Source organism: Lissotriton vulgaris, chromosome 4_1 (genome assembly GCF_964263255.1).
Source record: "Lissotriton vulgaris chromosome 4_1, aLisVul1.2, whole genome shotgun sequence".
Lineage (NCBI taxonomy): Eukaryota > Metazoa > Chordata > Amphibia > Caudata > Salamandridae > Lissotriton > Lissotriton vulgaris.
Genome location: NC_141691.1, coordinates 1731684141 through 1731972498, shown reverse-complemented (window position 1 = coordinate 1731972498; position 288358 = coordinate 1731684141). Strand labels below are relative to the sequence as shown.

Here is a 288358-nt window from a genome sequence, read left to right as displayed (position 1 = left end):
AATTAAGCGATTTTCACGGAATCACAGGATTTTGAGCCATCACAGAGACTCGGACCCGATTGTAAAGTTCCAAAGTCGGAGGTTCATGCCTTGAACCACATTCTTTCACCAACTTCCCTCCCTTGGTACACCTATTAAAGATTATGGGCCTAATAATGATGCCAGACAGCAGTCGGAGGCTTTCTGTCCGACATCGTAGGTTTCAGTCCGACTGCCGTATTAGGATGACAGTGAACCAGTGAAGGTTTCGAATCCTACATCTACCCAGCCCGGTTCTCTACAACATGAAAAACAGAACAGGGTGGCTGGATAGGACAGTTTAACAAAGGAATTTTTCAGGCACGCAGTCTATATGTAGCACGTGACCACTGGATTTATATTCCAAAACACATTTATTTTTCTTTTTTCAGATTCTTAAAGTTTCAAAAAAAACGGGCACAAACAGAAAAACCATCAAGACAATAGGTTCATGTACATAGTATCTACAAAAATACAAATTTACAAATGTACACTATTTACAACAATCGAGTCAAATGAGACAAATAATAACACACCAAGACATTAGAACATAAAGTGATTCAATTCAATTGCAGATTAAACAATGCAATACTAATGCATAAAACAAGGAGGAAAACCAGTCCTTAGAACTATGAAACCAAGGGACAGGCGGGATAGAGATGGAAATGAGTGCCTGCCTGTCTACCAAAACCTTGTGGTCAGATATTTAGATGGGGTTGCACTGCTAGGGTCCAATACAGTGGAATTAGTTGTATCCTAGCGGCACCCTTTGAAGTTGCCACAGGGTGGGGTGTCGACGCGTTTCGAACCTGGATGTTATAGGTTCTCTTCAGGACATGGACTGGGGAAAAATAAATCTGTAAAGACATACAGGGTTGGTGTCAGGTTTGTATATCATAGTACCATGAAAGTATACTCTGGCTCCAAAGTAACAAGGGAAATAATTACCTGCACAAGGGCACAAGCGTTGCCGTAGTGTGGGCAATTCTCAGAAAGCAATTAGTTCTGAAAAAGCATATAAGGAAGACTCAGCACAACTAGTGACTCATTGTGTATGGCATAATAGAGCAGTCATAAATTACATGCGCCCTTCGGGGATGTGAGTCATACCTGTGATTCATACGTGGGAAAACTGAAAACGTGATGTCCGCCTCGCGGTACACACTCAAAGTACGATCTTCGGAGCTAATCCAGTCAAAGGGCACCGAAAATGTGGGACATGTTCCGTCTGCGACCTCACAATAGAAGGCTCACTGTTCACAGATGGCAACAAGTTTTGGCGTCACGATGAACACACGAACTGTAAGACCAAGTACACTGTGTATGCCATTCAATGTCCGTGCAAAAAGCTGTATATCGGAAAAACCACACAGGAGGTTCGCCAAAGAATTATCCAACATCGCTCAAGGATCAACAACAAAAATATGACAGTGCCTCTGGTTTCCCATTTCCTGCAACAAAAACATTCCAGTCATGATATAAGATGGACTGTTCTAGCTGTCATCAGAGGTGGCAGTGGGGACCCCGATCACCGCCTTTCTCAAAAAGAGGCGTACCTTATTCTGAAATTCGACACATCCAACTCCGGGTTGAACGAAATGTCCGAAACTGCCAGTTTGTGAATATCTCTCGACCGTGGCGGTTGAGCTTGGCTGTGCTGCATGTCTTTCCCCTTTCTGAATCCCCTAATTTCTAAACTTCTTTGTGGTTCGTTGTATGGCAATGGGATTGGTGAGCGGTCTTTGCAGCCCTTGAACTTGCAACAGTTGCACGCTAATAACTGGGTTGTGAATATGCGCATGACATGCTTTTGTGAATCACACAGTATAGTATTGTAAATGTTGAAAATGTGCAATCACACAATCAAACTGTATTTCCACACATGTGTTTTGTTGTGTTAATTATGAGTAACTTGAATCCTTATGAAGGATGCCAGAGGGTCCCAGTCGCCTAGTACTATGTGTTTGAATTTCGCTGGGAGCACGTTAGAGTTACACAAGAAAAATTTGCATGTCAAAAATTTGGGGTGGTACCACACGTGTGTTATGCCTCCGTGAATTACATCGTTTAATATTGCAAATATTGAAAATGTGTAACTACACAATCAAAACTGTATTCCCATTGTGTCAATTATGAGGAATTCCAATGTTTATGTTGGATGCGAGAAGGTGCCCGAGGGTTAGCACAGCTAGCACAGTGTTTCGTGTGTTATGCCTCTGTGAATCACATCGTTTAATATTGCAAATATTGAAAATGTGTAACTACATAATCAAAACTGTATTTTCATTGTGCCAATTATGAGGAATTCCAATGCTTATGTTGGATGCGAGAAGGTGCCCGAGGGTTAGCACAGTGTTTTTGAGTTTTCGTGTGAGCATCCCATAGTTAGACTACAATGTCCAGCATTCCATAGGGGCCTTTATGACACACCCACCAACCCCATGACCCGGCTGTTTAAAATATTCCTGTAAGGCGCCGCGTCTAACCCACGAATGGAACTTCGGTCGGAATTGAGGGATTGACTTCTTCAAAACGAGTAAGTTTCTCACGCAAACCTTCAGCGTGTTTTCGTGCAATTAGACTGCCGGTTTTAAACTATGAGACTAACACGCTACCATTCCTTATTACAGCGGGCTTCGGTGAAATTGACACCGCCTGCCGGCTCGAATTGGGTTCGTGTGTCTGTGCGCCTAAATTATTGATTCTCTGGCGTTCAGGTAGGAACGTTTTCCTTTGCTCCTTGCCTGTCATTAGGTGTTTTAACCACTTGGCTGCTAAGGTACAATTACTCTTGTGCTGTAATTTCCATTGAAATCAATGGAAAGTCCATGACGAGTTACCCTTGTCATTAGCGGCGAAGAGGTTAACTCGGTCTTCATAACTGGCACCCGTATTTACCTTGGGCATCTTTTTCATCTTTTTCATTACTCATATAGCCAACTACTCCGGCGCAGCAAAACATGTGAGCTGTTCACCCACTTTGAGTGTGTACCGCGAGGCGGACATCACGTTTTCAGTTTTCCCACGTATGAATCACAGGTATGACTCACATCCCCGAAGGGCGCATGTAATTTATGACTGCTCTATTATGCCATACACAATGAGTCACTAGTTGTGCTGAGTCTTCCTTATATGCTTTTTCAGAACTAATTGCTTTCTGAGAATTGCCCACACTACGGCAACGCTTGTGCCCTTGTGCAGGTAATTATTTCCCTTGTTACTTTGGAGCCAGAGTATACTTTCATGGTTCTATGAAATACAAACCTGACACCAACCCTGTATGTCTTTACAGATTTATTTTTCCCCAGTCCATGTCCTGAAGAGAACCTATAACATCCAGGTTCGAAACGCGTCGACACCCCACCCTGTGGCAACTTCAAAGGGTGCCGCTAGGATACAACTAATTCCACTGTATTGGACCCTAGCAGTGCAACCCCATCTAAATATCTGACCACAAGGTTTTGGTAGACAGGCAGGCACTCATTTCCATCTCTATCCCGCCTGTCCCTTGGTTTCATAGTTCTAAGGACTGGTTTTCCTCCTTGTTTTATGCATTAGTATTGCATTGTTTAATCTGCAATTGAATTGAATCACTTTATGTTCTAATGTCTTGGTGTGTTATTATTTGTCTCGTTTGACTCGATTGTTGTAAATAGTGTACATTTGTAAATTTGTATTTTTGTAGATACTATGTACATGAACCTATTGTCTTGATGGTTTTTCTGTTTGTGCCCGTTTTTTTTGAAACTTTAAGAATCTGAAAAAAGAAAAATAAATGTGTTTTGGAATATAAATCCAGTGGTCACGTGGTACATATAGACTGCGTGCCTGAAAAATTCCTTTGTTAAACTGTCCTGTCCAGCCACCCTGTTCTGTTTTTCATGTATTAGGATGACGGCAGTTAGAGTGAAACCTGCAGGGGCATTCCGATGTGCTTGCGACTGGCTGAAGGAACCTGTCGGTGCCTCCAATGGCACCATGATCCCCTAATGACGCCAGAGGCATGCTCGGCTCTGCAGTGGAGATTATGATGGCACTTTCTGCCTGTTCCTTTATTGACGGCCTGCCCACATAAAAAGGCAGGTGGAAAGTAACTTTCAGAGCCCCTAGCAGGGCCCCATTCTCCCCCTGGCCCTACACTATAGGGCCTGGGAGACTAACATCCTTGCACCGTGTGGCAGGCACCGTGAGGTGTCTACCACATGGTGCAGGGATGTTTCCAAACATCTATTTTGCCTTTTCTTCCCACCGCAAAAGCTGCCATGGAAAAATTGATGATTTTGACTGTCCTTTAGGCAGTCGCATCTGAATAGTGAGGTCGGAACTGCCAACCTATGGGCGGGCGATTCCAGACCGCTATGGTGTTGAGCAAGCATCGTAATTAGCCCCTATGTTCGGGATCCATGCCAGACCAGAGTCACTTAAAGCTGCCTTAAGTGGTCCACTAAAATGTATTTTGTTGTGTTTTATGCAAAGTAAAATGTGACAAGCCTTAGATGGTGTGTCACACGTCACATCTGCAGCCTTTAGTGCTTGGATAGCCCAGACTGGTATCTTTGGGTGTGAGTTATTTCTTCCAGTGCCCCAAATGCCACTACTGCTTCAAACTTTCTAGCTCTTGCCTTAGACCACATCATTTCACCATTTTCCCTCCCTTGGTACACCTACAAAAGATTATGGGCCTAATTACTATGTCAGACGGAAAGCCTCCGGCCAGCGGGCAGAGGCTTTCTGCCCGACATCATAGGTTTCAGTCCGACTGCCATATTAGGGTGACTGCGGTCAGAGTGAAACCTGCAGGGGCATTCTGATGTGCTTGCAAATGGCTCAAGGAGCCATAATCTCCTAATGACGGCGGAGCGATGCTCCGCTCTGCAGTCTAGATTATGATGGCACTTTCTGCCAGCTCCTTCATTGCCGGCCTGCCCGCCATAAAAAGGCAGGTGGAAAGTAACTTTCAGGGCCCCTAGCAGGGACCCCTTAGCCCCCTGACCCTAAGCTATAGGGCCTGGAGGACTAATGTCACTGCACCATGTGGCAGGCACTGTGAGGTGTCTACCACATACTGCAGGGATGTTTCCAAACATCCATTTTGCCTTTTCTGCCCACCACACTAGCTCCCATGGCAAAATGGATGATTCCGAATTGTGAGGTCGGAACCGCCTACCTAAGGGCGGGTGGTAGCAGCCCGTTATGGTGTTGGGATGGCATCATAGTAATCCCCTACATTTGAGATTTTATGCCAGACCGGAGTCACTTATAACTGCCTTAAGTGGTCCACTAAGATTTCTTTTGTTTTGTTTTATGCAAAGCAAAATGTGACACACCTTAAATGGAGTGCCACATGCCGCTATTGGCAGCCTTTAGTGCAGGGGTCTCCAAACCGGTCCTGGAGGGCCGGATCCATGCCAGATTTTTGGGATATCCCCATTGAGATACATGTAGTAATTTTAAAAATCTGGCATGGATCCGGCCCTCCAGGACCGGTTTGGAGACCCCTGCTTTAGTGCTTGGATAGCCCAAACTGGTATCTTTGGGTGTGAGTTATTTCCTCCAGTGCCCCAAATGCCATGACTGCTTCAAACTTTCTTGTGGAGGTAGCTGCTTTTGCCGCCTTCTAGCAGAGCTACCCACATTCGATGAAAGTCGGCCATATCTACGTGCCGCTTTCCTCACAACTCAACAACCTCATCACCGAAGTCTCTGAAGTTCCAACTTCCAGAGCAGTAGTCCCAATTCATTAGACCACAAGCAACCAATTTGAAAAATAAACCACACATCACCCCACTCCTGGTCCCCATCACCTCCACAGCCCCCATGTGCCCACCGGAGTCACCACTGAGTGCCCCATCACGCATCTTAGAGTGGGTGAGAAACAAGCTCTCTAACCTGTGCAGCTCCCAGGGACACCAAAGAAAATTGCCAGGGCTGTGGCTGCTGAGTCACGGCTACAGAGTGTGCTGTTCCCCAGAGAATTGTGGGTGGGGGTGTCACAAGGTCCTGTTGTGCCCAAGAAAGTGAGTGAAACGAGACCTGTCTACCGCCTTCTAGCATCCTTTAAAGGGCGGGCCAACCACATCGCTGGGACCGACTCCGGAATAATTCCAATGCTAATGGGTACCCCATTCAACCAATCCCGCACCTAACCCTGCCCCAAAGGTTTCTGTGACCTTCTCTGTGACCCTCGGTTCAGGGCGCTGCGTCACCGCCATAAACCCAGCTCCCCCTAGATCCTCTGCATTGTCACCTGTTTCAAGGCACTGCAATCGATGCAGAGTCTGAGCTCTCCGTTCTTCAAGGAACAAAACACAAAGGGGAGGAAACAGCAGATTGAAAATGGCTGATGTATTTATTGCCCAGATATTTGTCTAAGTATTCTTTTAGATGTAGATGTTCTACTTCAGTCAAAGCATAAATTCTACTACAGGGAATATGTTCTCCAGGCTCCAATTCTATCTTGCAATGATATGGTCTATTTGGCAGTAATCATTCAGCCTCAACTTCATTAAACACATCTGCAAAATCTTGATACTCTGCAGGAATTCCCTTGGTCTCTATGGAACAGATTATTCAAGATTCTTTGGTCAAAACTTTTTCTTGAGAACTTTTCTTTACTTCTGTCGCTGTTCACGACAGTATTCAGACTTCACTGGGAATGTTCGTCTCTCCCAATATGTGTGGATTATGCTCAGTAAACCAGGGTAAACCAAGAATTAACTGGAATTGTGGGTCATAAATTAAATTAAACGTAATCATATCTTCATGCCCTTGGAAGTTCACTAAACTAAGTGGATCTACATCAACAATTATTGGCCCTGCAGATAAATTAGTTCCATAGATACCTTGGACTGCCTCAAAAATCTCTTTTTTAACAAAGTGGATTCTGATTTACTTTAGCATATTGAATATCACAGAAGCTCCGGAATCAATCATTACTGTAACTTCCTGGAATTCTTTATTACCTAATCTTCCCTTTAGTGATATGGTAAGATGCGGGGAAGCCAATCGTAACATGTTGGATATTTGTTTGGAGTTGTCTTTCCCAAAGCACCCTTCAGAGTAACTTCAATTTCTGATGGTGCTTCTCTTTTCCCGACGTATTAATCTTTGATCTTTTTGGACATTCTTTGACAAAATGTTGTGCGCTGCCACAATACATGCAGAGATTTCCAGATCTTCTTTTCTCTTTTTCTTCATTAGTGAGTGGGCCTCTACTACTTCCAAACTGCTTAGGTTCTTCTACAGTATTTTGTTCTAGACTTTTATTAATCTCAGATTTAATTCTATCAAAACATGGCGGGATAGGATGGAAGTTCCTTTTCTTTTCTGTTTTGGGCTTCTTTAATCTCTGATCAATATTTCTGTGGGTCTATTAGGAATTTGGACTATGTCACCTTTTAACTCCTCATGAAGACTACAATAAAAAAAAGTCTGCTGTCTTGACTTCTGGCCATTTATTTTCTACAAGTTTATTAAATTGACCAAAAAGGACAGCGAGCTGACCCAGGGCGTTATAGACCCATATCCCTTTTAGATTCTGCAATTAAAATACTCGGCAGAGTCCTTCTGGTTAAGCTGAGGGACAGCATTGAGAGCTGTGGGGGTCTATAAACATCCAGTACGGGTTCAGAGAGAAGAGAGGCACTCTGGAACAGTGCTCCAATTTGCATCTGTTGATATCAAAGTATACGGTAGCCAAGGAGGGGCCGTAATTTCTGGCCTTCATGGACCTCTCCTCGGCTTTCGATCTGGTGAACAGGGCCAAATTGTGGGCAATCCTTCTGGAGCTCGGGATAGATGGGGCATTGGTTAAATTCATGGCGTCCCTTCTTCATTAGCTGTTTGCCAAAATTAGGGTCACTAACGAGGGAAGGTGTACTACCCGTTTTAAATCGATGCGAGAAGTGCGCTAGGGCTGTATCTTGGCCCCCCCTCCTTTTTACCATCTATATTAATGGCCTGGGTCGATTTCTGGAGGAGGTGGACGGGGACGACCCGCGTATAGGAGATGCAAAGATCCCTGCTCTCCTATACGTGGATGACGCTGTCCTCATAGCCCGCACTGGTAATGGTCTCCAGCGCTTACTGGACGCATTTGGGGCGTTTATGGATAGGCTGGAACTAAAAGTAAATGCTAATAAATCACACACTATGGTGGTCGGATTCCATAGTAATAGGGGTAAATCAAAAATCTTTAAATGCAAGGGTGAAGTGGTTTCTAGAGTGGCAGTGGTCCCATACTTGGGGGTGCTCTTCGATGAGAGGGGCTCGTGGGGCCCTCAGGTAAGGGTAAAGAGCCTATCTGTGGCTAGATCAACTGCGGCACTTATGGGGTTTACAAAAAGGTTGGGGGCTAGGCCGATGGAGGCCCTGTTAAAAGTCTACAATTGTAAATGTATTTCAATTGCGATGTATAGTTCAGCCTTATGGGGCTATGTACATCTCGAAACAATCCAGAGGGCAGAAAACAGGTTCTTGCGTTCCTTGCTGTCCGTTCCCCAGTCCACCTCGACTTTTTCGATCCATGCGGAGGTGGGCTTGGACTATGTCACCGATAGGCTTAATTTGGCACCGTTAATATTCTGGCTAAAGACTTGGCTTAACAAGGAACTAACCCTTAACCACGCGATTTTAACTGACGTCATGTCCTTAGATCACTCCAATAAAGTGCCCTGGCTGGCTTATTTGAGAAAGACTTTTGAACTTTACCTATCACCATATTATATTAGGAAGGAGGTCGTGGACCTGATTAAAAAGCAATTTAAGGAGGGGGCCAGACTAGTACGTGAGGAAAGAGAATTGCTTCAAAGTCAAAGTGAGCAAATCAGTGATTTCAGTAAAAACACCCCGCTATGCGCCGTAGTACAGCCGCAACTAGATCAATATGCCCGCTACTCGAGGACTGGTCAGCCTGATCTAGTTGCACTATGGCAAGTAGTGGGTATTTTTAATGAAAATCACAGATTTGCTCACTTTGGAGCAAGGATACTAGACTCACTCGCAGTCTAAAGCCTGTGGGATAGAATTATCACCACATGGAAAGTTGCTACCAATGACATTGAAGCCTTGAAAAAGTCGTAGGACGATTTTCCCAGTTTGTGCAATGAAACACGTGTTGGCTGATCAGAAAGAAAAGAATAAAAGAAAATGAATTTTGAAACAGTTTTCATAATTTGTATATACGTGCATTGGTATTTAATATTACTCTACAGACGTGTGCTGAGGATTTTGTGAATTCAGTCACTATAAAGTCAATGTGCTGCGGTTTAACTAAAGAAAACAATAATGTTCAAAGGAACTTTCTTTCACGCTGTTCTTTAGTATTTAAAACCTTCCAGATTTCTAGAAGTCAAGTCTTGCTGTGAGGACTTCAGAATTTCTTTCAAGGAGTAAGCGTCTTCATCAGAACTAATCACTTTGTTATTCAAAAACCTTGATGTGTAATTTGGGGAATTACCCCTGGTATGCAGACCAAACGTTTCTGAGGAGTCAAAACCCTTAAAAAAGGGACTAACCAGTAAACCTCTTCATTGAGCAGGAATGCTGAGGAGAAACTACTCGCAGCATGAAGAAGTCAGTTGAAGTGTGACTCTTAAATCCGAAGTTTGTCTAATTCAGTTCAGCACTTGTGCTAGAATCGGAAAAACTAGATTGCTGACCTTGCAATTGATCTTGGTGGCTGCTATCTTGGATTTTTATTTGTAGGAAGTTGCTGCAGAGCTTCAACCACAGCCTAAAGAGGTGGAACAAAATGATGTGTTTGGCATCTCCTGCAGGGGGGTAGAGTTTATATTGGTATTGATTTCCTTATTTCATTACAGTTTCTGTTTTTCATAATTGTGACTTTAACATTTCTTTTGAACTTTGCAGCAGTGTTCCTGACAGGGGTAAAGCTGCACAGAAGGCACTCAGACCCACCCACACCTGTCCCCAAGCACTCCCCAAACAGCGGTAACACCAGGCAGGCCCAGACATGTCCCTAGAGGAGAGAAAGGCTCCCAAGACTGCAGTGGGCCAGAGCACCAGCCACAGAGCCTGCCACAGTTTGCCCTCACCTCGCCCTCCCAATCAGGTTGTGTATGTGCAAGGACAGCTCAGGTTCCAGGCTCCACCAGAGGGCCTCAACGGCCGCACCCCCAGTCTGGCATCACTCCCCAGCCCTGCCACAGTTGTCCCAAGCGGAGCGGCCCCGGCTGCTAGTGTGCCAAGAATCACCTTTGCCGAGGTTGGAGATCCTGAGGTTGCCACTCACCACTCAGTGCCTCTCCAGGGTTGCAGAGAGCAGTACCAAGGTACAACAAAAAGCAATGGTCCCCCCTCAGAGAGGAGAGGCCAGCAGCTACTATGGCAGTGAAGTTGTGACTGGAGAGCTGGGATCTCGTGGAGGGACGGCCACCGTCTTGGCCGACCCAGCCCCTCTCCCCTATATTTTAATGTTTAAGTATGAATATATAGGTTTGTAGTTTTGTTAGTGTGTAGCACCTTGTATAAAATGTTTTAGAAAGCAGTGGAAATAATCAATTTTCCCCCTATAGTTACAAACCCCTTCTCCAAATGGGACACGATTGGAGTGGGAATAGTAAATATCACCCCTTTAGTATCCGAAACCTTTCCCAGATTGGTACAGATTGGTGTGGCAATAGTAAATGTCATCTCTCTAAATTGGTCGAGACTGGGGTGGGAATAGTAAATGTCACAATTTCAGTGTCCAACACCTTCACCAAATTGGTATGGATTGGAGTGCGAATAGTAAATGTCACTTTTTAGTGTCCAACACCTTCCCTAAATTGATATAGATTGGGTAGGAATAGTAAATATAACGCTTTTAGTGGTCAACCTCTTCCTCAGATTGGTATATATGGGAGTGGGAATAGTAAATGTCACAGTTTTAGTGTCCAACTTGTTCCCCGAATTGGTTTAGATACGAGTGGGAATAGCAAATGTAAACACTTGTGTGTCCAACACCTTCTCCAAATTGGTATATAATTGGGGTGAGAGTAGAAAATGTCACCCTTTTAATCTCCAACACATTTCCCAAATTGGTATACATTAGAGGAGGAATAGTAAATGTCACGATTTTAGTGTCCAACACCTTCCCTAAATTGGCATAGGTTGGAGAGGAAATAGTAAATGTCACCCTATCAGTGTCCAACACCTTTTCCAGATTGGTTAAGATTGGAGTGGAAATAATAAATGTCACCCCTTTAGTGTCCAACACTTTCTTCAAAATGGATTACTTTGGAGTGTGTATATTTAATGTAAGCATTTTAGTGTTCAATACATTCCAAAAATTGTTAAAGGCTTGAGTGGGAAAAGAAAATGTTACCCTTTTAGTGTCAAACACCTTCCCAAAATTGGGCTAGATCAGAGTGGCAATAGTAAATCTCACCACTTAAGTGTCCAACACCTTCCTTAAACTTCATTAGATTGGATTGGGAATAGTAAATATCATCCCTTTAGTGAATAACATTTTCTTAAAAATGGTTTATGTTGGAGTGTGATTATTTAATTTTATACATTTAGTTTGTGTTATTTAATTAGTTTTGTTGGTGTATAGAAATATAATAGAAAAATATTTGTATGTTTGTAATACATAATTTTGTTGATTACATATTTTTATAGAATAAAGATGTAACACTTTTTCAAATTTTATTTATGTTTTCTACATGTTTTAATGCATATTTTTACATTTCTAAATATATACATTTCAACTTAAAATAAAACATTCATACATTGATAAATAAATAGAACATTTTTAAATTAATTTTTGTTGAGTATAAAATGTAAATCATATTTAAATAGTGCTGTATATTGTGCATTTCACAATTTGTTCCATTGTATAACATTTATTTGCATTTCTTAAATTGTTCCATACATATATATATATATTTTCAACATCAGTCTATCATTTAGTATATGTTAAATCATTATATATATTTTAAATTAAAGATTTCATTTATACTTCACAATGTTTTTACAACATTTTTTACATGTTTTACATCTTTAATAAATGTAAAGCACAATGATCCAGCACCCTCCACAAAAAGTCAATGACAAACAAATATAATAGAATTTGAAATCCGTTCAGCAGGTCTTTAAAAGTTCTTTATTCTTATTCTTCAAACAAAATCGTAGCCACCGAGTTTCGTCCACGAGGACTTCTTCAGGGCTACAAACAAGTATACAAAAATACATATTATATACAATTCTATTTACACTTTTTTTTTAAAACACACACTGTTGTACAATACAAATTACAATTGGTATCCTCTATACACAGTTAAAGCTAGTTTCATCATTTTCTAACCATATATGTCACATATATGGCAACAGCCTAATTCACCTACTAACGGATACATTATTTTATTAAAATTTTAAAATAAAAAAAGGAAAAGATTTTTAATGAAAAATTAGGGTTATTTCTAAACAAACACTTTAGTATTCGGGGCAACTTTTCATTCATACTTTATTTCTAAAAGGAATGTTTTTCCATGGAAGGAGAACAGCTCATGTTGAGGTTTTGGAGAAAGAAAACCTATATAAGGGCACTTATTGTCTTAAAGTCATCAACAGATCGCTTACCAACAAAGTGGTGATTCAGAATATACTGGTTATTCCTCCAATTCTTTCTCACAACAACAGGATGTTCATTGGAGGCAGCACATTATGATTAATATAGGTAAACATGATCACACAATTAATTTATGATAATCTATACAGATTTAGTAATTCTGTAACCAATTATTCCTGCATACCTTAAAGGTCTTCATGTCCTTTATTAGTTGGTCAGTCTGTACTCAATAATTTTCAATTCCTAGAATATATTATTCATATGGCCGGGATACCCGTCACCCCCTCCCAACACAATCCCCAAGGATGGGAAGACGGACACAGTTCTTGACTTTTGGAAGGCGGGAGGGAGTTACCCTCCCGGCCGTATTTATTAAAATATGAAACAAAATTAAAACATTAAAATAACAGTTTCATATCATGTACAATTTCATTTTTACATTACGATGTTTATTGGCTAACCTTAACACGTCTCTAATACAAAGGTTCTCCTAGCCGATTCTAAACATCCTGCAAATGCATATACTCAAAACTAAATTGTACATTCTAACATTACGGGCCAACGGCAAGGTCGTAACCGGTGTCAGATCCCTAATACCAGAACTCCCCCCCTTACTTGTGAGGGGCGGGCGCACAGAGGACTGTACCTCTGTGCCAACTTCCAATTTCCCTTGTCTTAACGGGGGCCCCATATTTTCTCGACGCCATCTTAGTGGTCGTCCGAGGACTCGTGTGAGGTGTCTAGAAGGTAGCGTAGACCCCCCTCCCACCCCACACTGCTTACCACATCCGCCGTCGCGGATGTCCTGGCCCCGGGAAATTCCCAGGAGGGGCCCGTAGCCCCTCCTCCCCAGGGAGGGGCCTATGACCGCCTTCCCTTTCGGCGGCCCCATCCTTAGAGGGGTACCGCCTCCCCGTGTGAGGGGCCAATGGCCGCCTCCCCCCGGGCGCTCCCATCCATAATGGGTGGCGCCCCACCTCTAGGGATCTTCCAATTACTGCTCACCGATCATGACCTTACCGCCCGACCAAAATAAATACGACATTTTGAACCTAATGAGGACGGAATAAACGGTTTAGACTGGATATTAGACAATAACCTTTATTTCCACAAGTAACACATCTTTCAAATAGGCTGTGATACTTCGCCTAAGAACATGCTAAATAGCAACCATTTTATTATCCTCAAAAAAGACAATCCAGACTTTATTAAAACAACCTGAAAAAGAGATAATATCACCGTTAATCGACTTTATTGCAGTACTAATCGTTGCCATAAGGGGCTGGTGGGTGGGTCAAAATTGGCTCCTTGTTCCGTCTCGGGCTCACGTGCAACGAGGAGGTGCAGCTTCCAAGCACAGGAACAAGAGGATGCTTCCTTAGATTGTTGCTCTTTTATTCTTCCTCGGGAGGGCGTGTACCCTCCTCCGATCCGCCTATGAGGCGTGGCCAACGGTGTAGGTGTCTAGGACAACCCCTCTTGGGCGGGAAAAGGCGCGCCCCGGCTACGCCGCTTCGGGCATACCAGCCGGGACATGCATCCCGCCCAAAATGGTCTCCCGGGGGGGTCAGGGCACCCTACCATACGTTCGGGGGGACCGAGTGGTCGCCCCTTTCCATATGGCCGGGATACCCGTCACCCCCTCCCAACACAATCCCCAAGGATGGGAAGACGGACACAGTTCTTGACTTTTGGAAGGCGGGAGGGAGTTACCCTCCCGGCCGTATTTATTAAAATATGAAACAAAATTAAAACATTAAAATAACAGTTTCATATCATGTACAATTTCATTTTTACATTACGATGTTTATTGGCTAACCTTAACACGTCTCTAATACAAAGGTTCTCCTAGCCGATTCTAAACATCCTGCAAATGCATATACTCAAAACTAAATTGTACATCCTAACATTACGGGCCAACGGCAAGGTCGTAACCGGTGTCAGATCCCTAATACCAGAACTCCCCCCCTTACTTGTGAGGGGCGGGCGCACAGAGGACTGTACCTCTGTGCCAACTTCCAATTTCCCTTGTCTTAACGGGGGCCCCATATTTTCTCGACGCCATCTTAGTGGTCGTCCGAGGACTCGTGTGAGGTGTCTAGAAGGTAGCGTAGACCCCCCTCCCACCCCACACTGCTTACCACATCCGCCGTCGCGGATGTCCTGGCCCCGGGAAATTCCCAGGAGGGGCCCGTAGCCCCTCCTCCCCAGGGAGGGGCCTATGACCGCCTTCCCTTTCGGCGGCCCCATCCTTAGAGGGGTACCGCCTCCCCGTGTGAGGGGCCAATGGCCGCCTCCCCCCGGGCGCTCCCATCCATAATGGGTGGCGCCCCACCTCTAGGGATCTTCCAATTACTGCTCACCGATCATGACCTTACCGCCACAGGCCGGATAGTTGACCGGCTATCCGGACCACCCACAAACTCCTACTAAAGGTCATGGCTACACAAACTCTTTAACCAAGCTATGAAGTCTCCTATGAGTAAGACATTCCCCTCCCGGGACAAATGGACCCCATCTTCAAGATACATATGGTCCCCCCGGATACATCCATGTGGAATACAATGCAACTGGCCTGAATGAAACAACCTACTAAGTTTGTTATTAACTTTCTTTACCGACTGATTCAAAGCTGACACAGAGAGGGCCCCCCGCCACACCCTTCTAGGAATCATGTGTGACCATGCGATCGTGCACCCCGGAACCCTTCTTGCCAACCAACTCACTGTGGATAAAATTAACTCGAGAAGTACTCGTCGACCAATGGTTACCAAATCATTGCCCCCAAGATGTACTATGATTACAGACGGCGGTGACCTCGTCCGCCCTAGCAGTCCCTCCATAAAAGTTTGAAACTGGTCAATACAGAGTCCGCCCCTTCCGTGGAAGGTCACCCTGCACCCGTATTCCCCAGCCACGTGAATCATGTCACCTGCTTTGAATACGTCCGCGGCTCGCCTCACGTATGAGTGGCCAACGACCCACACCACTCTTCCCTCAGCCGGTGATCTTTGACCGCTGGTCCCCAGGTGTCGGGTCAACTGCACAGTCCGCCCCGCAAAGCCTGCTCGCGAAACTGTAAACCAAACAGAAAACAAGAAGCGTGAGTGCATGACATTAGCTTCACAACATGTGCAACCGCACATACCTTTTATAACAATTCGAGGACCAACGCCCCAACTGTTTCACCTTTTCAACACTCAGGCCCCTGGCTGTAGCCTCTGTAGCAGCCCCTATCCGGAAGGAATGGGTCCCAAAATCGCTCGGGTTCAAGCCCGCTGCCGCGATTGCCATTGTTAACACCCGCTGGAACTGAAACCTCGTCAGTGGGGTGGCGTCGGTATGCCTCAGCAAGCTTCCCCCCCCATGATGCCGCCCTCTGCGCTAAATACTCCTCCACGCATTTTACCGGGCACATGGGAGACCCTGGAATCCGCTGAACTACCACACAGTCCCCGATCGCTCCCTGATCGGTCTTGGACCTGGCTATTGAGACTACCATCGTCTCACCCATAATTTGAATGTGTTCTCGACACAGACCTCCCCCCGTATCCTGCTTATTCCTCGCTACCAGTTCGCTCACCCGCATAGCCCCATGGAATGCTAATGCAAAAGCGGCCCGGAACAGCACTGTCTCTGATTGAGATGAACATGTCGCAGGGAGTACGGACATTAACAGGGACAACCTTTCTAGACCTATCGGGTGCCTCTCATCCACTCTACGACCCTCAAGGCGTTGCCACCCACGCAGAGCCTTCCTTACGAGGAAGGACGATGTGGGGTCCTGGATGCCATGTGCCTGCGCCATGAAGGCAATGGCGGCCCTGTGCCTATTGGCTGTCGCCAGTGATCGGCCTGCCTGATGTAGTGATACCAGAAATTTCAGGACATACTCTTCCTGCCCCCAATGCTCCCCCCTAGCTGAACCCAAAAATTCCCAATAGGAACGGAACGCCCCTTCATATGCCTTCCTTGTCCTGGGTGCTAGACTCTCTCCCACGAGGTTTTGTAATCCGGGGCACCGAGAGACCAGAGAGCTTCGGGAAATGGTGCCGCCACCAAGTCCGCTGAGGGCAGAAAACCCCGGAAGGCCTGCATGTGGGAACGAGAGAGTGCATCAGCCGCCTGGTTCAGTACCCCAGGCACGTGTCTTGCCCTAAAGTGGACGTTTAGTCTCATACATAGCAGGACAATTTCTTTCAGCAATCTCAAAATCCATTTGCAGCGTGCTGCCTGATTATTGATACATTCAACAACGGTCATATTATCCGACCAGAACACCACAGTGCGATCACGAAACCCCTCTGGCCATGTTTTCAAGGCCACCAGAATGGGGAACAGCTCAAGAAACCCAATGTTACCTGTGAGCCCACTATCGTGCCACCACGCCGGCCATGTTCGTGCCGACCATTGATTACCAAAGATGGCGCCAAAGCCCACACTCCCTGCCGAGTCGGTCCACAACCCCAGCTCCTCGGAGGAAGCTGGCGGTTTGCTCCACACGACGCGACCGTTGAAATCCGCCAGAAATGCCAGCCATATGCACATATCCTGGCGAACCTCTGCTGACAGTCATGTGCGGTGGTGCCCTTCCTTGAGGCCAACCATGGCTTGTGCGATAGAGCGGGAAAAGGGGCGAGCCATCGGTATCACTCTAAGGGCAAAGTTAAGCTGACCCACAGCTTGCTGCAACTGATGGAGAGTTACTTTTTTCTCGCCGAGGCACATTTCAAGTGAGGCTATAAATTTCATTACCTTCTCCTTGGGCAAACGGAAGCACCCCTCTACAGAATCGAGCTCAATTCCCAGAAACTCGAGTGAAGTAGATGGCCCTACCGTTTTGCCTGGTGCGAGTGGCACGCCAAAACGTTTCATGAGATTACAGAATTCCCTCAAAGCCTGTGCACATTCTGTGTCCCCAGCTGCCCCCAGGAACAGAAAATCATCAAGGTAATGCATAACCTGCGTAAATCCCGTGGCTCTGGTGAACGCCCATTGCAAAAAAGTACTGAACTTCTCAAAATACGCACAAGAGATGGAGCAACCCATCGGCATACATTTATCCATGTAGTAGCGTCCTTGAAACACAAAACCTAAGAGACGCTGATCGTGTGGGTGTACCGGGAGCAACCGGAACGCTGACTCGATATCTGATTTAGCCATCAGCGCTCCGGGCCCCAGGCGATTCAACATGGCGACGGCCTCATCAAAGGATGCATACCGCACCGAACAAACTCCCGGGTCAATCGCATCGTTCACCGAAAGACCCCTAGGAGCGGACAAATTATGGATTAACCTGAACTCACCTGGGTCCTTCTTGGGGACTACTCCCAAAGGTGAACAAACAAAGTTAACAACCGGCGGGTTTCCATATGGACCCGTAACCCGACCTCGGGCCACCTCCTTTGCAATCTTTGCCTGTACCACCGCCGTATTTTGTTGAACCGATAGTTGGTTCTTACATTGTGCTTCCCCCCGAAAATCCCCCGCCGGGATGCGGAAACCATATGAGAAACCGTCTCGCAACACCCCGGCAGAGACATGATCAGGGTATTCGTTCAGCCAAGGGATCATTGCCATGATATCAACGGGAGTAGGTAACGGTGCCCCTCGGTCGACGTTAGACCTGTTTGGCCCCCCCTCTACCTCCTGTATCACCATTCTTGGCTCTGCACGAACTCTCGGGGTGTGAAGACTGTCCGCACCCTGCACACTCATGCCTGAACTTGCATGTCCCTTGTGGCCTAGTGCACTTGCCCCTGTTAAAGCTCCAACAGACCCCTTTTCTACCCGAGTTCCCGTTATTCTTTGTGTGCTGATCACTGTTGGCGCCCGCCCCATTCCCGCCGAAAGAAGACGACTTTGTCGTGTTCGGCATAACCTGCTTCTGCCAAGAAATGGAGTCGAAACAATCCCACGTCAGGGATGTATCGTGCTCCTTGGCCTTACGAAATTTGTTATCATAACCCATCCATTGATTGCCTTCATACGTTTCATAAATTTCCATTATACGTGTCTGGTAACAAGCTAATTCCGACAATACTTCAGGCCTACGTTCCCCCATGATTGCAGTGAACATTCCAAATGCTCTGGCCCAATTAGCGATAGTTTCATCTACCCTGAAACCCGCCATTTTGGCACGCCATACACTCGGATGCAACAACTCCTTCTGATTTTTAACGTGCTCTATCTCATAATGATCGGTCAACAGCGAAAACATGTTCACATATTTATCCGCCCAAATCCTTTCTTTCACATCCATCGGGATATGTTGGACCACCTTTTCCCTCCTTGAGGGTAACGATCCCTCCCCCGCCATTGGCAACGGCTGCTTACCCGAACCAGTAGCTGGATCTGTTGTTGCTGCTTTTCCAACGCTCGACGCCGGTCGCTCCGAGGGATTCTGCGGGGAAACAAGAGGACAAGGCGCCTTCGCAGCATCTCTCGATTGCCGCAACTGCTTCATTATTAACCTGGCCTCCTCGGCCGTGTCTCCCGGTGCCACAGCAACCTCGTTGCTCTTGCCTAACCACGCTGCCAACTGGGCGGCCAGCTCGGGAGGCATATCCCCCTCGTTAACGGGTGTAACTACCACCGGAATCGGCTGTCCCGCGTTCGGGCTCGGAACTGGGGCCTCCACTGGACTGACCGGGCTCGCCGGAGGTGACTCGGGAACCGGGGCCTCCCCCCCTGCCGCCCTATTCCTGGCCCTTTTACCTCTCCCGGCAGGGACTACTCCCGGCAATGCTGGCCCGATGACTTTCTTCGGTCTACCCGTACCATTCATTGCCGCCATCCGCTTCTTCATGTTCGCCATGTCTTTCACCAGCATGCGAAGCATTTGTTCGGTCCCAACCTTCTTTCCGACCTTCTTGCCAGGCATCGTTCACGGCTATTTGACTCGAGGTCCTGGATCCAAAGCTTCGGAATCACTGAAAGGAGAAACACAAAATTACAAATTCTCAAAATTGGCTCCTTGTTCCGTCTCGGGCTCACGTGCAACGAGGAGGTGCAGCTTCCAAGCATAGGGACAAGAGGATGCTTCCTTAGATTGTTGCTCTTTTATTCTTCCTCGGGAGGGCGTGTACCCTCCTCCGATCCGCCTACGAGGCGTGGCCAACGGTGTAGGTGTCTAGGACAACCCCTCTTGGGCGGGAAAAGGCGCGCCCCGGCTACGCCGCTTCGGGCATACCAGCCGGGACACGCCTCCCGCCCAAAATGGTCTCCCGGGGGGGTCAGGGCACCCTACCATACGTTCGGGGGGACCGAGTGGTCGCCCCTTTCCAATCTTAGAGTTTATGCGCGGGGATAGGCACCTAATACAAGATAAATGTTCCCCTATATTAAGTCATTTAGACATATATAATGGTGCCAATAAAATTAATATATAACACCAAAACATACCTCACTATATATTATTGATTCTTCTCCACATATTTCAAAAAGTCAGATTTGATCCATCTTCGCGTCCAATTATCTGTGGCATTTAAAGTCCCCCTTAGTCTAAGAGAAATGGGAAATAATAAGAGGAAAATCTAGATTATCCTAGGTAAGGTGCTCTTGTATTCTAGTTTTGAGGCTACTGCCTACATAGATTTTATTGCAGGCACATCCAATAATGTACACAGTGTAAGTTGTGTTGCAATTTATAAAGGAATTGAATGTGAACTCTCTTTCAATCAATCAGGAGTGTGTTAAAGCGCAACTACTCACCCGTAAGGGTCTCAAGATGCTAGGGGTGGGGGGTGGGGGGTGCAGGTTCCATTCCATCAAGGAGGGGGTCTGTCGAAGAGCCAGGTTTTGAGGTTTCTTGCGAAGATGGGGAGCGATGTTGTCTGTCTGAGGTGGAGCGGAAGGGCGTTCCATGCTTTGGCCGCGAGGAAGGAGAAGGAGCGGCCTCCCGATCTGGTCTTTCTGGTGTGGGGGACCTCGGCGTAGGAGAGCTGGGCTGATCGTAGGGTCCTTTGGGGTATGTAATATTTTTTGTGGGTGGGTTTTGATGTTTACTGTACAGGTTTTTGTCAACAAATCTGTCCGATGGCCATTGAGAGTCACTTGGTTTACAATAAACCAATATTTTTTACTATGATTTCCATTTTTTCAGGTTTCCAGGAGCGTTTCTTTTTTAGTACTTTTTGTTTTTTTTTAATGGTTTCTAGATACTTTGGATTGCTCAGAGGGATATGTATTTAATTTGTTTTATTTTTTTTTTTTTTTTACAATATTTGTTCTGCTTTTGGTGGATTATTATTTTTGAGTACATGGATAAATCAGAAAATCTGCAGAACAGTAAGTCTTTTTTATTTTGTTTCTTTTTGGGCGGGAAATATTATATTTTATTGTTTGTGCAAATATTATGTAATTGTTATTTGAAATTGTATGGTTTATGTGTTGTATTTATTTTGCGTGATGGATTGAGTTTGTTATTTGAGATTTTTGGTTGATGAGGTTTACATTTATATATCACTAATTGATATATTAATTATCTAAGTCTTATTTAACATTGGAGTTTTATTTAATTGTTAGACTGATGTAATAAAATATTATTTTTAATATTTATGTAAAAATGATTTGTGATGTTGGTTTTGATTTTGTGCCAGCTTTTTGGGACTTTTGTAGGTTGCTATTTATTTTATAGTATACTTTTGGCTATTATTTCTAAGTAATCTACTCCTTTGTTGCTTATAAAGGGATTGACTTTAAATTGTTACATGTTGTACATTCTTTTGGTTTGTTTACTGAGTTTAGGTGCAATTTGGATAAAGTATTGCTCCATTCGTAGTAGTTGGTAACTTTGCTCTTTTTGCAATGCCTCTATAAATGTATAAAGTGTAGGTTGGGTTCTACCTAGTGTGGATTGGAAGGCATTGTCGCATCTTCCACTGTGTTGTTTTGGCGACTTTCTGTGCCAAGGTACTGTCATAGACTTTCCACAATGTTATTTAGAATTTGGGTTGGCATCTGTGGGTGGAGCGATGCAGTCTGCCAACACAAGTATCTTAGAAGTAATCCATTAGGGGCTTAGTTTGTCCTCGTTCAGTTGGGAGAAAGGGTTTTCTATTAGTAAATTATATTAGTTAGCTACCTCTGTGGCAGGGACAAAGGCTGCTGGCATAATTTTTTTATTTCAAAGACAAATTCGCTGTTTGAAGAATATTCTATACTTAGTGCAGATTGTAAATGTGTCTCGAAAAGCTTTGCCTGAAATGAGAGAATTAACCTTGTATGGCTATGTGGGGTACATTTTCTGAATGGTTTAAATCATGGCTTGCTTAAATTCTATGAATATTTTGTGGGTAATAGCTGTTTTTTAGGTTTAATGTGCTGCATTACCTATTTGGTTTTAGGGCACATATAAAAAAAGATCTTTGTGTTTTGATATTCATTATGTATGGTGTTTATCTGAGTGAATGGTTTGGAACACATTTTGAAGATCCAATCCATCATCAAGGATTGACATTGACTTAGTTATAACTTATCTGCTGTAGAGTATATCAGGATTTGTTTATCATCTTACAGGTTGTCAAAGAAGAGGAAAGGTTTCTCATTATATGTCATTGTTACATATTCTTGTATTTCTATGTCTTAATATCTTCTAGCGCAGGAGTAATATCTCTTGTGGTTAGTTTTAGTTCATTCAATTAAACGTTTTAAAGTGGGTACAGGTTGTAGTTGGGCTGTGATGTGTTTGGGGACTTTAGGGACTATATCTTTTAGGATTAGGTTCAGCCCACCTTGGAGCTAGTGCCTGTCTCTCTTATGTCCTGCAATATCTCTTTAACTTTTTTCTGTCAAACTTGGGTGGTGGTTGTGTTTTTTTACATGAATTACAACATCATCTTTTGTAGTGGCCCTACCATTGCATGCATTAGAATAATATTTGGTATATTTCTAATTTACATTTTCTGTTGTTGCACTTTCTTGGTTGTAACTTGTAGGTGTAGCTCATTTGACTTAGTAGCTGCTTTCCTTTCAGGGATGGTATATATTTGGCTCTCTCTGTCATTTTATCTGAAAGTAGTATAATAGTATACATTTAATATGCAATATTTGAAAGTTTAAAAGTTTGCTATTTACATTTAAAATGATGTAACTGCTTCATATCATATCATAATCAGCTTTATTCGATTATCATAAAGCAACTATAAAAGCAGAAATATATAGATTAAAACACATTCTGTGATCATAAAACATCAAAAGTAAAATATTTGAACAAGTTAACATAATTACCATGAAGACATTTCCTTAATCATACTTCAGACCATAAAAAACTTATATTGCGGCAAATCAGTAAGGAGTTCAAACTGTCACAAAAACAATAGTGCTGGCCGATATTGTTTAAAGTTAAGGTCATGTACGATAAGAAAAATGAAACATTTGCGAGGTACAGCATAAAAAGGACAAAAAAACATAAAGTGCAAAGTGTATTGCCTTGAAGTACCATCACAAGGACAGTTGGTCAGAACCTCTGACATCATTTCTGACAGGAAAAGTGACTAAGTGATTAAAAATATCTAATTTAACACATGTTAAAAGGGGCATGGCCAAGATGGCGGCGAGGTAAGACGAGTTCTCTGGAGCTCCTTCTCGCCGCCCGCTGAAAATAGCTTCAAATAGCTCCTAAGTGAGTCGGGACAGCAGATTCCAGTCCCGGAAGACCCCCTCACGGCACCGGTGGCTCTAGTGCCGGTGGTGGGTACAGCGGTTGCCGGGCGCCGATGGCTGGGCTGGATCGGGAGGAAGACGGCTGGCCGCCGTGGTCCGCGCAGCGGTGGAGGCAATGAAGGAGGGTCGGCTCGCATAAGTAGCCGTCGAGGCCAGCATCCAAAGAACGGGCCTCTGCTGGGCCGACCTGGATGACACGCGGGTCGCCCCCAACGTCCCGGGTGTCCCACTCTGCTTCCCTTGAGACACTGAGGAGTGGAGGTTCCAGACAGCAGTGGATCCTGCCGGCAGCACCGAAACGGGACCCCGGCGAGTGGCCTGGGGCCGGGCACCAGTTCTACATGACTAGGGGTGATTGAGGTGAGGCCTTCGCTCTCCCGCACTGGCGGCAGCGGTCCTGCCCTAGCGGCGCCCTATCACTGCACGGCTGCCATACACCCCTACAGAGATAGCCACGACTGGTCCCCTGCTCAGGTTGGGGGTCTTGCGGCGGGGCGAGCCAGAGATCGGAGGGACGGGAGTTCCGGCGTGGCTATACCTGACCCCATTATGGACTGCAGCACTCATCGGGCCCGGGGGGGGCACACATCCTGTCTAGGCTGGAGAGGGAGGCGAGGGACCCAGCGTCCACAGGGAGAAGAGGCTGAAGGGGAGTACTGTGGCACCTACCTGCAGGAAAACCGCCATCTTTCTTCACAAAGCAAGGAGTAGCGAGAACCCCGCCCTCGATTTTCAAGCAGGCAGTCGGCCATGGGCAGAGGCGGGCCGAGCTATGGTGTTTGGGAGCCTACCGCTGGATGAGCATAGCTACATCAGGCCTGGGCCCTGAAAACACTCCTAAGCCCACGGCGCCTGAGAGAGACAGCGACAGAGTCGAGAGTCCACGCGGTGGGCACTTCTATCCCCAACGTATACAGAGACAAAATTGCCCATTAGCCAGCAGCACATTCTCTACACTTGTGAAGCAGAGACTTAGTCCTCCCACCTGAGGCACCGCAGCTCTCTCGACTGTGGCGACCCAGTGCAAGGCACTGCAGCCTCTCAATACGCATCATGAATCTTACGCAGTGTGGGCCCGGCGGTGCTTGCACTGAGGCAGTCCGCGACGGGAACGGGGAGACTCTGCAGACCTGTTGAACCGGGATTGGACTCGGTGTAGTGGCTGGAGGCCACTCTGGGAGCAGCGGAGACATGAGAGCAAGGGTTAGCACCCGGGTGAAGGCAGTGATAAAACCGGGACCCTGGAAACACACCGGCTCGGACTTGGGGCCTTCATCGCTGCTGTGTTGAGCTCAGGGCCTAGTTGGCCACGATAGGACTTCTCGATCAGTGGGGTCGCGCCTCACGTCACCCGGAGGCCTCCGAGGTTGGGGGACAGTTCTCTCCTGGGGTAGATGCCCCGACCTGGGGCTGGTCAATAGCACCTTATTCGAACTTGCCCTAGGCGGTGGGGGTGCTTTGAAGGCATAGAGCCGTGCGACATCCGTGAGGAGTGGCCTGACCGTCATTTGCAGACTGCTTTCAGACAGAGGGGTGAACGGCAGCGGTGCCCCTCTGTTGGCCTCACATTGGCAACCCCACGACTATGTCCTCGGCCAGTACGAGGAAACAGAAGTCCCTGAAAGACATTTTTGGAAGTGCGCAGTCCAACCCTGATTTGCCAACCACGTCTTCTCAGATGGCGACCCCCCCGGGCACAACCCGACACCGGAGGTGAACTCATCACTAAAGTGTTCTTGGAATCGCTTTTGTAATACCTCCCGGGCAGATATACAAACTGTAAAAACAGAACTTACTGCTGAAATGCGGGAAATCCGCAGAGATGTAGACAGTGTCGGCGAACGTGTTGCAACCCTGGAGGGCAAAAGCGACACCGTGACAACGGAAGTGGCCATGCTCCAACAAGAGGTCCTCGACTTGCAGGATCAGCACCTGTCCAAACACACCTGAAAGATTTGGAAAACAGGTCACGTCGCCATAACATCAGGATTCATGGGGTGAAGGTTTCGGACTACACTAAAGATTTATTTACTTTTACGGAGGGTCTCTTTCGCTACATCTTGGCTGCCCCCGCTGATGCTCCCATCGTCCTGGACAGGGCACACAGAGTTGGATCTCCTCGGGCGCCAAACGCCCCAGCTGCGGCTATCCTTGTCTGGTTGCAAGACTTTAAAACCAAAGAAGCAATCCTCTCCAAGGCACCGCCCCTTCATCCCATTTCCTACCAAAGGCACTTCCCATTGCTCTACCAGGACCTGGCTCTGATCACCTTACATCGCCGGCGACAGTTTCGTCCAGTTACGGAGCACCTCAGACAACAGAACATCACTTATTCTTGGGGACACCTGTTCCGCCTCATTTTCCGCTTTAATGGCAAACTTCATCAGATGCGCTCCCTCATCGACACATGCCAACTATTGGGCCTAGCGGTACCCAGTGGGGAGGATGACCAACAGACCATGGTGTCGGAGACGTCTCCCTCTGGGTGGCAGCGCCCTAAACGACGCAGGCGATTCCGAAAACCGGGCAAGCAGGAAACAGCGAGAAGCCAACAGGAAGCACTCGCCTCAGCTACTGATGCTCTGGCGGAACCAAGCCCTACTGCTGAATAAAGGCGTGACAGCAATTCGTCCCTAATGAAGACTCTATGTCAATGGGTGGGCGGCAGGGGGGACCCGGCTCTCCCCCCTTGGTCACTCTACGGGTCCCACTTTGACGACCCCCCGGCTATTCCGGGATGGCGGACACTCCTTCCTGAACTTGGTTATTTTACAAAGACTGGGTGTTTTGTCCCTTATTGAGATTTTTGGATCTGTCATCAGTTTTTGGGGGTGTTTCTACATCTTTGTTCTTTCTGTTTTTGCTTAGAACATTATTGCTGTTGGGATTTTTGATGGGATTTGTTTTCGATGGGTTTGGGTTTCCTCGTCCACCTCCCCAGGGTACCCCACACGCACTGTCGAAGTCTAAACCACTAGTCACCCCGCGCTTCTCTGTACATGTATGGGTATCTGCTGTTCGACACGGCCAGCGACGTGCACAGCGTTCTGTTTTGGTCCCAGGTTTCTAATGATGCACAATTCCCTTAAAATTCTTACCCTTAATGTGCGTGGCTTGAATAACCCGATCAAACGCAGGTCCATACTACATTACCTTGAACACTCTAAGGCCGACATATGCTCACTCCAAGAGACCCACCTCCGCTCCAAAGATCATTACAGAATAAGGGCTAGGGCATTCCCCATACAACTATTTTTCTCCAACACCACAAAGTCAGCAGGGGTAGCCATCCTGGTTTCCGGATCCTTTCCGGGAAGGGTCCTACAGAAGCAAGCGGAGATTAGGGGTCGCCTACTGACGTACCAGTTCTCGCTAGGTGAATTAACTTTTGTTGTAGGGTCCATATATGCTCCTAACGCAGGGCAGATGCCATTTCTGCTGCTTGGGGGGGCCTCAATGTTGTGTTTGACAACGAATTAGATCGCTCCTGCCAGAGGATGACACAGGCCGGGGTCCTCTTGCCTTCAGGGCAAGCGTTGCTCCAGGAGCTGGGGCTGTCCAACCTCTGGCGTCACTTTTACCCCTACTCTCGCAGCTACGCTTTTTACTCGGGCACACAAAACCTATGGGCGCCTGGATTATCTCCTCAGCTCCCCCTCTTTCCAAGCTCATGCAACCAGTATAGATATTCTGACTGCTTCTCTCTCAGATCACTCCCGAGTACTGGCCAGCTTTCATATCCCATGCTAACCATGACCTCTCAGACACTGGCGCCTGCGGGATACACTCCTACAGCTCCCACCAGTGATTGCTCAAATCCAGAAAGTCATTAGGGACTTTAATTCCCTCAACGCCATCCCTGATACTTCGATAGCTATGCAATGGGCAGCCTTAAAGGCAGTCCTCTGGGGGGGAATTCATAGCCATTTCTTCAGCCCACAATCGGGGCAGGGAATGCAAGAGAGCTACCTCATCCAGAGAGTCTCGGAACTTGAGCAGCTCCATCAGAGGACAGGGGCTTCTAGAGCCTGGCGCCAATTCTGCACAGAAAGGAAGCAACTTGCAGCCCTAGATCAGGATAAGGCAGAGTACGCAGCCCTCAAGCTGCGAGAATCTTATTACACGGGGGATAGGTGCGGCCGTCTTCTCGCCAATAAGCTCCGGGAGGCCAGACAGCAACAGGGGGTCCAGACCATGCATACCACGGAGGGCAAGCCGGTAAAAGATGATGCAACCATAGCTGAAGTCTTTCGAGACTTCTATGCCGACCTTTATGTCGGAGACTCTCTTGACCTCCAATGTAGAGCAGAGTACATAGACGCTGCAGGCATGCCTTCTCTCTCCCCAGCGCAGGCAGACTATCTCGATAAAGCCATACAAGTGAAGGAGGCCGACTTTTACAAGACACTGCCTGCCTGGCGGATGCGGAATTACGGATCGGTAATGGTAAGCCTGAGTTAATCATTTTTCCCATCGCACAGGGTAAAAGCCGGCCTGTAATTGTTGATGGAAAAACAGGAGGTGATATTAAAACACCACAGAGAAAAAAATATAAGCTACGCTGTGTAGTGCAAAATTAACACTTTCAGTTTCAGAGGTGACAGTATTACATACAAGCATCATTTCTAAAGTGCGTACTCTGAGTCTCCTTTTCAAGGATAGTAATTAGCACACAGCAGGCCAGGGCCATGCAGACCGCCAAGGCAGGCACCACTGAGTGAAGCAAACTGATGTAGCATACCTCTTTGACACAGACAGATAAAGCATATCAAATTGTATGCAGCAAGCCACATAGCCACAATTTTACATGAACTGCTGTCTGGACTCTGTCATAACAACACTACACTGGCTCGACCACTCCATACCACGACTAGACAGACATGTACTTCTGCTGTAGTAGTTGTTGTTGACTGGTTTACCTGTTTGCCACTCACGAAATGGCCTTAGTTCCTCCGTAAACCAACGATGATGATCCATCCATCCCAGTGAGTGACTGTAAATAAAAAATATATTATTTAACTTTGATCATCAACACTCATCATCATCATGGTATATTGGCAAACAGTGAGTCCAAGGACATTTTGCATATTGGAAAATGCAACGTAGTGGCCCCTGCAGTTGAAGTACAATTTGAATTAAACAACGTAAAAAAACAGAGTAGAATTGAATTACATTTAGTGTGTAAAAGATTAAATAATAACAGAAGACATATGATTAATTTCATGCACAACAAACAAACAGCAATTGCTTTAATCAGAGCCAGACAGCCATTGCTGTCCACTGCATGCCATCTTCTCATTATTCATTACCTGTTCTACTTTTTGTCCGCATCTTGTTCTTAAAGTGAAGGCCCACAGGGCAGCCTCTCCTGTCAATTTCAGAAGTAACTGTCAGCAATCAGCATGTAGTCAGTAATTCCAGTCGCACTTGAGGGGACTCCTCTACGAAGCAAAAGTTTCTTGATTCTGCATAATCCAGCCATCTGCCGTGAGGGAAATGGATAGGGGGAGTCTGGAGGAGCATGACTGAGTTGTGAACTTGTGAACCTCAGGAATGCAGACAGCGGCACCTTCAAATCAATAAGGAAATAAGATGAAGACAGTGATGCTGATGGATTTGTTGTTATTAGAGTTTTGTTCTGGTAAAAGTTGCAAAACAAAGAAAGACACACAGGAATAAAAGTGAATAAGGACGGAAAGAAAAGGAAGTAATTTTCAGGCCTCGGTGTCAGGGAAGTAGAGCTCGTCCTCAAACTCTGTGAATTGAGACGGGAGTAGGTCAGCTAACAGAGAAGAACTACCGTCACCTAAGTCGATGTCCTCTTCTTCCTGTATGGATTCCCGTATTTTTTAATCTGGTGATATGAAGTGCTGATTCTTCTTGATCATTGTTAACCTCTCCATATTTTTGGGCGAGAGGCGGGTCCTTTTTGAAGTTACAATGGCACCAGCAGCACTGAAAACACACGTTCAGAAGACAGGCTTGCGAGTGGGCAAGACAAAAAATTTAGAGCCAGCTTGGTGATCAGTGGCCATTGACCCATTTTCCCATACCAATACAGCAATGGGTTCTTATCAATGTAGACCTCTGTTGGGTCATCCAGATAGGCCTGCACCATCCGCTCAAGGTTATCCAGGGGTGCTGCTGAACTTTGCGTACCATCTGAGGTATTTGCATCAACACTGGAACGAGCAAACCCTTGATGATTTATCCAATCCGCTTCTGACAATATTATGGCTGGGCCTGTTGTAGGTGAGGATGATGATACGGTTGCTGGTGTCGGTAACGGCTATGAGGGAAAGTGACTGCCTTCGGCCACAGAAGTGGACCTTGACCCAGGATGGCCTGCTGATTCAGTAGTACTTCTGCCGGGTCCTTCAATTTCCTGCCACTCTTTTTCGAACCGAGTGGCTGACCGATCTTCTTCATTAAAAGGAATGAATGCATTGGTGGACACTGCCTTTTTGGACTGTGGATCCAGAATAGTGGCACAAATGTATGTTGTTCTGTATGTATTTTTTTAAGCCTTTCATTGTCAAGTAGGTGGTTTAATAAGCTCTCCGCCAACTGATATGAGTCTTGCTTGTCACTTTCATCTTTGAACGTTGAAGACACCGCCTTCAGGTGGTGCTCTAGCATGCGCAACAATGGAATAGCTTTGCCCAAAGTACAGTCCTCCCTGCTGACTTCACGCGTGAAAACCTCAAAAGGACGAAGCACGTCTGTCCGGCTTTTAACTAGGTTCCATTCCTCCAACTCTAGCCTCATGTCTTTCATAGAAGAACCATGTGCAAAGATATACTCATTGATTACCAAGCACTGCTCAAACAAACGCTCAAGCATGTAGAATGTTGAGGTCCAACGTGTTGCTACCTCCTGGATGAGTCCTTTGACTGGCACTCTACGGGCACGTTGCATGATCCTCAGCTGCTTCCGGGCCTTAAAAGAATAGCTGAAATGTGTGCAGATTCTTCGGCAGGTGGTCAGTAACTTGCTGACTTTGTTTTCTTTTTTCAAGAAATCTTGCACAACGATTTTAATACTGTGCGCGAAACACGGCACTCTGAAGTAGTCACCCTCATTCATGGTCTTAACTATATTACTGCCATTATCCTTGGAAAGATAACCAATCATGCGCTTTCTTGGATGCAGTCATTGAAAGACCTTACTGTTAAACTCCTCCAAAATGTTTACTACAGTATGAGATTTCACCATGGCAAACATGGCTACTGTTGCATATTTCCGACTAGCTTGAAAAATTGTGTCAGTGTCAACACCTGCATACATCTTGTCTCTAACCCCTGCAAAAGATACCCAGTGTGCAGTGATGCACATGTAATCAAGGGCTTGGCAACTGGTCCACATGTCTGTTGTCAGGTGGATAGTGTTAACAGCACTATTCTGCAAAGCTGCCCAATCACCTCCGGCACATTTTGATGTAGTGCTGGAACCGCAACTCTGGTAAAATAGAACCGGCTAGAAACCTTCCATTTAGGGCAGACTGTTGCCACAAATTCTCGAAAACCCACCCCTTCCACGAAAGAAAAAGGGAGAAGGTCCAGCGCTAACATTTTAGCCAGCATTGCATTATAAAGGTGTGCCGTTGGGTGGTTGCGTTCAAATGTCGCCTCCGACCAAAACATGCTTTTAATGGTGGTATGGACCGTTATACGTGATGATGATGATCCACACTTCTTCAACCCAGTTAGGCTCATTGATGTACTACTTTTTCGCATTGGTGTCTCTCCCAGACTCTTAGTGTGCCTCATAGATGTTGCTGGGGTAGAGGGTGTGGGCGCTACCACTGCAGTGATGCTGCCAGGGGTACCAGAAACAATGTTGCTCGCTTCTGATTCTTCAACTCCCCCCCTGCACGATCTGCTCATCGTCATCAGAAGATGCAATGTCAATGGATACATTTGGATATGTACTTTTGGCTTTCCTGATGTTACTTAGGTGCGCCTCCCACTGGATGATGTGTTTGTTTTGGAGATGACCTCTCTGGCCTCCGGTACCATAGTTGGTACCAAGCTTACCCCGACTAACTACTTGTTTACAAATCTAACAAATGACTAGGTTTTCCGCCCTTTTTGCTTATACTAAAGAAGTCCCAAACTGGGGACTGGAGATTTCTGGTGGTGGTGGTGGTGGTGCTACTTTCAATGCCAGATGAAGTGGAGGATGGGCGTGGCCGAATTTGACTCTGGTGTGCCCACTACTTGAGGTAATGGAGGTCGAGCTGGATGGAGGTCCCTGCCCTGCCGGCCCTTCTGAAAAGAAAATATGGCAGCTGTAGGAGGTCGTGTTCGTGTAGTAGTTACCTGTGTTGGTTGTGGTACCAGTGCCATGCCGCCCACATCCCGCTCAGCAGCAATTCGGGATAGGGTAAAAATGTCTGTCTGCTGCATGCCCGCTGGGGCTGGAGTGACGACTGTGATGACTGGGTCATCGTCAGACTGTTCATCAGCAGCAGAATACACCACTTCTTGTTCCTCGTCATCACCCATAAGTGAAAGCCTTGCGGGAACCTTCCTTTTAGGCTTAGCTACCTTTATCGGCTCATGGCGTGCCTCACTCTCAGACTGCATTGGTGGTGGGTTTCAATCAAGATCTAGATCATCAGAAGGAAGGGGGCTTGAAGAAGAACTTGTAGTAGCCCTCCTTGACCTTTTTCTTGCTGGGGATCTGGAAGACAATGGATCATCAGGAGAAGTGGCTTCCTCAATCAATCAATCAATCAATGGCATTTATAGAACACACTACTTACCCGTAGGGTCTCAAGGCGCTGGGGGGAGGGGGGTGCCGCTACTGCTCGAACAGCCAGGTCTTCAGCTTCTTCCTGAAGGAGAGGTGGTCTTGGGTCAGGCGCAGGTCGGTCGGGAGGGCGTTCCAGGTCTTGGCGGCCAGGCAGGAGAAGGATCTTCCTCCTGAAGTCGCTCTTCGGATGCGGGGGACGGCGGCGAGGGCGTGGTTGGCCGATCGGAGGTGGCGTTTGGGAGCGTAGAAGTTGATTCGGTTGTTGAGGTAGCTCGGTCCTTGGCCGTGTAGGGCTTTGTGTGCGTGGGTGAGGAGGCGGAAGGTGATTCTTTTGTTGACGGGGAGCCAGTGCAGGTCTCTCAGATGTCCGGAGATGTGGCTGGTTCGTGGGATGTCGAGGATGAGTCTGGCTGAGGCATTCTGGATCCGCTGGAGTCTCTTCTGAAGCTTGGCGGTGGTGCCGGCGTAGAGGGCGTTGCCGTAGTTCAGTCGACTAGTGACGAGGGCCTGGGTGACGGTCTTCCTGGTCTCGGTGGGGATCCACCGGAAGATCTTCCGTAGCATGCGTAGGATGTTGAAGCACGCCGCGGAGACGTTGTTGACTTGCCTGGTCATGGAGAGGGAGGAGTCCAGGATGAAGCCCAGGTTTCGCGCGTGGTCTGTCGGTTTGGGTGCGGGGCCCAGGGCGGGAGGCCACCAGGAGTCGTCCCAGGCGGAGGGTGAAGAGCCCAGGATGAGGACCTCCGTCTTGTCTGAGTTCAGTTTCAGGCGGCTGGTCGTCATCCACTCGGCTACCTCTTTCATCCCTTCGTGCAGGTTGGCTCTGGCGGCGGCGGGGTCGTTGGTCAGGGAGAGGATCAGCTGGGTGTCGTCGGCGTAGGAGATTATGCTGAGGTTGTGTTGGCGTGCGATGGCCGCGAGGGGGCTCATGTAGACGTTGAAGAGGGTGGGGCTCAGCGAGGATCCTTGAGGGACGCCGCAGATGACTTCGGTGGCCTCTGATTTGTACGGTGGTAGGCGGACTCTCTGTGTTCTTCCGTCGAGGAAGGAGATGATCCATTCCAGAGCCTTCTCCTGGATACCGACGTTGCTGAGGCGCTGTACTAGGGTGCGGTGGCAGACGGTGTCGAATGCTGCGGAGAGGTCTAGGAGGATGAGGGCCGCTGTTTCTCCGTTGTCCATCAGGGCTCGGATGTCATCGGTGGCGGCGATGAGGGCGGTCTCGGTGCTGTGGTTGGCACGGAAGCCAGACTGTGAGGGGTCGAGGGATCCATTCGTCTCCAGGAAGGCGGCCAGCTGCTTGTTGACGGTCTTCTCAATGACTTTGGCTGGGAACGGGAGGAGCGAGATGGGGCGGTAATTCTTGAGTTCGGTGGGGTCCGCTGTGGGTTTCTTGAGTAGAACGCTGAGTTCGGCGTGCTTCCAGCTCTCAGGGAAGGTGGCGGTGTCGAAGGATGTGTTGATGATGTCTCGCAGGTGGGGTGCGATGACAGCGTCGGCCTTGTTGAAGACGTGGTGAGGGCAGGGGTCGGTCGGAGATCCGGAGTGGATGGAGTTCATCGTGCGGATGGTGTCTTCGGTGCTGATCGGTGTCCAGGCGTGGAGGGTGGTGGTGGGGGGTGGTTGTTCGGTCGTGGTGTGCGTTGGTTGGTTGTTGAAGCTGTTGTGTATGTCCGCGATCTTGTTGTGGAAGTAAGAGGCGAGGGAGTTGCAGAGGTCTTGCGATGGGGTGATGTCGTTGTTACCAGCGCTGGGGTTGGATAGCTCTTTCACGATGTTGAAGAGTTCCTTGCAGTTGTGTGCGTTGTTGTCTAGCCGGTCCTTGAATGCAGTTTTCTTGGCAGCGCGGATCAGCTGGTGGTGCTTCCGGGTGGCAATCTTGAAGGTGGTCATGTTGTCTGGTGTTGGTTCCCTTCTCCAGACTTTCTCGAGGGCTCGGCAGTTCTTCTTGGAGCTCTTGAGTTCGTCGGTGAACCATGGGGCTTTCTTGCTGCCGGGTCTGCTGGGCGGGGTCCTCAGCGGGGCGAGCTCGTCCGCGCAGTTGCTGATCCACTTCGTGAGGTTTTCGGCGGCTTGGCTGGGGTTCGCTGAGCTGGCCGGAGGGTGCTGGCTCAGGGAGGTGGCGAGTTGGTCGGCTGTGATCTTGTTCCAGCTTCTGCGGGCGGTCTGTTGTTGGTGGTGGTGGGTCGTTGTTCTTTTGAAGGTGAAGTGGACGCAGCTGTGGTCCGTCCATTGAAGCTCTGTGGCGTGGCTGAAGGCGATGTCTGTGCTGGATGAGAAGACTGCGTCGAGTGTGTGTCCGGCGAGGTGGGTGGGGGTGGACACCAGCTGCTTGAGTCCAAGATTGGCGAGGTTGTCGAGCAGGGTGCTGGTGTTGCGGTCGTTGTTGTTCTCCAGGTGGAAGTTGAGGTCCCCCAGGAGGATGTAGTCGGCGGAGGGGAGGGCATGTGGGCTGACGAAGTCGGCGATGTCCTCGCTGAATTGGGTGCGTGGTCCCGGAGGTCGGTAGATCAGGGTGCCTCTGAGGGTGGTCTTCGGGTCGGTGTGGATCTGGAAATGCAGGTGTTCGGCGGTGGTCAGGGTGTTGTCGGTGCTGGTCGTGAGACGGATGGTGTTCCTGTGGATGATGGCGATGCCTCCTCCCATCTGGTTGGCGGTGCGATCCCTCCGGGTGATCTTGTAGCCCTCTGGGATGGCGATGGCGATGTCGGGAGCTGAAGAGGCGTTCATCCAGGTCTCCGTGAGGAAGGCAACGTCAGGAGCTGTGGTGTCGAGGAGGTTCCAGAGTTCGATGGCGTGTCTGTGGACGGAGCGGGTGTTGAGCAGGATGCACTTGAGGTGGGTGCTGCTGGTGTTCGTCTTGGTGGGTGCTGGTGCGAGGCAGGTCCGGATGCAGGTGAACTTGCAGGCGTGGCAGCTGAAGGGTCCGTGGGTGCGTCGTGGGGTGGCTCGGTAGCATCCAGGGATTCCGCCGGTGTTGAGTGCGATGAGGGTGGCGGCGGTGTACGTCAGGCGGGTCGGTCGGGGTCCTCGTGGGCCAGGGGTCCTGGCACTGGGCACGGTCCAGGCGCGGACGGGCGTAGACGGGCTTACCTTTGGTGCGCCTTCGGCGCACAATCGGCGCGCCCGCTGCGCGTGACCGCTGCGCGTTCGCACGGTCGCCATATATGGCGAAGTGCGCGGGGGGGCGGAGCAGCTGGGAGGCGGGAGCAGGGAGGGTACAGAAGAAAAAGGGGCGGGGTTATCGGCGGTGGCGGGAAGCGGGGAGGGAGGACGGGGGTCAGAACAAAAGGCTACACAGGAAGGAGATTACAAATTACAAAACGGACAGAGAATACAGGCCATACAGATGGGCAAAAATACAGCAATTACAAACAGGACGGCAAAAACAACAGGCAGGACGAGCGAGCACGGACCACGCCGCTCTGAGGCAGGGGGCATGGTCACAAGACGGCAGCGAGGCAGTGGGGCACACGGGCAGGGAGACGCACGCAGCAGCTGGTGGCCGTGCGGCGCGGGGGTGTCCTAGCAACTAGGTCACACTCACCTGCGTCGCACGGTCGCCATATATGGCCAAGTGCGCGGGGGGGCGGAGCAGCTGGGAGGCGGGAGCGGGGAGGGTACAGAAGAAAAAGGGGCGGGGTTATCGGCGGTGGCGGGAAGTGGGGAGGGAGGACGGGGGTCAGAACAAAAGGCTACACAGGAAGGAGATTACAAATTACAAAACGGACAGAGAATACAGGCAATACAGATGGGCAAAAATACAGCAATTACAAACAGGACGGCAAAAACAACAGGCAGGACGAGCGAGCACGGACCACGCCGCTCTGAGGCAGGGGGCGTGGTCACGAGACGGCAGCGAGGCAGTGGGGCACACGGGCAGGGAGACGCACGCAGCAGCTGGTGGCCGTGCGGCGCGGGGGTGTCCTAGCAACTAGGTCACACTCACCTGCGTCGCACGGTCGCCATATATGACCAAGTGCGCGGGGGGCGGAGCAGCTGGGAGGCGGGAGCGGGGAGGGTACAGAAGAAAAAGGGGCGGGGTTATCGTCGGTGGCGGGAAGCGGGGAGGGAGGACGGGGGTCAGAACAAAAGGCTACACAGGAAGGAGATTACAAAATACAAAACGGACAGAGAATACAGGCAATACAGATGGGCAAAAATACAGCAATTACAAACAGGACGGCAAAAACAACAGGCAGGACGAGCGAGCATGGATCACGCCGCTCTGAGGCAGGGGGCGTGGTCACGAGACAGCAGCGAGGCAGTGGGGCACACGGGCAGGGAGACGCACGCAGCAGCTGGTGGCCGTGCGGCGCGGGGGTGTCCTAGCAACTAGGTCACACTCACCTGCGTCGCACGGTCGCCATATATGGCCAAGTGCGCGGGGGGGCGGAGCAGCTGGGAGGCGGGAGCGGGGAGGGTACAGAAGAAAAAGGGGCGGGGTTATCGGCGGTGGCGGGAAGCGGGGAGGGAGGACGGGGGTCAGGACAAAAGGCTACACAGGAAGGAGATTACAAATTACAAAACGGACAGAGAATACAGGCAATACAGATGGGCAAAAATACAGCAATTACAAACAGGACGGCAAAAACAACAGGCAGGACGAGCGAGCACGGACCACGCCGCTCTGAGGCAGGGGGCGTGGTCACGAGACGGTTCCTCAGATGATACCTCCACTTGAATCTCGATTTCCTGATGTGCCCCTACTTCTGGAGGAACAAGCATTGTGGGCAGTTATGCCTCTCCATGCGCCTATACTTGTGCCTCTACTTGTGCCTCTACTTGCGCCTCTCCATGCGCCACTCCTTGCGCCTCTCCATGTGCCTCTACTTGCGCCTCTACTTGCGCCTCTACTTGCACCTCTACTTGCGCCTCTACTTGCGCATCTCCTTGCGCATGTACTTGCGCATGTACTTGTTGCACCTGTGGTTGCCGTTGCGGCTGTGGTTGCTGAACACTCGTCAGATGAGTTACACCCTGCGTTGATTGGATGCTACTTTCTTGCGATGAGTCAACGCCAACACCACTGGTAGATGGTGATTGAGGAATTAAAGTGGCTGCCTCTGCGGCACTGATGGCCTTGGGCCTAACTTGGCGTGGTGGCACTGAGCCCAATGAAGCGGAGGTGCTGCTCCCAGCTTGGTCCGAATCCCCGGCGGACCCCGCTGCTGCAGGCGTAGTTTTTTTCCCCAAAAAAAGTGTCTGTGGGCACACTAGTCTCCTTGGTAAGTGGCGCCACTTGCTTCTTCTGCTCCTTCTTAATGGCAGTGGCACTGGCAACTTTCTTGGTAGAGGAGCTACGGCCACCTTTCTTTGTGCCCATCTTCTTCAGATGTCAGACAGCAGGCCGCAGTTGCACGAGTTGCAGAGTTGTCTGTGACCACATTTGATGTTGTGTTGCACACACCGCAGCAGGACTTCTTCCTGGCACTGATGATGAACGATGAGGCTGATTTGTGGTTCTCTTTGTGCACCTAAAAGCAAAGGAAGCCAGAGGAACATCAGTTAAATAAAAATGTTGCATATGTCGTGCTTCAATTAATATTTGCAACTAGGCATTTATTATTATTACAACACACCCAAAAACGGAAAGACCAAAAATCACCCCAATCCAATGCCATCAATGCCCTAAATGATGTTTAAATTCTAGACACCCCACAGAAAGACTTGGTCCATGCACCACTGACTACCCCTGGGCCTACTGGGCTTTACACGCACCCCAAAATTAAAAATAAATTCCACATATAACAATGAGCTAATCAAATCCATGACATAAATGATATTTAAGTTCGACAAAACTCACAGAAACAATTGTATCATGCACCCATGAATAACCCTGGGCCTACTGGATACTGTGCCTACCCAGAATATATATTTTTTAAAGTTGTGACAAAGTTTACAAATTGTAGTTTCCGCAACTGCAATGACCCAAACAAACAACACCAACTTACTTGTAAAACCTCAAAAGTAATCCAAAAGTGATCCAAACAAAAAAGTCCTCAAATCCAAATATCCAGCAGCCACAAAAAGTAATCCTTCCAGCTGCAGATCCAATGAAAAGTGACCAGGACATGGACAAAGCACTGGGAGCAGCCTGCTGGTCAGGAACAGGAAGTTGGAGACTCTGGGGCACTTCCTTCCTCTCCCACCCCCCCAAAAATGGACTCCTTGCACAAAACAGTGCAGCCAAATGTCAATCTGAGGACTTATTCTGATCCAAATCATCATTTTCAGAAGGTTTATGCTGCCTGCTGTACATTTCTTGTGCAGAATTGCAATTTTTGCAAGTTCGGGAAAGCGAGCTGTTCAAATCTCCGCCGAATGTCTGCTGCGCGTCGCATGTTCGCAATTGTTTACTCCCGCGATGCGTGATCGCGGGCCTTTATGACGTAGTTGCATTCTTAAACTCCAGCACTGCAAGATGGCGGGTCCGCTATGACGTACTTGCGGTCGAAAAGTCTCGCGCGATCACGCAGCCAGATCCAAAATGGCGCAGCGCACGCAAACCAGGAGGAAAAACAACTCGGCAAACTCAGAATCACGGTAAGTCAACGCTGCACTTGCGGGAATGTATTTTTGAAGCGAGACCAAGCAAAAAAATCCGCTAGCTTGCAAACGTGGATTTTTTGACAATTTTGCACCATTCGCGGACCGTGAAATTGTCAAAAATTTGCAAATTCCACAAACGTAATGGATTTTCAGCCCATACTTACTACAAGAGGTTCCCTTTATTAATAAACGTCACCACCCAGCCAATATCTATGCATCACACATCAAGAGCACCATCTTAGGATCCTGGGATCGCACCAATACCCATGCACAACTGACCACATTCCCATCACCCCTCACGCCATTGTGGGACAATCCATAATTTCAGCCCGGTACAGAGGCCCAAGCTTTTCAAGCCTGGCGTTCTTCTCCCTGCAGGTCCCTGGGACACCTCTTTGATCTGGAGGGCATCATCCCATTTCCACAGACTAGGGAGCACTACGGCGTACCCAAAACAGAATGCCTCTCATACCTTGTGGAGAAGCGTGGCTCAGTGGTTAGAGGCGGCAGACCCAGAAGCTGAGATCGGCCGTGGACCAGGGTTCGATTCCCCGCCTCGGCGGGTCTCGGGCTCAAAAATTCCACGGAGTCGACAATTCTCGCTCTGGTGCCTACTCGACTCACGGGGTCACACTCTGCGACTCTGGGCAATAGCTTGCTTAATCTCCACTACGGTCCCTCGCGGCGGGAGGCCTGGCTTTCACCTTGTGGATACCCGGCCAGGGTATCTCACAGGGGAATACCAGGACGGGTTCCCTAAGCAAGCGCCTTGAGGCCCCTGGGTTAAAGTGCGCTATATAAATCGAAACACATTTACATTTACATTTACACCTTCAGGTTCAGCATTGGGCACTACATTGACACATTAAGCCGCAGGCACAACGGTTACTGTCTCGTTACTGTCTCCCTACGAAAAGTGTCTGATAACTTGCTCCTCTGACAAGAGAATTATCTCGGAACTGTATAAGATGCTCCTAGACCCCACTACACACACCTATAATGCAGGCGGCGCTAGATGGGAGAGAGATCTGGGGAGATCCCTAACCCACAAGGAATGGGAGGGCATCTACCACAGGGCATGGCACTCAGCGTATCATATGGGCCTCACGGAGACCTTGACCAAAATTCTTACTTATTGGTCCTACACGCCGGAGCGCATACACCGATTTGACTCACGGTGCAGTGACCTATGCAGTGACCTATGCTGGAGGGAGTGTGGGGAAAAGGGTACACTGGAACACGTCCTCTGGAGCTGCGCTTGCATACAGCCATATTGGTCACAGGTCCTTGACGAAATAGACCTACACTTAGAAAAGCAACTCCCTCGCTTCCCCTCATACATACTCTTGGGTCTACCTAACCCATTAACATATCCACTCAAATCCCGAAGGGGACGTTTGATAGCGATTGCCCTAGGAGCGATCTTTCAGAACATCCTGATCCAATGGCGCACCACCCCACTCCCCACACTCTCTGGCTGCTTCAACGGCTATGGATGGTATTGGGCATGTAGAAACTCACACTCACACTGGCCGGGAGGGGGTCGGAGTTCCCTGAGCTGTGGCGGTCCTTTCTGACTCTCCGGGTGTCCGAGTTTCGAGAGTTGACGTGCCCCAGATATCTATGACTACTCCGTTTTCCTGACACGCAGATTCCAAGTGATAGCTCTACAAAGATTTGTAAACGACGCTACTGATCAGTGTGTTGTCTTTCTCCACTTCCCTTCCCAATTTTTGTTTTTTCAGTGGACGTGGGAAGGGCGGGACTTTGGGGTTCAGGGTGGGGGGTTAGTTGGGGACACTCTTTCTATGTTTTTCTTTTGTTGATTCTGTCAACCCGCTCCATGCTTATTACCTGTGGTAATGTTAGCCATTGCACCCTATTTGTCTCCCTTGCATGCTGCCATGGGAGCTGAGGGTCTTGTTTTCTACTGTGTGTGAAAACTAATAAACAGATTTAAACCATAAAACATGTTAAAACAAATCAATGCTGAGGATTTTTTATAGCAGTTAGGTATGGCTGAATTCCATCTGTGACCAGTGTCAACTGATTAATGATGACATTGGATTTAGCCATCTCCCTAGGAAATCTTTGGTCTTCAAGAAAAGACAGGCATTGATGTTCCAGGTCTTTTCTACTGACGCTATGGAAAACATCAGTAGAGTCAAAATATTCGGCGTGACCCATCTTCACACAAAATGTTTAACAGATTTAAACCAGAAAAACACACCAGAGCTGGTCAGCTTTAGGCAGCCCTTAAGAAAACCAGTTTGAAATCGTAATTTCGCTGTTCTATATGTGTCAAAGTAAGATTGGAAGAGTAGTAATCAAATCAGATAAAACAGAAGTAGAATAACTGACTGGAATGGCAAAAGAATCCTAAAGAAAGCGTGCTCCAGTATCTGGAGATGGGTGATTCTACTTAAGCTCCAAATACCCATCCCATATTGGACCACAGGTACACATTTTGTATTATAAATAATTAACATTTCGCTAAGTGGTTTATTGCATAACTTGGTAGCAAAGTTAAGTAGTGCTGAAATGTATTTATCGTCAGAGAATTCCCCTGCCCATCAGCCACTAAGAACACAATCCCCCCATCCCAAGAACTCTGCAACACCCTTGCATCAACAGTAATTTTGAACTCCAACCCACCCACCTCTACAGCCTCCTCACGCCAGCTGATTCCACCCACAATCCTCTGCTCACCACTTGGCAACACTCACCACACAGAACACCACAGCCATCATGAGCTCCATCCACTCCGGAGTACCCACAGACCCCTAACCCCACCATTACTTCAACCATGGAAGCAAGGAAATCAGCATGGAACTCACCCTTATCATCAACGTATCCATCATGACTGCCACCTTCCCAAATAAATTGAAACATGCAGAGGTCAGACAACTCCTCAAGAAACCCTCCGCTGACCTTAGCGAACTCAAGAACTACCTCCCCATTGCTCTGCACTCTTTTCCCACCAAAGTCCTTGAAAAGGCCATCAACCAACAGCTCACTGAACACCTGGAAAACAACAACTTGCTGGATACCTCCTAGACCAGCTTTTGCACAAACACACCACCAAGACCTCCCTGATTGCTTTCACTGAAGACATCAGAAGCCTTCTCGAATGAGGAGACACCACTGAATTGATCCTCCTCAACGTCTCTGCAGCATTTGATACTGTGTCTTACCACACTCTCATCAAGAAACTTCTCCACATCGGGATGCAGGGATATGTCCTCAACTGGATCACATTCTTTCTCACAGGACGAACTTAGAGAATGTGCCTGCCTCTCCTCATGCCTGAACCCAAGATAATCGTCTGCAGCGTACCACAAAGTTCATCACTCAACCCCATCCTAGTCAACACTTACATGGCACCCCTAACCGAGATCATCAGAATCCATGGTCTCAACATCAATTCCTACAGCAGACGACACCCAGCTCAACCTCTCAGAAGACCCCGACATCACAAGGACCAACTTCCACAACTGCATGATGAACGTTGCCAACTGGATGAAGACCAACTGCCTGAAGCTTAACACAGACATGACTGAGGTGCTTATCTTTGGAAAGAATGCTCCCCATAGAGCAATACCTAGTGGCTGGTTGAACTCGGAACCACATGCACAACGACAGACCATGCCCGCAACCTCGCCATCATGCTTGACAGCAAACTCATGATGAAGCATCAGAATAACACAGTCTCCTGTGCCTGCTTCCATATCCTGTGCATGCTCTGAAAGACCTTTGGATCGCTCCCCGTCGACACCAGGAAAACGTTACCCAAGCCGTAGTCACCAGCCACCTCGACTACAGCAACACACTCTATGCAGGAATAACCACCCAGCTCCTTAAGAGACTCCAGATGATTCAGAACTCAGACTCATCTTCGAACTCCCCAAATACACCCGACCTAAGGAACCTCCACTGGCTCTACATCAAGAAAAGGTGGCAATTCAAGATGCTGGCACACGCCTACAAAGCCCGCCACGACCTATGACCAGCATACATCAACCACTGCCTGAACTACCACTAACCCTCCAGACCCCTACGCTCCCCCTCCTTTGCTCACACCCCGGCATCTGCAGAAGCTACAGCAGAGGACGCCCTTTCTCCTACCTCACTGCCAAGTCTTTGAATAGCCTTCCCCTCCACCTCCGAACAGCATCCTCCCTCCCAGACTTCAGAAACAGACTCAAGACCTGGCTCTTTGACTGATGCCAGTAGAATCATACACCTGGATACTCTCATTGGGTGACTATCCACGCTCCTGAGTGATTGATTTCTAGATTGCTTGATCAATTAAAGTGTTGCTTTCTAATATCAACAGCTGGGGTCCATGAGCAACGATCATCAAATAAAATGCCCAAATAACAAATAGTTGGGGCGAAACTTAGCCTAACATTATTTATCATGAAGTAATGACACTTCCGACTTTGCCGGCACACTTCATTACGAAGGTTTTACCTACACTGACAGTCAGTACAAGATATGACGTGAAGCCCATAAAACCTTTAAGTAGCTGCTGCAAGCCCAAAGGGGGGCAGGACATTAATATGGCTTTGTGGTGTAGAGCAGACAGGGTATAGGTCTATGACCAATATGGGGAGAATTGTTACAGGTACTGCTTAGTGCAGAGACTAACTTATTGATATACAAAGTAAATAAGAAGGGCGCAAGTACGCAGCCTTGTCTAACCCCTCTCTTGATGTTGAAAGTGCTAGTGCATTCAGCTCTGAGGTCAAAGCGTACTTTGGCCTTACCACCAGAGTATATATCTCTGAGAAGGGCAACGATCGCTGGGTCCACTCTCAGTTCTGTTAAAATAGCCCATCATTTACTGTGGGGAACACAATCAAAGGAGCTCGATAAGTCAACAAATGGTAATACCGAGTGGCCTTTCTTCATAACTGTATATTTGCAGATGAGTAGATTATGGTTTAACCCTTGCTTGATGGTTCCCAGACCTTTTCGGAAAACTAATTGAAGGTCTGAGGATATTGTTGGTCTCTACTCACTCTTTCAGATGATTCAACAAAATTGTCCCTGCCACTTTAACCAGAGAATCAAGGAGAGAGATAGGGCGGTAACAGGCAGGATCGGTATGGTCACCTTTCTTAAAAGTAGATACAATTGTGGCCTCCAACCAGGTTTTAAGGGTACTAGAAAGGCAACAAGCCTATAACACTTTACTGAAAATAGGCCCTCAAAAAGAACCATTGTCCTTAAACAAGTCGATGGGGATGCCGTCTGGATCAGCGACTTTACCACCCTTGCTTTCGGATGTGGCTGTGTTGATTTCATCCAGAGAAAAACACAAAGTACTAAAGTCAGAAGATGAAAGTTTGGTAAAAGAGTGATCATGCTCCTCAGACAACTGGTTGGGGTTAGAATAAATCTACATAAAATGGGAAACCCACTCAGACTCTTTGCACCGGTGCCTTGGATCGCTCCCAGAATGGTTTCCGTCGTGGTCACAGCGCCGACACCGTGCTCCTAGCGGTGAGTGAACATTTATGGACCATTCTGGATGAGGGACAAACTTCGGCCCTCATACTGCTCGATCTTAGCGCCGCGTTTGACACGGTCTCCCATCAGATCCTCCTGCGTCACCTAGAGGAGGCGGGGTGATAGGTCTTGCCCTGGAGTGGTTTCGATCTTTTCTGTCTGACAGAGCATTCCAGGTTTCTTCCCCCCTTCCTCTCACATGCCCATTCCATCAAGCAGGGGGTTCCCCAGGGCTCTGCATTAAGCCCTGTTCTGTTTAACCTTTACGTTCAACGCCTGGCGGCGGTGGTGGGGGACCATGGCTTAACCATGGTCTCGTATGCTGATGACAGGCAGCTAGTGATGGCCCTTTCTGACACCCATACTCGGGGCGCCAAGCAATTTCGGTGCTGCCTAGCGGCGGTCGCGCATTGGATGACCACCAACTGCCTTCAACTTAAAGCCAACAAGTCAAAAGTGCTGTTAGAGGGGAGAGGGGGCACTGGAGCACGCAATGGTGGCCGGCGTCTTTAGGCAACGCCCCCACCTGCAAGCCAGCAGTAAAAAATCTAGGGATCCGGTTTGACTCCACTCTTGGGTTCCAGGAGCTGACCAAGAAGAATGCTGCTACCTGCTTTGGACTTCTGTGGGGCCTGAGGCCCATGTTGGGTTTCTTTGACCCACCCACCCGCCAGTTGATAGTCTAGGCAACCATTTTGTCCAGATTAGACTATACAAACTCACTCATGTTAGGCGCCAACAAGGCGGAAGTGACTCACTTTCAGCTAGTCCAGAAAGCAGCCGCCCGAGTCCTGCTGAGGGTCTCCAGAACCTGCTCTGCGACAGGTGCATTGCGGCACCTACATTGGCTACCCATGGTTAAAAGGATCCAATTCAAAGCTTTATGCCTGACCTTCAAAATCCTAAAGCTCTCTTCTCCTGAGATTTTGTCCACTTTGTTGGTCCCCTATGTACCCACACGCCAGCTACGCTCTGCGGAGCTATTTCTGGCAACAGTCCCCTTTCGGTATCTTGCTGCCAAATTATGGAACTCTCTCCCTGACCATAATTTCCGACTAGATTGCCTGTTGCCCTTCCGTAAGGGCATCAAAACCTACGTATTCCCCACGGTCTAGCCCCTAGCTCCCTACTGACACTGCTGCAAGCGCTGGGATGCCTTTTCGCTGAGGCAGCTGCGCGCTATGCAGAATTACCTAACATAACATAACATAACATACCATAACATTGCAGCCTCTAATTTTTTGAGGCAAGGTCATGCTTTAATAAAGGGTTGTTGATAATGCACCAAAAGGCAAAAGTATCTTTGAATGCACTGGCTCCAATCAGTGATCCCTATGTCAAACGTTGTAATTCTTTTTTCCTGTTTTTTAATGCCAAATTATACTCCAATCTGCATCTTTCACTTCCAGAGGGCAGTGAGACTTTTTATGAAGAGCCACCAGTAAATGTTTATGGGTTTTGGAGCAGTTACCATTGAACCACCAAGGCTCTATAGGATTTGGCACAAAATGTGTTCTAGTTAGAGAGGCTTTAATGCCACTGCCACTGCAAATTGAAAGAAATGCAGTCTTAGTATCAGTGTCACTAGAAGACATATTCAGACAAGTATCAAAAGCTTCCTAGTTAGCAATTTGTCTCAGAGTTATCAAAGGACCAGAGTAAAGAAGTTCCTCTATGGGCAGATAATGCAGAATCATCGATGGTATGTTCAACATGGGCCTTTCTACCACTAGGTTCCAATCTGATATTAATGCTCTGAGGAACATGATCCCTCATGCAAACAGAGTGAGTCCTAAAACAATCAATGACATGCTGAAAATTTGCAGAACATACAAATATAGTCAATAACAGGATTATATCCACCACTGAAAAAAGTAGGGTTGCAAAGACACAGGGGAGGATACAATTCTTTAGAAAAACCAAGATTACATTTTGGCAATATATCATTCAGTCTTTTGATCCATAATTTGTATGCAAAAAATGAGACTGGTCATCATCATTTGAATCTACCATGCCACAGACCATTTTAGCTTGACACGGATATAAATGAATATTAAAATCACCACCCTACAAAATAGGGGATTCCTTCCCAGGGTAAGAACACATTTTAACCAATTCCTGCTTGAGTTGAAAAAGAACCAAATTGATACCAGAGTGCGAATCATCATCGTAAAAGTTAGCGATGATAAGATTAGTACTGGAAGAAAGAACACAAACAACAATCAAGTAATATGGTGAAGATACTCCAGCTCTGTAAACAATATAAGGCATCAAGATGGAAACATAGGTGGACAGTCCACCCTTGGGTCTGCCAGCATAGGATAGCACTGGAGGCTGATAACAGGACTTAAACCCATTAATATGTGTGGGATCCGGATCACTGACAGAATATCGAGGAGCAAAATATTGACTTGCCAAAATATCGAGGAAAAAAAATAGAATGCCAGAATATCTCATTCCTATCTACAAACAGGTAAGTACAAAAATATTGAAGCCAAAATATTGTTGTAAATAATATAGTTTGTCAAATTTTTAAATGTCTTAAAAGTAATATAACATTAATGAAATAATAAATATAATTAACTAAAACATAATTTAGAATACCTAATAACCTTAATATTATTAAATAATTAATGGTAGTAAAAAAATATGCATTTTTATTTTTTAACACACATATATATTAACCTAATATCAATAAAAAATACTCAATATTTTTAGCATAGGATAGCGGGAGGGTAAAATGTACTAATTCCACTCCAGTAAGTGCAACAGTAGGGAAAACGTTGGATAGCGAATGGGTAAAAACCTATTATTCCCACTCCAGTGAGTGCAACAGTAGAGAAAGCGTTGGATAGCAGGAGGGTAAAAATTACTATTCCCACTCCAGACAGTGCAACAGTAGGGAAAGTGTTGGATAGCGTAGGAGTAAAAATTACTATTCCCACTCCAGTGAGTGCAACAGTAGGGAAAGCGTTGGATAGCGAGAAGGTAAAGATTACTATTCCCACCCAGAGAGTGCAACAGTAGGGAAAGTGTTGGATAGCGTAGGGGCAAAAACTACTATTACCACTCCAGAGAGTGCAACAGTAGAGAAAGTGTTGGATAGCGTAGGGGTAAAAATTACTATTCCCACTCCAGTGAGTGCAACAGTAGAGAAAGTGTTGAATAGCGGGAGGGTAAAAATTACTATTCTCACTCCAGTGAGTGCAACAGTAGGGAAAGCGTTGGATAGCGGGAGGGTAAAAATTACTATTCCCACTCCATACAATGCAACAATAGGGAAAGTGTTGCATAGCGTAGGGGTAAACATTACTATTCCCACACCAGTGAGTGCAACAGTAGGGAAAGTGTTGGATAGTGGGAGGGTAAAAATTACTATTCCCACCCAGAGAGTGCAACAGTAGGGAAAGTCTTGGATAGCTTTGGGGCAAAAACTACTATTCCCACTCCAGAGAGTGCAACAGTAGAGAAAGTGTTGGATGGCGTAGGGGTAAAAATTACTATTCCCACTCCAGTGAGTGCAACAGTAGGGAAAGTGTTGAATAGTGGGAGGGTAAAAATTACTATTCTCACTCCAGTGAGTGCAACAGTAGGGAAAGCGTTGGATAGCGGGAGGGTAAAAATTACTATTCCCACTCCAGTGAGTGCAACAGTAGGTAAAGTGTTGGATGGCGTGGAGGTAAAAATTACTATTTCCACTCCAGTGAATGCAACAGTAGGGAAAGTGTTGGATAGCGTAAGGGTAAAAATTACTATTCCCACTCCAGAGACTGCAACAGTAGGGAAAGTGTTGGATAGCGTAGGGGTAAAAATTACTATTTCCACTCCAGTGAGTGCAACAATAGGGAAAGCGTTGGATAGCGGGAGGGTAAAAATTACTATTCCCACTCCAGAGAGTGGAACAGTAGGGAAAGTGTTGGATAGCATATGGGTAAAAATTACTATTCCCACTCCAGTGAGTAGGGAAAGTAATGATTTACTATACAAATAAAAATAATTTAATTATCAATACCAATAAAATAATAATTACAATTAATTACTAACTACAAAATAGTTAATACTTAATTACTTATAAATACAAATAAATAGTATTTATTAAAAATTAATTACCAATTAATAATGAATAAATAACAAATTACTTTTCAATACCAAAAATTAATGAGAAATAAAAAAACAATTATTAATTAATTAACAGTAAATTAATTATCAATACACAAAAATAATTTCAATAATTACTTAATTACAATTAAATTACTTTCCACCCTATTCCCCTATAAACCCACAACCTGCTCCGAATAATAAAGTAATACAATTAATATAATTATCAATTAATCAATGAATAAAATTAATTACCAATTAATAAAAATTAATTACCGATTAATAAATAATTAACAATAAATTAATTAGCAATGCCAATAAAAAGTATATATAATAACAATTAAATTACTTATTCCCCTATAAACCCACAACCCGCTACAGAACTAAAACGCAAAATAAATTAAAAATAATTAATAATTCCTAAAAATTAATATTTAATTTAATATAATTAAATGACTTCCCACCCTATTCCCCTATAAACCCACAACCCGCTACTTAATTAAATTACACAAAAATTAAATAACATAAAATGTGTTACTTAAAAAAAAATTCAAACATTCATTACAAAAATAATACATACTTTTAACACATATACTAACACTTAAAACACTATTAAAAAAGTCGATATTTTTAACAACTACATTATGACTGGCGAGATTACCAACTTCGATATTATGAAAATCAATATTTCTTACCTGAATTTCGATGTTCTGCACAACTATATTTTTGCAATTCGATATTTTGTACATTCTATATAACAAACTCGATATTCTGTCAATTTGATATTTTTTTTTCGATATTGGGACTGTTCACTGTGGGATCCAAGGTCCAAATCTCCTCAAAACAAAGAATCAAAAACTTCAGAATGAAGTCTTTGAAGCAGAAAGTTGTGTTTCAGAGTGAAGTCCTGCCAAATTCCAAAAAGGAAGTTGTAAGAGGATTGGTGACTAGAGGTGTATGAAGAACCACTGTTGTCAGTATTGCCACCACTAATGTTGTCGGGGACCTAAAGCACATAGATGGATGTGAGGCATATTGGAGTGTCTTTGCTGGAAGTCACTTGGTACCATCCAACTCCGACAACAAGGAAAGATGGTTCTGCATGACAACTGAAGAATGGGATGTGAAAGAAACAACGTGAGCTGACCCTCAAGGTTTGTAAGACTCTTCTGCCACATTCGAGGGGCGATAAAAATATCCAAGTCAAAGAGTAAGCACTTGCTGTGGAGAGGGTGAAGAATTAACTCTTGTTCTATTAAAAATAAGGGAAATCTAAAAGACATACCTATACAGTTACCAGGTAGAAATGTGTCTCCTCTGCTGATCCAACTGACCCTTCTGATCATTTTCAAATCTTCAAAGAGGGCATTAGTTATCCCCATCTTCTTACCCACCCAATGTAATGACTTGTTCCTCAGACTCTCCCAGGATTCGGTGACTGGGTTAGTACGTTCCAGAGAATTTCCATGAAAAGCAAATCTTCTGGTGATAGATCTAGAATATACAAAGGACTCTGAGACTTGTTGATTGTAGTGGCCTTCGGATTTACAAGTTGAGCAATGAGACTCGGAGTCAACTGAACATGATTACCAGGAGATTAAATACCAGTGCGCAGTCCTAAAAATTGCCGACCAGGAGGGTTATTAGTACAAGAGATTAGCCTAGGATGTAGAACGCCAGGAAGGGGCCTAGCAGGCATGTTTGTATTCAAAGAGGTATGCTTGGCATTTGCTTGCAACATTTCGAGACAAGTGGTGGTAGTTTCCTCAACCAGGTTTAACCTGGAAGGCAGTAAGTCGAGGGAGGATTTAGCCAAACTTTCTATTGCTTAGACGAGCGTGAACATTCTCTGCATTAGAAGCTGGAGTTCTGGTCGAATTGCCCTTTTTTAGCTGTGGGCCTGTGTGACTTAACAGCTACTTTAGCAGCCACATTATGCCCCTCCCCAGCTGAATATGTTGGTATGTCAGAAAATAGAATAAGGGATTTTCATTGTTCAAGTGGCAGGTCTGTGAAAGAACCAGAGGAGTAATGGAATTTACTGAATCAGGAGTGTGCTGGACGCACCCATTAACAGCATTAGCGATGCAGCCAGATGTGTACCCTGGGCCTGCTTCGGCAGTGTGAGAGGGACTTTAAAAACCTCCAGCAGTACTATCACAAGAGCGATATCTCTTTCGATGGAGTTAATTTCTTTAAAAAGGGTGCCCATTACATTAATTTGATAGTACAATATTGAATATTGAGAGATGAAGGGCCAAGAGGGGGGCCAAGCCCAGCCTTGCCAGGCACGGTACGGGCGAAGATGAGCACGCTCTTGGCCCAGTCTACATCCGGGCATGCGCCTGCGCATGCCCGCACCTGTGGAAGCCCAGCACACATCTCGCACCTTTGGGAGCACAGTGCGCTAATAAGCTAATGAGCACGGTCCTCAATGATGGATGTCTCCTCCAGGGCTTGTGCTCACTGCTCGGGGCTGGAGTACCTGGTGCGGGTTCCGTGGTGTTAAACAAACAAATGTGCATTTGTAATACTTAAATGTATGTTCTTTTTAGATGTTTCACACTGTTTTGCAATTTTTCCGTTGGGGTGTTCTAATGTGAAACCGGTGCTTTATTTTCTGTTGGAAGGTAAAAACAATAATGTCAGTTGAATTTTAAATGTTTACTTGTTGGTAGTTTTTAGAGGTGGAGGTTATTAGGTTTATTTTGACTCACTATTCGGTGAGTTTATATTTGTTCGTATTTTATGTATACTTACTTTGTCATGTCTTTTTTGCTGGTTTGTGATAGTTGTTTTTTCTGGCAGCTTACCACTTTTTAAAGTCGTAATATTATCTTTGAGGAAGTACATGTAAAGAAATAGAAGTTGGATAGTGTTTTGTTAATAATTTGCTATTTAACATTTTTAAGTTTATTTACATGTAACTCTTAACTACATGTTTTACCTACATGGTTAGGTAGTTGTCGAGATGTATACGTTTCTTCTTTAAGGATCTGGTCAGAGAAGCTGGTAGAGTTTCATTGTCTTGCGACATTTGTTATTTTTGAAGTAGTAGTTAGTAGTTAGTTGATAAAATTAGTGTGCCTTTTATATGTGATTTAATTGTTTGTCTGATTTTATTGGTTAACGTTATTTATGCTTTTTGATTATTGGTTAGTTTGGTTTTATTTTGAATTTTTTATCAGTTATATCCTTCTAAGGTAAGCAATCCTTTAAGTTTTATTTATAATGTATGATATATAGTTTGATTGTTTTTATATAGTATGTATTAATATTTAGGTTGTCTAAATGGTTGTAGTTAATGCAAATACTTTTTTGGGGTTATATTGTTATGTTATGTTATGTTATGTTATGTTATGTTATGTTATGTTATGATTATAGTGATATGTTTTATTGGCATGAATTATAAATATTTTGGTGATGTAACATTTATTTTTATTCTAAACATGTGTATAAAATATGTTATGGTTACTTTTAATAATTGTTTTATGTAAAAAGTGTTTTTTATATTTATTAACGATAATGTAATTATTATGGCAATGTTATTGAAGTTGATATTGTGTGAATAAATATTTTTGATATATTAAATGTTCATTTAAAGGAAACAATATTTTTTTTGATATTTGTGTTTTCATTATAAGCAAAAATCGATATTTTTAATAACAATATTTGTGTTCTCAATATTTGTGTATTTATTAGTAAAGTATAGGAAGTCAATATTTTTAATGATATATATTTTCCAATATGTTTGTTTTTTGAAATTGCATTAATATGTCACTAATCCATTTGCACTGCCACTGTAGTGGATGACACAATAGGGCAGGAGTCTAGTAGTTGCATTTAACTTCCAGGCCCTGAGTGCACTTTCTACACCATACACTAGGGAATAATACACAAAATAAAGGAGTCAATTAGGAATAAGCCAATTAAACCATGTTTAAAAGGGGGGCCACAGGTACTTTACCTCTGGTTAGTAGTCGTAAAGTGAAAAGAAATCTAAAGCTAGCACAAATATGATCCGGGCAAAAGGTGAAAAATCAGAGGTGACATGCAGGTAGATAGGCAGATTTCCGACAGAACGAAACTGGCTGCATGGCTTCTGTTGAGCGATCCCTTTCTGACAGTATGCCTTTAGAACAAAAGAAGATACATCTGTTTCCCACCGAATGGCAGACTGCAATTGGTATGGTTCAGAATGGATGTCTTTATGAATCGTGCCTCGAAATGTTCAAATGTTCTTTTCTATCCTGGCCCCATTAGAAAAAGAGTTCCCTTCTTGTTTAATTGAACTATGGTGTCACAACTGCTGAGAAAGACTCAATAAAGTGCTAATAAATATTATAGAAACTAAAATTCTCTGTATGCCTGTAAGCAATGGGTTGAATGCACTTGTTTAATTTAGCCACACTGAATGAGTTATCCAGCTAAAATTTCTCAAAAACGCTGTGTGTGGGTCTCCAAGTTGCTTGAGAATATTAGGATGACACCCTAATTAGGCAATTTGAGTCTTGTCAGGAAATTGAGCCTGTTATTTATCAAGGGACAGTGACAAAGGTCCTCGCATATGCGGACGATGTTGCTCTGGTCACCCCTAATCCTTTAACAGCAATAACGGCAGTTGAGGAGCTAGCCTTAGCCTTCGGTGTGATCTCTAGTTATGCCCTGAATAACCAGAAGACCCAGATTGTAGTTAATGATACGGTTTGCTGCACTGATACGCCAATGGTAGACTCAGCGGTATACCTCGGGATTACTATAACCCATGACTTGAATAGTTTAGTCAATGTAAATATTGACCCAGTGGTCCAGAAAGCTAAAAGCGATTTTGAGACATTTCATAACTTGCATTTATCATTGCAACGTGATTAAAATTGTATTTTTACCAAAGAAAATTGTATTTGTTCAGGGCAATACCTCTAGAATTTGGGAAGAAGTGGTTTACCGTGGTGGACAACATGGCTAACCGATTTATATGGGCGCATGGTAAAACAAGGCGGGCTCTACGATTTATGACTTTCCCTCTAGATTGGGGTGGTTCCAGATTTTAAATTTTATTATTGGGCAGCGGATCTACAATGTATGTGCAGGTTGTTGGGTGGCAGACTTGAGGACCCTGCTCTCAAAGCCAAGCCTCCTGATGTATATAGTTTATTGGTGGGGGAGGATGCAGTAAATTGTTTCTTGAAGTTTAGCGAGCCCAGCTATTACAAGAGACCTAAATTTAAGACCATGCAGGCAGCCTTTAAAATCTGGGCTGCCTTTAAGAAGAAGACAGGCCTTGGGAGGTTGAATTTCTATACTCAACTATATGGCAACTCTACAATGCCAGAAATTGTTTTGGATCACATCATGGCAGAGTGGGCAGAGCGGGGCTTTTTGAAAGTTAGGGATATATTGAGCTCAGATGACTTCTTCCAATTTAAGGACATTCAGGGTAAATTTTAGTATTGATACTAGGCATTTTTTTAATTATGTCCAAATTAGGAGTTTTCTGAGTAAAAAAGTGGGCGGAGTTCACGGATTCAACAAGGTGAAAGCTTTTGATGTAATAAGAAGCAGGGATGGTTCCTCTAGTAAAGGAATTTACGCTGAACTAATGGCTACTAAACCGGACGATTTAGAAAAGCATGGTAAAAAATAGGAAGATAGGTTGAGTATTGATTCAGATAATTTTACCCAGTCTCTAGAACTGGGACAAATAGTTTTATGCTCTGCTGGGCTTCAGGCCCAGCATTACAAAACTGCTGTTTTCCTATATTACACTCCGGCAAAAATTGTACAATGGGGAGGGCAGGAGGGCGCTAGGTCCCCACGTTGTAACTCTAATAATGCGGATCTTATCCATATGTTAATGCTTCTTGGGGTTGATAACAGTCAGGGGAAAATTGTGTACTACCGTTTTCTATGGCTATGGCAGTATTACGGATTTGTGTAGCTGCTGGATGGCTTGATCAAGCTGCTCCAACATTTCAGCTACGGCTTGCTCGGCTTCTCTCAGCATTTAATCTCGAGAGGGGAATATTTGAAAGGAAGGGCAAGAGAGCGAAATTACTCGGTAGACGAATATAGGCCCCTATTTTTACCTGGAAGGAAGCGCTGTTCCATACTAGCCCAAAGGTCTATGTATTAAAATGATAGATATTTCGTAGATGGGTAACAACTTCTTGGACAAATTTGTTTACTCAGATTGTCTTATCCATTGGCTATATGTTGGTAATTCTGCTTTTCTTTTTTTTGTTTCCAGCATTTGTTTCCTCAATCATACCAAAGAAACTTTTTTGGCTAAAGGTTTTTTTTTGCAAAAATTTCCTAAAATGCAATGATATTTCGCAAATTTGGTTAGATTATTGTTCATTTCTAACTGTAATTGACATATGTTGTGCTGTATACTGTAAAATCAATAAAAATATATTTTTTTTAAAAGAGAGAATATTAGGACATCTAGATAGATGATTATGATGATGATGATACCGAAAGTATCAAAAATATCTTGAAAAGTATAATTGACCAAATGTTGGAAAGACACTGGTGTATTATAAAGGTCAAGCACTGTGACTAAACACTTGAAATTCCCAAATCGGATTATAAAAGTATTTTTCCATTTGTCACTTGCTTTGATCCAGACTATGGGACTGATTTAGAGTTTGGCATACGGGTACTCCGCCACAAATGTAATGCATATCCCATTCACCGCATTAAGGGGCCCATTAGGATTACGGATAATCCGCATCCTCCGGGCCGGCGGAAGCCACCACCGGCCCGGAGGATGTGGATTATCCGCTGCGGACTGGAAAAAGACCCCCCCCGCCAGATTAGGATGGCTGGGGGATCTATTTTCCGTCCGCCACTTTTCCGCAGTGGTCGCCTTCCGACCGCAGCGGAAAAGATCTAACATGGCTGGCGGTGTCTACCAGACACCGCCAGCCATATTACGATAGCTGCAGTCATATGCCTTTCCACGGCAGGCATACGGTGTTGTCTACGGGGGCCTGTTGCGGGCCCCCAGGGGTGAAGGGGGGTTGAGGGCGCACATGGGGGGTACTTATGGTACACCCCTGCCTTTGCATGCACGAAGCGGCAGGCACCACGGGTACCTGCAGCTTTGTGCACGCAAAGGTAAACATGCTTTTTTTAACATTGCGGCGTGTGCTGCTTCAAGCAGCACCCGCCGCAATGTTAAAAATACAGGATGTGACCGCCAGGGTGGCGGTCACATCCTAATTAGCACGGAGGGACCACCACTGCCCCTGCGGACGGTCCCTCCTCCTCTGGGGTGGCGGACGGACGCAGGTCCGTCCGCCATCCTAATAGGCCCCTATGTGACATAGGATGTAATGCACTTGAAATAAGGCTGACGGGATATCCGTTATGTCTGTGACAGAGTAACCCGTCTGCCAAACTCTAAATTAGGTCCTAAATTGTATACACCTTGAGAGTCTACTTTGGTGAATATTCTTGCAGTGCAGACCTGATGATGTAATGAAGAAATTATATGTATAGGAAAATTACTCTTTTATCATTATCACTCACATTTTTTTGGACTGACGCTGTTCTTTTTTTGCTTTGTATATTGGGACTCTACTAACCAAGTGCATGTGCTCTACCTCCTAAAACATGCCAAATTGGCTATACTCCTCATTGACACATTTAATTTACCTATAGATTTCTAATATATGGTACAAAATGTCTCAGCGCCTGTACGTTAACTGTATCTAGTGGACTGCGTCACATATTGTGCTTCCACTAAATTGACAATGTAAAACATGACTGAAGGCCTGCACCCAGTAACTTTGCTGTGCCGGTTTAAACTGCAAATTCGACCTGTAAATATAACCCCTAGAGGCCTAACCTCTCATTTTAAATATTAATAATACCCACCAAAGTAGGCCTTAACAGCCTATAAGGCAGTGTGCATGATACTTAAAAGTAGGACAATTAAATATTTAGGGCCTAGTTACGATGCTGTTGGACCGCAATTGATAGCTTATCAGTTGCGGTCCGAACTGCATCTACTGCTGCGGTTCAACCGATGCATTACCATGCGTGCGGTCGGAGGCAGCAGTCGGAGGGACTGAACAAAGCTTTTCGACGGATTCATGGAGCCCATTGGTCGGACGGAAAACCACCATAATCCCTTTAGGGCGGCATTACGATGCTGGTTACCAAAAGCCTTTCCATGTCGGCCTTTCCGACATGGAAAGGCTGCAGGAAAGCAACATTGTGGGCCCCTAGCAGGGGCCCCCAGGCCCTCCGCTTCTGGGTTTGGGGAGCACATTCCTGCACTGTGTGGCAGGCACAGTGAAATGCCTGCCACACAGTGATAGGGATGTTCACAAACTCCCATTTCTCAATGGGAGCTTATGCTGCCGGCTGGTTCCGTCTGCCGCACAAGCTCCCATTGAGAAATGGGATCATTTGGTCGGATCGTAATTCAGTGTGTGGAACCGGTGACCTAGGGTCAGACTGTTCCTCCATCGAAACGGCGTCAGTCAGAGGCAACTCCGACTGACATCGTAATCAGGGCCTTAATGTTAAACATGTCTTTGCAGTGACAATGCCCTAAAATCTATTTTCAGTGTAGCAGGGTTAGCTTTCCAAAGGAAAGCACTGGGATACATTATTAGAAGTTAATAATGTAATATCCACCTAGGAACCAGATAAATAGTTAATTATTGAACTTTTAATAAATATTTATTAAAAATCCAATTAATTGGTAAAGTCAGATTTGCACTACATATTTGACGAAAAGTATTTTTCAAAAGTCACTTTAAACCTGTCTAAAGCCTCAATAAATTCATTTGTTTGAACTTCATCTGTCACCCAGGAGCTGAATTGATGAGGTATAAATAGGCTCTCAGAACTGAAACTAGGCCTGGGCGGAGCTCGCAGAGTTTCACTCTGCAGAATTCTGCCGAGTTACCAAAAACTCTGCCAAATTCCACTGAGTTCCATGAGTGGGTGGAGTATTGCTTGGCCACCCCTAATAAAGTCCCCTTGGCTGCTGAGGGTTGTTGGAGGTCAAGAACCCCTATTGTTGCGACAAGTGAGTCCCCCACAGCGGGATTGCTGGGATGTTGTTGGAGGCCCTGCCCCTTTTCTCCACCACTCTGCATAGGGTCCTCCTGGCACACTACTGGTTGGGGGATGAAGACCACTTGGCTTCTGAGGGTCATGGAGGCTAAGAACCCCAATTGTTGTGACAAGTAAGTCCCATACAACAGGATTGCTGGGACATTTTCAGAGGCCCCATCCCCTTTCTTAACTACTCTGAACAGGGGCCTCTTGGTGTACTACTGTATGAGGGATGAAGTCCCCTTGGCTGCTGAGTGTTGTTGGGGGCCAAGAACCCCTATTGTTGCTACAAGTAAGTGCCCCACAGCGGGATTGCTGAGATGTTGTTGGAGGCCATGCACCCTTTCTCAACCACTCTGCCCAGGGGCCTCCTGGTGCGCTACTGGTTGGTGGATGAAGTCCCTTTGGCTGCAGAGGGTCGTAGGGGGCCAAGAACTCCTATTGTTGTGACAAGTAAATCTCCAATAGCGAGATTGCTGAGACATTGTCAGAGACTCTGTCCCCTTTCTCAATCACTCTGCACAGGGGCCTCTTGGAGCACTAGTGGTTGGGGGATGATGTCCCCTTGGCTGATGAGTGTTGTTTGGGGCCAAGAACCCCTACTGTTGCAACAAGTATGTCCCCCACAGTGGATTTGCTGAGATCTCGTCGGAGGACCCACCCCCTTTCTCAATCACTCTGCACAGGGTCCTCCTGGCCCACTACTGGTTGGGGGACGAAGTCCCCTTGGCTGCACAGAGTCATTGGGGGCCAAGAATCCCTATTGTTCCCACAAATAAGTGCCCCCACAGCGGGATTGCTGAGACATCATTGGAGGCCCCGCCTCCTTAGTCAACCACTCTGCACAGGGGCCTCCTGGTGCACTGCTGGCTGTGGGTGAAGTTCCATTGGATGCTGAGGGTATTTGGGGTCCAAGAACCCCTATAATTGTGATAAGTAAATCCCCCAAAGCGGTATTGCTGAGATGCCATCGGAGGCCCTGCCCCCTTTCTCAACCACTCTGCACAGGGACCTCCTGGTGTACTATAGTTTGGAGAATGAAGTCCCCTTGGCTGCTGAGGGTTATTTGGGACCAAAACACCCTATTGCTGCATCAAGTAAGTCCCCCACAGCGGGATTGCTAAGATGTCAGAGGAGGACCTACCCCCTTTCTCAACCACTCTGCACAGGGGCCTCTTGGTGCACTACTGGCTGGGGGATTAAGTTCCCTTGGCTTCTCAGGGTGGTTGGGGGCTAAGAACCCCTATTGTTGCCACAAATAAGTCCCCCACAGCTGGGTGCTGAGATGTCATCAAAGGCCCCATCCCCTTTCTCAACCACTCTGCTCAGGGGCCTCCTGACACTCTACTGGTTGGAGAATGAAGTCCCCTTGGATGCTGAAGGTCGTTGGGGGCCAAGAACCTCTATTATTGCCAAACGTAAGTCTCCCACAGCTGGATTTCTGAGATGTCGTTTGAGGCTCCGTGCCCTTTTTCAACCACTCTGCAAAGGGCCCAGGCCTCCTGGCGCACTACAGGTTGCAGGCACTCGCACTCTCCTATGGCACAAAAAAATTCTGCTCTGTTGCAGAGTGCGTATTGTTAACTCTGTGTCCTCTTAAGAATGCAGAGTCACTGAATTCTGCAAACGCCACTAGTGGAAAGTAATTTTATGCCCAGGCCTAGCTTAGACAAAGAGTAGAAGTCTGAAGGTAAAAAGTTTCACTGGTCCGACACCGAGCAACTCTGATCAATGTTGACGAATTCCTATGCATGAACTCCTAACTTTTTGGGCTCTGAGCACTTTTCCCGCCTTTATCTACGGCTTCTCCAAGACCCTGTCATTTGTCAACCTTCCGTTGACGAACCTGCCCTCGGATTTAACCTGCATCATTGCCTCACTGAAAGCTCCACCTTCTTGAAAATGTTCTAAGTATAGGGGTACCTTTCCGACCGAGAATAACCTGGTCCTTGTAGCCGACCTACGCTCCATCACAGTCAGTCTCAAACCTAACCCTTATCCTGGTCTAGCATAACCTGTTGCCCGTGACAGGCATTTTTGGCATGGTTTTGGCACAGTTTTTATTTAAAGCTTTAAAATGCATATTTCTGGTACCCCATATTCCATTTTTTTTGTTTTGGTGTCCTTTTGTCCACTAAAATATTCTCTATTCCATGAGGCGTCCTATGAATTTTCTCAGGCAAACAGTCAAACATGGATTCAAAATGTGACTCCCACTCCTCCTCAGTTATATGAGAATTACCACACTCCAAAACTTTGAGCTGTTTCTAAGAGTGCTGGGCTCAAGCAACACCCTCCATGCTTCATCCTTTAATGCTCCCTTACGTGTGGCAAGGGTCATCTTATATTCTCTGCGACAGGTGGAAACATCGGCTTGTATTCTAGGTTTGATTGACAAAGCTACCCTCCGCCTCTTGGCTGCTTTAGAGCAATGTGAATCAAACTACCTAGGGCTGGCCAAAGCTTGACCTTTTGCTGGAGCAGATAGCAGCCCCGCCACCTTATCTGTGATAGACTTAAAGGCTCCTAAAATCGCTTTTGGTGAGGACCGTTCCATTGTGCAGAGAGATAATTCATCGACACATTCTGTTTTGATCTTATCAAAGAATATCTCTGGGGTTACTTGCAACCATTTTAGTCTGCACATTCCATCAGTTGGTTGCAGTAGACCCAGCTTTGGTGCAACCCCTATTTTATCTGCCAGTGGACCTGTCAGGTTAACCGTTAAGGTGTTGTAATTGCTAAATTCACTCTCTGTAATTTTAAAAGTGTTCACTAAAAGTTGTAAAGAAGATGAAATTAAAATAAAATCAATAAATGACCCATTCCCGTGTCCCTTAAACGTGGGCACAGGGAAATTGGTACACAGGTCCGTTATAACCACCATAGCCACCAAATCTAATTCATTAGTCAGAGCATTTAACAACTCCCCCTGAGCGGTATGTTCAAAATGGAAACCATGCATACGAGGACAGCCCATGTCAGAAATACTGGAAGTTAGCGGCTCACCACAGAGATGTATATTAAAATCACCGGCAACCCCAAGACTGTGTAAGCTTTGACTCAGAGATTGATTTATGGTTACACTCAGGGTGGTTAAATTACTGGGCTCAGTCGGGGAAGGAATAGAATTATAAAAATTAACAAGTCCCTAGCTGAAAACCCCCTTTCCTGCCGTTAAGGCAAGGGTGCCTGGGTGTGTAGTAGGCATTACATGCACTTTGCATGCAATAGCCACAGATATATAGGTAACCAGACCACCCTTTGGTCTCTCCCTCAAAGACGGTCTAGCTGGGACAAAACAAAGCCTTGTAGCCTTCCAGGAATAGGTCACATTCTACTGACCACGTTTCCTGTAAGTTAATTACCAAAAATTGCTTAACATAGGCTATCCATCTAGGATCCTGTAGCTTTGCAGCCAAACCCGCTATGTTCCAAGATAGAAAGTTATTAGAACTCAGCCTTGGAAGCCCTGCCACTATGGCCTTATTATCCTGGGATAGTGCGACCTGCCCCGACTCTGCAAGTACAGGGACCCGCAGTCAGTCGCATTCCTCCATACCAGTCAGAGTATCAAATCTGTTATTTAGAACCAAACTATGATCAATACCAAAATGCCTGTCCATAGTTGGCTGAGGTTGTGCCAGGGGAATGGAATGATTAATAGAGTATGGTCTTGTTAGAACAACCCCCAATGGGTATTCCTTATGGGCAACTGTTGTCGTGTCCCTGCTACTAAGTGGCCTATAAAAGAAGCCCAGGGGTAATATTTTAATACCAGAACCCACTAGAGGAGAGAGGCTATAGTCCTTGGAAAAAATATGGCCTGCGGTATGGGGGTTGTCAAAATTATTGATTATGCAGTCACCAATCCCTTGTTTGCGGGAGCTCCCAATCCAATTGACCCTAAGTGCCATGATTATGTTGTTGGATATATTGGCACCCACTGTTGTATTTTGTGTGAACCAATGGGTTATTTTATTTACTAGCTGCCCATAATTTTCACTCTTCCCTGGGGGGAGGGCAGGATCATACCGCAAGATTGCAACATAAGGGGTAGATTCAGGAGGGAGATCAATAGTAGAAAGACTTGTTGACTGAAGGGACCTAACCTCTGCACCTTTGTTCTTCTGCAGACTTGGCACCCTGTACTAATAGATGTGCACTGTCTAGGGGCAAAAGTATCTGTATTTGCGGGATTACGACTACTTGGACAGCTCTTGGCTAGTGTCCTACTATTAACCTTTCACTGGCGGCTCCCCCATCTCTGTCCCACCCCTCTCTTCCTCTTTCTATAGTAACTTGGGTGTTGGGTTTGTGTGAAGTAACTTTTGCACTATCACGGGGGGTATTCGCCACCATCCTTTCTAAGTTAGACATCCTGCCTTCAACCTTACTTATTTTTTGATGTATGGGGTCTATTAGGGTAGTCAGCATAGATTCTAATCTCCCCCAAAAGTCCCCCTCCAATAAGCTGAGAGATGGTGTCCCTTTCCTGTTCTGATTCAGGGTGGTTGGGTTTCCCTCACTGATAACACCCATTGTGGGTGCATTTACCTCGGTCCTCCCCGGGCTGCCCATTACGGGTATCTTTGGCTGCTCGATTTTTTCTAGTAGCGGCGGGGGGGGGGGGGTTATTAGGACGGGTGAATTTTTTTTTTTTACTTTTTGCACTTTTGGTCTCAATTTTGATTTAACTGGACTGAGTTCATGCTCCAAGATTATAGAGGAGACTGAGTCATTCGATTGTGTTGTGTCAATAATTAGTGATTGGTTCCACTGTTCTAACGGTTATCTCCTGATTAGGGGACGACAAAACATCAGGTAAAGCAGGGGTAAGAGAAAGCCTGCTGGGCTCCAGAGATAACCTCCACTCCGTTAGTATAATTTCATTATTGAGGACGGATTCAGCCCTCGTTAAAAAGGCGTCTAAAGTTCCAACCACGCCTTTCCCAGCAGTTAATTTCCGCGTACTCATTTTTGGGGTATTTGTAGGTGATTAGGAAGCAAGGAATCAGCTCCGTTGTACAGTACAAGTTAGTAATCAGCAATTAAAGTGACTAGTACAATGTTAAACTATATGCATAAAAAGAAAAGAAATTAAATGATATACTTCTATACACAATTATAAAAAGTTCCACAAGGCTATAATTAAAAAACTTATGCTGTAACTGGTTTGCTTCTCTACAGTGCATTTCATTCCATAAGAAGCTCTAGAATATACAAAGCAGTTATACGGTTCTATCACGATAAATGGGAGCGTCCCTGGTTATAAAGTCAAAAAGAATACTTCCGAGATCAGCAAGACCACAGTACTCGGGTTTACAGAAACTCACTCGCTCCTTGAACTTATAAATGACTCATTGCCAAGCAAAAAGCTCCCTGAGCTATCAGTACCTGCACAGGGGTCCATACAATCCAAATGAAAGGGGGGTGGCCCAGCCCAGCCTCCTCCGGTCGCTGATGGGTGCAGAACTTGGCCCGGACTTTCCCCGGGCAGCGCCCGGGCACGCCCGCGCGTGTCCCGAGCTGAGGGATGCTCACAGCGACTAAGAGGGCCTCCAGCGCCCTCTTGTGACGTCCTCACAATGCGCCCTGTGAAGCCTGCTGGACAATGTATGCTGCGACCACCTGGCTGTTCCCCTCACAGTGGTGCGGTGCGGCGAAGTGGCTGTCCCCAGGAAGAGCACGGAGAGCAAGTAAGGGCTGTGCAAAATGAGGAGGTTTCCCTCACGGCAAGGAATCCCGGTTTCTGCGCGTCCCACGCTGCGGGATGCCCGCGCTGACTAAGAGGGCCTCCGGCGCCCTCTGGTGACGTCCTCACACTGCGTCCTGTGAAGCCTGCTGGACGCTGTATGCCGCGACCGCCTGCCCGTTCCCCTCACAGCGGTGCGGTGCGGCGCGGCAAAGTGGCTGTCTCCAGGAAGAGCAGGGAGAGCAAGTAAGGGCTGTGCAAAATGAGGCTGTTCCCCTCACTGCGAAGAATCCAGGTTTCTGGTACTTCTAAATAGTTTCCACATTTTCTTAAGATAAGTCTGCCTGATCTGTTCCATACCTACCAGGGGTTGAGCTCATCTTTAAATTACTGAAAAATGTAATCAGCCTAAGAAGAATAGTGACATTATTACTTGAGGTGGAATACCATGTACCCCAACTAACAATCCACTTCCTCACAATTTATAATAGGAATTGATTATTTACAAGGATGGAGTTTCATTCTCCTCAATACTGTGAAATTCCTAGGGCAATTTCAAAACATATTTAAATAAACATGTTATAAAAATGTATTAAGGGGAGAAACAAGCTGACTCTATTAAAAAAATACAAAAATGTTTTTTATTTAATCTTTTCATTAAATATAGTTCAATATATACATTTCATAACAGAGAAGTGAGCACAATGAATCAGATACATACTGCATTCATCCCTCTATTCATACATACATCTCAGACATAGGTTTGTAAGGTTCACATTAATCACTTATTTGTGTATTTCTCATTCATAGTGATTTCAACTATGAGAGGACATTCCACATTATGGACAACTGATAGAATGTGTTAGTTGGTTTTAGAAAAAAAATGATAAAACAAACAGGCTGATAAATGTGGCAACTGTTCCATGGAATGATGTGATTGTCATTTCGTGTTATCATTTCTTCTATGCGCGTTTCAGCAGAACCTGCCTTCTTCAGGAAAACCACCTTGAATTCACTTCTCAATATATATGAATCACGGTAGTGTTCATAGAACAGGGATGATAAAATCGACTTGCCAAAATTCTTTCTTGTTTGGACTTACATGTCCATGTGGAAAAATAATGCTCCTTACTCAACGGGAGCTGATCAGCACCTGATTCCTACTCTCTTGCAGGAACTGTGGGAGGGGCTTCAGAAACGAGGACTCTGATTATAGATTCATCCATCTTCACAATCTTTCTACCTTGGGATTCATACAAATTTAAAAATCATCAGGAGGGACAACCCACACAGCACGGAGTATCAGACGTTTATGTGGATAATTCCCACCAAGAAAGATAACCTCTATAACCTGTTTTTGGAGGCATTTTCCTGTTGAGTAAGGAGCATCATTTTTCCACTTGGACATGTAAGTCCAAACAAGAAAGAATGTTGGCAAGTCCATTTTATCATCCCTGTTCTATGAACACTATTGTGGCTCATATATATCGAGAAGTGAATTCAAGGTGGTTTTCCTGAAGAAGGCAAGTTCTGCTGAAACGCTCGTAGAAGAAATTATAACAAAACCACATGGCAATCACATCATTCCATAGAACAGTTGCCATATTTTTCGGCCTGTTTGTTTTATCTATTTTTTCTAGAATCAACTAACATATTCTATCAGTTGTCCATAATGTGGAATGTCCTCTCATAGTTGAAATATCAGAAATACACAAATAAGTGATTAATGTGAACCATACTAACCTATGTCTGAGATGTATGTATGAATAGAGGGATTAATGCAGTATGTATGTGATTCATTGTGCTCACTTCTCTGTCATGAAATGTATATATTAAACTATATTTAATGAAAAGATTAAATTAAAAAAAAACATGTTTGTATTTTTCTAATCTAGACGGTCAGCTTGTTTCCCCCCTTAATAAATTTTTATAACATGCTTATTTATATATGTTTTGAAGTTGCCCTAGAAATTTCACAGTATGTATTTACCTGCCTGGGTGAACTTCTCATTAGTAGCAGGAGGCTCCTTATCTTTACAGTTCCATTCTCGTCAATCCATACACGGTCTCAGCTCACCATTGGCTACAAGGATGAAAAATATAAGTGCATCTTTTGGAGAGAAGCAATCTATACTAATATAATAAAGAGAGAGCCCAAACCTTTAAGGCGGGTAATCTCAGGAACCACAGCACCAATCACAACACCCAATACAGCGTTGGAAAGGGCAGTTGCAGCAGAAGGACATAGGCTATGCAGACGCCCACCATATACATTTAAAAGGTAAAAGAACTGTGCCAGCAAAGTAGTTCCTTGTGGGCGTGTCTGAGTTGTGCTGTGGGCGTGTGCTGGGGGCGTGACAAACGCTGGGGGCGTGTGGTACGTTCCGCCCTTCATGCCATGTCTCATATCGTGTGCTGTGGGCGTGTACTGGGGGCGTGGGCATGTGCGGGCGTGGGATTACGGAAAAAAAGCGAGCATTGTGCCCAATATTTCATTGTTTTTTTCCCAGGTTCTGTACATTCCAGCTCCGGGTGTGCTTGCCCCACGCTCCCAGTGACATGCACCTGCTTTACTGTATGGAGGTCAGGCATGGCGCTATTCTCAAGGGCCGGAAGGAGCGCAAACAGGGGCCATTGTGCAGGAAATGTAATCTCGCCTTAACTTCCGGTGACACCTGAAGCGCACACTGGAGATTTTCCACTTTTGTTGCGCACAGGCATCGCGCCACGCACATCCGGACACAAGGCCCGCCTCCAAGGAAATAGCAAGAAAGGGACTATCCCTCCGCCTGGGGATATGTGATGATATTCCGCAAACCAACATCCCGCATACCATCACCATTTTTATAACGCAGGACTATTACTCCGCAAAGACATCATTTCTAAAACTTTTACAACGGATATGACTTTATCACGCATGCCATTATTACGCAAAAGCATGTGGGATAAAGTTATATACCTTGTAAAAGTACATTATTAAAACATCAAATATATGTTTGTATATATGTGTATTTATATAAATATACTAGCAGCCGTCCCGACGTTGCCCGGGAGCAATTAGGCTTCAGGGCCCCCTCCCGCCCCGCTTTTGTAACCTGCAGACGTCACTTTTTCCTCCTGTAATTTACTTTGCTTCAGGGCCCCCGCCCCACTTTTGTAACCTGCACACGTCACTTTTTCCTCGTGCACACGTCACCCACCCCCTTCCCTCCACTCCACCCAAGGGACGCAGGTATTCGTGAAGGAAATATTCCTATATAAATATAATCTCCTTTAGTGAAGCAAACGCATCTAAACAATAACATATTCACCGCTGACAGATATGTGAGCAAACTCTCCCCTTTTTGACAGAAGGTGGCCTCGTTCGAGGGGGTACCGTTTTTCTCCTGACCGTGTGTAGGCCTTCGTTGCGCACTTTGTTAACGGCGGAGCACAGAGTCCCATTGAGAAGAGCATGGGATTATCCTACGGAAGCCGAGGTGGCTCAAACATTTACAGCATCTAAAACCCCTCTGGTTACACGTCACTTTTTCCTCCTTTTCCTCCTGTAATGCACCGTTTGTCTGACATTTGTAGTGCACTGTTTGCCTCCTCTTTATTGTCCTCAGGCTTCCCCGACTGCCGCCCGCCCGTCCTGTCCCCCGCCCGGCCTGTCCTGTCCCCCGCCTGCACCGACCCCCACCTGCCCCTACATGAGTGGCCTTACCTCCGCCGGCGCTGCTCCCGCCTGTCCGCTCGCACCACCGCTCCTCCCCTGCGCCATGTCCGCCGCTCCTCCTCCGACCCTGGTCCTCTGCTCCTGACATCACTGCTCCTCCCCCGCGCCATGTACGCCGCTCCTCGGACGCCGCTCCTCCCCGTGCTCCTAACGTGACCACGCACGTCGCGGCCGGCGCTACTTTTGAGGGACTACTTTTTTTTATCTAAAATTTTAAATACATTTATTTTTTTAATTTATGTAGCCTATAACCATCTACACACCCTGCCGATTTCAACGGTGTATCGGGTGTATAGATTGCCGCAGTGGTTCCCGAGTTTGCCCGCCTCAAAGCCTGAAAGTTTCTGCTTTATTATAGTAGTATAGATATAGATATATATATATATACTAGCAGCCCGTCCCGACCATGTCCGGGAGCATTCAGGCTTCCCCGACCCCCGCCCGCCCCGACATTGTCCAGAAGCCCGGGCCCCCGCCCGGCCCGTCCCTCGCCTGCCCCGACCCCCGCCTGCCCAGACATTGTCCGTGGGTCCCCTTACCTCAGCCGCCGCTCCTCCCCCGCGCTCCTCAGTTTATCGCTTCGCCGCTCCTCGCTCCTCACTGCCGCTGGTCACCGCTCCTCCCGCCTGTCCGCTGCTGGTCACCTCACCGCTCCCCCCGCCTTTCCGCTGCTTGTCACCTCACCGCCGCTGGTCACCGCTCCTCCGGCCTCTCCGCTGCTCCTCATGTCACCGCTCCTCCCCCGCGCCATGTCCACCGCTCCATGTCCACCGCTCCTCATCGCGCTACTGGACGCCGCTCCTCCCCGCGCTCCTGACGTGAGCACGCACGTCGCTGCCGGCGCTACTTCGGAGGGACTACTTTTTTTTTAATGTACATTTTTTTAAATAACTTTTTTTTTTTATTTATATAGCCTATAACCATCTGCACACCCTGACGATTACAATGGTGTATCGGGTGTGTGGATTGGCGCTGTGGTTCCCGAGTTTACCCGCCTCAAAGCCTCAAAGTTCTTCCTTTATTATAGTAGTATAGATATATTACTGCTCCCAGCTTGGTGTCGTCGTGCGAGGTGCACTCAAGGAGAGGTGAATCGATGAGCTTGAAATACCCACAGTAAAGAAAGATGCAACGAGAATGAAATGGATGCAAATAATAATCTTTTCCGACCACAACTCCCACAAAGCAGTGCACAGCCTCATCATGAGCAGCCCATCAGAGGGCGTGTTATCAAGCTACAAAAGGGACTGTGATTGGATACTGCACGTTGCTTTCCTTCACCATCAGCCTCTGAAGAAGAAAGTATTCGAAACGCGTAAGGCCACGATGGTAGCAGGACTGTGAAAAGGGAACAGCAGGCTGGTGCCTTTTTACCTGTTTATTGGAGCTGAAGCTTGGAGCTCTTCACCTCTCCTTGAGTGCACCTCGAGGGCACCTCGCACGACGACACCAAGCTGGGAGCAGTAATATATATATATATATATATACATACATACACATTTTTTTATTTAATTAAAACATTTATTCTTTTAAATTGCGTTATTTACATTATTTTTATTTATTATTTTATTTTATTACCCTTTAAACCCTAAAAACGAATCCCACCCTATTCCCTTTAAATACCCCTGCACCCCATAATCATAACCCACCCTTACTCCTTAAAATACCCAAACACCCTTAAACACTAACCCATCTTAACCCTATAAATATACCATGTACCCCAAACCCAAACCTATCCCTAAACCCTAAATAAACCCCTGTACCCCAAAACCCAAACCTAGCCCTGAACCCTATAAATACCCCTGTACGTCAAAACCCAAACCTACCCCTGAACCCAAAAAATACCCCTGTACCCCAAAGCCCAAACCTATCCCTGAACCCTAAAAATACCCCTGTACCCCAAAACCCAAACCTAGCCCTGAACCCTTAAAATACCCCTGTACCCCAAAACCCAAACCTACCCCTGACCCCTAAAAATACCCCTGTACCCCAAAACCCAAACCTAGCCCTGAACCCTAAAAATAACCCTGTACCCCAAAATCCAAACCTACCCCTGAACCCTAAAATACCCCTGTACCCCAAAACCCAAACCTAGCCCTGAACCCTAAAAATACCCCTGTACCCCAAAACCCAAAGCTAGCCCTGGACCCTTAAAATACCCCTGTACCCCAAAACCCAAACCTACCCCTGAACCCTAAAAATACCCCTATACCCCAAAACCCAAACCTAGCCCTGAACCCTAAAAATGCCCCTGTACCCCAAAACCCATATCTATCCCTAAACCCTAAAACTACCCCTGTACCCCATAACCCAAAACTATATATGAACCCTTAAAATACCCAAACACCCCAAAACATATACCTCAGTACCCCAAAACATATACCCCTATACCCATACTCCAAACATAAAAAAAACATGCTTTTACCATTCATGCATTTACAACGAATTTCGTTGTAAATGTATGCATGGTAAAAGCATATAAAATGTAATGCCATGCGTTATAATGGCATTGCGGAGTCATGGTACTTTGGTAATGAAAGTATGCGGAGGGATGGTATGCGGAAAGAAAGTTGCGTAATAATGGGTGTTTACACTCCCCCGGTAAGTACATTGGTGGCACGGAGGTCCACATCTCTAGCAACATACTCATATTTTTTCACCACCCATTTGTAAAATGCACAGGTCTCTCTCATTGATGGCCAGCACTGACATACTCTGTTAGACACACCTCCCTCCACAAGTTCTAGAATTGCGAACTTTAGAGCTGGGGAGCTACGTTCGAATCTCAGCATCAGCTCAACATCCTGTGATTCCAGGCAAATCGCTTTGTTTCCCCGTGCCTACCACAAATGAATGTGTTCTTCTGTAATGTAAATTGTGCTCATGCCATGTTGTCGAGTTTGCGCGATATAATATTGCAAGGAAAAATAAAGTAGGGAAACTCGAGTTCACACACTACTGAACGCACACCCTTAAGTGCATCAGCAGTGCACTGTGAATCGGAGCGTTTCACAGGCCTGTCACAGATAAGGAATGCTATCAAAACGAAATCCTACAAAACAATATACTACTGGCCGGCAGCAATTCATACCTGGACACCGTCGGGACAGGCTGCTAGTAGGTTATAAAACACTTGTCCACCAGGGGCGTAACAAAGGCCCCTGCAGCCCACGCGGTGCGGGGGGGGCCACTAGTTCCAAGGGGCCCCCTCGGCACTGCACTCTGGCCGGGGAGCTCCTGATTGAGCCCGGAGGGGGCAGCCCTAAGTACCGTGCGGGGAGGCCCCCTCACTTTTCGTTACGTCAGTGTTGTCCACATTATCTCATATTTCTTTAGAGGTTCATCCTCCTTTAGGTTAATGGATATATTCGACCATGGGTTACTTTGCAACTGGGACCTAGTCCATAGAGAAATTATACTCCTTGTGAGGAGGTAAGGATTCTGCACATCTTTATAAACACATCCTCCAAATGATCATAAGTGATTTTACTTTCATTTCTCTAAGATTCAATATAGAATATCCCATCACCTAACTACCCTCTAGTCTAGTAAAAAGGACCAAATTCAAACATCAATATCTGGGTAAAGCAACTTCGGACACACTGGAAGGAAGGGTCAGGGCCTAAATTCTTGAAAGTTGAGAGCCTTCCCTCGAGCCACAACCAGTATAGTATACAGTCTTCCTGCTCAGCTTTCCAATTCCATTAGCCAGGCTGTTGCTCTTCTTTTCTGAGTATAGTGCTCCCCTAAAGGGCCATATGCCAGCACCCTTCTTCTGGCAACATTCCTTGTCTTAAGGCAGTCCAGATGAATTTCTAGCCAGGATCTTGGGTTCAGTTCCCAACCTGAAAGGGATCTAACAGAGTTTTTTTTTTTTTTTTTTTTTTTGGTAGACCTTTATTGCACATTTGCACATTTACACAGCGGTGTGCCTACAACCCACTTATAGGGCCGGCCGCGAACAGAGCACCACATATTAGGCAGGGCAAGCAATACATCTTTCCAGTTCAGACCCATATGCAGTGTATGCTAAGCCCATGAAGGCACCACAAATGTTCCAGAAGCAATGTCCAAGGTACACTTTCAATTCCGGCCGTATGCCCTTATGTGATCTCGGTCTTTTTTCAATTTTTGCAAAACCAAAGTCAACCGTCAACTAATCCCAACACCCTCCCAACCCCCTCTATCCTGGTCCTAATGAAGACTTCAAATCTAGCAAGTGTATAAACCGTATGGCAGCCGGTTCAGTAGGGTACAGAAAGTATATGAACGTGTTGGGCATCACCCCTCAGTGTCTCTTACAGCACCCACAGTAGTACAGAGCAGCAAAGGGCAGTACAGTCTCATCTTCTACCAGAGCAAGTGCGAGGGTCCCAGAGAATACCAGTAGTCACACACCCCACTTAGCAAGGATGTCCCACACATATTGAGGCCGCATTCACGCAGACTCCTGGCCCCCCCCCGACAAATTTACTATCACACTCCTTTCGCTATCAGAATCGTCCAGAGACAGCACGTATAGTGTAAACGGCTCCCATACATCCCGCGGGCGAGATTTCTCTGGCAGCCCCTCATAATAGCATTGCAGTTGGTCTCTGCAGTAGGCCATGTCATTCAGCCACAACTGTACATTAGGTGCCCTCCTTCCCCCCCATCCAATAGCGACCCTCCTCTTAGCCAGCTGCAGAGCCAGGACCACAAGCCGCCTCGATTGAGCAGTTACCCCGGAGGCAATGCCCAAAAGGCAGAGACGTACGTCCAGTTTAACCTCGCTGGATATCATGTCAGTCAGTCTCTCAGTCACCTCCTTCCAAAAGTCATACACACGCGGACAACCCCAGGCCATGTGTATAAAATCGGCATCGTCAGCACCGCATCGGACACATTGGGCACTAGCCCGGAGCCCATATCTAACCAGCTGGACCGGCGTGTAATACCATTGGTGCAGAAATTTAAAGTGCAGGAGGCGAAAGTTGCCGTTGATCACACATCCCCCAGTCATGTTACAGCATTCCTCCCATTCGTCATCACTCAGAGGTTCTGGCAAGCTCTTATCCCAGCGCGCCCTGGCCAAGACCGCCCCCCCTCCTTCATCCTCCTGCGCAGCCTTATAAAGTCTAGAGAGCAGTTTAGTTCTGTCTTTGGCTGTGTAGAGCAGCTGTAATGCCCCAAGCGTTAATGGCTCCGCCGGATACGTTGGAAACAAATCTCGCACTGCTGCCCTCAAGCGTGCGTACACAAAGGTAGTCATAGCTTTATTAGTGGAGCTTGCCGTCATGTCCTGTAAAGAGAGAAAGGAGGTCCCCGGGAAAAGATCCCCCATGGTCTGAACTCCAGCCTCCCTCAAAACCTGCAATCCCCCGATCTCACTGGACACTGATATATCCGAGTGGTACAGTAGCGGCATAGCCGGAGCATATAACGGCAATCTGGCAGCCCGTCTACCAAGGTCCTCCCAAGCGGATGCCGTGCGCCGCACCGTATCGATCTCCCCCTTCTCGAATATTGAATGTTTGTTGGTTATCATCGCCCTTAGCGGAAACGGCAAGACTGCACTAGCCTCAAGTGCCACATGTGGGGTATATGGCGGAGCATCGATCCAGTAACTAGCAAATTGAGCTTGCGCGCATAGGTAATAAAGCTTCATGTCCGGTAGGGAGAGCCCGCCCAGTGCATGCGGCTTAATCATGACATCCCAAGTCACACGCGGTTTCTTGCCAGCCCAGGTGAGCGAGATCAAAAGGGACTTCAGCCGTGCGAAAAAGTGCGATTTCAACGAGACCGGGACATTCACAAAGAGATAAAGAAATTTCGGCAGCACTACCATTTTAATCAAAGAAGTACGATCAGCAAGCGTTAGAGGGAGCCGAGTCCATCTCGCCACCTGATCCTCCAGCTTAGAGATGGCTACTCCATAGTTAGCCCTTATAACTTCCTGGCAGTCCCTATGTACCCAGATGCCCAGATAGCGAACCGAGTCCGTCGCCCACTCCAGAGGGAACTCCAGCGGAACCCGGCTGGTCGCATCCGTGAGTGGGAGTATCACCGATTTGTCCCAGTTTATAGTCAACCCGGAGTGTCGACCAAACCTAATAAATTCGCGAAGTATATTTTCAAGATGAAGCGACGGATCTCTTACATACAGGACCATGTCGTCCGCATACATCGACACAGCCAGAGACCTGAGGGGGAATTTCAACGCTGCTTCCGCATACCTCTGCCGCAGAATACAGGCCAGAGGCTCCATCATGATGGCAAATAATAGCGGCGATAGTGGACACCCCTGCCTTGTTCCCCTCTGGATCGGGAATGACGAGGAGACATGCCCGTTGACCCTGACTCTTGCAGTCGGCGCGGTGTACAATAGAGCGATAAGTGAAGTGAAGAAAAAAGGCACCCCCATCCGGTGCAAGACAGTCAGCATATATTTCCATGCCACCGAATCAAAGGCCTTGGCCGCGTCAAGCATGGCTGCAGCCGCAGGGAGATCTGGCTTGAGTAGGTGCAATACAGCGAAAAGTGTCCGCAGATTATGCGTCGTGGACCTGAGAGGAATGAAACCTGATTGGTCCGGCAGGACCATGACTGGCAGGAGTAAACGTAGTCTTGTAGCTAACACTTTGGCAATAATTTTGACATCAGTATTCATAAGTGAGAGGGGGCGATATGAATCACATTTATTTGGCGGTTTCCCAGGTTTAGGCAGCGCCACCAAGAGTGCCTCTCTCATGGTCGCTGGAAGCCGTCCGCGCTCAAACGCCTCTTCCAAGACCTGCGCCAGCTGAGGAATCAGGATATCCGCATATTTTTTATAAAATTCGGAGGGCAGACCATCCGTGCCGGCCGCCTTCCCATTCGGAAGTGCCGCAATGGCGTCCCTGAATTCAGCTTCCGTAATATGGTGCATTAGGAATTCTTGCTGACCTTTGGAAAGCCATACCAAGGCAACGCCCTCCAGATAGCGGTCCACCTCCTCCTCGTCAGCCGTGTCCCTCCGCTCATAGAGTTGCGCATAATGCTTCGAGAAGCAGGCTAAGATACCCTCAGTGGTGGTCACCACTTCCCCCTGATCCTCAATCTCTTGCACCGTGCAGTGGCGTGCCCACGGCTCCCTGATGCGATCCGCCAGTCCCTTTCCTGGCCTCCCCCCTTCGCCATAGTATCTAGCAGTAGCATGCTTAGCCAAGAATTTCACCTCTTGCTCCGCCAACTCATTGTATTCAGTGACCTTCCCTCTGATGTCTGCAAGTGTCGTGCCCTGTGCGCCCCCTTCCAACCGTCTCTCGAGGGATAGTAACTCCCTTTCCAGCCTGGACATGGAGTCCCTGATAGACGTGAGCACCCCTGATTTCAAGCCTATACATGCACCTCTCACCGTCACCTTGAAGGCCTCCCACACCGTACTTATATCATCAACAGACCCCACATTATTAACAAAGAACTCCTCCACGATCTGTCCCAGGCGTTCAGAAAGCACTTGGTCGGTCAGTATCCCCGGAGAAAGTCTCCAGGTGAAAGGGGCCGGGGCATGTGTTGGAATCTGCAATACCAGTGTGGCAGGAGCGTGATCCGAAATAGTGCGAGGCAAGTGAGCAGCATCCACCACCCAACCACACACATCCCTAGTCGCCAGCCAGAAGTCTAGTCTCGACCATGTATCGTGTGCTGAAGTGTAGCAAGTACCCACTCGCACAGTTGGATTACGTAGTCTCCACACATCCAGCAGTCGCAGCCCAGTCATACCCTCACACACCGCTTCCTCCGCCCTCTTGCGCACAACAGGCCTGTCATGTTTCTTGTCCAGCACTAAATCGAGTGTGACATTCCAATCTCCCCCGCACAAGATAGCTGACGGTGCAAGCAAATAAAGTTTGTTCCAGAGCATTACATAGAAATCAGGATCGTCAATATTTGGACCATACACATTGAGTAAAGTAATCAGCGTACCACACAACTTGCCCTGCACAATAATAAACCTTCCTTCCTGGTCAATTTCCTCGTGCACCACTTCAAATGGTATATTTCTCTTGATCAAAATCATCACCCCCCGAGCATAGGAAGAGTACTTAGTGGCCAGTCGCACCCCCGCCCACTGTCTGCCCACCATTTCAGCCGCCCTGCCCTGAAGATGCGTTTCCTGAAGAAACACCACCTGAGCGCCATGTCGATTCAAAAAAGCAAGCATTTGTCTCGTCTTTTGTGGCCTATTAAGACCCCGCACATTCCACGTTATGCATGTGACCTTACCCCCCCTGTCCATAACTCTTATTCTGTAAGCCTCCCAAGCGCCAATAGAACCGCCACCCTGCCCATCCCAGAAAACTCACCCCTGCACCCCACAAACCATAAGCAACATGAGCATCTTCGTAGAAGAAACGGACCCTCAACCGGAGGAGTCGAACGTATGGTATCAGCAACACAGACCCCACATCCCAGACCAGGACAGTAAACAATCCCTTAACAGCCCTCAAACCCCCTTCCCCCATCCCACCACCCACTTCAGCGCACCAAATTAGCCGAAGCCATCCCGAAACCCAACTTTGCACAACCCTCAACATTTCAAACAACAGTGTGTGGGGATCTCCCTTATCGGGGGCGTAGCGGCACACTTCTCCCGCCAAGAGGCGACGGGAGCGTGGACCACGCTCAATCAGAACATCTCCAACCTTACAACCCTGATCCCGTGATCAAGCACCCAGTATTGTGCCAACAGTTTATAGTACATTACTAGGAGAGCCCCGGATGTGCCTACAACCAAGAGCGCCATAGATGCAGCCGAAAGCCCTGTCATCCATAGGGCAGTCCCAGTACGAGCCCCCCAGAGCCCACCACCTTTCAATCGTGTGTGCTGGGTATAGAGTCAGCCAAACGTAAGACGACAGCAGATATAGGGATGCCACCCTCCATCTCCCCCCCCCCTCCACAATATCCATGTTCTCGCTCTCAAGCAATACCGGCCCCAGTGGACTCCTCAGTTCGTTAAAGAGAAAGCGAATGAGAGGTCGTTGGGGAGTAGTCAGCAGGGTGCACCGCAGCAGCGCTCTCGTCGTAGGTAATCAGTCAGAACAGCTTACGCGGCCTCGTCCTGCCCCTCATTCTCTGCCACATTTCTCCCGTCCGGCTCTTTGGCGCGTTTTCTCAATTTTTTGGCGTAGTCCATTGCTGCCTTGGGGGAAGAAAAAATCTTGTTATCCGCCGGTGGCCCCATCCGTAGGCGCGCAGGATACAACATGGCGTACGCAACATCATTAGTCCGCAGCAGTTGTTTCACCGGGGCAAATTCTTTACGGGCTGTTTGCACCGCCATGGTGAAGTCTGGGTAGAACTCAAGCCTATTGCCTTGATATTCAATGGAGCCCTTCTCCCTTGCGAGTCGAAGAATTGTGTCCCTGTCCCTGTAGTTCAGAATTCTGGCTACTATCGGCCGCGGCGGCGCCCCAGGCGGTGGCTGCTTGGCCAGTGAGCGATGAGCGCGCTCAACTATGAAGACCTTAGAGAGTTGTTCCGTTCTAAATATGTCAATGAGCATCCTCTCCATATAGTCCTCCATGCGTCCTACGTTCGTGGATTCCGGCAGGCCCGTGACCCTTACGCTGTTCCTTCTGGACCTCCCTTCCAACTCCTCGTTCTTCGCCTGTATGACCGCCAGCACCCTTTCCATGCTGAATACTTTAGACGATACGGTGGCCAACCCGTCCTCCGTGGCAGACACCCTCTGCTCCACTTCCCCCATTCGCTCGTTTTGGCGGTCAAACTGCGTCGCCATTTGGTCGAGTCGGTGATTGACCGACTCCATGGTGCCCTCGATGGATTGTAGGGTCTTTTGCATAGCCATTAACGTGGATTCTAGATTCGGGGCGCCCCCCACAGCCCTCTCCCGGTCATTGTCAGCCGGAGACTGGGAGTTCATAAGTGCAGTCTTTTTTGCCTCAAAGGTGAGCTTCGGCTGGTTTCTCTCTGGTCGGCCCATGACGGCAGCTCACTCAGCACAGCCAAATACACAATTTAGCAGTTCTGACGCGACCGTCTAGGCCAGCCCAGTGGGTCTTCTGTAATAGCCGGGCGTCCTTCGCAGTCCCAGCGCTCTGCTGTGCACCTGTCTGCAGCGCCGCCAAGGTCTCCGCGCCGGATAAGAATCAGCACCCCCAATCAATCCTGGCCGGCCTCTACGCTCCCCCCCCCGATGCCGCGGGGATTGTCAGCCGGTAATACTGTGTTCGGTAAGGCCCCCTCAGCAAGCATACACCTCCAGCTCCGGGTCACAGCATTCAACTCGGGGTCCGACAGCCACAAATCCGCGGTGTGAATCAGCAATTTGGCGGGCTTCCGCAGACGTTTAGGCAACCAACATGGCCACCAGTGGTAGCAGTGCAACTGCGGGCAGATTAGCGCGCAGTCATCGACCAGGGCATAGGCGCTGCAATCAGTGTCACCGTCTCTCCGCCTTGTCTCCCCGCCGAGCCCCTCTCCCTGCCCCCACCAGAGTCAGCTCGCGCGGCGTGGCCTCTGCAGGCCCAGCGCCACCTCCGCAGCCCCGGGCTTGCGTAGCGCCCCGCCCCACTCACCAGCTCCGGCGGGGCCGGGTCCAGGCCGCTCTCAGCTCCGGCGTCTCACAGGGGATACTTCGCAGGGTGACTTCGTCTCCGCCCCGATTCCGCCGGACTCAGCCCTCTCCTTCGCAGGGTGGCAGCTACAGGATCTAGCGGGCGCCCAAGTTGGCCAGCAGCGGTAGTCCCGTTCCACGAGGCGCGGGCAGTGCAGTCGGCAAGCTCCCGTCTCGGAGCAATCCGTTCCCAAGTGCGCTCCGGACAGCCTCGGAATCCGGGCAAAAGCTATGCAGCAGGCCCCCGATGTCAGCGGGGCCCCCCCAGCCCGATTACAGGGTGCAGGTTGCAGAGAATATAGGATAAATGGACGAATTTTACGTGGTCCCGACAGAGCCTCACGCAAGTGCGGCCATCTTGTCCGGCGCCCTCTAGCGCCCCCCGGGATCTAACAGAGTTCATAACAATGGAGCACAGTAACATTATCTTCTCAATCACACTGGTTTGTGTTTTCTCTCTGGTTGAGAAATTATGTCACACTGATCAAGACAACTACCTACTGTTTATCCTCTGTGCAGACCAATCAGACCTGGTGCATCGTTCAAACTGTGAGTCCTCTAGTCAAATCCTGCATGTCCGTACATGATTGATGCAGGATCATGCAATAGAAACTCAACAGTCCTGTGATCAACATTTTAAACAAGATCTATCACACTCATGACACCAATTTCACAGTAGGTATGATAGTATATCAACGAATGAGACAGATGGGCCCAAAATATCTTGTCAGTGTGGTATATAATCTCATAGCATCATCATGATGAATTAGAACAGTCAATGTAGGTGGCACATGGTGTAGATGGGTACACTGTACAAAAAACAAAAAACTGTTTTACATATATACATATCCAAATAACATAAGGTATCCACATCGTTTAACAGTTCAATTCTGAATATATCCATATACAAAACAATGTCCATGGGATAATCCCATGATAATGATGACGTTTTTGACCCAAAAAAGAACCGATCCGCAGGTCTCTTCAGAACAGCACCATCCAACAAATTACCTTAATCTCAAAGATTGAAATCTAGCCTTGCAAGTGAACTCATGGAAACAATCCAACTGGACCACCCCGCGGTCCACAGGGGAGCTGACTGTGACTCCGAGAAAAGAGGCAGCACCCCAGCACGGGTGACTCTGTGTCGCTGCTGAATTCTTTGACACAAGATATTGTTTTGTTCACTCCTGTTGCCTAGGTAGTCACATCAGAGGGTGTGCTGGTAATCCTCGGTGCTTGCAAGGACCCAGTGGAGACTGCTGTTGAATGTAGTCAGGTTTTTGATGGGACAAAGTCTTCACTTAGCCCCATCAACAGAATGACGGTGAAGTTAAACGAGGGCTGCTGGTGAAGGAGGGTTCAGTGACACTCTGGTAATGCCCTTGATGCATAGAACACCTGCACTATACAGGTCATTTGGAGCATGGCTTCTTTTTTAGCTGTTGAATAGGGCATCCCAAACTGGATATGTGCCTCTGGAGGGAAGCCACCTGGGCTTTCAATGGTAACTATTTTTTACATTAACGGGTGCAAATTGGAGATCTTTGGGAAGCTGTGCTCAGGTTATAATGCAGCCAGAAAATGAAGTCCCTTCCTTGTAAAATCACCATTAGATCCGGAGATTCTCGCTGCCGGCAGCTAAACAGCTCTGCCACTTGTAAACCTCCTCCCACGCTAAAAAAAGACCTTCAGTTTGAATGTCAGTCAGTGTCTTGCAGGTGGTCGGGTGACGGTCTGTCTTGCTGGCAGTTCTTGAGCCCTCAGTTTTAATGGCAGTGGCGATCTAGGGAGCTGTCAGGGTGTGAAGTTGGAACTGGCTAGAGAGGGAGCGGTGTATCCCTCCCCAACAGAAAGCTGTTGAGTAGACTTTACGATAGGATGCCTACACCTGCTGGTTCTAATGTTTTCGTTTTCCCTTCCTGGTCTCCAGAGCCGTCCCTTGCACGCGCCGGTGATGCTCTGCCTGCCCCACGTCGTGCCGTACCTGCTGCACACCTGAGCCGCGGGTCAGTGCGATTGTTTCTTACCTAGTCCGCCCTCTCCTTTTGTGGCTACGGCTCGGGTCCCCGCGAGTGTGAGGCAGTGCCTGCTGCCGGCGCCGCTGCTGGCCTGTGGCTCGAGGTCCGCGGCTCGCTCTGTGCGGGGGTGCGGTGCAGGGCGTGCACGGGGGCGTGTCTGTGTGTGCAGCACCCGTGCTCCCAGCTCTCTCTCTCTCAGGCCGTCCAAGGAGCTCAAACCCCGTTTTAAATCCAGTGTCCAGCAGCCGCAGCACGGACGGCGCCCCAGCGCTCCCGCTCCCTCTGCCCGATCGGACTCCAGTGACCCCCCCTAGGAGGGCAGGACTGCCCCCGCTCAGCATGGACGCACACAGGAACCTCTGGTCGGCCCTTCTGCTCATCAGTGTCTGTCTCTGGGATTTTTTGCCGTGTTTTGAACAAGCTTCCATCCCTCTGTCCCACAGCAAGGACAGCAGGAGGACCCGCAAAGAGGGCAGCAAGCCGCCGCCGCCCAGGCCCGCCCCGGGGCCGCCCCGAGCGGGCAGGGAGAGCCGAGCCGTGGTACCCCACGAGTACATGCTGGCCATCTACAGGACATACTCCACCGCGGAGCGCCTCGGCATCAACGCCAGCTCTTTCCAGTCCTCCAGGTCCGCCAACACCATCACTAGCTTTGTAGACAGGGGAAGAGGTACGTCCGCGCGTGGGCACCGTGGGCCCTGCCAAGGTGTCCGCGAACCCCGAGGGCGAGGTTCGCGGACAGTGGTCCCTGGAGGTCTGTGGGCGGGATGTGTGTGTGTGTGTTGTGTGTGCTTAGCTATTGCAGGTCTGTGGGGCGAACAACCATTCTCTATACAATTCACCGCTCACATTTCCACAAAATATGGTGGGGGCATAGTAACTCGATGTCACTAAAAAAGTTGCTGGTGGGCAGGATACCTCGCGCTCTCTCAGAACCCACACTCGCAAACTTTACTCATTATGCTTACATCGGTTGTTGGGTAGGAGGGGATTGCACAACTTTATGGAACGCTGTGATGCAAAATATGAAAGTGTCATTTGCGGGTTTACATAGATCTGGCCAGAGGTCATAGAAAGTCCCAAGCTTCAAACACAAGTATTGAGTTTAGCCTACGCTGCGAACCCTTTCAGTTTTCCACGAGAGAACCGTGTGTTACTATCTCGCTTCAAGGGACGTGAACAGTTCACGCTGACTGCGAGCAAACATTTGCTCGGCGGGTCTATCTTATCAGCGCAGGGCCGCTTGTACCGGGATGACCCGGAGCAACAGCAGCTCCGGGAGGGAACCGGGCGTCTCCGGGAGCAGCCTGCCCAGCCGGGGCACCCCTCGCCCGCGAGACTCACTGCAGCCCGTCAGAGGTCCGTGAAGTCTGTTCGCGTGACCCCGGCAGTCTGTCAGTGACAACCCCATCCATCAGTGAGACTCTGTGCAGTCTGCCAGTGAAATCCCCTCCAGGCTGTCAGTGAGACCCCGCATCAATCACCGAGACCCCAGTAGCCTGCAAGGGAATTCCCCTGCAGTCTGTCAGTGAGAGACCCGGCAGTCTAGCAGGGAGACCCCAAACAGCGAGAGACCGTGCAGTCTATAAGTAAGAGCCCCCGCAGTCTGTCATTGAGACCCCAAGCAGTCTGTCTGTGAGACCCCAGGCAGTCTGTCATTGAGACCCCAGTCAATCTGACATTGAGACCCCAAGAAGTCTGTGAGTGAGACCCCAGCCAGTCTATCATTGAGACCCTAAGCAGTCTGTCAGTGAGACCCCAGTCAGTCTGTCATTGAGACCTCAAGCAGTCTGTCTGTGAGACCCCAGGCAGTCATGCAGTGAGAGCACCTACAGTCTATCAGTGAGACGCAAGCAGTCTGTTAGTGAGAGCACCGACAGTCTGCCAGTGAGACTCCCCAAGCAGCCTGTCAGTTAGAGCCCCGAATGTCAGTCCGTGAGACCCCCAAGTGGTCTTCCAATGAGAGCCCGGCAGTCTGTCTGTGAGACCCTGAGCGGTCTGGCATTGAGAGCACCGACAGTCTACCAGTGAACTCTGCAGTCTGGCAGTGCGAGCCCCGCAGTCTGGCGGTGAGCCATCTGAGGTCCGTCACTGAGACCCCCAGCAGTCTATCAGTGAGAATGCTTGCTATCTCTTATAGGTATGTTCAACTGCAGTTCTTTGAGGGTGCCCGGGGCTTTTGTGTGACCATCCTGCCTAGAAGGAGCTCCCGGACACGTCTCCCGAGGCACCTCGTGTAGTCTCTGCGAGAGACCCCTGTTGTCCCATGTTGCCATCACTGTGACGAGACTCCCCCGCGCAGTCTCTCCGTGATTTCCTCTGCAGTGTATTTGAGACCCCCTGCAGAATCTTGGCGAGATGCCCCATTTGGACCCCTCTGTGGAGACCCCGGGTGACTGCGTGTTCAACTTGCGCTGCTGCCCCTGCCGACACCTGTCGGCTAAGCCCCTCTCTCAGTGAGATGTCTCGGGGAAGGGACTGAGGCACCCTGGCTACCGCTCCGAAGTCAGAGGTGCCCACAAACCCCGCCCTCTATTCTGCCTACAAAACATGAACGACGTAAGTGTTCCCATGTGAATATATTGTAAAATTTGCTGGTGCCCAATTTTCACGAATACACATGAAGCACTCCAGTGATGTCACATTTCCGGCATGCTCGGCTTTATTCTGAAAAAAGAACATTCGAGCAAAATTATATCGACGTATCTGTCTTCGGTAACCAAATCTAGCGAAATAGACCTAGAGTCACCCGCTTCGGACCTTTGCTAAACATTCTAGAGGGGGGTAGCACACGGGCGTTTGAAGCCTATGCCTGCCCCGTTTCTTTAACGGAGGTTGTTAAAAAATGCCCCAGTGTGTTCTTATGCTCTAGAATCTAATCGAGTGTTCCAGTGACGGCATCCCACTGGAACGTTTAAAGCATCTACTTGAAGCGTCCCGCATTTGACACCTTGCGGCATTTATCCCCATGTTTCTTCATCGGATTATTTTCAAAATCTCTACACCAGAGTGGTCTGCACTGGAGTATACACTCTGTCTAAGAAAAGTGATATGCACTAGAGTGCAACATCTGTTTACGAGAGTGATCTGCACTGGAGTAACACTCTGTTTTAGACAAGTGATGCACTAGAGTGCAAAATCTGTTTATGAGATTGATCTGCACTGGAGTACAAACTCAGTTTAAGAGAAGTGACATGCACTAGAGTGAACAATCTATTTACGAGAGTGATCTGCACTGGAGTAACGCTCTGTTTAAGACAAGTGATGCACTAGACTGCAAAATCTGTTTACGAGAGTGGTCTGCACTGGGGTAACACTCTGTTTTAGACAAGTGATGCACTAGACTGCAAAATCTGTTTACGAGAGTGGTCTGCACTGGGGTAACACTCTGTTTTAGACAAGTGATGCACTAGAGTGCAAAATCTGTTTACGAGAGTGGTCTGCACTGGGGTAACACTCTGTTTTAGACAAGTGATGCACTAGAGTGCAAAATCCTTTTACGAGAGTGGTCTGCACTGGGGGTAACACTCTGTTTTAGACAAGTGATGCACTAGAGTGCAAAATCTGTTTAGGAGAGTGGTCTGCACTTGAGTACACATTCTGTCTAAGAGAAGTGACATGCCCTAGAGTGCAAAATCTGTTTACGAGAGTGATCTGCACTGGGGTAACACCCTGTTTAAGAGAAGTGATCTGCACTAGAGTGCAAAATCTGTTTAGGAGAGTGGTCTGCATTTGAGTACACACTCTGTCTAAGAGAAGTGACATGCACTAGAGTGCAAAATCGGTTTACGAGAGTGGCCTGCACTGGAGTAACACTCCGTTTAAGACAAGTGGTGCACTAGACTGCAAAATCTGTTTAGGAGAATGATCTGCACTGGAGTACACACTCTGTCTAAGAGAAGTGACATGCACTAGAGTGCAAATTCTGTTTCCGAGGGTGATCTGCACTGGGGTACACACTCTGTTTAAGAGAAGTGTTCTGCACTAGAGTGCAAAATCTGTTTACGAGAGGGCTCTGCACTGGAGTACAAACTCAGTTTAAGAGAAGTGATGCACGAGAGTGCAAACACTGTTTAAGACAGTGATCTGCACTAGATTACAAAAAAAAGTTTAAGAAAGTGATCTACACTAGGGTGCCAAAAACGTTTAGAAAGTGATCTGCACTAAAGTGCAAAACATTTTTAAGAGAATGATCTGCACTTCAGTGCAAACAATTATTTAGAGAGTGAACTGTACTAGAGATCTGTGTAAGAGAGTGATCTGCACTGGAGCAAAACGTCCGCTCACGAGAGGGGATCTGCATTCGAGTACTCCCAGCAGTGTATTTTTCATTGTAACATTTCAAACTGCACCAGAAACGGATTATGCATTGGACCATACACAGCCTATACCATGAGTGCAGTCTGCACTGCAAACGTCGCAGCACGTGCCGGCCGCGTTTCCTCACTGGAATCTGTAAAGTACGCTGGAGCTGGCCTGCAAGATCTTCTAGCGTGCTCGGCTGCACTGGCACGTGTGCGACGTAGGTTAAAATATAGTCTTTATAAAATGCTGTCGAAATATCCCAGATCTGCTAAGTAGTAATCCTTATCCTACACTAAATATCCCCGAAATGCCTTCTGCAGTGCAAAACTGCAAAGAAACTAGTGCGAATGTTACCTCACATGATTCTTCACAAACGTGCCGGTAATTAAGCCACTGTTGAGGTAGATGATTGGTAAAATGTACCAATGGCACCTGCTGCAGTATATGGAACCTTTGCGAATTATAAGAATTAAAAAAATGCGAGAAAGGAATATTTTAAAACATACACGAAATATTATATGCCCCATTTACATTTATTTATTGTAGCAGAGGAGATTTTTGTATTAGAATATTTCCCAATCATAGTAATACAATCTTCTCGCGAAATATGCGAGTGGGATGTTTTACACCACAATCCGTATGAGATATAGAAACAACGTGGCTGTAAAACGAGATACAAAAAAGGAAACCCCACAATATAACGTACCCCACTTTTCAAACACGGTTAAATATACAAATGTAATATCTGTTATTAGAAGTTTCCTAAAATGTGCCTTTGGTTATTCACTATGCGAGGCATTGAGGCCAGGGCCTTCTTATTATGTTATGAGCGCGGCACTAACGCATTCCGTTGTCGAAAATATACTAGTGGCATACATACCTCATATTCGTATCCTGTGGCATCTGCCACTACTGTCTTACACCCTGGCCTAGAACCTCCACGTGACGGTAGATTGTGTTGGTTTAGATCCTCTATCTACCAGTCCGATGCTTACGTATGGCGCGTGCTCTGCTTTAGAACCACGTGCATCAGGGCGCTTCTTTCATTCGAGCCTCTTCATACCAATGAGGTGTTCTGCGTTAGAACCACTGTCGCTCAGCGTGGTATTCTCCAGTTGAACCTCCGTGGTACCTTGCGTTAGAACGTCTGGGTACGTGGGGTGCTGCATTAGAACGTCTGCGTACGCGGGGCGCTGCGTTAGAACGTCTACGTACGTGGGGCGCTGAGTTAGAACGTCTGCGTGCGTGTGGTGCTGCGTTAGAACGTCTGCATACGTGCTGGCCTGCATTAGAACGCCCGCGTGCGTGCCCCACGCATTAGGACCTCCGCAACGTGTGCGCTTGTTCATTAGAACACCTTCAGCTAACGCAGTGGGCTATCATTAAATAACTTTCCTGCTGGTGTGGTGTTTTAATTAGAACATATATGTAGCTCTGTGGTGTCCTGCATTAGAACCTCTACTTAGCAGGGCACCATTTTGTTATACAACCTGTAGTAACTAATGCAGTGTCCTGTCATATAACCTCTTATATTTGTGCAGTGTTCTGCAGTGCATCGTTCTACATCAGAACCTCGGTGTACCCGTTCAAGAGTCTTGATAGAAACTTTATGTCCCAATGCAATCTTCTTCATTGGAACATCTGTTACTATCACAAACTCCTGCGTTAGGACCCATGTGTATAGTTCTTAGATTTCACACATTAGAACCTCTATGTACAGGAAGTAAGTGTTAGTCTCCATTACAATTTCTATGTCTAGAACCTCTAGCCCCCAGTCCAGTTTTCTTGATTGCACCTATGTGTACATATGCAGTGCACTACTGTAGGGCCTCTGTTTGACCGTGTGGTGTTCCGAGTTAGACGCACTGTGTAAAGGGAGTGGTGCTCTCCATTAGAACCTGTGTGTTGTAGTACCATCCCATAGAACCTCCATGCAAAAATGCAAAGCCCTGCTATAGCACCTTTATGTACCAGGGACTTCTGTGTTCCAGTGCGGTGTTCTCCCACAGAAGCAGCATGCATCAATGACGTTTTCTACTCTATACCTTTTGTGTTCCTGCGTGGAGTTCTTTTATAGAACCTCTTTGTATCTGTGGTGCCTTTCATTTTAACCTTATTGTACGAATGTGATGGTCTGCACTAGAACCATTATACAAAAGAGCAGTGCTCTGTATTTGACCCTTTACCTACCAATGCAGTACAACCTTTGTATCTCAGTGCAGTGCTCCTTTCAGAACCTCCCTATGCAAGGGCAGTATTCTGCATTTGAAACTTGATCTACCAGTGCCACTTTCTGCATTTTACCTTCTGTGTGCCTGTGTAGTGTTCTATTGTAAAACCTCTATTTGCCCCTAAAGTGTTCATCACAAAATTCTGTAAGTACTATGGCGTGTTCTTTAATAGACCCTGTGTACCTGTGGAGCGTTCTACCTAAAAGACTAAATGATCTAGTGGAGACATCTGCACGAGAACCTCTATCTACTAGTGTGGGGTTCTGCCTTAGAACCTCTATCTACTGGTGTGGGGTTCTGCCTTAGAACCTCTATCTACTAGTGTGGGATCTGCCTTAAAACCTCTATCTACTAGTGTGGGGTTCTGCCTTAGAACCTCTATCTACTGGTGTGGGGTCCTGCCTTAGAACATATATATACTGGTGTGGGGTTCTGCCTTAGAATCTCTATCTACTGGTGTGGGGTTCTGCTTTAGAACCTCTATCTACTGGTGTGGGGTTCTGCCTTAGAACCTCTATCTACTGGTGTGGGGTTCTGCCTTAGAATCTCTATCTACTGGTGTGGGGTTCTGCTTTAGAACCTCTATCTACTGGTGTGGGGTCCTGCCTTAGAACCTCTATCTACTGGTGTGGGGTTCTGCCTTAGAATCTCTATCTACTGGTGTGGGGTTCTGCCTTAGAACCTCTATCTACTAGTGTGGGGTTCTGCCTTAGAACATATATATACTGGTGTGGGGTTCTGCCTTAGAATCTCTATCTACTGGTGTGGGGTCCTGCCTTAGAACCTCTATCTACTGGTGTGGGGTCCTGCCTTAGAACCTCTATCTACTAGTGTGGGGTTCTGCCTTAGAACCTCTATCTACTGGTGGGGGGTTCTGCCTTAGAACCTCTATCTACTAGTGTGGGGTTCTGCCTTAGAACATATATATACTGGTGTGGGGTTCTGCCTTAGAATCTCTATCTACTGGTGTGGGGTTCTGCCTTAGAACCTCTATCTACTGGTGTGGGGTTCTGCCTTAGAATCTCTATCTACTGGTGTGGGGTCCTGCTTTAGAACCTCTATCTACTGGTGTGGGGTCCTGCCTTAGAACCTCTATCTACTGGTGTGGGGTTCTGCCTTAGAATCTCTATCTACTGGTGTGGGGTTCTGCCTTAGAACCTCTATCTACTAGTGTGGGGTTCTGCCTTAGAACATATATATACTGGTGTGGGGTTCTGCCTTAGAATCTCTATCTACTGGTGTGGGGTTCTGCCTTAGAACCTCTATCTACTGGTGTGGGGTTCTGCCTTAGAATCTCTATCTACTGGTGTGGGGTTCTGTCTTAGAATCTCTATCTACTGGTGTGGGGTCCTGCCTTAGAATCTCTATCTACTGGTGTGGGGTTCTGTCTTAGAATATCTATCTACTGGTGTGGGGTTCTGCATTAGAACCTCTATCTACTAGTGTGGGGTCTGCCTTAGAACCTCTATCTACTAGTGTGGGGTCTGCATAGAACCTCTATCTACTAGTGTGGAGTTCTGCCTTAGAACCGCTATGTGCTAATGCCATGTTCGTTGTTGGAAACTCGTAATACCAGTGTGAAACCTTAATGTGTACTAGTTCAGTTTTCGGGATCAGTATGCTCTGCATTAGAACTTCTATATGCGAGGAAGTGCTCTGCATTAGCGCTTCCATATACAGTGCAGTGCTCTGTAGTGGCATCTCTGTGTATCACTGTGGGTTTCTGCCGTAGAACCTCTATATACTAGTGTAGCGTTCTGCATTAGGACCTCTATGTACCAGTGAAGTATTCTGCCTTATAACTTCCATTTGGAGTGTGCCATTCTACAGAAACCCTGCCTGCCAGAAAACCTCTATGCACCATTGTGTTCTGCCACAGAACCTCCGTGTGCAATTGTGCTGCCTTGTCCTTGACCTCTGTGTATCAGTGTGGAACTTTGCTGTTAGACTCTTCTGTATGGGATGCAGGGGTCCGCATTAGAACCTGTAAGCACCAGGCTGTTGCTCTGCATTACAATCCTCAAATACCAGTGTGATGTTCTACTATAGAACTTATTTCTACCATTGTGGGGTTCTGTAATTGATCAGCTATGCACCAGTACTGTGTTCTATCTACCATTGTGGGGTTCTGTAATAGATCGTCTATGCACCAGTACTGGGTTCTAGCTACCATTGTGGGGTTCTGTAATAGATCGTCTATGCGTCAGTACTGGGTTCTATGTGCTATTGTGGGGTTCTGTATTGGATCGTCTATGAACCAGTACTGGGTTCTATCTACCATTGTGGGGTTCTGTAGTAGATCGTCTATGCGTCAGTACTGGGTTCTATGTGCTATTGTGGGGTTCTGTAGTGGATCGTCTATGAACCAGTACTGGGTTCCATCTACCATTGAGGGGTTCTGTAATAGATAGTCTATGCACCAGTACTGGGTTCTATCTACCATTGTGGGGTTCTGTAGTTGATCGTCTATGCACCAGTACTGGATTCTATCTGCCATTGTGGGGTTCTGTAGTGCATCAGCTATGCACCAGTACTGGGTTCTATCTACCACTGTGGGGGGTTGTAGTAGATCATCTAAACTGGGTTATATCTACCATTGTGGGGTTCTGTAGTAGATCGTCTATTAATCAGTACGGGGTTCTATCTACCATTGTGGGGTTCTGTAGTAGATCGTCTATTAATCAGTACGGGGTTCTAATTACCATTATAGGGCTCTGCAATAGATCTTCTGTGCACCAGTACTGGGTACTATATACAAAGCACTATGTACAAATGTAAAACCTCTGTGTGCCAATGATGTGTCATCCTTTGAGCCCCTATTTATCTATGCAGTGTTACCTTTCGGTCCCTTTATGCAGCAACGCAGTGTTTTGTATTAGAAACCTATGTGTACTACTGTTCTGTTCTTGATTAGAACCTCTATGTACCAGTGCGCTGTTCTACTATGGAACTCTAAGTACCAGTGCAGTGCTCTGTACTTAGAGATCCTATATATCAGTTCAGTTTCGTACTGTAGAACCTCTACGAGGCAGTGTGATGTTCTCCATTCTAATCACTATGAACCCATGCATTTTTCTTCTATGGAATCTCTAAGTACCAGTGCAGTGTTCTGTACGAAAGTTCTTATATACCAGTGCAGTTTCCTACTGTAGAACCTCTATGTGGCAGTGTGATGTTCTGCATTAGAATCAATATGTACCCTTATGTTGCTATATTAAAAAACCTCTATGCAACAGTGTGATGTCCTGCTTTCGTGCTTCTATGTATGACTGTGTTGTTCTCCTATCGAACATATGTGCATCTATACAGTGTGTTTCATTAGGATGTCTATGTGCTAGTGCGTTGTTTCGTCATAGAACCTGAATGCACCAATGGGATGTTCTGCATTACAGCCTCCATGTACCAGTGCATTGTTCTGATATAGAACCTCTATGCATCAGTGCACTGAGCTGCAATAGAACTTCTATTATACTAGTGAGTGATCTGTGTTACAACCTCCATGTGCATTATAAATTCTATGTACAGTGAGGTGGTCTACATTTGAACCTTTCTGTACCTCTGTAGTGTTCTGTCATAGAACATGTATGTATCAGTGTGGTGTTCTGCTGTAGAACATTCATTTACCAGTGCTGTGTTCTATCTTGGAACCTCGACGTTTCAATGTGGTATTCTGTTCTAGAACCTCTGTTGGCAGTGCAATGTTCTTCATTAGAACAGCAATGTATTAATTTGTTGTTCTGCTGTAAAATTGTCTTTGTATCTGTGTGGTGCTCTGCTATTTAACCACTGTGCACCTTGGTGGCGTTGTGCTGTAATGTTCCTATGTACTAGTAGAGTAGTAGCATTGTGCTGTTGTATTGCAGAACCCCTGTCTGCCAATGTGATGTTCTACCGTAAAACCTCTTTATGCCTGTGCTTTGTCATCCTTTACAACTTCTGTGCACCTCTGAAGTGCTCTTTCATGGAGCCTCTATTTACCAGTGTGGTGTTCTTAATTAGGTCTCTATGAAGTAATGTGGTGCTTGTACCAGAGATACGTTCTGTCCTGGTACCTCGTTATACAAGTGTCACGTCATGTCCTAGAGCATCTATGTACCAGTGGAGTGTTCTGCAATAGAACCTGCATGTGCCCCTGTGGTGTTCTGCATTATACCCTATGTACCTGTGCGGTGCTGTGTATTAGAACCTGCAAGTTCCTGCAAATTGCTTGTCTATTGACCTCTTTGTTACAGAGACTCATTCTGTTCTAGAACCTCTATGTACCAGTGGAGGGTTCTACTATAGAATCTAAATGTGCCACCTAGATGTCAGCATTATACCCTCTCTGTTCAGTGTGGGATTCTGCATTAGATCATTTAAGTACCTGTGCGTTGCTCTTCTGTAGAACCTATATGCACCAGTGCGATGTTCTGTCCTAGAACATCTTTGTAACAATGCACCTTTTGGTCTAAAAACCTCTATGTATCAGTGGAGTGTTCTACTATAGAACCTGTAGGTGCCCCTGCAGTGATCTACATTATACCCCCTGGGTTCCAGCGTGGTGCTCTTCATCAGAACCTCTGCAGGTCTGTGCATTGCTCGTCTGCGGAACCTATTTGTACCAGTGCCATGCACTGTTCTACAACCACTATGTACCAGTGGAGTGTTCTACTATAGAACCTGTACGTGCTCCAGCGGTGTTCTGCATTATAACTCATGTACCAGCACTGTGCATTAGAACCTCTACCCACCTGTGCATTGCTGTTTTGTAAAGCCTCTTTGTACCAGTGCCACATTCTGTTCTAGAACCTCTATGTACAAGTGGATTCTTCTCAAATGGAACCTGCATGTGCCCCTGCACTACTCTGCATTAAACCCTCTGTGTTCCAGAGTGGTGTTTTGCATTAGAACCTCTGAATGCTTGTGCATTTCTCTTCTGTAGAACCATGTTGTACTAGTGCACCATTCTGTTCCAGAACCTCTATGTACCAGTGGAGTGTTCTACTCTAGAACCTATATGCGCCCCTTCAGTGCTCAGCTTGCAACCCTCTGTGTTCCAGCATGGTGCTCTGCCTCCGATCCTCTGCATGCCTGTGTTTTGCTCTTCTGTAGAACATCGTTGTACCGGTGCCACATTTTGTTCTATAACCTCTATGTATCAGTGGATTGTTCTACTATAGAATGTGTATGTGCCCATGCCGTATTTTGCATTATATCCCCTATTTTCCAACGTGGTGTTCTTCATTAGAGCCTCTGTGTCCCCATGTGTTGCTCTGTTGTAGAACCTCTTTGACCCAGTGGCATGTTCTGTTCTAGAACTCTATGTATCCGTGGATTGTTCTACTATAGAATGTGTATGTGCCCATGCCGTATTTTGCATTATATCCCCTATTTTCCAACGTGGTGTTCTTCATTAGAGCCTCTGTGTCCCCATGTGTTGCTCTGTTGTAGAACCTCTTTGACCCAGTGGCATGTTCTGTTCTAGAACTCTATGTACCAGTGGAGTGTTCGACTATAGAACCTGCATGTGCTCCTTTCTGTGCTCCACACTATACCTTCTGTGTTCCAGCATAGTGTTCTGCATTAGACCCCCTGCTTTCCCGGGCATTGCTCTTCCGTAGACCCTCTTTGAACCTATGCCACATTCTGTTCTAGAACCTCTATGCACTAGTGGAGTGTTCTACTATAGAACCTGTATGTGTCTCTGTGGTGCTCAGCATTAGAGCATCTGTGTTCCAGCGTGGTGTTCTGCATTACATCCGCTGCTTGCCTGTGTGTTGCTCTTCTGTGGAACCTCTTTGTACTCGTGCCAGCTTCTGTTCCATAACCTCTATATAACAGTGGAGTGTTGTACTATAGAACCTGTATGTGCCCCTGTGGTGCTCAGCATCATAGCCTCGGACTTCCAGCTTGGAGCTCTGCATTAGATTCTGTGCATGACTGTTCATTGCTCTTCTGTGGCACGTCTTTGTACTAGTGCCATGTTCTGTTGTAAAACCTCTATGTATTTATTTGTAGATTTTATATAGCGCTAGTTAGACCCAGGTAGACGGTATCAGAGAGCTTTACGTATAGTGTGAGACCATTTGACTAACGTACATGCATATATACAGACAGAGAGAATCATTAGGCAGTTAAGGTAGTTACAATATGCGGAAATTAGAACAGCAAGAGTTAATGTAGTAAATGACATAGCAGATGGCTGAAACAATCAATCGACTGTCGCAAGGGGACTGGTCAGATTGGGTGTGAGCTTTAGGAACATAGCTCCATTTGCGTGTGAGTTAAAGTATTTGTTGAGCAGTAGGTATTTAAGGTCCCGTTTGAAGCAGTAAGAAAGGGAAGATTGCACCATAGATCTCTAGGGAGTGAATTCCATATCCTAGGCCCATTTCCAGAAAACGAGCATGTCTGGGAGGATTTCTTTTTCAGTTTGGGAGGTATGAAAAGAAGGGAGTTGGAGCTTCTCAGAGTTCTGGCTCTTCCTGCTTTTGAAAGTCTGTTATCTAGATAGCTGGGGTTATGTGTGTGAAGAGCTTTCTGGGTGATGCAAGCAGTCTTGTAGACACATATTCCTTCGATGGGAAGCCAATTGGGGATCTTGAGAGCAGGTGTGATGTGCACAAACTGTTTAAAACCTGTTAGGAGCAGGGCCGCTGTGTTGAGAACTATTGTTAGGGAGGGCAAGGTGAATTTTTGGGGTTCCTGTGAACATGGGGTTACCATAGTCCAGTTTTGAGAGGACTAGAGATTACACTATCATCCATTTTTTAATCATTCGGAGGAATGAATGGTTGGATTTTCTTGAAGTGTGTTAGTGTGTAAAGCGCACCTTTGGCCGAGTTGTTGATGCACCAGTGGAATCTTCTACTACAGAACTTTATGTGCCCCTGTGGTGCTCAGCATTATACCCCCTGAGTTCCAGCGTGATGTTCTGCATTAGATCCTGTGCATTGCTCTTCTGTAGAACCTCTTTGTACCATTGCCACGTTCTGTTCTAGAACTTCTATGTATCACTGGAGTGTTCTACTATAGAACCTGTAGTGCTCAGCGTTATACACTCTGTGTTCCAGCATGGTTTTCTGCATTAGAAACTCTGCATGACCGTGCATTGCTCTTCTACCAGTGCCACATTCTGGTCTAGAAACTCTATGGACTAGTGCAGTGTTCTACTATAGAAACTGTATGTGGCCCTGCTGTATTCTACATTATACATTTTATGTTCCAGCATGTTGTTTTGCATTAGAACCTCTGTGTGCCTGTGCTTTGCTATTCTGTGGAACCTATTGTACCAGTGCCACATTCTATTCTAGAACCTCTATGTACCAGTGGAGTGTTCTACTATAGAACCTGTATACGCCCCTGCGGAGCTCAGCATTATACCCTCTGTGTTTCAGCATGGTGTTCTGCATTTGAACGTCTGTATGTCAGTGCGTTGCTCTTCTGTAGAACCTCTTTATGCCAGCGCCACGCTCTGTTATAGAACCTCTATGTACCAGTGGACTGTTCTACTATAGAACCTGTATGTGTCCCTGCCGTGCTCAGCATTATACCCTCTATGTCCCAGTGTGGTGTTCTGCAGTAGAACATCTGCGTGTCTATCCATTGCCCTTCTGTAGAACCTCTTTGTACCACTGCCGCATTCTGGTCTAGAACGCCTATGTACCAGTGGAGTGTTCTAGTATAGAACCTGTATGTGCCCCTTTGGTGTCCATCATTATACCCTCTGTGTTTGAGCGTGGTGTTCTGCATTAGAACCTCTGTGTGCTGATGCATTGCTCTTCGGTGGAACCTCTTTTTACCAGTGCCAAGTTCTGTTCTAGAACCTCTATGTATTGTGGAGTGTTCTACTATAGAACCAGTATGTGCTCCTGCAGTGTTCCACATTAGAACCTCTTTGTTCCAGCGTGGTGTTCTGCGTTAGAACCTCTGTCTGTCTGTCCACTGCTCTTCTTTTAAACCTCTTTGTACCATTGCCATTCTAGACCCTCTATGTACTCGTGGAGTTTTCTACTATAGAACATGTATGTGCCCCTACGGTATTCTGCATTATACCTTCTGTGTTCCAGCGTGGTGCTCTGCATCAGAATCCCTGAGTGCCCGTGTGTTGCTCTTCCGTGGAACCTCTTTGTACCAGTGCCACATTTTGTTCTAGAACCTCTATGTACCAGTGGAGTGTTCTACCATAGAATCTATGCGGTGCTCAGCATTATATACATGTGTGTTCCAGCTTGGTGCTCGACATTAGATCCTATGCATGCCTGTGCAGTGCAATTGAGGAGGAACGTGGCATGGCTTCCGTAATAAACACACACATATCGAAGGGGCTGGTCGTGTCTGCCAATGGTGAGTAGGCCAACAAGTTTACCCCAGGTAAATAGTATAAATATGCCGTTGGTGTCTATATTAACAAGTCGTCCCCATGTTCACCTTCACGCCAATAGCATGTTTAACATGGGAGAAACGTGTTAACCTGCGAGATGTGCCCTCACTTCCGGCAGCCCCGAGACAGTGCCAGTCGATGAGGGATGGAGGGGTGCGTCCCACTCTCTCCTAGATGTACCCTCACTCACGGCAAGTCCGAGCAGACCACAGGTAGGGAGAGGCAGGCTCCTCCCCCTTACTTTTCAGGTGTGCCCTCACTCATGACAGTGCAGCCAGGGCGCTCTGCCCAGAGCGGGGCCACCATGTGACACCCACGAGCAGCTGCGTGGCCCGCTCATCGCTCTTAATGAGGCTGGTACCTCAAAATATCCCCGAAAAAGAACCAGCCCTCCAGGCGATATGGTAGCCCGCCCTCCACACATTCAATCCTATTTCTCGCCCCACCGTCCCCTACTTCCTCGGGTCAGGAGGGTTCGGTTCAGGTGAGACCCCTTCAAGGCCTCGACCTCTGGCGACGCGGTACCTGCAGTACGCTCTTCGGCATCGAGGCGTGACTGAGGTTTCATGGGCGTTTATTAACTCACCTGAGCATGAACTCCCCCAGCGAGAGCCGATCCGACCCGTGCCTCTTTAATCCACCCGGGCACTCCTTGTCTCTTTATCTCACGCTTTTAGTTGTTTGCCCTGTTTTCTGCCCTTGTAAGGTTTTTCTGTTTTTTTTCGTCCTCCTTTTCCACTCGCATGTTTCTCTCTTGTTCTGGATCAAAGACTGATGGGAACAATATGTGCCGGGCCCCAAAAATGAGCGCTGGTGGGCCCCACCGGCAAGCACCTCCTCAATTCAGGCAGTGGCGACGAACTTCGATGGAATCAGGCGAATATTCGTTTTCCCCATATTTTCGAATTCTTCAAAAAAGGCACATCGGTCAGACCCTAATGTCGAGACACCTAGAAACGAATGTCGGGCCCACGGATGCGAAATGTATGCTGGGGCAGTTAGTTTTAAGACCTGGGATACTTTGAAGTTCTGTGCGGCATAATTTTTCCACATGGCGATTTCCCTGTAGAATGTTCCGTGGGGTCCAGAAACACCTGCGTCACACGCACATCACAAGTTACAAGGTGACTGGGAACCCCCGGAGTGCCTCACCCCAGCACCCCAGAAGCCCATGGATCGCCATTACGCGTCTATCTTCACCTCGCACTCCAAGCGCAAGTTGCGCAGACCCAGCTTCACTTAGCTGGCTTTGCCTTAGAATGTGGCAGAACATATATTATTTACATTCGTGCACTCCGGCAATGATAGGCCGAAAGAACTCGATTACTTCTCTCCAAACATTTTAATGGATGGAAGACACCGAAACAAAGGCACGCAGGACAGTTCTCCACTTCACATGTTAAAAACGAATAAACATTAATTCGTTTCATTCGATGTTAATAGAGCGAAAAAATGGCGCAACGTCCGTTTCCTCAATTCTGATCGTCATATATTGTTTGGGTGAACATGGCGGAGGGGTGCGCATTTCATTTGCTGCACTTTTAGCACTAGACTACGGAGTGGAGAAAAGTGCAACGGCGCTGCTAATACTGAAGAGATCCCGCCAGCGTGCCTCAAATAGAATTTATTTCAACGAGGCAGAAGTTTCAAGACAGCACATTTTACAAATAAAGAAGAACACGACTTCAGTTTGTCAGTAGAGCAGCAAAAGAGAGCTCGTTTTACACGACGAACAGCAGAGTTACCTGAAGCAACACAATATACAAGTGAGTGACTTCACCTCTGCAGCGTTAACTGCTTACAAGAACCAAGGGCGTCAGCTTCATCAACACAGCAGCGGAAAGAGCCGATAACACCAAAATAGAAATACAATTAATTTCAAGAATCCTCCAATGAAAAGAAAGCTCGTTCGGCTAATGCACCAGTAGAGAATTGTCCCTCAAAGCAGCAGTAAAAACAAACAATTTTCGCAACCCAGCAAAAAGAAATTTACATTTTACCAACGCAACAGTAGAAACCGAATTTTATCGAATTAAATCGTATCACCCCTGCCAAAGTGAAAATATTCTCCCCATCAATGCTGCCGCACCAGAATAAATACGTTTCGCGAAAGCATGCGTAAAAGGAGCCCGACGCGAGAGTGCAACTGGTTTAATACCACCAGTGCAGCCGTTTATCGCGAGCACAGAGGCATGCATCGGTAGAAAGATGCTGCAGGCCCTGGAGCCTGGAGCCCCCGCCCCCGGCGCACTCGTGAGCTGCAGGGGCGCCCTCGCTCCCCGCCTGAGCCTGATGCGATGTGTCACCAGCCCTGACCCCGGGCCGGACCTAACGAGGGTTGCTTAGCATCCCGCGCCGCACCGGCCCGTTTGAACTCAGTGATCTAATTGAGTGTTCATGTCATAACATATCAGAGATTGTCTAGTCTCCCGTAACGAGGCGGCGCAGCCAATGGCGCGGCCGAGGGGACACACATCCCGAGCACTTCCTCCCTCTGAAGTGCCAGCTTTTCACTGCCCGTCGCCCTGCGGGACCGGCGGCGAGGTAATTGCGGGCCTGGCGTGGTGCTGCTCCTGGAGGGAGCTGTCAGTTCCTTCGCAGACAGTGCGGGCCCCGGCCCCTCCCCTGCCCGCCAAAAATGACCTAATTACACGGAGCCCTCTCTGGCGGCGAGTGGAGGGGAGGGCCTGGGAGGCGCATACCTTCTTCCCTGACACTGGGCATGTCTGCCGAGCCACCGCAGGCCTGCCTGCCTGCCCGGGGAGGGCGTGAGGCGTGGCCGCCGCACCACAACCCCTCTCCCTAACGACTCGAAAATGAGAGGAATTAACACGAAAACGTTCTTCGAGAGAAAAGTCCCAGAGAAGGTTCTGTCACAAATCTGAAGATGGCACGCGGAGGAACCGCTTAGGATCACTCACTCCATCGGCTCGCGCAAGGCCTCCCGAGTTCACTGCTGGAAAAACACTACAGGTGAACAGAAAGCCATCGATTGAAAAAACAACTATAGGGGAGTAGAAGGGCCCTGGTGGTTACTGCTACAAGAGCGCCATAGGTGCGCACTACGCCACATGAGCTGACCAATGAAAGAAGGTTATAGAAGCGCCTAAGGCCTCCTCTGGCCACTGCTGCAAGAGCGCCATAGGTGCGCACTACTACTACTCACACAACTGGAAGAGTGCCATAGAAGTGCACAAGGCCTCACAACGTCACCACTGCAAGAGGGCCATAGGTGCGAACAACGACTCATGAGCTGACCATTGGAAGAAGGTTATAGAGGCGCGCAAGGACTTCTGTGGTTACTGCTACAAGAGCGCCGTAGGTCCGCACTACGACTCTTGAGGTGACAACTGGCAGAATGCCATAGAGTCACGCAAGGCCTCACAACATCACAACTGCAAGAGGGCCATAGGTGCACAAAATGACTCTTGAGCTTGTCAGTGGAAGAATATTATAGAAGCACGCAAAGCTTCCTGTGGTCACTGCTGCGAGAGCGCCATAGGTGTGAACAGCGACTCATGAGCTGACCGTTGGAAGAATGTTATAGAAGCATCCAAGGCCTCCTGTGGCCACTGCTGCAAGAACACCATAGGTGCGCACTACTACTCACGAGGGGACAACTGGAAGAGTGCCATAGAGGTGCACAAGACCTCACGACGTCACCACTACAAGAGAGCCAAAGGTGCACAAAACGACTCATGAGCTTGCCAGTGGAAGAATATTATAGAAGCGCGCAGTGCCTCCTGTGGTCACTGCTGCAAGAGCGCCATAGGTAAGAACAATGACTCATGAGCTGACCATTGGAAGAATGTTATAGAGGCGCGCAAGGCCTCCTGTGGTCACTGCTGCAAGAGTTCCATAGTGGAGTGGTGTGGCTCACTGGTTAGAGGCGGCAGACCCGAGAGTAGAGGACGGCCCGGGACCAGGGTTCAATTCCCGACGGGGCAGGGTTGTGGACCAGGGTCAGTGGACTCGATAATTCTCGCCTCGGTGCCTACTCTAACCAGGGATCACACTCTGCAACTCTGGGCATTAGCTTGCCTCATCTCCACAACGGCCCCCCACATACGCCGGGGATGCCTGGTTTCACCTTGGAGATACCCAGTAGGGACCATCTCACAGGGAAAGCCAGGACGGGTTCCCCAGCGGTCTACTGCGCAGAGATACTCCTTCGGGATGCGATTCTAGCGCATTACAAACCCACAAATAAATAGGTGCGGATTACAACTCAGGGTGTGAGAACTGGAAGAGTGCTATAGAGACATGCAAGGTCTCTTGACATCACTGCTGGAAGAACTCTGTAGTTCCAGAGAAGGCCTCTTGGTTTCATTTCTGGAAGACCACTGCAGGGCCATAACATTCTCATGATTTAATTGCAATAACAGCACAATGGCAGCATAGAACACCTCCCAAGGCCTGGGCTGGAACAGCACAATAGGCGTCCACAATTTCTCCTGAGGTCACTGCTTGAAGAGCATGATAGCTGCACTCAAGTTCACATAACGTTACTGCTGGAAGAGCATTATAGGTGACCACAAGTTCACATATAGTCACTGCTGGAGGAATGCTATAGGTGCCCACAAGTTCACACAAGGTTACTACTGGAAGAGCATTATAGGTGACCACAAGTTCACTCATGGTTACTGCTGGCAGAGCAGTACAGAATGCTAGAAATCTGGGAGTCATTTTCGACATGGAATCATCTTTCTTGGAGCAAAAAAATTCTATTACCCCATCCGGCTTTTTTATGTTGAAGATTCAGATTTCTTTTCTCTTTTATTTCCTTTGACCTCCAAAAAACAGTTTTTTTTTTTTTTTTTTTTTAGTTTGAAAAGCTTTATTGAGTTGAAGAAAACAATGTAAAACATCAGTACAATAGCACAAATAAAGAGCAGTAGGAATTAAAATAATTGTGGAGAATAATGTGCCAATAAACAAGAAAGGCCCCAAAAGGGGAAAACGCTATACAAAGAAAAAATGCTTTTATAACTTTTCATTTTGTGGGGAAGGAAGAGAGAAAGAAAGAGGGAAGAAAGGGAAAAAAAAGGGGGGATGGAAGGGGAACAGCAATAGAAAAATATATGGTAAGAGAAATAAAGAGGTATGAAATACAGAGAAGTTCACAGTAATAATAATAACAGTAATACTAAATATAACAATAACATGTGATCAAGAGGCACTTTTAGATAAAAAGTCCGTTAAAGGGGACCAAAGTAAATCACGTTTTATCAACAATGGAATAGAAGAAGCACATGCACGATCTAGTCTATGATGATGGCAGAGCAAATTCCACCAAGCATTATAAACCACGTTTGTAGTGTCTTTCCAATTAGTTGTTATAATTTGAAAAGCGATAGCTATGCAAAGATCAATAAATTTACGAGTATGGAGTGGGACATCCCAAACTGGGGCCAAACCACCCAGGAATACTGAAGAAATAACAAAGGGAACATTAGTAGATAAAATCTTATTAAGTGTAGACCAAATGTGGGACCACATAAGTTGGACCTTAGGACAAAGAAAAAACATGTGAACAAAGTCACCAGGAGTGCATGAACAGGACCAACACTTCTTAGTGTCTAACAATTTAAATTTAAACAAGTCACAGGGAGTATAAAATAATCTATTATAAAAAAAAATAAAGGGTTTGTGTGGTACTAGCGGAACGAGAGGTGGAATGAAGTTTGGACCAAATAGAGTCCCAGGTAAGTGAGGGGAAAGTTTGATTGAGGTCCGATTCCCAGATAAGTTCGAGATTAGTTTTAGGCCTGTCAATAAGTGAGGGAGAAAGTAATTTATAAATAGCAGAGGCCTTAAGGGGAACCTGAAAGTTAGGTGGGGAGGCAAGGAGGGGAGGTGAAGAGGATGAAGGAGTGTTGTGTAGGATAACAGTGGATAGTTTGGGTAGAAGTTCATGAAAGTGTATGTAGTATTTGTTAGAGATACCGAAGGAGTCACGAAGTGTTGGAAAGGTTAATAAGGAATTGTCAGAAATAAGATGGCGGTAAGTGAGAATTCCTTTGTCAATCCATTCCTTCCAAAAGAGCGCACGATTGCGTAATTTAAGAGATTTATTATACCAAAGTGGGGTATTCATATGAAGAGTAGATGGTACAGAGAATGAACGAAAAAGGGCGAGTGTTAAAGGTTTGGAGTGTTTGAAAATAGGAGAAAGTAGTTTAGGAGGTGGTTGAGTGAGATTGGAGGCAGTAAGGAAGGAGAAGGGGTGAAGTTGAGCCAATTCCAGAGAGCTCCAAGCCGTAGTAGGAGGAGACGAGGTATCAAGAAAAGGCCAAATTTGCTTGAGAGTAAAAGCAGAATGAAAGCGTGAGATATTGGGGAAGTTGACACCACCAAGATGTTTAGGTTGTTGAAGACGGAGGAGAGAGACTCTAACCTTACGCTTATTCCATAGGAATTTGGAAAAAAGACTATTGATAGACTTAAAAAAGAAATGGGGGAGAGAGATAGGAAGCATGGAGAGACAGAAGTTCACAATAGGAAGGAGCATCATTTTAATAGTGGAGAGACGACCCCACCAGGAAAGAAAAAGAGGGGACCAACGTTCTATTAGAGAAGAGAGCTTTTTAAGGATATCGGAGTGATTAATTTTGATAGTTTCTCTAATAGTGTTAGCATATAAAACGCCAAGACATTTGATAGAGCCAGAGTTCCATTGGAAACCAGAACCCTGAAACATGTGAGGAAGACAGAATTTATTGAGGGGAAGGACTTCAGTTTTATCAATATTTAATTTATATCCAGAAACAGAGGAATAATCATGTAATAAAGAAAAGAAAGCGGGAAGGGCAACAACAGGGTTAGAAATGTAAAGCAAAATATCGTCTGCATAAGCAGTAAACTTAATCTCAACATAATAATAATAATAATAATACTGAGTTTTATAGAGCGCATCAGCTACCTCCGTAGGAAGTGTCCCGGCGCTGGCATGAGCAGTGAGAGTCATAGTGCAAGAGAGAAGAGATTTATTGCGTGAAAAGCCATGTTTTCAATAGGCTTCTGAAACAAGGTTCAGAGGGTGCTTGTTGGATTTCCTGTGGCAAGGTGTTCCAAAGCAATGCCGTACTTACGGAAAAAGTTCTACCACCTAAGCGCGCCCTTTTCATTAGAGGAACATGGAGATGGACCTTATAGCTAGACCTTAGGAGTCTGACCTGAGAGTATCTAGGCAGTCGTTTTTTTAAGTAATTTGGGCAGGTCCCATGAAGGGCTCTGTAGGCCAAGGTGAGCGCCTTGAAATTTATGCGACTTGCCACAGGCAACCAGTGTAGCATGCGCAAGTGGGGAGAAATGTGATGTCTAAAAGGGACCTGCCTGAGTAATCTAGCCGCTGAATTCTGAACGATTTGCATCTTTTGAAACAAAACTTCGGAAGGCCTAAATAGAGGCCATTGGCATAGTCTAGCCTTGAAGTGATTGTGGCGTGGATAATCGTTTTGCGGCAGCTCACTGGGAGCAGTCGGAGAAATCTGCGTAGGCTCCTCAGTTTACCTATGCATCCTCCAACCACCTTCTGTATCTGGGGAGCAAAGGATAGGCCATTATCCCATGTAACCCCCAAATTCTTTGCCTTTATGCTCGGAGATGGTGCGGGACCCATCTCTTCCGGCCACCAAAACTCAGCGGGGGGGTGGTCGCTTGTGCCAAAGAAGATCACCTCCGTTTTGCCTGCGTTTAATTTCAGCTTGTTGGTATTCTTCCAACAGGCCACGTCGCGGAGGCAGCCCTTACAGTTAAAAAATGCTGCCTCAGAAACCTCAGAGAATGGGAAGACCAGCTGGGTGTCATCAGCGTAGGAAATTGCAGTGACTCCCCAATTGGCAATCAACGTGAACAGCGGGGCCAAGTAAATATTAAAAAGCAGCGGGCTCAGGGCAGAGCCCTGTGGGACCCCGCAGTTCAAACTCCTGGAATCTGAGGAGAAGGTACCAAGAGCCACCTTCTGCGATCTGTTGGACAGATAGGAGTGGAGCCAGCCTAATGCCTGGGCTTGGAGGCCGATCTCAGCCAGGCGTTGTAATAGCTTTATAAAGAAAGCCAGAATAGGAAGGGGATTGTCGAATTTTCTCAAGGAAGGGTTCGAGTGCCAGAATAAAGAGAAGGGGGGAAAGTGGACAGCCTTGTCTGGTTCCTCTATGAAGGGGAAAATAATCAGATTGCATACCATTAATCCATATAGAAGTGGAAGGAGCAGAATAAAGCAACCGAACAAATTTAAGAAAAGTGGGACTGAAACCGTGCCAGCGAAGGGGGCCAAACATAAAATCCCAGTTGACACGGTCAAATGCCTTCTCGGCGTCTAGAGTAATGGCAGCCAAGGGACTGTCCATTTTAGCAGAAAGATGAATGATATTAAGAAGGGTTCTAGAATTGTCTGTAATGGATCTTCCCTTAACAAAGCCGGATTGATGAACGTTGACCAAATCAGGGACAATGGAATTAATCCGTAATGCCAGAATTTTCGCATACAATTTACAATCAGTATTAATGAGGGAGATGGCTCGGTAATTTTTACATAGGGAAGGGTCCTTATCTTTCTTGGGGAGAAGAACAAGCATAGCCTGCGAAAAAGAACCTTTAGATTCACCAGAGGAGAGAAAATGGTTAATTAACTGAAGAAAATGAGGAATCAAGATAGATTTAAATTGGAGAAAGAAACGAACAGTAAAGCCATCAGGGCCAGGTGTCTTATCTTTGGGGAGAAGAGAGAGAGCAGCAAGAATTTCCTTTTCTGAAAGCGGGGCATCAAGAGAAGAGAAATCCAACGAAGGATTAGAAGATTTAGGGACAGAGTTAAAGAAAGAGTCTAATTGCTCTGCAGAGGGGGAAGACTCAGGAGTATAAAGAGAAGAATAAAATTGAACAAAGCAATCCAAAATTTTGGCATCAGAAGACTGGAGCGAGCCTTGTGAATCTTTAATCGAGACTATTTTCGATTTCTGTTTTTTAATTTTGAGATAATTTGCCAGAGCCCTACCAGCTTTATTGCGACCACCATATATCTTCGCATTAAATTGAAGAAGCTGATTGGAGGCCGATTCCCAGGAATGTTTATTAAATTGCAGTTTAGCGGAAATGAGAGAGGACAGAGAATCAGGAGAGTTATAAGTGTAATAAAGATGCTCTAGTTCGTTAATGCGTTTTAGATAGGAGGAAGCCTGGGATAGTGCTTTCTTTTTTTTACGTGAGACAAAGTCAATAATACAACCCCGAGCAGTGGCCTTGAAAGCATCCCAAAGAAAGTGAAAGTCATAGGTGGAGTGTAAGTTGGTAGTGAAAAAGTCATCCATGAAATGAGTGAAGTGTTCAATGAAAGTGGGATCAAGTAAAAGGGAGTTGTTAAAGCGCCATCTGTGGGCCTGAGGCGTGGGAGAGGGGTAATCCATATCTAAAATAACTGGGGCATGATCTGAGATGAGGATAGAGCCTATTTCTGAGTTGGTCATAAATTGGAAAGCATGGTGGGAGAGAAAAATATAATCAATACGGGAGAGGGAATTATGCACAGGAGAAAAAAAGGAAAAGTCCAGAGAGTCAGGGTGGGACAACCTCCATGAATCTATAAGGCCTCTGGAGGAGATGGCTTTGTGGAAGGACTTTTGCATTTTGTTGGGAATGTAGCGAGCTTGTGATTTGCGGTCCAAAAAAGGGTCCATCAATTGATTACAATCTCCCCCAACAATCAAATCTTCATTAGCATTAGAAGAGAGAAGGGAGGAGAAATCATTCCAAAAGGAAGAATCAATGCCATTCGGCCCATAGACATTACAGAGAGAGAGATGAACATCATTAACAATGCAATCAAGGAGCAGCCACCTGCCATTAGTGTCAATAGTTTCATTTAGAATTTGAACAGACAACGCTTTATGAAATAAAATAACAACACCATTTTTGCGATTAATAGCAGGAGAGCAAAAAACATCCCCAACCCATTGTCTACGTAACATCGATAACTCTTGAGTAGAAAGATGTGTTTCTTGCAAAAAGGCAATTTGACATTTTAAACGAGCAAGATGAGATAAAATACGTTGTTTTTTGATAGGGTTACGAAGACCCTTAACATTCCAGGAAATGAGTCGGAAACTTTTCATAAGAGGAGATTAAAGGAAAGTAAAAAGAGAGAGTAATACAGGTAAAAAGAGAGAATGTATGGAGAAAATGTCAAGGAGAGATGGAAACTAGCTAGATGAAGTAAAAAGAAGAACGACGGAAGTAATAGAGGAGCCCAAGTAGAGAGAATAAAAGGAAAAAGGAGCAAGGCCATCATAGGAAGGTGAGATGAGAAGAAGAGAAGAGATAAAAATGGAGGAGAAAGGGAAGGAATGACTAACATCACAGTGCCAAAAGAAAGGATGAGAGGAGCAAAGTAGGGTGAATAAAGTTGAAAAAGCCGAATAGGGTAAGAAAGGAAAGTGAAGCAAGAAGGAGGAGAGAGGGAGCCAAAAGCAACCCAAAAGAAGACAGCAAAAAGAAGGACGGCAAAAAGAACCAAGGTGGTTCTAGCCATACAGAACATGTAACAGAGAAAAACAATGAGGTGAGAGCGGGAGCAGCAATAAAAGACGACCAAAAAGAAGGGAATAAGTCGAAAACACAGTCCAAGGAACGAAAGAGAAAGAACCGAAGGAGAGAGGAAAAAATGCACGGAGAACCTGGGACTGAGTACGACATAAGAACAAGTGAAGGAGACTTACCAAACAGATATGCAGGAAAAAACAGCATACTGGGATGACGGAGACGTACGATAAAACAAAACAATTCAGAGGAGGACTTTCGAAACATCAGGAAACGCACCTAAGAAATAAAAAAATAAAAAAAAGGTGAGGTGATGTGAGGAGAAACAACAAGCCATAACAGACAATAGAAGAAACACAGAAAGGAAACAATAAAAGAAAAAAAAAAAAGTTAGGAGCTGCTTTGTTCCATGGAGTCCTCTCTGTGGGAGTGGATGAATCTGCGGAGGTCAGCCGGGTCTTCGAAACTGTAGGACCGTTCCTTGTATGTAACCTTGAAAAAACAGGGATGAATCAAGCCGTATCTGGCGTTCATGGTTCGAAGTGTAGGCCGCAGATCCAGGAATTCCTTACGACGCGCCGCTGTCTGTTTGGAGACATCCTGAGAGAAAAAAAGTTTATGGCCGGACCATATCAGCTGCTTGTGTTGTTTAGCTGAGTGAAGGATAGTCATAAGGTCAGAGTAGAGGAGAAAATAGGCGATGATACCACGAGGTTTCGATGAAGTGGAAGATGTTTTGGGACCCAGACGGTGCGCTCGTTGAATATTGGCATCCACATGTTTCGGCAGGCCAAGAATCGGTAAAACTTGTGTCTTCAGGAATAGAATGATGTCCGACCCTTCAGAATTTTCCGGAACACCATAAATACGAAGGTTGTTGCGTCTATTTCGATTTTCCAAATCCTCAGACGTCTTCTTGAGGACTTGAATCTCTTTGGTGAGGGTATCCACCTTGGCAACAACATCTTGTGCGTCACTGATTTTCTGTTCAACTTCGGTGACACGTTTATCAAGGTTGGACCACTTATCGTCCAGCCTTTGCAATGTAGCAGTGGTGTCCGCTATAAAAGGGCGGATTAATTTGAGTTCCTCCATTAAATCCTCAAGGGTAACGGGAAGAGGAGATTTGGAGGGAGATGGTGGGTCCTTCTTGAGGCGTTTGCCCGCAGGAACAACGTCTTTGCGTGTAGCGGTAGCCACATTAGAGGTCTTAGAGGCGTATCCGTGCTCCATGATGTAAAATCCTGAGAGAGGAACAGCTTGAGGTAAAGAAGGAGCGACGGAATATGGTGAAAGGCTGCAAAATCCTCTGAAGAAAAACACAGAAACTGTGAAAAATGGAGACCACCGTCAAGCAGAGTCAAGCTGGATATCAACAGAGCGCAAAAATGAAGAAATTATGAGTGCGGAGGAAGCAGAAAAGCAGCTGCGCACCGACAAGTCAAAAGTTGAGGAAAGAAAAAAACTGCAGCAGAGGTTCAGCAAGTTGAGGAGAAGTAAAAAGGATTCAGAACGACATATTAGATGTCAAATAATCGTGGAAGCACTGCAAAATTGAAGGAGCACAGCCAGGAGACAAGAAGCATCAGCAGGCAGAAAAATAGAATCATTGGAGAGAAGAAAAAAAAAAAATTTCACCAAAAAACGATGATGAAAAAAAAACAAAATGGCGGCCGTTTCCGAGGAAAAAACATTTGTGCAAATTATAGCCTCAAAAAAATGAAGGCAGCGTACAGAAACATACCCAGTTGTGGGGGGGCAGTTCCGACGCACAAATCAGCCATTTTCGGCAAGAAATGCAGGCCAGAAGCGGTCCCTTCGTCTGAAAAGCGCCGCCGAAATCGCGGAGCTCAAGGGGGAGCGGCCATCTTGTTTGCCGCGTCGCGCGCCCTCCCAAAAAAAAAAAAAAAAAAACTGTTTTAATAGCTCTTGTTTTCTCTAAGTTGGACTACTTCAATGCTCTGTATTGAGGTGCCCAGAAATGTGTGGTAAAGAAGTTGCAGCTTTTGCAAAACGCAGTAGTGAGACTGCTGCTTAAGATCCCTAAGTTTATTTCCGTATGGCAATCATTGAAGAGTCTTCACTGGTTCCCAGTGAGAAAAAGGTTTGTTTTTAAGGCGATGTGTATGGTTCACAAGTCCCTTCATCGGACTGGCCCAAACTACTTACACAATCGTTTCGCCTGGTACAAGCTAAGCAGGAAATCCCTGTACCCTGGACATTGGTTAGTATTCATCTAATAGGCATGAAAACATAATCTGTTGGAAGAAATACTGTTTAAGTCCAACATCACCCCCTCTACATTTATGGTTAGGTGTATGTTCTCTAATGCCTGACTGTCCACAACAAAACACTGTTTGTAACTGCAAGCGGGAGATTCCGGGCAGAGTTCAACTCGACACATCCAATGAAGTCTGCCCAACTGAGACAGTACATCCGCCCACACTTAAATGATAAACAAACAAAAAATGTGTGGTGAAAACGAAGGCACCTCACGGGCGAACAACCCTCGGGGAGCTTGGCAGATGTTACCAAGCTCCCCGAGGGTTGTTGGCCTGTGAGGTGCCTTCCTTTTCACCACACATTTTTTGTTTGTTAATCATTTAAGTGTGGGTGGATGTACTGTCTCAGTGGGGCAGACATCATTGGATGTGTTGAGTTGAACTCTGCCCGGAATCTCCCGCTTGCAGTTACAAACAGTGTTTTGTTGTGGACGGTCAGGCATTAGAGAACATACACCTAACCATAAATGTAGAGGGGGTGATGTTGGACTTAAACAGTATTTCTTCCAACAGATTATGTTTTCATGCCTATTAGATGAATACTAACCAATGTCCAGGGTACAGGGATTTTTTGGTAGTTAATTCAGTTGAGTGGAGGGCTATCCCACAGGTACCCGTATCTCCCTCTTAGCTCCTCTTTGTATTATACAAGCTAAGCAGGACCCTTAGATCCAGCTCATTACGCGTTATCATTCCAAGATTTAACAAAGCAAGATGGGGGGGTAGGGCTGTTTCCATTTGTGGAGGAAAGCGGTGGAACTCACTACCCCTCATGCTGCACGGCCAATTTTCCTTGATGCAATTTAGGAAGCAGCTGAAAACCTGGCTGTATACCAAAGTTGTTGAATAAGATGCTGCTAGAACTCTGTTGCATCTTTATGATTACCTGACCTGTTGTTCTGGCGATCTTTCCAGCACTATGACACCCACAGGTATGCACACACTATATAAAATTAATTTCATTCATTCATTCATAGGTGACCACAAGTTCACACAAGGTTACTGCTGGAAGAGCAGTATAGGTGAAAACAAGTTCACATACCATCACAGCTGGAAGAGCAGTATAGGTGATAACAAGTTCATATACAATCACAGCTGGAAGAGCAGTGTAGGTGACCACAAATTCACATAAAGTCACTGTGGAAGAGCAGTATAGGTGACCACAAGTTCACATACAATCACTGCTGAAAGAGCAGTATAGGTGACCACAAGTTCACATACAATCACTGCTGAAAGAGCAGTGTAGGTGACCACAAGTTCACATACAGTCACTGTGGAAGAGCAGTATAGGTGACCACAAGTTCACATACAGTCACTGCTGGAAAAGCAGTATAGGTGACTACAAGTTCACATACAATCACTGCTGAAAGAGCAGTATAGATGACCACAAGTTCACATACAATCACTGCTGAAAGAGCAGTATAGGTGACCACAAGTTCACATACAATCACTGCTGAAAGAGCAGTATAGGTGACCACAAGTTCTCCTGAGGTCAAGAGCACTATAAGCACCCAGAGCTTTTCCTAAGGTCTCTGCTTGAAGAGCACTATAGATGCCCACAAGCTCTCCTAAGATTAGTGGTTGAATTAGTGAACTTTTAAGGATGTTGGTGGCCCCGGGCATGGTATAGTTTGTGGGTCCCGGGCAAGAAATATTTTTGGGGCCCCTCTATGGAACAAATTTGAATTTTATTGCCCATTTCCTGTTAATTCAAGCTAGCATGGTGCCAAATAATACTATGTTAAACTTTAGCAGGGTCAGAAAAAACGTTGATGTATATCTTGAAAGGGACCCCAAAAACCCTTTATATGATACTAGGTAGGGTGACAGTCAATGTAGATAGAGGGGGAGAGAGATTTAAAGGGAGAACCAAAATAGAAATAAGTTTAATAGAGAGAACATTTACTTTCCCCGGTGGCCCTTTGGAATGTGGAGGGACCTAAGTAATTGCCCACTTTGCCCATGCCTTAAAACGTTTCTGAGTGGAACAGCACTATAGGCGCCAACAACTTCTCCTAAGGCGACTGTTGGAAAAATATTATAGCCATCCACAAGTTCACCCAAGGTCACTGCTGTAAGAGCACTATAGGCATCCCCATGCTCTCTGAAGGTCACTGCTGGATTTCTGAATCGGAAGCACACTATAGGGGCACACATGTTCTCATAAAGCTACTGTTGGAACAGCTATATTGGCACATGCAAGTTCTCATACTTTTGTCAGCTGGGAGAGGTCTATAGGTACGCAGAAGTTCTCTGGAAGAGGTCTATAGTCATATCCAAGTTCTCATAAGTTCTCTGCTGGAAGAGCTCTATATGCCGATAGAAGGTCAGTGCTGGAAAATCTCTATAGCCACATACAAGTGTTGATGAGGTCACTGCTGAAAGAAATAGGTGGACAGAACTTGTCATAGCATCACTGCTGGAGGACCTCTGTAGGCAACAATTTCCCTTAAGGTCACTGTTGGAAGAGCTCTCAAGGCCTTGCGTTCTCCTGAGATCACTGTTGCTGTAGGCGCACACTAGGCACCATGAGGTCATTTATGGAAGAACGCAATAGGCAGGGCTTTAAGTGGGATGACAAAACTGAGGGGTCTCTCAAAGGGGCGTGGCCAATGTAATTAAGGGATTGGCTTAAAACCCTGTAAGCGAAAAATCTGTGCTTAGCATACTGTGCCACCCGACTTGTATTTTGCTCTTTCTGTCATTGCATCCAGATATATGATACAAGTAACATTACACCTACAACAAGTCAGAACTATTGGCATTGTCAATGGTTGCTAGTTGCATAAGATAAATAAGCAGCAACTATGGCTTGTATATAACATTGAAAAGGCATCTACTTAAAGCCCTAGTGACACTAGGACAATGGTGCTGTTCCTGAGTTTCAAAAAGAGAAGGGAAATCCAGAAAGAAAATGACTCTCTTTAAAGGATTTCCCTTCCCTTACAACGCTCGCCTGGCATGACTTCATGCAGCAACTTCTCCTCTAGTGAGAAGTGACCAGTGTGAGCAGCGCACATCCATGTGCCTGCTGTCACTGCAGTCCGGAAAAAAAACAGACTGCCTGCCAGGGCACAATACACAGCCCGATAGAGACCCGGTGAGACCTGGCCCACTTAAAGCCCTGGCTATAGGGGAACATAAGGCTTCATGACGTAATTGCCCGACGATCACAAGCATTTTTTTGTTCTGCTCTGTGATTTTCTTTTCGCACACTTTTTGCGTTGTCGATGAGGTCTGGCCCCTGGAAAACTACTATTTACCACAGAGAGAGTGCTTGAAGGGTGATGTTACCAGGCCCCAGGACTCCCGACATGTGAGCCTACAAACACGTCAAGCAGTACATTTGAGTTCTGTTTGAGTCTTAAATGGGCTACACACACCGACCACCACCAGGACCTCAAATCCAGGCCAGGACTTCCCCCAAGTCTGAAACACAACCCTGCATACACACACTTTCTTAGCAGGGGCGCTAGAACTGGGGGGAGAAAAGGGGATGCTATAGCAACCTTTCATTTTATGGAAGTAGAGAGGATCAGCAGCAGAATAGTAGATACAGCTACTTTTGATTTGCAGCCTCTTTACACCTAAAACTATAATGGAAAGTAATTGTTAGGTGTAATTAAACTGTAACCCCAAAACGTTTTTTTTTTTTTAACAAACTACTGCTGTTTCTATTATGCAAGTCTATGTTTGCAAGAAAATATGAGCATTTTTTTACTTGAAACTAAAGACATTGTAGCTGGGACTCATGGTGAACAAAGGTATGTCAGAGGTTTCTCAAAATACGCAAAAGGAAACATGATTTCATTTTTACGATTGTGTGTTTTGAGAAATGTTTGAACTAACTGTTCACCCTGCGGTGTGGACAGCTACATTGTTCTTAGTTGAAGTGAAAAGGCGACATTTATATCTTAATGTTCAAGCCTGGTGGAAACGAAGATTGCAATTGAAGCACTTCAGCGTTCTCTGAGTGCTGCAAACTAATTAAAACCACTTTTTGGTACTTATTCTTTCACAGGCATTTCTTTTTTCAGTGGAAACTGGCCCCCTTACAGATTAACAGATCAGAATATTTTGGGGCAAAAAGTCGTGCAATCAATGAGAGTTCAGTCTATTAAAACATGGCTCTCACTGCGAGTTTCTTGGGAATACTGGAATGCACAATGCCCCGGGAAGTAACCATGATCACACCTTGCACATGTTCGCTACGGCAGCTTTAGCTTCCTATTCTGAGTTTGGCAGGGTGCAATAAGGGATAACATGCGGTTTTGGCTTTACTATATGGTGCATTTCCAGGCTTCCCTTTTCCAGGGGTACACAAACTGCAAATCAATACTTCCTTTTGTTGTACAAGTTTTACCAGAGCCCAAGTGCTCCTTCCTAAGCACTTGGAACGTTAAATTGGGCATAAACATGTTTTACCTATCCAGCCGCCACAAAGCATGGGCTTGCTTCAGATTGCTAATTGCAATGAACAATAAAGTACACAGCCAATGTGTGCCTTATTAAGATCTGTGCAGTGTGTGCCTCGCTGCCCATATCCCTTTGCACAGAGAAAGGCTAGCACAACCTTCATAGCACAATAGTCAGTCAGTCAGGCAAAAATGTCTTTATTCGATTAAGTTAAAAATCATACAAAGAGATTAAAAAATGTCATGCAATATAAAAACTATTTACAATATCATACAAATCAGAGCATACACAGGGTTTATAAAAAGGCAAATTAAATTTGTTTGGTATTAAGCAAAGTTTAAGTACATTGATTAGACGCGGTGTTAAAAGGACCCGTTGTTCTGATGTGTTATTTTAGTTCTAGCTGCTGCCACTATAAAATTGGCCATACAAAATGTAATGCGTATGCTGTTCAAAGATTGTAGGTAGAACAGGGCTGGCCTCACTTGTGTGAAACCAGCCTCCTTCAAAACAGGTAACAGATATTTTTTCCTGGGCTCTAAATAAAACCCACAAAACATAACAAAGTGCATGGTATCTTGCACAGAAAAGTGATCACAACAACAGGGGGGGGCACAATAGGACCCAGACACCCCAAGCTGGACCGTGCTCCCCCAAACCCAAATGAGACACTGATAGTACAAGTACCATTTTGTGGGGAAAGGTCATACTTATTATAACTTATACGCAAGCAAAGTACAAACCATTATATTTACATTGTACGGGTCAATGAAATCAAAGAAACACCACCACAGAGCAAACAATAAGATTCATCTGTCAGAATGGAGAGGGACATATACCTGAATCATTACCGGCCCTAAGAGCTGAAGGGAAGCATGCACATTATATATACACAAGGCTTCCGCCTTGAACATTACAACACCAAAGTCTTTGGTATTCCTTCATCCCCATGGACTTCACAGGTGGAACCACTTGTATCTGTGAGGGACAGTCCCACCTCACTGTACTCTGGTCCACGTCCCAGGGCCGCGCACCTCCAATAACAGGCTGTCTGAGGAGCTGTGATTAGTGTGATCAGGAGCTACAGTCCTATGCCCTACACTGGTAAACAGTGAGTCCACGCCCCTGAGTTGATGTATACATCCTCTACACGGATCAGGATTGCAGTACCGTACCCTCTGTGCTTTTCTGGGAAATATGAATTGGAGGTCCCCTCTGCTGATTAGAAATACATTTGGAAGTAGGTTTCCCACCACAAGAGCGACCAGGGCAATGTGGTCCTTCGTCCTTCCTACTACAGAGGAGAGATTGAGTAAATGCCCACATGTCATCTATAAACAGATCAGTTCCTACATCAGACAGATGCACACCATCCTAGTAAAATATATGGTTGCCTCTATGCAATTTGTGTGGGATATTCAAGAGGTTCCCTGTGCCTTGGCACAGTTTGGACGTCTCAGAGTTAAGCTGCCTGACAGACACGTTTATCGTTCTAGAGCTAATGCCCTTGCCCCAATTGCAATGAGGTACCATGTGAGGCCAAGCGATGACCGCGTCTTGGAAGACCTGACCAAGGCATGCAAATTCATTTAAAATGGTTTTCCAGAACGCCTTGCGGTCCAAGTTTACCAAGCAGTCTAGGTGACCACAACTTCTCCTGAGGACAAGAGGACTATAAGCACCCACAGCTTCTCCTAAGGTCACTGCTGGAGCAGCACCATAGGTACCCACTGCTTCTCGTCATTACCACTAAGATGTACGATGGTAAGGTCCAGAAACTGGTGTCCCTCATGACCTCTAGTATCTTCCACCAGCTGATGCAGCTGTGAAACCCAGATTCCCCTGACTCTGCATCACCTGAGGAAATGTCTCTCAGCAGTTCTGGTTTCGGCCTATGGAGTAGTTGGAACCTGTACGCCTCCCACCACAGGAATAAATGGCCAAGGACCCACACCACCTTAGAAGGGATTCTACAAAAAGAGAGCAAAAAGAGGAAGCATAATGAGAGAGACACATGGGAGAGTATACAGCGAACAAGGCACTCTTAGTGCAATTTAGGATGTATATAACACTTGAAGGATGATGATGGCCGTCTACCTGTCCTCTGGACCTAACTGTGGGAGAGCCATGCCTCGGCCACAGACATCACTGCACCAATTCTAAAATAATGCAAAGAGTAACATGTGGGATCGACCCCTACCGCTTTAAAGGTGAAAGACAAGACTGCTACAAACTGATAGCATGAGAGGCAGTCCCCTTTCTAACGGACAAATAAATCTGGACTCCTGGACTTGGGCCTAACAGCAAGGTAAGACTCCATGCAGGACACCAGATAAATAGGTGACCCCAGGCTGTACTGAGCTCTACGCATGTCCCCTCTGCCTTCCTGATCCGTCTTGGATCGCCTTAACCAGATGTAGAGCCTATCTTGGTCTAGACGGATATCCTCCCACTGTAGGCTAACTGACTAATCCAACTTAGATGATCCCACCAATTTGTTGACCCTAAAAGCACCATAGTATGCCACTATGAACGCGGCTGAAAAAAATGTCACCTCATGAGGTGAACTTCACTCCTTGTGCAAGTTGCCTAAAAGGAAACCCAGTAAATGCACATTAATAGGTCTTCTGCCATCTTTAACACAGCCTCTTAGTCTAGCCCAATCAGACAACGCCTTCCTGACTGAAAAGCAAATTATCAACATCGCGTAAACCTCTAAGTTTGTTAAGGAACCAATGTCTGTGAGGTGTGCTCTTGAATAGGAAGCTGGCCTGCCCTGGTCTCTTATGGCCTTAGGAAAAGACAAATGGCATTAGCGCTAAATAAGACTGAAACATTACGCTTGTTCAGAAAGAACCTATAATATAGCCTTATAGCCCGCCGTAGCGGGCTATAACGGCTATTAAAGGCCCTCTACAGCGTTAAAGGCCCGAGCTGAAAGCGAGGGCCTTTAACAAGGGAGAGGGACTTTAATAGCCGGTATAGCCCAGCTACGAAGGGCTATAAGGCTATTAAAACATTCTGCCACTAGAGGGCAGAATGTTCTTACAAATAAAACAAAGCTTTATGGGAGCGTGAGGGGATTGGAATCCCCTCAGGCTCCCTAAAGCCTTTGTTCACAGCCAGAGCTGTGGACAAAGAAACATTGGAATGTTGGAGCTCCAGGCTTATACCAGCCATTATAAGCCCAGAGCACTCCATAGTTTTCAATGGAGCTCCGAACATTCCAATGTTCTAATAATGCATAAAAATGTCCCATATGACACCCGCGTGCACTTTGTTAGGGAGGCCGCCACTAGATCTAGTAGGGCATGACTCCAATCTTCCACAGATTCGGTGGGAACTCTGCCATCTTCAGCCTGTGGGTGGAAATTCCAAAATTCCTGCAACTTGGAGTGAGACAGGCATCAGCAGCGTTATTGTGAATCCCAGGCACATGTTTAGCTCTAAATAAAATGTCCATCTGCCTCTAGAAAGGCCACTCAGACACCTACTGGGCCGCTGGCTGTATTCGAACAATAGAGACAGTGCCCAAATGGCCCCCCAGACTGCTAAAAAAAGAGGCCCACAGCAGCACTCGGACACCGGCCCCTCGGGCATTGCCCAAATGCCAGCGTTACCAATCCGACGCTGGTGGAGGCCCACACCTTGGACCTATGCCAATGCAGTGCCGATCTCCCAGCCAGGGTTGTCAGCCCTCCAATGCATAGAGGAGAAGGCTTCACTGCAGCGATCCGCCACGCCACGAGGTTGTTGATCTGCGCTGCCCTTGGTGCACACAGAGCCTGCATCTGCTGCTGCAATGGTTGACAGAAAAAGAAGAGGCCAAGGGCAGATCAACATAAAGGCACCTGGCCATCGTGGTAGTGGAGTAGTGATGTGTAGGTCGCACTCCAACTATCCATTTCCTGTCATCCCTCCCCGGATCTCTCTATATGAGGCAATATGAAACGGTTCCCACCTGGGAGGTCCACCCCTCCTGGCTCTTGGTCAAAGCATGGTGTGGCTCACGGTGGTCCCGGCTCCTAATGCCATGCTCCTGTGAGGCAGCGTTGCAGTCTGGGTAAATGTGAGGGTGCTTGCAGTACAGTGCAAAGCATTGTGCTGAAAGTACCTTCCTGAATTTGGGTTGCTTTGCTGTTTCCAAAAACATTCAACTGTGCGTTTGGTATTTTTTCTCTGAGGCGTTGCGGTCTGAGCCAAAGGCGCATCAACCAAATGGTGTATTTATTATTTCAAATATTAGATGTTGTTCACTTGCTAAGTAACAGAAACGTTCTGGTCCCAGCATTAACATTTAGACAACTGGAGTAGTCTGTTATGAACAGGATGTGTGTGGAAAAAGTACTCTCTAATTATAAAATAAACCTCAAATTTCATATATAGTTATAGAAATTTCTAGAAACTTTGAAAATTAAACTCTCAAGAATGAAGCTCAACCACCACACAAGTATTAGCTGTTGAAAAGTTCCCAATTATATAGCAAATCGATAATTCATACCACGAGCTCATTGTGTCTTATTTTTCACAGCCAGCAGGCAATGTGGCTCCACAAGTGAAACTTTCACTTCTAATATTTGTGCGGTCTGCAGGCCACTAGCTTCAATCAGGTGCTACTTTAGGGCGGTGCGACAAGTGTAACCGCACTGGGCGTTGACCCGGAGGGGGGCACTGGCTTCAGGGTGGCACTGTTTTCAGCTATAACTTTCGATTTAAAAACACCTGCTGCAGAGTTATTTGTGCGTCCAGCTTTCAAGCAACAAAAAAAATGTCAAGATAACTCTTGTGATTAATGTTTCTGCTAGAGAGAGAGATATGAGAGTTTTTTCTAGTGTCAATTTTGACTCACCATTAGATAGCACAAAGGGTTAATATGGCAGCAGCAAAGAACAGATCTGTATTTTATGTAGATCTGAGTGGATTACTAAAGCCAGCCTTTACAAGCGTTTTAAAACAAATAATATGTATTCAAGAGAGGGACTATGGAGAGATGAGGGCCACTTTTGTCGGGTGGTAGTGAGGGAATCCGACAAGGAGGTCACTGGGGAACAGGGGGCAAAAATATTGCCGCACCAGGCACCACCTGTGCTAAAACCGGCCCTGTCTTCAATGCGGCAATGCCAAATCTGACTTTTTCTTCTGAGTACAATACACAGAGTATAAATACTTGGTTTTAAGATTTATATAAAAAATATTATTAAAAACTATATAGCTTTGAGCAATAGTCGTCATTATCAACAGAATAGTGAAAGGCACAGAGGACCGCAGCAATGCCAGAGCCTCCCAAGCTATTTTTTTAAGTCAGCCACTGAGAACCAATTTGTCGTCCACCCAGTATCGTTTAAAGGAAAAATCCACCATTTCAGCTACTCGTCACTCTGTTATTCCACCCCTGGCCATGTGAGATTCAAAGGAGACTTTGGTAGATCCGTAAAGGACTCAAGTTGTCTAAGCAGCCTATAAAAATGTCTACAACTGTACATGAGCCCTCCCGATCACATCAGTCATTTTCATCTCTATTTCAATTCTATTGTTCCGCAAGGTTCTGGACAGACAAGGGCCTAAAACAAGTCAACCACCCGCTCACTTTCTGGATGAAATTCACTCATCAATTTTCTAAATCCAAACTGCTAGAAATCTCATGGAAGCATTGAAAGATAACCACATTTGACACAGTACGTTCTCAATCACAAAACTGCTTGATTCACCTATGCATCAGGCTGCTTCACCCCAAAACACTCTGATGCTTTTATTATAAAAATGTAGAGCTTTCTAAAAATTCCAAACAATAAATATAAGCTACATGATGGGGAATCATCGGGCATATGGAAAGACACAGACTAGGAATTTACGTCCTAGTTGAAGGGATTTTCAAAACAGAGGGTGTGGCTCTGGGTATTATTAAGTAAAGATGCCTGAGTAAGTCTATCACTGGCAAGGATTGGCCAATGGGCCAATGTTAAGAGGTCCGCGTGGATGAACCTATGTTAACAATTTTTAAAAAGTGTTCTACATTAGCATTTGGCATTATAATTAGTAACTCTGAGCAGCTCTGCATGCCATCAAGTGCAGAGCTCACTGTGACTCGGGATATTCACATGATCTGATTTCTTAGTGAGTCTCGTATTTCTAGGAGGACAGCTCTAAGTAACCATGGATTTAGGTAAATAGATACCTGAGTGATGCTGCATATTTCCAAGATCAGGGCTCTCAATAACTCTGGATAGTATCAAGAGTAGTTCATACAGTGAGAATACTTCCTTATATGAACAGATCTCTGAGCTTATCCGAGTATTGCCAAGAAGAGAGGAGTGTGTGATGGAAATATAAAGATCATATCCCTGAGGAAATAAAGGTATCCTAAAGATTGAACCCGTTCACTAATTTTTTTTTAAAAAGAACCACAGTACGTTGTATGTTAACTGCGGATCCTTTAGTCTATGCAGTTTTAATGAGCTTAGCGCAAGAAAACATAGAGAAAACATTTCAAACTACTCTTTATTGAACATGAGCTGCCATTGTTCAACACTACTCGACATGCATGCGGACCCAAAGGATGACCTGGAGGGATTTATGGTGCAACTATTTAGAATAATATATATATAATAAAACACTTTCCATTCGAGTGCTGTATTATGTGGTTGCAATCTTACTAGGGCATGCATTGTGTCTGGCATTTTGAGGGTCGTTGTCTCATGGAAAGATACTATGAATGGGACAATAACTTGCACATCACTGCTGCTGACAGGCATTATTTTTAAAGTAGTCATAGCATTCACCCTGACTAGGATGTATGCCGTTACAATGCATACTTTTACAACGCATACCTTTACAACACATTTTTTACACCGCAACATCCAGTACAACGCATTCCATTACAACGCATGCCATTACAACAAATTCTTTGAAACTACCTTTGCAACGCATTCCACTACAACGCATACTACATTTACAACGCATACCATTACAATGCATACCATTACATTGCATGTATGGTAAGTATTGGATAGTGTTTGGGTAAAAATTACTATTCTAACTTCAGGGGGTGCAGCAGTAGGGTAAGTGTTGGATAGTTTAGGTATGCGTTGTAATTACTGCGTTGTAATGACATGCGTTGTAGTAGTATGCGTTGTAGTGACATGCGTTGTAATGGTTGCGTTGTAATGGTATGCGTTGTAATGGATGTTGCATTGTAAAAGTTTTGTTGTAAAGATAGTGCGTTGTAAAAGTTGCGTTGTAAGTGTTGTTTCCCCCCTGACTAATATGTTTCCTTATAGAATGTGTATGATGGCTAGTAAATCTGTTCTTGATCAGTGTTTCTGTTCAACTGCGCTTCGGCTAGACAGCATTCTGGTCTTGATCGTCCAGGGCTCTAGGTGGCTGTACAATGTTTATGATGGACATGTTACAGTACATGGCACTGCATTTGCTGCACTGAGTGACATTGTGAAGTATTATATGAACTTATCTAGAAATCACAGTTTGGGAAATGTCCAGAGTAAAACGAGAGATTGCGTTCTAAGGACATGAATATGGGGGTATAGTTCTAGGTGGTGTCATTAGACTCAGCAGCGCTCTCGCTGTGTTTGACTTAACATCTGGAGTCTGTGGGTCATCGGATCCTCAGCACTTAAAGAGACTGTGTTTTTCATTAACAGAGTTACGAACCACTTTTAAGGAGCTCAATTCTGAAAGGCTCCCAGCACTCACAAAAGAGCCATACGCGAATCTGGATATCATGACAATTCCCTTTCAGGTCTACGTTTAAAAGAGATAGTTATTGCCTACATTTTGAAAAGTATTCATAGCTGAGTATGAGCTCTGTAAGACTGAGTTGGTTTTCAGGAAGTTGTTTCCGCTGATTTCACGGTTTCAAGTGGCCGGTTCGGATCTAGAATGAGCTTCCTATAAAGAAGCACTGCAAGCCACACTCTTCTCATGTTTTTGGGAAATGCACCTTGTTTCCCATTTTTAGGTCGATCCTAGCGGCAGCGCGCATGCTCTTCTAGGCATGCTGTAGTAGGGTATGCTGTAGAAGCCTTGTCCACTCTCCGCCCATATTTGTCATTGGCTTTGTGTCATTGCCTTCGAAATGCTGGTTTTTAATTGATCATGAGGCTTGCTAGTCCCGCCTTGGTATAGCCTTGTCTCCATTTGTTAAAGCCCATAAGGACTGGACCTTTTACTTGGCTTGTTAGATGGTGAGCTTTATCTGATGGGAGAGCACTATTTTGATAATGGACACTGATGGGGACAATGGCGACTGCAGTGCTATGTGCTCAAAATTGTATGCTTTTTACTTTAATGAGCGGGGTGCACGCTTTAGGGTCAACGCGCTCACTGTATTTATTTATATTTAACATTCATGTTGAGTGTGGCGTCCACTTCTGGGACACCGAGCACTGTAAAAAAATGTTTTACTTTCATAATAAGCACGGTACCCGCATCAGAGACACCTCGCTCTGCTTTTTTGTTGTTGTATTTTTTACTTTAAATCTGAGCACAGTGCAATTTCAAGGACACCGCGCTCAGTGTTAAAGTAAAAAAAAAAGCACAGTGTCTTTAAAGCGGCTCCGCGATCAGTTTTAAACGTAACCATTTGCAATGCAATAGGTCTCACATTTACGCGAGTTTCAGCTATTGGCATTGTAAACGACAATGCCTTTTATTTATGTATTAAAAAAACTAAAATAATAGGCATTGTCATTTACAATGCCAATAGCTTGAACTCTCGCAAATACGAGACCTATTGCATTGCAAATACTTGTTCAAAATATCACAGGGAGGCAACAGCGGGATCACCACTATCCCTTATGGAAAGGGTCTGAATGCTTCTACTCTTTCTTGATTGGTAAAATCACTGTTGTTCCTAACTCCTATGCCTTTAGTAAGGTGGCGTCACTGTCCAGTCACTGTTCAGTACCTCTGCTTCTTGGAGTATTAAATGCAGCCCTGCATGCAGAGACCCTCCTCAGTGGCTTATGCAGCCCTGAACACACCTACTTCCTCAGCGCCTTAAATACAATCTTGCACACATTGGGCTTCCCAGGTCTATAAACATAGCTCTTCGCACACCGACCTCCAAGATTCCTTAAACACAGACCTGGACACAGCAACCTTTCAAAGCCAGCACTGAACACTCGAGTGGACACTCACCGGGCTTATCCCCTGCTGGTCCTAGGAGAGTCCCAGCCTTGAGCTGACGCATGCGCAGTGTATGGTCTCACTTGAGGTGTTGCTGCTCCTGCACAACATCATCCCCAGAGGGCCCGGGGCAGGAGGTTATTGTCATTGCGCTGCATTGACCCAGCACTTGTGTCAGCGTGGTAGGGGAGATGCTAAATGATGAGAAGATTTTGACAGGCAAATACAGAATTCTCCACTGTCCATTGCCTGATGATTATGTATCCAATATTTTAGAGCCCAGTGATATACACCTCAGTGTAGAACTGCCCTTCAAACTGGGAAGGGTTTAGTGATGCCCAGATTCCTTGGGACCTGGGATTCATATCCTGCTAGGAGCTGGGGACAGTGAGCCATTCCCTGTGTGCCCTTAGTGTGTGTTAGTGCTGGGCGAGCCACTTAAGGCTCGAGTTAGGCTTGGGCCACAGGCCTGGCTCAGTTCAAGGTCCTCTTGGACCCTTGAGCTCAAAATGAGCCAAACTTTTCTTGTGGCTTCTGTCTGCCTCTCAAAAGAAAGCATAAACCTTTGGTGTTAAAAGGAGAGCAAGAGATACCATTTTAGTAGATGTACAGCACTGTGGGAAACTAGAAACTCTGGGACCAATCCTGGTATCCACGCTTGCCTAAATTGTGTGTTCCTAGGCAAATATTTTATTTTACATAACCTCCTTTGTCTTCATTAACACATTTGAGGGCAGCTTCCAGTACGTGAGTTCATGGTGTGTGATTATCAAAAATAATCTGATGTACTATGGTAAAACACTTCTGCATGTTAAAGAAATATTTTTTTTAACTTTAAAGACACTATCATATTTTCACAGGATATCTGTTGCATGGTTTAGATCCCAACTATTTTCAGGGCTCGACTTGAGCATGGATTTTTAGAGCTGAGCCAGACCCTTGGCATGGCCCTGGATCAGCTCTTCCTGTTAATTTGTTGGCTTGCCCACCTCTAGTGTGGTTGTTCGGGGGAGAAGGCCTATTCTAGCACTCTAGCACCAACCAAGATCTGCTTGTCTAAGTGCTTCGCATGGCTTGTCTAAGTGCTTCACGTGCATAAGTTATCCTACCTACTCCACAGAAGAAAGGACGCAGATTCAGATAGCTGTGCCAAACTTTTTTGGAGATGGATAACAATTAACGGATGCTAAAAAATTAACAGGGCCCCCAGTTTTATGGTATGCTTTTACCACTTCAGTCTATATTTATCCTTATTTATTTTCTTCTCATTTTATCTGTGTCATCCATATTTATTTCGGGGTTTGTAGAATAACTTACTAGCAACAAGTATATTTCTGCATCACTTAACAAACAAGGTACATGCCGTACATACCCCGAGAGCAGAGGACGGCCCGGGACCAGGGTTCGATTCCCGGCGCGGCAGGTTTCTGGGCCAGGGTCAGCGGACTCGATAATTCTCTCGCCTCGGTGCCCACTCTGATCAGCGATCACACTCGGCAACTCTGGGCACTAGCTTGCCTCATCTTCACTAACGGCCCCACCAGACCGCCGGGGATGCCTGGTCTCACCCTGGAGATACCCATTAAGGGACCATCTCTCAGGGAAGCCAGGAAGGGTTTCGCAGCGGTCGAAGCGCCTTGGGACCCTACGGGTAAGTAGTGCGCTATATAAATGCCAATACATACATACATACATACATATATGATACAGCAGTGCGCTCATATTACAATGAGTGTTGTAATACGCACACATGCAAATCTGCAGCTGTTCAAGCTCCTTTGGCAAGCTCCTCCCTTTTTAAACCTTCTAGCATGCCAATGTGAGCTATTGGCCAAGAAGTCATGAGCGACAGCTTTCAGAATCAATCAAAAGGCTGTATTTTTATTTTTTAGTCGATATTTACAAAGAAAGGCATGCAGGGAAAAATATCTATCTGTATTTATCTGTAGAAATCAGTAAAAATGGAAAACTGGGAGCCTTAAGAATAAAGAATGGCAACACAGACAGCAACAGATGCTGCCAGACTACTGAAGAGCTTGGGTGAACACTTTTCAAATAAAGAGAAATTCCTGGAGGCTGGAAATCAGTCTCAACATTTGGTTACCCCAGTGGAATTTAGCCACATGTAACTGCAAGCATACAAAGCTCATGTTAAGAAACATAACATTGCACAACATAACATATTAATTTACAACTCAACATCCATGATAAAACGTAGCACAAGCACAGCATAATACAATGTAACAAGGCATAACATACAAAACTCAACAAAATACACCCTGCTTCACTGATCTAAACTTACCTAAACTTATCATAACATCACACCGCTTGTTGAAGCAAAATTCTGTAATTTGTTAGTGCTGCAAATAAATAATAGGTGATGCCATTAACCAATGCATTGGTCCTCAACTTTCGACCTTGGAAGGATTAAAAGAGGAGTTGATCTTGCTGGAAGCTCAACGGATAATGTACAGATCACAACAAATGTCAGCCGTGAGCTTTACATCTCTGAATGATCTTGTGACAATAGTATAAAAAACTTGACAAAATGTAAGATAACGTAACAACATGCAGCCTAATGCAAAACAACATAGCTTAACAGAGCAATAACACTTAAGGTAACACTCAGGTGAGGTTAGTAAGAATCAATGGCCAGGTGTGCTCTGACCTGCCACCCACCAGTATTTCAATATACAAAAGCCTTGAGAAAGCCCCAGAAACGTGTCAGCTGGAGACTGGAGTTTCTTCTTGTGGTGTGTGAATCTGCTCTAGAGACTGTGCGCTCAAGAATAGACCCCTAATAACAAGATTAAGGAATCGCACAAGTATGATATCCGTTCTTATGTGTGAGTTACCACTGCATGGTGTATCCTGGTTTGATTAACTCCAGTTATAAAATATGCTATAACTTATTTTGATTTATCAAGACATGAATAACCAACCCCGTCCCAGCACGCCACAATAAAACACAACAAACACCAAAAGCGTTACCACACGACAACATGAAAGGAAACCACTCTAAAAAACAAAATAAAACAACCCAACGCATGATATGCACAATAATGTGGGTAGATTTTGCACCGACACCAACATGAGGAGAAAGTTCGTTATTAATGCTCTCGTCAGGTGCGCCGATCAGCTGTAACGTGGCGTCGACGCGGCCCCGTCTGTCAAAGTAACTGGCAGGGGCCTCTGGCGCGTCTTTGGTGGTCAGAGCTCGCAGCAAATACCGCGCCTAATCTATATTGGCATCGATCCTTGACCTGAACGCGTGGTTTGATCACAACAGCCTTCCCTTCCACAGGCTACCTCTCAAAGGTAAATGTAGCCTTTCTCCGACTTGCCGCCTAAACTCAGGGCCCCTTTAGGCGGACTGGAAACATACCAGCAGCTTCCCCCACCGAGGGGCGCCTCTGTGACCCGGGACAGCGCGTTTGTGGTCCGTCTGGATCTGTCTGCAGTGCGTGCCTTTACATAGTGCATCCCACAGAAAGAGCGAAAGGGAAATCAGAGGAAAAGGGGGGTCGTGTCCAGATAGGAACTAAAACTCCCCCTGTCTCATTGTGTTGCTATTTAATGCCTGCAATAGCAGGCGAAAGAGAGTTATGTATATATATATATGTGAGCAGCAGAAAATGTTACAAAGAATGCATATGTGCGTCCATCTATTCATCCAGTCCACATGCACCTCCCCTCTTTTCTTTCTCTTTCTCTGGCCCCGCCTCTTCTACTTCTCTTCTTTCCTTCTTTACACCCCTCGGTGCAATGAAGGCCTGTGTGGGTAAGAGGACTCGGTAAAAGTTCAGCAGAAGGGATTTGTTTGCCGGTGATGTTTACAACTCAGGCAGGTAAACAGGACAAGGAATTCAGCTGAACTCGTTTAGGGATCTCGCTTCCAGTTGTCACTGAAGAGCTCGTGATGATGAGTAGAGGACGGGCTGCCGGGTTCTCACTGAGGTAGATTTGTCTCATCGGTTTTGCCGCCATGTTTGACGTTTGTCCATCGGATTACACAGATAGGTGAAGAGCCTGTCAGCAGCTCTGTCTCACCCGCCCAGGAGAGGACTCGTTCTCTCTCCTCAGAGGAGCATTAAAGATGCCACTGGCGCACTGCAAGGAACATTCACTTATTCTACCTACACAAGCGAAGCAAAACACTTGCCCGGGTCTGGGCCAATCAACGACGAACTTGCTTCTGTGGAGAAGACCATTACGTTCCATTAGATCATGGCACACATTATACACAAAATTCTTGGAACCTCCAAGGGCAGGTATACACAATATACATAAATGTGTCGATTGTAGCCTGATATTTATTATGAAAGGGGACTTTAAACCGAAGAGGCCTGCTATGCGCTGGACCATTGCATCCTCATCAGAAGGTTGAATGAGTAGGCAGGGGTGAAGGGCACACCTTTCCGACCGCAGTCACAGCTCCAGAGCTGTCCACTAGCATCTTCCACTCTAAGGTGATGTGTTGTGTTCCCTAGGGTTCCTCCTCCTCACCTATTGGTCACTCCATGCCATCTCCTGCTGTAACACACACAGCAACAATATCAGGGTCAAAAACTGAGATCCAAATGCAGTCACTGACCACACCTTATTCTGCAAATCTGTCCTCCTGCCCTGGGAGCTCCACTGATCATCTTGCAACAAGCACAAAACTAAGGTAATCCCCATCAAGGACTTCTCCATCACCCCATAGATAATTACAGTGGTTAAAGGTTTCAGCTGTCAGATGTCCTTGCTTCAGAAAATCCTTCCCTTCCTTCATGTCCAATACAGGCTGGAACAAAACCAACCACCTGAATTGTGGTGTGCCTTGACTACTGCAATCTCATCGACACTGGTGTTCCAAAAAAGCTATCAGTAAACTGCAAAGAACACAAAACCATACAGCAATACTTTGACAACATCTGGAAAGGAGATCATGCTAAACCAGTTCTGAAGGCACACAGCTGGAATCTGGTGGAGTTGAAGATTAAATTGTATGTCCCGCCCTGTATACCACGCACAAGGAGTAGTGGGGTGATTTCTACTTACTTAACTTCGCTCCATATTGCACCACTCTTGGGGCACTGCCCTTGCTTCCTGCTGCAGACTTGTTTAGGAATAAACAAATAAAGTCAGTCCACAGTGAGTGTAGAACTCAAGCGCTTACTTATCATACACCTTTTGAAAACAGAACTATTCCGGTTCTCATATGACTGATCACCTCTCGGTGTAGTAGGCGGTTTAGAGATAAAGTTGCATAGAGGGCATTCTTTGCATCGAACTGCAACTACCTCTATCAATTGGTTATCGTCTTCGCACACCTTTTCATGCAACTTTTTTTGTGCACCAAAATATCTGTAACGGGACAATACATTTAGTAACTGTGGTTGATTGGGGGGATATCCACAACTCACAAGCGGAGAGGTCTCAAGTGGGTCATCAAGATGCCCCTCCCCTCCCTCCCCACTGGTAATACTAACAAAGGTATGTCACCAGCACTACATCGCTAGTGATGAAAGTTGTACATAGAAATAACATATTAACAAGGTCATGTGAGTCTGGTACCCGTTCCTATTTATCTGTAATGTGTTTATACCATGGAATCTGCGAGGCTGTGCAACAGTAAACTGGGGCTTCATTAGTCATACTGCAGGATGTTAAATTTGGCTGTTACAATTTAGTAATGAATGTCAGAATGTAAGTTTATTTGCACACTTTCTCTCCAAAACTTTTTATCAGGCCAACCAGGTACCGATACACATAAACACATATTCCAAAGTATACATGCTCATTAGTATCAATCATGCAGATTTGTCTGTACGGGAAAAGTGAGATAAGAGTGTAAACAGCTACATTTCCTCTTCAACATCCCACTGGAAGTTGTGCATTTCTGTAGCATCAAAAACTGGTGAACGGATTTACTTAAAAATTAGGAGGGTGGGAGCACACTGCCTCACATCCCAGCCCTCAATTTGCCCCAAAGCATCATGGTAAATGTAGTGCATGATAACATTTACTTCAGTAGCAGTCTTTAACTTTTCACCCTTAATGGTGCATCTTGTGCTGTCTAACTCTAGAGACGTGTTTCTGGATTAATTCCTATAGCAGTACAGAGCAATACGTCGTTTTGGGGGTGCTGGACTGCTCCCACCCTCCTTCTTTTACTCCAAAGATAGAACTGAAGTTCGAGCACAGTATGACTTTGGCATAAACCTATTCACAAAAAACAAAAATCTACCTTTATCTAGACTGCGATTGAGTTATTTTTGCTTTGGTAGCCATTTTTTAGTTCCCCGAAAGAAAAAAAAACTGTCTGGGAAGGGCTGACCATTTTAGCTCCAGCTCGAGGTGCCAGCCTTATGGTGACTGTAACTTCTATGGGGTCATTAGCGAGAAGAGTGGGCATACACCACTACCTGGGAGAACGAGGCCAACCCTGAAATAGGTGGAATATGCACTGTCAGCACTCTCTAAATGGCAAACTCAGCTTCATGAACAAAAGTGTATTTTTAATTTTTAGCCAAATTTAGGAAGAGGTAAGATTAATATCGATTTTTCCTACACCATTAAATGTATCCTTGACCCTTACCCTACAGCAGTACCAGTCTGAATTCCATGCAAGGCTCGTCCAAGTCCAAGTTCTGTCCCCATATACCAGACCTCCATGCATCCATATAAAAATCATTTTTGGATTGCTTACTACTTTGGTCTCACATGAAGTAAGCGCAAAAAAAAATTCAAACACTGAATATGCAAATCTTTTTTGACCTTGCGATGATGGGTTCAGACAGTTTACGCAGGAAAAATAGAGAGCGGCCCAAAAGTTGAATTTTCCATTGAAATCTTAACAAATCTTTGGGGGAATTCAAAAACTACTGCACAAAATCCACTTTGAGGGCATTGCATAGAAGGGGTGAATGATAATAGTAATAATAACAACAACAATAAAAAAAATAATTTGTCTTTAATACAGTGCTCCATACCACACTCCTGCTATTCTTAGCACAGTACATAATAGGTCTTACTGCAACTCAATGTAATGTTGCTTAACTTATCATGCTCAGGAGGATGGAATGCTGAGTTAGCCTTGTGAGGATCTGAACATGAGACCTGTTGATCAGAGCAAATTCAGCATTAAGTGCATAATACAGCTATCGAAATGCTAGAATACTGTGTGCAAAATGTTGCCAAAGGCCATGCCCTATACCCAGCAGGCAATGTGTGCCGGGGGACGGGGCATTGGGTTTTGCCAAAGACAAATTGCTATGCTCAGCTCTCACTGGGCATGGCAGAAGGGCGCATCATTTTACCAGAACTTGTAAATCTCTGATGTCAGGGGGTGTTGCAATAGATCACCCTCTGTGCCCAGAACCTGTTGATCATAAATGAAAGTCAGGCCAAAGAGGCCCTGGGGTTAAATAAAGTAGATTTAGTGCGTAGACTACTATCATACTGTGTACTCATAGGGTATAATGGCTAGCCAGCCAATCACAGTGAACTCTGGGAATAAGGCGAGAGCATAGAGACTTCAGCTGAAGACAGAACCCTTTTAGCTCTGCAGGGCAAAAGGTATGTGCACTGCAGGCATGGCCTTTGCCCAGTACACACAGACTATGGCTAAATGATGTGCCCAGTGGGGCCTAGGCTCACAGAGAAAGAAGACATTGTTTTAAGAGCATGTAGGGTTTATCTGATTGCCATCCCCAGAGGGATCTAGGGGTGGGTTTTAAGCACCATCTTGGGGACAGTGTACGGCCTAAGGTCATGCGTAGGGCATGCCCAAAGACACTAGGCCAAGAAAAGTAAATGTGTTCATGCAGAGTAGCCCCTGATCTCTAGGTCTTGAGCACCGCTCCTCCCGCTGCCTCAGCTGCCTAGCTCCTCCTGCCTCTGCGGCTGTCCACAGTTCTCGAGGCTGGAGGTTCGGTCCTGCTATTGGGTGACCGCTTGCCTGGGATGCTGTTTGACTTGGGTAAAACTCAGTTTTAATTGGGGTTATTAGGTTTAGTGGGCTTATTGTATTCATGTGGGCTGTTTTGAGTATTACTTTTGACTTTAGACCTCTTGTATGTTGGGTGCCTTGGTTGTTTGACACCTTTGTTTGCTTAGGGACTGTTAGTATCCCAATCTGATTGTTGCCCCAACCCCGCTCACCATTTTCCCACTCCCACAGGTTACTGCTCCTGCAGTTTCCCTCTCCCTCTCCCCCTCCCACCTCCTACCTCTCTGCCAACCCCTTCCACCTCCCAGGACTACTTATGGATGCCGCTGCGCAGTCCCAGTGAATAGCCCCTGATCTCTTGGTCTTGTGCGCCACTTCCCCCGTTGCCTCAGACACGTAACTCCTCCCGACGTTGCGACTGTCCACAGCCCTCGAGGCCGCCGGTTCAGTCCCACTGTTCGGTATCCAGTTTCCTGGTGCAATGTTTAATTTGGGTAAAGCTCAGTTTTAATTGGTGTTATTGGGTTTAGGGGTTTATTGGATTCATTTGGGGCTTATTTGAGTTTTACTTTTGACTTTAGAACTCTTGGTTGACTAATGCCTTGTTTGTTTGGCACCTTTGCTTGTTTAAGAACTGTTGGTATCCAGATCTGATTGTTGCCTCATCCCGCTGTTTCCCTGCTCCTGCAGGCTCCTGTAGGCTCCTGCTCCTTGCCCTCCCACCTCCCTACCAGCCCCTCCCAACTCCCAAAACTACTCATGGAGGCTGCATAGGGTGTGTTGCTGGCAGACCGATGAAATGCCAAAAGCAAGCCCATCGGTGCCAGTCTAAGCCTGGAAAACACCCAGTGCTAGGCTCTTCCACCCCATGAAGATACACCGCCACTAACCTCCTAGCTCTGGACCCTGGATGCAGCAACAACCACTGCTGCCGCACATTTCAGCGTACCACCAGAGGACCATTCTCCTGCCAACACTGCAGCCTCACTTTCATCACCAAAGCAACCAGACACTGCAGCCGCAAATTCTACGACTTTCCTCACCCCGGACATCACAGAAATCTGGTTAAACTCTGCCTCCACTCCAGACATCGCCATCACCATCCCTGAAGGCTACAAGATAACATAACCCACCAAGACTGAACCAACAAACACGGAGGTGGAATCGCCATCATCTATGAGGACCCCACTTGCTTCATGACATCCCCTGATGACCCGACACCGGTAATGGAACACCTCAACATCCAACTCCCTACAGGCAGAAAAAGCACCATCAGAGGCACCCTTGAATACAGACTAACAGGACCACACCCCAGCTTCTACAATGCCATCCTGGAACTCATCGCCCGCTCGCAATCGACTAAGAGAACTACATCTTCCTAAGTGACCTCAACATCCACCTCTGCGACCCCAGTGATGCCAATACAACCGACCTCCTAGAAAGCATGAACAACATTGGCCTCAAGCAGCTCACCACTGACTTTACCCACATCGCAGGACACAGGCTCGATCCCATCTTTACCTCCAATCACAGAGTCAGGGGCAACCACACCACACAACTCACCTGGTCCAACCACCACAGCGTACACTTTACCATCTCCGGACCGACCTACTCCAGCACAGTTCTCCCCAGATCCATGCAAAGAGACTGGAAAAAGGTATCAGAAGACCAGTGGAACAACACTCTCTGCTTCCACCTTCCGGACTCTACACATGACCCAGAACAAGCAGCGAAGAACTTCTCCCAGTGGATTACAGGATGTGCTGACACCATTGCCCGGCCAAGACAGCCAAGGTCAAAGAACCAACGAAAAGAACAAGCTTGTTCACTGAGAAACTGCACTCCACCAAATGCAACTGCCGGCAACTTGAAAGGTAGTGGCGCATAAGCAAAAACATGGAAGACCGAACCACTTTCAGGACCGCACTCAACCAGTACCACCACCACCTCCTGAAAGAAACCTAGAAGACTGCATCAAAGCCAGGACAAACCATAGCAAAGAACTCTTCGCCATTGTGAAGGAGTTCACCAATCTAGCAGCCACCAAGAACGACATCACTCACTCCCAGGAACTGTACCACAACCTCTCTGACTTCTTCCACAACAAGCTCTCGGCCATCTACAAAAATCTAGAATGCCAACCCTCTGCTGCCGACAGCATCAACCAGCTCACACCCACGTACACAAACCCCGCTCACCAGGGGCGTAGCTAGAGCTTGTGGCGCCCGGGGCTACCCCTCAGATTGCCGCCCCTTGGGGGGGGGGGGTGCTGGGGAAAAAGGACGGTGAGCACTTGAAAGATGTCCGAGTCTCCGAGGAGAGACACGTAGTATTGCTGCTAACAGTTACCTCAATCATGAAAGTTACATTTAGTTATTCATATAGTTTTATATAGAACGAACTTGAACCTGAAGGATGTCGGAGCGCTTTACAATTTGAGGCAAAGGTAACAAATCAGAACATTAGTCTAACATGGGGAATCTAATGGGCATTGAGATGTTTACTCCTCTCAAAATCGCAATGGTTGTTTGTTAGAAATGGGGGTCTCTAGTCGGCAATTGCTGGCCACTGTCCAAGTGGGGACCCTTCTTCCTAAGTCAGAGTAAGGGGGCTACACACCCTTTGATAACCCCTGCTCAACCCTGTGGTAACGTAGCACGAGCAGCTAGGCTTATCTCAGAGGCAGTGTGTAAAGCATTTATGATCATACACAGTAACACAGTGAAGAACATTACAAAGGGAAACCACACAAGAACACTCTTATTTATGCCCTTTTCCCTATGACCAGGCTCATCATGTCTCTTGCTGGTTCCGTGCCTTTACATCCAAATGTCCTCTCCACTTGCCTCTCATCTTTACCCAGCCTCTATCCTTCTCTCGCTGGCACTGCCTCTCTTACTCCCATCTCTCGCTTACTATCTCCACAAGTCTCTTAATTTTTTTCACTGGTCCCTACATATATATATAATCCAAAAACATGTGTTAAGAAGAAATGCACCAGATTTTTGAAAGTACACATTTGTGTTAAAATGCAATTTACAAGTCCATTAATGATTTTAGAACTCAGCTAATATCTTGCATTTTTATCTGAAAAAGCAACATTCCTAACTTCACCCGTCACCTCACTTTACATTCCTCTCAGTCCTTCCCTTGTCCTTTTATGTCTCATCTTTCTCCCAACCAAAGGCATGACCAGTTTCATGGGAGCTAATTCCTGGAGTGTTCCAACGTTCCCTGCTTCCCTCCTCTTCATTGTATGATATTCTGCTGCTTGCAAGACAGTGTGTCACTTATTAACACGCCTCTTGCGGCGCCCATACGTCACTTTTTTCCCATATTAAAAGTGACGCATCAGTGGCGCAAGGCGCTTGTAAATAAGCCCCGTGGTGCCGACACCCAGCAAATGCAGCAACCGGTACATTCAGTGCATTGCTGTATCATGGAAAGCTGCAGCCTGCCCGGCAAAGATGGGCGGACCGGAAACACGTAGCGGAAGTCAAAGGGGATCAAAATGGATTCAGTCACAGCTTATCTCCAGGCTCAACAGCCCACCAGGAGACAGGAATATACATTGATCTGTGTCACCTATATTTAATAACTTGAAATGTGAAATGGTTATATTTTTTACGTTTTAGGTACATATATGCTATTTAGGGCGATCTGTCTGTAATTACACTGATCCCGATCATTTAGACAGGACCCAATCAAAACTGAGTGATTAATTATTTGAGTTAATTACTTTTTAAATTGAGGGTACCGTTGTGTACTGGTGGCACAGGGTTATCTTCTAGCTGTCCATTTTCGTAGCCTTAAAAAGCCTAGGTGCTTTTCCCCCCCAAGTCAAAGGTCACTGAGGAAAAAAAGGACATTCTGGTGGCAGAGCATGTCTGTCCGGCCTGCAAGGCTCTTTGCTCGTAAATCTAAGCACACTTCTGCATGTTTATTTTTATCAGAATGCGCAAGCTCTATTGTGATTTTAAGGTCGGTGTACTGAGAAACGTAAATCAGTTTCTTGGCAAGAAAACCAAATAGTTTCTTCGGAATTCTCACCAATGCGGCTCCGCTCCAGTCCGTCGTAGCAAAGGAAGTGACATAGTTAGCTACTGACTCTCTATGTTTGTGCCTGTTAGCGTTTGTGGCCTGTGTTCGAGTTTTGCAATCACAGTGCGTGCCATCGCTTGCCAGCTTGTCTTCCCAGTAGTGTGATGCTTGCAGCCTGTTGAACAGCAGTGTAGCACAACACATTGGCAACAGGGAAAGACCCGAATCACACCACACGCTTGAAAAAACTTGATTGGCACCTCTGACATCATCGCCCAAGGAGAGCACTCAATACTGCTTCAGTAGGTCACCGAATCTTTCACTTTCGTGCAGCTTATCAAGAGGTTACGTGACAAAAATAAACTGCAAACTCACTGTTACACGCAGCGCACGGCCTTTAACCATATGCAAGTGCAAATTAACTAGACCTTGAGCAGCACTTGTGTGTTTCTACATCTTCAATATTCTAGACTTCACTGGCTGCGCAGTAGCAACTGCTGCCATGCATCACCGACTCATAGTAGTTGAAATGCCACACATACACTGAAATTATGAAGATGTCGTTAGGTTACACATAGCAATTTGAAACCTTGGTAGCTATGCATCATAGCCCCACCACCACCCTGGTATGTCTGCCCCCATCTGACTGCTGGGACTCGAGTTACTCGACTACGATCCGACTCTCACCTCAATCAATTACTTTATATCTGTCCCTGGCGCAGAGTGCCGCCCGCCCGCAGGCCGCAGCCACCACAGCCGGCCCACAGAGAGACAGTAAGGAGTAAGCATCTGCAGCAGCACGGCAGGGCCAGGGCCAGGCAGGCAAGAATGGTGGTGGTCTCCACACTCGCTCGACATGACGGAAGGGGCGCCGGGCGGTGAGCGCGACACGCAGTGCGGGCGGCGAGAGGGCTGACCCAAAATATTACAGGGCCGTCATTGGTTGCGGCTGTGCGTACCGCGCACGCTACCTGATTGACGGCCCGGTGAGCGATTGGCTGCGAGGTGGCTGATTTACTAGTGTCATGCGTCCGACGGGTGTCACCGCAGTCACGGTCCACTGTCCGGGTCAAAACAAAGTAAACTCTCAAAGTGTCTGCTGGTACCGTGATTAAGATTATGTGTGTAAAGGCAGCCACGGGCCACGCACCGCGCCGCCCTAGTCAGTAGTCAGTGTCACAGCAACGGGCCTCGGCTGGGCCTCCTCCTGACAGTCAGTCAGTGAGAGTGCAGTGCCGGCCCGCTTCAGCCGCCTCAAAACAGGTGCCGCCTGGGGCGGACCACCCCCCCCCCCTGCCCCTCCCTAGCTACGCGGCTGCCGCTCACCCACTGGGATCCCTTCATCACTGTAGACACTATCTCGATTATGAACTCTGTGCTATCTGGAGCACCCACGGACACGTGCCCCCACCACGTCTTCAACCTCGGAAGCAAGGCAAATATGCCAAGAGCTCTGGAAGGCCCTGAGCACCCCCTTCACAGCTGCCTCCTCTCTGAGGACTGGAAACACGCTGAAATGATGCCCCTCCTGGGAAAAACATCTGCCATCCTCACCAAACTAAAGAACTACTGGTCCATCTCTCTGCTACACTACAAAGAAAAAGTCCTTGAGAAGTGATCAACCAGCAACTCATCCAACACCTAGTGAACCACAACTTCCTGGACCCCTCCCAATCCAAATTTCGAGCTAACCACAGCACTGAGACAGCGCTGATCACAGCCACCCACGCCATCAGATCCCCCCTGGACCACGAGGAAAGTGCAGCCCTCATCTTCCTAGACCTGCCCACCATGTTTGACACCATCTCCTGATAAACAAACTCTACCACATTGGGATCCAAGAAAATGCCCTCAAATGGTTTGCCTTGTTTCTCACAGACAGAATCCAAAGGCTCTGTCTCCCATCCTTCACCTCCAACCCTCTTCAACACCTACATGAACTCCCTGGCTGACACTGTCATATCACATGGACTCAACATCATCCCCTATGCCGACAGCACACAGCTCATCCTCTCACTTTCCAAAGATTCCTCTACCACAAAAGCTAACTTCCACAGATGCATGATGAACGTCACAGACTGGATGAAGGACAACTGTCTCAAACTCAACACAGATAAGATGGAAGTCCTCATCATCGGGAACAACACAGCGCCATAGAATGACGCATGGTGGCCCACGGAGTTCAATGCGCCCCCCACCCCAACAGACCAGGCCCACAACCTTGGCATCATCCTGGATAGCAAGCTATCCATGAAAAATCAAGTCAACGCAGTCTTATCCAACTGCTTCCACACCCTTCACATGCACCACAAGATCTTCGGTGGCTCTTGGTAAACACCAGCAGGACAGTCACGCAGGCCCTAATCACCACCAAACTGGATTATGGAAACACAATCTACGTAGGAATCACTCCAGAAAATACAGAACTCATTGGCAAGACTCATACTCGACCTCCACATCACACGCCATCTCAAGAAACTACACTGGATCCCGATTCGGAAGAGATGCCAGATCAAGATGCTGACCCAAGCCTACAAGGCCTTCCACGACGAAGGACCAGCATACATCAACAAACGTCTGATCTTCCCCCACTGACCAGACACCTTCGATCAGCTTCCCTCTCACTCGCAGACGCCCCATGGATCAGTTGAGCCAACAGCGGAAGGTTCTCCTTCTTGCACCTGGTAGCCAAGGCCTGGAACAACTTCCCCCTGCACCTCAGGACCACACTGTTGCTCCAGCAAATCAAAAGAGAACTAAAGACCTGTATGTTTGAATGGTCAAACCTCCGCGCAGCAGCCAACAGCTCCAGCGCATTGAGGCCTCATGGGTGATTTGCCACGCTTTAATAAATGTATCAACTGAATATAAATCGAATGAAAGTGCATAATAGCTGAGATACAAAAGTAACAATATTGAAATGTACCACGTGTGTTACCTAAGCAGCCGTAATACGTCAATGTACTGTTCATATTCGCACACAGAGGCACACGCAAGCCCTACATGTGTCAATATGGATGTAACATCTGTACTGAATTTGTTTGGTTACAATGAAATAAATGATCTGCCCACTGAACATGTTTCTCCTGGGCAAACAGGGCGTTGACACTTTTGCTTCCACATGAACAGGAGAGATCTGGCACGCCTCCCTGGCACCAGCTCACAAAGCCCTCTCATGACCCAAGCGCTATCCTGGGCTCTACCACAGAGAGGGGCTGCCATGGTGCCACCTCACTCCTCGGACAGACCAGTGGCAAAGATTCTAGCCACTTTTCTGCCCTTAGCCCACGCGGGGCATTTTATGAGCAGCCCCAGTGTGATGCAGGCTAGTTTAGTTTGGAGTTTCCCGAAAGTAGGAAGCTTTGCTATCGTTTAAACACGGCGAGTTCCTTGAATGTGGTTTTTGCCTGTGGCCGCAGTTAATCTGCGGTTTTTCCTATAATACGCCGAGATGTAAAGCTAGCATTGCAGCCCTGATGACTTGGCCCCCAGCCCAGCATGGAGCTGCCCTGGAAAGGGAAACTTTCCGTGGCCTTCATTAACTGCACGCTTTTGTCGAATTTCAGGCCTGCCCGGGAGTGGAAGCTGGCAATCAACAAACTCCTTCTATAATACAAGGAGCTAAAATAAACCATCCCCTCCGAGCAATTACATTCAGCCCCAGAGATAGTAAATCACCGCCTGGGAACGCCGAAGGAACAGCACCGGGCCGAGGGAAGGCGGCTCCCCCGCTGCTTAAATTCTCCTTACTCACCGGACCCCCTCAAATAAATTCTGTTTAAAATAATTAGAGCCACATTCACTTAAAGGGATACAGCGTGCCCCCGGGCGCTATCCCCGAGGCCGGATTCACTGCTGGCCTCCCCCGTGCGCTTGTGCTAGTTAGGACATTCCTGTGACCCGGGCCCCGCCTTCTTTGTACTACTACGAGTCTTAAACATGGTTCAGGCGCGCCACGGTTCAAGAGCAAATCGCAATGAAGGAAAGGTGCCGGTCGTAAGAAGGCACGTAACTACTGAGTTCGAAGACACTCAGAGCAGCAGGGGAGTGACTGCAAAATATCTCCTTTTCTAGGACCGAAAAAAGGATGTGTATTCTCCTGACACTGCGTTTGCACTGCTGTTATAATCACAAGACTGTGTCGACGCAGCTTTATACCCACAGATTATTTTTTAATAACCCCTTTCCTGACCTGCTGACTGATCTAGTCCGCAAACAAAACAGGTGATGGACCGAATGTGGATCAATGTCACACATTCACCCCAGTCCAAAGATCTGGGCCCAAATCCATCGTTTTTTTGCACTCCACACCACCCTGGGTTAGACAATGGCGATATGCAAATTCGCCCTAAGTGCGCTGGGGATGCTCAGACGTGGGTCCCAGGCACTCCATACCACTGGAGTCAAGCTAGCCGGGCTGATGAGAGGTGTTACCTCGAAACCGGTCCGGTCCTCGGATGCTTGATTCCGTTCTGGGAAGGGCATGGCTTTTGTAGTTCGGACTGACTGTTCCCATGGGGCACAGGGTCAGAGCTGATTTGCATATCGCCATTGTCTAACCCAGGGTGGTGTGGAGTGCAAAAAAACGATGGATTTGAGCCCAGATCTTTGGACTGGGGTGAATGTGTGACATTGATCCACATTCGGTCCATCACCTGTTTTGTTTGCAAATTCGCCCTAAGTGCGCTGTGGATGCTCAGACGTGGGTCCCAGGCACTCCACACCACTGGAGTCAAGCTAGCCGGGCTGATGAGAGGTGTTACCTCGAAACCGGTCTGGTCCTCGGATGCTTGATTCCGTTCTGGGAAGGGCATGGCTTTTGTAGTTCAGACTGGACTGTTCCCATGGGGCACAGGATCAGAGCTGATTTGCATATCGCCATTGTCTAACCCAGGGTGGTGTGGAGTGCAAAAAAACGATGGATTTGACCCCAGATCTTTGGACTGGGGTGAATGTGTGACATTGATCCACATTCGGTTCATCACCTGTTTTGTTTGCGACTGAACTAGTCCTGCACACCTGTGTTTTTACAGCCCCCCTACACCCTGGCCAACTGTACAGTACCCTAGTCACAAAAACCAATGAAAGGCCTGAGTGACAAAGTCAGGACAGGCCCCATTCAGAGGGAGCCTCTTATCTAAATAACTGTGCCACCTTCTACAGCACATGGCCATCTCACCTGAGCTTTAGGACTCCCACATGGTATATATTAGCCTCCACCAGAGAGCATTGATTGTTTTTGGATTGCAACCTAGATCTCGGTAGGGGACCTAGGCACATAGAAGTGGTATTCATAGAATACATGCTCGATTACATTACTGTGCAACGTGTACAACATAACTTCTGACTAGTGAAGGCACAAAAACAACGAGATCAAATAATGTGAGATGGCATGAGATGTACAAAACACAGGTACCAATTATATTAAGATGCATCGATGTATTGTGATGCTCAAAGGAGAATACAGCTCAAACCCACGCATCAATCAGATCTAGTGTTTAGTGAGTACATAGATTTTTAGTTTCAGTTTCTACTTAGAGAGGGTGCTAGGTGAATGTGGCTTGGGAAATAGTTCCAATTCTTGAGGGAATTAGCAGCAAGTGAATGCTTCACTGTAGAGTTTTTTCTGAAGTTGGGGGTTTCAAGTTGGAGGATAGATTTAATACTTTGTGATCTCTATTCATTCCAGAAATGGTCAGTTTCTGTAAGAGATATTCTGGGTCTGGGATAGGTCTAAGTGTAGTTCTTTACACATAAGGCAAACCATTTACAGACACCGAAGGCCTTAATTGGTAACCAGTTGAGGAGTTTAAGGTTGAAGAATTAGGGTCAACTTTCTAAGCTCTTAACATGAGCCAGGAAGTAGAGTGTACGAATGCTTTAAGGTGGGGGCGGAGTGGGTGGGGAGTCGGATGTTAAATTGGCTAAATAATAGTGCCCTCCCCTATTCATCCCTTGAGATGACTATAACGTGGGCAGTGATTTTTAGGTCGTTCCTTGGGAGAAAATTCCTGACAATTCTCGTCAGTCTTAACGTATAATTTGCATGTTTGGCTTTATCGTTGATGTTGGTATCAGGGTTGAGTTTTGATCTCTGAACATAGATCTAGTGATGCTACCAGGCAAGAACTTCCATTGTCAAAGAGTTGGACAATGTCATGAGTATTGTGAAGATGATAATCTTTGCTGTGATGGGTCCAAGTAACCTGATTGGAAAGTATGTTGTGATTAGAGATGTAGTTGTTTAGCTGGTTGGTTGTCAGAATCAGAATAATATATTAGTACAATTATTTGAAATCATTACAGCCATTAAACTTTGTATACATAAAAAATGTACTGTAATCGATGTTTAAAATAACATTCAAAGTTGTCGGAAGTACTCATTTAGCATCCTTCTTTGCATGTTAAAACTTTTGTGTATATAGGCAGCTTTATTGAAGGAACATTTTAATCTGGAAGTTTTGTGTTTGACGAACAGTAGGCATATTTTTAACAGATGTGATTTACGAGGACAGACAGTGCAAATTCTTCAGGTACTATATCTTTTACGTCCAGTATTAAAGCCATAATCCTCACCAATCATGTTTGAGCTAAGGATGTCATGGTTCTGTCATATGGGTGTTGGTCCTTTCAGGGCTCAATTGCCCAGATTGCTCATGTTCATCCATTACCTGTTCCACTAGCCTCTGCAAGCATCAGGAATTTCACAAATCGACAAGACATTATTGGATCGCTGGAATTGAAGCAGGATACTATGGCTGCCCTACATGTGTGTATACACCTTTCTAAGAAGGCCTGGCGCAGAAGCAACCACCTACTCTCTATTAGGGTCTTCTCTTTCCAGTATGCAGATCCTGCATACTATCTTTTCTAATGGTTTTTGCCAAACTAAGATGTTATTTAAAGAGGAAATATTTCCAAACCTGTACTGTATAAAAAGTCTGTTTTAGTTAAAGTGAGAAGCCCGCCTCCAAATACTATTGAGGAGATAGCGTGTTATAGTTCTTCATCAACATCCAGGCAATACTTCGTTTGTAGAAAGTGACCTTGTGTTCTCAGAGGTCCTAGTATAATTGGTTTGTTTATTGCTCTCGTCAAAGACGAATATGTACATGGTATTTCCCAGAGGGCGTGGATTTTTAAACATCTTGTGCTTTGTTCAGGTATCATCTTGCTCTTGGTATATCTGAGCTGGTATATATTTCCTGCCACAGATACTGACTTAAGGTATTTTCCAGTCCAGTTTTAAGACTAAAGCAAGTTTCCACAATGAAAGCCTGCCTGTCGACCGTTTGTTTTATCGGACCAAATTTCAATCATATCTGTGCTGGAGAAGCGTTGGAGAGACTAAAGAGGTATCTATGCGTTTAAGCTAAAACCAAGTCCAAAGCCTTCGCAACTCTCCCACAGAGTACCTCGCGACCAAATGCTAGTGTTGTCTAAAGTTTCGCTAAAATGACTTTTAGCAATGGGAGGAGAGAGGACCCCTTTAGAGATTTGTATCATGTTTGAAATGCTGCCATTAGTCCCAGGCTTTTCATTCTTAGTTGGCACAAATTAGGTGTTAAGGTGCCTCTTGAATCGAATAGAACACCAAGGTGCTTGTACTCTTTTACTAATTCTGAGTTCCTCTTAAGAACCATTTTTGTTTATTTTTGTGTCTTCTGCCCAACGTCATGACCTTAGTCTTTGTCAGGTTTATTTTAATTCAATTTTCTGTTGTATATTGGTCCTAGAAGTATATCATCCTCTGTAGGCCAACTTTGGTTCAGGTCAACATGATCAAATCATCCACGCAAAGCAGGTTACCTAGCTGGAATATTCCTACTTTTGGTGGTTGGGAGTTTACCCTGTTAAATTGTGATGTCAGGTTAAATAATTTTGGTAAAAATTAAATAGCGAGCAACAGAAGGGAATATATAACCAGGATGCCCCCCACTCACGTCCTTCACAAAACAACAAAGCCTGGTTATGGAAAGCACATAATAATACTTAAAAATATTGTATATCATGGCTATAATGCATTACTCCTAGTTGAGTCTATGCTTACTTCTCTAGTCATGCCCACTCATCTGTGTTCCTCGTTATTAAAAAAACATCAATCACCCATCCCAGGTCACACACCCATCAACAAATATTGTCAAAGAAAGAATTGTGAAGTGGGTCAGAAAGTGCCCCACGAAAGCACCATCCATGGAGCTACTGGTTGGTACTCACCAGTTTGCTCGTTCTGTCATCGCCGGCACTTTCTTGACAGAAACAGAAATGTGACCTAACTCCTAGGCTAATAAAAAATACAGGTGTGAAAGAGTGAGGTGTAAACGATAGTGTCATCTATCTACCATCTAAGGCCCCATAATGTGAAAAAGAGAAACTTCATCTCCCCATTAAAATCGAGTTGTCAACATCTATCTCTCACATATTTTTAAATTACTTTATAGTATTCACACTCAGTTAAAAGAAACAGCATGTTTAGACCATTTTAACTTGAATGGCCGACATGTTTCATTGCACTAAAATATTTCTGTAATTTCATCAGGGCAGGGGGACACATCTCCACCTTAACCACATGGCTGCTGGGCGTTTCCCCCCCCCTGTGCTGGAAAATGCCATTTTAGTGGCACCATGACGAGCTCAGCTCGTCATCAGCACACGACACCCGTGGGTGATGACGAGCTGAGCTCGTCATCAGCATCGAAAGGGTTAAGGATGCACTGGACCTGCTGTGGTTGATGAAGAATAAAAGAGGGAAAGATAGTGCCAGAGACTAAAGAAACAGATTTAAAAATAATGACTTTACATGAGTTTACAGACTCAAATTATCACACACCTCATGCTTGTGTCTTTCCAATATGACATAATTACCTGGTGGTTGCCAAGAGGGCTCCTGGCAGCAACTCACTAGGAGGGGACCCAAAGGGTAGCCAACCCCGCATAGCTCAATGCAGCCAAAAGCATATGCCTGTGAATAGACATATGCACATTACCATACACAACAAGTGGAAAAACAAAGAGTTCTAGTTTCTTCCAATTCGTTCTATAATCTAGCGGCATATTTCAATTTCACACATACTCAACTCAACACTTATAATGGGCATGGAGGTGCCTTGAGGGTTCTCCTGGGCTTAACACTGATCCCCATGTTATGCCAGTGTAAATAGGAGTATAATATTTCAAAAGAAACCAGTTCCAACATCCGCCTACACCATTCTCATGTCAGTTCTCACTCATCGCCAAACCCGGAATGCGCGTTCCGATTCTCAATAGTTGCAGAGGATTCGGGCAAGTGAAAAAATGCCAGTCGGCAATCTCCAACCGGGAAGGTGATCAGTGGCCACTCCCTATTGACCTGGAAGGAATCCTGTGACGCCCGTCCCACTTGGGCTTCAACAGCAAGTATCGGGATTCCAACCCCCGCACCTCACTCTGGGGGCAGTCCTGGGATGGTTGATTGATGATTTTTTAATAACGAGGAACACAGATGAGTGGGCATGCCTAGAGAAGTAAGCATAACCTCATCTAGGAGTAATACATGATACCCATGAGATGCAATCTTTTTTAGTATTATTATGCGTTCTCCATAACCAGGCGTTGTTGTTTTGTGGATAATTTAGGTGCTAGTACGCACCCCTGCTTCAACCTTGAGTATGTGTTGATTTTCGTTGATAGGTGGTTCCCATCTCCAATTTTGATCCTTCCCCATGCGTTTGTGTGCAGCATTTGGACCTGTCTTACTAGTTAGGATGGTATTTTCCACCTTGCTAGTTTAGCCCACAGCCTCTCTGCTGCACTCACTCAAAGGCAGCTTTAAAGTCTAACAAACAGAGGTGTAGTGTCAAATGTTTTCTTATCTGTTGGTCCATGATAAGTGAGAGTGTTAAGATATGTCATTGTCCCTACAGCCTTGTTGAAGCCTATTTGATTAGTTGGAATTATCTCATTATCTCTAGCTCAAGATGACAAGTCATGTAGCAGTAACATGGCAAAATATTTGGCCTCATTATCCAACAGGAAAATCAGTCTATAATTCTTCAGATGTGCCCCATTGCCTCCTTTATAGATTGGTTTAACAAGTGACCATTTCCGGGAGTCTGGTATCAATTTATCTTGTGGTGTGTAGTTGTAGACTGATTCCAGTTGGCCTGCCCAGAATTCAGGGTTTGTTTTTATAGATTGCCTGTGGTACGTTTTTTGGTCCCGGTGCCCATGCAACTTTCATTGATTATTTTTAAGATTTTGATCTGTGAGCAGAGGATCTTTATTAGAGGCCTTTATTTTGGGTGCTTGTGCTTCAAGCTTGGATGTTGTTACACCGTGATGTTTTGGTGCTGCCTCAGTCTTTTTTAACATCCATTTTCTCCAGCTGTTTTCTTATTCTTCAGTACACTCACAAAGAATGGAGTGTTTGGTTAAAAACTTTGTACAGTTGTCGTTTGACATATTTGAATTAATTCGGCTATTTGGGCACCGTCCTAGATGATTGACTGTCATCCAGAATTCTTTCAAGTTTGTGTTTTGACTGTAGTAAAGCACCTTTGCCCAAAATATGTTATCTCTGTTTCTTTTCCTCTCAAAATTGTTTCCTATAGTTTTACCTTTGTACCTGAAAGAGTTTCCACAGATCTTTATTGTACAGGCCCTTTCGAATAATTCTCCAAGCCCAGTTTGCTTCTCTTTTTGCAAATCATACTGTTTGTGATAGCACATTACTATTTTTTGCCACCACCTGTTAACTTGATATCCTTACTTTCTCCTCTCCTCTCGCCTGTTATAATTAATTTCTCTAAAAAGGCCTTTCAATTTTCAAGCAAGGTAAGTTCTTCATGTTTATCTTGTATCAGTTTTTCTGCCTTTTTCCCTAATCTGGTTAGTATTTTTGCAGACCATTTCAGCCAATTGTAGTACATGGTATCGTTCCAACTGTTGGGTTCTGTGTGCCTCTTAATACCAAATTCAATTTGTAGTTCTATTCTCTGAGGAAAGTGATCACTTTCATATCTTTGCTGGATTTAGTATGATGTAATATACCTAAAAAAGGATAGGGGTGTAATAGTATAGTCTATTATCGTGTATGATGATCCTGAGTAGTGGTTTTGAGCCAGTGGTTAATCAGTTTGAAATCTCCGAGTCAGTATCTTTAAATCCAACGGGGATACCTTTGTCACAGAGTTCACTCTTATCTTATATGATTGGGTTAGATGGTGTTTTCCCTGTGCTTGGACATTCTACATTTGGTCTCCGATTAATTGTTGTTCATCTTCCTGCAGGCAGTGGAGTAGGTTCATATTGAAATCCCCTGTGATGTCAAGATGAATTGTGCCTGCATATTTTTGTAGTTCTACTATTAGAACTCTTAATTTCTTGGCCGAAGACACCACCCGCCTGATGAACACCATCCACTCCGGCTCCCCTACCGACCCCTGCCCACACCACATCTTCAACAAAGCCAACTCCATCATCGCACCCCAACTCCGGAACATCATCAACAGCTCCTTCGCATCCGCCACCTTCCCGGAGAGTTGGAAACATGCCGAGTTGAGCGCCCTCCTGAAGAAACCCACTGCGGACCCCACGGACCTGAAGAACTTCTGCCCCATCTTGCTCCTCCCCTTCCCAGCCAAAGTCATCGAGAAGACCGTCAACAGACAACTCTCCGCCTTCCTCGAAACCAACGGATCGCTCGACCCCTCTCAGTCCGGGTTTCGAGCAAACCACAGCACCGAGACCGCCCTCATTGCAGCCACCGAGGACATCAGGTCCCTGCTCGACAACGGGGAAACAGCTGCCCTCATCCTCCTGGACCTCTCAGCAGCCTTCGACACCGTATGCCAACGCACCCCGAGACAGCGCCTCAGCAACACCGGAATCCAAGGAGCGGCCCTGGATTGGATCATCTCGTTCCTCGACGGAAGAACCCAGAGAGTCCGCCTCCCACCGTTCCGATCCACGGCCACCGAAGTCATCTGCGGCGTTCCGCAAGGTTCCTCACTCAGCCCCACCCTCTTTAACGTCTACATGAGCCCTCTCGCAGCCATCGCACGCCAAAACAACCTCAACATCATCTCCTATGCTGACGACACCCAGCTGATCCTCTCCCTCACCAACGACCCCGCCACCGCCACCGCCAAAGCCAACCTCCAGGAAGGAATGAAAGACGTCGCGGAATGGATGAAGATCAGCCGTCTGAAACTGAACTCAGACAAGATGGAAATCCTCATCCTCGGACCATATCCCGTGCCTGGGACGACTCCTGGTGGCCCCCTGCCCTGGGCACCGCACCCAAGCCAACGGACCACGCACGCAACCTGGGCTTCATCCTGGACTCCTCCCTCACGATGACCAAGCAAGTCAACGCCGTCTCGTCATCCTGCTTCAACACCCTGCGAGTGCTCCGAAAGATCTTCCGGGATCCCCACCCAAACCAGGAAGACGGTCACCCAGGCCCTCGTCACCAGGTGTCTGGACTACGGGAACACCCTCTGCGCTGGAACCACAGCCAAACTCCAGAAAAGACTCCAGCGCATTCAGAACGCCTCAGCATGACTCATCCTTGACATCCCTCGCCACAGCCACATCTCTGCCCACCTGAAAGACCTGCACTGGTTCCCCGTCAACAAGAGGATCACGCTCAGACTCCTCACCCACGCACACAAGACTCTCCACAACACGGGCCCGAAGTACCTCAACAGCCGCCTCACGATGACCAAGCAAGTCAACGCCGTCTCGTCATCCTGCTTCAACACCCTGCGAATGCTCCGAAAGATCTTCCGGGATCCCCACCGAAACCAGGAAGACGGTCACCCAGGCCCTCGTCACCAGCCGTCTGGACTACGGGAACACCCTCTACGCTGGAACCACAGCCAAACTCCAGAAAAGACTCCAGCGCATTCAGAACGCCTCAGCACGACTCATCCTTGACATCCCTCACCACAGCCACATCTCTGCCCACCTGAAAGACCTGCACTGGCTCCCCGTCAACAAGAGGATCACGTTCAGACTCCTCACCCACGCACACAAGGCTATCCAGGACACGGGCCCAAAGTACCTCAACAGCCGCCTCACATTCTACACACCCACCCGCCAGCTCCGATCCACCAGCCTCGCCCTCGCCTCCGTCCCACGAATCCACAAATCCACCGTCCGAGGAAGATCCTTCTCCTACCTGGCAGCCAAGACATGGAACTCCCTCCCCACTCACCTACGGCTGACCCTGGACCATCTCTCCTTCAGGAAACAACTCAAGACCTGGCTGTTCGAGCAGTAGCGACCCCACCCCCCCTTCCCTCAGCGCCTTAAGACCCTAACGGGTGAGTAGCACGCTATACAAATTTTGCTGATTGATTGATTGATTGATTTTGCCTTGAAAGCTGATTTGGGTGTACGTAAACATTTATTAGTGCAAGGGCTGCACCTTCTTCACAGTTCCAGTTTTCCATTAATACCACCAAGATTCCTGGATCTCCCAAGGGTCTTAAATCCCATTTTGTCTGGATCGATGTATTGATATAAGTCGCCAGCCCTTCCTTTGTGTGACCTTTTCCCTTAGATTTTTGTGCTGGGTTAATGAACTCTATAAAGCCGGGAACTAAAATAGGTTGTACTGACCATGTTTCAGGCAACTTGATTATATGGTGCCCTTTCTAATAATATACTACATCCATGTTATGCATTTTGTGTGCTTGACCTCTAATATTCTGTGAGCACATTAGGAGCAGGGTATCCGTGCTGTTATGGACAGTTTGTTCCACTGCCTTATTTAAATTCCTAGGCTTTAGTTTTAGTGCTGCTGCGAACCATCCCCAGTCCAGTTTATTTATGCTGCCCTTCTCATCCGATACATTAGAGGCTCCTTGATGTCTTCAATCTTTTGCTGTATTAGTTTTCCCCACAGCAATCTGCAACACTGAATAGACAGGTCTCTCCTTGGAACTTGATGGTTTGTATTTCGGTACTGTCCAGTCTTCCAAGATGTGTGGGTAACCTGGTACCTCATATATGATTATTTGTATACCACATTGTTAGAATTCTTTCACTTCAGCTAGGATTGCTATTGCCATCATAGCTGTTACCCATGTCACTAGAGTTTCTCTATATTGTTTATCTGTATGCGTTGGCTGAAACTCTATCGCTTCTATGTCACTCGAGGAAAAGTTCTTTGATATTCTGACACATCCTACCGGTCTTCCATTATCCAGTTAGCCTGCTCTAGTTGACTTTCCCATATCTTCTGAGGCTTCAAGGTTCTTAGGATATTTTTGCTATTTTTAATGTCTGTTGGTTTTATGGACTCTAGCACATTGTTCTTAGGTTCTTGGGTCAGCCTGACCTTCATTACTGACTCTCCCTCATACAGTCTCGGCAGTATCTCATTTTCCAGGATCACTTGACTGTTCGTTCCTTGCAGAGACTTTGGGCCAGATGTAGGTCGGTCGGTAACGGCGGGAAATCGGTATTTTCGGCCGTTACCGACCGGTATTCAAGAATTGGCATGTAGGGGCACAATTTTACAGAATCAGTAAATTTACTGATTCGGTAAATTTACCGATTCTGTAAAATACCGAATCAGTATTTTTACCGATTCGGTAAATCTCAGATGTAGGTGGGACTCTTCTGAGTCCCAAAGGCCCTACAAAATCGGTATTTTACCACACAATCTTATTGTGTGGTAAAATACCGAATTCAGGTGTGCATGCACATGTGTGCATGCACACCTAGCCATGTGACAAACAGACATGCCCTTAGGGCATGTCTGTGTGCCACGTGGCGCACATGCCTATTTGTGGGGTGCCAGTGGGTGTCAAAGTGACACCCCCTGCACCCTTGAAAATTCGGTATTTACCGATTCTGTAAATACAGAATCGGTATTTCCCATTGATTCCTATGGGCTTCAAAGCCCATAGGAATCAATGGGAAATACCGATTCTGTATTTACAGAATCGGTAAATACCGATTGTTACAGAATCGGTATTTCCACATCTGGAAATACCTACATATCCACCCTTTAGATTTACCGATTTTTAATTACCGAATCGGTAAAATTCGGTAATTAAAAATCGGTAAATCTAATTTACCTACATCTGGCCCTTTGTAATTGTCACCGTGAGGCGGCCTTCCTTTACTGATGACCCTTCTCCTGCTGAAACATTATGCACTGGGACCCTGCATCGTTTAGTACTTGCATTTATTGTACTCCCTTCTCAGTTTGATCTGGTCTGGACTTGGTTTTGTTGATCAGGCTCACCGCAACAGCTCCTGTTGTTTGATGATCCTCTTTCAACTTGTCCTGGGTATCTACAGTATTCTTTCCATTCTCTCTATCACTATCAGTTTCCAGGCTTGCTTTCTCATTTCTTCAAAATTGGGAGCATTTTTACTGCTGGTTGTTTGTTTGCTGAATAGTTTGATTTCTTGTGTCTGACTTTTCCTTTGTCTATTTCGCTGTCTCTTTCTCAGGCCCCTGGCAAGAGTTTCAAGTGGAAGAGTACACTCCAAGCTGTCTTTTGTGTTAGTTAACTGTATCAAGGTCGGACCCCTTTAACTTGGAGTTACCTTGTAATGAATTTCTGCTAGTATGACCTGTTGTCTTATTCCATTTTTGTCTTTACCCAATGGCTCTTCTGTTTTTTGTAACATGGTTTGAAGTGATTGCTGCTTTTCTAACTGTTCTGATTTTATGTTGGGCTTTATGGCTCCTTTAGCAGTTTGTTGGAAATATGAATCATCATGTTGTGTGTTGTGGTCTTGTTGTGTGTGGATGTCCTGCTGTATGTCTGGGTTGACAGTCCCTTAGTAGGCTTCTGCAGTTGTAAAACATAGCATGTACCTGAGTGCTTCTGCATATCAGTAACCTGTTGTATTCCAGGACCAGCTTCTTTCAGACGCTGGTATCCACAAGAAAGGCAAGTTCTAGTCATGTCTATTTTAAGTTCAGTTACCTTAGATGATAGTACTGCTAGTAAGTTAGCAAGTTTGTCAATTATTGGTGAGCACAGACAATTTACTTCCTGGAACTCTGTACTTCCCTGTACTTTTTTCCATAATATTGAAGTCGCCCAATTTGCTGTCCATCCCTGATACAAATATAGCCAGTGTGTTCAGCAGATCTACTTTCAGGTCTGGCCTTTTTGATGAATAGGTGAGGGCATCTACCGTTGACTGAACACTTTTTAATAGAACTGCCCATGTATCTGTTTTACTAGTCTCCGTACTGTTCACTTATGCTATCCTGGTCAAATACATACCTTCTAGTTATATATTGCCTATGTCTTCTACTATGGCATTATAGTATTCAGGGATTTGGCTGTGCATTTATATTCCTTATTGAGGTCAGTTTCCCTTCCGGGGCTCACCTGACTCTCATCCATCATTACATCTGTTCCTCAACCAGCCTTCCTGTGGGTATTAGTTGTTCCCTTGCATTATGACTTCCCATTCAGACCATTGTGTTTCTTTTGCTCATCTTCTTCAATTTTCCAAGAGCTGCTAACCAGCTCGTCCCCTAGTCCAAATTTCAGCCAGAATTGATGTGTGGCTAGACAAGAGAAGAGCATATGATATACATCTGCAGGGGGAGTATTACATTTCCAGCAGTGTGTCAAGGATTCAGGATTTATCTTGTGTAATGTAATTGGAGTAATCATAAGTCGATTTTAAATAAAAAGTAGAGTTTGAGTGCTGTTAGCCATTGAAGACCTTTATCACCAAGATAGGTAAACTTCAGATGACAGATAAGGAGCCACAGAGTTCAACTAGGAGCCTGGGGATTATTTATGATAGTCTATAAGTATTGCAACAATAACTTTTATTAGTAAACTATCTGATCAAAGGAGACACTTGTATACCTGTTTCCGTTACATTTTTATGAGCCCAAAATAAATTTGATTCAAGACCTGCTTTAAAACCAGCTATGGTTGTAGGTATATGTGCTACTATATGAATTTAGTTGGCTCCACATGTCACACCAACCAAAATCCTTCAAAAACAAAGCCCTGATTCTCTCTAACCTTGTTCTGCCTGAATGCACAACTTATCCTGGACATCCCCCGTCACAGCCACATCTCTGGACACCTGAGAGACCTGCACTGGCTCCCGGTCAACAAGAGAATCACCTTCCGCCTCCTCACCCATGCACACAAAGCCCAGGATACCTCAACAGCCGCCTCAACTTCTACGCTCCCACACGCCAGCTTCGATCGACCGGCCACGCCCTCGCCATCGTCCCCCGCTTCCGAAGAGCCACCAGAGGGGGAAGGTCCTTCTCCTACCTGGCCGCCAAGACTTGGAAATTCTCCCGACCCACCTCCGCCTGACCCAGGACCACCTCGCCTTCAGGAAGCAGCTCAAGACCTGGCTGTTCGAGCAGTAGCGGACCCCCTCATCCCCTAGCGCCTTGAGACCCTCCGGGTGAGTAGTGTGCTTTATAAATGCTTTGATTGATTGATTGATTGAATGCAACTCGTGCATGGTTCAATCAGTTATAGGCACGTCACAGTAAACCTAATTGCACAACAAAGAAAGGCACCACAATGCTAATACTTATTCAATCAATTCAAAGATAAATATTTCAGAAATATGTTCCATAAAACAGCAAATTGATATAAACAGTACCTTTCATAGCATGTGATAGATATTTTTATATGCTTATATAATTCATCTCTATTTATAAACAATTACACCTTCATTTTAAAACCAACCGCAGCAATAAATGGAGGCTCCAAAGAAGATAAAAAAACAACAAAAAAAACCTTCAGTAAACCAAAAAACATATTTATCTACATGTCCAATACAAAAAGTTCATTGGCATTTTCAACAAAAACAACAAAATAAATAGTCAAAGTAGATTTGAAAACATGTCATTTAACAGAGTGCAGCCATAAATATCAATATCTTCCAGTGAGCGATTACCAATATCGCTACGCATACAGACTGATTGAATGCCATTAGTTTCGTTGGTCTATACTTTATTATAAATGCCTATTAAACATTGTCACAGCGCTTCCAGGTGGTTACATAATGTTATAGTTGGTATGAGTGCTATCGTTTCACAAGTCCTAAACATTGAACAACAAGCAGGTCTACTGTAATTTGTTTTGAGAGCTGTTTTCTTCTTGTATTTCGCTAAAATCAATAAACTGTTTTGAACAAAAAAAAAAGTTGTTAATATGTCTGTTAATGGAAAAGGTGCTTTGCCATATAAGGGCCTGGCCCTGATTATGATAGAAGTATTGGTATGCGAGGCTAAACAAGACAGGTATTTCAACCAAAGTTAAAGTAGGTTAATAAGGGAATAGTGAAAAGATCTCATCAGGTATGAACCCTCTGTTCCACAGTTCTGGTAATATTATGAAGTTATAACTTAGAGAAGAATATTGGATAATGGGAGGATTAGGGGTGGCCTAGTTCCGAGCCAGACTTTCAATCTAACCATAGATGATGCAATTGATTTCCCATTCACATTTATTACATATAAAGTTAGCTTTTGTGGGTATCCTGAAAAATCTGATACGCATCCTGCCCTTCCAGACCTATGTTGGACAAGCCTGAGCTAGTGTGCCCATCTGTGGCGGCTGCCACAAACAAAGTCTGGTGTGGGGGGTGGAGGCAACGCGGGAGGGGGAGCGCGGGGCGAGAAGAGGAGCGCGTGAAGCCATCCACCTCCCACATCGCGTCACACCTCCTGCGCTCTTCCTGGTCCCAGCAGCCCCTGAGACAGACTCCCATCCAATCCCTGTGCTGCTCTCATGCTTTGAGAGCAGCACAGGGATTGGCCTGAGCCAGCCACTAAGGCTAGGGAGTGTGGGAGTTTATCCAGCCTGGCTGTTCAATGCAGCCGGGTTGGAGAAATCTAAGTGGCCATGTGTGTTTTGGTCGGCCTGTGACGGTCGGCCAAACACATATGCGCACTTAGAGTGTGCACATCGCACTCCTCCTCTCCCTCCCGTCCCATGCCTCGGACCCGCCCCTCTATGCAAATGCTGGCTCGGAGCCAGCAAATCAAAAATAAAATGATGCTTGAACATCGTTTAATTTTTCATTAGCTGGCTCTGAGCCAGGCAGTGGGGCGACGGTCCTCCTCCATTGCGGATGAGCCGCCGCTGGCACCCATTTATAATTAATTAGATTGCCATCTAGCAAAAGTATGGGCTTAGTCTTGTCTTTGAGGATTGTAGGTATTGACCAGTGTGTCCTTTTCAAGAGTAAAAAGTGTGCAAAACGTTACTTGATCTTCTTAAATCATCCACCATTTTCTGATTTACATGTGGCAATAATTAATTTAGCATCACCTGGGCCATAACATGACTCCGTTTTCTGTGCTGTGCCTGTGCAGGAGAGATTTGTGCATTCCTTTTTGGCTTTTTCAGCACATATATTAAATCGAAATAGCTTAGATAAAGTGCATCTTTTGCTGAATGTTGAGCAGGAGAACACAAAGAATCAATTACTACCCAGTGCTTCTGCGCTTCGTTTTCAGCAAAACATGCATTAGCTCAGAGATATATTGATCAAATTCATGCGATAAATATACCAAAAAGAAACATACAGGCCCATTCTATGCCGGTACAGCGCAGAAAATGGGATTATGAAAAGGCTGCATATGTTAGGAATTACTTTTGCCAAGGTAGTCATAGATTTTCAGCAGTCTCATCCCTCCTAATGTTTTATTTCGTCAGCGAATTGATGTTATTTGGCCCAGATTAATTCAATACAAAGTAGGCAATGGTTGCAAAGACCTTGCTGGAAGTCTGTGAGATGACATACTGAGAGTATAATTAATTCAGGGGGGTAACCTTGTTTCTTTAATCATAACACTTGCGTGGCATATGTGTAGACGCATAGATTCCGTTTTTTGGAGAGTACATCCCAAAACTGCAGAGCATTCACAAACCACAGACGAAAGTGCCTGGAGGGAAGTCTCAATGTTCATCTTTATCTCGAAGCACGTAAAGCAAAGATTCGGAGGATGGCAAGAAAAGTAGAGGTGAAAGAATAATACTGCATTTTTTGTATAAAGCGCGAACAGCTACCTCGCTAGGAGGTGTCCCGGCGCTAGGAGAACACAGTTGACCTGGAGGCGAGAGTAAGAGAGCTAGCGGGGTTGGGTGAAGAGCCACGTTTTCAGCAGTTTCTTAAAGCAAGGTTCAGAAGGGGCCCGCTGGATTTCCTGTGGTAAAGTGTTCCATAGAGGCAACCATAACTTATGACATCTGTAGAGTGACATATGTTCAGGATGAACTGTGTGCTTTAAGGGGCCTTCCAGTTTAGAGAAAAAACAAAACAGTTCTTTTTACCCAGTCTTCATTGCTAACAATCGCCAACAATAAGCATTCCAGAATGTTCCTTTGTTCAATGATGTCAGCAAGCTTTGAGTTCTATTGTGACTTCCCTCACCGGATGGCCCCTTAACAGATGCTTTCAGTGTTCTGTAAAGGGCCAATAAGCATTGGTTCAGGGTTGGGTTCATAATGATGGTTTATTCACATAGTTGTTGATAATTAAGAAGGGCTAAAGCAAGATTTATCACAACTAAAGATGTAGCCAAACAACCTTCTTTTAGCAGTGCGTAATCTGTGTTTGGGAATCCAGTTTTAGTATTGTGTATTAATACTTTTATGACCTTCTGCGTGGACTTTGCAGTTGGTATTTAACAGGATAACTTGCCTACTTCTCAATGGACTCCAGGGATCCTTGCCTTATTTGGCAGTAACATTATTGAGAAGCCATTATTGCTGCATGTTGTGTTATTATTAATTCCTGAAGTAGCTCGTTAAAGGGGTTGGTAAGAGCTAGCTCAATTGTCATTTTTTGGTAAACACGTTTGTCCTTCTATTGGGTCCTAGGGTCGTCCCAGTGGAGAGTTTGTTCACCCCTTCCATGATTTCTTTCCCCTTACTTTGGCAATTGGATTATTCCTGATGGACTGAGATATTATTGGGAGGTACATTCTATTCGGGTGTCTATAGATTCCAGAACTATAGAACACTAGCCTCCAGTACTGTATTGTAGATAAGCAAAATAATTAGGCACAATGTAACTGTCCTTGATGCAGACAAAGTTGGTCTCAGTATTAATTGAAAACAATTACACAGTTTTTTTTTGCCTTGAGGTAATATGAAAATAGATAGCCATCTTTATAAGCTGTGCAAAAGCATGTTTTTGAAGTTTCTTGAAATATTCCTTGTAGTTACTTTTAATGGTTGTTATTGTTGATATAGGTTTTTATGTCTTTCATTTGATTTTCCATTGCAAGGGTTAAAGTTTTTTGAGATTTTATTCTTTCGGGCCCAGATGCTAATACGTGAGCTCCTTATGCAGTTTGTCATGATGTCCCATGGGGTCCTGCTGAATTTCTTTAGATCAATTTTCTTCAAAGTGCTGTCCAAGTTAACATTTGACTTCTCTTGGTAAATCATATGAATAACCCAGGATTTCAGTATTCAGAGACCATGATTTAGAGGTCAATATTCAGTGAACAAGATAACACAAGCATGATCATGTATGGAAAACTTTCTTGCCTGTTCTAAAATATGACCATTCAGTATAAGGTAGAGAGCATGAGAGTAACATGGTTGTGGGAAGGCATAAGAAGATAATTCCTGTCTAGTGGGTATATCTACTCTCCACAATTCCCTGAGTGTTAAGATTGTACATAACATGATTAGGGGTTTTTGCAACTTAGGTGGTCTTGTTCTGTCGTACAATAGCTTTTCTAGTAAATTGTTGGTACTAACTTGAAATCATTACTATGATCAGTCTTGAATTTACAGGGAGACATAGCAATTTCCTTTGTGCCTAGATAAAACATGTGACATTCCAAAGTCGGCCCCATTATTATTCATTAGAGATCTTTACATATATATAAGTTCCATTTACCTTCATTAGCAGGCTCCCAGAACAGAAGTTTTTCAATTTGCTTTCTTTGGTAATAATCAACCCATCCCTTTGGAAAACTAATCCATAAAAGCAGAACCTCAACCCAGATTTGATGCTATTTTTGCACGGATTCTTGTTTCCTGTAGGATATTAATATTTTCATTCAGTCTTCTGCAGTAGTGAATATTTTAATTTCACACGGTGATTTAGGCAATTAGCACAGAGAGTGTAGCATTTGAACTTTATTTAACTTTTGGGAGAAAAAAAGATGGCTCTGTACACCATCACTCATGTGCGACTGAAATGCTTGGTATGACAATTCAGCTGGACGATGTTCCACATAAAACTCCTTCAGGCTCTGGCTCCAGTTGACCAAGAATAGATAGTTTGCATGAAAGGTAAGGTGAGTAGGGTAGGAAGGTTTGTAGGGTGGGAAAAAGAAAATAGAATAAGTATTATGAAATAGAAAATGTACAGTCTATAAAGTCAGTAGAACACAAACCCCTCAGTTATCTCAGTTTTACATTCAGTACAGCACCTACATACTAGTCCAGGTTCCTTTAATTAACCCCAAGTTGAAACATAAAAATGGTTTAAAATGTAAAAGCGGAAAACATATTACTTTTGGCTCAAGCAAGTAACATACCTCTTAACTACTGTTTAACTCCTTAACTGCTGGGCCTTTAACCCCCCCTGTGCCTAACCCTTTTTTTGGGCTAAATGGGGTAGTTCACGATTAGGACTCTATATTTTTTTTTCCACATAAGATATGTACGCAGAATTTTTGTCCTTTTTTTTCAACATCCTGGGGATTCTAGAGGCTCTCTGGGTTCGTGGATTGAGACTGAGAAAATGGGAAAAATATACCTACATTTTGAGTTTTTGGGAAAAGTAGGAAAACAGTGCTCCGGATAAGTGTCAGTTTTTTCCTCTAAAAATTGCATCAATGAACGGTTTGCTTTGCGAAAGTCACCATGTTCCCAGCTTTCAGGAACATGCAGAGCTGAATAAAAAATAAAATGTTACCACAATTTTGGCATTTTTCAAAGACATAGCCCATTTTCCCTATTTTTTGTGGTCTCAACCTACTTTCATTTTATGGCGGAAACCAGTGTAAAACCTATGGGTTATCCAGAAAGCTATAGATTTTTGAAAAGAAGACAAAACTCCAAATTTAGCAAGGAGTCATATGTGTAGATCCCTCAAGGTTTTCCCAAAGATACTAACTGTTGAAATAAAGAAATATTGAAAATGAGTACGAAAAATTACCTGTTGTAACCTTTTAATCTGTAACTTTTTGTCATGATGGCTGATTTACAAAAGCAATGGGTCAGTATGTCCACTAGACCCTTCTGGTTGTGGGGATATATAGGGTTTGTAGGTTCTCCAAGAACACATGGTACCCAGAACACCTCAGCCGCACCCTACAATGGTTTTTCATTGAGTACCAAATATAGACCAGTTCATGTTGTGAAATGTGTAGAGTGAAAAATGGGTCGCAAGGAAACCTATGTATTTCTTTAATGGGCACATGATATGGAGTTTAGGAGCAGTGGCTATTTGTACATCTCTGAATCTGTTGCGCTAACTGGAGTAGGAATGTTAATTTATTCTTTTAATAAGTCCAGCAAGCCATCTAGTGCAAGTCGTAGAAACGACTTGCAATGTAAAGCCATGCGTGGTTACAATGCGGACGATGTAACGTCCGCATTGTAACCTACACTGTGGTAATGTATGGCGTAGTAGCACCATACATTCGTACTAGCATATGATTTAGAGGGTATTTTTCAAAATGTCTTTTTTCTTACATGCTGACTTACATTTGGAAGGCATGAATACAGTGAAATCCAATTGATAATAACAAAAGTCCTACTTTTCTATGCTCCATTTCTTCTGATAACAAGCATTGGCATAGCCAATAGGTCTTGCCGTTGGGACCTTATAAGTGCTTAGCCATGCAACAGTTGATGTTGTTGCACCAAGGATATTGTGCTGGATAACTAACACTTATAAGGTCCCAATGGCGAGATTTATTGACTATGCCAATGCTTGTTTTCTATGTTGATTACCTCCACTATCAACATGTAAAAAAGCTCGCCAACTCTGCATCCCCCTTGGGTGCAGCTGTAGAGGAAGCTATCACAGCTCAACTGATTTTCACATTTTGATAATGGGTAACCAAGATGCAAGTAGCCTGCAGCAGTGGCCTGCCTCTCTTTTGCTAAACCTAAGGAACTTGGAGCCCAACATAAACATTTGCGGGAGTGAAAATCAGAGGTAAGCGCACCAAAGATCGGATCAGTTTTTGGCCTAAGCGTCCTAGAGGACCTAGGGTTGAGCCAGAGCCAGCCAGGTGCGGGCCTTTAGGGGCTCGCCTACTTCTTTAGATGGGTCATACACTTAAAAGTTGTTCCATACAGGCCCACACGCCCCCCAATACATCTAGCCCAGGGCTCCCAAAACCCTTATGATGACACTGAATACATATGCACTGCACACATACATAGACAGGCGTGCATTCTCAGAGCAGTCATTTTTAGGCATAGGGGTCATCCGTTGTAAAAGTAAATTGAGAAAAAGTTTGTGCAATTGATACTTTTGCTAGTTAGGAGGTGCACAGTGAGAAATTGGTTAAGCCCTAAAGTTCCCGAAATGGAAGACTGGATTACAGATGTCAGTGAATGGACGCCAGCGGAAGAAATTTGAATGAAAAGGACAAGGATGGATGAAAAGCTTCAAAAGATCTAGAGATCTGAAAATAACAGTCTACTTTTCTAATATGCCGACTTGACACAGCCCATCATGAACAGGAATAGCAGGGCTTCTCTGCAGCTTAGTATGCTTCTATGTATAGCATGTACAGAACAATGCTGTGTATTAAATAATCCACGTTTATAGATATACCCACTAGACCAGATTTTGATATACTAACACAAAAGTTAGGCATTCGTTAATTGTTATTGATATAAATGAGAAAAACAATAAATTCATTTTTATAGTAGTTGTAACACATTCGGTGTCCTTTCATTTTAGTGGAACTGTTAGATCGAGGCGCCCAGCACTATGGATCAATGGGATTGTAACATGTGAGGAGCTTCACAGTCACGCTCTAAGATAACAAGAAGTGTAAACACAGTGCTAGGTAGCGACTGGCATGGGGGCCACACAGTATGCGTGTACCCCTGGGGACTTGGCTCTTTGATACACACAAGCACGAATGTTGCTGCAGCCAGTCGAGCACAGCAGTGCAATTTATAACACAAATAAAAAAACGGTGCCCATCCCAATGACAAGCGAATCAATGGCCACCTTGTGGGGACACCTGCCTGTGCTTGGCAGCCTCCCTGGGCTGATAAAACACCTAATTGGAAAGGGACCCTCAAACCCTGCTCCGCCCCCTCGAGTGTGCATAACACATCACATGGCAGGCGCGTTCACTCACCTTAACCAGAAAAGCAACAAGCAATGACTAGGAAGGGGAGGAGTGGTGGACACGGGGGAGGATGGTGAAGAAGAAGCGAGCAACAGAATGGGTGTGTAAACGGCATCGGGAAAGTGAATCGGGACAGGGCAGCTATAGCGGTACTGGACTGAAATAAATTCCCTGAAATTGCTTGGGTGAGAAACAGATGTGTTGAAGCCCCGAGACAGCATACTAGCTGTGAGAGGGGGGGAAGGAGGGTTTACGGGTGTGAAGTGGTTTAAGGACTGCGAGGGAGCTGAAGCAAAACAAACAAGCCCGTGCACGCGAGAGTGAGCACCAGGCCATACAGTGCCCGTGGTTGCGAGCAGCAGCAAATGTTTCCAATTATCGCTCCGTCGTCGGGCCACTATAATTGTAAACATATGCTGCTGCTGTGCGTAACCGCAAGCATTAGGCCGTGGGGCATTAACATGGGGATACAAAGGTGGGACAAAAAGAGCCTTTGGCCCATTGTTTTGACAAAACCAAAAGCTCATGCACGAGCATGTATGAGCATGTGGTGAGCTTTCTGAAAGCCCTTACATAAAGTCGAGCAGAGCAGCGTATACGCGCTGCGCTAGGCTTGACTTAAAAATGGTACCTCACTTGTTTGGGTAGGCCTAGTGTCCGTGGCAGCAAACGGGTCAAAACACAACACGGACCCATCACATTTTTCCACTGAAAATGATCACTTTTTTCCAATGTGGATCAAAGTGAGGTCGATTGGAGTTCGTTCGCAAGGGCTCTCATTGACTTTGATTTGATCAATTTATGTTGCTGGTACTAGTTCCAACCACACAAGAGGCACAGCGATTTTTTATCGGCACAAGAAGGGTAATACTGGGTGGTAGGAGTTTTGTGGAATCTGCAATTTGCCAATAATAGAAATGTAAGGAAAATGTGTGATTTTAGGCGTAGTTTGAGGTTTGCAGGGCATTCTGGGTAAGAACACCTCATGGGATCCATGCACCGCACACCACCTGGTTACCCCTGGTTGTCTAGTTTAAAAAAATGTCTGCAGTTGGAAGGTTTCTATGGGTGGAGGCCGAGCACAGCCCCAAATCCCATAGGTACTTCTATTGCTGATTTTTTCATGTAGCCCACAAGGGCCTTTTCTGTGATGGTCTCTTGGCCCACCCACACAAGTGAGGTACCATTGTTATCAGGGGACTTGGGGGGAATACTGGGTGGTATGAAATGTGTGGCTTCCTGCAGATTCCAGAAGTTTTCCTCACAGACATATGCAGGAAGTATGTGTTTTTAGTAAAAGTGTGCAGTTTGCAGGGCATTGTGTGTAAGAGTATGTTGTGAGACTCAAGTGGAGCACACCACCCTGGACTCCCTTGGTTGTCTATTTTTCAGAACTGTTTTTGTCTGGTAGGTTTTCCCAGGTGGAAGCCTACCCAAGCTCATAAAGTGCAGCCATTTACTATTGCAAGTAGGATGATATTGGGAGTTAGCCTCACTCTCCTGGTCCATATGTAAAACAAAATCCTGGTTTGGCAGTTTGGGCTGCATATAGCTGGTTGAAAAAACCTTAGAAATTCTCTAAAAAAACATAAGTTACAGGGCCATTAGAGTTAGCAAATAGAATATAAAAACCGTAGAAATTCCCCGAAAAAAAAAGGTTACAGAGATGTTATATTTAGGCTTACATTTCACTTGTACAAAACCAGAGAAATTCAGCCGTTATAGTTACCTGAGCTAACTAGAACTTGCGCCCCCGCAATGCACTGCTTATGACCTTACATATTACATCACTCACTCTGCGGTGTCCCGTGGTGCCCACCCGCGGGAAACTGCTGTTTGCTATGACAGGACAGGAGCCACGCGGCGCCCGCCCTGTCATAGCAAACTTGCTTTGGATTTTGGAAGCAAGAGCAGGGAAACCTGCTCTCTTCCAAAATCGAAAGCCTATTGCTTTTCCACATGGGGAGCTGCATGTCAGTAGCTCCCCATGTGGAAAAGCAATGCCAGCTCCTGCAGGAGGCGAGGAGCTTGCAGGACCGTGGGTCCATTAGGGCTCCCCCCACGATCCCTAAAGGATAGGGCTGGTCCTGGGGAATGGAGTCCCCAGGCTAGAAGTGGCCAGGGAGGGGGGCCACGCGCCCCCACCTAAAATAAAAAATTAAAGAAATAAAGGCAGGCCCCGGGGGATGGGGTTCTCGGGGCCAATAGAGGCCTCAGCAGGGGGGCTACTCAGCTCCTCCTCCTTAAAAAAAAAATATATATATGTGGCCATGCCCCGGGGATGGGGTTCCAGGGTGGGATGTGGCCACAGGAGGGGGGCAGATGCGGACATCTTCTCGTTTTTTTCTTTTTTAAATAATAAACATGTCGGCATGCTTCAGTGGATGGGGCCCGAGGCGAATGTAAATTAGTGAAAGTGGACTTTTTTTTAAAAAAGCGATGAGTGCGCAGCTCTCAGCGCGGCACTTGAGTACTTCTTAATTCTTCCAAACACCGAGGGGTATATTGTCAAGGACACATCGTTGAGTTAACGGCACTTTATTGCAACCAAAATGGTGATAAATTTAAAGCACTATTCACAAGCTGGAGCAAACAGCCCATATCACCAGTTTACCAGCGATAGCAGCCTCAAAAGCATCATCAGAGATGACCCCGGCAAATATTGCTAATGAGATGTAGAGTAGGCATTCCCGTGCAAAAAGCAGCGAACACATCACTACGCAAGTTTCTAAACCACCAGCTAGATCATCGAAGAGAGTACAAAACAGGTGATAAGGTGCGTTAGTAGCAGGAAGTTTACACCTGCTCTGACCTGGTGTAAAATCCTACTACAACCTGCAACATGAAAGGGAGCCCAGCCCAGAGCAAAAAAAAAATGTAAATTGATACTTGTATAGCCCACTACTCACCCGCAAGGGTCTCAAGGCGCTTGTACAAATACCGCTGTGGAACCCATCCTGGCTTTCCCTGTGAGGCGTCCACTCCTGGGCACCACCGAGGTGGAGGCCAGGCATCCTTAGCGTTGTGGGGGCCGTTGTGGAGATTAAGCAAGCTATTGCCCAGAGTTGCAGAGTGGGACTCCATGATTGGAATAGGCACTGAGGCGAGAATTATCAGGTCCGTGAAATTTTGAGCCCAAGACCCAACCTGAACGACAACAGATGCAATGGAGCCAATGGTTATGCAGTTTGGGCACCAACACTGCCCCAACACCCCCGCCACCAGCCCCTTGTCCGTCATCTCCCCTCACCCCCCCACCCTAAACAAATGTGACTGCAACCGTAGAAAATCTGGAACGTAACAAATTGGCTGATGTCGCACAATTATAATAAAAAAAGATGTATGTGAAGTTGGACAAATATGAATCTCAGTCATCTATGACTTTACATATAAAACATTTTATTTAAACAAAATAAAAGTAGGTATAGGCATGTCATCCCTTGACAATTTGTGAATCACAGCCTGCAAGACAAAGAGAAAGATACGATTATGGGTCATGTGTCCATCAAAGGAGAGAGAGAGAGAGAGAGAGAGAGAGGAAGAGAGAAAGAGTCAGAGAGGAAGAGAGAGAGAAAGAAAGAAAGAAAGAGTGAGAGAGAGAGGAAGACAGAGAAAGAGAGAACGAGTGAGAGAGAGGAAGAGAGAAAGAGTGAGATACAAGGAAGAGAGAGAGAAATAGATAAACAGTGTGAGGAAGAGAGAGAGAAAGAGTGATACAGAGAGGAAGAGAGAGAGAGAGAAAGAGAAAGAATGAGAGAGAGAGGAAGAGACTGAGAAAGAGAGAAAGAGTGTGAGAGAGAGAAAGGAAGAGATAGAGTGAGAGAGAGGGAAAGAGTGTGAGTGACAGAAAGGAAGAGATGGAGAAATCCTCACAGCTCACCTTTCTGCCATCAGTGTGTCTCCAACCATATGCCTGAACATAGTGAAGCCCTCAAGCTTAGTTATCTGAAACAAAGTACAGAATCAGTAATGGCAGAGTACACACCTAATTCTCTGTCCTGCCGCTGCACAACCAGGCTGCTGCACCCCATTGACTCCCGCTGCCCAGAGGTGTCTGTCCACCCCTGTGCACTCAAGCTGCTGCACCCCATCGACTCCCGCGGCCCAGACGTGTCTGCCTGCCTCTGCACACCCAGGCTGCTGCACCCCATCCACTCCCACTGCCCAGAGGTGACTGCCCGTTACTGCACACCCAGACTGCTGCACCCCATCCACTCCTGCCTCCCAGAGGTGTCTGCCCGCTCCTGCACACCCAGGCTGCTGCACCCCACCCTCCACTGCTCGGAGGTGTCTACCCGCTCTTGTGCACCCATGCTGCTGCACATTATCCGCTCCCACCGCCCAGAGTTGACTGCCCGCTGCTGCGGAAACAAGCCTCTCTGCTCACCTTCCACCACCGGCGTGTGTCTAAGAGGGTCCACCACATGCCGAAGCAACCTCCTCAGCCGTTGCGTACACGGTCCAGCTGAACTCACAAATTCAGACTGGGTCTTGATTGACAGGATGGTGTATCAAAGATACGCATCATCGCAGGCTGCACAAGCGCTCAGCTCTGGTGGTACTAACTCAGTGGAACTGAAGTCATCACCACGTGGCAGGATCTCTGTGTCGGGGGGTCACCAATCTGTGGATCTCAGCCTGCTAGACAAAAAGCAAGGTAAGATTGTGCATCATGCGCCCATCAAAGGAGAGAGAGAGAATAAGAGAGAAAGAGTAAGAGAGCCGAAGAGAGAGAAAGAAAGAAAGAGTGAGAGGAAGACAGAGAGAAAGAGTGAGAGAGCGAGGAAGAGAGAGAGAAACAGTGAGAGAGAGGAAGAGAGAGCAAAACCTGAACTGTCCAGACCGCCAGGACGGAGCATCATCGCAGGGTGCACACCCGTTCAGCAGTTACGGTACCATACCTCCGTGGACCGAAAGTCACCATCCTGTGCCAGTGTCCTGCCTCAGTCGCAGTGCATCCGGTGCCAGCAAGTCTGAAATGGCGTAGATCACGTGTGTCCGGTCTTTTTTATTGGCAGGCTCACGTTTCCTGTGACACCTGCGCTGGATGGATGTGGTGTGGGTGTATACTAGCCGTGAGGGAGTGGCTGCGGCTTACTGTCAACTAGGCTGTAACCAGCAGATCACTGCAATGAAAATCTGGGCCATGTAGCATTGTTGTCCTTTCCTGTAAGCATAAGCGGAGTGGGCTGGCCTGGTGTATGCCAGTCCTGCATGAGGCTTTGAAGAATGACTTCGTAGCTCTGGGTGTGGCTCCATCCTGGGCTGTATGAGTAATCAACTGATGTGGGTGTCCCTGTTGTAGTGCTGCCGTCACCCGGGTCACAAGCGCCAATGTGTCACTCTGTGAGTCAAGTCCCACAACATGGCCAACATGGAAGGTACGGGGAATCACTGACCCTACATTCATCCATAGTTCCACTCATGAAAGATGGTGGACATGACACATCTGTGTGGATATGAATGTTTACTGCACATTCAGTGGAGTGTTGCAGCTGTAGCAATACAGGGCCATGCAAAGTTCAAGTTTCAGTTTTTGGCACATGGAGGGCAGCCAATTAGAGCCAAGCTTGTGGTCGGGGTTAGGCTGCGCCAACATATATACGTATACAATCTTTCCACCAATCCCCAAGCACTTATAAATTCACTATACACTCTCTCTAATGATCCCGCCTCTACGTACGTACTCGTACAATGACCGAGACAAAGTTACATAACCAAAGTTTTCTCCACTGCCAGAGGTAACATGGTTGCATACGCTGTCCACAGCACAATGTAATGTGGTAGGGCACTGAGACAGGGGCATCAAAAGCATTCAGCGTGTGCGCAGTCAGTGATGATGCGTGGTGTGGGCGAGCCACACTGGGAGCAATGTATTTTGCCTACTGGACTGCGTCATCTGCAATTGCGACTGGATCTCAATTGTGAACCCTGCTGACCACAGTATAGATCGAAGGCAGTACAGACATAACTCTGTGGTGCTGTGGTGCTGTGTTCGTAGGGGGCCTGTGTCGACAAAGCCGGTCATGGTGGAGGCCTCATGGCAGGGTGAGGGCTGCTGCGCTGGCAAATACTTTGGCCTTCCCACAAGTAAAGCAGCTTCCGCTTCAAGGGGGGGCAACACAGCTACATGACAGAGATCTTCCCCACTGCCTGAGGTAACATGGTTGCGTCTATTGTCCACAACACTACAAGTACCAGCATTATATGTACACATAAAGAGGTCTGTGCTCTGCATTGTGAGGTCTGTCCAGCACATCACCGCTACACTTGGTATTTTGTGCATTATTATTGATGGGTGACTTGCATCCTTCACACATACTTGGTTGCCACATCTCCCAACATTCAGCTATTGTGTTGCTGAGGGACCATGCCATTTTTGGAAGGTCTGCTGTCCTGTTCTGCGCAGCCTCGGCGGTAATAGGGAGGGTGGTGGTCCTGGGGGAGGTCCGAGGGTGGTGGCAGTGGGTGTTGTGGCCTTCATGGGTGTCAGAGCTGCATGATCAGTAACTCTATGACATGTGTTGGTCTTTAGAAGTGATTCTGGGCTGGGCTCCCTTTCACACTGTAGGTAGTTGTCCTGCTTTACACCAGTAAAAGGCAGATGTTAAATTCCTACTGCTAACGCAGCTTATCGCCTGTTTTTGGATCGCACCCCAGATTTGGCTGATCGTTGAAAATATCTGGAAGTGGTGTTTTTGTGTTAATTTCGCACAGGAACGCCTACGGTGCATATTATTAGCGTTAGTTGTCGCTCTCATTTGTGGGGATTTTTTTTGCAGAAGCTATTGCTGGAAAATTGGCGATATCGGCTGTTTTTACTAGGTTGAGAATGGTATGATAATTTAAAATCAGTGATAACAACATAGGTTTAATGAACATTATAATTAGGCCTGGGCGGTAAACTCTGTTCAGCTCACGGAATTTACGGAATTTGGGTAATTTTGTGTTCCGCGGGGAACGCGGAATTGCCCAAAATTCTGCCATCCACGGAATTTTTTGCTTTTTCGCTCTTTCAAAATACGTGTTTGTGAGATCTTTCTCCCTGAGTACGCAAACAGCGTTCGCGACAGGAAAAAAGCATTGCAAACAGGCAGACCAAGCAATTCTGCGTGTTCATGGAACTTTTGCGTGCTCACTGAGATTTTTTACCATTTCGTGGAGCTTTGTGTAGCGCAACTATGCAAATTTCGCCCACCCCTAATTATAATTAGAAATTAGCATTTAAAAAAAAGTTTGAAATTCACTGAAAAACCATAGGTTTCAGGCATGTTATAGTTAGAAATTAGCATTTAAAAAAACGTAGATATTCACTGAAAAAACCATAGGTTTCAGGGACTTTATAGTTAGTTGGACATTTCACTCGTACAAAACCATAGAAATTCTGCTGTTATAGTTAGTTGAGCTAACTATAACTCATGCCCCCGCAATCACATATTACATCATTCATGACATGGTCAGTGACATCACTGATGACATCACTGATGACATTATCCACGTGAAAATCTGATTCACCTCCTCACACCTTAATAAAACCTTTTGAACACCCACTCTAAAATACAGACTACCATTTTTTAAACAATAGAGACACTAATATCAGTTACTACGTACCCACTCACTGAGTCCAAGGTCTACACACACATCTACTCATTCACCCATACAGTCACTCATACATGCAGTCACTCATCAATATAACACTATCATAGGCACTCATACACCTGTACAAACACTCACACACCACCACTCATCCAGAGTTACTCACACATCTAGTCAGTCATGCAAAAAACAATCACACTTCTATTTACTCACCTATACAGTTATACACACACAGCCTCACTTATTCATAAAGATACTAACATATACTTACTCTCTCATACAATCACTGATAAAAGTACACACTCATCCATACAGCCACTCTCACAATCACTGACTCTCACGTATAGTCATTTAAAAACTCCAACTCTCACATACACTGCCTTTTACATATGTAGTTACTTGGACATGCAGTACTGCGATATCCATTCAATCACCAACACACCTATATACACACTCACTCACCCATACAGCTGTTTCCACATGCACTCTTGAACCTGTACACCAAATGAATGAAGCACTGACACATCTATGCACAGTCACATACCTCCCACCCACCCACACACACACTCAGGCACCCATACAAATACTCAGGCAATTAATAACCCATATAGACACTCATGTAGCTACTCACCAACAGATGCAGCAGCTTACACAGCAATTGACAGACTGATACAGACATTCACACAGTTTAGTCACTAACCGATGCATTCAGTAATGCAGATTTAATCACTCACTTTTACAGTCAGTCATCAGTGATGTCACTGACCATGTCATGAATGATGTAATATGTGACATCATCAGCAGTGGATTGCGGGCACGCAGGTTATAGTTAGTAGAACTTACTATAACTGAGGAATTTCAATGGTTTTGTACGCGTGAAATGCCCAGCTAACTATAACACCCCTGAAACCTATGTTTTTTTCTGTGAATTTCTAAGGTTTTTTAAATGCTAATTCCTAACTATAACATGTCTGAAACCTATAGTTTTTCTGTGAATTTCAAAGGTTTTTTAAATGCTTATTCCTAACTATAACATGTCTGAAAACTATGTTTTTTTCAGGGAATTTCAAAGGTTTCGTAAATGACAATTTTATTTGTTATATTTATTTTTTTATACTGATTTATTACATTTTTTTAACTATTTATTTTTAGATATTTTATTTTTTAAATTACATTATAATTACATTATACATTACATCACAAAATAAACTTTCTCAGAATTACTTACTTTAGTTTAAATACTTTACAAATAGGCAATTAACTTTTAAGTACAGTAGTTACAGTTGTTGCAATGGGCAACACAATTTCAAACACAACAAATGCAACATTGAGCTCATTGTGAATTTCTAGTTAAATGCAATTACTTTATGGATTACTTTTCTAACCACAGGACTGGGTCCTAGATTCAGTCCTGGGACATGCCCTGTAAACAGTTGAGTAAAAGCGTTTTGGTTACAGTAGTGAGTTTTAAGGAATATTATTGTATTTTAAAAGTTGACAGAAATTTTTTCACATTGAATCACCAATGTTATCCTAATGGAGGAAATTCACTTAGCAGGTAAGTAATGTTATCGTTACTTTTTCTTACTCAGTGGTGGCTCCTGGATTCAGCACTGGTGCATGTCCTGTAAACAGTTGAAAGAATGCGTTTAAGTCATACAGGCGATTTTTAAGGAATATTTGTAGCTCGTGAAAATAGACACAAAAACTTTTCCGGTGAAACCCAGGAATTGGATTCCTATGGAAGGAGATACAAGTTACTGGTAAGTACATTTAGAATTATTTTTCTGGGTCAGTACTGGGCTAAAAGATGCAGCACTGGGTTCTCTCCCGATAATAGGCGAGTAAATCAGAATTCGTTGTTCGGATGATTTTAGGTGAATATTTTAAAGTTCCAAAACTTCACACTTAGAAGACTTTCCAAGTGAAACCAGTCAATGTTAGCCTATGGAAGGAAATTCAAGTTACTGCTAAGTACAGTTAGAATTACTTTTCAGGATCAGTACTGGGGTCAAAGGTGCAGCACTGAGGTCTTTCCTGATAACATGTGAGTAAACCGGAATTCGTAGTTTGGCTGATTTTAGAGGAATGTTTGTAAGTTTCAAAAATCGACACAGAAACTTTTTCAGCAAAAAGCAGGCAATGATATCCTATGGGGGTAAATTTAAGTTACTGGTAAGTACGGTTAGAATTACTTTTCAGGATCAGTACTGGGCTCAAACATGCAGCACTGAGGTCTCTCCTGATAACAGGTGAGTGAATCGGAATTCGTAGTTTGGCTGATTTTAGAGGAATACTTGTAAGTTCCAAAACTCCACACTTACAATAATTTCCAAGTGAAACCAGTCAATGTGAGCCTATGGAAGAAAATTCAAGTTACTGCCAAGTATGGTTAGAATTACTTTTCAGGATCAGTACTGGGCTCAAAGATGCAGCACTGAGGTCTCTCCTGATAACAGGTCAGTAAATCGGAATTCGTAGTTTGGCTGATTTTAGAGGAATATTTGTACGTTTCTTAAATCAACACTTAGAAACTTTTTCATCAAAAAAGCAGGCAATGATATCCTATGGAAGGAAATTCAAGTTACTGGTAAGTACGGTTAAAATTACTTTTACAGATCAGTACTGGGCTCAAAGATGCAGAACTGAGGTCTCTCCTGATAACAGGTGAGTAAATTGGAATTTGTAGTTCGGCTGATTTCACTTAGGTCCAGTATATATAGAACCACTTTCCTAAACCATCCCCTCCCTTCACCACTGTGCAAACACGCCCTCTAGCGTGTTTTAAGTTGGGGAAATAATTCCCCTTCAATCCTGAGGGTCCCTAGAGTCAAACTAGCCCACTAGGTACATTCAGTAAGCACCACGGAGCTGCGTAGCAGAGAGATGTAAAAAGGGGCACAGCCTGCACCACCTCTCTGCAACGCAGCGCAGTGGCGCTTCCTGGAAGCACCTGGTGGGCTACTTGGCCTCCATGGTCCCTCAGGATTGAAGGGGGATTTTTTCCCCAACTTAAAACCCGTCACAGGCCGTGTTTGCACACATCATCTCAGGCCCCGTCCCCTCCCTTCACCACTGTGTAAACGCACCCTGTGGCCGTTCTAAGTTGAGAGATTAAGTCCCCATAAATCCTAAGGGTCCCTAAGATCAAACTAGCCCACTAGGTACTTCCAATAAGTGCCTCAGAGCTGCGTTGCAGAGAGGGGTGAAAAAGGGGCATGGCCTCTAAATACCTGTCTGCAACGCAGCTCCCTGGGGCATACTGGAGATATTTGTTGGGCTATTTGGCCCTCAGGTACGCTCAGTATTGAAAGAGAATTAATTCCCCAACTTAAAACGCACCACAGGGCGCGTTTGCATAGTGATGAAGGAAGGGAGAGTAGCCTGAGGTGACATGTCTGCAAACACGCCATGTGGCGCATTTTAAGTTAGAGCATGAATTCCTCTTCAATCCTGTAGGTCCCTGGGGGCCAACTAGCCCACCAGGTACCTCCTGTATGCGCCAGGGGGCTGCGTTGCAGAGAGGTGTTCAGAGGCCACATCCCTTTTTACAACACTCTGCAACGCAGCTCCGTGGCACTTACTGGAGGTACCTGGTGGGCTAGTTGGCCCCCAGGGACCCTCAGGATTGACAAGGAATTAGTTCCCCAACGTAAACCGCGCCAAGGGTGTGTTTGCACACATGTGAACTCAGGCCCCGCCCCCTCCCTTCACCACTGTGCAAACACGCCCTGTGGCGCGTTTTAAGTTGGGGGATTAACTCCCCTTGAATACTGAGGGTCCCTGGGGTGCAACTAGCCCACCAGCTACCTCCAGTAAGCGCCACAGAGCTGCGTTGCAGAGTGGTGTAAAAAGGGGCATGGCCGCAGAACACCTCTCCTTTTTTTTTTTAAGAAGGGGGGCTGTGTAGCCCCCTTCTTTTTCTAATTCTTTGGCCCTGGGGATCCCATCCCCCAGGACCTGCCCCCTAATTTATTTTTTCAAATCTCAAATTCGGGAAGGAGGCCGCGTGGCCCCCCTCCCGAGGCCATAATCGCCCCTGACACCCCAGGGCATGGCCACTTTTTAAAAATGTCTTTGAAGGGAGCCACGTGGCCCCCCTCCTGGGCCACTTCTGGCCCCGGGGACCCCAATCCCCGGGGCCTGTCCACTGTTTTTTAAAATTATTTTTGGAGGGGGGCCGGGAGGCCCTCCTCCTCAGGCCTATTATGGCACCGGGGACCCCATCCCCCGGGCCGGCATGCCTCTTTTTTTTATTATTATTATTTGGGGAGGGGGCCACGTAGCCCCCCTCCCGGGTCACTTGTAGCTCTGGGGATTCCTTTCCCCGGGGCTGGCCCTCTTGGTTGGGGACCGTGGGGGTCCCCAATCCACCCACGGTCCCGCCGGCTCACCGCCTCCTGCGGGAGCCGGCATTGCTTTTCCACATGGAGAGCAGCTAACATGCTGCTCCCCATGTGGAAAAGCAATCTGCTTTGCTTCATTGAAGTGAAAGCAGGTTTCCCTGCTCTCGCTTCAATGAAGCAAAGCAATTTGCAATGACAGGGTGGGAGCCGCGAGTCTCCCGCCCTGTCATTGCAAACAGCAGTGTCCCGGGGTGGGCACCCTGGGACACTGCGGGAGCCGGCCCTGGGGGGTGGCGGTCCCCAGGGCCATCAAGGGCTCCAGGAGGGGGGCTGTGCCGCCCCCTCCCACCTATTGCACAGCTCCCGGGCTTTGGGGTCCATCATGGACCCCCACATTTTAATATTTAGTGCCCCGGGGAGGTGGCGGTCCCCGGGGCGTGTGGGGTGGTTCAAGCTCCCCCACAGAGGGTATTTTTTTTAATGAAAAATAAGCCCTGGGGGGTGGTGGCCCCCGGGGTGGCAGGGGGGCAGTGTGCCCCTCGCAATCTCAATTACGCTGAGCCCCAGGAGAGGTTGTTCCAGGCATTGGTAGCCAGGTGCGAGAAGGAGCATTCCTTCACTGTTGGCTCTGTGGATTTGTGTGTGTCTGAGAGTGAGAGGGATGCTGAGTGAAGGTGTCTGATTGATTGGTAGAAGGTCAGGCATTTGTTAATGTGTGCTGGTCTTTCATTGAGCAGGGCCGTGTTTGCGTGGATCAGCCTCTTAAACTGGCATCTCTTCTGAATCGGAAACCAATGTAATTTCTTGAGATGGGATGTTATGTGAGTCCTTCTGGGGAGGTTGAGTATGATTCATGCTGCTGAATTCTGTATTGTCTAGAGTCTTTTCAAGAAATGTGAGGTGATTCTTACGTAGAGCAAGTATCCGTAGTCCAGTCTGCTGGTGATGAGGGCATATGTGACGGTCTGTCTGGTGTTTAACAGGAGCCACCTGAAGATCTTGCATAGCATTAGTGGAAACGGGCAACTGAGATTGCATTGACCTGTTTCTTCATGGATAGTTTGCTTTCCAAGATGATGCAGAGGTTGCAGGCATGGCCAGCTGGGGCTGGGCCAAGATATTTGTGGCATCACGTGTTGTTCCATGCCGTCTTGTCTGTGTTGAGTTTAAGACAGTTGTCTTTCATCCAATCCACAACGCTCATCATGCATCTGTGGAAGTTGAAATATACAGTAGTTAGAATATGATTGAATGCTTATGGATGCATGTCATATGAGATATATTGATATCACTTTTAATCTATAGATTATAGTTATATGGGTATTTCTCCTTTTTAACCTATTTTTAATCTATTTATTATAATTATTTGTGTACCTTTTTAAAGCAAATTACTGTATATGTAGTGCACATCAATTATGATCTGTATTATATGCCTGGCAATATTGCACTAAGGTCTATTTAATGAAACTAATAAAACATTATTTAAATTAACTATGCATCTGTGGAAGTTGGGTTTGGTGGTGGAGTGGTCTTCGGACAGTAAGAGGATGAGTTGGGAGTCATTGGCGTAGGAAATGCTGCGGGATCTGTACGATCTGACAGTGTCGGCCAGGGGCGTCATGTAGAAGTGTGGCTCACTGGTTAGAGGAGGCAGACCTGGAAGCAGAGGTCAGCCCGGGACCAGGGTTCAATTCCCGGCTCGGCGGGGTCTTGAGTCTTAAAATGTCCATGTACTTGACAATTCTCGCTCCGGTGCCTACTCGTTTCACAGGTTCACACTCTGCGACTCTGGGCAATAGCTTGCTTAATCTCCACAACAGCCCCTCGCGGCGGGATGCCTGGCTTTCACCTTGCGGATACCCTGCCGGGGTTATCTCACAGGGGAATACCAGGACGGGTTCCCTAAGCAAGCGCTTAGAAACCGCTCGGTGATTTGCGCTATATAAATTCCTGTACATTTACATTTACATTTAAGAGGTTCGGGCTGAGGGAGGATCCTTGGGGGACTCTGCAGAATTACTATTTTAATTTTCTTATTGCTTCTCATAACTCTCCTCAAATTGATCAGAGGCTTCCTGGCAGCGTACTCCCCCGACCCCACCCTTCTGAATATGCACAGCTACTCATAAACCCTCGGCTTTGCCAAAATTGTATTTCAAAACTTACTAACATTAAAAAAGTGATGGTATTTCCTTCTACTATTTTGTTCGACGGTTGTCTTCCCCACCCATCAATCAATAATAATCAACTATTAACATAAATTACACTGCTACCAATATTTTGCTCAGAAAACTCTACATTATAAACACTGGTGCTCTACCAAATTATAATATAAACTTTCATAGTTCTTTCCATATATCATACATCATACTATGTCATGTACCTTTATAGTGCAGCTTATGCTGCACTACCAGACACCATATGATGACATTACTTTAGTGGATCACTGACATAATATAGAATGACAAAATATAGACTTACCAAAATATAGTCACCAAAATATAGAATGCCAAAATATCGAATTCCTATCTACAAACAGGTAAGTACAAAAATATCGAATCAAAAATATAGTCTGTAAAAAATATAGTCAGTCAAAATATCATTTTTTTTTAAATGTCTTAAAAGTAATTTAAAATTAATGAAAAAATAAATATAATTAACTAAAACATACTTAAAAATACTCAAATAACCTTAAAATTAAGATATAATTAATTTAAGTTATTAATAAAAAATATACAATATTTTACCGTAGGATAGCAGGAGGGTAACATTTAATATTACCACTCCAGTGAGTGCAACAGTAGGGAAAGCGTTGGATAGCGTAGGGGTAAAAAATACTATTCCCAATCCAGTGAGTGCAACAGTAGGGAAAGCGTTGGATAGCGTAGGGGTAAAAAATACTATTCCCACTCCAGAGTGCAACAGTAGGGAAAGCTTTGGATAGCGTAGGGGTAAAAATTACTATTCCCACTCCAGAGAGTGCAACAGTAGAGAAAGCGTTGGATAGCGTAGGGGTAAAAATTACTATTCCCACTCCAGAGAGTGCAACAGTAGGGAAAGCGTTGGACAGCGTAGGGGTAAAAATTACTATTCCCACTCCAGAGAGTGCAACAGTAGGGAAAGCGTCGGATAGCATAAGGGTAAAAATTACTATTCCCACTCCAGAGAGTGCAACAGTAGGGAAAGCGTTGGATAGCGGGAGGGTAAAAATTACTATTCCAACTCCAGAGCGTGCAACAGTAGGGAAAGCGTTGGATAGCGTAGGGGTAAGAATTACTATTCCCACTCCAGAGAGTGCTACAGTAGGGAAAGCGTTGGATATTGGAAGGGTAAAAATTACTTTTTCCACTCCAGAGAGTACAACAGTAGGGAAAGCATTGGATAGCGTAGGGGTAAAAATTACTATTCCCACTCCAGAGAGTGCAACAGTAGGGAAAGCGTTGGATAGCGTAGGGGTAAAAAATACTATTCCCACTCCAGAGAGTGCAACAGTAGGGAAAGCGTTGGATAGCGGGAGTGTGAAAATTACTATTCCCACTCCAGATAGTGCAACAGTAGGGAAAGATTTTGATAGCGTAGGGGTAAAAATTACTATTCCCACTCCAGAGAGTGCAACAGTAGGGAAAGCGTTGGATAGCGTAGGGGTAAAAAATACTATTCCCACTCCAGAGAGTGCAACAGTAGGGAAAGCGTTGGATAGCGGTAGGGTGAAAATTACTATTCCCACTCCAGTGAGTTTAATAGTAGGGAAGTAATGATTTAATATATTATTAAAAATAAATTAAATATCAATACCAATAAAACATTAATTGAAATAATAACCAATTTAATATTATGTAATAATTAATTAGAAATACAACTACATATTAGTTATTAAAAATTAATAACCTATTCATAATTATTTAACAACTAATTAATTTTCAATAACAAAAACTAATTAATAATAAAAATTAATACCAATTAAAAATTAACAGTAAATTAATTATCAATACACAAAAAGTATTTTTAATATGTAATTAATTACAATTACATTACTTCCCACCCTATTCCCCTATAAACCCACATCCCACTACAGAAAATACATTAATACAATTATCATAATTATCAAATATGTAATTAATACAAAATAATTAGCAATTAATAAAAATGAATTGCCAATTAATAGAAATTAATTACCAATTAAAATTAATTAACAATAAATTTAAAATCAATACCAATAAATGAAAAAAATTATTTACTTAATTACAATTAAATTACTTCCCACCCTATTCCCCTATAAACCCACAACCGGCTACAGAAAATAAATTTAGAAAATTAACATAATTAACAATTAATCAATTATTACAAATTAATTGGCAATTAATAAAAAATAATTACCAGTTAAAAAATAACAATAAATTCAAAATGAATACTAATAAATAAATAAAAATATTTAATTAATTACAATTAAATTACTTCCCACCCTATTCCCCTATAAACCCACAACCCGCTACAGAATTAAATTACGCAAAAATTAAATAACATAAAATTCATTACTTAAAATACATTAAACATACATTACAAACATTAACATACACTTTTCACACATATACTAACATACAAAACACTTTAAAAAAAATTGATATTATTAAAAAATCGATATATTTAATGCCTAAATTGTGTACTTCGATATTTTGACTTCTATATTTTGAAAATCGATATTACTTCCCTTAAATTCGATATTTTTAACCACTATATTGTGTCCATTCGATATTTTGTCCATTCTATATTTTTACTTCGATATTATGTCCATTCTATATTTTGGAATCAATATTATGACTGTTTACCTACTTTAGTCACCTAACTGATAATTAACTGCTATGCTGCTAAGAGAAAATTTTCCTACATCTGAAGAAGACATTTTGTGGCTTAGATATTCAAAGGAAGAACACTTCTATAGTGATCTGTTTTTAACCACATGGCTGCTGGGCGTTCCCCCCCCCCCCCCCTGTGCTGGAAAATGCCATTTTAGTGGCACCATGACGAGCTCAGCTCGTCATCAGCACACGACACCCGTGGGTGATGACGAGCTGAGCTCGTCATCAGCATCGAAAGGGTTAAGGTTGCTGTTTTGCTATGTTATGTAATTCCTTTTTAGAGCACACTCTCACTTGTATGGGTTTTCTGGTGCTTAGCAGGCTTGTGTGTCTAACCCACCCTAAGGTGTGTAGATTAACTGAAGAACCATGTCTTCAACTTCTTTCAGAATTCAAGAAGAACGGAGGAGGCTCCGATATGAAGTGGGAGGACATTACATGCTTTAGGAGTGATGTAAGAGAATACTTGCCTCCCTGCTCTGACCATTGGTATGCGTGGGATAAGTGCAAGTCGAAGTCCTGTGGAGCATAGATGCCTGGGTGGTTGGTTGAAGGAGGTATGGGTTGTTCAGGTTGGTGGGGCTACGTTTTATAGTGCCTTGAATGTGTGCATGAGGAGTATGAAATGAACATGCTTGTATATCAGAAGTAAGTGGAGCTTACTGAGGATTCATGTGATGTAAGTTCTGCATGGGAGATTGTGGATGAGTCTGGCTGCCGTTTTCTGGATGGTTTGTACTCTTTAGGTGAGTTTCTTGGAGATACCAGTATGCAGAGTGTTTCCTTAGTTCAATTTGCTGGTGACTAGGGTTTGGGTGACAGTTTTTCTGGTATCACTTAGGAGTCATTTGAGGATCTTCCTCAGCACCTTCAGGGTGTGGACTCAGGATGCGGTGATAACATTGACTTGTGGGGTTATGTCCAGTTAGCGGTCATGGATGATTTCGAGGTTCCCGGCATGGCTGCTGGGTGGGGGGTCTAAGTTCAGCTGGCCACCAGTTATGGAGTCCCACAGCAAGATGTTATTGCCAAAGTTCGCTCTTTGCATATTGTCCGTGTTGAGACTGAGACAGTTTTTTTTTATCCAGTTAACTCCTCTGGTCATGCAGATAATAAACGTGTTTATTGGGTCAGGGTCTTGTCCCAAGGAGAGAGTATGAGTTGCAATTCATCAGCTAAGGAGAGGATGTTGATGCCATGCATGCAATGACATCGGCCGGAGGGATTATGTTTTTGTTGAAGAGAATCAGGCTGATGGACGAACCTTGAGGCACTCTACAGATGAGTTTGCGGACTTCTGAGGTGGAGGCGTACCATGCTGAAAGCTTGCTTTTTATCAGTGAAGAAGGAGCAGATCCAGCAGAGGGGGGTTCCTTGGAAGCTGTTCTCGTGTAAATGCTGCATGAGGATCGGGTGAGAGACCATGTCGAATGCTGTAGAGATATCTAAAAGAATAAGGGCTGCTGTATATCCTGCTATATATACTATGTCAAAGATCATGCAGATGTCATCCATGGCAGTGATGAGTGCTGTTTCTGACCTGTGGTTGGGTCTAAATCCAGACAAAAACAGTTTATATTTGTCCATTTAGTCGGCAATGATTATGAAGTAGTTCATAAAGATTGCACATTCTACCTACTGTAGAATTGTTGGTTGTGCTCCTGTTGGTAAGCTCTGGGCCAGCTGTTTTTCTCTGAAATTTGAAAGTCTCAAACCCCTGTCTGCTTTTGAAAAATCCAATTTCAGAGTATTTAAAAAAAAAAATTACATTCAAAATTGTCAGGTAGTCCTCTGTGTTGTTGCGCTTCTCCGGTGCTATGGTATATTTTATTAATTAAATTAGCTCTTACAGATGAAATTGGGTGTGCTCACGCTTCAACCATACCACTTTCTTCTCTTTTGCCAGTTTTGAAACCTTGCATTGTGTATCTGCTTGCTATGAAAAATGTGGTTCCTGTGCAGCTAAACAACCAGAAACTGAATCTGATTTTTGATTCTGGGAGTCAGCTTTTTTGCACAGCGATATCTAATGCCCGCACATAATTACATTATTTTTTCTTCAGTTCTCGCAAAGTAGAATTAAACATTTGTACAAACTTAATGGACCTTTATTTATACCGAAGAAACTATTAGATGCCCACTGAGCATCATTTATGAATGCATATTCGCTTTACTGACTCGCAAAATGTATTCAAATTACATGAATATTGCATAATTTTCAGTCTGAGCAAATGTTCTGACTGGTGGGTGGCAGATGTTTTAGGTAGGGATACCAGCCAAAGGAAGTAAAAACATTCTAACTCGCATGATTATGGGCATTCAGTTTGCAGGTACTTTCCCACCATTAAAAGGGTTGCAGATTTACTGTTGTCAGGGAAAGGAGTAAATCTCTTTTTTAGGATGTAAAAGGGCAAGAAAAACACTAAAAGAGGTGGGGGGGCAAAAGGAATTATCCTGATGAAGGATGAGATGTTTGTGCCTTTGAGTACTTATAGGAAGAGCGGCAGACCCTGATGCAGAGGTCTAGCCCGGGACCAGGGTTCAATTCCGTGCCTCAGCGGGTCTTGGGCTCAAAATTCCACGGCCCTTATAATTCTCGCCTCGGTGCCTATTCCAATCATGGAGTCCCACTCTGCAACTCTGGGCAATAGCTTGCTTAATCTCCACAACGGCCCCCACAACGCTAAGGATGCCTGGCCTCCACCTTGGGGGTGCCCAGGAGTGGACGCCTCACAGGGAAAGCCAGGATGGGTTCCACAGCGGTATTCGTACAAGCGCCTTGAGACCCTTGCGGGTGAGTAGTGCGCTATACAAGTATCAAGTATAGGAAGCACAGCTTCCCAGGAGTACTCTTGATATTTGCTGAGAATTTGACATTTGGTGCTGGCAGAGAAGCATCACTGAGGCGTCAGATTTCCAACTTCCTTTGTGAATCATGCCTCAGATGTTAGATTTGAACTCATTGTTTTGCTCTACCGGATCCTACTTCTGTATATTGTGTGCTGTAAAACTGATATTCGAACTCCATTGTGAAGCCGTATAATCCATTAGACTTCCATAATTTACAAAATATGATTGCCAATAGGATATTTTGTCTGACTCTTCACATTCTTGATCCTCTTCAGGGGAGTTGGCTGGGGTCGCAAGGGTTGTGTGGTATGGTGCGGTGCAGTGATAGCCCTTTTGGCCACACTAAAGGAACAGGGCAGTGATGGCAGCAACAGCAGGACCGCCCGCCAATCACCGCTTACCGCTTACAGTTTACCGCACACTGCACGTCGACCTCACCTCCCGGATCGAGTCTCTCAGCCTGCCACTGCCACGGTTGTGTCTACGGCCCACCAGCTCCCTCGCCCACTAGTCCCAATGTACTCTGCTCGTCACCTGGAACAGGAACTCTCAAAAACAACAAACTAATCAAAATTGCCCCAAACTCCCCTCCCCCATTCTAGATCTCTTAACTCGTCTGCAGTGTATCGAAGCCTGACTAACAGATCGGAGAGCATGCACTATCTTATGAAAGATGACTCTACCATGTAAGGCTGCTAGTCCAGTCTCATACAGGGTTCCATTCTGGATCCAACACTCTTCAATCTTTATGTGACCCCTTTGGCCAAGGTGATTCGATCATATGGTTTTGAGGTTGTCTCTTATGCTGACGACACTCAGATCTTGGTCACCCTTGGTCCTGATCCATCTGAAACGAAGTTGTGCTTTATTGATTGTATGTCTCAAATTGAGAAGTGCACTAACCACCTTCAGCTGAATGGTGGGAAAACTGAGATTTTACTTTTTGGCAAGGCGGATGAGTACTGGACACCAGATTGGTGGCCCTCTAGCCTTGGCCTCTGTCCTACTCCGACTCAGTCCGTAAGAAATCTGGGTTTCCAATTAGACAATAAACTATCAATGAAAGACCATGTCAATAAGACCTTTGGCGCTTGCTTTGGAATTATGCGTAGCCTGCGTAAACTTTTCAAGTGGATTCCACCGGAGGCAAGAAAACCCCGAGTCCAGGGTCTTATCATCAACCGTATGGACTTTGGGAATGCCCTATTGGCCTCCACCAATGAAAATCTTCTATCTAAGTTGCAGGTTCTGCAGAATACTGCAGCAAGATTAGTCCTTGATCTTCCTTCAAGATCTCCTTCGGCTCCCAGTTTGAAACTTCTGCACTGGTTGCCTGTACAAAAACTTATAAGGTACTTTGCTTGAAGCATAAGAACATGTACGTAAAAGGCCCAGCTTTCTGGGCAAAAAAAATAACCTGGTATGCCCCTGGCAGAACCCTGAGATCTAGCAATCAAGCGCTCCTTGTGTCTCCCAGATTATCCACCACTACTGGTGGAGGGCGTTCTTTCTCCTTCCTTGCTCCGTCTTTCTGGAATCAATTACCTTTACACCTACGCACTATTAGTGATCACAATCATTTTCGTAGGAACCTGAAGACATGGTTGTTCGACCTTTAGTTGCATATGAAGTCTTATCCTTTCAGAGACATCCACCAGCGCCATGAGACTCCTGAGTGATATGTGCACTCAATAAATGTATTATGATTTGATTTGATTTGATACAATGCTGGGTGCACATGACAAAGTCTCTTAAAAATAGCTCTTATGAAGACTGGTAACCAATGAAGGGAATTTAAACAAGCTGAAAGCGAGCCGCTAGTGGGAAGGTTACAAATCAATCTCACCACTGAGTTTTGAATCAATTGAAGGCGGGTGAACAAATAGTCATTCCAACGTACAAGGCATTACCATAATTGAATCTACTCACAATAACAGCTTACACTTCAGTTTTACACCATGCCACAGGAATCCACTGAAATAATTTGTGGAGGGTCAGTAAGATCAACTACCACAGACAGCATTCACCTGGTCCTACATAAAAAGAGAACTGTTGATCAGAAAGTCCAGGTTCATGTCTACTCTTTTGGGCTTCTGGCACAGCCTAGCAGTGAGGGCCACCAAAAATCATTACAGAGGCTAAGCGCCTTTCCAAAGAGCAGGATGTCAGTTTTCTCTGCATTGATTTTCAAACAATGGAACCACATCCACATTGCCACCTCCTAAAGACAATTAAGTACGCTTTCTCTCATCTCTATTTTCTTTTTATCAATGGAAATGATGAGCTGAGTATCATCGGCATAGGTAGTTATCTCAAACCACGCAGCTCTAACAATACCCACCAAAGGTGATACATAAACATTGAACAAAGTGGGGCTCAGGGATAAACCCTGAGGAGTACCGCAGTTTGCCACTCTTGGCTTGGATTTAAAAGGAGCAGCTGTACAAACTAAGACCTATAGCTCAAAACCTAGCCAAACCATTGCATAGTTGTAGAATTATTGTCTATTTCATGGAGACTTTGCAGCGCTGCTGTCCAACTCTGCCAGCAGGGTAAATGTGATACTATCTAAACCCAGTTTGAGAGGGTACCAGCAAGTTGTTACTTTCTGAATAATGGGAAAGCTGGCTGTAGTCTACTTTTTCCAAAAGCTTCCCCAAATATGGAAGGAGATAGATTGGCAGATAATTAGACACATTGCAAGTGTATGCATCATCATTCTTCAGCAGAGGAAGAACCAGAGCATGCTTCAAGGCCAAGGGATTCTCTGCTTCCTTCAAGGATTTATTCAGAAGTACTGAAGGATGAGGACTGACAATAGGGGCATGGTGGAGGTAAATAAAGTGAGAGCAGGTATCTAATGGAGAGCCTGACGTCACCTTTTACACAATATCTTCCGCCATCCCATTGGTTAATTCAGAGAATGAGCCCTAGTTGTATAAAGTCGAAGGATGGAGGCTAGAAATTCCACTTGATAGAAGGCTGGGTTGCAAAGTCTGAATAAATGATCTCTAGTGTGTGATAAAAAATTAGGCCAGGCCCTCACAAAAAGAAGCCAAGGCTCTGGCTGTTTAGTTCGGCATCACTGGGTGAGCCAATTCCTGAACAATTTTAAACAGTTCTTTAGAAGATCCACTGTTTTCTTTAAACCTCCTGAAAAAATACTGTCTCTTGGCTTGGTTAAGTTTTTTATGGTAGGTTTTGAGTGCCTCCCAAAAGATGGCCTGATCCCTAGGAGTTTTAGTGGATCGCCAGCAGTGCTCAAAAGACTTAAACTTCTTTTTTCCCCCTAAATTCAGCTAAGTACCACTTTGCCAAGATCAATAGCCTAGAGGAATTGATCTCCTTTAGAGGGGCACAGACATCAATAGCCTCGGCCAAAGCACCCACAAACTCAAATATTGCTGTCTCCACCTAGCTAATGTCTTTAACCTCCGGGGGCTAAAATGTCTATTGAAATGAATGGTGTTAATTCTCCTCTATGATCTCCACATTACTGGAGCCGGCCTACAACTGTACGGAAGATCACTCTGCAGACAGATTTAAAATATAATCATGGAGTAGTCCGACCCGGTGGTAGGGTCTACTGACGGTGTTTTAACTAGTAAATAGCAAGTCAAACGTGTGGCCAGCAATATGGCCTGCAACGTGAGTGGGACCTTTTTTCTTTTGGGTAATCTGTAAAATCTTCATCTTATTCTCCAAATTTCTACCCAGAGAATCCAGTTGATCTTAAAAATGAAGATTAAAGTCTCCCATAAAAAGACAGTGGTCAGACTTCAATACAGCCGATGATAGCAGCGCAGATAAGTTTGCTGCCAACTGGGAACTGTAACCAGGGGACTGTAGAGTAAAACGTCTCCTAATTTGGAAGTGGCACTGAATGACAGATGGAAAATCATAATTTCTCAAGATTCCATCAAGGAGTCACTCAGCCTAATACATTCAAACACATCCCTATAAATGATAGCAACTCCACCATCTTTCCTTCAAATGCAGTCACTCTGTAACAAGCTGTAGCTGACTTGTTCCGCCATAGCTAGGTCAGGGGAGGAGAAACTATTGAGCTATGTTTAGTGAAATAGTATCCCATACCTTAATACAATGTTTTGGAAGTGATCTATAATTAATTAGAGACAGATGATTAGGAGCTCCCCACCACTGTGCTCCCTGTAGAGTGCAGAGGCATCATCCCCATGTGGGCACCTTCCAGCCTGTCCCCCCACAAATGAACTGTATCTCTGGGACCCCTTTAACGGTTCCCCTGGCTCAGCGTGGTTCATACAGAACCACCTGCAACTAGCACAGGAGAAAGAGACCAATATCGTCTGAAGAGCTCATTTGTAGCAATTCTTCATGTTTTGAGCAGGAGGGGTTCATGGTGAACTAGGCCTCCCTCGAATACATAATATACGTTTCTTTAATAGATTCAAATTTGGCATGGGTACGAACGTCAGGCCGCATATGGGTGCAGATGAGCTTGCCTTTATCGTGCTTTAGGCGTGATCACTGCGCGCTTTCGCATGCGCAGATGCGCCCGCATTAAAATCTTTAATAGCGGTCAGCTCACTAGATCTATATCATTCCCCGAATTTTCTTGTTTGTGTTTAATCTGTTTTCTATCCCTCCTTTTACCCTTGATTGTTTTTGTCTTTCCCTTGCCTTTTGTTCCTTAGTAAGCAAATATCCTGTTTTGCTTAAAGCCTTTAATGCATTTATATGACCAATAATCAACAGTGTATTCACACACTCGTATTCAGGCATGTAAATCTCATATATCTCAAGGTCCAAATGATCTGTAGCCGCGCGTAGGTCTCTCCATCTAAATCTCATTTTTTGATTTAGTTATCTAATTGAACATTACGTTCTCTAGTCTTCAACTTTCTTGTCTTTCAGTTGAGTTCATGCTCTGATAAGCAGCTTTCTTTTTTTTATTTTCAATGATGAAGTATGCAATGTGTGTATTTCTTGGAAACACCACTATTTTAGTTCCAAAAGGCAACAATAAGTTCTAACACGTTGGAATCTGTTATACAAAGAAATCGTCAAAATGGAATACATTTATAATGGCATGGGTCTAAGATATTTTTTTCCTAAAGACGTGTGCCAAGACCTTGCCCAGCAGGCATTTTGTGCAGAAATCAATTTCTTAAATCATCATAGCAAGCTGAGGAGAGAGACAGGTCAACAATTTTATATAGGCACATACATACATATAGACAAACTAGTTCATTCAGTGATCACATCCAACAAATGCTTTTTGGAATCTGCTTTGTGGGGGCAGTACATGAAAATAAACAGAGTATACAGAAGATAATAACTGTACAATATGTACAATACACATTACATTAAGTAAGATTCACATGTTTTTTGTTTCATTATCTATTTTAAGCATCTCTTGATAGCACTGAAGTACATATATAACTCACATGCAGTTCCTAAAATCTTTGACATATGTAGTTACTAGTGAACCTTCAAGCAAGAATGATTTCATTTTTTGTCTATAATGCAAATACGTGATCTATCGTCATAAGGTTTGCCTATCAATTTGAGTAATAGATTTCTTTTCACAATTCCAATACCTCATAAGCTATCTGCATACTATTTACAAAAGTTCCTATAGCCCCCACAACCATGCAATAATGAAACATGCCAATCTGACCGATTATAGTCATTCGATAGAACGAGAACATATCATAAGGTAAAGTACCTGATCTAAACAAAACAGTTTAAATTAGGGCTGACAAAAGCAAACCTTATCAAAGGCACTTTTGATGTTTTCTACAAAGCGTTGTAAAAATAGTTGTTTTTAATGATGAGCATTGACAATAGTGACATGGCCTTGTTAGGGATGATGCTTTCATCCTAAATCCCAATAATATCTGCAAAATATGTGTAGAAATGCCTGTACCAATGGTAGTAAACATATGCCATACTGGGAGAAATTATTTTCCATATTACATTGATTTCATAATTGTTAAAAAATACTGTTACAACTTACAGTTTTATCCACAACGTGTTACTAATTAATATTAGAACATTGGAATTTTGGGAGCTCCATTGAAAACAATGGAGTGCTCCGGGCTTATAATGGCTGGTATAAGCCTGGAGCTCCAACATTCCAATGTTTCTTTGTTCACAGCTCTGGCTGTGAACAAAGGCTTCAGGGAACCTGAGGGGATTCCAATCCCATCATTCTCCCAAAAGGCTTTGTTTTTTTGTTAGAACATTCTGTCCTCTAGTGACAGAATGTTCTAATAGCCTTATAGCCCTTCGTAGATGGGCTATACCGCTATTAAAGTCCTTCTCCCTTGTTAAAGGCCCGAGCCGAAAGGAGAGGGCCTTTAATAGCCGGTATAGCCCTCTACGGCGGGCTGTAAGGCTATATTAATATTGAAGTAAAACGTGCTAGTGTCACCATCAAATAACATTTAAAATCTATTCAAAGGAAAGTACAAAATAGTAAAACCAGTCTTAGTAAAACACAACGTTTTGTCAATGTAACTATACCTATTATTGGAATCGACCTCCCAACTATTATGCACAAATGCTCGTTTTTAAAACTGTTTGCTGTCTGTTCAATATTATGAAGAAACAATTCATATAGGATGAAATCTAAGTGCAAAGCAGTGAGACACATCAAAAACAGCACTTCGTCAATATACATAACATGGGTATTGAACTCACAACCTGAAGTACACAAACATTCAGGTTTCAATCCCTTAGCTGATAATGCATGGAAACAAAGTTCACAGTGCATAAGTAGAAGAAATGTCTGCTTACACAAGGTCAAAATGCCCAAAAGGAAAAATGTATTAGAATGCGATATGAGAAAAAAATCTAAGTCACTGGAACATATCTAATTCTAAAGATATCTCACACTCATCATATTTATATAGTCCCTATTCTACTGTGTAGAGCTTATCTAACCGTGTTGCTTTTTTCTCAGACTAAGGTGCTTATTAGGATGGCGGGCTAACCTGCGTCTGTCCGCCACCCCAGAGTAGGAGGGACCGTCCGCAGGGGCAGCGGCGGTCCCTCCGTGCAGATTAGGATGTGACCGCCACCCTGGCGGTCACATCCTCAATATTTAACATTGCGGCGGGTGCTGCTTGAAGCAGCACCCGCCGCAAGGTTAAATATGCATGCATTGCATTTGCATGCACAAAGTGGCAGGCACCGCGCGGTGCCTGCTGCTTCGTGCACGCAAATGCAGGGGGGTACCATAGGTACCCCCCATGTGCACCCCCCACACCCCCCGTCACCCTAGGGGCCCGCAACGGGCCCCCAAAGATATCTCTGTATGCCTTTCCACGGCGGAAAAGCCACCGCGGAAAGGCATCAGTGTTCCCCCATCCTAATATGGCTGGCGGTGTCTGTTAGACACCGCCTCCATATTAGAGCTTTTCCGCCGCGGTCATAAGGCGACCGCGGCGGAAAAGCGGCGGACGGTCTTCCTGACCCCCCAGCCATCCTAATCTGGCGGGGGGTCTTTGAAGTCTCCGCAGCAGATTTATTGAGCGATAACAAAAGAAATAAAACAGCAATTTAGTGGATATAATCAATCCCATTTGACAATAAAGTGAGTAAGTAAAGTGAAAAGAAGATATAGGGATTAAACTTTGTAACTGTATATAAGAAGAACATTCCAGTGTTCTACTATAGCCTTATAGCCCGCCGTTGGGGGGGTTACCAGCTATTAAAGGCCCTCCCCAGCATTAAAGGCCCGAGCGGAAGGCGAGGGCCTTTAACAGGGAGAGGGCCTTTAATAGCCAGAATAGCCCAGCTACAAAGGGCTATAAGGCTATTAGAACATTCTGCCACTAGAGGGCAGAATGTTCTAACAAAAACAAACAAAGCCTTATGGGAGCGTGAGGGGATTGGAATCCCCTCAGGCTCCCTGAAGCCTTTGTTCACAGCCAGAGCTGTGAACAAAGAAACATTGGAATGTTGGAGCTCCAGGCTTATGCCAGCCATTATAAGCCCAGAGCACTCCATTGTTTTCAATGGAGCTCCCAACATTCCAATGTTCTAATATATTCTATAGATAGTCCAATATATGAATCAGGTTAAGGAAATTAGACCGGGAAGCCCTCATTTTGACCTATATCAAGAAGCAATCCGAGGTTATTGGAAAGTTCCACCAAAGCAGATACTGTACTATAGAGGGAGCCTAAACAAACTGAGATGGATCCAGGAGAACATTGTTTTCAAGGAAATCTGAGAGCTGGTGGTTGATAGCTTCTACCAGACTTTTGTGAGGGGCAAGGCAAATGAGAGATTGGCCAAAAGTTACTTAAAATATTAGGGTTTACTGAGGTTTTTTTTAACAAAGGGACAACAAATGCATGTTTCTAGGTGCCTGGAACTGTGGCTAAAATGATGAATGGCCCATTGGTGGGTTATAACGGGATGAAGGATGTTAGAGGCAAGAGATTAGTGGGAGAGTTGGATTTAATCTTAGACATAAGACTCTCAACGTCTTCCATAGAAAGACTGTTGAAATGTGAGCGAGATGGACTACCAGAAGGCTCTACTGTCACCAGGGTAGAGACGGAAGATGCCACATCAGGTTGGGAAAGAAATTAGCTGGAAGTGCAGCAATCTTTTATGGCTCCTAGGCATTTCGGGCTGAAAACCCTTCTTCAGGGAGCATCACTGCAAAAAGATCGTAGCACACATGATTTTGATCTCATAATGACAACTACCTTTAAAAATGAACTTACTATGCATTCTCAATTCGCAAACAAGAATAATCATTAAATTTCAATATTGGCTATTCACAAGCTTCTAGTACTCATGTGTATTTTGTAACCGTGTATAATATCCACTCCAATTCCTATAGCATGTGGTTGTGAAATCTAAATGCACTCTTAAATACAGGTATTAGGAAGATTGATGAAGAAGGGCACTAAAAGATATCCTGCTTTGTGGGCGTGGTTTATGAGATCAATGGCAGCTCTACCGTACTGAGTGAGTCTGTGAGGGTGACTGTGGCAGTATCCAAGGGATTGCCGTTGTAGATTCTAAGTTCACCAACCAGTGAAAATTAGGATTTTTGAGAAGGAATGGAGCAAGAAAGTCACAAAGGAGCAGAAATGGGTTGTAAAACCAGGAGGATATTGAAGATCACTGGTTCGCAGAAAGATTGTCTGGGATGGAACATCTGAGTGAAGAGCAATAAATAATTATTGCAAGGCTCCCTCCCTTCTTCCCTTGACGGTTGACATGGGAGATTAAAAACCTTGTGGAATGGCAGAAGTGATGTCTGGAGTGGAGGAGTCACTAAGCTAAGCTTCTGTGAGGAAGATGGCAGTGGGGGGAAGAGCAGGTAAAAAAGTCAATTGGGCTCACAGGAGAGATCCACAATTAAGTAGAAAGTAGTTAGGAGTGTCAGCTTTGAAGCAATAAGAGACCTTATAATGGCCAAAATGCTGCACTGATTCTGTTAAATATCTCAGTAGCATTTTATACAGTTTCCCATGTCGCCCTCCATCAGTGTCTACTTGATGTAGGTGTTTGTAGACATGCCTTTAAATGGATATGCTCCTTTCTCTCTGCATGTAGTCAAATGGTAATTCCTACCCCCTAGAACCTGAAGCTTAATTTGGCGTCCTTTTGGGATCGTCACTTAGTCCCACCCCTTTCAATATTTATATCCACCACTTGCATCTCTGGTTTATTCCTTTTGCTTTCAGGTGATTTCACATGCAGATGATGCCCAAATTATCACCTAATTTTCAAAAGAGTACAGTCAGATGCAAGCCACCTTCGGCTGTTTTATGTGAGCAGTGGTCCTCTGGATGCAGAAACATTGTTTTAACTTAAATAGTGAAAAGACCAAATGCCTGATTAGTTGGTCAACATTCCATCACCTCTGAGACCTCTCCCCTATAAAACAAATGTGCCTAGTCGAATGTAGGGAGAGACTGGCCTCTCTGCTGAACCTCTCCCTAAGGTTACAGGTATGTGTAATAGGACGTGGAGAAGGACTGGCCTCTCTTCTGTGACCTGTGTCTTGGATGACAAGTGTCCATAGTAGGGTGTGAGGAGGGACTGACCTCTCTGCTCAGCCGTCTCCCTTGGGTGACGGTTGAGCGAAGTAGTCTATTGGGAGGAACTGGTTCCTCAGCTGAGTCCTCTTGCTTGGATGACAGAATTGAATCGTTGAATGTGGGGAGGGACTGACCCCTAAATGAGGCTTCTCTCCATGGAGACAAGCATGCATAGTAGGGTGTGGGGAGGGTATGGCTTCTCCGCTGAAATCCTTCCTCAGGATGACGTGCGTGCATAGTAGGGTGTGGGGAGTGACTGGCTTCTCCACTGAGATATTTATCCAGGATGTCGGATGGGTGTAGTAGACTGTAGGGACAGACTGGCCTCTCTGCTGATACATCTCTCTAGGGTGACGGATGTGTACAGTAGGGTGTGGGGAGGGACTGGCATCTCTGCTGACAACTCTGTCTTGGATGATGGGTGTGCATAGTGGAATGTGGGGAGGGACAGACCTCTTTCTGAGACCTCTCCCCTTCGGGATGAACATGGATAGTAGGGAGTGCGGATGGAATGTCCTCTCAGATAATACTTCTCCCTAGGGTGAAGGGCATACATAGTAAAATGTGGGAGGGACTGGCTTGTCCACTGGCACCTCTCCTCCAGGTGATAGGTGTGTGTAGTGGACTTTGGGGAGGAACTGGCCTCTCCACTGAGAACTCTGTCCTTTATGACAAGTGCGCATGGTAGAATGTGGGTAGAGACTGGCCTCTGTTGAAACCTCTCCCTAGGGTGACAGGTATGCCTAGTAGGGTGTAGGGAGGGGCTGGCCTCACCACTGAGACCTCTTGACAAGGTGATTGGAGTGCATAGTATGGTGTGGGAAGAGAGTGTCCTGTCTGCTTAGATCTCTTCCCAAAGTGATGGGCATGAATAGTAGGCTCTGATAAACAAATAACATCTCCAGTAAGACTGCTTCCGACAATGACAGGTGTGCATAGTAGAGTGTATTCAGAGATCAACTACTCATTTCAACTTTTCACAATCAAAATAATGTAAATTTTTTTCATCACAGTACTTATGCCTTACAACCCTCCTCTCAGGAGATTTGTAAGGCGTAAGTACTAGGGGACAAGATGCCTTTCACCTAGTAGAGTGTATTGAGAGGTCTCCTACCCCTTTCCACTTTTCAAAATCTCGCAAGAGTCCCGCAAGATCACAACATTAAAAAAATATATATTCTCACACTAGTTATACCTTACAGACCTTCTCTCAATAACTAGGGAGACAGGATGGTTTCCCTTGCCCCATTAAATAGCTTTTTTAGTTCATTCTCACAGCACCTAAAAATATTCACAGTAAACCGTACTGCCGGGCATTTTATTTCTGAACCTCCAACTGCCAGCCAATCACATGGCTCGCCCCTGTACCACTTGTGGGAGTCTCTTGATCCAGTGTGAGACAGAAGCCTGATGGGAAAAAGAGGCTTCTTCACCAATCACATGGCGCCAGTTTTAAATTTGAGATCTCGATCCTCTGACTGACCCAACCATCCAGATATACAAATATTTTTTAAAGCTACTGAATGGATTATCACCAAATACCATATGGCACAACCTAGGATTCAAGATCTAGCTTTTTGCCGAATTTGGGGCCTCATTAGGACGGCGGACGGACCTACATCCGCCCGCCACCCCCGAGGTGGAGGGACCGCCCGCAAAGGCAGCGGCGGTCCCTCCGGTGCAATTAGGATGTGACCGCCACCCGGGCGGTCACATACTGGATCTTTAACCTTGCGGCGGGTGCTGCTTGAAGCAGCACCCGCCGCAAGGTTAAAATAGCATGTTTTACATTTACATGCACAAAGCGGCAGGCACCGCGCAGTGCCTGCCGCTTTGTGCATGTAAATGCTGGGGGGTACCATAGGTACCCCCCATGTGCACCACCCACCATCCCTTCACCCTGGGGGCCCGCAACGGGCCCCCACAGCAAAGACCGTATGCCTTTTCACGGCGGCAATGCCGCCGTGGAAAGGCATAGGACCGCCGGCATCATAATATGGCTGGCGGTGTCTCGCAGACACCACCACCATATGTATGCACTTTTTCCGCCGGTCCCGATTCGACCGGCGGAAAAGCGGCGGACGGTCTTGCCATCCGCCGCGGACCCCCCAGCCATCCTATTGTGACGGGGGTCTTTTCTGTGAGGATGGCGGACGGATTGCCTCCGCCGGGCTGGCCATGGCTACCGTTGGCCTGGCGGAGGCAATCCGTCCGCCATCCTAATCGGCCCCTTGGTGTAATTCTGTTCATCAGTTTTTGCAGTAATGATTCCTAAAGAAGTCTATGGAAAATGCACGGGGTAATTTGCTTCTGGGACCCCCCTTATTTCTTAGCCCCTGCTTGACAGATCACCCAAAAACTTTCCAGGAAGCAGCTGAAGTGAATTTTCTTTTTTTGGGGGGGTGGGGATTTTGTGAAGATTCATCAAACAACGCCAAAGTTATTAGCAAACTGAAAAATGCTTTGTCTATGGAAAAGCAGACTGGTAAAATATATACATCTGTATGCATCTATATGTATATGACTATGAAATTATGTTTTTAAGTATGTTTGTTATAGTTTAAGTACATATATATGTAGTTTATATACTTAAATGTCAACAAGTTTGCTTTAAAATATATAAATAAGTATTTAAAAAGTAATGGATGGCATACTTGATTTAATCTCTGCCACTGATAATTACTCAGGTCACATCCCAGTCCTACGTTATTTTTCACGCCATTCCAACTCATTTGAGACCCAGACATATGCAAATCAGTCTTGACCCTACTCCAATGGGAACAGTCCAGCCCGAACTGCCAGGCCAGGTCCTCCCTGAACTGGAACACACGCAAACTAAAACCGTTTGCACCATGATTAGAACTCATCAGCCAAATATAACTTGGTTCAAGTGACACAGTGCATTTCCGACCCAAGAAAGAAAGGTAAACTGTCATATTTCTGACAGCACAGCCTCAACTGGCTATGCCATCAGAAACATATGACCCCGCAGCCAATCTGACACTAAGCCACAGGTAAATGCATTGGAGGGTCTGCTCTCAATATTGTTGGCTTACTGATGCATATTTCACCTTTCTATGGACCATGCAAGGCACAGTGGTCCTAGGAATGAAAAATTATCACCATTCCCCAGGCAAAGGGAAAAAACTCCTTGTACAACTGGACCATTGACATTTTGTTTTACAAAAACCAACCCCAGATTTGAGGTTAGTTCCGGCAAAACATAAAATATTGTGGCTGACCTGCATTACAGTTTTGACAAAAGTGCTCCTGCTTACATCACCGTTATGTAGAATGTGTTCCCTGTTCCATTTTCTACACACTGTGCTCATGCCATTGTGCAACCCAAAAACTTATTGAAGAGTGAGGACAGGCTGAGAAGTTAACTCCTGTTTCAGGCACTCGACTCTACAACTTTAGGTTAAAGGAGAGGGAGGGTCATGGTCACTGTCTTACTCTGCCCAATGTCTCGTCTGGCTCCATCCTTGAGCTCTTGTGAGAGGTTGGCGTGCTACAAAAGTAACATTCCCTCTAGACCTAAATTTCTTTGATTTACGGCTTCTCAAAGCTCAAATTTAGGGCATAAAGAACATTATTCTCCACACAGAATGATTAGTTATTCTTACATATTTTATTTCATTTTTTTCTTTTGATATTTCACATTATACAATATATATATATATATATATATATATATATATATATACACATTTTTTTTTCAATTATCAATATAATACAATTGATTTCAACACCTGCGAGTTCACAGCTGACTGAATGATATTAATATGGTTCAACACACCCCCACACACACTCACACCTCTCTCTACTCTACAACCATATCCCTTGCACACAGTACACGGACACTTTACACCCCAGAAAAACACTGCATGCGCAGATGGAAAAATCTGTGTGATGAAATCAACCCTTGGTTGCTGTGCTGGTAGCTGGGGTGTCACACTCTCTTTCTGGTCTTAATATCATTGTCAGCTGTGACCTCACAGGTGTTAAAATCAATTGTATTATATGTACTGTATTACCTAAATATTGAAGACAGTCATATTTTTGGAAAATATTGTGATAATAATTGAAAATATATATATATGTTTTTTTATAATGTGAAATATCAAAAGAAAAAAAGAAAAAAAGAAAAAAATGAAGTAAAATATGTAAGAATAACTAATCATTCTGTGTGGAGAGTAATGTTCTTTATGCCCTAACTTTGAGCTTTGAGAAGCCGTAAATCAAAAAAATTTTAGGTCTAGAGGGAATGTTACTTTTGTAGTTTTGATTGTCTTTTCCTCTGCTCCCTGACCTGTTAAGTAATTTTTTTAGGGGGTTGTCTTGTTAATCCAAGAGGTTGGCCTATTGCCATCAAGGCATAATGACATCACTACAGACATTGGCTAGCTATGAAAGAGTTAGTTGAGTAATTTACTCCCAAGTGTTGTCCTTCTCTTTCATGGTGGAAGGGCTAAATGAGAACTGCAATCCTGTACATTTTTATCATGAGTTCTGAATTTAGCCGCACTTCTTAAAAAAAAGGTTGTTTGAAGTAAGAAATCTCCAGGGTGCCTTGGGGAAGGCCAGGCTCATTTGATGAATCAAGTATTCTTTTAAATATTTCAATTGTGTCCTTTCAAAAATGCTTCTAAAACCTACAGAACTTGATAATTTCTTAGGAAATTTATGCTGAGAACACATCATTTTGCCGACTTTGGGAATTGGCTTTAAAGGCAGTGGCTTGGGTGTTATGCTTGGTACAATTTTGGCTGTTTGGAAGATCAACAATTACCACTAGTTATGGTTCAGTAGTGACATTGGCAATTACACAGGACCTCTACCTTCCAATGGCCCCGTGTTAAAGTGATTGGGACAATCATGAGTCCCACATGGAAGCCAGATCACTGCATGCTAACTAAATTATTTTCTCATTTAAAATCTAGGCATGCTGACCAGAAACTTAGTGTGCATGCCTGGCCTGCCAAAACTTAAACATTCCTCTCTCATGCAGTTGGTTTCAAGATGTTGCAAGTAAAGCTCATATATAGATCCAAGTGGAAAAGAAATGGGTTTATCAATGCTTGTTTAAGCTTTCCTTTGGTACTATTTTTGAGCGGACAACAGATAGAACAAGCTTTCAACGTTTTTTTGCGTCTCCCTGTATTTCTGATTAAGAAGGCTTGAGTTAGCTTAAAATGGGTGACAAATATATGTTTTTCAAGTAGGGGCCTCAAAATGCCTTACCGTAGGCCCCAAAAATCGTTAAGACATTACTGTGGCTCTGAGTTCATGTCACCACAGGAGATGTAGCAATAATCATAACCTTGCAGAGCTGGCTTCTTCTTGGGACCTAGAGGTACACACTTTCCACCATCTTGAACCTTCCATGCATTGATGTATCCCAGTGTAGCACATTGTCCACTGACCGCTCTCAGCAATGCATGCCGGGTGTCTCTTCTCCCAGCTCTTCAATGTGCAAATGATGGATTTCATTTATATGGCCACAATCTGGGTTTTGGTGAAGTTCTCAACAGTTTTCCACCAAAAAGCTGGTCTATGCCTCTGAATCTGTTGTTCATCCATTGAAATTATGTTAGAGGTTGAACCTCAGTACTCTGAGTCTTGGAGCGGTGGTTAGAATCAGTATTGTTCAGGCAAGGATTTTGTACACCTGTATGCAAAGTCCTGTTGTAACCCCGCTGGCAAGAAGGGGAGACTGAATCAGTGTTTTGGCAAACCCCAAAAAATGTGTTTATTGTTTGGTATGCCTAACAACCCAATTCCATAACTAACATCTGAACAAGTAGAGAGGCTAATGAATCCTCGTAAAATAAAAAGAACTGAGTTGATAGACATGAATGCAAGAAGGGGGCTGTAGGAGCCTGGTGGGATCCCTGGGGGATGTTTCACTTGGCCAGTTACAAAGTGTGCCTATCTGATCAAGTTGCTACCTAGAAATACAACATAAAATACCAGCAGACACCTAGTCAAAGACACAACTGGAAATAAAGGGATTTTTTGTAAAGCAGGATACTAGGTGTCCAAAACCCTTGCACTAGCAACTGGGTGAAGTAGAAACCATGTTTAACTGTCAATCAGAATGTCTACCAAGGGCAACTGGTGTCAGGTAGGGTGAGGTCCTTTTTTGTATTTCTTCTAGAAATAGAACACAGGGAGTGGAAATGTCCAATAACACTGGCAAGGCAGGAGAGCCTTTATTGGGGATCATAAAGATATTTCACCCTTCAACAGTGTTGTCTCTGTTCCCTTCCTGGGACTCAAGCCGGAGTGTCATTCCAATGGATACTGCTGGTGATGCAGCGCTACTCCGGAAATAATTTCTAGTACCATAACACCTTTCCCTGAAGTACAAAATCATACATATACTCGACAGTGGTGCCCATGACACCACAAGTCACTCACAAAATACTTCCATCCTACTTCATGGATCGGTGAAATTCAAAGGAGAGCTGCTGTATCATAGTGGAGTGTCTAAACTAAAACTGGATATTTATACTATATACACCTGTGGTTTAAATGAGCTTACCATGGTTTTCAGTTAATAAAAGCATTTAATTAGACACGCCACATTAAGGTTGACGGATCTGCTAGTAAAAAATTAGGCGTAGGAAAACTCAAGACCAGGTAAATTCTCCATTTATCTAATTTTTATTAAGAGCAAATTCAGCATGTCAAATCAATTATTCGCTTTATTTATTTTCTTTATTTCAAAAATGGCATTTAAAGAATAAGAATTTATCTCAAACAGTTAATTTCATTTGTTTCAGAAATTCAGAAATAAACATTTACATAATTTTAGAAATGCAAGTATTAGCAAAAGACAGATGTAAAATGTAAATGTAAATGTAGGTGTATTTATATAGCGCAACCTGTCACCCAAAGGGCATCCTGGCGCTTGCCTAGGGAACCCGTCCTGGTATTCCCCTGTGAGAGGCCCCGGCAGGGTGTCCACAGGGTGAAAACCAGGCATCCCGCTGCGAGGGGCCGTCGTGGAGATTAAGCAAGCTATTGCCCAGAGTAGCAGAGTGAGACCCCGTGAGTCGAGTAGGTACCGGAGCGAGAATTGTCAAGGCCGTGGAATTTTGAACCCAAGACCCGCTGAGGCGGGGAATCGAACCCTGGTCCACGGTCGATCCCAGCTCCGGGTCTGCCGCCTCTAACCACTGAGCCACACTTCTCCACAGATAGTTCCCAAAGTTCATTTTCTCCTACTTACCTAACTTCCCTGACTAACAGCCTCACCTAAAGTTAAGATCTCATTCAAAAGAAATAGAAATTATTCAAAGTCTTACATCTCAGGGAAAAATCAGCATTCCGACAGCATTTCTCCAGGAAATCGAAGAGAAGTTTTTTCTTCACTAAAACCAGCACTTTTCATACCTTTTTCATTAGCTCTATCTATCTAAAAAGTAACTTCTAGCATAAATTAGAGTTTTGATTGGACAAGTTCGAGGGGGATGAGCATCATCTCATCATTACAACATCTATTCTGCTTCCGTCGGCTGGATTTCAAATGGGGTTGTTTTTGGGCCATTTTCTCAGTTGGTAACTTTGCCCAACTTTCTCACGTTCATAACCATTGTGCTCATCATTTTGGTAGCCATCTATACTTCCAGGCCAGCCTGTCCTTGAACCGTAGTCACTCCAGGCACAAGCAGCTCGCATTAAGACTCGGATAATGCTCGCGCATGTGTACTTCTTTTATGGCCACAATAATCGAGTGACTCCATTTTCTTTTAGGCCTCACGAGTTAAAAATGGGAACTATCATAGAAACAAACACAAATGAACGTTAATTTAAGAATTTTAGCCCTTCTGTTTACCTCCCCCCTTTTCTAAGGTTTTCTCTATTAGTAGTTACCTAGCGAAATAGCCACATTTAAGCATAATATACTCACTTATCCCCGCGGTTTGCCACAAAATAAGTAAACAAAAAGCACATTTATGCTGCATTCCATTATTTTAAAACTGCTTATTAGTTTTAGACATGACAGAATCACAAAATGAGTTAATTATGATTGTGACATAAGCATAATTAGTTTCCCACGTGTGTCTGTGTAGGTGCAAATTTAATTCTAAGTTGGTCAATCTCATGCGTCACTCAGTTAGTTCAAATTATGAATTATGGAAGTATGATTTCGCAAGGGTACACAAAATTTTGTTTCTCCACCTTGCTCCATCACTGGGACACCAGATGTTCCTGTAGTTTCAGTGTTGCGTCATTCCCCTGTACCTTTTACCACAAAGGGGAAATTTGCGATTGGCCTAAGTTTCTGTGGGTTCACTATCCATGGGGAGCCTGTCCTTCCAGTGATAGTGGAGATGGTACCAGCACAGCAGTGTGGGCATCCAGCAGAAAACATTCCGCTGCAGTATTTTTATGCCCTTTAGATTTGTGTGGTAAGTATGGTTAGGAAATGCTCTGCTCAGATGAAGTATGCTGCCGAGCCCCACGTTATGTTGTCCTCCACACCCTTGCTGCTCACACTTTACCAGGGACATAAAGGTACCAGAAGAAGGCCTCCAAGCCGTCCGCATCTGGGAAGAAAATTCCAGCCATGAAATCAAAAACAGCGCCTGCAGTGAGTAAAAGTGATGTGGGTAGTCAAAAACAAATGTCTCAGTCTGTGTTGTCCCAGAGTTCAAAGTATGGATTGAACCATAAAGAGAAATGTGACACCAGCTCCCTTGGAATATAAAAGAAAGCATGTGTAAAATGGAATGTTGCTGCTGTTCTGGATAGGGGTTGTTGCAAAGTGGGATTTCCAGATACTGGGGTGCCTTATTCCTTGGATCCAGTTTTACTGGAATGCCCAAAAATCTCCAGCTTGGTCTGATGACCCATCTACATGTTCTCAAAGGAATCGCGAGGGAAAGAATTTCCATGGTGCGCTTCATGTCCCGTCAAATCTGCTACTAAAGCAGGACAAAGAATTGTCTGAGACCATCCAGGTGGACAGCCGGTTTCCAGTTTTGTTGATAGAACATCCATGTAGATTAGAGAGGGCCCTATCTGTAACAGTACAGATAAGAAAACCAATTTGTTGTAGAAAAACTCATACGGGGAAATAGAAATTACCTTCACAATATAATTTCCTGAACTTCAACAGATCTTACTGGCAGATTTAAAGTTCCTTTGTAAGGCAGTGGATGGAGAAGTGAATTATCTGCCGTACTGGAGGGAATGATCCGATATCCAACCTCTAATTTTTAATGGTGTTCAGAGTAAAGTTTATGTCCGATTAGTTTTAGGAACATGAGCAGAAGGTTTGGGTGCTACCTTTTCCCGTCACCTCAGAATGCCCAGCACCTAAGGTGTTGCACAAGATTGTTGGTGCTAGAGGTCAGGGGTGTGTGTCATGATCGTCCCACAGGCCTGGCCCATTTCATCCTTTCCAATGATTCTACATGTCCTTCCTATTCCTTAGGGCGGGCGTGTGGAGGTGCCTGTGCCTGTGGTTGTGTCCTTATGAACATATATTTATTATCTTCCTACTCAAGTTAGCATTGGCTACAGCAGGGAAGCTTTCTCTGCCTCCATATCCACTGCAGCTTTTTCACACAGAAGATCAGGATTTGAAGAATTTAGTACTGAACTAAGTTCAGAGAGTGGGGCTCCAGCACAGGGGGCTCCCACAACATCTTTCCTTAGCCATATAACAGTTGATGTGACCACAACCTGAATGCTAATAAATACCATTAGGCTGTTTCTCTAAAGTGGTGTGCTCATAAATCGCTGATCACTATTACCCTTGGTGTGTAGGCACTTGCACAGTTCCTGCAGTACAGTTTTCCCTCTGTCACAAGCCTGTGGCTGTAATGCTGCACATTTAGGATTTTCAAAGAGCCACGGGGTGGGCATGAGGAAGGGAAGGCTCTGGTTTCTCACCTTTGCCGGCTCTCAATGAACAGCTGGAATGTTACGCTTTATAGATGCTTTTTAAAGCTCCTGGCACAGAACTCTGGAATTCAGTCCCACTTAATATTCATGCTGAATCTTCTCTGGCTCCATTTTTAAAATGGCTGAAAGACATGGATTTTTAACAATCGCATAATTTGTGTCTTTCATAGCGTCTGCAGCCTCACTGCGGACCCAATGTAGATTTGAGCTAAAGTGCAAAGAAACTTTCCAAGACTTTATGATGTGCTATTTATATGATACACTGATAATAATATAGGCCACTTCGAATGCTTTTGGTCACGAGTGGGCTGTATCACTGGTCCTTAGGCCCCTCAAAGGCGTTATATATAGAGGTCCTTCACCGACTGCAATAAGTGCCCAGGCCAGCCGATTGACCTGCTCATAGGCAGAGCTCCCAGTCTGAATGAGTTTGTAGAGCTGGAATAAGGGCAGAAGCCGGACTCCTGGCCAGAGGTCAGGCGTAGCCCATTAGCAGAACATTTCCTAGCAGTGACATGGCCGTCCACTCACACTTTTGCCAGACATTTTCGTCTCCGTGTGACTAAGATGATTTGGAGCAAAATGTGATGTTAGGGATCTGAGCCCTGCTTGGAAATGCCTTGTTGTTCTTTACTGACATACTAACATTTCTTCTGGGTTACAGCAAGCGAAGGCCCAGTGACTTTTCTTATTTTGTATACTTGTTAGCAGTGGGCCAACACTCGAAGCAGGCTTTGTTGTGCTTCAAAATTAAGAACCTCTACAGGAAGAGAGTGTGAAGATATGGCTTCATTCATTAATACACATGGTCCTTACACTCACTGACAACGTCGTGGTTCAGCGGTGAGCTGAAGGGAAAAAGCTGACTCCTGAGCACACACTGTGCCTCGGGCAATCTTATCAGCACAGCAGACCAGACAGCCTGCGCTTTAATATTAAATGCATCGATAATGTGAAGGATATCACGTGTGCGTGGCGCGTATATTTAACCATGCACACCAGAACGCACTGGAACAGGACATGGGCATTTGAAATACAATTATCGCGATGGCATTTTCATTATGAAAACATTATAAATCACTCTGTAAAAAAATATACAATTTTACAATAAATGCGGCTGATGCTCCCTGCACTACAGCGCCTTCTGTGGGGCTCTAGGCACAGGCGCTTTCTATTTAGAGACAGCGTGATAGCGCCTGTCGCTCAAAGGGAATGAGTGGTGCGTACGCATCTGACAAGAGGTTACACGGCTTGGAAAATACCCAGATAGGAGGGGCCATTAAAAAACACGCCTCTTATTCGGTCATGGCCGGACACCTCGTTGGTATGTTGTGTAAATGACAGGTGACAATCCCACCAACTTAATCAAAGTTACAATTAACCAGGGAGTAAAACACCGACCCGCCTCAGTGGCGTTAACCAGCAGAACAGCGCAGTTAACAAGCGCCCGTTCCACGCCAGGGATTGGTGAAAAGAAGGGATTTTAAATTAGCGTCTACTAAACAAGTTGGCCTGTCCCGTAAAAATATAAATGTACGAACCCGCTGAAATAAATATAAATGTCAGCAGTGCAGTGCTAATGTGTGGTCCAGTTAAGACGTCCTGCTGTCACGACACAGTGCCAGGCTGGGTGCCCAGGCACGGATTGGGATCCATCGCTTCTTAGCTTGGCACACCCCATGCCTGTTAGGACTTTTTTCAGGTGTGTGATATGCTGCTCTGGGCCGCACGCAGGGACTCGCCTGCCAGCAGAGTTCTCGGATGTATTAATATATCTTCTACCTAAAAACACGCGGGGACGTAGATTCTGCACGGCCTCCTGCCTCGCGCCTTATCTCGCTGCCTTCATATTTGATATTACTTCCTTGAGTCGGTATACATCTTGGCACTCAATATTTACGACAACTAGTATTTATGTTTCTTATGTAATGTTCTATTTCTTATGTAAAGCGCTAGGACACCACAGCTTATTTCTCCGCCATATAAAACCGCCTGATGGAGCAGGTCTGAGGAATGCGTGAAAAGGTGCTTGCATGCCGGAGTGTATTCGGACATTGGGAGGAGCGCAGCGAGAGCTACATTTTTAAATCAGAAATTTAGCCTGGACGCCCTATGGCTTGTTGATGAAATGTGGGAGGAATTCGAGGAAGTTGTGTAGTGGAAGGGTAAAATGGAGGGGTCACAGAACACCCCCGGCCCCGAGGGTAAAGAAAGACAGAGCAAACGCAGAAATGTCCTAGAAAAAGATACCGAACATTAGATTAGGTTGTATCCGTCATTCAACCAATTCCCATGTTTATTTGACATATGTAGTCAATTATTTTCACAGACACTGGCTTTTATATTGCCTTTGCAAGTCTCAATGTTTCAAGCACGCGCTGGTGTCGACGGTTGGACCAATTTCCCTTGGAAATTGTTCGAGGACCCTCAGTTTAGCAATGTATGGAACTGCCAGTGAGTGGCCGTTAAAAGGTAATAAACCGCGCCCAGCACGGAGGTACGCCTTATTCCCAAGCCGAGAGCACGGCGCAGTCCTGTTTACGGCCGCGCGTGCCTGGCACGTAAAGAAGTTCGAGCACAGGCTCTGGGAAGACGAATGTTTGTCGGGCTGTAAAGGCGTGAACATCGTGGGAATGTGATGTGCTGTTCGTGCTCGCTGTGGGGCTCTGTCCACGGCCGGTTAAACATGGGGCGAGGGCTCTGTGTACTGAATATGGCATTTAACAAAAGGACACTTTTCAGACCTGCCCGACATGTTGACAGACAAATTAACGTGGATTGTACACCTTACAATGGAGGCTGCTAAATAACTAGGATTCCCTCCATATCTCCTTTATTTCTTGATAATGTGCTTTCTTTTTCTCGTTTTATTTCCTTCGTTCTGGTTCTTTCATTGCCTCATTCTAATCTGATTTCGTTCTTTCTTTTCGTTTTTCAATTCTGTCTTTATTTCATGCTTTTTTCCTTACGTACACTCCTCTTTCCTTCTTTTTATTCGATTCTATTCCCTATCATCCGTTTTTCATCCACTTTATTTTTCATTTGCGTTTTTATTTTCGAAATTTGAAATGTTTTCCTATGCGTGTTTATATTTAGCGCTGTTTTAATGTTCATCTTTTTCCTGACTATTTTCCGTTCTTTCTTCTACCTTTTTGTTTGCCTTATCTTTGAATCTGTTACATTAAACAAAACACACATTGTGAGCAATTGTCTTTTTTTATTAGCGCTGTACTTATTTTAACCCTTCTTGGAAACACTCTACAATGTTGATGGCAAGCTTTTAAAGCTTCAAATTCCCATTGAGGGTGGAGGTCTGTGGGAGCGTAAATATACCTTTGCAGGTAGATGTAGCCTTTTCACAGAGACCTTTAAGTGAAACTGACGGTAATTATGTTTTTTCTCTTATCTTGCAGACGATCTATCCCACAGCCCTCTCAGGAGACAGAAGTATTTGTTTGATGTGTCAACTCTGTCGGACAAAGAGGAGCTGGTGGGGGCTGAGCTCCGGCTCTTTCGCAGAGCCCCCGGGGAGATGGCCAGGCCGGGTGTATACCACCTGCAGCTTTACTCCTGCCTGCCCCGGACTCTGCTGGACTCCCGCACCCTGGACCCCCAGGACGGGGGCGGCTCGACCTGGGAGGTGTTCGACGTCTGGCAGAGCCTCCAGGGCCCCGAGAGGGCCGGGAAGCAGCTCTGCCTGGAGCTCCGTCTGTCCGCGGATCCTGGGGGCAGGGCCGCGGACCTCAGGGGCTTGGGCCTGGCCCGGAAGGGCCGGCCGCAGCAAGAAAAGGCCCTCCTCGTGGTCTTCACCAAGTCTAAGAGGAAGAACCTCTACCACGAGATGCGGGACCAGGCCAACTCCTCGCACCAGGCGGAGAAGGAGGCCAAGCTGCAGTTCAAGAGCCGCCGGAAGAGGCGCACCAGCTTCGGCAGCCGGCACGGAAAGCGGCACGGCAGGAAGTCCCGCCTGCGCTGCAGCAAGAAGCCCCTGCACGTGAACTTCAAGGAGCTGGGCTGGGACGACTGGATCATCGCCCCCTTGGAGTACGAGGCCCACCACTGCGAGGGGGTCTGCGACTTCCCCCTGCGCTCGCACCTCGAGCCCACCAACCACGCCATTATCCAGACCCTCATGAACTCCATGGACCCCGGCGCCACGCCCCCCAGCTGCTGCGTGCCCACCAAGCTCACGCCCATCAGCATCCTCTACATCGACGCCGGCAACAACGTGGTGTACAAGCAGTACGAGGACATGGTGGTGGAGTCGTGCGGCTGCAGGTAGCAGCGGAGGCTGCTCGGATCTGACAAGGACAGGTAGAGAGCGGGCTGGCCCGGGCCTAGGCCTGCACCACTCCAGTCACTGAAGGGGACCTGCCCTCGCAGGCCTGGACCTGAGGGAGGACAGGACACCCACCGGTGTGTGCTGCGGTGGGCTGCTCCAAGATGGCAGCCTCTGACCACTGAAACACACAATGAACCGCACGCACGTCTATATACCAATGCTTTAAACGTATGGAAGTAAGCAAGTGAAGGCAACGTTCACGTCTGACCAAGCCTAGGCCGCAAATCAGTTGCTCATTTCCTTTAAACGGACCCAAGCCACTCTGGATGCAACATTTAGCAGCTTTACTCCATGGGATAATATTTCACAAAAGCACTGCTAAGCGCAAGATTTGCAGCCTTCCTTTGTGGATGTTCTGTTCTGATCCTACAGAGGGAAGTGTGGGGAGGAATGTGATGCCTTCTCCCTGTGTGAGGGCCCAGCCCCTGCGGATCAGGTCCTGGGAGCCGTGTCTGGACACAAGGGGGATTATGTTGCCACCTCTGTTGGTTTTCGGAGTGTACACAGGAGGCAGTGACAGGCACCTGTTCAAACTGAGCCTTGAAGGTCCATGAGAATAGCAGCACACGGCCCTCAAACCACTAAGGCTTGGGCAACAGGTCAAGACCCGGACACCATTGTATTTATTTTTATTGTCTATTTTAGAGGCTATTTTCCAGCCTCTAACCTTGAAAGCAATTAAAAGAAGTGTTAAATACCCCTATAAACACAAGACACATTCTAATTGTGTGAGACAGAGAGGGTACAACTAGTGAAGATGAAGACGAGAGGGAAAGACTTGAGAAAAATATAAACATATATATTCTCTTACCAACACTGCCGTTCACCTTCCAATCCTGCGTGGTTGTAATGCTCAGCTGGAGGAGCCAGCCAGCCCAATAAATAGTCTCTCCAAATGTTTGAAAGAACAGCGTTCACCCAGGATATCTCCAAATCTTCCCATAATTTATTGAAATTGCTCACATCTCATGACATGTTTCTGACATTTTAGCCGTGAGTCAGGCTGCTATGCAGCCAAAACACATCTTTAGCTGTGAGCAATTTCAATAAAATACAGAAAGACATGGAGATATCCCGTGTGAATACTGTTCTTTGAAACACACACACATGTGCACACACACACACATATACATAGTGAACATAAATTAAAATAAATGTGGGCCAATAAGCAGATGCAGTGACTGCATAGTCAGTTATTGCTTCAGTGCAGAGGCCAAACCCTGTCTTATATGCTTTTTTTAATCATAGTAGAGTTCCATCTTCTAGATCATAAAACCCTTGTATCTTCACTCCTCACACTAAGGGTCTCTGCGATGGGACTGTACACTGATTAAGCGGAAATACCTGTGGTTGTTTACAGCTGATGCACATGAAATAATAGCATGACATAAACTTATACAGAGACGTGCGGACAGATATATGCAAGTTATTCTCATTGTTGTGGGAGAGGAGGGGCAGTGTGACCCAAGAGATGCAAGGCATTATGGCCTCTCCCCACACTCAAATGTAGGATGAAATAGCAGATTATATTCTGTACAGATGTTCGAAATTCGCATGCTGCATTGGCTCCCGGTGAAGCAACGGATTAAATTTAAGGCTCTGTCCTTAGCCTTCAAAGCCCTAAACAACAAAATCTGCTTTCTCGGTACGAACCCACCAGGAACCTCCGTTCCTCAGGCTCTAACCTTCTCCAGGTACCAAAAATCCGCACCGTGCAATGGGGTGGGCGCAGCTTTTACTTCTACACCTCCAAACTTTGGAACTCTCTTCCTCTCGAGCTTAGAAACTCTCCCTCTCTCATCAGCTTTCGGAAGGGCTTGAAGACCTGGCTATTCCAGAACTAGCTGCTAGTGCAGACCCCCTCGCCTGTCCATAGCGCCAAGACACCCACGGGTATACGTGCGCTCTATAAATTATTATAACATAACATAACATAACATGTATAAATCTGCCAACTTATTCTGCCTATCTACATGTCTGTATGTGTCTGTACACTCACATCTCTCATTCTGACTGGCCAACCACACACCCGCTTAAACCGTTAGAACATTGTACTACTTCTTCCCCTCTGATGAGCTCTTCATCCTCTAAACAACGAAGGAATGGCGTGGACTCGCCAACATATCACGTATACTCTTCCAGTAAAAGGCTATTGTCTTGGCCATGTTTTGTATGCAATGAATTCCTGCACAATACAGATTTACACAAAGCTGCAATATTATTATACATTGGCATGCTATTTTTCTGTCCGTTGATCAATCTACTTATTAATCCATCTTTTCATCCATCTGGCAACTTGCTATCTACCTACGTATGCACTGGTCTGTTATCTGTTGATCTGCCTGTTGACCACTCTATCTACCTATCTTTTCATCCATACACCAATTCATCTACATATCTATACACTGGTCTGTTATCCGTTGATCGCTATATCTTCCTATCTTCTTTTCCATACTCCAGTAGGTTATCTATCAAACTGTCTATACCCTTCTCTCATCATTACTTTGACAGCTCTGTTTACCTACATTTTCATCTACACACTGGTCTGTTATCTATGGATCACTGTATCTTCATATCTGCACACCAATCTGCTTTCTGCCTGCTGATTACTCTTATCTTTTCACCCATTTGTCCAGACAAGGGTGAAGCTTGGGGGGTGGGGGCGGAGGAGGGGTGTTTAGGGTGTTCAACCCCCCTAGTAAATATATTTTCTGACAAACAGTTGGGTACACGTGCTTTCATTCGGGTATGGTGAGGTGTCTGTCGTATTTCACCAGATATTTTTTACATACACACACACAAACCGCACACACACACTCCCTCTCTCAGTTTTGAAAGTCTAAAAATATGTTGGTTATTTTTTGATAAAATCTTGTGTTTTCTCTTACTTAGCAATCCTACTAGTCTGCATTTCCCTCCCTTTCCACTGCCTCTTAAGCCCCTCTCATGCACCTTAACATTAAATGCCAGCATGACTGTTGGAAAATCTGACCCCCCCCCCCCCCCCATCTCCCTGACCAAGCTGCTCCCTACAGCCAGAAACAATTGTTTTATCTATTTACTTATGTGTACAGCTGTCTTATATCCATGCTGCCTGTTCACACACACATTTCTCTTGATATATGTCTGTCTCCTAGAGACAGAAAGTGGAGAGACATGAGGCGAAATGGTGCAAGGGAGAGCTCAGAGACAGCAGGGTGGGTGTGTTTCGACAGAGATAAAGAGCGAGAGCCCCAGAAAGCGGACAGACAGACACTGTGTAGGAAGGAGTGTTGAGATATAGAAGACGAAGAGATAGACAAAGAAAAAGAAAGAGGTGGCAAGGGAGGTGAATATAGATCTAATTCTAGGCGCAACACTCCGGAAGCTGAGACAGGGTTGGTCCTGAAGTCAGACAGGACACGAGAGGTCGAGGAAGGGGGTTGGGAAGGTGCAATCCCGCCTGTCTCTGAAGTTTGAGTAAAAAGGGTTATTTCGTTTCACCCCTCTCACATTCCTGCAAGATTACCAGCCAGAAAGCGCCTGGGGCCGAAAGCAAAAACGAATGACAAGGGAGGGGGGAGCATTGTTGAGGGTTGTAATTACCAGTTAGGTACATTTTAAGACGTGGTAATGAAAAACTGTGAAAAGAGCAAAGTGTCGCAGGGAGCTGGTGGGTGGGAGAAGCCCCCGCACTTCCAGAGAACTTTAAAGTGCTTCGTCTTCCTGGGGGAGGAAGAGCTGTCATTTTACAGAAATATCATTCTGCACAGTTGAAAGCCAACACGCACCGAGCCCCGCTCTCTCCGTCATAGTCCCGAAATGTGGCTTTATTATTTATACACAAGGAAAGAGCACTTCCGGAAGCGGAAACGCAAACATTGCCCGGCGTTCTCGGAGACTCGCCTCTACTTCTTCCAAAGCGCACGGACACACGTCATCCCGTAATAAACTCAAGCAGCCGTGACGATTTTAAATGCACATTTTCTTCGAAAGGAAAGTTGTTGGAGTCCAAGCCTGTAAATATCCCCTTATTTAAACGGACTGGCGCTAAGCAGACGGCAACAGCTCCACCCTTTTTAATGTACAAACTAAGGACACGTTTTATGCACTCGGAAATGTATAATTTGTAATATTTTTGTAAAGGTTATATTTGAGTTGTACAGGGTAAATCACAGTAACCCATCTGATATATTGTTTCTTTATTTTTTTTCCACACTATTCATGTTAAGTGGCATTGCTGCGGTAATATTTGAGAAGGGTTTTTCATCTACCTCATCATGATACACGCACCTAAAGCTCTCATATTATATGAGGGGGATTCGTACTCGGACTGTTCTGCAGAACGTGTTTATTTCCCTCGACACGATTCCACCCTTGGCCGTTCAATAAAGTTGTTTTGCCCATGAGGAAAACATGCCTTCAACCTGTTTAATTTCTTGAAAAGCCTTTTCATTAGTAGGTGGGGAGAAAGGATGCACTTTGGGTCACTACCTGTCTTTTAACATCGCTGCCCTAATTCCCTGCCAAAGAACCCTCGGTGTCTGTACAGCTGTTTCCCTCATTTCAAACAGAATTTAGAATACTTCCTAAGCGGTGAGATAGATAATTACGGTAATTTGAGAGAATACACAGTGGTAAGAATTCACACTTCCAGTCGCTATTTCACCAGTTACCGGGGATCACACATTTTCAGATGGAGAATAAGATGCCGGATCCCCTGTCACATCCATTTGCCGATTTTGGGACCTTTTCAGCTAGTGAAACATGTCAGTGGAAAGGTTTTTGGTTTTACTGAGTGCGGTATTCAGTGGGTGTCTTTCCCCTGGAGATACCACCCCTTTTCTGCCCGACTCCTATGGAGGGCTGAACAGTATAATAAAAAAAAAATACCGCCATGACTCAGTGAGACAGATCATTTAGGGCCCTATTTCAAGTTGGCAGGTACAATAGGGGTTTAATAACGGGCCTGGTGTTACCAATTGCAGTGGGTGTTTTACCGGCCGTTATGAGCTTGAGAGTTAGAATGGGGAATAACATGCGAGTCCTGGATTTACCAGACTCTTTATAACATCCTTTCCCTGATTTCTGGGCCGTTTCCGCTCACTTTTCCCAACTGCTACAGGAGGATGGAAAATGTGTGCAAAGAATAAGGCAGGTTTACCAAGTGCGGAGCCGCACCGGTACATGTTATAATTGTGTGCAATTACCACTGCTCAAAACGCGAATTGAAGAACTGAGAGGGTAACGATGGATTCTTCTGGAGCAAATAGCACAGCTCAGTTACACTGCTATTATTGTCAATAAGAGGTGAGATTTGACCTCACAACTGTCATTAACTATACCTTCATGGGCTGGTCAGATAGCTCTTCTAAGAAGGACATTATAAACACTTTCCCAAGATAGTGACACAGCTCACTTACTTTACTATTATTGTGAAGAAGAGGGGATATAACATTTCACAACTGTCGTTAACTATACCTTCATGAGCTGGGGAGATTGCTCGTTAAGAGGGTAATTAAAGCTGTTCTCCCTAGACAGTGACACAGCTCACTTACTTACAGTACTATTATTTTCAAGAAGAGGTGATATAACACCTCATAACTGTCATTACTATTCCTTCATGAGCTGTTGCGATTGCTCGTTAAGAGGGAAATTATAGACACTTTCCCAAGACAGTGATACAGCTCACTTACAATGCTATTATTGTGAAGAAGAGGGGATATAACACTTCACAACTATTGTTAACTAAACCATCACGAGCTGGGGAGATTGTTCGTTAAGAGGGTAATTATAGTTGTTCTCCCTAGACAGTGACACAGATCACCTACAGTACTATTATTGTCTTCAAGACGTGATATAACACCTCACAACTGTCATTAACTATACCTTCATGAGCTGGTGAGATTGCTCCTTAAGAGGGTAATTATAGTTGTTCTCCCTAGACAGTGACACAGCTCACCTACAGTAATAATATTATCTTGATAAGGTGATATAACACCTCACAACTGTCGTTAACTATACCTTCATGAGCTGGGGAGATTGCTCCTTAAGAGGGTAATTATAGCTGTTCTCCCTAGACAGTGACACAGCTCACTTACAGTATTATTATTGCCTTCAAGACGTGATATAACACCTCACAACTGTAGTTAACTATACCTTCATGACAGCCACGGTCCGTGTAGGGCATGCCACCGGGCGGTGACTTGGGGTGGGGCAGGGTGGGGGGGTTGTACAATGCAGGAAATGGACGATTTTAGGTAAGTACCGAAAAAAAGAAAAAAAAAGAATTTCGTTGCACGCGCTGCACCGCCAAATGTGATGCAGCGCTTGCAACAAAATTCTTTTTGTTTTTTTTGGTACTTACCTGAAAACATCAGTTTCCCGCATTTTACAACACCCCACCCTCGCCCCTCCCCTGCCCCACGTCACCGCCCAGTGGCACGTCCTACAAGGGCCGTGGCTGCTTCATGAGCTGGGGAGATTACTCCTTAAGAGGGTAATTATAGCTGTTCTCCCTAGACAGTGACACAGCTCACCTACAGTACTAATATTGTCTTCAAGAGGTGATATAACACCCCACAACTGTCGCTAACTATACCTTCATGAGTTGGAAAGATTGCTCCTTAAGAGGGTAATTGTAGCTGCTCTCCAAGACAGTGACACAGCTCACTTACAGTACTATTATTATCTTCAAAAGGTGATATAACACCCCACAACTGTCGCTAACTATACCTTCATGAGCTGGAGAGATTGGTCCTTAAGAGGGTAATTATAGCTTTTCTCCATAAACAGTGACACAGCTCACTTACAGTACTATTATTGTCTTCAATAGGTGATATAACACCTCACAACTGTTGTTAACTATACTTTCATGAGCTTGGGAGATTGCTCCTTAAGAGGGTAATTATCGCTGTTCTCCCTAGACTGTGACACAGCTCACTTACAGTACTATTATTGTCTTCAAGAGGTGATATAACACCTCACAACTGTCGTTAACTATACCTCCATGAACCCCTTCCATGCTCATGACGAGCTCAGCTCGTCATGAGGCACAGTTGAGCTGTGCTGATGACGAGCTGAGCTCGTCATGAACAATGGGGATTCTGGGAATGCAGCGCAGAAGGAAAATATCGCTAGCAGCCAAGGTGTTAAGAGGGTAATTATAGCTGTTCTCCAAGACAGTGACACAGCTCACTTACAGTACTATTATCTTCAAAAGGTGATATAACACCTCACAACTGTCGTTAACTATACCTTCATGACAGCCACGGCCCGTATAGGGCGTGCCACCGGGCGGTGACGAGGGGCGGGGGAGGGCCAGTGTGGGGGATAGTAAAATGCAGAAAACGGACGATTTCAGGTAAGTACCGGAAAAAAAAAATTTGTTGCGCGTGCTGCATCGCCAAATGTGATGCAGCGCGCGCAAATTTTTTTTTTTTTTTCTTCCTGGTACTTACCTAAAATCATCTGATTCTCGCACTTTACAACACCCCACCCTGCCCCTCCCCCGCCCCACATCACCGCCCAGTTGCACGCCCTATACGGGCCGTGGCTGCTTCATGAGCTGGGGAGATTGCTCCTTGTGAGGGTAATTATAGCTGTTCTCCCTACACAGTGACACAGCTCACCTACAGTACTATTATTGTCTTCAAGAGGTGATATAACACCTCACAACTGTCGTTAACTGTACCTTCGTGAGCTGGGGAGATTGCACCTTAAGAGGGTAATGATAGCTTTTCTCCATAAACAGTGACACAGCTCACTTACAGTACTATTATTGTTTTCAAGAGGTGATATAACACCTCACAACTGTCGTTAACTGTACCTTCATGAGCTGGGGAGATTGATCCTTAAGAGGGTAATAATAGCTTTTCTCCATAAACAGTGACACAGCTCACTTACAGAACTATTATTGTCTTCAAGAGGTGATATAACACCTCACAACTGTCGTTAACTATACCTTCATGAGCTGGTGAGATTGCCCCTTAAGAGGGTAATTATAGCTGTTCTCCAAGACAGTGACACAGCTCACTTACAGTACTATTATTATCTTCAAAAAGTGATATAACACCTCACAACTGTCGTTAACTATACCTTCATGAGCTGGGGAGATTGCCGTTAAGAGGGTAATTATATCTGTTCTCCTTAGACAGTGACACAGCTCACTTACAGTACTATTATTATCTTCAAGAGGTGACATAACACCTCACAACTGTCATTAACTATACCTTCATGAGCTGGGGAGATTGCTCGTTAAGAGGGTCATTATAGCTGTTGCCCAAGACAGTGACACATGTCACTTGCAGTACTATTATTATCTTCAAGAGGTGATATAACACCTCACAGCTGTCATTAACTATACCTTCATGAGCTGGGAGATTGCTTGTTAAGAGGGTAATTATAGCTGTTCTCCCTAGACAGTGACACAGCTCACTTACAGTACTATTATTGTCTTCAAGAGGTGATATAACACCTCACAACTGTCGTTAACTGTACCTTCATGAGCTGGGGAGATTGCTCCTTAAGAGGTTAATGATAGCTTTTCTCCATAAACAGTGACACAGCTCACTTACAGTACTATTATTGTCTTCAAGAGGTGATATAACACCTCACAACTGTCGTTAACTGTACCTTCATGAGCTGGGGAGATTGATCCTTAAGAGGGTAATAATAGCTTTTCTCCATAAACAGTGACACAGCTCACTTACAGTACTATTATTGTCTTCAAGAGGTGATATAACACCTCACAACTGTCGTTAACTATACCTTCATGAGCTGGTGAGATTGCCCCTTAAGAGGGTAATTATAGCTGTTCTCCAAGACAGTGACATAGCTCACTTACAGTACTATTATTATCTTCAAAAAGTGATATAACACCTCACAACTGTCGTTAACTATACCTTCATGAGCTGGGGAGATTGCCGTTAAGAGGGTAATTATATCTGTTCTCCTTAGACAGTGACACAGCTCACTTACAGTACTATTATTATCTTCAAGAGGTGACATAACACCTCACAACTGTCATTAACTATACCTTCATGAGCTGGGGAGATTGCTCGTTAAGAGGGTCATTATAGCTGTTGCCCAAGACAGTGACACATGTCACTTACAGTACTATTATTATCTTCAAGAGGTGATATAACACCTTACAGCTGTCGTTAACTATACCTTCATGAGCTGGGAGATTGCTTGTTAAGAGGGTAATTATAGCTGTTCTCCCTAGACAGTGACACAGCTCACTTACAGTACTATTATTATCTTCAAAAAGTGATATAACACCTCACAACTGTCATGAACTATACCTTTACGAGCTGGTTAGATAGCTTGGTGAGTGTACTTATAGATTCTTTCCCAGGACAGTGACACAGCCCACTTACAGTACTATTATTGTCAAGAAGAGGTGATGTAACACCTCACAACTGTTATTAACCATACCATCACGAGCCAGTGAGATAACATTTTAAGCTGATGATTATAGATGCTTCCCCAAGACAGAGACACAGTCCACTTACAGTGCTACTATTCTCAAGATGAGGTGAGATAACACCTCACAACTGTCATTAATCATACCTTTACGAGCTGGAGAGATAGCTCATTGAGTGTAATTATAGATTATTCTCCAAGGCAGTGATACAGCCCACTTAAAGTACCATTATTGTTAAGAAGAGGTGATATAACAACTCACATCAGGCAATAACTATAACCTCACGAGCTGGCGAGCTAGCTTGTTAAGACAGTATTTTAGATCCTTCCCCAAGACAATGACACAGCCCACTTAATGTACTAATATTATCAAGAAGAGGTGATAAACGCCTCACAACTGCTATTAACTATACCTTCTCGAGCTGGTGAGATAGGTCGTTAAGAGGGAAATTATACACTTTCCCAAGACAGTGACACAGCTCACTTACAGTGCTATTATTATCAATAAGAGGTGATATAACACCTCACAACTGCCAATTATACTTCCATGAGCTGGTGAGATAGCTCGTTAAAAGAGAAATTATAGGCACTTTCCCAAGACAGTGACACAGCTACTTACAGTGATATTATTGTCTTCAAGAGGTGATATAACACCTCACAACTGCCAATTATACTTCCATGAGCTGGTGAGATAGCTCGTTAAAAGAGAAATTATAGCACTTTCCCAAGACAGTGACACAGCTCACTTACAGTAGCATTATTGTCAAAAAGAGGTGATATAACACCTTCCAACTGCCATTAACTATATCCTCCTTGAGCTGGTGGGCTATGTCGTTCACCCCTTCGCTGCTAGGCCTTCCCCCGTGCTAATCCTTTTTTTGGCTATGTGGGGTAGCTCGCACTTAGACCCCTGTAACGTTTTGTCTACATAAGATATCCATGTCATGTTACTTACTTACTATGTCAAATTTGCGCCCTTTTTTTCTAACGCCATGAGGGTTCTAAAAGTACCCAGGGTTTTAAAAAAAATAAAATGGGGAAAAAATGCTGCAAAAGAAAGTGTCTGTTTTTTTCCCTGCAAATGTCATCAACAAAAGGGTTGTGGTGCTGAAACCACAATCTTTTCAGCTGTCAGGGACAGGCAGACTTTTGACAGAAAACCAACATTTTCTACACAGTTTTGGCATTTTACTGGGACATAGCCTATTTTTCCAATTTTTTTGTGCTTTCAACCTCCTTCCAGTTACTGATAGAAATGGTTATAAAAACAATAAAGGATCCAAAACATGTATACATTTCTGAAAAGTCGACAAAATTCTGAATTCAACGAGGGGTCATTTTTGTAGATCCTTCAAGGTTTTTTTTATAGAGACTAACAGTTGATAATAGAAAATATTGAAACTGAGTTGAAAAAAACAGGCATTTGTGCAAACGTTTTCACATGTAACTTCTTCTAAGTATTACAGTTTTTTAAAGCAATATACCGTTACATTTGCTGGACCATTCTGGTTGTGGGGATATGTAGAAATTGTAGGATCACAGAAGACCCGAGGAACCCAGAGGCAATGACTGAGCTGCGTCTTTCAATGGTCTTTCATTGTGTACCGGGTAAATAGCAATTCATGTGGTAAAATATAAGAGCGAAAAATAGGTAACAAGGAAACCTATATATTTCTGAAATGGGAACACAATATAGAGTTTACAAGCAGTGATTATTTGCTCATCTACAAACTTGTGGGTACCCATTAAAGCATGCAAATTAGAGGTCATTTTTCAAAATAACTTATTTTTTTTCTACAAATTGCCTTATATTTGGAAGGCAGAAATGCAAAGAAAGTCATTTGTTAATAACCATTTTCTACAATTTCTTTTGTTTCATCTGTTTATTGTTATTTTCACAATAATATATAACAGGACCATAAGTTCCCCCAGGGGTTTATCCCATGTATACAGGGCGTCTTAACACGTGAACCTCAGAAGACTCCATTAAATAAGACATTGCAGCCAGTGCTCTTATGTTCATATGTGCAGATATAGAATCCATAATACATACCATGTCAATCAGAATTGTTGCATATATATTGCCAGTCTGTAGCAGAACGACCCAGCATCTTTCAAAAGACTATCTGCAATGACAGTAAGGTAAGTGCCCTAGTGATATTGCCATCCAGGAGATCCAATCACTGTGATATATTCTGACGCCCTAATAATGAAACATGCTTGGTTGCCAAATAACTGGGGTGTCATTTATGAACAACATTGAGTGGGCGTGTCAGTTAGAAATGGAAATAGACAGGTCTTCTCCCAGTTAACCAGCAGTCCCGAAAGATGGGCAAAGCAACTAAGCATGGTGGATATAATATCAAGTACCCTCCTGACATCTTGTAGATATAAAAGAAGATCATCTACATAGAGGGATATTGTATGTGTCTCCACCCATATGAATGCCCCATGGGGTTGCGGATGCCCTCACGGCTAGAGCCAGTGGTTCAATAACTAATGAGAAAAGAAGGGAAGAGAAGGGGCATCTCTGTCTAGCACCTCTGCAGACCGGAATGGGCTGCAATAGCATGTGGTCAGTCTTGACTCTCAACTCCGAATTTCTACATAGTAGTTTTATGAGGGAAATTAAGTATGGTCCCAGGCCGAACCGAGGTAGAACGTTGAATATGTAAGGCCATTCCAATGTGCCAAAAGCCTTTTCCATATCCAGCACCATACAGCCACATCTGGGCCAGGTCAGTGGTGCATATCACATGATCCTGAATAAACAATGCAGATCAAGGGATGCAGATCGGTCTGGTATAAACCCATTCTGATCTATACACACCAGTTGAGGTATTTATACTGCCAGTCTCCCAGCCAACATGCTGGCCAGAACCTTATAGTCTGCATTCAATATTGCCAGTGGCTGATAAAAGCCTAATCTGATGGGGTCTCTGTCCGGCTTTAGGAGAGTGGCTGAGGTGGCCTTGCACATAGAGTTCGGTAGTTGGGTTAGTTGTATGGCCTCTTTGAAAACTTCCAGTAATGTTGGGGATAATAGGTCTGCATATGCTTTGTAGAACTCTGGGTGAAAGTTATCCGGACCTTGTACCTTTCCTGAGGCTAAGGATCTAATAGTACCCTGGATTTCTTCTACTGTTATGGGTGCATCCAATTCATCACGCTGATTGGGAGTGAGTTGCGGGAAGGAGATACTGTCTAAGAAGTCAGTTACTTCAGATTCTGAAGCCTCCATGGTCGATTTATAAAGCAATGTTAAATGGAGAACCAACTCATTGTATATTTCGTGTTGGGTATAATGTAGCACCTCTACTGGGAAGTAGAGTACAGTAATGGGACTTCATGGTTGCTCTTGCCTGATCAACCACGCAAGCAACAACCCCGATCTGTCCATTAGGGTGTGCGTTCTGGCAGAATGTACTGCATAATTTAACAATCTCAGCCTCTCTAGTAGCCTGGCATGTTGATCTCGTACTGTCAACAGCTTAGAGGAGCAGGAATGATCGGAAGCCATCCGTGTCTCTAGAGACAGCAATATTTGCTCCAGTTCTCTGACCTCTTGTTCCACCTGCTTCTGCATGCCACAGCCCAGCCCCATACTGCTACCCCCTATTGTCGCCTTAAAGGAGTCCCACTCCAGCAGGGCCAATATTGCAGTGCCAGTATTTTGTGTGAAATAGTTCTCAGCCGCAATGCGAAGCGAAGCACGAAATGATGGATCCTGCAGAATAACAGGCTGGGGGCACCAGGTTGGGGATGTAAGGCGCAGTGTGTCCCATGTTAACGTGATGTAGTGTGGGTTATGATCCAACACTGGAATCCCTTGTAAACCTCATACTTTATAAAAAAAAAAACATTTCCCTCACATTTCTGTGATGGAATGTTCTGTAATCTGCATGGATCCACAAAATACCACCCACCCTGCATTCCCCAAAGTCTCCCAATAAAAATGGCACCTCACTTTTATGTGTAGGCCTAGTTCCGGCAACAGGAAATGGCTCACAACGCAACATGGACACAGCACATTTTTCCAGTGAAAACTCATCATTTTTTTGCAAATTGCCTAGCTGTGGATTTCGAACCCTAGCTCAGGCGGCACCTAGGGAAACCTAGCAAACCTATACATATTTGAAAACTAGACACCCAGGAGAATCCAGGATGGGTTGACTTGTGCGGCTCTCATCAGGGTCTGCTACCCAGAATCCCTTGTAAGCTTCAAACATTGTCAAAAAATCATCTTTTCCTCACACTTCTGTGATGGAAAGTTCAGGAATCTGCATGGAGCCACAAAATTCCACCAACACTGCATTCCCTAAAGTGTCCCAATAAAAATGGCACCTCACTATGTGGGTCGGCCTTGTTCCTGTGACAGGAAATGGCCCACAATACAACGTGGGCACATCACTTTTTTTCCAGTGAAAACTGAGCCTTTTTGTTGCAGATTGCCTATCTAGTATTTTGAACCCTAGCTCAGCCAGCACCTAGGGAAACCTAGCAAATATATATATATTTTTTAAAAACTAGACACCCAGGGGAATCCAGAATGGGTGGCTTGTGTGGCTCCCATCAGGTTTTGCTACCCAGAATCCCTTACAAACCTCAAACTCAAAGGCCTAGTGCTCACAACAGGAAATGGCCCAAAACGCAACGTGGACACACCACATTTTTGAAAACAGATTTTATTGTCAGACTGCACATATGTTGCAGGGCTCTGCACACCAGACACATCTGCAGTTTTAAAACATTACATCAGATGGAAGGCAATCGACTTTTCTTTGTGAGCAAGAACAAGCAAATATATAACAGAGCAATACTTAAGAATCTACTGCTCCCCCCTCCCAACAGCCCCAACCCCCCAAACTCCCCACCTCCCTGACTCCCTCCCCCTAAGGTCGCACAAGGTCCACCAAGTTCTACCCACACACAACGTAAATTGCACACCCGCCTCCCAGGTCCCAGCCACATCCCCTACCCCAATGCCACACGACCCATTCATCACTCCCCCGGAAGATCTTCCAGCACCATGGGGGGCTCAAGCCACAGGCCCCTATAATCTGCCAAGCATTTCCAAATTTTATAATGTTTTCGCGGGCACCCCCTGGCTACGAAGATCGGCTGCTCCAAACCCATACAAAAGTCTAGCCCTTTTTTCCATATGGCCACGGATGGGGCTTGTGAATCTTTCCATGGTTTAGCAATGTCTCTCTTGGCCAACGTGAGGCCAAGTTGCATAAGAACCGATCCAGGGATCCACAACACTAGACTGTATGGAAGAATGTCCCTTCCTCCCTGCCACAGCGGAGGCATTCCGGTGAGGCAATCAGTCCTGCCCGCCAAAGCCGAACCCTGGTGAAATGAACTCTGTGTAAGTATTTAAATTGAATGAGATGGAGGCGCATTGCTCTGGCCACACCCCTGGGGGTGGCCAGAGGCACCCTCCAATCCTCCTCCTCCAGCTCGCCCACATCCTCCTCCCATGTCTCCCGGAGCTTCTGCAGCGTGGGGGAGCAGTGCGTGACTGATAAATGCGGGATATATTCTTCATCTCCAAGTCCCCCATAAACACTTTCGCTTCTAGTGGGCTAAACTCAGGAAGGGACTCCAAGCCCTCCAGGCTGGGGGACAGTGCATGACGGAATTGGCGGTATCTAAAGAATTGGGAGCGAGGCATGCCAAATTCCTTACATAGGTCCTGATAGGACTTTAGTGTCGTACCGCTCAGTACACCCCTTACGTTCCAAATGCCAATGTTGTCCCATCCCCGAAAGCCCTGTAATGTCGCATGGCTGGGCAATCGCCCAGTGTTCCACAAGGGGGTTTCCCCAGTCAGGGTATTCCACCACCCCATACGTCTCCAAATTCGAAACACTACCTATGTGGTTGATGGCAGTGCGCTCCGTAGCGGCGCCGTGTAAAGAATGGTGTGCAGCATATGAGACCCCCGAGATAGCGTTCCAATGCGTATGCCGGGTCCCCCTTGTTGCCATACCAACACTCATTCAGGACCAGATGGTGAGAGGCTTGGTAGTAGGAGAGGATGTCCGAGGTCGCCAACCCTCCGCAATAAGTGGAGAGAAAGCATGTGCGTAGCGCCACACACACTGCTCCACCCTCCCACAAAAACTGCCCAAGCACAGAGTTCACCAACCGAAACCATTTGGGCGGGATTGGATATGGGTGATTTTGCAGTTGGTATAACAGCCGGGGGAGTGCCACCATTTAAAAAATTGCCGATCTACCATAGATCGTCAGCGGCATAGGTGACCAGGTCTTGAGATCTGCCAGAACTCGCTCCCATACTGGCACCAGATTCCGCTCCCAGGAGACGGTCAGCACCTCCGATAGAAACACCCCCAGATATTTAAGGCCCCCCACTGCCACCTGAATTGTAGATGCCCAATCACCCACTCTTGACCGCTCCCCAAGCACCCATAGCGTGGACTTGCGAGGGTTCATGTAGAGCCCAGACGATGCTCCAAACCTCTGCATTATCCGCAGGAGGAGCGACCCGACCTATTGAGATCCGTAAGAAAGAAAAGGACATCATCTGCATATAATGCAATCCTATCAGACAACTCCTGCGCCCACTCAAACCCACTCAACTGCGCATCTATGAGCACCCACACCGCTAATGGCTCCATAGCCAGGGCGAATAAGTAAGGCGAGAGGGGGCAACCCTGCCATGTACTGCGCCTAACGGGAAAACTGGAAGGGATTGCTCCCGCCACTCGAACCGAAGCCGTCAAATCGGTGTAGAGAAGTTGCAGGTAGGACAAGAAGTGAGGCCCAAGGTTAAGCTGGGGCATTAGCGCGAACAGATAGACCCAGCTCGTGAGTCGAACGCTCTGTCTATGTCGGCGAGGAGAAGTGCGGCCTGTTCCCCAGTGCGTAGGACCACCACCATGTGCGCCCACCGAATATTGCGCATGTTCATCCTTTGGGGTATAAAGCCGGCCTGATCCGGGTGTTCAAGCGCTGAGATATGAGGTAGGAGCCGGTTGGCTAATGCTTTGGCCAAGACTTTGTCCTCCATGTTCAGAAGGGATATCGGACAGTAGGATGCATGGTGTTCCGAGGGTCGGCCCGGCTTGTGAAATACCACTACCTCCGCATGCCTCCAGTCTGGGGGGAGTCTACCCTGCTCCCTGGCCTCCTCCAACGCCACCCGATAAGGAGGGGCAAGCTGTAAGTGATATTTCTTGAAAAATTCACTTGGGAACCCATTTGGTCCGGGAGCTTTCCCCAGGTTCAGCTCGCCCAGGGCCGTGCCCCGCTCCTCATCCGTCAGTGGGAGCTCTAACCAATCGTGCACCTCATGGGACACAGCATTATGCCTCATCCATCAGGAGGGCTGCATAGGACTGTTGCGCCAGAAGCAGCTGCCTCACCGTCTGACCCTCACCTGCCGTGGGACCTTGGCATCCCAGCTTCTCAATCTCTGCCTCGGCTTGCACCAAGTCCGCCCTATGCCTCTTTCGGGCCACTGCATACCAGGCGATGTCCACCCCCCATAGTGTGGGTTTTAATGCTTCTCACAGCGTCCTGGCGCACGAGACAGATCCCACATTCCCGACCAAGAAATCAGAAATTGCCTCACTCATGTGCCTCCCGTAGTCCTCTTGTTGCAGGTGCCACACCGAGAGGCACCAGCGAAATGGCTGCCGCCCCCTGTCCATCCGGAGATCAATGGATATAGGAGAGTGATCCGAGAGCCCGCATGGAAGGATCTCCACTGACTCCACTCTTCCAGCCATTTCTCAAGGGACGAAAATGTAATCCAATCTGGAAAAGGATTTGTGGACTGCTGAGAGAAACGTATATTCCCATTTATCGCCATGCAAGCGCCTCCACGTGTCCACCCATCCAAGCCCATGACCATATCATGTATTTTGTGGAATGTCCTCCACCCGGGCCTCCTCCAGGCCTGTACCTGTCCCTGATCACGTCCAGGACATCATTCCAGTCTCCTCCCACTGCGTTGGGGATGTCCGCCCATATCACAAACAATTTCTCCACTAGCGACCACTGCAAGGGGGGGTGGGGCCTATACGAAGCCCAACACCAGAGGGTCCTCCCAGATAAGCATGAGCGAATTTTGCGGATCTCGCGTTCGCGAATTTTGCGGATTTGCGGATTCGCAATCCGCAAAATCCGCGAATTCCCGCGAATTTGCGGATTTTTTTTTTTTTTGTGTTCGCCCGTGTTTCTGCCAGTTCGCGAGGGTTTTGTACACTTTCGCAAATTGCGAACTTACCTGTCGGGTCGCAAGTTTCGCGAACTTGTTGTTTCTACGTGTCCAGCCTGTTTGGGACACTCTTCTTCATCACTGCCACTCTCTGTCACCACTGCCACTCTCTGACTACTCATGCCACCCTCTGGCCCACCCATGCCACCCTCTGTTTCATCACCACACCCTCTGGTTGTCCAGTGTACATTATTTTCGGCAAAGCAAAGCACACCTTCCCTGCCTCAAGTGACCTGAATTAATTTGGGGCTGATTCATGTGTCACAGAATATTTTTTTAGCTGGCACCTGCTTCCTTAGTGCGCCCTGATTAGTGATCTTTTGCACTTGCTAAGTGCTTTCATTGTTGCAAAATTAGTTACAACACCTGCCCTGCCCCAACTGACAATAATGAATTAGGGGCTGATTAATGGATTTTAACTTCCAGCCTGGCTCCTGCTTGTCTCCCTTAGCTGTAATTCAGGACCTTTGTGGCATATGTGTAACTATTCTGAGGTTCAGAGCAGGGTCACATACTAGTTTCAACTGGCAACTGAACTCTGGAGGGGCCCCTCAGGAAGCACTCCAGGAAATGGCTACTAATGATGAGCCTGAACTTTTGAACCTGGTAAGTAGTTACTTTCAGTTTTGCTAAAATCGTATTTCTGCAATTTTGCACTTATTCGCGGGGCGCGAACTCACGCGAACAGTGCGAGCAGTGCGAGCAAAATCCGCTGCTCGCGGATTTGCGGATTTTGCGGGAAATTCGCAAATCTCGCGGATTGCGGATTTCCCGAAAATCCGCAAAATCCGCGAGCGGAACGGATTTTCCGCCCACGCCTACTCCCAGACCATACCCCTGATAAACAAATATTGCCCCTGTGTGTTGGCCCACAGCTTGGAATGAATGTAAGGAATTCTACGATGCACTAATATGGCCACACCCCTTAAACCCTTTGCAAAACCCGCATGGAAGACGTGTTGATACCCATAGCGCTGCAAGCACAGGGCCTTAGTACCCAGTTGGTGGGTTTCTTGTAGCAAAAGTACGTCAGCCCTAGCCCTCTTTGCCTGGCGTAACACTGCCCCCTCTTGATTTTATCCAGGACTCCACACACATTCCAGCTGAGAATACCATGGGGCCCTGAAGCATTGTCAGCACGACCTGCCATCAGGGAATGGCCAGGACCACAGCACGGGCGCAGGGCCATGCTGACGAGCACAAAACAAGTGTAGGAAACCCCTCGTGGTTATGCGACCCATGCCCAACAAAACCAAATCCCCCCCGAACAGACCCCCCACCCCCATCCCATACCTCAAAACCGTTGAAATGCCTGTCGCGGCAAGGTTGGCACTAGGCTCCCAATGAGGGACCAAAGGCCTCCCATGTTAATAGATCCCCAACCTACAGCCCATAACTCCCGGGCCCACCCCCCACAAGTACCAGACTGAAGGGGAATCCGCCCATGGTACAACTCCCTCCATCCAAATACAGCAGACATAGATATAAGCCTACTAGGGGGAGCACCCTGACACCATCCTGACAGCAGGAAACGAAAGTCAAGAGTCTATTGTCTGTTGCCTAGGAGCTGGGGCCCACCGGGCGGAGGCTCCGCAAGACGCAGAGCACCACTGGCATCGAGATCGCATGTTCCCCCTCCGGCGCGACCCTCGGGAAGTATTCGACCTCCTCGCTCAGAGAGGAGTTCGATTCCAGTCCCGGCGGTGTGTGTACCCACACCCTCACCGTTTCATCAGTCCATTTGAACACCTCCTCCGGAGTATCAAAGAAGTGGGTGCGAGATTGGAACACCACCCACAGGCGGGACAGGAACAGCAAGGCATAAGGGAGCTTGAGGTCTCTTAGACAGGCTTTTGCAGCCATGAACGAATGATGCTTCTGCTGTACTAAGCGTGTATAATCTGGAAAGATCAAGATGCGCTTATTCTCATAGGGCAGAGGTTCCTTGGCCCTGGCCTGTTTCAGTATGGCATCGGGGGTCATGATAATTCAAAAGTTTTGCGATCAAGGGCCGCGGGCGAGCCCCTACCGGAGGTTTCTGAATGAGAGCTCTGTGGGCCCGCTCTATCACGAAACACCCAGCCACTGCTTTAGGAAGCTCTCCATATTGCCTTTCTCGCAGCCTTGCAGAAAACCGACGAATCGCAGATTGTTCCGCCGAGCCTGCCCCTTCGCATCCTCAGCCCAAAGTACCGGGCCTTCTGAGTGCCTTCCATGCTGGCCACCTTGCGTTTCAGGGCCGAGACGTCGTCCTCTATCCTGAAATCTAGGTCTCTGCCTCCTTAATGCGGGACACGGCACTCCGCAGATCCTGGCACAGTAACATGACATCTGAGCCTACTGCGCCAATTTTGGCGTCCAGCATGTCCCGGGACTGAGTAATTGCCGCCATCAACGCCGCATTGTCCGGCCCGGACTCCTGCTGCCCTCCAGCTGCTCCAGCCCCCCGCCGGGACCAGTAAATTTGTCAATGGGCCCATGTTTTGTGGCACCGCCACAGCCCTTGTCCCTCGTCATGGCCACCTGCAGCAGGCACCCCACAGACTCGGCTCAGGTCCGGCTCGCTGTCCACGTGGGATCCTATTCCGCGTAAACACCCCAAAGTCCAACCCGGGCCATTGCCCACTGGAAGGCCCCCCTCGAACCAGGGCCCACAATCCACCCAGATAAGCCCGGATGTCTTCTCACGGGTCCTCTGAACAGGGGGGCCACTTCACTCCTACTGCCCCTGCTTAACCACAGGGCACAGCCACGAATATTGTCTCCAGAGCCCCCTCACGGTCCGACCGACTATCGACACAGGCACCGCCCGGGAGCAAGGGGGGACACCAACAGTCGTATGCTGGCACCCCCCGCAGTTCGGCCTGGCACACCACACTCCACTCGCTGGGCTCTCAGCTAGGATTCCGCCGTCTTCAGTATATAGCCGCAGGACACCGCAACAGCCCCTCCCCCACTCTCCTCACCTGTGCGGCCCAACCTGACCACCGCAGGTCTTCCTCCAGGCAATGGCTAACCGCGAGGCCGCTACGTGGCCACCACTGGACCACACGGCCTCCTTCCTTATGCCACCAGGCCTAGAGGGCACTGCGCAGGCCCAATCCACGGGCAGGGTAGCAATCCCCACCACCGCTGTCATGGCTTGACTCTGCAGTCTAACCTCCGATGCCTACTGCAGCGGGAGACGCCAGGCCCAATGACCAGGAGCTGTGCAGGCCTCCCCGCGCCGCGCGGTCCCACCGCCAATCCGCTGGGAGGTCTCAAGACAAGAGGTGGGCCCCTCCTCCCAGGGGCCCCAATAATCCGAGCCCCCTGCAGCCACGTCACGGGAGGGTGCGCCGGCTATCAGGGCTCACAGCCACGGGCCTACGTCACCACCCCGGTCATCCTATCCTTCCCGTGCAGCGCAGCCAGTCGCCGTGTCCACCTCGGGCTGCTCTAGAGGGCCGATATGCCTCTCGATCTCCTTCCGCAGGGCCCAGCGCCACAGGAACTCACAAGGTAGAGCGTGGCTCACAGAGATGTCGGCCTGCTACACTCATGGGGCTCGCTAAAATCCACGCCCGGCTCCACCGCTCAGCGCTAGGCCTCACCTCGCGGGGACCCCAGCTCCGGTCTCCAGTCTCACCTGGCAGCGAAAACACCGGCGAATCGTCGTGCTCAAATGTCTCCCCCAGGGCTTCAGGCATGTAGAGGGAGTTAGGATAAATGCAGGATAATTATTGGGCTGGACGGAGCACAGCTAAAACACGTCCGCCATGCTGGCTCATTAACCACGCCCCCGACACACCACATTTCTACAGTGAAAACTGACCCTTTTTTTGAAAAGTGCCTAGCTGTGGATGTTGAACCCTAGCTCAGCCGGCACACAGGGAAAACTAGCAACTCATACATTTCAGAAAGCTAGACATCCAGGGGAATCCAGAATGGGGTGACTTGTGTGACTCTCACCAGGTTCAGTTACCCAAAATCCCTTGCAAACCTCAAACTTTATAAAAAAACACATTTCCCTCACATTTCTGTGAAGAAAAGTTCTGGAATCTGCTTGAATCCGCAAAATTCCACCCACTGCATTCCCCAAAACCTCCCAATAAAAATACTACTTCACTTGTGTGGGGAGACCTAGTTCCCATGACAGGAAATGACCAACAACGCAACATGGACACATCACATTTTTCCTGTGAAAACTGACCTTTTTGTTGCAAATTGCCTAGCTGTGGATTTTGAACCCTAGCTCAGCCGGTGCACAGGGAAACCTAACAAACCTATATACTTTTAAAAATTAGACACCTCGGGCAATCCAGGATGTGGTGACTTGTGTGGCTCTTACCAGGTTCTGTTACCAAAAATGCCTTGCAAACCTCAAACGTTGTTAAAAAAACATACTTGCTTCACATTTCTGTGATGGAAAGTTCTGGAATCTGCGTATATCCACAAAATTCTACCTACCCCACAATTCCCAAAGTCTCCTGATAAAAATGGTACCTCACTTGTGTGGGTAGGCCTAGTTCCAGCAACAGGAAAAGCCCCAAAACGCAACATGGATACATCAAATTCTCCAGTGAAAACTGACCTTTGTTTTGAAAATTGCCTAGCTGTGGATATTGAACCCTAGCTCAGCCGGCACCTAGGGAAACCTAGCAAACCTATACATATTTGAAAACTAGACACCCAGAAATATCCAGGATGGGTTGACTTGTGTGGCTCTCATCAGGGTCTGCTACCCAGAATCACTTGTAAGCTTCAAACCTTGTCAAAAATTAACATTTTCCTCACATTTCTGTGATGGAAAGTTCAGGAATCTGCGTGGAGTCACGAAATTCCACCCACCCTGCATTCCCCAAAGTGTCCCAATAAAAATGGCACCTCACTTGTGTGGGTAGGCCTTTATCCTATGACAGGAAATGGCCCACAATGCAATGTGGACACATCACTGTTTTCCAGTGAAAACTGACCCTTTTTTTGCAAATTACTTAGCTGGTATTTTGAACCCTAGCTCAGCTGGCAGCAAGGGAAACCTAGCAAACCTATACATTTTTTTAAAATTAGACACCCAGGGGAAACCAGGATGGGCTGGCTTGTGTGGCTCTCATCAGGGTTTGCTACCCAGAATCCCTTGCAAACCTCAAACTTTATAAAAAAATCAAATTTTCCTCACATTTATGTGATGGAAAGTTGTGCAATTTGCATGGATTCACATAAATCCACCCACTCAGTGTGCCCTAAAATCTCCTGATAAATAAAGAAAATGGTATCTCACCTGTGTGGGTAGACCTAGTGCCTGCTACCTGGAAACGGCTCACAATGCAACGGGACTCATCACATTTTTCCTGTGAAAACTGACCCTTTTTTGCAAAGTGCCTAGCTGTGGATTTTGAACCCTAGCTCAGCTGGCACCAAGGGAAACCCAGCAAACCAATACATTTTTAAAATCTGGACACCCAGGGAAATTCAGTATAGGGTGACTTGTGTGGCTCTTACCCGGTTTTGTTACCCAGAATTCCTTGCAACCCTCAAACCTTCTAAAAAGAATACATTTTCCTCACATTTCTGTGATGGAAAGTTCTGAAATCTCTATGGATCCACAAAATTCCTCCCACCCCACATGTCTTAAACTCTCCCGATAAAAATGGTACATCACTTGTGTGGGTAGTTCTCACAACAGGAAATGGCCTAAAACGCAACATGGAAACACCACATTTTAACAGTGAAAACGGACCCTTTTTTTGCAAAGTGCCTAGCTGTGGATTTCGAACCCTAGCCGGCACACAGGTAAACCTAGCAAACCTATACATTTCAGAAACCTAGGCACCCAGGGGAATCCAGAATGGGATGACTTGTGTGACTCTCACCAGGTTCTGGTACCCAGAATCCCTTGCAAACCTCAGACTTTATAAAAAAACACATTTCCCTCATATTTCTGTGATGAAAAGTTCTGGAATCTGTTGGATCCACAAAATTCCACCCAACCCGCATTCCCCAAAGCTCCCAATAAAAATACTACTTCACTTGTGTGGGTAGGCCGAGTTCCTGTGACAGGATATGACCCACACCGCAACATGAACACATCACATTTTCCAGTGAAAACTGACCTTTTTGTTGCAAATTGCCTAGCTGTGGGTTTTGAACCCTAGCTCAGCCGGCACCTAGGTAAACCTAGCAAACCCATATATTTTTAAAAATTAGACACCCAGGGGAATCAGGATTCAGTGACTTGTGTGGCTCTCACTAGGTTCTGTTACCAAGAATCCCTTGCAAACCTCAAACTTTGAAAAAAAAAACATATTTGCCTCACATTTCACTGATGAAAAGTTCTGAAATCTGCATGGATCTACAAAATTCCTCCCACCCCGCATTTCCCAAAGTCTCCCGATAAAAATAGTACCTCACTTGTGTGGGTAGGCCTAGTTCCAGCAACAGGAAACGCCCCACAATGCAACGTGGATACATCAAATATTAACCATGAAATGTGACTTTTTTTTTGCAAATTGCCAAGCTGTGGATTATGAACCCTAGCTTAGCTGGCACCTAGGGAAACCAAGCAAACCTATACATATTTGAATACTAGACACCCAGGACAATCTAGGATGGGTTGACTTGTGTGGCTCTCATCAGGGTCTGCTACCCAGAATCCAAAATTGTAAGCTTCAAACTTTGTCAAAAAATCACATTTTCTTCACGTTTCTGTGATGGAAAGTTCAGGAATCTGCATGGGCCCACATAATCACACCCACCCAATGTTGCTCAAAATCTCCCAATAAAATAAATGGTACCTCACTTGTGTGGGTAGGCCTATTGTCCGCTAAAGGAAACGGCCCACAACGCAATGTGGACACATCACATTTTTCCAGTGAAAACTGACTTTTTGTTGCAAATTGCCTAGCTGTGGATTTTGAACCCTAGATCAGCTGGTACCTAGGGGAACCTAGCAATCCTATATATTTTTCAAACCTAGACACCCAGGGGAATTAAGAATGGGTTGGCTTGTGTGGATCCCACCGGGTTCTGTTACCCAGAATCCCTTGCAGACCTCAAATGTTGTCAAAAAACACATTTCCCCCACAAATATGTGATGAAAAGTTCTGGAATCTGTGTGGATCCACAAATTTCACACCACCCAGCGTTTCCCCAGGTCTCCATATAAAATTGGTACTTCATTCATGTGGATAGGGCAAGTACCTGCGACAGGCAAGGGCCACAAAACGTATTGCAGAGACAAAAATTACCTATCACAAAACAACCTGGTTTTGCAAGGGGGTCACCTAGTTTTTTGATCCCGGGTCGCGGCCATCTAGGGAAACCTAACAAACCCAGATATCGTTGAAAACTAGACACCCAAGGGGGTGCAGGGAGGTATGGCTTGCTTGGATCCCCCAACGGTTTTCTACCCAGAATCCCCTGCAAACCTCAAATTTAGCTGCAAAAAATCACATTATAATCACGTTTCTGTGTAGGAAAGTTGTGGGATCACGGGCTAACACAAATTTCACACCACCCAGCATTCCCCCAGGTCTTCTGATAAAAATGGTACCTCACTTGTCTGGGTGGGTCAACTCCCTGGGACAGGCAAGGGCCCAAAACATATTGCGGAGATATCAAAATTACCAATCACAAAACAACCTGGTTTTGCAAGGGTAGATCACTTGGGTTTTAGACCCCAGGCTCGACATCAAAGTAAACTTACCAAACCCAGATATCTTTGAATAATAGACATCCAGGGTGGTCCAGGGAGGTATGGCTTGCATGGATCCCCCAATGTTTTCTTACCCAGAATCCTCTGTAAACCTCAAATATAGCTGAAAAAATCAAAACGTTCTCACATTTCTGTGTGGGAAAGTTGTGGGATCACTGGGCTGACACAAATTTCACACCACCCAGCATTCCCCCGGGTTTTCTGATAAAAATGGTACCTCACTTGTCTGGGTGGCCAAGTACTCGTGACAGGCAAGGGCCCAACATGTATTGTGGAGAAATCAAAATTACCTATCACAAAACGACCTTGTTTTGCAAGGGGGATCCCCTGGGATTTTGGCCCTGGGCCCTGCATCTAAGGAAACCCCCTTAACTCAGAACTTTTTGAAAACTAGACACCAGGGGGAGTTCAGGAATGTATAGCTTGTGTGGATCCCTCAATGTTTTCCCACCCCGAATCCCCTGCAAACCTCAAATTTAGCTGAAAAAAAATCTAATTTTTCTCAAAATTCTGTGTGAGAAAGTTGTGGGATCACCGGGCTGACACAAATTTCACACCACCCAGCCTTCCCCCACGTCTCCCAATAAAAATGGTAGCTCACTTGTGTGGGTGGACCAAGTGCCAGCAAAAGGCAAGGGCCCAAAACGTATTGTGGAGACATCAAAATTACCAATCACAAAACAACATGGTTTTGCAAGGGGGTTTACCTTGGTTTTTAGCCCTGGGCTCAGCGGCCATCTATGGAAACCTACCAAACTCAGACATTTTCAAAAACTAGACACCTGGGGGAATCCAGAGAGGTGTGGCTTGCTTGTATCCTCTAACATTTTCCTACCCAGAATCCCCTGCAAACCTCAAATTTAGCTAAATAATCACATTTTTCTCATGTTCTGTGTGGGAAAGTTGTGGAATCCCTGGGCTGACACAAATTTCACACCACCCAGCGTTTCCCCAGTACAAATGGTACCTCACTTGTGTGGGTGAACCAAGTGACTGCCAGAGGCACAGGCCCAAAACGTATTGTGGAGACATCAAAATTACGAATCACAAAACAACCTGGTTTTGCAAGGCGGGTTACTTTGGTTTTTGGCCCCGGGCTCAGCGGCCATGTAGGGAAACCTACCAAACTCAGACGTCTCTGAAAACTAGACACCTGGGGGAGTCCAGGAAGGTGTGACTTGCTTGCATTCTCCAATGTTTTTCTACAAAAATTACACATTAGACAAGGCAATACACATTGTGCACAAATCCCCAAACAATTTAACATTCAAAAAATAAGCTGAATATGCTGCTATTATGACACCACTTTAACAAAATCATTCACACATGACAATAATACTCATTTGGAGTAAACACAACAAAAATGATTTTGTTACCAAACACCTGCAACTACACAAACTGCAGACCAACCACTGCCGAAACCACAAACAGGAATCAAAAGCTTTGCACTAGAATAAAAAGGAGAAGTAAAACATTACCATCACATGTGCAAATAAGGCACCAGCCCACACACAATTTACCAGCCAAGCTGGGGGCAGACAGACCTAAAAATAAAGCTAAAACATACACTCCCAAAAGGGATCTCTCCTCAAAAACAACTTAGTGTAGCCAATGTCATCGATGTCTAGTGGCTTCTGCCCCCCTTGGGGCAAGTGGGCCTAAAAGCATGGGGCAGAAACAGCCAAAATAATCAGCCCCTAAAAGTAGAGCCACCCTTGCTCAAGGGAGCGTTCATCAACAAGAACATTCAGCGATCCCTGGTGTCTAGTGCCTCTTGTTCCGTCTTGGGAAAAAGAGCCTAAAACATAAGGACTATCTACCCCCAAGAGGGGTAGAAACGGCCAAAATAATCACCCCAGTAATGGTTAACAACCCATCCCAAGGGGCCGCTCCCCCACATCGCCGACATTTATTAATAATAAATCACATGTGTCTAGTGGCTTCTTCCCCTCCTGGGAGCAGATGGGCCTTAAAACATATATCAAAATAATGACCCCCATAAAGGGGAGCGACTCTTTCCCAAGGGGCCGCTCCCCACAATCACAATATTTATTTAAAAAAAAAAGAAGAAATCCCTGGTGGCCTGATGGGGCACACAAAATTAATTAAACTTGTGCCAATAAGCACCGCAGGGGGCATAAAGGGTTAAAATAATTGTTATTCAAAGGTGAGCGACACTTGCCCAAGAGCCACTCCCCACAATCACTTAATTGATTTAAAACACAAAAAAAATCCCTTGTGTCTAGTGGGCATTCCTGCAGCTCAATCGCGCCCCATGCACGATTGTGCAGCAGCAAAATCCAAAGAGACATAGGAGAAAAGGAAAACCCGCCAAGGGAAAAGGCCCCCATGCCTGGTTATCCACGTAGTCACAAGGAGGTGGCGGCCCCTGGGGCTGTATGAGGGACACGTGGCCTCACCACTTTACACAAACATAGCTCCAGGATTGTGTCGGTCCACGGAGCTGCGTGGGGGGGGGGCAGAAGTCCCCTCACATATGGTTTTTTAATAATATAGCCCCAGGAAGGTGGCGGTCCCCGGCTCTGCAGTGGGGCCTTGTAGCCCCCCGCATTCAATATATAAACCCTATGGAGTTGGTAGTCCCTAGGGCTGTGGCAGCCCACACAGGCCTCCACATCTCTTTTCATCATTGTCCCCAGGACCTGCCCCACCCGGGGGCTTAAAGGAAACGAAGCGTGGGAGACATTGATTTGGTTTTTACTTTGGGCTGGATTTATGGATTCACCACGAATCCCACCTGCCCTGGTGGTCCCTGTGGGATTAAATTATAATCCTTTAAAATTCCCTTACTTAGTTGACATGAATTGTCTTTAAACCTCTAAATAGGGTGGGCCAAGTTGTCATGCACGCATGAGTCCCCTCGCCTCATATATATATCAGAGCTGCACAAAGTTATGTTTTATTTTAGTAGATGTAGAATTAAATTCAATAAAATGGTATATCTCAACCACCCTTGTATTGTAACACAAAAGTAAGTTATAAAATCAGTTATGATAACAAGTTTTTATTTCATTTTTCTTTATATTTAATAATTTAGGTATTTTTAAATAAAACATTTTAACCACTTATCCCACATTGTACCCCTGTATACTAAAAAAAACTATAAAATAAAAAAAACATTAATTAATTTAAATATAAAATAAGTAACAATAATAAGTATGGACTTTACAAATAACAATGAGCACCAAAACCCCAACACTATCCATAAAAATATACATAACATAACAATTTCCTAAAACAAATCTGCAAATATTTTGATAGGTTTACATTATTTGAACTTATAGATAACCTATCAACGAAGAGCATAATTATTACATTAATCACTGAATATCAATACCTATCGAATTTACTGTTAGTTCTAACAACCCATTAAAATTAATTGAATAATATAACAAGTTCATAATCATGTAAAGAAATACATGTTGAAACTAATCAAGTAACATTAATCAATAAATAATTAAAAACATTCCAATCCAACCCCCCCAAAACCTCTACAGCCCTAAAATTTAAGAAACATTGAAAATGGTATCAAATATGTAAACCAATAAATATCAAATGAAAATATCAAATCATCCAGTTGAAATAATAATTAATGTTTAATGTTAAGAAAAACCGTTCCCACACAATCACCAATAAAGCAGATTGGCTGAAAAAGATGATACTTTAATATAGTATTATTTAAAAATTATTAAATATATGTTGAATAATAAAATAAAGAATGAAATAAAAACATAATACAATACAACAAAATGCTATTATAGTAAACTACATTTCTTACTTTAATATTATTGTAAAAAAGGTACTCAAAAATACTTATATTCAATATGTTTTGAGTTCGGATATGTGGACCACAATATTTTTGTCAAACAATATTTTTGAATAGATTTTTTGGGGGAAAACTGTTTTAAAAAAATTCCGCTTAGGCCGGTCCCAAGACTAGCTGCCAAAGGAGGAGGGCTATGCATGGGGCTAGCTACACCACCATGCAAAAAAATCATAGCTACAGAAACATCAACCAAAAGACACTGAGAGCTATGATGCATTGTGGTGAAAGTCAGAGATCACCCGAAGGCACAAAGCCGATCCACCTGCTTTCGGTGGGTGTCACCAGAATATTCAAAAAAAATCAGATCGAGCATGTCTGCATTGCCAAGAAGTTCCGGAGGTCCCTGCTGGATGTGAGAGTGATCAGAGGAGTGGTCGTGGCATCAGACCATCACTTTGTGTGGCCAAGCTGAAGATAGAATGGATGTAACCAACAAAGCAACACCAGTGATATAACACCACCCTCCTCGAAGATGTACAGAATTGGAGTGAATACTCAGTCACCTTCAGTAAGAAGTGCCAAGTCCTGCAAGAGTTAGAGAATGACAGAGACCCAGTAGAAAGTCAGTGGGAGGAAACTGAAGAACCGGGTTTTAGAACCCAGCGGCGCTAGGGAAAACGCCTGATGTCTTCGAGTTCCCCTGCCTTGGCAAACAGAGACACGGGACACTTCTTGATGACGTCAAAGACCAAATTTATTGGCTGCAACCAGGAACAGAGGTCTACGAAGCACAACACGGGTGGTTTGCTAGAGACTGCACAAATTCATAGAGCGGAGCATCGTCTTTTATGCTAAAAATCACATTCCTGGCTAGCATCGATTACATACAAACTGACCAATTGGAGGGTGACATTTCAAACATATCGCATGACGACAATCCCACTTTCCGTTGTCCAGCCAACCAGAAATGACCAAGCAAAATTCAACATTCCTTTTCGAACAGGCCGGACGGACCCATAATAAAGACCTCAACCCATATCAGTAATTAAGCCATAAAGGAAGGAACAGAAGCAGATGAGAAGCAAGATAGAAGGGTGTGTGCATGTACCATAAACTCAGCAATGTCCTGCTCTTTGATCTCTATCTGACCAGCTGCTTAACAAGGAACTGGCTCAACAAGGTCAGCCTCGGGCAAAGGAGTCAGCTCGTTCAGGTCACTCAGAAGTCAGCTAAGGTGTACGTGTCCCAAAGACTCGTTCGGCCGTAGTCATCGGCCTATGTGAGGGCAACCACACAAAATGGCTGCCGTACACAAAATGAAACCTGAGGGTTCGAACGAAATCCATGAATACGTAGTGTTCTCATTGATCGGTTATTACGAAAACACTCGTCCCTCCCGCAATCGTCATTTGCGGTCCGCTGACACCAAAACCGTCTATATCCGACGACCTTTATTGAACGGGTTCAGAATCTACGGAACCACAAAATCCAAGAAACAGTGACATCAACCAGGAGGTATTGGGTCCCAATAAACATCAGCATAACAAATGGATCTCCATGAAGACTCTCCGCAAAATCCAGGGGAGAAAGGAAAATAAAGTTGCAGTCAACACCAGCTGATCCAGAGCAGGAAAAGCAAAAGTTCAAGCCGAATGCACTAAAACCAGCAAGGAAGCAAAGAGAAGCCCACAAGCAGACAAGCAAAGATTCATCAATGATATTGCCAAAGCAAGCCCAGGAAGCAACAGGCCATGGAAAATGTAAAGAGCTGTACAACATAACAGTGAAACTCCCTGGCATATACAGCAAGCCAGAAATACCTGCGAAAGACAAAGCTGGGATGACAATCAGGGGTAACGAAAGTCAACAATGAAGATGGGTAGAGCACTTTGAAGAACTGCTGAACCAGCCTGTGCCACATTCTCCACCAGGCATACAGCCAGCTGACAAAGACTTGCCAATTGACCACAGTAGACCAATCAAGGAATACATACGACAAGTTATCAAACATCTGAGAAATGGGAAAGCAGCAGGTCCTGAAAATATTTCTGCAGAGGCACTGAAGGCAGACATTGAAACTTCAGTAGATATGCTCTATCCAATGTTCGGAAGGATCTGGGAAGAAGAAGGTGCTATCAGATTGGAAGGAGGGATACCTCATCAAGATCCCCAAGAAAAGGTGACCCAAGTAACTGTGCAAATTACAGAAGGATAACTCATTTATTAAACCCAGGCAAAGTGTTTACCAGAGTCATCATGAACAGGATAAAGGAACAAGTCGATGTTCAGTTGTGAAACCAGCAAGCTTGCTTCCACAAAGATAGATCCTTCACAAACCAGATTGCAACACTGTGCTTCATTATTGAGCAGTCAATGGAATGGAACTCTCCCCCATGTCAACTTCATTGACTATGAGAAAGCACTCAACAGTGTGGACAGAAAGACCCTTTGGAACCCCCCCCCACCACTATGGTATGCCAGATAAACTCTTAAGAATCATCAGGGTCTTTTATGAGGGAATTACCTGAAGGATAGTCCGTGGATGTCAGTTCACAGAAGCCTTTCATGTGAAGATCAGAGTCTGCCAGGGTTGTTTTCACTTGTCTTTTCTCTTCTTGCTGGCCATAGACTGGATCATGAAGGCATTAAGGAGAAGAAATGGTATCCAGTGGATACCTTGGACACAGCTCGATGACCAGGACTCTACAGACGACCTGGCCCCACGCTCCCATACCAATTTTGCAGATGCAAGAGAAGACCTAAAATGTGGTAGCCACATCAACACAACTTGGCCTCAACATTCGAGGGGAAAAACATGATCCTGAAGACTAACATGACCAGCACAACTGGAGTCTCTCTTGTAGGTGATGCACTGGAAGACGTTGAGGCCTTCACCTACTTGGGCATTCTCATTAACAAGCAGGGTGGCACAGATGGCGATGTCAAGGAAAGAATAGGCAAAGCAAGGGCTGCCTTCATTCAGCTAAAGAAGATCCAAGGACCTAATGCTGCAAACAAAAGTCAGGCTTTTTAATACCAATCAAGCAGAAACTTGGAGGACAGCTATGACTACCACCTTTCATCAAAAGCTGTCTGAGGGAAATCCTCCAAATCTGCTGGCCAAACACCATGAGCAGCAACAACCTATGGTAACAGACTTTCCAACTCCTTGCGCATGAAGAATTCAAGAAAAGCTGTTGAAGCTGGATAGGTCACACCCTCCGCAAGCCTGCATCAAACTTTACCAGGCAAGCCCTGACCTGGAACCCTGAAGAGAAAAGGAAAAGAGGAAAGCCAAGAAACACCTCATGCCGAGGCTTCGAGGCTGACTGCAACACGATGGCTGGAGAGTCCTAGTTGATGGCCTATACCCCAGGAGGGGCAAGAGGCATAAGTAAGTAAGTATTAACAAGCCCATTAAGTTTCATAATCCCAGCTAAAACCTTACTCCTTATCTTTTTAAAAAACAAGTGGTCGCAAGTTACCTTAGCAAAATATTTGATTAATTGATGATAATAGTTTGCAAATTCAAGAAAACTTTGAGTCTCCTCAACATCAGTAAGGCAAGAGTAAATCCAAAATAGCTGAGACCTTCTTCGTTGAAGACAGTAAGAAGACCAGAGGCATTCATTCTAAACCCAAGATGCTCTACTTCTTCTTTCTCCAACTCACACCTCAAAGGTTTGCGAGTGTTAGTTAAGCCTTGACACTGCCAAATTTACATAAACTTGATGACTTTGAGAAAACTAGAATATCCTCTAAGTACAGCAATGCAAACTGATTCAAGACTTCAGAGAATATTGCATTCATAAATGCTGGAAAATGACAGGAGCATTGCAAAAACCCAAATAAAATTACACAAAATTCATAATGCCTAAATGCTGTGTTGAAGGCCTTTTTCTACTTGTTGTCTCTTATTCTGAACAGATGATAAGCATATCTTAAAACAAGTTTAGTAAAGACATGCTCCATAAGCTGCCTTCAAAATTCCTTTATAAGAGACAAATGTATTGATCATTAATTGCAATCTAATTTAAGCCACTTTAATTAATACAAGGTGGGTTATCTTGGTCTTCCTTGAAAACCAAAAAACAAAGGTGCCCTGCAGGTGATAAAAATGGTCAAATAAAACAATTCTGCAAATTTTCCTGCCTGTACATACGTCTTTAGCATTGCCATCTCTTTCTCACTCAAGGAATACATGTGTCCAAATGGAGCAATCTAGCCATCTTTGATTGGTATGGCACAATCATATTGCTTATGATAAGAAAGTGAACAAATCTTAGGCCCATAAAAAACTGGTAAAAAGGCATGATATAGTTTTGGTACAGAAGAAAGGTTACTGCATATTAAATTCAACACTCAGTGACCAATAACTTCCAGAGGCATAACAATGACCATGAAAAAAACTGAGATGATCAAAATATCAACCGAGTAACCAACTGCCACATGGAGTATGTCTCTTCAAATGAGGAATTTGAAAAATAACTGCATAATCAGCAGCGGCACTAATTTCAAAAGATAACACTTCTGTATGATACCTGAATGAAACTTGCAATGGAGAAGAGGCCTCTCGTTCAGTGCCGAAGTTAAAAGTGAGCCATCACCAGTTTGAATCACATTAGGGGTCTTTTTTACTCTCTGTGGAATTTTAATTTTAGTGGCCCAATCCTGATCAATGTACAATCCACATGCACCACTGTTCAACAGTAGAGATATTAACAATTGTTCTTCCTTCTGTCCTCATAACAATCACAAGAAGAAACAAATGATTATAGGCACTATTCATAGAAGAGGTACAAAAGGGGGTGGTGATGGACGGAGCATCTAAATCAATCAAACACTCACACCCAGTCAAAAGATCTGGATTTAATCCATCACCGTTCTTTAGCCCACTCTGCCACCCCAGTTCAGACATAGCTATATGCAAATCAGTCTTACCCTGTGCCTCATGGGAACAGTCCAGCCCGAACTGCCAAGCCATGTCTTCCCTGGACCGGAAACAAGCTTCCGAGGACCGGTTTCTGGCATTCATAGAAGATCAAATATAAGGGAACGTACACACTCATATCCTCTTCTCAGGAGATGTTTGAGTTCTTTTGACATTCCTCTAAGACTGTTTATAATAGACGTGAATCATATGTACTGCTTCACAATGGTATAGACACAGCTGGAGAATGTGGGTCTGCTGAAACTTCTAACCTACCGGATAAAGAAAATCTAGCGAAATTCAATCTAGTATGCTTCAAACAAATCAATACACCTGTATTTTCTGTTTTCGAACCACATGGTATTCAGACAGAAAATCGAGTTGGAAATGTCAACTTACTCAAATATCGAGTTGGAAATATCATGCCGCAGAAATATTGACAGCAAGAATATCGTGTTTAAGAATATAGAATTTAAGGTAAGAAATATTTTTTAAAACAATACAAAATATTGAAGTCAATAATATTGTTTGCATAAATATCGTTTTTTAAAATATATATTTTTTAATTAGTGTTATGTATTTTAGTTTATATTTTAAATGTATGTGATGTATGTTTTTTGTACAAGTATTGTTTATGTCTTTTAATATGTGTTAAATATTTTGTAGTTATCAATTTTATTTATTTATTTATTTATTTTTTTTGAAAAACCTTTATTTGTAGAAAAAGTACACCGCTATTCAGCCGTACATCCCGGAGGCCAGGCAGCATTAAAGTGGCATATATAGTCATGTACAAAACAGCACGCAGAAGCAATCAGGTTTAATTTTCAATAGGGAACAACTCAGAAACCATAAAGTGAAAGAAGGGCCCCGAAAGGCTACCAGAAACGAAGTGCCGAGGCACAAAAGGTTAGGAAGAAGAAAAAATAAAGAAAGAAATGGCCGAGGACAGAGCAAGCATAGTAAAGGGGCCCAGTGGGAGGGGGCCGGGGGCCGCACATCCAACTCAACTCAAGAGTACATTTGCAGTACGAAAGTACAGGGGGGATTCTCATGTCAGGATGACCTGTCTGGAGTCACGGGAAGAGTAACATTCTATGGGGAGGGCTGGACGTCCACTTCCGGTTCAGGCGGGGGTTCACATAAATCGCCCCGATAAGAGTTCCAGGCTCCCCACACTGATCTCCACATTCTGGGCTTGCCCCTGGCCACATACACCGTTTTCTCTCGCACCATGCACCAGTCCATACTGTTCTTCCAAAGGCTAAGGGACGGGGGCGCGGGCGCGCCCCATTTCTGGGCAACGTCCCTCTTGGCTACCATATTACCTAAGGTTACCCATCGGATCTGGGCTACACTGTAGTCATTCGGACACCACACATTGAGGAGGCAACGTCGAGCCTCGGCTGGTAGGGCCACACCCGTCACCTCCTCCATCACCTCATGCACTCGTCTCCAGTACCGGGCCACACCAGGACACTCCCAGATAATGTGCAGGAAGGTGGCAAGCATACCACAACCCCGCCGACACAGGCCATCCGTAGAAAGCCCCATATGGATGAGCCTGGGGCCGGTAACATATACCCTGTGGAGGATTTTCAGCTGGACCAGACGTAATCTCGCCGATATGGCCACCTCCCTGGGGGAAGAGGCCGCCGACTGCCATTCCTCATCATCCATTTCTATACCGTCATTCACCCAGTGCGTCCGCAATCGTTCAAGCAAGTCCACCCTCACATTGATCAGTTTCTTGTAAGTCAAGGAAATGGCACTGTCCGGCATATGGCCGTCCAGCACCCGATCCTCCAGGGGTGAGGACTCAGGGATGGCATCGCCGTCAGTGACGTGAGGGGAGAGGGCGTGGCTAAGCTGGGCGTGTCGGAAAAATTCCGTCGGCGCCAGCTGGTACTCGTGTTGCAACGAGGCAAACGACTTGATGCTGCCCCGCACAACCATGTCACCAACTTTAGATATGCCTATGGTGTCCCACCGGTCAAAGCCCTTGGTCTTCCATAATTTCCCCAGCACATCAGAATCATACAGGGGAGTGGCCATAGTGATCTTATCCTTCCAGCCAAGGGTGTCCGTCACCGTACGCCATACATGCACCATCGTTCTGGTGGGGCCTGTTAAGCGACGGTCCAACGACTTGGAGTAGAGAGCTCTGTAGTAATTGCCATCACCCACTAGCCATCGGTCCATAGCGTAGCCCGGACTAACCGCCGGGCCATAGAAGCCATGGTTGACCGCCGCGAGCTGGGACGCCCAGTAGTACCTCCGCATATCCGGTAGTGCTATACCACCGTCATAGCAGGGAATGGTCAGTTTGGACAACGATATCCTCGGCCGTCCATCCCACAACAGTGCCCGCTGCAGGGATTCGATCTCGCCAAAATACTTGGCAGGAACCGGGTCCTGTGAGTTCTGCAGGGCATATAGGAAGCGGGGTAGTGCCATCATCTTAAACAGTGCCGCCCTGCCCATCAAGGAGATAGGCAGTTTTTTCCAAATCTCGACATCCTTCTTTAGGCGCTCTAGCGGTGGCAAAAGATTGCGTGTGTAGCGGGCACGAGGGTCCAGCGACACGTAGATGCCCAAGTACCGGAAGCCCTGTTGGGCTACCTGAATCGAGCACCCGCGGGGGAGGCGCGGGGTGTCCCCACACACCGTATATAGTGAGGATTTGGACCAATTGATCACCAACCCCGAGAACGACCCAAAGACTCCCAGCAGGTCAAAAACCACGATGAGCGAGCGGCAAGGAGAGGTAAGGTAAAGGAGGATATCGTCCGCGTAAAGCGACACTCGATCCTCGAAGCCAGGCGACCACGTGATCCCGGAAACATCGGGGTGCGTTCTAATCTTTGCCGCCAAGGGTTCCAGCGCTAGCGCAAACAGGAGCGGTGAAAGCGGGCAACCCTGTCTGGTACCTCTGTGCAGCGCAAAGAAAGTCGAAAGTCTACCGTTTACGGCGACATTAGCCAGCGGTGCAGAATATAGCAGTCGGACCCATCCAATGTAGGAAGGCCCGAAGCTCAGCTTAGCTAGGACAGCCCACAAGTAATTCCACTCAAGGGGGTCGAAAGCCATGGTAGCGTCAAGGGAAGCCAGAACCGCCGGGTCACGAAGCAAGTGGGCACGCGCCAGAGCTGCGTGGAGTCTCCTCAGGTTTAGCGCCGTATTCCGGTGCGGGATGAACCCGGACTGGTCCGGATGTACCAGGTCCGTGATCACGCCCACCAGCCGGTTGGCTAACAGTTTTGCTAAGATCTTGGGTTCAGCATTTAACAGTGATATGGGTCTGTACGACCGGGGCAGGTTCCGCGGCTTCCCGTCTTTGTGGATCACCACTATGGTGGCGAGTCTCTGGTCTGGGGGGAGTTCCCCCCGCTCACGGGCCTCGAGGAACATTTTGCGCAGCGGTGCAGCCAGCGCGTCAGCCCGTAGCTTATACAATTCCACCGGGATACCATTCGGTCCCGGCGCTTTACCGGATCGTAACGAGCGAATCGCCAGGGCAACCTCGTCATCAGACAGGTCTCGGTCCATGTCCTCCCGGTCAAGATCAGAGAGGCAGGGGAGGTCAATATCTTCCAGATAGGAGGCCGAAGCAGATTCCGGGAGAGAGGTAGCAGAGGTGTACACCCCTTCGAAATATTCAGCGAAGGACCCGGCTATAGCTGCCGGGTCCGTCAAGGTTAAGCCGTCCTCTCCCACCAACTCCGGGACCACCCGGGACGCCAATTCCCGCTTATCCAACCAGGCCAAGAGCTTCCCAGCCTTATCACCGGAATCGTAGATCCTACCTTGCTGTTCCCTGCTTAGGGCCTTAGCTGCATCAATAGCGGTGGCCCGGAGTTCGGATTGCTTAAGCGAGAGGGCATGGACCAAGTCGGGCGACGGGCCCAGTTCCAGCTGAGCGTTCAGGCCTGCAAGGTCAGACTCCAGCCGCACCACGTCCTCATCGCGGCGGCGGCGTGCCTCCGCAATCAGGGAGAAGGCCTCACCACGAAGAACAGTTTTGAAGGCCTCCCATAAGGAGACGGCCGAGGCCACGGAGCCAGTATTCTCAACAAAGTACCGGTCTATAGCCTTAATCAGGAGAGATCGGGTTTTCGGATCGCGAAAATACCACGGGTTGATGGGGGCTACCCGCGAGGACGCCGGGACCTGGAAGTCAAACGAGATCCAAACCGGAGAGTGGTCCGAAATACCCCGGGCCAGGAGGCGCGCGGTGGAAACGGACTGCGCCTGGGCCGCCGGGGCCAGGACGTAGTCCAGCCTGGAGAAGCTACCATGGGCACCCGAGAGAAAGGAGTACTGTCGCTGTGTAGGGTGGAGCAAACGCCAACAATCAACCATCCCCATGGAACATACAAAGTCAGGCATCCAAGACTGGGAAGGGCGAAGTACCCTGGGAGGAAAACGGTCCAGCTCCCCTGAGACAACTGAATTGAAATCCCCACCCACCAATAACAATCCCTCGGGAAGACCCAAAATGGCGCCCCCCAAGTCCCTGAATGTGGTCTCCTGCAACCCCGGGGGTACGTAAACCGAAACCAAAACTAGCGTGCGGCCCTCCCATCTACCCACCAAAGCCACGTATCTGCCTCTCTCATCGGCCAGCACAGACTCCACCTCCAACGGAAGGGACGCGCGCACCAGTATGCCCACCCCCCTAGAGCCCGAGGAAAAGCCTGCGTGAGCCACCATTTTGTAACCCCGTCTATTCAAGGCCTTACATGCATGACCCACCAAGTGTGTCTCCTGTAGAAATACTATATCTGGAGAGTACCGTTTAACCATTTGCAACACTACACCCCTCTTGATACGATCCCCCAGCCCGTTGACATTCCAGCTCAGCAAATGAAGCAGTTTACCCCCCATCGTCAAGGACTCTCCGCGTCCCCCCCCCCACCCCCCACATCAGCGCCCAGTTCAGCGATACAACGTAACAAGGATTCCTCAGCCAGGAGAAAAAAGGAGAGAAAGAGAAAATACAAAACCACACATCCCAACTACCCCCCACCCTGCACCCCTGCATCAGACTAAAATCCACCCCAACTAGCAGTGTGCCTGTCGCCCCTAAACTAACCTACAAAAAGCCCACGAAGGAGAAAGGAGGCATCCCATCCCCTCCCGTCACCCCCCATATCAATAACAAAATGAGTCAATGTACATATCAATGTCTAAAGTCGAAGCACCTCACGGCTTCCCAGTTCTCGGGGAATAAGTAGTCAAGAGTTCATTCCTGTGTAGCTGCTCCTCCGGTGGCTTCCTCCGTCCGGTCGGTTGATTCAGGTCGTTCCTGGGGTAGGGTGTCGAGCCAGTGTCCCGCGTCGTCAGGAAAGTCGAAGAAGAAAGTCCGGTGGTCGCGCTCAATGCGAAGCTTAGCAGGATATAGCATTGAGTACCGTAGGCCCAGTTCCCTGAGTCTCCGCTTTACCCCAGCGAAGCTCTGCCGCTGTTTCTGAACGGCCTGGGTGAAGTCCGGGAAAAAGTTTACGTCCGAGTTCTGAAAATGGAGAGGGCCCGCGGTCCTCGAAGCCTGTAGAATAGCATCTCTGTCCCTGTAGTTGAACAGCCTCGCAATGATGGGGCGCGGGGTCGCTCCCGACTTGGGCGGCCCACCCGGTATCCTGTGGGCCCTCTCTACCGAGAAGAACTTGCTCAGGCCCCCCGGTTGTAGGTTCTTGACCACCAGATCTTCCACAAAGAGTTCAGCAGAGTCCTCCTCGGCCTTCTCCGGCACTCCGGTGATGCGGACATTTTGGCGACGCGCGCGGCCTTCGAACTCATCCAGCCGACGCGCCAGTACGCCATTAGCCTGTTTCAAAGTGCGCACCTCCGCCTGGATGTCCGAGACATCTGTGACCAGGCTGGATGTCTTAAGGTCCAAAGATTTCACCCGGTCGTTAGTCTTCCCAAGGTCCGTCCTGATGAGATTCAGCTCGATTTTCAGGGAGTCGACCTTGCTGGATAGCTCCTCGCGAAGTGTGTGCACCTCCGTCCTCACCCCCGATATCGCACCCATGACGTCCCTGAGCGTTATTTCGGAATCGTCCGGCGACTCATCCCTTCTCGGGTCTTTTGTCCGAACCACCTGTACCGGCGATCCCTTAGACTGGGAGAAGCGCTCGGGAATAGTAGACTGGGATTGGGACGGCTTCCGATTGATCCGTTGAGTCTTGCCCACATCCGAGCCACCCTTGCCCGCCATGTTGGCAACCACGGGACAGGGGGGGGGGGGGACACCAGGGGCGAGAGAGTCCAGCGGGGTATTACCAGTGCACACAGTACGGCTTTCGGGGTCCAAAATCAGGATCAGCCAGCAAGGCGATCGGAGCTCATGTGCACGCCTCGGGCAGGAGAAGCACTGGCAGGGAGGAACTCCGTATGGACACCGCTACGATTCACCCTGGCACAAGCGGTGCGGGAGGAGCCTCCGGGATCTTCGACACAACTGAGGCTAGGAATGTCCGATTTTCAATCCGAGAACGGGAGCCGCATCAGGCCCGGCTCAGCAACCGATTCCCACCATCGTGGGACAGGATAGATAGCAGGATTAATTCGGGAGATCGGGAGGTCTTCGGAGCTCCGAGCTCACGCGGCCATCTTGGTTGGCAGCGAAGCTCCTCCCTCATCAATTTTATTTTAAGTACATTTTAGGGTCGATTCCGATTCGGGGAACTAATCCGTACGACGATTCCGATTCGTAGCCGTTTCCGTACGAATCGTACAAATCTTTCCGAATCTCATAGTACGATCTGTAGTAAAAAAATACGTCTGAATCGCTGCGAACTGTACGAAAAGCAAGGGAAAATCTGTACGATACGGACCCTGAAAGTGAACTGTATGAATCATAAACATGCTGTACGACCCGACAAGTACGATCTGGACCGGGGACCGAGAACGCGATTTGTACGGGAAACGTCGTATGAGCAATTCGTACAGAAAGCCACACATTCACATACGCACCGTACCCCTGCAATCATGGGACTACGCACCGTACCCCTATGCTATGAACCCCTACGCATCGTACCCCGTGGCACCGTACCCCGTGGCACCATACCCCTATGCACCGCACCCCGTGGCACCTTACCCCTACGCACCGTACCCCTGCAATAATGTGGTGTACTCGCGTACCCGGGGGGTTCATTTCGCACATGGTTTGAGTTGAAATCTGCTTTAACGGACGTTTTAAACTCCCGTAGAAAAAGAGTCGTACGGAGTGCTGTCGTAACGAATCGTACTTGCTGGGTCGGAAAAAGCTGCTTCGATCCGTACGGATGTTGCGTACTGCATGTTCTGAATGCGATTTGTACGTATTTGTAAGTCGTACGGTGTTTGGTACGATTCGTACGGAGATCTGCTTTGGGTTCAGATCGTACTTCATTGTACGTACGGGGACATTGAAGGTGTACGATTCGTATGGAAAAAATGCTCCGTACGGCTATTCGTAGGGGATTTTACCGAATCGGAATGGACCCCATTGTGTTTTTTAGTTCCAAAGCTGGTTGTGGGTTTATAGGGGAATAGGGTGGGAAGTAATGTAACTATAATAAGTTAATTATGATTTTTAATTTATTAATATGTATTTATTTGATATTTTATAGTGTTACTTGTGGGAATGAATTTGTTTGTAATTAATTATTAATTGGTTGTTAATTACTCAATTGGTAATAAATTATGGTAATTGTGTAATTTGTTTTAGGTGCGAGTTTTGGAGTTTATTAGTGTAAAGGGTGGGAAGTAATTTATTTGTAATTGATTATTAATTAGTTGGTAATGTTAATTAATTAATCCGTAAATAATTATGGTAATTATGTCATTTGTTTTAGGTGTGGGTTATGGGTTTTATTGGGGCAAAGGGTGGGAAGTAATTTTTGATTAATTAATAATTAGTTGTTCATTTATAATAAATAATTTATTGTAAATTAATTATTGAAACTGTGTACTTAATTTTAGGTGTGTGTTTTGGGGTTCATAGGGGTATAGAGTTGGAAGAAATGTATGTTTAATTAATGAATAATTAGTTGTTAATTAATATTAATTAATGAATTGAAAATTAAATATGGAAATTGTGGATGTGAAGTATTTTAACGTTTAATTATTTATTAATTAGTTGATGATTAATAATAAATAATAATATATATTTAAATAAGGTATTTGTTTATATTTTTGTTTTTTTTTACTGTTATAGGGGTACAGTGTGGGGAATACATTATTATTATTATTTTTATTATTATTATTATTATTAATTAATTCTTGTTGAGTGCATGGCTACCCATAGGCACCCCAGCGCTGTCAAGCAACGGACAAGAAAGGAGACTTAATGTATGTTCTGGAATAGCCAAGTTTTTAGTTGTTTCCGGAAAGTTAGATGGTCAAGAATGGATCTGAGCTTGGTCAATGTTAATGTTACTTTATAATTAGTTGTTAACTACTGTTATCTTTTTAATTGAAAATAAGTTTTATTGTGTAATTCATTTTTTTACAGATTCATTTTAGCTGTGGGTTGTGGAAATTATACAGCTAAAATGCGGGAGGTCAATACTTTTTTGTGAGTTGTCATTTTTTTTCTAATTAACAATATTTATTTAATTGGTAATTAATTAAGTTATTTAAGGAAGTACATGTGGTAAAATAGGGTAGGAAAGAAAAAAAGTACATTTTTGTAATAAATAATGTTTTTGTTTCTAAATAATTTCTAATTAAAATATGTATTTGTTTAACATTTTTATTTTATTTTATTTAATATAATATTTTTAGGTATTTGACATATGTATTTAACATTATTATATGTTTATCTGTTAAATTCCTTAGTATGAATATATTTGTATTTTAATTTGTAACATATTTATACATTTTGTAATGTATTTTACTATTGAACTGACTGGAGTGAGAATATTAATTGCTACTCCTCCTCAATCTAACTCTTTCTCTACTGTAGCACACACTGGAGTTGGAATAGTAATTTTTACCCCTTCGCTATCCAACACTTTCCCTACTGTTGCACTCATTGGAGTGGGAATAGTATTGTTTCCCTCCACTCTCCAACACTTTCCCTATTGTTACATTTATTGGAGTGGGAATAGTAATTTTTACCCCTCAGCTATTTAACACTTTACCTACTGTTGCACTGATTGAAGTGGGAATAGTAAATTTTATCCTGCCACTATCCAACACTTTCCCTATTGTTGCACTCCCTGGAGTGAGAATAGTTACTTTTACCCCTCCACTATACAACAGTTTCCCTACTGTTGCACTCACTGATGTGAGAATAGTAATTTTCACCCCTCCGCTATACAACACGTTCCCTACTGTTACACTCACTGGAGTGGGAACAGTAATTTTTACCCCTCCGCTATCCATCACTTTCCCTACTGTTACACTCACTGGAGTGGGAATAGTAATTTTTAAACCTCCACTATCCAACACTTTCCTTACTGTTACACTCATTGGAGTGGGTATAGTAATTTTTACCCGTCTGCTATCCAACACTTTCCCTACTGTTGCACTTACTGGAGGTTAGAATAGTAATTGTTACCGCTCTGCTATGCAACTCTTTCCCTACTGTTGCACTGCCTGGAGTGGGAAATTTAAATTTGAAGATTGTTAAATAGTTTAATGTTTTAATTTATAATACAATGTTCTTTTAAATTAGAGTTTATGTTATTGGTAAATATATTATCTTTATATATGTACATTTTTATATTATTTTAAAATTATAAAATACAGTTAAATTAATAATTTATTAATTTAATTACTGTTTTAAAGTAAATATATATACATTTTATGTATATGTGTTTAACTTCTTTTAATTAAGTTTATTCCTTATAATTTGTTTTCATTGATATTAAATCAACTTCATTTTTTCATATACATTTTATTGTTTAACATATTTAATATGTATTATTTTATTTTATATATATATATATATATAATTATATATATATATATATATATATATATATATATATATATATATATATATATATATATATATATATATATATATATATATATAAAATCAATATTTGTTTTTCAATATTTTTGTACTTACCTGTTTAAGTATAGGAAGTCGATATTTTTGCATTCTATAGTATTTTATTGATATTTTTTACTTCTATATTTTTTACATCTATATTCTGTCAGTGAACCGAACCACATGGAAAAAAGCCATCTGAGTTCTTTCAACCCTGATTTCAGCTGCCAAATGACGAAAATAAATCACAAAAGTCAATACATCCATTTAACCTTGTTGAATAGTATTGCCAGGATTTCGATTAGTGTGCTTCAAGTTGCCAACATCAATGGATCAGGCAGCAATTGAACTTAATAGTGCATTGTACTTATGGGTCACCACATGGTTCCTCATTTACGGGGGCGTGGCTTGGGCGCCGATATAAGGGGAAGCGGGACTCCGGAGCTCCTCCGCACTCGCCCCTCTCTGCCATATATCCTGACCCCCAAATTCGGACCCCTGACCCCCACTTTACATCAGAGGGTCTGGGGAGCATTGGGGGAGACACTGGAGGCGCTGGGTGCCCCGAGACCGCCGTAAATGACTATTCTCCCCGAGCGGTGCGACTGGAGCAGTGGGCTCCTAAGATGGCAGCCGGAGTCGCAGGTTGGGCTGCCTGACGGAAGTGGGCTGCCGACGACGGAGGGCTCACGGAGGAGACAGGACCCACCTACACTGGAGCGGAGCATCCTGTGAGCTGCCTGAGGTGGGGAGCGCTGCCTGGAGTTGCGGTGTTGGGGCGGCCCGGGAGCGGCGGATTCGCAAGCTGCCTGACCCTAAGATGGCGGCGCCCGTGTGATCGCATCTGCCCCCGGACGGCTGGTTGGAGGCATTGGAGGGCCTGCTGATCTCCCCTGAGAGGGAACCACCCTGCTGCTGGAGCAGGGGCACCGGTGACCCCTGTCCCTGCGGGGCATGACGGCCGGTGGCTGACTGCCCGGGGGACCACCCGAGAGGACGACAGGAGGGCTAGAGCGCGCCTTCGCGGGACACCCAGGTGACTCTGGCACGACTCTGGTGAGCTACATATTGGGGTTCTGGTGACCCGGAGACCGGCGGTGCCCGCTTTGACTGCTTCTCTTGGACCCCCCAGCGGCGCGAGGGACCGGGACCCCAACCTCCTCCTCATCCTGGACTGTGGCATCGGCGGGGCCCATGATGGACCTGCAGAGGGAGGACCTAGGAATACAGGAGACTGTCCCCTGAGCCAGAGCTCGATCCCTGCTGTCTGCGGGCCGTCCACTCCAGTTCTCTGCTGACCACTGCAAACGACCGCCTCGATCTGGCCCTGAAGTCCTACCTGAGGACCCTAGTCGGAGCATCTTCCTTGCGCTGACCTTGCCCCTGCACCCACTGTCAGTGGAGTGGGTGTTCCCTACCACGGGAGACAGAGGGGTGTGGACCCAGCACTGGTGTCCCCCCTGTCATGGCGACGGCGGGCTAATGGGCCGGGAGCACTGAACCTGAGTGGGCGACGCCCGCAGTTTCTGAACGCCAGGCAAGCACTAACGCTTGGAGAGATCTCCGACTTACTGCCGCAGGATGGTCCGGGGGGCCAGAAAGAAGGGATTCGATGTACTGAGGCTTGATGACCCGGGTCATTCCGTGGCGGGAAACGAAGCGGCGTCTGGCTCTGGGAGCTCGGCTCCGCCACAAGACGCCTTCCTGAGTGACATTATGCAGGCCATTGTGGCATCACGCGAGGCGCTGGAGAAGCGGATAGACACCATTGGATCCGACCTGTCCCTCTTGAAGGATGACCACAGGAAGCTGAAGGAGCGAGTAACGACCTCAGAAGCGAGCATGAAGGACATCCCTGGCGATGTGGCTACCCTGAAGGCCTCGTTGGCAGAAGTGGCGCAGAAGGTTTGGGTGCTGGAACTCAGGGCCGAGGACAGTGAAGGGCGCTCCAGACGTAACAACCTCTGCATAGTAGGAGTCCCGGAGAGGGAGGAGGGCCAGGATGCGGTGTCCTTCTTGGAAAATTGGTTGCGGATGGAAGTGGCACGTGAGGGGCTCTCCCCATTTTTCGCTCTGGAGTGCGCCCATAGAGTCCCGACGCGCCCGCCTGGAGCTAGAGGACCGCCTCACCCGATGGTGGTGCGCCTTCTGCACTATTGGGATCGTGATCACATTCTTCAAACAGTCAGAGGTATGCCGAACCTGTGCATTGGTAACAGTAAGGTCATGATCTTCCCGGACTTCACTAGGGACTTCCAGCGACAACGATCATCCTTCCTAGCGGTCAAGCGCAAGCTGAGAACTATGCAACTGCCCTATGCTATGCTGTTCCCGGCCCGACTGAAGGTCATTGCTGGAGGGAACACTCACTTCTTCCTTACACCGCAAGCGGCGTGGGACTGGATAGAAGCCAGGGGGGAAAACTGGTGGAGACACCCCCACTGCGACCACGCCTAGACGAAGCTCTACTGATTTGACACCAACGCGACGACCTGGCTCCCCAACTGGGTGGCAACAAGTGAGAAACAAGGCGGTGATGGCGGTGGCAGCCATCAGCCAGGGGAAGTCAGCCCCTCCAGTAACGCTTTGGAGCGCTCAAAAAATGCTGATTTGAGTCCTGGCTCCAGTAGCGCTCATGGTCTCTCTGAGGGAGACCTACCGGTTGTAACCCCACAAACGGCAGATGGCATCTTTGCCTGAGGCGGCTGTGCGGACATTGGACACGCTGTTGTACGGTACCGGGGCACAGGGAGGGTCCTGCCTGCGGATGCGGGGGAGTCGGGGGCAGCTGCCTTCTGTTGATCATACCTGTGCTGTTGAGGGGGTGAGTTATGGATGGTCTTTTGAATGCTTGGGAGAGGGGAGGTGGGGAAGCTCCAGATCAGAATGGCATTGACGTTCTGTACAGCCTAGCCTGCTCTGGTTGATTTACACTTGCTTTACAAGGTTTGGATGGGGCTACCACGTTGGTTGTCTGTCCTGGGGAGAGGGAGTTGGGTAGGATTGTCAGGTTATGTTTATGGGGGGTGGGATCTGGGCGTGTCAGAGGTTCTTATGAGGGACCGTGTGAACTGTAGTGTGGGCTGCCATGGACCCGACTTAGGCTACAAATGTCTCACGTGGAATATGAGGGGAATGCACACCATGCATACACGCCACAAGATTCACTCATATTTAATTCAACGGGGCATTCATATTGCCTTCCTCCAGGAAACGCATCTCTTAGCACAGGAGGGGAAGGCATTGCAACGAAGATGGAGGGGGCATGTCTACCACACTGATTACTCAGCCTAAACTAGGGGGGTGGTAATCTGGATAAGGGCGGGGGTACCCTTTCAATGCACGAAACAGCTTATTGACCCGGAGGGAAGGTATGCAGTGGTGAAGGGCAAACTGGATCGGAGGTACCTTATGTTGGGTTGCCTATATGCACCGAATGTGGACCAGCCTGCCTTCTTCTCCTTGCTGTCCCGCACACTGGCCCCACTTTTAGTGGGACCACTGCTCCTTGGGGGAACTTTAGTTGTGTGACTAACACTGCATTGGACCGCTCACATCCCTCCTTACCAAATGCACCGGCGAGTAGACTGGCGCTTGCACGTTCTGACTGGCAACGTCGTTGGGGGCTGATTGACTCATGGAGGGCTTACCACCCATTAGACAGGGACTACTCCTTCTTTTCCTCCCTTCACGAACTTCACGTCCGTATAGACGCCTTTGGGTGCTCCCCGGATGTGCATGGGGAGGTGTGCCATAGTGAATACCTTACGCGCACGATCTCTGACCATAACCCGTTACTGGTGCAGCTACGATGGTCGCAGCGTCGCCCACGCATTCCCACCTGGAAACTATGCCCGGAGTCGCTAGACGATCAGGTCTTCCGGATCTCGATATCCTCGAGTATAGAGACGTATTTTCAGCTCAATGCGTGGACCGCGGGGTCGGCAATGGAGGAATGGGACGCCTTCAAACAGTGGTGCGGGGGCGATGCATTGCGACGGTGTCGGGGGTGCGGAAAACCTTGCTCAGTGACATTAGCCGAGAGGACGAGTCGCTACCCTCGCTGGAGAGGGAACGACCTGAGCGGCCGGACATTCAGGAGGCCTACTTGAGGCAAGGGAATCAGCGGCGACGACGGTGGAGCGCCTCAGGTGCTTCGAATACAAGGCCTACCTCACGCGCGCACAATCAGAGCGGGTTAAAACGGGGACGCTCTTGGCCTGGTTAGCCAATCCGGCTCGCCAAAGTTCGGTCATTCTTGAACTCAGAGACCATGCGGGAATAGCGCGGTTCGACCACCAGGGAATTAATGAATTATTCTACGACTATTACACGGAGCTTTACCGTAGTCGGGTCCTTCCGTCGGAGATTGAGTTCCAGAGATTCCTGGAGGGTCTGGGTCTGCCGGATCTGGACGATAAGAACGCAAAATCCCTGGGGGATAAAATCGACGAGAGGGAGGTGAGAGAAATGCCATCAAGAGTATGGCATTGAATAAAACACCGGGATCCGATGGTCTGCCGACGGAATTCTATCACACCTACGTCGACCTCCTGGCGCCCCGACTAGCGTGGCTCTACAATGAGGCTAAACGACTGGGCTGCTTACCGAAGACCACTGGCGAGGCGCTAATTGTCCCACTATCGAAACCAGGCAAGCAGCCTTGGGATAGATCGACGTATCGCCCGCTGTCCATGCTTAACCTGGACTACAAAATTTTGAGCAAAATCTTGGCGACGCGTCTACTTCCCCACATGTCCACACTGATCCACGTGGACCAATCTGGCTTTATCCCGAACCGTAACACCGCGCTTAATATACGACGGCTTCTCCACGTTCTGGAGGCTGACACCTATGAGGTGGACGAGGCGGCGGTGTTTGCAATCGACATGGAGAAGGCCTTTGACAGCCTGGAATGGCCCTACCATTTCCATGTTATGCGTGCAATGGGGCTGGGCAAGGATTTTGTGGATTGGACGGCACTTTTATACCGGAACGCTACGGCAAGGGTCAGAAGGGGGGTGTGATATCTGAGGCTTGTGCCGTAGGGAGGGGCACTCGTCAGGGTTGCCCCCTCTCACCCCTATTATTTGCCATAGCGATCGAACCTTTAGCGGCACGTGCTCAATTGGGACGGGCATATCAGGGGTTGGACGTCTATGGGCAGGTGCATCATATTACATTATACGCCGATGACCTCCTTATGTTTTTGACGGACTCTGATGCCTCCTGTGGGGAGCTAAATCCCTCCTTAAGTCACTGAGCACGGTGTCTGGCCTCAGGGTGACCTGGGCGAAGTCTTACCTGTTCCCGGCTCGCACTCTACGGAAGGAGTGACCTGGGAGGAGAGGAGACTTCGGTACTTGGGTGGTTCGATCTACCATACTAGCATAGACATTCTAGAAGGTAACATCGGGTCGGCGATCAGTCTTACTAAAATGAATTTCGACTTCTGGAGTACGCTTCCCCCGTCTCTGGCGGGGAGGGTGGCGCTCCTTAAGATGGCAACTCTACCGAGACTGCTCTATTTTTTTCGAACTCTTCCTGTCTGGATCCCGGCGAGCTACTTTCGTCGCCTACGGACCATGGTGATCGTTTTTTTGTGGGGATCGGGTAGACGCAGGGTGGCACTCACCACGCTTCTAAGGCCTCGGGCTGAGGGGGGTTTCGCGGTGCCGGACTACGAACTGTACTACCTGGCGGCCCAACTACAGTGGTTAACACAGTGGATAGCGAGAGCCACGAGGGAAGAGAATGGATCTGGTGAACCAGCGGGGCAGGTGCAGGTAATATCCCGGATTATTCTGGGCCTCCCGATGGGGGACCTCCATCTCACCCAGGAATTCTCGACGGTTCAGAAGTGCTGGAATAGGTATCTACGGAGAGGTCACATTGCGGTTCCATACGCACCAGAGATCCCGCTCAAGCTATGCAGAGCGCTCCCGCATGGGGGCATGTGGCACCGTCTAGAAAACTGGGAGCACCAGGGCCTAGCGATCGTTGGCAACCTGTTTGATGGAGGGGTGCTGCTGCCTTTCGACCTCTTAAGGAATCGCTTCCATCTTCCGGGGGTAGACTTCCTCCTTCATGCGGCACTGACAGCGGCGATCCATAAACATTGGAAGACGGGTATGACGGAACCGCTGCTGTCAGCAGGCTGTCAATACGTGGTGATGGCCGCGGGGACGGTAAAGGCTATTACGTGCCTCTATAAATGCATGACTGCGGAAGCTCTGTCCCCGCTACTAGCTCTGAAGGCAAAATGGCAGATGGATTTAGTGACGGAGATCCCTGAGACGGCGTGGTCTGGTATAGTAGAACGGGCCTGGAAAGGGACGCGCAACGCGAGGTTTCAGCTGGTGCATTTTTACATCCTACATAGAGCGTACCTGACCCCTGACAGGCTCCATAGGTACTTCCCGACACACTCGGCGACCTGCCTTGCTGCCCGGCAGGGGTGGCCGATTTCCACACATGTTCTGGTCCTGCCCGGCCCTGGGCTCCTTTTGGCAGGGGGTAGTGGAGAGTCTACGGGAGATCACTGAGAGGGATTTGCAACCCACAATGGCACACTGTGTCCTACACTGGTTCCCACAGACTTCTAAAAACAAAATCACTAGTAAGTTTCTAGACCTGGGTCTGCTCCTAGCGAAGTGAGCCATAACATCCCAATGGAAGGCGAATAAGGGTCCCACGGTGGAGAGGTGGCAGGCGGAGCTCACTAAATGGGCCCGCTGTGAGGGGGAGGTGCGTCTGCAGCTTGCACTTAGGTCAGGCACTGCTACTGCACTGGAGCGGGCCCGGGAGCGATTTTTTCTTGAAATCGCGCTTTCGGCCTCTGACTGTGAAGGCTCCCCCGCCAGTAGTCCTGCTCCTTAGGCACCTTGGCCTAGGCTGATGATCGGCCAGGTTCTTTCCTTTGGATTACCCCACGCCCCATGTGCTGACTGCAGTCTCCTATCGGTTACTCCTGATTGTCGGTCTCGGACCTGCACAGCCCGCGAGGGATCCTCTGAGATGCCTGGAGGGGGGGTGGGGGCGGGAGGAAGGGGAAGGGGGGTAGGGGGTAGAGGGGTAAGGGATGGCGGAAATTGAGGGGGTGGTTGTTTGATATTATTAGGATCTCCATAGGCCGGGTGCAGGGGATCGGGTGGTAAGAAATGCAGCCCTGAATACTACCTGAGAAACAGTTATATGTGAGACTTAATGCATTTACCAGCGACTAAGGCTCTCCTGTATGATGCTGCTCAACCTCCGGGGTGTGAGCTGAATGGCCGTGTAAGACTTATTTAATTTAGGAGCTTGTATTACGCGACTTGATTGTACACATGTTGATGCTGCAATACAAATATATTTTAAAAAAATGGTTCCTCATTTACTTCCATACCCTGTGGTCAAAATTGCAGCATAAATATGCTGCATGTTACTTATTCTGGAAAGATATGATGAAGGTGATGCATTTGGTACTAGTGGTAATGAACACATGTTACCTACTTTTTATTTTTTCTAATATGTTCTAGGATTTGTTGCAGACATTTCTGGAGAAGTTATTTTCAACAATACAGAAAGACTTTTCATCTAATGGAAGGCCTGTCACATAAGTGTTTGTAGAATAAGATACACCAAAAAAGTATGAAGGAAAACAGTCTATGTTTGATGAGTCACTCAGATCTTTTGGGAGAAACTGATATATGTTTATTTTAGTTTACAACAGATGTATTAGTTGCACCAAAAAAGAAGGTTTGTGAGCGAGGTGACTCGGCCAAATTTCTAAGACAAGGCAACAATACTTTGCGGGGCACATACTGGTAGGCTGTGAGGTAGTTTAGTATGCATCAACTGTAGTTATGTATAGACAACATGTGCTACCCAAAGACTTAAGAAGGACAGGGTAAACATAGTGAAAGAGCAACTAGTGGTCAACTAGGTACCAATCAAAGAACCATTAAATAACTTAATAGATAGGAAACAAGTCTATGTAAAGCAACTAAATTTAACAAATAATGATGACCCAACTGTATTATATATCTCTTTTTTCAACACATTTATTTACAAAAAGATTCAATGCATATAATCATAATTATATATACAAACATAATAATAAAGTGCTCTGTGTAAAAGTGATCACTCGGTGCAATGGAGGCTAACAAGAACATAAAAGTCCAAAAGCCTGATCCAAAACAAAAAGGCAATAGACATAAAAAAGGGGCTCAATTAAAGCGCATCCGGTGTTCCCACGGACACATGACAGTTTTCATCTCCGCCTACGTCAGATAGCGGGAGTATCCGCCGCATGTACCTTCTAAACACCGGACTTCCAAACACTGTCTCCTGATAGCCTACTGCTCAACGATACACAAGGCGTAATCGCCCATGAGATTCCCAGGTCGTCCTTGACCACATGCAACATACACTTTAAGAAGGTGTCTACCAATCCACGTGGCACCTTCCATTCCGCACCACTAGATACATCATTTTGTCCTCTACCTCCTGAAGGTACTCCCGTTGTATGGGCTCCGCATCAACCTATATAATTTTGGGCACTGCATCATCCCATACTTGTAACCTGATTTTACTGCGTCATCCAGCAGACCCATCAGCCGCTTTGGTGACTCCACCCGCCCTTTCTTACAAGTTTTTTTGCAATCCACCTACACCCCCACACAGCTATGAAGAGTCACGGGCAACTGGAGTTCTGGACTTTTTGGTTCCGTCCAGAGGTGTCAGGGATAACACCCGAAGACCCCGGAGTTCCACCTGTCTCGGTGCACAAATAAACAGAAACACGGGCTTCTCGATGGTGGCGTCAAAGACCAAAGGTTTATTACTGCAGGGACACAGAAGTCACAGAAACTACACACGGGCAGAATCTAGGAGCCTGTTCGATTTGTACAAAAAGGGTTGCTCCTTATATACTAAAATTTGAGCTTGAGGCAAATTCTTTACATGTAATACATTCTCAAACCTTTGTGTCCTAAACAATAAATATTTGGCGTTGCACAGGAATCGTCGACAATATCTGATGTCAAAACATTACGAACGAGGGGTTCCCACTTTTCCATCATAATCTCATGTCAACTTTTCATTCAAGACCCGGACCGCCTCATCGTAAATTTCGTTACCTCCCCCTAATAAAGGCCCAGAAGGAAAGGAGCAGAGCCAGGTGCAGAAGATAGAAAAGCAGGATAAGGGATGTTTGTGGGTTGTAAATGGGCAAGGCTACCAGCTTCGGCCGCCTAATCATGATCAGGCCAACGAACACGAGAACCAGTATAGCAGGACTGGCCTCGGGCAGAGGAGGCAGCTTCTGTCGAGTCATGCAGCTACAGCATGTTCTGTTCTAAGGTGCACGTGTCATTAGAGAGGTGAATCGCCGGCTAAGCCTACGTGTCCTTAATCGAAATGAAGTGATCAGAAGTCATTGCGTATGTGAGGGCAAGAAACACAAAATGGCTGCCATGATCTAAGATGGATGCCATGGGTAGATCGGAAATGTGTTTGTAACAAGAGTACTCTTGCTCGTAGCATAGCGAAAACACCAGGATATGCTAAATGGATCATTTGCGGTTCGCTGATACCAATATTAGGTATTTCCGACAATATTGAAAACACGGGTTCAAATCGTCACGGAACCTCAGACCCTCCTTTTGCCCTTACATAGGCAATTACTCAGTCTATGTCAGAGTCTAACTCTATGCTCATCAGGTCAGTGACATGCTGTTGTATCATCATCCTTTCTCGTGCCTTTTCTCCAAAGGCAGGTGGTTTTCTGAAACAGATTGCAGCACAGAGACTACACAAAGCGGGACCACACTGGATAATCAGGCAGCATGAGAATAGGAATACTAAGATGACACCAATGACCATCAGAACCTTCCATCCCCACGCTGATATCAGAGTCCACAACCACTCCATGAAGGACCAATTTCCCTTGTCTACGTGTATAGAGTCGGAAATCTTGTGTAGCTTAGAGATCGCATCATAGACTGTTGGAGCATTATTGGGAATAAAGACACAGCAGCTCGATTGGATCATTCTGCATACCCCACCTCGATCTGCAAGTATTACGTCTAGAACCATACGGTTCTGCAACGTCATGAGTCTATCCGCCTGAAGCTCAGCTGTCAAATTGCTAAGGGCACCAGCAGTTTCGGTAATAGTAGATTCAACTACCAGTGTTAGCTGACGTATGTTTCTACTATTGGCCATAGGCCCCCAGAACGGAAGGAAACCTTTGAAGAAGTCTCCAGCTTCCTGACCAGCGGTGTCTTCCTTACTGAAAACACCTCTTGCTACTCTGGTCTTGTGATAATCAGATGAAGCAGTGTATGTCGGAGGCAACAATCGAGCAATATAACATGAACCTGAAAAGTCAGCAGGCAACCATGTATACGCTCTGTCTTGACAGATGAAGTAGGTACCCCTAGCAGTAAGGAAAGCAGGGGAAGAGTTAGACGGAAACACATAAGTCTCAACGCACTCACTCCTCCCTAGCTGAGCTCTCGGATTTCTCCCATTACCTTGCAAACAGACCTGACCTCGGTGAGGTACGACCCATATTGGAGTGGAGCTTTTACGCTTGCTTTCTCCCAAACTGAGGCGATACTCTGAAGAATTCCAACTCAAATATACTCGTAATTCGTCTCTAGGGTAAGATGGAGTATTATTGACGTCCTTGATCATGTCAATAATTCCCTGGACTAAAGCTTTGTTGGCCGAGTTATATTTAGTGGAACGTGGTGGACGCGGAGGATAGGTTTCAAGGGGATAAGCAAAGATGGTTTGAAAGGCCTGAAATGATCCATTATAGCTAAAAGGCAAAACCAGATAGGGAATGCCTTTATCCATAGTGTGGGGTATCAAGCCACACACCCAGCAGTCTGTAGTGTTAACTACCAGTTGGTGTTGGTGCAAGAGCTGTACGAAAGTGTTATTGATAAATTCTGAGCGTCGAGCTTGCTCATGTTCAGGAAACGAGTGAAAAGAGTGTATAGAAGAAACAGTAGAGGTAGCAGGATCAAGGGGAGGTACTGTAGTTACTGGCACAAAGATTAAATTTATACCAAAAACGATTCCACCCACCAACGTTATTAAAACAATTAAAAATGTAATAGCACATTGCATCAGAAAACATTTACTATGAAGGATTCTGTAAAGTCTGTTTCTGCGAACATAAATCACATTTTCTCGTTGCAGCGCAGGAAGCTCCATCTTCTACAATCCGCTCGCGACCACTGATGATGTGTACGTAGATGAAAATGCCTCTATCAGCCCTGGGAGTTCCCAGAACTAACAGAAAGATCGACCTTGTGTCTGACCCCCGCAGATTCAACTAGGCACACAGCCACGACCCTACGGCTACCCAGACGGCAAGGTAATTTAAAAAAACAATAAAACAGTAGCAAACTTCCTGGCTGAAGGCAAAAGGTTCAAAATTTCAAATATCACAATAGGCAGTTTCCTGCTTTATTTGTCCATATTACGAGATCGTAAGTTGTATCTTAGTTTTGCAGGAACTGTTTGATCAGGAAACAGTGTCTTGTCAGCAGAAGTTGCAATGTTCAAGTTTGCAGATGGCAAAGTTTCTTCTGATGCAGAGGGCAAGTGTTCAGGAGTCAAAGAAGTGGTTTTAGGAGGAGAGTCAGAGTTCGATGTGTCAGTTATCAGTTCGGCATCGCTGAAAGGGACAAACTTGGGTGTTCGCTCGAACTCAGAGGCACCAATTCCCTTCTTCACCCAGTTGTCATAAGGAAGTGGCAAGGGCACACGTTTGACATGTGTCGCATGGATCCAGTGTTTGCGACCAGCCACACGAATAGCAGTTCTCGTTGTTAGCAGTACTTGGTAGGGGCCAACAAATCTGGGCTGAAGGTTCTTCGTCCTCGCAAAGTTCCGCACCACAACGTGGTCACCTGGTTTCAGCTGATGACCTGGACTCTCCGGAGGCTTTGGCAATGCATCGAAAACCTGTTGGTGAATAAGACTCAATTTAGCAGTCAAGTCGTAAAGGTAATCAATCAACATTGGATATTCCAGAGAACAAAATTCCTTTGGCCTTGGCACTCCCCAAATATTAGCGGGACGGCCAAAGACAATTTCATACGGACTAAGCCCTACTCTAGAATGCACAGTCGCTCTCGTGGATAACAAAGCCAAGGGTAGTGCGTCTGGCCAGGATAAACCCGTGGATGCCTGTATTTTAGCAAGTTTTAGTTTGAGGGTACCATTGTAACCCTCAACTAAACCAGCAGACTGGGGATGGTTTGCACTGTGGAATTTTTGTTTTATTCCTAAACCGGCACACACACTCTGCATAACTTTCCCTATAAACTCACTTCCGTTATCTGACCATACAATCCATGGCATTCCGTACCTAGGGAAATATTCTTTGAGAAGAATTTTGGCAGTTGATAGGGCAGTGTTGTCCTTTAGTGGATATGCTTCGATCCATCTGGAGAAAGCACAAACTACCACCAGGACGTACTTTAAGTTATTGCACCGATCCATGTGAATGAAGTCTAACTGAATCACTTCAAAGGGGCAAGAAGGAGGAGCGAAGTGACCAGCAGGAGTAGGGATTCCCTTGCCAGGATTATGCATCAAACATACCATACAATTTTTCACCACTCTCTCTGCACATTTACTTATCCCATCATTCTTCCAGACTGGAGCCAACATTTTACAGATTCCTTTAGAACTTATGTGCGCTACTCCATGTGCCATTGTCACCACTGCAAGCACATACGCATCAGGCAACATCCAACGCTGTTGTTCCGACAAGTCAATCCAACATCCACTCGAATCCAATTTACCCGTACTTTCTTTCCATGCACGCTTTTCCTCCTCAGTCGCTTCTTTCTGAATCTCTTTCACGCTTTCCAATGTGTCCTCACACATTCCAGACTCAGAAATCCATCTTGCAGATGTAGCCACATACATTCCACTCATCATATTCCTAGCTGTCTGTTTAGCGGTCTCATCAGTGAACGCATTCCCACGACCAACATCATCTGTGATTGCTTTATGCGCACTGCATTTCACAATCGCAACTTCAGTCGGCAAGGTTAGAGATTCCAACAAGTCGTTAACTAGCTGACCATGTTGAATCTTAGTCCCATGGGACGTAATGAAACCTCTTTCTTTCCACAAACGGCCAAAATTATGGGCCACGCCGAACGCGTACTGACTATCTGTGAACACATTCACTCTCTTTCCCTTAGCTAAAACACACGCTCTCGTTAGAGCGATTAATTCTGCAGCTTGGGCAGAATTCTGACTCACTCTTGCAGTCTCCACAATCGTACTCAAAGTCGTTACTGCATAGGCAGCAGTCACATCACCATTCTCCAATTTAAAGCATGACCCATCAACATACAACGTGCCATCTGGATCTGACAATGGGGTGTCTTTTAAATCAATTCGTCCTTTTGTTTCCTCCTCGGTTCTGAAACAACAGTCATGGGGTTCGGAATCACTCGACTCTTGATTAGTCGGCAACAATGTTGCTGGATTCAATACATTGCATCTTTTAATTTGAATATGACTCGCTAACAGTGTCAGCTCATAACCAGATAATCTAGCACTGGTAAGGTGTTGCGTCTTAGTTCGGTTCATGAGTGTATCCACAGCATGAGGAACCATGACCACTAGCATGTTATTCATCACCAAACCAGCAGATTGTCGAATGGAAGCCGCAGCTGCCGCTGTAGCTCTCAAACAACTAGGCAACGCTCTAGCTACCGGATCTAATGTTGATGAAAAATACGCACAAGGGCGTTGTTTATCACCAAATCTCTGTGTCAGAACACTCAACGCGCAACCTTCTCTCTCGTGAACATAGAGCGTGAATAGCTTGCTGTAATCGGGTGTACCTAATACAGGAGCTGAACATAGTGCATTTCGTAACTCAGAAAAACTCTCTTGACATTCAGCAGACCATGGCACCGGACTCGGAACATTTTTCCCAGTCAAAGCTACCAATGGTTTTGCTAAAAGAGAAAAATTTGGGATCCACTGTCTACAGTAAGAGGTAATACCTAGAAAGGCACGTACTTCTCTCTGTGTACAAGGAACACTCATCTGCGTAATTGCTTTTATTCTCTCTGGGGTCAACTTCCTTCCCTCCTTTGACAAGAGATGACCTAGGTAGGTCACTTCTTGGCAGCAGTATTGCATTTTCGAAGGTGACACCTTGTGATTCAAATTAGACAAATGATGCAATAACGAAATCGTAGCTGCTTTGCAAGTTTCCTTGTCATCGGCAGCTATTAGAAGGTCATCTACATACTGCACTAGAGCAGAACCTGGAGGAAGTACAAAGGAATCTAACTGACTTTTTAATGCTTGGCTGTAAATGGATGGGCTCTCACAATAGCCTTGTGGAGCGCGTTTAAACCTGAAGCTTCGACCTCCTAGGCAGAAGCCGAAAATATCTCTGCTTTCCTCAGCTATCGGAATGCTGAAAAAGGCATTTTTCAAGTCGATGACTGAGAACCATGTAGCTGTTGCAGGAATCAGTGTTAACAATGCAGTAATATCTGGAACCACAGGAAACTGCGGAACCACAATTTTATTAACCTCTCTGAGATCGATAACAAATCTATATACTGGAGGCTTTGAAGGATCAGTACGTTTCAAAATTGGCAATACAGGACTGTTACAGACATTTCCTCTAGTTTCCTCAACCACCCCTTTCTTAATCAAATCTTGCACAATCAATAAAAGTGCACGTTCACCCTCGCTAGAGATCTTGTATTGAGGAATTCGTGGAAATTTGACATTTGCTTTCAAAGTGACTACATATGGTGGTATTTCTAAAAGGCCTACATCGTTAGGACCAGTCGCCCAAAGAGTATCAGGGAGTGAACGCAGCTCTGGCGGGAGTGCATCCATTGACAAGTACATCGGAGAGGTGATTCTTTTACCCAACGTAAGCTGTACTCCTTCCGGAGAACAGTACAATGTCGCATATAGGCGTTTTAACAAGTCTAAACCAAGCAGATTTTCATTACAACCTGTCGTCAAAATCAGGGGTGCTTTCAATTGACACGGTCCAACAGAAATAGACAAAGGACCAGATACGGGATTGTAAACAGGGGCGCCTGAAAAACCTGCAGAAACATTTGTTAAGCCGGACAAAGGTGCGCCAGGGAGTTTCGCATGAATGATCGAACATTTTGCGGCACCAGTATCCAACAGAAACGGTTCGACAACACCTGATGTTGCTACTGCGACATAAGGCCCACTCTGATCCACTGGAACTGATACTACTCCCTCTCTCTGTCCATGGCTGTCGTAGTACTCATTTTGTTGAAATCCCTCAACGTTTTCACAATAGTCTTCAACATGATACTGTTGCGACCTATTCTGTTGAGCAGACTGTCCATTTCGCTGATCAAAGTGATTGGAAGGGCGATCGTTCGTTTGTGGAGGCATAGCACCTCGTCCTCGACCTCTAGAATTTTGCACAAAACCACCACGGCCTCTCTGAGCTGCTGCTGCGTTATTTTGCGCTAAGACTGGACACTCATTCTTATAATGACCCTCTTTCTTACAATATGCACATTGATTCCACTGGTATTGCGTTCTCTGAGAACCATAATCTGTCCTTTGATACGACCCTTGCTGTGTATTATTCTGATTTATGCGAGGAGGATATGCCTGTTGCAAAAGAACTTTAGTCTTTAAATCTTTCGTTTTCTTATCTGATTTCTCTTTCTCCTCTTTATCCCTGTTTTCATAATACTGTGCAGTTGCAAGTATTTGCGCAGTTGTAGAGACAGCCCACGCACTCTCGGAATCTTTTAATTTATTACAGAGCTCTGGTAGCAAATTGTGTACAAATTTATCGACAAACAGTCTCTGACCTCCTTCTGTGCTCATATCCTGACCACTGTGATCTACAAAAGTCTCTTCGAACCTCGTGAAAAAGTCGGAGACACTTTCATCTTTCTTTTGCCTGCATGCGGACAATTTGTCCCAGTTAACACGCACTGCTGGCATCAGAGTCTTCATTAAGTCGATTATCCTATTTGGAAGATTCGCAATTAGGGGTTCGGGTTTGGAACCACCTATTTGCTGACCATCTGCTGCAATGATAGCTGCCCAATCACCACCTAGAGCAACTGGATGATTCTCTTTACGAATTTTAGCCCAAATTGGTTGTGGAACTACATTCCCAAATAACATGTCAATATCCGCTAGATTCATCACACAAGCTTCAACTGTCTGTGCTAACTCCTTATAGTATCCAGCAGGATTCTTACGCGGATCTGGCAAGGCCTGTTTCACTGCTAACACTTCGTCTCGCTTCCATGGAATGTGTATCCACACTCTCTGGAATTGGGCCGGAGCGGCAACAACACCATTCGCCAAATCAGCTTGAATAGCTTCGCGCCAAATTGGAGGAACCTCCCTCATTGGATATTGGCGATTCTGCTTCGTACTACTCTTCTCTAAGTCCCTCGGTGAATGAAGAGATGGATCATTCCTATAACTTAAAATCAGTTCCATCGCTTCTTTTATATTTTGACCTACTATCATACCTGCAGCGAACTCTTTCTGAACCTTAATTAAGTCTTCTAAATTTGATTCAGAGTCATCTTCTTCTAACTCTTCTCGTAAAAGAGAGCACATCTCGTCGAATACATATCGTTGTGTTGGTTCGTTCCACTGCATAAATGTATCCAATACATCTCTAGTACTGTATCTTCTACTTTTCGAAATCCATCTGAGAGCCGTGGAATCTAATATTCCCCGTTCCTCAGTACTTGGGAGCTGACTACGTCTCTGTACAGAGTCAGAAGTAGGTGTCTTAATTAAAGATTTATAGAAAGGAGACAGAATGTTAGAAACAGAATCAGTGATTCTTCGACGAACAGAAAGCGGAGTCATAATACTAGCAGATGTAGAAAACACAGTAGCAGTTGGAACAGATAGCACAGGGACAGTAGAAGTATCAAGTAAGGTAGCTTGTGAAGTAGTAGGTGTAAGCAATATAGGTATAGGTAAAGAAGTCGGCAACCCAGGAAGAGGAGGTGCCGTTGGAACATTCACATTAACCACAGGAGGTACAGGAGCCTGATTCTGAGGGGCAGGAGCAGGAATACCAGGTTGTCCAGCAACCGGCAATTGAACATTCGGTACAGGTGGAGCCGTAGCACCTTGTGCATACGGTGGAGGTGACCGTAACAAGTAAGACAACAGAGGATCGTTTTCGGGGTCCTCTACTATCTTAGTTGTACTTGATGGCAAGGCAGGATAGCACTTGTCGATCGCCAAATTACGCTCTCTAGTAGCTATCTCTATTGCCTTCTCAGACTCGTTATCTTGCAGCTGCTTAGCCGCTTGTTCTAAAGTTAACTCTTGCTCTTTCTGTTCTTTCTTTAACCTTTTAATCTCTCTTTGTTTAGATTCTTTTCGCCAGTAACGGAAAGAATCAAACATTGCCGGCCGGGCTTTCTTCTTAAACAATTTCACTTCTAAATTGTCAAGGATTTCAGGTTCAAAACTACCATGTAGTGGCCAACTAAGGACACCATCTTTTTCAGTGTAACGGACCCACACCTCATTATAGGATATAGGACCCACACCAAACTTACAATAAAGATCATAGAGTCCCAATCGGAGGAACCAGACATGAGTCCTCCAAGCGGGAATCACTGTTGCAACCAAAGCACAACAACATACAATTTTTCCGACTTACCATTTTGCAATCCGGAACACAAAACGAACAAAACACAAACAGAAATGTGCACTCGAACCAAGAACTTAGGCCTACCAAAAACGAACTAATGTATCGATACCCAAAACTAAACCAAGAGATTATCGTAACCAGAACAACCAGTGATAATCTTTACGAAACCAAACCAAACCAAACCAAACCAAGAACTAAAAAAGGATCTTAACAACCCTTACGAAGTAACCAACTAGCAACCATTAAATACTTAACTGAGGCACTGAAGACGTCACCAAGGAGAAACCCGTCACGTTTCGCCGTACTAAGGACTGCACCTCGGGTCCAAGACAGGGCGACGGTCAAGGCAACGGACCACTGCAGCCGTCCTGAACGGGAACCCTCGTGGAAGAGAACGTCGGGCCACTTTTGCGATATGCCGGGATCGATGAAGTGGGGCGCCTCCCTCAGGAATCTTCACACGAAGCTTCTCGAACTCTTCAGGCTTTTGGACCGGTACCGAATGACATCGCCCTACGTTGGGCGCCAATTGGAGTTCTGGACTTTTTGGTTCCGTCCAGAGGTGTCAGGGATAACACCCGAAGACCCCGGAGTTCCACCTGTCTCGGTGCACAAATAAACAGAAACACGGGCTTCTCGATGGTGGCGTCAAAGACCAAAGGTTTATTACTGCAGGGACACAGAAGTCACAGAAACTACACATGGGCAGAATCTAGGAGCCTGTTCGATTTGTACAAAAAGGGTTGCTCCTTATATACTAAAATTTGAGCTTGAGGCAAATTCTTTACATGTAATACATTCTCAAACCTTTGTGTCCTAAACAATAAATATTTGGCGTTGCACAGGAATCGTCGACAATATCTGATGTCAAAACATTACGAACGAGGGGTTCCCACTTTTCCATCATAATCTCATGTCAACTTTTCATTCAAGACCCGGACCGCCTCATCGTAAATTTCGTTACCTCCCCCTAATAAAGGCCCAGAAGGAAAGGAGCAGAGCCAGGTGCAGAAGATAGAAAAGCAGGATAAGGGATGTTTGTGGGTTGTAAATGGGCAAGGCTACCAGCTTCGGCCGCCTAATCATGATCAGGCCAACGATCACGAGAACCAGTATAGCAGGACTGGCCTCGGGCAGAGGAGGCAGCTTCTGTCGAGTCATGCAGCTACAGCATGTTCTGTTCTAAGGTGCACGTGTCATTAGAGAGGTGAATCGCCGGCTAAGCCTACGTGTCCTTAATCGAAATGAAGTGATCAGAAGTCATTGCGTATGTGAGGGCAAGAAACACAAAATGGCTGCCATGATCTAAGATGGATGCCATGGGTAGATCGGAAATGTGTTTGTAACAAGAGTACTCTTGCTCGTAGCATAGCGAAAACACCAGGATATGCTAAATGGATAATTTGCGGTTCGCTGATACCAATATTATGTATTTCCGACAATATTGAAAACACGGGTTCAAATCGTCACGGAACCTCACAACTCCCACTTTGTGACGAAACACGTCGGCTGGTCTTTTGTTTGTTGTCGCATCATTAAAACTTTCAAACTAATCTACTGGTGTCGACAACTTCAATACAAATACGAGGCATTTCTACCAGTACTTTATCCTCATACCGTGTGCCCAGGACCTTGTTCTTATTTACTGGGGTGGGTTTCGCAACTCACACATCCACTGGGGTTACAGGGTGTTTCCCCCGACCTGGCAGCACCGGGCTTACTCCCCTAATTCACACACAAACACACATATCAGTCTGAGTGCCAAGCTTCCTGTCTATTTAAAACCCCTACATCGAGATAATAATAATAAAGTGCTCTGTGTAAAAGTGGTCACACGGTGCAATGGAGGCTAACAAAAACATAAAAGTCTGAAAGCTTAATTCAAAACAAAAAGGCAATAGACATAAAAAAGGGGATCAATTAAAGTGCCAATATTCAAAAGATCTCAAAATTGTTCTTCCAATAATCAATAAGTTTCAATGTTAGCCCAAATAGTTATTTCATCAGCCTTTGTGCCGTATGCTGTCAATGATGTTTTGACCTATGCACAGTTCCACGGTCATCATCAGGACAAAAGCAAGGATACCCAGAACATAAAGTAGGTCCTATAGGATGTAAAATTACATATGTTATGATATATCAACATAACATAAACATTAAAACAGTTATATCTCCAAACACATCTAAAAAATAATTACCAAAAATGTCCTACTATAGCAAAAATACCTGCACATTTAATCGCATTAGAAGGATTAGGGTCCATTTGATCCAAACTAAGTGGAAGGTGAAAAGTGCAATGTAAACTGCCTATACATTCGACTTACAGAATTTGATCAACATCCACTTAGTTCAGATCAAACTAAATTGTCTGGTATCTTTTTTCTATTGTTGGACATTTTTGGTAAATAATTTTCTCTTGGAGTGTACAACCAGGATTAAAGGACTAACTCATCCTCTCATGTTCTGACCACAAATTATGCATCTCATGTGATTTACTGTGTAACGTATTGCCTGCCTGAGTAAACCACTCTTCTCCTGGTTCAGAAATGTGAGCTGTATTGACACTGACAACATTATACAAACATAACCCTTCTGAATATGAACATTACAGTAACCCTATGCCCAGTGCCATCCCTCAACAGATGCTAGGCCCCATATGCAAAGACACTGGAAAACAAATGTCTTTCTGTTGAGCATAGTCTTCTGAAACACTAACAGCCTGATTCATCAAGCTGATTTGCTCTCGCAAAGGGCCAGAATCTGAGAATCTGGCCCTTTGCGAGTGCGATTTTTGCATTTGGGATTCATCATCCCAAATGCAAAAATCGGTAATAGCGATTTTGCTATTTTGTGAGGAATTACATTTAAGGAATCTCTATTTGAGATTCCTTAAATGCAATTCGTCATCCATTTTAAAATTGCGAATTCGCAATTTCGGCCCGCTATTTACCGCGAGGTCAACCCTCTTGGTAAATAGCGAAAACTTAAAAAAATGCTTTTAAAAGCATTTTTCTAAGTTCTATGTTGCACACACACATGTCCTTTGGACATGTGTGTGCGCAACACCTGTTCAAATTTTTATTTAAGGGGTGCTACAGGGTGTCCTTTGGACACCCCTGGGACCCTTTAAATCGCTATCTTATTTGCGATTAGCAAATTGCTAATCGCAAATAAGGAATACTCCTCATTCATTCCTATGGGCCTTTTGGCCCACAGGAATGAATGGGGTGTTATTCCTTATTTGCGATTAGCAATTTGCTAATCGCAAATAAGGAATATGTAGGAATCGCATTTTCTTTTTGCGATTCCTACATGAATCCCATTTTGCGAGCCTGTAATAGCGATTCCTTATGAACCACTATTAAAGACTCGCAAAACGGGTCTTTCATGAATCAGGCTGTTTATACCCAGGAAGTCTACTGGAGAGGAGATGGAGGAAGTCAAATTATGTCAGTGAGAATTTGGCAAGTCTCTGACATTATTAATATTTGAGTACACTCTTCTCAGAAGTATAAGTCTACTTACAAAATAGTATATCTCAAGATGACTACTTGGCCAAAGAAATTTTTCACTTACTTTCAACCATTCCATTTACACCATCCAATGTGATACGTTGTATCACACTTTCAGGTTGATCTAGGGATTTTCTAGGCAAGCCACATCTTCCCTCAATCGACACACACATTGTTCAACACTGGAGAGGATATTTTTTCTGGATGCTTCTGTGAATTCACTGCTGTTTATGAAGCTAGGATATCTAACCTTATCAGTACACTAAATTCTATGCTGCCCAATCAGAAACATAGGATGCTAAGGTAAAAAAATAATGCTAAGACATCCCTTTGCGGTTCATCACACATTTCACCAACTGTGCATTCACTTAATATGGTCTCTAATATGGTCTCCGCATGGAGCTGAAACATGAACTGGCAACTCTGATGGTGAAGAAGGCATATATAGATCCTAAGTCTTTACCCAACTACAGAAGCTCCAGCTACCTACAGTAATAGTCAACTAAAGACTTTCAAACATGGTTAAGATCGGTGGTGATGGACAAAGAATGTGGTTAGGGTAATTAGAAAAGAAATGCCCACCACACTAACCAGGCACACTGATTTTGCCAGACAGGTCAACAATGTTCAGCCCTATAGTCTGCCAAATATTAGGCTGGCTCTGTACTAATGGCTGCACTTGAGGAACAGTCAAACAAAAATTGGTTTCCATCTGATAGGTCTCACCAGGTGAAACTTCAGCACCATTTCTAAATCCCTTTAATGTCTGCATGCGCCCCAGGGCTAAAATCATTTGCATTTTTATATTTTTATCCTCCAACAGCATATCTATATTGATGATTGTTTGAAAATGGCCCTCTCTGAATGGTCACCCCATACCTTTTGCCTTCCTCCTTCTCTTTTTCTGAACTGTTTTTTGTTGGCTTTAGGACTCCGAGCACTTTACCATTGCTGACCAGTGCTAAAGTGCATATGCTTCTTCCCTAAACATGGTGACATTGGTGTATACCCAATTCACATACTTAATTTATGTGTAAGTCTTTGTAAAGTGGTATACCATATATCCAGGGCCTGTAACCTAAATGTTACTAGTGGGCCTGCAGCACTGATTTTGCCACCCACACCAGTGGCCTTTCAGAACTGTCTCAGGCCTGCTATTGCAAGGTCTGGGTGTGTAGTTTACTGCCACTTCAACTTGGCATTTAAAACCATTTGCCAAGCTATAAACTCCCCTTCTATTATACAAATTCATTGTTCACTACTGTGAGGTCTACTCCTTTCATAGGATAGCATTCAGAATGCCTTAATACACTCTTAAGATATAATTCCTGATTAGAAAGAAGTAGCTGCATCATGTTTCATATTTTTGAAATGGTAATGATAAATCCTCTTTACTGGTAAATTTTGATTTAGCATTACTATTTTGAAAATGCCACTTTTAGGAAGAGTGCAATATGTTTCCCTAGGTTAAAGATAGTTAACTTGGTTATCCAAAAAGGTATGTGTGATGTGAAGTAAATGGGCTTTCAAATTTCGAACTTCACGATGCTCTTTATTTAACAAATAAATGATATTTGCTTTGAAGGCATATCATGTAGTGTCATTGCATGATTTCATGCAAAAACGTGGATATCTGATACCCCTGATGCATTTCGGACATGGCCCTTCCTCATGTGAGTGTCAACATGGCACCTACATACTCCCGTAGAAGTCCGCTTTCTATTTTTTATGCCCTATCATTATAAAATGGGTTAATGGGGAACACATTACATGGGTCTCTGACCCTACGAAGACAGTACACTCCTGGAACTGTGAAGAACTCTGCCAGGAACTAAAGACTGCTGTGCTACAAGTATTGACAATCTGCTTGACCGCTGCTCTGAAAGAACTGTTTTTCTGCTTTGCTGTAATGCCCTGATACCTGCTGATCTCTGCCCTGCTGAAGACAAGGAATGGACTCATCTCACTTGAACACAGACAAACAACAAGGAGTTGCTAACTTGCCCCCTGTTCTGAAGTCTGAGGGCGATCAAGACTTCCTTCAACTCAGCAACAGCACCTGGACTCTGTCATCTGTGAGTTCTGCCCTGCCATGTGGTGCCAATCCAGTCCTGGGCCTTGGCATGTGATTTCTGCTGTTCAGAACCCTCAACACTGACACAGTGATGACTTTATTATGATCAGAACCGATGCAATGCCCTTCAACAGCGGTGCAGGAATCGATCGACAACAGCACTTTGACGGAGTGCACGACTTGATGACAATGAACAGTGCGGCTTGACGGTGACGCAGTGCCTGCATCCTGGCATTTCTAAAACAGTAATGTTAAATCCAACTTTACCAGTTAAGAGGATTTATCATTACAATTCCAAAGATGTGAAGCATGATGCAGCGTCTCTTTCCTAATCAAGAATTACAGCTTAAAAATGTTTTAAGGCATTCCTAATGCTAGCCTATGAGAAGAGTAGGCCTCACAGTATTAAAAAATGAATTTAGCTGTTTGTCACTACCAGGACATGTAAAAAACCTCGTAATAGGGCCCTTAATGTTTACATCAATTCTTCCTCAAAAACACATACCCAGAAGCTCTTTGGCTAGTGATAGGATATTTTAATAAAATCTTAGTTCCGAATATTCTGATGAGGATATAGTATGGTTGAAAAAGAATTATTCAGGTATCCCACAACAAGTGCTAATCAAACAGGGAACAGATGAAGAATTATTGGCTGCGTGTTACTCTTTATGTGCGAGGGATTCATGAATGGTAGATGAACTCCAACTCTTTTCTCTGTTGTTTAGGAAGGCCATTTTACCTGACATTATTTAAGACAACAAAACTATAATAAAAATAATAAATAAATGAAAGCAATCATTTATCACAAGTCGTTTCTACTGAAAACTCCCCTATGTATCTTGATGCTGACTAATTCAGAGAGAGAATCTTGAGAGAATTGATTGGGATGTGATAGTTTTGAAATCATTTGACTTTAGTGTAACACTATTACAATCCCGGGTCACAGAAAAGTCATCTGTGTCATGCAATGAAATCAACTATGTTGTAAAGTGTGAGAAAGCCACAATATCAATTATTGTCAAATTTAGGGCCTGATTTAGAGTTTGGTGGAAACAGAAAAGCTGTCAAAATCCCATATATGCCAACAGACCCGATTCAGGTGGGAGACTCTTGATTGTTAAAGCCAGAAGTGATTTTAAATGAGCTTTCCTCTGTCTGAAATTGTCCCTACTTTAGTACAGGTCAGTAGGAAAAATATTTTTTTAATCTCCCTTCTTTTACTTTGCAAATGTTGGCATGTATGAGAAACATTTGTCCAACCATCCGCCCTCCTGGAGGTAGTTCGTAAAATATAGAATATGGTGGTTTGCCGGATGAAAGTCTGTCATCCGTCTGCCACCTCTGCTGCATTTTTCATACTCCATTAATGGTAATACACCCTAAAGGTGAGATAATTTCTGTTGACGGAAACATGGCAGCTTATCCTTCCACACATGTGTTGGAGAAGAAAGAACATATATAGCCATTCCCTGCCTACAACTCCCCACTATTATTACTCAATCAATATGTTCTTGCTACTACAGGGCCTGCGTGCCTATCTAGCAGTGTGGAGGAACATCAGATCAATACACTACAGAATAGAAGGTAAGTACAACTCTTTACATCTTTTTGATTGCACAGTGCTGACTATTGTCACTAAACTGATGTCTATCTACACTAAAGCATATCTATCTTTACCCTGCCTCTTTGTCTCACCGCATGTCTCACACTATATATTCAATTAAAGTACTCATCTAAACACCTAAAGAAATTTTACTGCCACCCCACCTCAAATTTTGAAAAATGTACATGGTCAGACAAACATACAATGCTAACACGCTATACCTAACCCATTTTTATACTGTTTTTACTATAGTGCATGCATACCAGTAATAACTCTTAACAGAAGTTATTTGATTAAATAACACAACTATTTTGAGACCACTCTTGATGGTTGCTTATCCATTTACTTCATAATCTACTATCATATGAATCAACCATGTACCCCACGTAGATATTACTATAACACACTCACCACTATGTTCCTTTTATAATATTTCACATAATATCAAAGGCATGACACACATCCAGATCCTACAAATTCTATCATTTAGTCAACCTATGTATGCACAGGTAATACATGACATGTATTTTATGCGAACCCCAATGCTTGAAGGTGTCCTTAAATTTAATCACTCAGTTAATAATATAGATGTAGTCACACACAGTCCTAATCTGCATGCCACACACACTAGTCCCTGAGACTACCACTCCCATAACCTTTAACACAGATGGTAAATGAAATGAACTATATCTCCTACAATGTCGCAACATAAGATATCAGTCCTGGAACTTGAAGTAATTGTTTAACATAAACAACATATTTAAGTACGGAATACCATATGGCAAACATTATAACATTTTCAACAGCAATCAATATCTACAAGCAAAAACACTGACAAAAGAAGCTTCACGAAAAAGTTTTGATGGCAGATGGAGTAGTGGAGGGATGTGGCAGAATTTTGTGGCGTGAGTTTTGGAATGATGTCAGGTATTGGAATGTGGTCAGGTGTTAGAATTGGGTCAAAGATTAGAATGGCAGCAAGCACTTGTTGGACAGGGGTCAAAGGGAGGAATATGGGCAGGTGTGACTGAAGCATTGATGTCAGAGGAGACACTACCAGGCACAGTACCGCTCTGTGCAGAAGACTTGGCAAGGCGCATGCCATCCAATATGTCAATCAATTGAGCGAGTTGCAAACTGATACCCTGCATGGCATGCAACAATGCCATCTGCCCTACGCTGTGGTTCTCATCTCCAATGTATCCTCAAACACCTGTTTTGAGGGATGGGAGATGGGGAGAGGTGCCTAGGGTGAAGTCCATTTATAGACTGGGTCCTGCATGGCACTGGGGGAACAGCAGTGAGGGTGGCACTGGTGGGGGTGGCACATGTTTTGGCTTAAGATATCTCAGCTGCAACCACAAGGGGCTGATCAGAGTTGGTGGCCTCAGAATCTTATTGATAATGGCCTACTGGACAGTCCCCTCTCCTTCAGCGCCATGGGGCCCTTTTGTTCTGTGGATACACCTGTGACTTCCAGAGGCCCTCCTGATGGTTCACTGAAGAGTGACCAGCAACTCCCTCAACCACTCCAGATGTTCCTGAAAGCAGACATCTGCACTCATCAGTTAAGTGTACACAGTGCAATCTAAAAAAGTATACACAGCAGTGTGTTCAATTTTAAAACAGAAGGCTGATATTCTAAAGGCAATTAATGTGATATCATGAAGGGGTTTGGATTTGGCAGACAGGTTACTCTATCACAAATGTCATGGATATACTGTCTACCTTATTACAAGCACAGTATATTCCATGGGATACCCAGAGGTGCCCACCTACAAATCTCGAAATTATGCCTCATATGTTTTAATATATGGATTTAAAGGCAAGCTAAATTCTTACAATTTATGTAGATTTATTTATGACTCAAAAATGCTGTGTCCCATCTGTGGATTTTGACAGACGGGACAGTCCTTCACAGATGTAACATAAACCAGTCTAACATATTACAAGTGCCATACACTTTCATGTACTTGTAATATTGTTGTGTGGCGTTTTAGGCTTCGAGTGAGTTTTCCTGATTCATGGCCTTATATAGGTACAATTGACATTGCCCTTATATAGGCATAGAAATCAATCCCTTATTTAGACATAGCCCATGCAGACCAAATACAGGCATGGCTACTTCCACCCGTGCCAAACGTCACAACAATTTCTTGGAAAATCGGCTTAAGCAGTTAGGGAACTTCCCCTTGCTTGAATATTGATTTGTCCAAGAAATCATGTACTTTGCAAAGAACAACTATTCCCTAGGGGTTCTTTCCTGACGTTATTATGCTCGACTTTACGTCAATCTATGGCATTCCTAAACACCTACAAGGTATAAATATACCTTCACTTGCTATGGCAAACTACTGTGGTTCGGAGCATCTACTTTTCCGACGCAGCTCACTACAGCAAGTGCCGAAGGAAGCCGACCCTCCAGCTGAGGCACTGATCAAGGGACTGCCTTTCTCTCGTCGAGAATCCAGCTCCGGTGTTTCCCAGCTCCCCTTGTGGGGCGTTTTGAAATCAAGTCCTGAGACAGAGATACCAGACCTCCTTCATTCTAAACCAAGGTATGGAGCTGATTAGAACCAAGAGAAACCTTTGGTAGATTCTTGTCAAAAACAACTAAACCTATGCTACACAATACTTACTTCTTCCTGCGTACTAGACTTAGGTTAGGTACATTGGGGTAGGCTTATTTAGATGCTCCAGTTGAGTATTTTTAGTCAATGTTATTCATGTATGTATTTTTATATGGCTTAGAAACCATACAATGCTTTTACAGTATTATTTTATATTACTATTCTTGCGGTACGCATTATACTTTGCAGTCTGCTTAACGATTGTAGCAGTTCACTTCTCTTGCATGAGAAAGAAGACTGTTCAATAAACCTTTTTTTATTAAAAACGCCTGTCTCTCTATTTCTCTGCAACTCTGTTGAAACAAAGCATGCACGATTGACTGAGTGAAATACTTACCTATTGTTTTCGCGACTCTAGAGAAATATTTCTTATTCTAGGGAAAAAAAGTTGTCATGTTTATGCAGTTGTCAGAAACTAATCCCTTCTTATGAATTCAAGAAAGTTTCTAGTGTCCTCTGAGCTAGCTGGTACTCACTATTAAGTTTAGTATATTCGATAGAGACCTAGACGACCTCAGTCCTACGTCTAATCGATAGGATATATTATTCCAATGCGCAGAGCCTATTGGGTATATAGGAACTACACTACATGGCGCCCAACGTTTGGTAAGGCACTAATTTAACGCTGGATACTAAATTAACTCAATCGTGCTTTTCTCAGAGACCCCTTTTTTCATAATACTCCAATAGACATATGGAGTGGGTAAAGGGATAATTTGAGCCATAGCTGAGTAGGATGAAAATCCTATGCATTAGTTTTTGGTTTATTTTAATGTTGAAGGATACAGTGTTCCAAAATATTGTAACCTTATCTTTGTCTCCTTGAAACTTGCTCTGCAACTTTCACTAAGCAATGTCGATTAACGGCGATAACACCACAACCAGTGGTGCTGCAGCTGATGCTGCCATACAAGCTTTAAATTTTACAGGTTTCCAAAAGACCGATGATGATGCTATAAGCATTCAAGAAACTTTAAGGAAAGCCATCGCTATAAAACTCATACAAAATGGCCTATCAGCAAGAGGTGGTAGGGTTGTTTTTGTACTAGAGGCACACGAAAATCATCAGACAGAGGTATTCTGTTCATGGATAGTCTTCCCTGAAGCAAATCCAGTAACAAAAGTGATTCACTTCTACAAAGAAGATGAAGCTCCAGATAAATACATCTCTTTCGAGGATGTTGAAATTACACTAACATACCAAGAGCATGCGCTCTGCTTTAAAGGTGCCCTAAAACATACACATCACATTACCAGGCTCGGTCCACTAGGTAGAACAGGAGCAACATGGCCGGCATTAGCCAGCTATATACCACATTCTGCCATTGAACATACGACAGATGTAGAGCTATTAGTTCAACTAAAAGAGCTAATTAAAATTCACAGACAATTGGTCCAATATGTCATGCAGACTCTTACAACTTACAACCCAACCAGCAATTAGGATTCCGCAACACACCCTTTATCAGGGGAACACCAATAAAATTACACCACAGACTATACAATCAGTCATTGGTAAATTACCTGCAAAACAGGAACAAATTCCATTCTGGAAAGCTCAAAAAATTACTCAAATCAAAGCAGAATTTCCTGATACTACCCCTCATGAGAAACACAGAATTCTAACAACCTGTTTACCAATGGGGATCGCACCACATCTGGAGGACTGCGACACTTGGGGTACAGTCTTTGCTGCAATCTACACCAAAACACATGGTGTTCCGTCTATGGCGGTAATACATGATGTCCTGAAACAGATTCAAAATGAATACGGGGCAGAGCCTGCTTTAAATCTAGGTATGAAACTACTGAAAGATTTCAAACAGGTCTTAACAATAATATTAGCTAATATTAAAGGTGAAGCAGCATCCGTCGCGATCCACCGAAAGTTAAGAGAATTTGATGTAACTAAGCAACCATATGAACTGGCCAGAATAATTCAAAAATCCTATGAAGAACTAGGAAGAGACAGTTTGGGTGGTAAACCAGTGAAACCCCAACTGACCGAAAGTCCTGAAAAGGTTTTTATTAAAAACACTCCTGCTCCTCCTAAAAAGAAGTGGGAGAACACTCAACAAACTTCTAAAGAGAAGTGTTCTCAATCCCGAGGTAGGTCTCCTCAAAAGGAATGGGTACATCCAAGTTGAAACTGCAGATACCTGGGTTAGTGTCCCACATAAGTTATATGGAGTAACACTCCGGATGGAGGGGGACATAACTAGAAAAATAAGAGCACTCTTTTGGGAGCGGCTCTCTCAGGCTTATGACATTCTTCTAGCTGAACAAGACTGGCCACCTGAATTTGTCAGGGAGTGCCCACATGGCGAAGACATCATTATGCCAGCTTTCTCCTATTCATAAAAAATATACCTATGCCAGGAAATGGGCAGTTAAAAACAGAACCAACTGCACAAAGGCAGTATCCAGTTAAGCAAGAAGCTAAAAAACAGGTCAGGGAGATATTAGATCAACTTGAATACCAAGGGGTGATTGAAACATGCACCTGGTCCATGAACAATCCTTTGTTTTCTGTCTCCAAACCAGACAATGCATATCGTCTAGTTTTGGATTTCAGACATCTAAACTCTTGTTGTAAAACCTTTGCAGTACAAATGCACACAGTGCAGCACTAACGAATAACATTGTGCGTAAAAAATAGAAAACCACATTAGATATTTCTAACGGTTTCTTCTGTTAAAATATTGCACATGAAAGTAGGTATTTGACCGCTTTCTCAATCATGGGGACACAGCGTCAATTCTGTTGTCTCCCCCAGGGATTCAAGAATAGTCCAGGGTTATTTTCAGCCAGAGTAACAGAGTTACTACAAACCTATGATGATGAGGCATTATCATATGTCGATGACATCTATCTAACAGACGATGACTTGGACAGGCACTTGAACAGGGTGAACACCATAATATTGGGCTTCGCCTCTGAAGGGTACAAATTCAATTTCAAGAAATCGAGAATTGCCCATTTAAACGTCCTTTTTCTAGGATACGAGTTATCAAGTGAAGGCAAAAGCCTGGCAGCAAACTTTCTAGAGAAATGTGCGCTGCTCCAACCTCCAAAAATGCTGAAAAACGTACAGTCAATTCTAGGTTTCCTAAATTTTGGAAGAACTTACATTCTAAACTATGCAGAAAGGGTTAAACCTCTCTACGCATTAAACAAACCTGATTTTAAAACAGTTAATTGGACACAAGACCACACAGAAATTTTGCGCTCAGTCCAAATGGACATGTTGGCAACAAAATATTTGCAAAGGCGTGTAAACGTACGTAACTTAGTGATCCGAATCATTCCAGGAAGATGCGGATTCACGTACTTAACCTTTAATGAGGGAGAAAAAGAACCAGTAGCTTACAAATCTCACTTGTATACACAAGCAGAAATGAAATTTACTACTACAGAAAAAATTCTAACAGCGGTTCAAACTGCAGTAGCAAAAGAGGGAGCCCTCGCACAGGGTAAGCGCATAATGGTCATTACACCAATACTTGCCCTAGAGGCAGTGACGAAAGCGAGCATTCCGAATGCTAATGCTTTACATCCAAGATGCATACAATGAGTTAATTCTCTTGCTGCAACAGATGTTGAATACGTTTTTGACCCTTATTTGAAAACACAAGAATTTCTACAATATGAACAAGAATGTCCTCTGCCTACTGAGATTCTGCCTCTGGAGCAGTATGAATGTATCATTTATACTAACAGATCAGCACAGCCCGCTATTGGGGGTAAACAAGCTTATAGTACTGCGTACGTGATCGTTAAAGGTCGCTGGCAAGATGGCAAATTCTGACCAATGGTCACTAAAACACAATCTCTAGGAGATTGAACAGTTTAGCAAGCTGAACTACAAGCATTCAAGATGGCACTTGAAAATACTGATCGTGAAATTCCCAGACTCATAGTGTGTGATTCATATTATTCCGTTCAATCTTACAATGAATACTTGCTGAACTGGATGGAAAACAGTTTCAAAGATGCAAAAGGTGGCACAATCAAGCATAAGTTGCTTTGGGAACAAGTAGTTCAGTTACAAAAAGAACTACAAAATGCTCATGTGATACATACACTGAGTCATCAACGTGATGGCGTTCACGTTGCAGGGAATTCATTGGCTGATGAAGCAGCGAAGGCAGCTGTGAAAATGGCTTCCGTAGCTGCAATCACTCGTTCAAAAACGAAAATAGACGGCTAAATAATGCTAGCTGTCAATGCGACAAGCAAAGGCAGCGGTGCAGTGTTACCTCAAAACTATAATCTCAAATATTCATTCATAATTGATGCAAACTCTGTTCCTTTTGCTCGAATTCCTGGAGTGGGGGATAGAGTGAGTCCAAACATGAAACATAGAGTAGCTTTGATACACAAAGCACATTTGGGAGAGGGTCTGATACATCAGCGGATCTCAAAATCTATACTAAAATTAAAAGAGATGTACTGGTAGCCAGGGATGAATGGTCACATTCACACATTTTCAATTAACTGCCTTAACTGCAACAGAGATCGCAGCAGAGAAAGTACCCACATACCTGACTACAGGGTAGCCAGCCCAGTACAGACACCATTGTTAGACAGCATTAGACTGTCTATACGCAGACGTCCCTATGGACAGATGCGATCCCATAAATATTAAGACAAGATTCATTTAGATGTGGCCTCAGCGCTCGACTGACGCTCGAACTGTTATAAAAGATTTGCTAGTCTTTATCGGCACATACGCAGTCGGCACGCTACATTCTGACCAGGGTCCTGCGTTTAGCTCTCGAGCTTACAAAGAGGCCATTACCAATATGGGTGTTTCATTGTGGTATTCTAGTCCATTCCATCCTGAGGGAAATTCGGTAGTGGAGAGAAAAAAACGGGATATAAAGCAATCTATAACAGCTAGGGTACTATGCTCGAGTGACAGGTGGGTCAAACATCTAATAAGTGTCCAACGTAGTCTTAACAATCTGCCAAGAAGTTCTCTAAGGGGTATCACTCCATATAAAATCCTTTTTGGAAGAAGGATGATTGAGCAGGACCTCGATTGTCACACTCCAGTGGTAGAAGAAAAACCATTTGATATCAAAGATCGTTTGGCTTTTTTGCAGGACTTAAATGAAATAACATCCGGACAAAGTAACGTACTCCTCAAGCCAACAATCACTGAAGAAAAACCAACCATCCCACCAAGACCTGTCTGGATTCCAAAGATTGGGCATCTAGTCAGAGAAAAGATCGCGGACAAGAAGAAATTTGGGCCTTCTTACAAACAACCAGTACCTGTCCTAGCTATCCATGGATCAAGAACAGTATTACTTCCACCCCATGCTGATAAAGAGGAGAACAGGTTTGTGTCCTTTGACCTGGTCAAAGCACATCATGTGGCCGATCATAAGTAGTAGGCCAAGTGGACTCCAAAGATGTAGCAGACGCCCTAATCTGGCGACTATCCAAGAGGTTCAAACTTTGAAGAATCTGCAATGCGAAAAGAAGGACTATGCAATAAAGCCATGGAGCTTGTACCTCTTGAGACCCAAATAACAGTTCGTCAAGAAACCCCTGTCTACAATGAAATAGCAATTGACTATGCAAATGTAACAAGTGATGAAGTGGTTCCAGCGATTTCACCGAATCCTGAAGCAATCCCTACAATTGACAGACTGCCTCTCGCTATTTCATTAACTTTGATACGTTTTCTGAAGATCCCAGCAAACATGAAATGATGCCAGTTAAAAGAACTTTCAAAGAACAAGCAACAGAACTTTTTCATCAACTGGGAAAGACTTATCTGGTTTCACCATGGATTGAACTTTGAATTTTGTTGGGTGTACTTTTTCTTCTACTTTGGTTGACTCTTGTATTTACTTTGGGAATGCTGATAAATGGATGATATGTTAAAAAGGACACAGCAAGTAAGAACATCAACTTACTCCTCAAGCCACACAAATCATCTCATTGTGAACAAAGAGACTTGTCATCAGTGAAAATCACAGCCGTTCCTATACCTGGTGGTATAGCTTGGGACAGAACTCAATATGACATTCTTGGTCCGGCGGAACTGTTGAAGATTCTACACCAATTCAAGATTTCCTTGAGTGACTTTGTTTCATCTAGTACTTTTTCTGATGATTGGGACTTCGAGACTGTTAATGATATGATGTCAGACTTAGAAATGTCTGCAACATTTACAAATCATGAATACTTAGAAGGTTTATCAGATTGTGAACAAATGTACTGTTATGTACTGTTATAACCACTATATGTCGGGTGATGAACAAGCTCCAGGCAGAAACCAGCTTCCTCAGAAGTGTAGACAGTGTCCCCCTCTGTTTCAAACGACACCACACACCCAGCGAGTATTATACACACTCAGGTATGTGCGGTCGCCAAAAAAAGAGAGAGACCAAAACCCATAGGTCTCCTGAATTGAAGACAGGGCAATCAGGAGGGCCAAATGGAAAGGACGCAGTATCCTGCAGAGGAGAGAAGAAAACAGAACACACAACAGAAACCTTAGTAGACTCAGAATGGTAACAAGAAGGAGCTATCTATTTCTCTGTACCGAGTGTGCTGTAATGCTCTTACCTGCCCAAAGATTGTATCAAACCCAAAAGGAATCCATGGAATAAAAGTAATATACGAACCAAAAGAAGGGTCGATACTTTGGTCTCTCCAGACAAATTAAATAGTTCCAATTGAGAGTTTTGTCTGTTAAACAGTCTTGATTCACCTCCCAAATAAGCGTCCAACAAAATGAATTGCAGGTAAGCGATAATCCTCGCTGTGCAGGTAAAACCCAAAAACAAAGATCAGCAGAGAAAGTCTGTCCACAGACGTAGGCGTTTCCACAAAGGTTTAGGTAACACCGGCTATTCTCACCCGGCTTACCTTTGAGCAAAAAATAAACAAAAGAGGAAAATAGACGTGACGGCAAATGTCTTTTACTTCAAACAAACTGCCGCGAGTTAGCTGCAAACATTCACAGCGTTCGGGTCTGAGGGTGCAGGGGAGCAGAGGAGTGGCTCATGGGACAGAGTAACGCTTCCGAGCGCCACATCTGTGAGCCGTTTATGCGGCGGAGAAAACAATTTCAGATCCGGCGTTTACAGCGGCCAGGGATTCAGACGCTCCACGCCGTAGTGGAAGTCCTTAGCGAATACCACAAGAACACACACGGCCTCGGTTAGCTTTCGCTCAGGGAGGAGGAGGAACAGGAACACAATACCAAGGGAACACAGGAAAGTATCGATGATACTCAGGTTGGGACACAGGCAGGAATCCAAACAAGAAAACCAACCTCCACTAGGAAGAGGGAGGAGGCATATGAACCTCCCAGTCTGTGTCTGATTGGTGCAGAAAGAAGCATGGTCTCCCTAAAACGCCTCAAGGCATCCTGGGACTTGGAGTCCCGATTAGGCTGAAAGCACACTACAACACACTCTGAACAGGCACTAAAGACCTAGACCCTCCCTAAGAGCTCCAGGTTCTAACAGTACCCCCCCCTAAAGGTCTTCTCACAGGTCGAGGTTTGGATGGATTAAGAGCATGAAACCTACGTACCAATCTAGGGGCATGAATGTGCTCGGCAGGTTCCCAGGTTCTGTCCTCTGGCGGATAACCCACCCAATCAATCAAATACTGGAGTCTGCCTCTGTGTCTGCGAGAGTCTAGTACCCTTCGCACCTCGTATTCAATATCTCCATCAACCATAACTGGGGGCGGAGGAGGTTCAGGGAGTAGAGGGGCCAAATACGGTTTAAGAAGGGAAGTATGAAAAACAGGATGTATCTGTATATCGGGGGGCAAAACCAACTTGAAGGCAACAGGGGAGATGACTTTTTGTATTTCAAAAGGCCCTATGTATCGGGGTTGTAACTTGCGAGGACCTTCTAATCTCAAATTCTTTGACGATAACCAGACCTTATCTCCCACGGCATAAATGGGAGAAGGCCTTCGATGTTTGTCAGCTTGGGCCTTCATTTGCTCTTTAGCCTGTGTTAGTTCTGTTTTGGCTTGCTCCCATATCTGTAACAAGGTTTGGTGATGATCAAGTACAGCAGGGTTTAGTGTGTCAGAGGGGAGTACCTCAAGAGGGAGGAATTTGGGGTGATAACCAGTGGTGAAAAAGAACGGGGAGATCTTAGAGGCTGTTTGGGTAGAATTATTGTATGCAAATTCAGCTAGAGGTAGTGCTTGTACCCAGTCCTGACATGTAGTAGTTATTAGACACCTAAGATACTGCTCTAAGGTTTGGCTTGTCCTTTCGGTTTGCCCATCTGTCTGGGGGTGATAGGCAGAAGATAGTCTATGATCAATATAGAGGGATTTGCATAACCCTTGCCAGAATCTGGAAATAAATTGGGGACCCCGGTCTGATAATATAACAGAAGGTAAACCATGTAGCCGGACAATTTCTCGAATAAATACTTCTGCTATGTCCACAGCTGTGGGGATCTTTTTTAGGGGTACAAAGTGGGCCATTTTAGACAACAGATCTACTACAACAAGAATTGTAGTATACCCATGAATGTTAGGCAGATCTGTTATGAAGTCTATACTAAGGGTAGTCCAGGGACTGTTAGGCACGGAAAGGGGTTGTAGTAACCCCGCAGGAACAGAATGTGAGGCCTTCTGGCGGGCACAGGTGGGACAGGCCTTGACGTATTGTTTAACATCATGCGATAGTTGTGGCCACCAAAACCATCGTTGACAGAGACTTTTGGTCTTATTTTCCCCCGGATGACCTGCTAAGGGCAGATTGTGGCACCATTGTAAAATAAGGTTGTGCAATTCTGTAGTAGGTATAAAGGGTTTTTTATCATGATACCACAGGTTGTCCACAATGGTGTTATTTGCGTCTTGTAACCAAGTGAGTGGATCTAGAGGGGCATAAGCCTGTTCTAATTGGTTCATGAAGGTATGTGAATCAAGGGTTCTTTCTCCTATAGCCACTATTCTACTCTCAGGAATGAGAGGTAACGGTGTCTCCTGTACCCACTTATTCTCTTTTCCTAGACGGGATAGAGCATCAGCCTTACCCTGTCTTATCCCTGGTCTGAAGTGAATCAAAAAATCATATTCTCCAAAAAAATGAAACCCAACGTAGCTGTCTCGGTGTAAGTGCTTTGGCTGTGCGAAAGTATTGTAGATTCTGATGATCAGAATAAACAGTGATCACATGGGGGGATCCTAAAAGGTAGTGACGCCATTCTTGAAAGGCCCGTTTGATTGCAAGGAGTTCCCTTTTCCAATAGTATAGTTTTGTTCTGATTGAGTCAAGGTTTTTGAGAAGTATGCAACAGGATGGAGGGTGCCTTTTATGCGGTCCCGTTGTGATAACACTCCACCCACCGCGTATTGTGAAGCATCCACTTCCAAGAAGTAAGGTTGCGTTTCGTCTGCATGTTTCATAATAGGAGCAGAAGTAAAACTGGCTTTAAGGGCCTGAAAGGCTTTTTCGGCTTCCGCATCCCAGTTGAACTCAACCCCCTTTTTAAGCAGGCGTGTAATGGGCGCTACCAGGTCAGAAAAATGGCCAACAAACCTTCTATAGAAATTGGCAAATCCTAAAAAAGATTGAATCTCCTTTACCAAGGTTGGACTCGCCCAGTCTATGATGGCAGATACTTTGGCAGGATCCATATGTATTCCCTTGGGGGAGATAATAAACCCCAAAAAGGCTACGCTGTGAGTATGGAAGATACATTTATCAAGTTTAGCAAACAGGTGATGTTCTTGTAGTTTTCCTAATATGGCTTATACATGGGACACATGTTCAGACTCATTAGAGGAGTAAATCAGTATATCATCGATATACACGATGACAAAAATGTCCAAATATTCCCGCAGTATTTCGTTTATAAAAAATTGAAATGCTGCGGGAGCATTACACAGCCCAAAGGGCATGACATTATATTCATAGAGCCCAAATTTCGTTCGAAACGCTGTTTTCCATTCATCCCCTCTTTTGACTCTGAACAGGTGGTAGGCTCCTCATAAATCGAGTTTGGTGAAAATGGTGGCTTTCCTAACCTGATCAAGCAGCGTGGAAATGAGGGGAAGAGGATATTTGTTTTTTATCGTGGCTTTATTCAAAACCCTGTAGTCCAGGCAATCTCTGAGTCCCCCTTCCCGTTTAGGAATAAAAAAAATGGGGGATGATACTGGGGAGGTAGAATGACTGATGAAACCCTTAGCCAACATGTTTTACAGATACTCTTGAAGGTATTTAGTCTCTGTTTCCGTAAGCGCATAAATGCGACTAACAGGTAAATCAGCGCCAGGTACCAGATCTATCCTACAATCGTAGGGACGATGTGGCTGTAGAGCAACAGCTTTCACATCATCAAAAACGTCAGAATATTGTTGATATTCAGTGGGTAATGTAGCCCAATCAATAGTGGTGGAAGCACAATACATGAGAGAATGCCAGTGGTGTATGTGTCTGTAACAATGAGTAAGGCAGTGAGCGGAGCGTAGAGTAACAGTCCTGGCTACCCAATCAATATGCGGGTTATGAGTCTGAAGCCAGGGTACTCCCAATATAGCACCGAAGTTAGGAGTATCAATCAGATAGAATAATATACTTTCACTATGGCCATTGTCGCACAATACAATAATCTCAGGGGTATGGTATTTCAACATCCCAGAGGATAGAGCAGACCCATCTACTGCCCTGACATTTTCAGGTATTTCTTTCTTAATGAACTGTATGCCCAGGGATTTAGCTAAGGTAATATCCAAGAAGTTTCCTGTAGCCCCTGAATCCAAGAGAATAGCCATGGAATGTCTACCTTGCAAAGGCAACACTAACACCACCGTAATGGTAAAAGGTTTAGGAATAGGTGAATAGGTGTTTGCCACATCTTTAGAGGTCTGAGAAAGCGAGGGACTTGGAAGAGCGACCTCGGTACTCCCCAAGTCAACTAGTTTCCCGAGGGCATGGTTTTAGAGTATTTAGGTAACCCTTCACGCAGTGAACTTTTGGGTTTAACAGGGCATTCTCGGGCAAAATGGCCGGCCTTTCCACAGTATAAACAAAGATTAAGTTTACGCCTTTTTTCCTTTTCTTCGGGCGTTGGGGGGCCACGGATACCTCCTATTTGCATGGATTCGCTTGTGTCTTTGGGTTCTCTTTTTTCAGCTTTTGTTTTCAAGAATTTAGGGAGGTCGCTACAAGTTTTTTCTCCCTTTCTTTCAGCCAGTCTGTGGTCTAATTTGACCACTAGGTCAATGAACTCGGAACAGTTTTCTGGGGGATCTACGATTTGCGATAAGATGTCCTTTAGTTCATCATTAAGCCCTCTATAAAATATCGAAGTTCTCTTATCGTTAGGCCAGTGGGTCTCGGTCACTAATCTATTGAAGGCGGTGATATACGTCAATAGATCTTTTGAGCCCTGTTTCAAATTAAGAAGCTCATTATCGCTCGCCTGCATATAAGTATGCCTAGCAAAAAGGCTTTTCATCCGTTCCTTAAAAAGGACAAGATTATATAAAACAGGATCGTCATTCTCGACCAAGGCCACCGCCCAAGAGGCGGCATTCCCGCTTAAGTAGGAAATGATGAAAGCGATCTTAGCCGCATCATCAGGGAACGAAGCGGCTTTACACAAAAACACATCAGATGGCATTGATTCATGAATACCTTAAATTTCTGACTGTCTCCACTAAATCTCTCTGGCATTGCTAAAGGAGTTTGAGGAGGGGTAACCACGGTGACCTGAACAGGAGTGGTAGGAGGTGTAGATGCATGAGAGTCCCCAGGGGAACTAACGCTAGGCACTTGAAAATGAGAAGGGTGTATGTAGCTTCTTTTATGTCTAGCTTGTATCTCGGGGGTGTACTTGCTTCTATCAATCTGGTATTTTCAGTCAATACCCTTTGGTTTTCATTTCTAACGACTTTAGTTCTGTTTGTAAATTCACAACTGTGGTTGCTAGATCTCTTAACGTTATCTCATCTGTCTCTCCTAGCATGGCTGCGTCGTCCATGACTGTCTACACTCGAGAGGAGAGATAAACGTGGGCTTGGTTTTCTGTCGGGCGATGAACAAGCTCCAGGCAGAAACCAGCTTCCTCAGAAGTGTAGACAGTGTCCCCCTCTGTTTCAAACGACACCACACACCCAGCGAGTATTATACACACTCAGGTTTGCGCGGTCGCCAAAAAAAGAGAGAGACCAAAACCCATAGGTCTCCTGAACTGAAGACATGGCAATCAGGAGGGCCAAATGGAAAGGACACAGTATCCTGCAGAGGAGAGAATAAAACAGAACACACAACAGAAACCTTAGTAGACTCAGAATGGTAACAAGAAGGAGCTATCTATTTCTCTGTACCGAGTGTGCTGTAATGCTCTTACCTGCCTAAAGATAGTATCAAACCCAAAAGGAATCCATGGAATAAAAGTAATATACGAACCAAAAGAAGGGTCGATACTTTGGTCCCTCCAGACAAATTAAATAGTTCCAATTGAGAGTTTTGTCTGTTAAACAGTCTTGATTCACCTCCCAAATAAGCGTCCAACAAAATGAATTGCAGGTAAGCGATAATCCTCGCTGTCCAGCTAAAACCCAAAAACGAAGGTCAGCAGAGAAAGTCTGTCCACAGGCGTAGGCGTTTCCACAAAGGTTTAGGTAACACCGGCTATTCTCACCCGGCTTACCTTTGAGCAAAAAATAAACAAAAGAGGAAAATAGACGTGACGGCAAATGTCTTTTACTTCAAACAAACTGCCGCGAGTTAGCTGCAAACATTCACAGTGTTCGGGTCCGAGGGTGCAGGGGAGCAGAGGAGTGGCTCATGGGACAGAGTAATGCTTCCGAGCGCCACACCTGTGAGCCGTTTAGGCGGCGGAGAAAACAATTTCAGATCCGGCGTTTACAGCAGCCAGGGATTCAGACGCTCCACGCCGTAGTGAAAGTCCTTAGCGAATACCACAAGAACACACACGCCTCGGTTAGCTTTCGCTCAGGGAGGAGGAGGAACAGGAACACAATACCAAGGGAACACAGGAAAGTATCGATGATACTCGGGTCGGGACACAGGCAGGAATCCAAACAAGAAAACCAAGGGCCACTAGGAAGAGGGAGGAGGCATATGAACCTCCCAGTCTGCGTCTGATTGGTGCAGAAAGGAGCATGGTCTCCCTAGAACGCCTCATGGCATCCTGGGACTTGGAGTCCCGATTAGGCTGAAAGCACACTACAACACACTCCGAACAGGCACTAAAGACCTAGACCCTCCCTAAGAGCTCCGGGTTCTAACACTATGGTCATCATTTCTTGCATAAATCTGCAAATCCTAGAAATGTATTTACTTATAACCAATGGGAACATTGTCCTACGCCACCAAAGGATAGCTCAAAACATTTTATGACACATATCCATACTTTTCAGGGTATAATGTTTCAAATCCAGAATCGTTTTACTTTAAAAATGTTAATAGGACAGGAATCAAAAGTATGTTGACAAATACAAAGCAAATTTATTCTGCGGCCTTTTATGCTCAGCTGTGTACATTAGGTTTTGACTTTTGGAAAGACACCATAGAGACGAAAACTGTCTGGGGCACAAAAGACTGACAAGTGTAGGGATTAGAAGCTTTATTAAGAGCCTGCATCAAATAATGTTTTTGAATGACACTGCTCAGCAGACATCCTGTCTTGGGTTAGCCAAGATAAAAGATTTAAACAAGCCGTCCATACCTAAACCTACACCTGATAGCAGTAACACTTCAGAGGGGGAGGTCGACGTACATACTATATTGCTTCACAACAGAACAGATTGTAAAAAATGGTTAATCTGGCCCACATGCCCCAGCCAAATGCACAGCTGAGTGCCGTCCTTGCGACATTCAAAGTTCTGTCAATTTAAGTCCAAACTTTTCTTTTCCCTTTATTCCGTTATTTTTTCTCCATTTTATCAAAATCTTTTATTCTCCACTCTTGCAATCCACGTGTTTAACATATTGCCTTTTTTCAAATTTCTTGTATATATTCTGTGCCGAATAGTGCCAGGCTCATCTTTAGCAGTGTTTATTTCATTAAAACCCAATGCATTTCGGGCGACGCAGCGCCCTTCTTCGGGGGTCACTAGAAATAAAAAGAAATATGCCTCTTAGTCATCTATTCATCAGTGCACATTTTAAATGAAAAAACATTCATCACCCAGGTTACGGTCAGCGTGTTAAACTTGTAGCTTTTTCCCGTACCTGTACTGAGACTAATAGAAATCCTGCATCATTCTCATAGAACGTGGATACCTTACTCCATGAGTCTTCCCTCCCGCTATTATTCTAACTTCAGTGATAAGCAGTATGTATGTGTATCTCTCCATTTCCTTCACCATATACACCCACTTATTACTCCAACCTACAGTGTGTTTGGACATGATAAATTGCCGTTTCTGTCTGAAACTTTTTATCCCTCTAACTCGTAATTCCGAGACCCATGTAATAAATACAAACCAATCTTGATACGTTCCTTCACTCACATTCCTGCTCTTAACCTTCCAACCCTCCTCATGCTGCAACAAACTATCATGCGCGCTCGAGTTTTCTGCCTTCGCGCTGGATTACCTTAAACGGGTGCAATCCCTGGGCGGGCAAAGTTACGAACATTTTTTCATGGATGAGGGATGAGGAGGCAGGTGTTATGGTTTACTTTTGGATTGAAACCGTTGGTGAGGAAGAGAGACTTCTCAATCTATCAAGCAGGTACGCGAATATAGAGAACCTTTTGAAATGTAGTAAGAAGCATAATATAGGGTAATCCAGCGATTTTCAGTATTGCTTAAAATGTATACCAGCACGCCTATATGAAAGGTTGAGTAAAGCATACATCACGACATCTTGGAAATTACCTTACACACACAGATGTTGGAGTGGGGGGAAAAAGTGTTGCAATAATTGTGAAAACACACTAAGCGGCTCTCTCCCATGTCAGGGTATCAATTTACACTGGGCCTGCAAAGGTTCCTCT

At 45.4% G+C, this 288358-nt stretch overlaps 1 protein-coding gene across 1 annotated transcript; it reads left to right on the top strand.

Moving 5' to 3' along the window:
- Positions 1–79524: 79524 nt before the first annotated feature.
- Positions 79525–206203, top strand: GDF6 (growth differentiation factor 6). The gene is made up of 2 exons (XM_086966027.1): positions 79525–79957; positions 200881–206203. The coding sequence occupies exons 1-2, from the start codon at positions 79627–79629 to the stop codon at positions 201747–201749; spliced, it is 1200 nt and encodes a 399-aa protein (XP_086822153.1). The 5' UTR covers positions 79525–79626; the 3' UTR covers positions 201750–206203.
- The last annotated feature ends 82155 nt before the right edge of the window (positions 206204–288358 follow it).

Bases quoted from the DNA above. Each gene is read 5' to 3' on its own strand.
- GDF6 (XM_086966027.1), top strand. From the start codon at position 79,627: ATGGACGCACACAGGAACCTCTGGTCGGCCCTTCTGCTCATCAGTGTC. The intron at 79,958-200,880 runs GTACGTCCGCGC...CTTATCTTGCAG, and splicing joins CTTTGTAGACAGGGGAAGAG to ACGATCTATCCCACAGCCCT.